The sequence below is a fragment of the Prionailurus bengalensis genome, chromosome A3 (genome assembly GCF_016509475.1).
Source record: "Prionailurus bengalensis isolate Pbe53 chromosome A3, Fcat_Pben_1.1_paternal_pri, whole genome shotgun sequence".
NCBI lineage: Eukaryota > Metazoa > Chordata > Mammalia > Carnivora > Felidae > Prionailurus > Prionailurus bengalensis.
The window spans coordinates 38,485,766-38,768,427 of record NC_057354.1 but is presented as its reverse complement, the minus strand read 5'-3'; the positions used below and the strand labels follow the sequence as shown (position 1 = coordinate 38,768,427).

The 282,662-nt window shown below is 40.0% G+C and overlaps 1 protein-coding gene and 1 pseudogene across 1 annotated transcript; one reads left to right on the top strand and one right to left on the bottom strand.

Moving 5' to 3' along the window:
* Window positions 1-40,113: 40,113 nt before the first annotated feature.
* On the bottom strand, window positions 40,114-173,415 carry SPTLC3 (serine palmitoyltransferase long chain base subunit 3). The gene is made up of 12 exons (XM_043602898.1): window positions 172,965-173,415; window positions 143,106-143,291; window positions 130,375-130,529; window positions 129,589-129,737; window positions 111,791-111,915; window positions 109,521-109,614; window positions 94,974-95,079; window positions 85,382-85,601; window positions 76,696-76,822; window positions 53,936-54,071; window positions 48,183-48,312; window positions 40,114-43,584 (listed from the first exon to the last, which is right to left on the bottom strand). Exons 1-12 carry the CDS (start codon window positions 173,079-173,081, stop codon window positions 43,471-43,473), a joined length of 1,659 nt encoding a protein of 552 aa, XP_043458833.1. The 5' UTR covers window positions 173,082-173,415; the 3' UTR covers window positions 40,114-43,470.
* Window positions 173,416-248,568: 75,153 nt separating this feature from the next.
* On the top strand, window positions 248,569-248,983 carry LOC122467055 (annotated as a pseudogene).
* Window positions 248,984-282,662: the final 33,679 nt, after the last annotated feature.

Here is a 282,662-nt window from a genome sequence, read left to right as displayed (position 1 = left end):
TGAGGTATAAAACAGATTTGAAAAGCCAAAACCAGAGACTTACAGGGTGCACGAACAATTAGCATTCAGGGATTGCAGTGGAGACTGTTATGTGTTACCAAAAATTGTTTCTTTTTCTCCTAGACTACATTTCCCATTATCCTCTGAAATTCTGGCCAATAGAATGTGGGTGGAGGTAATGTGTGTCACTTCCATATCTAACCCATAAAAGTCTCCTGTGCATGATCCTTCTCTTTTTCCTTCCTTGCTGGCTAAATGTGTCTGCCCAGACCTTAGAACAATGATCAGCCTGGATCCCTGGAGCAGAGCCCTTACCCCACCCCTAACTGTGCCCAGAACACCCTGGCTGGGCTTTTGTTTCATCTATAAACTTAAAAGAAAAATAAACTTAAAAAAATGTGTTAAACCACTAAAATTTGAGGATTTGTTATAGGAGTTTCACCACCTTCCCTAATAAAGGGAGTACTATTCTGAGAAGGACGGGTGGCAAATCTTTCTTTTTGAGGGACGGATAGCAAAATTTTTTTTTTTTTTTTTTTTTTTTTTTGGTCTGTGGGCTACAAGGTTTCTCTCAACCCTCCTGTTACAGTGGTGCAGTGGGAGAGCAGTCAAAGATAATACATGAACAAATGGGTGTGGCTGTGTTTTCATAAAACTGTGCATACACAACAGGTAGCTGGACCACATGACTTAGTTTGCGAATCCCTGTTTGGAGAGACTGGCACACCTCCCCACCTCCTCCCAGGTGCCAATATGAAGTGAAGTTAGATGGATTCCACTTGCTAGCCATGTACCTCTTGGGCCAGTTATTGTACCTCTCTGAATCTGTTTCCTCCTCTGTAAATTGGATCTAAGAATGGCTGTTCTAGGGCTGTTGTGAAGTTCAACTATCACTTCCACATCAAGACAAGGTGAGTAGTCCCAGGTCTTTGGCTCTACTAGATGAAGGACACCATGTTGTGTCCATGAGGGCAGAGAGCTTCTTTGTGTCACTCACTTCCAAATTTGCATAGTAGATGCTCCATAAATATTTGTTCAATGGATGCAACTTTTAGAAAACTGCTGGAAATTGTTGCTGAAAGAATCTGAGATAAACTCTAAGCCCTCAAGGAAACACAAACAAACAAAAAGCCCAAAGTGTTGTTTCATTAGAGTCCTTTGAACTATTAAGGGGTCACAGCACTCAAAAGTGAGAAAATCACCACCCTCAGAGGCTCAGAGGCTCAGAGGCACTCCCAGGGGCTCCAACCCCTGGAGCCACAGCCAGGCTTATGGGACACCTGGACCTCTGGCATTCTGCTTCCTGGGGCTCCAACACACGCAGGCAAAACAAAACGTGTGAAGATTGCAGGGATGCCTGTAGCTCTCTCCACTCCACCCTAAGGGCCTCTAAATGTACAAAGAACCTGAATCCACTGAGTGCATGACCTTTTGAGGAGGCCCAGAAATGGCATTCCAGAGTGAGGGCTGTCCTTCCCAGACATGAGCTGGAGCAGTGGGGAGATTGGATTGGCTTTTTGAAAAGGTTTATGAAGGTTCTTCCTTATGCGGCAGCGTCCTTTACTGCATTTCTAGTGTGATATTAAATATGAGATCCTGCCTGTCCACTGACATCTTCGGCAAATACCTGGCCCTCATAGCTCTCCTCTGTATTTTATGTACTTATTTTTTTGACATTTTATTTATTTTTGAGAGACAGAGAGAGAGCACATGTGCAAATAGGGCAGGGACAGAGAGAGAGGGAGATACAGAATCCAAAGAAGGCTCCAGGCTCTGAGCTGTCAGTACAGACCCCAACATGGGGCTCAAACTCATGAACTGTGAGATCATGAGCTGAGCTGAAGTCAGACGCTTAACCAACTGAGCCACCCAGGTGCCCTTCTAATCCGTATTTTTAAAAAGACCCCTTTATTGCTTTTGCTTTGCTATAATTACTTCTGTGCAAATCCTGGGAAGCAAAATAAAATCTCAGGGGCATGTTATAGCTGTAAGAGAAAAGCAGTTCATAGTTATAAGGTTATATATTATACATGGTATAATTTTTTTTTAACTTCTGACAATTTCTAGGCAGGAAGTGAGTGAACTATTCACTCAGAATTGAATCTCAGAGTCTAGATGTTGGAAGGGGCCCACAGAATTCACTATCCAGCTACCTTCTATAGATGAGGAAACTGAGGTCCAGAGAATTAAAGAGACATTTGCAATATTGCAAAGGCACTTGATGGCAGTATTAGGTTTCCCAGCTCCAAGACCAATATTCTGTTATTCAAAGTAAACTTTTAAAAAATGAAAATATGATCTACACATGGAAAAGAATACATATCCTAAGTGTACAGATTAGTGGAATTTTTACTACCCAGATCAAGAAACAATATATTACCAGCACCCCAGAGGCCAATTACCCAAATGTTACCAATGTTCTGACTTCTATCACCATACATTTGAGTTGCCTTTAAAAAATTAATATAAATTGAATTTTACAGTAGATTTTCTTTGGTATCTGGCTTCTTGTGCTATCATCTATCCCTTTACTCAACTTTTTATTCTGAAAAATTTCAAAGCTCGAGAAAAGTTACATGTATAATTGAATGAACACCCGTTCATCCTTGTGGTAGATTGCACAAATGATCAGTTTTTCCTTCATTGTACCCAAGCCCTTCACAACATGACTTTGTGGCTTCTCCCATCACCATGTGGAAGCATCTCCCCTTTGACTGTACTGGCCTTGTGATTAACTTTGACTAACAAAATGCAGCACAAGTGGGTTTGTGCCAGTTCTGTGGTTAGGCCTCAAGAAGCCTCACATGCTTCCTCTCTCTTTGTGTCTGACTTGGAGCTTTGTCACTGCCATGTGAATAAGCCAGGACTAGCCTACTGGAAGAGAAGAGACAGGGTTCCAGTCACTCTAACCAATACCCACCCTGTCCCCAGAAGTAGAGCCACCTACTGATTGCACATACACATAAGGGGACCCAACGGAGATGACAAGAAGCACCCAGGTGTTGTGTGGGGGTTTGTCATACTGAAAAAGCTTCTCAGTATAACCCTTCACCCCAAATATGTCAGCATATACCTCCTGAAGAGGTTCTGCTATATCATCACAGTCTAATCTTGCTCAGGACACTTACCATGGATACAATAATCTTATCTAATTTAAATCCCTATTCAACATTTTCTTACTGTCCCTACAATATCATTTACAGTTATTTTTTTTCTATCCAGGATGCAGATGAGAATTACTCATTGCATTTAATTCCCATTGTCGTGTCTCTTTACGTCTGTCTTGAACAGTCCCTATCTCCTCCCCACCACCCTTTTCTTTTGGTCTTTCATGTCATTAACATGTTTAAAGAGCCCAGGCCAACTGATTTTGCAGTATGACCTTCAGTTTATTCTTGTATGATTGATTCTCCAATATTAGTTTTAGATTATGCACTTTGGGCAGGAATGCTACCTGCATGATGTTGTGTTCTTCTTAGTGCATTGCATCACAGGCGCCATGAAGCCCAATTGTCCAGTTGTTTGGGAATCTCTTTCAAGATGCAAAGATCTTGAATCATTTTTTAAGGTTAGGTGAGAATTCTTGACTGAGGATACGTTGGTACTTTTTTTATGTGGAAAGAGAAAAACACAAGTTCATCTAATTTCCCAGCAAACTACGCCACTTTGTTCTAAGTTGTCAACCTTATCCAGTCCCCAGAGGGCAATGGTCTATGACCATATTAGAAGGTGATTTTTCTATGTGAGTCAGTTATTTTTTCATTTGGTCTAATCAGAAGTCATTATCAATTCATTCTTTTTTTAATAATTATTATTTTTAAAGTTTATCTATTTTGAGAGAGAGTGAGAGCACACACAAGTAGGGGAGGGACAGAGAGAGGGAGAGAGAGAATCTTAAGCAGGCTCTGCAATGTCTGCATAGAGCCTGATGTGGGGCTCAAACTCACATACCATGAGATCATGACCTGAGTCAAATTCAAGATTTGGGCATATAGCCAACTGAGCCACCCAGGCTCCCTTATCAATTAATTATTAATCATCTAGCCTCAAACTTCTTTTTCTTCTTCTTCTTCTTCTTCGGAGGAGGAAATAGCAAGCCAGACTTGGTGTAAGACAAAAGAGAAATACATTTGTTATTAATCAAAATTGGCTTCAGGGATTTAAAAATAATAAATACACTAACTCTATGTTGCATTAAAAAAATACAAGGAAGCTAAATATACCTAGAGAAATTACAAAGAGCTCAGTCAGATGAGAAAACGAACAGACAAGAAATGGTCGCTCTTTTTTAACAACTAAGGAGTAGTGGAAATAATCTTTTCAAAAGCTCCTGGTGAGGTTATGTCTGAAAGAAAGCTAAAAGCAGTAACTTTGCATTTAGAAATGGATTTAATGACAGCAGTTCCTCAGCAGAGAAAGAGCAAATGGACACCTCTAAGATGCCACATCAGAGATACATCCACTCACAACAGTTTGCAACTGACTGCTTCTCACATCTTTACTAATAAACACAAGATCTCATCACCAATGCTTGTGGCAAGGATTTCACAATGACTGGGGGTGTTGGGCCTCATTTGTGAGCCAGATGTGTCTAAACTGAAATCTGAAGATTCTCATTTGGTAAACTCTAAACAGGATGATGAAAGTTAAATGAGAAATAGCCCTTTGGAGGAACAAGCATGAAAGAGCTGTTTACACATTTTTGGAACTCAAATTTGGTATGGTTATTTCACAAAGGTCGAGATTTTCCTTTATTTACCTGGTGTCTAACTTAGTTCTGAAATTGTAGTTGTTTTATCCCGATGTGATGAGTAGGAAGTAGTGTTTTGGAATAAAGATTTTCTTTGTTGGGGATATGAAAGCCAAATAATACTTTTAAGGGATATTCTGGTTACTCACACAGACTGAAGGCTAAACTGTTCTCACACTCTTTGTGTATGTGTATATGAGTAAACAATATGCGATGGTGATATCAGGCACAACAATATTGAAAGGCTTTTTATACATGTATTAGTCAGGGCAAGTAGCATCAGCTGCTATAACAAACAACCCCCCCCCCCTCCTACAAAGCTCAATGACTTAACAAAATAAAAGTTTACTGCTTGTGTATACCATAATACTTTGAACACTTTGGTATTAGAGAGCAGACTTCCTTTGAGTAATGGGGCCAGGCTCTTTTCATTTAGTGGCTATGCATTTTCTAGAACCTTTATCCAGCAGACAAGGGAAGAGAGGAAAAGATAGATGGAGGATTGCTCAGGAAGCCATTGGCCAGAACTCAGTCACATGGCCCTGCACAACTGCAAAACAGCTAAGAAATATAGATTTCCTCTGTGTTTAAAAAGAAAATAAAATGGATGTGTTGAATGTTTAGTGTTGTTTCCACATGGCACTATCTCTGCCAAAATACCACTTGTTTTCACCAGTATGTAAACAAAAGCTTGTAGTGTTGTGGACGAGCTAGGTAGAGCAGGGGTCAACAAATTTTTCTATAAAGGGCTAGATAGTAAATATTTTCAGCCTCGTGGGACAAGAAGAAAAATTAAAGACATTACATATGTACTTTTATAATCATTTCTCATTTTATAATCATTTAAAGTGTACCTGTTAAAGCTCTGGGACCACACAAAAAGAGACAGTGGACTGGCTGTGGCCTATGGGTCATAATTTGCTGACCCCCGGACTAGAGAAGAAATTCTAAAAGGAAATACAAGGTGCTGAAGGATTTTATGTTTCTCAGATTCCTTTCTAAGCTGACTTTGACTTTGGTTGAGATTTTTCAGATGACTTCTTATACCAAATTACATGAGAATGTAGACTAATTGAGGTCATGAAGATTTTGCTCAATAAAATATTTACATTCTTAGGAGATAGCATATAAAATAAAAATATCTACTTATAAATTCAATAATAAGTGGGAAATATTAGGTTATATTTCAAAACATAGTAAACATATATGTCATTATAGAAGGGTTCATTTCTGCAACATAATGCACAATTACCACATGCTAGTATTTTCTAGGTACTTTGTAAAGATGTATTTATTGAGATTAATCTGGTACTTTCATTATCTCAATATAGCAATGAAATGTTGCATTTCTCCTTATTTTTCCTTTTCTTGGTTATTGTACGACTGGATAATAGTATTAATGAAAAACCGGATTTATGGAATAGTCCAGGCAGAGACACGAAGGAGGATGCCTGCTTGGCCTCACCATATCAATCCTGACTCATTAGCTGGTGTGATAAGGGGTAAGATTTTATATATCATTTAGGTTAAGTATTTTAACAAACTTTTAAAAAGCGAGGTACCTGGGAAGTTAGGTGTCCGACTCTTGATTTTGGCTTAGGTCACGATCCCAGGGTCGTGGGATTGAGCTCTGTGTCAAGCTCCATCCTGAGTGTGGGGCCTGCTTGGGGTTCTCTCTCCCTCCCTCTGCCCCTCTCCCCTGCCCATGCTCTCTCTCTCAAATAAAAAAAATATATAAAAAGCATTGCAAAAATGTGGTTTGTAACATAAGATTTTACTAATGAATAGAAGATTTGTTATTTTTATTTTTTTTAAGTTTATTTATTTATTTTGAGAGAGAGAGAGAGGTAGAGAGAGAGAGAGTAAGTGGGGGAGGGGTCAGAGAGGGAGAGAGAGAAAATCTCAAGCAGGCTCCATTCTGTCAATTCAGAGCCCCATGCGGGGCTTAAACTCACAAACGGAGAGATCTTGACTTCAGCCAAAACCAAGAGTCAGATCCTTAACCGACTGAGCCATCCAGGCACCCCTCTTTTAATTTTTTATTAACCATTTTTGTAATTATAAAAGCAATATGTTTTCACTGTTGGAAATATGGAAAATTATAAAAAAGGAAAATCGATTATACATATTTCTATCACCTACAGATTATCACTATTTGCCTTCTGGTATAGTTCTTTCCTGTTGATACACATACATACACACACCAAACACATACATACATATGCACATGCAAATATACATAGTTTATATATCTATTTAGACATTTTACATAGTTTGGGGACATAACTGAAACAATAGCTCATATGACCATTAAAAATCTTCTAAAAGAAAACTTTTAATGATGGCAGCATAGTATCTTATATGAATATATCATAATTTACTTAGCTAACCTCTGTTTTTGGATACTTCTGTAACAAAAATATCTTTAAATAAAATACCACTAAGAGAGATAGATGCAACAAAATAGTTACATCAATAGAAAAACATGTGAGAATATTCATAGCAGCTTTATTTCTAATAGTCCACAGCTGGAAAAAATCTGAATGTGCATCAATTTTAGAATGGACAAGTAATTTTTTGCTGTATCTATACAATGGAACACCAATCATCAGTGGAAATGAACTGATGACTGGCTACTGCATGTAACAATAATGATGATTCTCACAGCCATAATATTTAATGGAAAAAAATAGATACCAAAGAACACCTTCCCCATGATTCCATTTATATGAAATTCAAGAATAGGGGCAACGAATCTAAGATGCTGAGAGATCAGAATAGTCCCTTGGGAGGGATGCAGACAGGAATAGGGCATGAGGAAAAGTCCAGAGTGCTAGAGGTGCTGTATATTTTGGTCTGGTAATTACATGCTACATTAATAGATTAAAATTAATTGAGCTGTACACTTCAGATTTGCGCAGTTTGTAAATTGTACCTCAATAAACAAAAATAAGAATAAAAATATCCTGTGATGCATCTCTGAAGACAAGTTTTGACTACATTTCTTATAATAATATAATCTCATATGTTCTAAAAAGTGCTGTTTTGAACTAAATAGCATACTATTTTGTAAAAATCTAGGATCTCCTTTTCTGTTACCCTTATAAACTAGATAAAGGACAGCATTTTTCAGATAATGCTAGTAGTGCTTAGTTTTGTCAAAGAATAATAAATCAGTTGTCAGAATCAGGACTAGAACCCTTCTTTAGAATTCATAGAAATTTCCATTTAATCCAGTATTGAATGTAAGATATCTGAATTCAAGGGCGTCTGGCTGGCTCAGTTGGAAGAGCATATGACTCTTGATCTCAAGGTGGTGAGTTCAAGCCCCATGTTGGGTTTAGAGATTAGAAATAAATAAATAAACAAACAAATAAACAAACAAACTAACTAAAAAAAAAAGAAAAGAAATCTGGGCACCTGGGTGGCTCAGTCGGTTTAAGCATCCAACTCCTGATTTCAGCTCAAGTCATGATCTCACACTTCATGGGTTTGAGCCTCGCATCAGGCTCCATGCTGCAAGTGTGGAGCCTGCTTGAGATTCTCTTTCCCCCTCTCTTTTTGCCCCTCCTCTGCTCATGCTCTCTCTCTCTCTCTCTCAATAAATAAATACATTAATTTAAAAAAATCAAAAATCTAAATTCAAAAGTCAATATAATTAAAGATGTTATTCCACGAACTACACTTTACAAAAAGGATTCATAATAGGATTCTTTGTCTTGTAAAATTTCCTAGTATAATTCAATTATGCTATAATTAATAACAATTGTTTTATATTTTCAAGATACTGCTAGTTTATAGAGTAAAATAATATGCGTCCTAGAGTATACTAGCTTTATATATCAATACTCTGCTATGAGTATTAGTATTAGTATTAGTCTAGTTTCTGCTGTGATAATGCTGCTTAACAAAAACACCAACATTTCAGTGGATGCGGTAACAAATATTTTAGTTTACACTTGCAAATCTGCAGGTCAGCTATGGCTTCACTGATCTTGGCTGGTCCAGGATGGAGTATGGGTTTTAAGTTAGTTTCAAGTCTGCTCCCCATGTCTGCATTTCAGAACTCAAGCCAAAGGAACAGAGAGTCCTGGCCCAGCCACATGAGCACATTTAAAGCCTCAGCTTTATGTCACATCCACTTAACATTCCATTAGTCAAAGAACCATAGCCAAGCTCAATATCAAGCACTAGGGAGGTGAAAGCCTAGGGTTAGTACACTATGTCTGTACCAGTAAATACTACTGCATTACAAACAGCACCCAAACTCAGTGTCTTGAAAGAAAAATTTACTATATCTCACAAGCCTGTGAGTTAGTTGGGGTGGTTTTGCTAATCTGGGCTGGTCTCATGCATCTGTGGTCAGATGCCAGGTGGGCTGGGGACTTGTCCACCCAAGGTCACCTTAGCAGGGGCAACACAGCTCTCTTCCATGTGCTATCTCATTCGCCAGCAGACTAGCTTGGACTTGTCCTCATAATGACAGCAGGGTCCAAGAAAGAATGGAAGATCGCAAGGCTCTTGAGCTAGGCTTTGGAACTTGTACAGCATCATCACTTCTGCTGCATTCTGCTATCTAAGGCAAGTCACAAGACTGGTCCAAATTCAGAGTATGAGCAAATAGACTCTAATGCCTGATGGGAAGACCTGCAAAGGCACATTGCAGAGTGTGCCTTTCTTACTAATAGAAATGCCACATAAGGAATAAAAACCTGTACTGGGTTGCTTATCTTAAGATCTTATGTATACTGTCCAAAACCATTAAGACATTGCCAGGTGAAGGATTTTGTTCCCACTTAAGGTTTTAGTCAGGCTCATAATGAGACCCTGAGGAAGTTGTCTACTTGTACCTTATGAGAGGAGAGAAAGGAACACATTATACTATTCTAATTTGACTCTCCATGTTTTCAGTGTTCATCATTCACTTAACTGTAAAGAAACTACATGATCACAGAAACCAATGCCAGAATAAATTTAGGCAATGAATAAAATTGTGTAGATAGGGTGTTAATTTTATTCTCATTCCCTCATACTTTTCTCCCAAAGATCTTTCATTCTTCCTTTGAATGTCTGTATCGGGACCTGTGGTGGATTAGACTATTTTCCCCGTTTCTCCAGTGGAATGTATTTTCATACTCCATTGATATCAGGCTTAGCCCTGTGACTTGCGTTGGCTTATGTCCTGTGGATAGAAGCAATGGTGTGTTAGTTTCAAAACTAGGTCTTACGAGACCTTGTTTCTTCTCATGCTCTGTGCTTCTGTCCAGGGGCAGCTATGGTTCTAAGGAGGATGAGAGACATGTGGAGCAGACTCGCATCCAGCCAGTCTGTGGTCAAGGCCAACTGGGCCAAACTTAGGTCATGCAACCCCACCTTCTCTGCAGACAGGCGAATAAACGATCATTGTTTTAAGCTACTAGTTTTAGGGTAATTGTTGTGCAGCATTATTTTGGAATTAGTTAACTGATTCCTAAAATTCCCAGGGAAATGAGCTGAATTATCTATGACTCAGGTTCACATTTAACCACACAAAACTTGAACAAATTCACTGTAAAATTGTATAGTTGGGAGACATTCATATCCTACATTTGTAATTTGCCACATCTGTATAACTCTTCCACTATTATTAACCTAATTTTGTGGACTTAATTTCAAACCAATCATCTATTTTTTTGCTTTTGTTTTTTAATGTTTGTTTATTTTTGAGAGAGAGAGAGAATGGAGGAGGGACAGAGAGAGAGGGGACAGAGGATCTGAAGCAGGCTTTGTGCTGACAGCAGAGAGCCTGATGCCAGGCTTGAATCCATGAACCGTGAGATCATGACCTGAGCTGATGTTGGAGCTTAACCGACTGAGCCACCCAGGCGCCCCTCAAACCAATCATTTAGATCAACATTTCCAACTATCCATATACAGGCAATAATACCCATGAAATCAAAAGTTTGGTGCGTTGTTATATTTTTCATATCTGTAACTGTATCTCTATCTATATATCTGTATGTACATATATACAGTAGTAGTGATAATTCTATGTATGCATCATCAAACCCCATTTGCTACTTTCCTGGGCACATAGAAGATAACATTTCCAAGCTAGGTGGGACCATGTGACTGCATTCTGGCCAAGAATGGTTAGATTAAGAATGGTCAGAATCAGTGGTAGTGATTTACTCATTTCTAGACCTGGTTCCTAAAGTCTCCTACACTATCTATCCCCCTCTCTTTCTTTCCTTGTCTACTGGCTAGATGAAAATAATATAATTTAAGACTCTAGGTTCCTTGAAAATAGCAGTCAGCTAAGGGAAGGAAGCTTAATTGTTAAACTATGTTATAGATCAGAGACCTACTCCACTCACCCCTTGACCCTCTCTTGCCATCCCACCAACCTTCACTGGACTGTCCATGAGTGAGAAATTAATGCTTACTGTGTTAGGCTACTGAGAATTCGGAGTATATTTTTTTTTAGTAATTAGAGTTACCTGTCTAATAAAAAATGCACAACCCTTAAAATTAGAACATATCCATCCATTTATTACTGAAGCTTAACCTCTGCACCGCCTACAATCCATATGCCATAGTTTGAAAACACTGCTGTGATTCAAATCCCCATTTTACAGTCAAAGAAATAGTCCCCAGAGGGAAGGTGCCACCCAAGTGTGCATGGTGAGTTAGAGCAGGAGCTGGGGCTTGAATCCAAGACGCCCCAGTCCCAGACTGGCCATATTCCAGGAATGTCGTCCATATATTTAGTCCCCTCAGAATTATGAAATAGCTTGTAATCCACACTGCCAACATCCCATATTGCCTCGGCACCACGGCAGATGCCAAGGACTTTCCTCTTTGATCACCTGTGACTCTGCTTGAGGGTCTTCTCTGGCCACAGGAGTGCATCCTGCCTGCATGCGGTGATGTCCCAGGGCTGCCCTCCACCAGTATACACACACAAGAATTGGTGGGCCAGTACTCCTGTTCCCTTCCTTCAAAGCCTGTTCTATACAGTCTCTCAGCAGAGCTTCAGAGGGACCGAATCCCCCCTTACCCACCTACACTCCCCTCTCTTGGCTCCTTCCCTTTTCCTCTCACTTTCCCCACCCTACATGACATGGCAGATAGCTTGAGGGGAGTGGCCTCTGAAGAGAGACCTGAATTTCGGGAAGGACATGCTAGAACAGAGTTTCAGGCAAAAGATTCACCACTTAAAACATCCCTGGAGGTGGGCATGGGCTAGATTCCTATGGAGAGGTTTGAATGTGTCCCAAGAAAGATGGATGGTCAGCAAAAGGTCTTAAGCAGAGGCGCCATTTAACCAGACTTATTTTCAGAATTCAATAACAGACCTTCCCAGAAAATGCGAAGACCAAGTCATTGGTGGTTTTTGGCAAGAAGCAGCATAGGTGCCCCAACAAGGTTCACCTGTGAGCTCCCTCTTGGAGGGGAGGCCAGGCCTGGGTCCAGTGTCCTGTGCATGGCGGCCAATGCCTGCCCTCTGCCTTCCATTTTCACCATGATCTGTCTATTCCTCTCTCCAGTCGAAAAGAGCTGATGGAGGTGGCCCTGGAGGAGTGAAGTTACCCCCACTGCTTTCTAAACGGACACATTAGTCTATCTTAAAACCCTTAAACTGCCAGCTACCTCATGCTAAATCCAGAGTGGAGTTAATTCAACTGGGGAGAAAATATGAGCCATGATTAAACAGGCATTTCCCCCACACTTCGCCCTGCACGGAATAAACATCTTTTTGTACCACACCCCGTTAAAATTATTAAAGGAGGCTCCAGGAATATTTCCATGCCCAGGGGAGGAATTCTATTACAAAGGTGGGCAACATTGGCCCTTGAAAACTCTAACAAGGGATCCTGGAAATGGCGGGGAAAATTGGGAGCTGTCTATGGAAAATAATTGACTAAAAGTGGCCCAGACAGGCAGAACAACTCAGCCTTCTGAGGGGAGTCTCTGTCACCCCGTTTCCTTCAGAGGTGGGGAATTCTGTTGTGAAAGCAATTAGGTTGTTCAAGACTTGGAACTAAGACATCTCAAAATTAAAATAAATCTATGGAAATCCAAAACCAATCAGTACTCAAAAGACTGATTAAGTCTGTCTTTAAACGTATAGATGCTTGAATAATATTATTTGAGTTATTATATTCATGAGGATTCTGAGAAGTCTTATGGCGTTATTAAGTTTTATGCGAAATGATTTTGCAAAGCTGTTTTTGGTGTGAGTCAATGTGACAGGCACTTGGATAAACAGGTTTTTTTTTCCCTCTGGGAGGCACATTTATTGTGGTTTCAAAATAGATTTAAAGAGTTGGGTCAGAAATTGTTTTAAAAGGTGAGCTTACATGCAGGTTTTGCATTTCTTAGTCTGAAGCCCTCACACCCTGGCCCCCAGCCCCACTCTGAAGTTTAAAAAGATGATTTGATAGTACAAATTATTTTCTTTGTTTTCCATTTAACTGTGCTCGTGTTTTTTTATAGACATATCAACTATTTTTATAACTTAAATCTCTACAAGCTGTGGCATGAAGAGAAATAACCAATGATTATAAAAAATGTATGCTAAATCACTGCTAATTAAAAATGCAAGTATTGACCATGTTAACAGAGTCAATTAATTGTTTTTTTTTTTTACATTATCATTTAACTTTATTCTCTTTTTTATATCCATGAAGACTCATTTTATTAAAAGAGGCCATGATTTCAAGCACCGAGGCGGTTAAAAATGCAAAAGACTTCCAGTATTTGAACAACATACTATGGATATTCAGATGAGTATTTTCAGTTGAAAAAAATACATATTCAAATATGTGAAACTTCATGAATGTACTAAAGGAGAGATTTTACTTCATTTTTTTTCTTATTTATCTTTAACTTTAGAGAAGGGATTCAAATCATTACATTATCAATCTGCCCAGTCTCTGTGCTCCGATGTTTTTCATAAAACAGGGATAATAGTATGTTAGCTGACTGGAATTTAAATAAAAATTTGAAAAGAGAAAAAAAAACCTAGGGATAATAATAGTAGCTACTTGTAGGACTATCGAAGGTATTAATTCAGTTAATAAAGAATCTAGGACATTGACTGGCACATGGTAACTTTAAATACATGTTACTTGTATCCCCCAACCTCCAACCCCCAGTTATCGAGTGTGTAGCTAATACTTAACAACTGCTTACTAATGAATATTCTGGTCAGGTAGACCTTTTCTAGAATGTGAGTGATAAGACATGTATTTTCATTAGCTCAGGGAGGCCATTAGCTCAATGATGCTCACATTCATTGGTGCTTATCCTGTGGTACAGCAAACCATTGGTGGCGGCGTGCTGCAGAAAGACCCATTTGTAAGACCGAATGTTAAATTTCCCGGAATTTTGTGCACCGCTTTTAAAGCGTGGCCATTATTAACAACTAAATCACATAAATGTGCAATTAAATACATTCTATTAAAAGCAAGTTGATATTCAAAATTTAACATTTCCTCATTATTAAACATTTTACGATGACCTCTGCTCTTGAATTTATTTATATCTGTTGTAGCTATGCAGTGGCAAAACTGTTTAATGGTGCGCTTTTACACATCTCCTCGCAACTCTGTGTTCAGTGATGTTATTTAATGTTGGTAGGTTGAAATCAGCCGTGGAGTGAATATTTATACCATAGAACCCAGCAATGGCTGCAAATCAGGGCTCACAAGCTACTAAATATTTGTCAGCATACCTGTGACTATGCTCAGCCTGGAGGTGGGGGTGAGGGTGGGGGTGGCAGAGATTAGGATTGATGAATATAGTCAAAAAGTGCATTAAGGGCACCTGGCTCAGTAGGTTGAGCGTCCAACTTCTGCTCCCAGCATGATCTCATAATCTCAGGGTTTCTTGAGAGTTCGAGCCCTACATCTGGCTGTCTGCTCTCAGTACAGAGACTGCTTAGGATCCTCTGTTCCCCTCTCTCTGCCCCTACCCCACTTGTACTCTCTCAAAAATGAATAAACATTAAAAAAAGTTTATCATTTAACAAAACCTACAATTTTTACTGCTTCATCCCAAAGTTTTCTTCATGTTTAAGTTTTCTCGGATCATTACACAGGGAACACTGAACCCCTATTTGTGATATTTCTGATCACTCAGTGTGAAAATCTATGTGTATTTCCTCTTCTCATTTTCTTTCTTTGCACACAAGCATTTAGATGGTTAACTTTCGGTAGCATAGGAGTAGCATTTTATGCTGTTCCTGGCTCTCTGCCCCCAAAATTTTTCTGAAATTCACCAACTTCTTACCCCCAGAGCCAGCTGGCTCAGCAAGGCCTCCTTCAGGCCTCATCAAGGCCCTGCAACAGCCTTGACCTTCTCATTTTCATTCTTGTTCTTCGCAAATCGTTTTCTCCATATAGCGGTAGGAATGGTGTTTTTTCAGAATACATCAACTTTACTTTTTTCCCACTTAAAAATTTTTTTTAAATTTTTAATTATTTTTTTAAATGTTTATTTATTTTTGAGAGAGAGATAGAGCGCAAGCAGGGGAGGAGCAGAGAGAGAGGGAGACACAGAATCTGAAGCAGGCTCTAGGCTCCCAGCAGTCAGCACAGAGCCTGACGCAGGGCTCGAAATCACAAATGGTGAGATCATGACCTGAGCTGGAGTCAGAAGCTGAACTGACTGAGCCACCCAGGGGCCTGGACCATTTTATTTTTTTTTAAATTGCATTACTGAGGTATGATTGACACACAAAAAGCTGTACATGTTTAATGTATACAACTTGATGAGTTTGGAGATAACTATACATTAGCGCCATCTGTAAGAGAAACACCCATCACCTCCAAAAGTTTCTTCCAGTTTTCTTTCTTTATTATCATTATAATTACTAATCATTTTTGTGGTAAGAACACTCTCGTGATCTACCCTTTTAGCAAATGTTTAACATCTATAATACAATATTAATAACTATAGGCACTATGCTATATAGTAGATCTCTAGGACTTAGTCATAGGAACAAATCTTTGAAACATGCAAATCAGGTCATGTCACTTCTGTCTTAAAACCTTTCCAGGGGGGTATGCATTGCACTTAGAGTAAGATGTAAATTGTGTGCCACAACCCCTAAGAATCCACAAGATCTGGTCTTTGCCTATTTGCCCTACTTCATCTTCTCATTGTTCCTCTTATAGTCCCTGGAACACGTCCATTTTTTTCTGTGTCAGAGTCTTTTGCACAACAGCTCTGTTGTCTGGACCATCTCCACGCTTCCCATTCCTCAAAGCCTCGCTGTTTTTTGTCCTTCAGATTCGAGCTGATATGTCACCTCCTCGGAGAAGTCTTCTTTGATCATCCTATATAAAATGGGTCTCTCCTCTTATATTCGTCTTAAAATAGGTCTGTATCTCTTTCATTTATTGCATTTTGCATCATTTTAAAACACGTATTATTTATTTGCTCTTTTGTCTGGTTCTCCAGCTAGACAGTAGGCTTCATGAGTTCAGGGACTGGGTCTATCATGTTTCATCAGAGTATGCCCAAAGTCTGGAACAGTGACAGATACATAGCGGGCACTCAGTAACATTTCTTGAATGAAACATGCATGAAGGTTTCTTTAAGCCCAGGGTTACATTTTGTTATAACTACCATTTTCAAATGAAAATAACATGAATTTTGCTTCTTTCTCTTTTGACAGAATAACAAAAATTTGTTTCCCTTTCATGTATTTCTTCCCACTTTTATGTCTTTACTGGTCTGTTTCTTTTTGCCTGGCCTACCTGCTGCCCCTCTACCACCTGCTGTCCATGAGGTCTCATCTCCAAGGTTACTCCCCCAGGAACTTTCCTCTGGTCTTCCCAGATCGATATGCCCTTTATTCAACCTCCCTCTTCCTCTATTGTGCCTTCCCAAAGGCTCTTACCTTGCTGAATGTGATTGTAAAGTAGACTATAAACTTTTCCAGAACCCATACAACTCTATATCCCCGAGGAACCTAACAACATGCTTTATAGATAACCCTGCCCTCAGTAAAAGTTGCTCAATTAGTTTATGATGAAAAACTGAAAAAAAAAAATGAGCTAATTACCCAAATGTTTCCAAATGTCCAGATGTTTATCTTCATGTAGGAAAAAAGAAAACTTTGAATGACTGATTAAATGTCTTCCTTTTCATCTTTGTGGTTTAGAATTGTTTAAACACAATCCCATGGTTTGTTTCTTATCAGCTTAACCGTGTTCTCTCCCTTGCTCAAACAGTGCAAATTTGCCTTCGCCTTGTGCTTCCTCTTAAAAAAAAAAAAAAACTTAAGCAACTTAGTGTTTTCCTCTTTAAAGAAAGGCTGAGAAACACTAAAAGTACTAATACTGAAGAATAAATATCGTGAGGTGAAATTCCTTTTGTGGATTTTGTAGGAAGAGCCAAGGCAGACCTGCTCAAAGGACTGGCTGTCTCTCTAGGCTGGGATCAAAGGGCAGGTGACCTAGATTCCAGACTGATGTTTGCAGCATAATGTGTTTGCAACTTTGCCTCCAAATTCCAAAGAAGGTCACAGTAAAATGAGTGGGGTTGATGATGACTCCATTTTCTTAACTTAAAAGGCTTAGAAAAGTAATGTGCCACTCATTTTCAAAGTTAATGAAAATCTTGTTTTTATTTTGACTTTGTACAAGTATATCTTATAACCCAGCTACACAAAATGGGGGCTATGAACTTTCTGGGATGATGGCGATGATCTCTATTTTGATAGGGTTGTGGATTACCCAGGCGCGTGCATTTCTTAGAATTCATAGAACCAAGCACTTAAGACCTGTGTGTTTCCCCTATAGATATTGGACCACAATTTTTTAAAAGGAAAATATAAAAGATAACACATGGGTATTGGGGGAAAAAAACAAGCAGTACTGAATTAGATAAAGGAAAAGATTCATAATTAAAAAATGACATAGGCAATTATCAGGCAATGTGGTCCATGGCCAGCAGCATCCTTCGGCATCACCTGGAATCTTATTTATAAGTGAAGACCCTCTGGCCTTACCAGGGAACTGCTGACTCAGGACCCATGGTTTAGCAAGGTGCCTTGTGTAATGTGTCTGCACGTTAAAGCTTGAGGAGCTCTGCCTTAGAAAAACTGGGTGGGGCACAGGTATCTTCTCCACTCTGAGGTCCCTTTTACCAGCTGTGCTGCCTTGTTTACCTGTTACTTTGGTTTAAAGTTAGCCATTTCCTCACCTTCCCACACTTTGCAGAATCTCCGTTTCCTTTTCTCCCTCACAGCTTCCGGTGCCTGTGCCTGGCATTGGAGGCTGTCACTTGGGCCCAATTTTGTTCACAGCCATACAGTGACTGGCTGAAATGAACCTGGTGGAAACCACTTAACTTCCGTGCACTTCTGTTTACGCTTCTTTACAAAAGACATAATGGCACTGGACTACCCAGAGCTTAAATTAATTAATGTTTATAGAGCACTTCAAGCCTTGGGGATAAAAGCCTCTTGGAAAGTGTGTGTAATTATTATTATGGCTAATGAAGCTGGCCGCTAACCCCTCCCCCTCACTGGGGGGTGAGGAGGTGCCTTTAGTAACAAAATCCAGAGAAGGTAGAAATTTAACTCAAAGGTCATTTTCCTTCTTTGGTTACTCTATTGATATTTTCAGGATCTTTTTCTTTCTTTCTCTCTCTCTCTCTTTCTTTCAACTACAAACTGCATGGCATGTAGATAAATTAAGTCAAGTGGGTTTATGGTAAAATAAGCAAACCATGTTCTAAATGCAGTGCTCTTCCTCAATCTCCTACACTGCACCCCTATTGTTCCCTTGTCTGGGAAGGGAGATCTGAAAAGCCTCAGAGAGAGAGAGAAGCTTTTACTAGAAAGTGACTTAGAGTTTATAGCGATGGTTCTCATGATGCTGAAGTTTATTATTTAGTCTTGGGGTTGACCAACTTCCAGGAACATAAAAGTTAGTGCTAACTGCAGTACGAAGATATTCTCAATAGGTCTCTGCTCTAAGAACATTACATTCTAAAGGAACAGACGCCTCTCCAAGTGGCAAATGCACAATTGACAGCCTTTCAAGGGAGACTCATCTGCTGCACAAATGACACTCAGCATTGACAATCTTAAATTACTCTCTATTCATTTCTATGGTTTCAGTCTCAGGTTGTCTCTGTTAGCTTGATTTCAGGGATCCTGAGGGAAGTAAATGCAAAAAGTCAAGGAAGGTGTCCCAGTGCCTTTTGGGACCTTATATGAAAACAATCAATTATTTGAGTTCTGGGACATTAACTCACATTTATACGTACTAAGAGAAACTTGCTACTTTATCTGTTTGGAATCATTTCGAAGACAGAAACTTTAGATGGAAAAGATCTTTTGGGGACGAATTCACACGTTTGTTAACTGGATTTTATCACGCCTAGATAAATCTTCCCAAGGAAGAATTCCTGAATCAGGCCTTAGGACTGCTCTGTGCAGGTGAAGTCAACACCTTTGGTTGAAGGAGTTCATCTACAGCACGGACCATGCTTGGAGGAGGAAGAATCACTGAACTTGAAGTGTGAACAATGTCTTTTGGCCACTATCTTGGCAGCTTCTTCAGGACAGGCTCACACCTTCACTTCCTCTGTATTCCCTAGAAAAGTTGAAGGCCCTGATTGGGGTGAGGGGGCAGATAAGTGCCTGGGTGGCTCAGTCAGTTAAGTGCGTGACTCTAAGTTTCAGCGCAGGTCATGTTCTCATGGTTGGTGAGTTTAAGCTTCTCATCGGGCTCAGTGCTGACAGTGCGGAGCCTGCTTGGGATTCTCTTTCTCCCTGTCTCTCTGCCTCTCCCCTGCTCATGATCTCTCTCTCAAAATAAATAAATAAACTTAAAAAAAAAAGACCCTGAATGGGGGATAGTGAACAACTGTTCACTGAAAACCTGAGTCAGAGTCCTACAGGCAAATACAGCAAGTTAGTTATGAACATAAATATCAAGTTCAATGAGAGGGCAAGGGTCAATTAAGAGGCATTCCTGAGAACCAACTTTGCCCTGCAACATGAAAAGTTGTTCCTGCCCTCAAGGGGCTTGTGAGATACCTACAGAGACAAGATAAACAGATGAATGTCTGTCTCTTCCCCTAGAAGAGTTTTATGAGGGCAGGAGCCAGGCCTGTTTTACTTACCCTTTGGGTCTTGGTGCTTAGCAGAAGCCCAGTATGTGTTCTTCAAATACAGGGAGGGAGACGGGTGCCTGGGTGGCTCAGTTGGTTAAGCATCTGACTTTGGCTCAGGTCATGATCTCACAGTTCCTGAGTGTGCATCTGGTAGATGTGTGAGTTTGAATCTCATAGTTTGTGAGTTTTGAGTCCCACATAGGGCTCTGTGCTGAAAGCTCAGAGCCTGGAGCCTGCTTCAGATTCTGTGTCTCCCTCTCTCTCTGCCCCTCCCCTGCTCATGCTCTGTCTCTCTCTCTCTAAATAAATAAATAAACATTGAAAATATTTAAATGCAGGGAGGCAAAAGAAGGAAGGAAGGAAAGAAGGATGAAAGGAAGGAAAGGAGTGAAATAAGCTATGCATGTTGTTGTTATTCAAATAGAAGTCAATTACTATGCTCAGTCTTCAGGAAGGAGGGAGGCAGTGAACCAGGATCCAATGGCAATAAGGGTTTGGAGAAACAAGTGGGAAAAGGAAGACATTCCAGTGGAGGGGAATAACAAGAACAAGGATGAAAATGAGCAAGTATGTTTGTGGGATGAGCTGGGAATTAAAGGTAAAAAAAAAAAAAAGATGAACAGAGAGAAGGAGATCAACTTACAGGCATTTAGGTATGAGGTAGAAAGGCAGTGTTGCCTTTTATCAGGTCTTGTCCTCAGAATAATGAAAATTTATTAAAACTGAAAAATTTACTTAATAACCCAGGCATTTCCAAATAACTGAACATTTGTGATATCCAGAAAAGAATGTCGAAATATGAATGAAACTGAAATTTTCTAGGCTTTTGACAAAGACCAGTAGAGATCCCAGAAAGGCTTTGCTATTTATATATTCATGCTGCATGATAAGTTTTTTAAAAAAATTTGTTTTAATGTTTCTTTATTTTTGAGAGACAGACAGAGCACGAGCAGGGTAGGGGCAGAGAGAGAGGAGACACAGAATCCAAAGCAGGCTCCAGGCTCCAAGCTGTCAGAGTCCCATGTGGGGCTCGAACCAGAACTGTGAAATCATGACCTGAGCCGCAATCAGATGGGACAGATGCTTAATCAACTGGGTCACCCAGGCGCCCCTACTGGATGATACGTTTTGAAATTTTTTGAAATAAGTTGTGTCTGAGGGAAGGCATAATTATAATAGTATATGCATAAAAATCAAAGTCTTTTTTTCATGGAAACTAAATTATTTTTGCAGTGGGCATATCTAAAATCAGGAAACAAGAACAGAAAGGGCTTAAAAATTTGTTTAAAACTTTTCTAAGTCATTGACCAGGATACACAACTTGAACCCTAGGCTCTCTGGAAGTGAGTTGAAATGTTCTTTGAACATAGAATTCTCTATTATAAAATAATAAGTGGGGGGAGTACAACTTTTCACATAACTTAGAGAGCACTCTGATCGCTGAAGCCCAGTCTCTTGATGTTCTGTACAGGACTGAGCCAATTCAGTGAGCAAAGTGTAAGTAGGTTTTGACTTGGTCTGGACAAAGTTCTTTGAGTGTTCAGACAGGCAAATCTAAGAATAATAGTAGTGAGTGAAGTGTGATCTTTCCCATTCATCTTAATGGGGTTGCCAACTATGAAGTTTAATTATATCACTGTTAGCCATTTGACAGCAGTTATGAGACTCAGAGGCCAGCAATTAGTGGTGACTTCTAGCCCAACGAAGTACCTCCAGTTTCTTGATTGTTGTAATGATTGTTCGCTAAGCAGAAGGTCAGTTACAGTCTTTTTGATCCCAGTCAATCGCCTTAGTGACTGAGTCATTGGCTGCCTAATAATTGGCAAATCCTCTGGTCAGTTAGATCTGTCTTAGGTGTGATGGTCATTCTTCCCAGATGAACCAAATAGTCTTTCATTTCTGACTGTGATTTCATAAAGAAAACCACAAAATAGGATTAAGAAATGGCCAGTGAGCAAGTTCTGTTTCTTTTGTGTGACTGCCCCTTTTCTCCCTCTGGGGGGATCCAGTCCAACTCACTAACCTGGTAAATACTCAGTGAGGTTGAGTTGCAATTGACAGGCAGAGCCCTCAGGGAAACAAAGCTCGTGGACCAGTTTTTCCTTTAGTCTTCCATTTATTAATTTCATAAAGTGTGTTTTCAGCTCTGCTATGTGTCAGAAACTGGTTTCAAGTAAGTTTGGTTGACAAGTGAACTTACAGTATACAAGTGAGCAATTTAGAATTTACTTGTGTAATTCCAGTACTCTAGTAACTAGTTTAGAATTTACTTATGTAAGAGAGATAAAGTGCTATGATGACAAGAAAGCAGGTGCTGAGGGTGGTATGGGCATTGACTCAGATCATCACTGAACAGGAGAAATACCACGCAAGTCAAAATAGGAGCCACATACGTCATTATAAATTTTCCTGTAGTCACATTAAGAAAAGTTTTAAAAAAGGCATAATTAATTTTAGTAATATATATTTTAACTTGATATATCCAAAATAAAACTTCAACATGTAATGAGTACAAAAGTATTATTTTTAAATGTTTATTTATTTATTTTGAGAGAGAGAGTGTGCACAAGCAGGTGGGGAAGGGGCTGGAAAAAAGGAGAGACAATCCCAAGCTCAGAGCCCCACTCGGGCTGGATCCCACCAAGCTATGAGATCATCACCTGAGCTGAAATCAAGAGTCAGATGCTTAACCAACTGAGCCCCGCAGGCACCTCATCAATATAAAAATTATTAATGAGATGTTTTACATTCTTTTTTCTTACTAAGTCTTTAAAATCTAGTGTATATTTTACATATATAGTACCTCTGAAGTGTTCAACATCCACATATAGCCAGTGGCTACTATATTGGACAGCGTAGCACAGTTTTAAACAGTGGATGAAGAAGGACTTTCCATCACCCAAATAGTGAGACAGAGCAGCCATGTAGAGATATGTATTCTAGGCAGAGGGATCATGAAGTACAAAGGCACTGAGGCAGGGTTAATTTTTTTTTAATGTTTATTTATTTTTGAGAGAGAGAGAGAGCATGAGCGGGGGAGGAGCAGAGAGAGAGAGGGAGACACAGAATCTGAAGCAGGCTCTAGATTCCGAGCTGTCAGCACAGAGCTTGATGTGGGGCTCGAACTCATGGACCGTGAGATCATGACCTGAGCCGAGGTCATATGCTCAACCGACTGAGCCACCCAGGTGCCCCAAGGCAGGGCTAAGTTTTTAACCAAGTTTGATTTCAATTATAAAATTAGAAAACAAATATAACTTGACATTCAATTTATAATACTTGTATGCAGCTCTGCTAAATGGCAAAACCAAATTATCCTCTCAAAATGCTCATGTAACACAACAGGCCATCATTTCCTAGGAGCTTAAATGAAATGACCTGTTCGGCTCAATTGAATAGCTTGATTATAATAGAAATGAATTCTGTGTAAAACAAAACTTTTTAAATAATGGCTAAGTGAATGCATCTTGAACATATTTTTTTTCTTTTGTCTTCAAACATGTAAATTCATCACAGTGTAGTGTGTATTTTACTGATAAATATACTAATTGTAGATTCTAGGTTCTAATAGTATTATCTGTCTTCAGGACAGGACTTTGTGAAAAATACATCTGTGGACCATTGCTTGTGTTTTATCTTTCTCTGGAGGCAGGCTGTGTTTGACCCCTCCGTTAGCCTAGCCACATAATGAATTAATTGGAAACAAAGGTATGCTATACATAGAAATGAGAGCTCACAGAGAAATCCCCTAAAAAAGAATCATTGAATACATTTTAAAATAAAACGTCTGGAACATGCTCTTCATATCAAGTAAACATTCTTATATTTGTATATGAGTTTGATGTATGTCTGCATTTGGATTCTTCCAAAACTGACCTTAAGAGGAGAATGTGAGTATAAGAAGCTTATTTGAGAGGCAATTCCAAGACACAGGGGTAGGCAGGAGGAATGAGACAGGGAGGGAAGGAAGCCAGTACAAGGTGCATTAAGAAGCCAGTCATCCTGGAGGACAACTGGAGCCTATTCAAGCTATGCCACTCTGGGATTCGTGTAGAACATGCTCCAGAATGATCTCACTTCAAGGGTAATAAATTTATTCCCCAACTCCATCTGTCACAGGCTACACTGCTCCAGGGCTGGGGGAAAAATGTTGAATCCCTGAACACTTGTGACCTGACTGCCATAGGGCAGAGCGGGCTCCAGTGCCCAGAGAAGAACTTCAGCAAAGAGATGTGGGTGTCGGCAATTGGAAGGTGGGAAAGGCCAAGTGAATCAGGTGGTCCCTGAGAGTAGCTGCTCCATGTGTAGAATGGAAATTCATCCAGTTTACCTTTAGCACTTAACAAGTGTATCTTGCATCATCAAGCACTTTACAGTTTTCTAAGGGCCTTCATTTATGTTATTTTACTCAGTCCTCCCAGGGACCCTGAAGGTTGGGTTGAGCAGGGTTTACTAGTCATATGTGATAGAGGACAGATTCATGGGGACCTATGCTCCCAGATGGTAAGGGAGGAATGCAGGGATTTTGTTTTTGTGGAAATTATGGTTGCCTCTCCTGTCCCCTCAATCATTGTCTCTCCCCACTGCACAACTATGCACCTCGCACTTTGCATGGGATTGACCCCACCCCCACCTATAGGGATGGGCCTTGATTGGTCAATCGGATCATTGTATTCTTATTAACATAATGTGATTGGTTCAGTTCATTCAGAGCAGAGCGAAGGACCATAGCAAACTAAATGACGGGGATAAGAGAAAGATATATTTTTACCTCTTTTTTGATTTTACGCGTGGATGAGACATGTGTAGCCCTGTAGTTGTTGGCAGCCATCATGTGAGCGTGAGGCAATCCAGCCTTGCGAAGCCAATGTCACCGATGGCAGAAAAGAGAGATTGACATGCATGCACACAAAGCAAAAAACAAAAACAGGACCCTTGGAGACATTATTGACCCACTGGATAAAACCCTACTGAAGCTGAGAAACTCCTTATGTGGTTTATGAAAACCATCTGGGGTAGGATTTTCAAACACTTGCAGTTGAGAACGTTTTACCTGATTCCAGACTTGGTGCTCTACACCAAATGCCCCATGTCCTCCTCAAATGAAATAACTTGAAGCTCCTATATTGAAAATCTAGAGGAATTTTACATACCATTTGCATGACATGTTCACATAAATTCTCTCTTTTCATTTGAAGTCTGTGTCATAATCCGTGGAAGCATAAATACAGTCCCTGTTATAGCCTGAAGACCAGCTCTATGTTAGCAATGGAAGAGCAGAAGTGTTAAATAGATGATGAAGAAATTGTTTCAGTTTTAAGTGAATTTGTGGCTAACATAGAGAATATACTATAAATTCATTTTTTTTTGAGAAATCATAAGTTCAGACAATAAAGGAAGAAAAAGTAAAACTAATGATACCTAGAAAATCAGATTTTCTCTTTTTGGGGGATATGTAACTGTAGCCACTATAAGGGGTTTGTCTACCTTTTTCTCCTTCACCCATCTCGCTTATATAGATTAGAAAAGTGAAATACTCATGGTCTTAGCCTATCTTGTTGCAGCTACAGATGGTTACGTGATATAGTTCCAGCCAATAAGATGTAAGCAGGTTGTTTTCTGAGGGAATTTCAGGGAAAGCTTTTGTTTTTCTGATAAAGTGGGGCATGTAATACCATGCCCCTTTCCACTTTTCCCTGTCCTAAATGATGCAAAGTCCAGAACTATTGTGGCCATTTGGAGATAACGAGGAGACAGACATAAAGCCGAGGGAGGTGGAGTGAAAAGATAGAAACAATCTGGTTACCTGGTGGCCCTACCAGTGGAACTCATGCCAAAAACAGTTGTCTCTGACTTTTCCTAACTGGTATATGCAACCACCTCAACAAGTTTTTGAATGTCTAAGGTTATTTTAGACTTTTGCTTTATGTGTTTTTTTATGTTTCAATGGTTGTAACTTGACTCAGGAGATATTCGTATGTCAAACATGTCAGTGAGTGACTCTTTTTTTAAACATGTATTTATTTACTTAGTAAAAGAAATGCCCACCTGCTCTGGTAAAGCAGCAAGAGCCTCTATTGTGGATTCAGACAGTTTTAGGAGAATATCTGGGTTCTTCCCACTAATCACCTCTTTGATTTTTCATTCACTGGGCAATTTCTCTCCTAATTGGTATATTAAGACCATTCATATTTAAAGTGATTATTAATATAATTAGAATAATATCTCCCATTTTTGTAATTAATTTTTTTTTCCATTGCATTGTTCTTTGCCCCTCTTCCCCAGGCTTTCTTCTTTTTCTGGTTTTAATCAAGTGTTATATACGGTTAATTCCATTTTACCTTTTGTCTTGACATATCAGGTATAATTAAGAAAAATTTTAGTGGTTTCCTTGCAGTGTAAAATATACCTTTTTTAAAAAGCTAATGTAAGTCCATCTTCAAATAACATTATAACATTTTACATGAAATCCAGGTTCCTTTTAGCAAAATATTCCTAATTTATCTGTCTTATTCTCTGTGACATCACTGTCTTTTTTCTTACTTATCCATATCTTATATTCACTGCAATATGTTACTCTATTACTTTTTAAGTTATTATTTAAACTAAGAATAATAAGAATATCTTATCTCTACTTATTCCTTCTCTGATACTTTTTTGTTCTTTATGTAGATGTGACTGTCTGACCTAAATTATTTTTCTTTTGCCCGAAGAGCTTCTTTTAATATCTTTCTTGCAGAGCGGGTCTACTTGTGATGAATAGCCTTGGTTTTGTTTGTCAGAGAAAGTCTTCATTTATCTTTCAGTTTTTTCTTTTTTTAAGATTTTACTTTTAAGTAATCTCTGCACCCAAAGTGGGGCTCAAACTCACAACCGTGAGATCAAGAGTCACATGGTCCACCTACTGAGCCAGCCAGGCACCCCTTTCTTCCAATTTTGAAGGATTATTTCACTGGATATAGAATTCCAAGTTGATGGTTGTTTCTTCAACACTTCAAATATTTCACTTTGTTCTCCTTTTGCTTGTGGTTTCTGATGGCAAGTGCACTGTCATCCTTATCCTTATTCTTCTCTAAGGAAGGTATTATTTCCCTGTGGCTTCTTTCAAGATTTTCTTTTTGTCTTTTTCTGCAGTTTGACTATGATAGGGTTTTTGGTTTTTGTTTGTTTGTTTTTGTGTTTATCTTTCTAGGGTTCCCTGAGCTTCAGGATCTGTGATGTCTTAGTACCCATCATTAGTTTTGGAAAGGTCTCAACCATTATTACTTCTAATATTTCTTCTACTCTATCATTTCTTTCTTCTTCTGATATTCCCATTACTTGTATGTTACACCTTTCAAAATGGCCCTGCAGTTCTTGAATCTTCTGCTCTGGGAAATTTCTGTAGCTTGAGGATAGCTTAAACCTATCTTTAAGGTCACTAATTCTTAACTCAGTCATGTCAAATCTATTGATGAGCCCACTAAAGGCACGCTTCATTTGAATTACAATATTTTTTTAATTTTTAACATCCCCTTTGCATACTTTCTTAGAGTTTTTATTTCTCTGCTTATGTTAACCATCTGTTATTGCATGTTGTCTACTCTTTCCATTAGTGTCATTAGTGTATTAGTATAGTTATCTTAAATTCCTTGTCTTATAATTCAGATATTAGTGTCATATCAGAGGATATGTTCTGAGGATTGTTTTGTTTTTTTTCAAACTATGATTTTTTTCTTTTGTATTTTGTATGTTGTATTAGGTAATAAGAACTAAGGTAAATAGACCTTTAGTCTGAGGATTTATGTTTGTCCAATTAGGAGTGTGACTTTGTTTAAGGCTTGCTGTAGCTACGCATGCGAGAAATTTAGAAATACTCTAGTGTCGCTGTTTTTGTCTTGACTTTGAACTTCCCTAAGCATTCCTTACCAGAGAAAGTCTGTCAGCATTTTTAGTGATGGTTCATTATTAATACACTGGAGTTCTATTAATATTATGATAAGATGTTGGGGAAAGGGCATACTTTATAGACTTTAAATTAAATCTCAACATTTTAGTCAGTCTTTGGGCTGTGACCTTCACAAGTATTTTGCAATTGATATAGCTATTTTCCCCTCTGCACCCTACTTCCTTACCTGGCTGCAGTATTCCCAATCTATTTCCTTGGAACCCTGTCGCATGTTGACTATGCTCCCCAATCCCTTCCTCATTAGATGAAACAAGAAAGCTAGAGGGGACTGGAGTGGGAGACATGACCCTTTCCCAGGTGAGAGAAGGCTCTGACAACGTTTGCCCCCCACCCCCCCCAACCTCCTTGGAGAGTATGAGTTTGTTATGGAAATGTTCTGGACATATTTTTTATAAGGATTACTTCCATCCTGGCCAGTGGCCTCTTCACTGTGAGAACCTGGTGGATTTCCTGGAGATAAACCGCATAAAAGTTTGATCCCCCCCACTTCCAAGACCAAGGCCCTATGGATTTTCTTACTCTCATGCTAGTTCACACAGCCTCCAGAAATTCATCAGAATTACCAGTGAGTGTCTCTACTACTTTATGGCTCCAACAACTTCTGTTCCAGGTCAGCAGATCATAATGGTCACTTCTGGATGACTCTGCCTCTCCAGATTTCAGAGCGGCTGTTTACACACCTCAGCTCTCTGATGGGTCCACAAAAAGTCATGGATTTTCAGTTTGTTTAGCCATCTTGCTGTAAGAATGGGGGTGACACTTTCAAGCTCCTTACATGTCAGAGCTGAACCCAAAGTCCCCTTCCCTCTCCTTTGGATGTCTCTTTCTTTACCTATTAAAATGAGTACATGTATAGCTACCTTCTGATGCTATTGCCATTATTTTATGAGGCAATAATCTGTGAAAAAAGTAATGCAATACCTGTAGCAGGTGGTCAATGAAATGTCATTCTATATTTAAATTTTAGATGGAATTCTGCTATAAAAAAGCTAAGTAGATTTAAATTCGATACATTTACCTTGCATGAAATCAAGTGGATGTGCTAAAAACAAAAATTAATAGAGCGAAAATAATTTAAACAATGTAAAGAGTTCTGTCAATCCATAGTAAACTTATGTCAACTAACAGAAAGGAGCAGTAAAAAGCTGGGGAGTGAGGGTGAGGAGGAGAAGGAATGAAAACTTCCAGGCAAGAGAAACAATGGATGGGAGATGCTTGGGGTGGGAAGAAGCTAAGAACATTTAAGAAATATGGGAGTGGAACTGAAGGGGAAGAGAGGTGCCGATAAAGCTGGAGGGGAGGTCTAGTGATCATTGCAGAGTGCTTGGACTCTTTTTTAAGATTAGTGGACTAGTTTCTCCAAAACTCAGTTTGTATCATTCACATATTTCATTGTTTTAATTTTTTTAGAGGTTTTATTTTTTTAATGTTTATTTATTTTCAGAGAGACAGAGAGAAATCATGTGCAAGCTGGGGAGGGGTATAGAGGGGGGTGGAGAAAATTCCAAGCAGGGTCTTCATTGCCAACACAAAGGGCGACATGGGGCTCAAACTCTAGAACTGTGAGACCAAGACCTGAGGCAAAATCAAGAGTCAGAGGCTTAACCAACTGAGCCACCCAGGTGTTCCTCATTCACATATTCAATAAGTAGAAAATTGGCAATGGTGCCTTACTGTTGATTTATTTTGTATTTTTTTATTGCTATCTGAAGTCAATATTTTATGTATTTATGTGAAATTATTATCTCATGTCTTATTTATTTTTAAATTTATTTTTAATTTATTGGTTCTTATTGGTTGTTATTACTGTTGAAAAAACTTATTATGTATTATTTTTTAAATCTTTCATATTTGGGGGGAAGTGATCTTCTCCAATCTTTTGTTTTTCTTTCATTTTAGTTCCTACCATCTTAAAATGTATGGCTCTTCCTATCTGTTGGTGTAATAATTTGGTGGCTTATAATGATAAGCATTCATTTCTCACTCATGTGTCTTTGAGTTAGTTGATACTCACCTGATCTAGACTGGGCACTGTTTACAGAGCTGGTGTTTGTTTTTGTTTTTGCAATATGGTCCTTTAAATACATCCTTGTTTGGTTTCTTGGACTAGGTTATAACAATGCCATAGTTGACTGGGCAAGTTTTTGTGACTCTAATGACCACAGAACTCAAGGTCAGACATTTGTAAGTTAAAGAGAAAAAGGTGTCTTTTTGTTTGGGTTCACCCAACAGAAGACCCAGAGATAAGGATCTGGGTGCCAATAATTAGTTTGGGAGATGATTCGAGAAACATAGTGATAGAGTGGGAAAGGGAGATAAGAAAAAAAAACAGCCAATAAAGTGTTCATTGATGAGCAGTTTACCTCTGTGGGCAGCTGGAGCTTTAACCTGTTGAGGACATTGGGGGAAACTGTACAAGACATACCTTTAAATTATCCCCCAAGATGGCAAAGAGGTTGAAGTGCTTACCTGCCAACTCCCATCATTTACTGGGGAGGGTTGCTCCTGGGATATCAACTTCTTCTTGGCTACAGGTGGCTACTAAGAATAGAAAAAAAACCCTTAGGAAGAGAGATGCCAGTGCTCTGGTAGGAAGCTGTCAGCAGGAAAATGTCCACCAAGCTGCAGGTAACCTCCAGGGTGGGCAGAGAGGACATAGGCAGAGCACTGGCCACAAGAAGGTACTACAATGCAGAGACTAAAATAAACCCAAGAATGTCATGACTCTTTTTATTAAATACTCTGTGCACTCAGCTGGTCTTCAGTAAACACTTATTATATTTAATTAGACCTTTGGGTTCATTTAGCAGAACGTGAACACCTTGCAGGTAGGGACAGAATGTTTGCCTTCCTTTCCCGACATCTAGTTCAGAGCCTGACATACCATTATTCAATAAATGATGATGTAGGGAGGTAGTTTAGGAGAGTAGAGAGAGTTTGACTTTTGGGGCTGAACAGACTGCATAGACTCTTGTGGTTTGGTGACTTATGCCTTTGTATTACAATGGTCAAGTTACTTGCTTCTCTTATTCCATTTCCTCATCTTCAACACTGAAATAGTGATGTTGAACTCAAATATTATTGTAAGAAGAAAATGAATTAACAGATGTTTAGTGGCTGCTCTGGAATTTCTATACTGGGACAACTTAGAGGAGACAGCAATCTAGACAGAAGAGGAAACAGGGATAGGTATTTTGCAGAAGACTGAGAATATCATCATTCGGGGAAGAAATCCCTCCAAACACCCACTTGATGTTGCTACAATATTTGTTAGATTCTTAGACTAGAGTTTAGCAGGTTACAGGCTTTTAACCAAATGTAGATGTTAGTATCAGGCTATTCTGCAAGAGATTGTCCTGGTTTGGAAATGTTGTTGTGTTTATATCTTGTGATACATAATTGGAAATGTTTGGAAATGTTGAGTGTTTATATCTTGTGATACATAATTGTTATTGCAGTATAGTGATGTGAATCCTGAAACAGAAGTTTATAGTCCAAGACAGAAGGTACCCTTGAAATCATTCCTTTCTCCTTTGCTTTTTCTTTCTTGTGAGTATCTGAGTCCTTGTGGGTGACTATCAATCCAGGAATCAAAATTCAGAATAGGGTGAGGAACCCAACCCAAAGCCTGGATGAGTGATGAGGTCAGTGTCCCTACCCTCAACATTAAGAATGGCCAATCCTGTCCCCATAGGGTATGAACTTTGTAGCATAGGGAGACTTAATGGACGGTGGTATTGGGGAAATCAACAAATTCATCCTAGAAAACAGGATGGAGTCCAGCTCTGTCAGTATTCTCACCATGTTGGCTGCTGGGCAGGTTTGCAGGGTGTCTTGAAAAACTTGTAGCAGGCTCCTTAAAGTAGATGACCATGGGGAAAAGGTACTAGATGTTAACCCTCAGTGATGAACATTCCATGTCTGTGATCCGGGTTTCACTCTGAATGGAGCTTAAGGCCTCTCGAGAGGCATCTCCACTCTCCACTCTTTTGTCTCTGAATGCAGAGCCATAAACCTATAAACAGCCTTGACTAGTTATCTTTAGGGCCTGGCATCCAGCCAGCAGGGACTTCAAATCACGACAGGAAACAAAAAAGAATTTTTAACCCAAGAGAGTAATGTTCCGAGCTATTTATGTTGGTATTTTTCTTCCAAATTAAGTTTGTTTTATTTTCTAATTGTGGAAGATCACACCCCCCCCCCCCCCACCTCATAATCCTTACCCAGAGAAAATGGGGTGTAGTCTTCCAGATCTTTTCTTATGCACTATATAAATACATGTTTTAAATATGTAATTAGTCTTGTAAAAATATTTATACTTCCAATATCAATAGATACATTTTTTCAGTATTGTTAAACTTTGAATTCATTAAACTTAAGTAAATCTTAAAATAAATAAAAAGTCGTTTAAAAATGAGGCATCAAAATTAAATAAATCTATTTATGGACAGTTATGTTATTTCCAACATTTAGATTTTATAAACAATACTTTGATCCTTGTTGCTAAATCTTTGTGATACCTTTATTTGTTCCTAGCTTTCTTTCATATGTATATATTTTTAATCTCTTGATCTCCTTGGGCTGCATTCCAAAAAGTTTCTTTCTTTGTCTACTTAAACCTTCTTTTGTTTTTTAATGTTCATTTATTTTTGAGAGCAAGAAAGGCAGAATGCAAGGAAGAGAGGGGCAGAGAGAGAGAGAGAGAGAGAGGCATGGAATCTGAAGCAAGCTACAGGCTCTGAGCTGTCAGCACAGAGCCCTACATGGGGCCAGAACTCACGCACCGGAACCATGAGATCATGATCTGAATGGAAGTTGGATGATTAACCGACTGAGCCACCCAGGCAACCCTTGTCTGTTCAACCCTTCTATTGAGATTTTATTTTTAATTATCATAATTTAATATTTCTAAAAATTCCATTTTTCAAGTCTGTCCTCTCTTTCTGATATATTCTATTCATTTTTTAAAAAATGTCTTTAATCATTTAAACATGATTTTTTTGTGGTGTCTACTATCATGGTTTCTGATAACAACCGCTAGTGCTCTTGTTCACAGTGGATTCTTTCCCCATGAGTTTTGTAATTTTCGTTCATGAGCTCATCTTCTGTGGACCTCATTGGGAATCCTGGTGTAAAAATATGCCCCTTCAGAGACATTTTCTGATAGCTTCTGCCAGGCACACAATGGGTATTATCAGCTCAGAACATGTTTTATATTAACTGATAGGAGAACTCTAGTGAAAATCTGAATGCCAAATCCATGTGGTCAGACCCATGATTATGAATTCTCAGACTAGACCAATTTTGTTTCCCTCTAGATCCTAGACAGAAAAATGTCATTGTCATCTCTCTCTGCCTTTGGGTGGATTGTTCTAGTTCAACTTCTCATCTGTCAGTGGCCAGAGTCCTTATCTGTGTTCCCCTACATGGGCATTAAAACCCAAGCCTAAGTTGTGAGACCAGAAAAACATCCATAGAACATCCAGAGTTTCAGCTCAGTTGTTATAACTTAAGATTCCAGGTTCCTATTCATTTTTTATCCCAAGAGATTTCCCTAACTTTCTTGCAGGGCTCAGCTCTGCATCTAAAAGAGTCTTAACATTTTCTCTAGTGTTTCCACTTTGTAGTGAGAGAGTTTTCGGTTATTTAGACTAAAATGTTGCCAAAACTTAAAAGGTCTTAAGTATATCTGCAGTGTAAATTCTCAAAGGAGGAATTTCACGTTTAAGAGACATGTATATTTTTAATGTATCTCATACATTAACATTTCATAGATAATACACAATGTGGAAAGCAGTTTGTCCTCAGAATATCTTATAACTCAAGAGCACAATGATAACCCAGGACAGCTTTGAAATAAATTCTTAGCTCTTTGGTTAATGAAACCTGTCTTCTTATTTCTCTATCACTTTAAGCATCTTTTTGTTAAAACTCTATTTTTTCAAAAAGTGAAAAAAGCAAATTGCAGAGAGTGAAGCTCACTCTTTGATTTTTATTTCTGGTAGGTTTCTTCTTTAACAGAACATCTGCCTCATCATGAACTTTGGAAGTTTAGATCAAATGGGCCTAAACAGGAATGCTCATGGAATTCTGATGAACAAGAGTTTTCTAAAAATGTGTTCCCAAGTTCTTCCCTCTACAAGGTGAGGACCTACTATATGTACATTCAATGTTCACATCACTCGCATATATACATGTCTAAGGCTGGGTGTTGAAAACAGAGGAAGACACTACCTAGGGGTGAGGCAGGAATGAATTAGTGCACATGCTGTGATTTTTTAGTGGCTACCTCTCCTAGTCCTTAAACTGTCACTGAAGAGTAGCTTTGAACAAGTTGCAAAACCCTGAAAGGTCATAACCCAGGAAGGGAGAGACTCCAGGAACATGCACCAGCAAAGATGCATATGGATAAACAAGCCATAAAGTGCACCATATTTTCTCTTTTCCAGCATTCACTGAAGAGTTGACCTCATGCTATTACCCTGTGAAAGTGGAATTTTAAAACAGCCAACCCCAAACAAACCTGTACTAATCCCAGGGTGGCCAGCTTTATCCATCGCTAATGAAACCCAGGAGGGTCCCGAAGTGAAGTGTGACAATTTGAGAGGCAGAGTGAAGATCACAGAGGTGAGAAGCCTATCACCTCTCTTTTCCCATCCCAAGGAACATACGGGCCAGACTTAGCATGTCTGAAGTTCTTGTGGCCTGGACAGAGGTCCCCTGCCTGAGAGCTACAAGGAGATGGATGCCCACCTCTGTCACACCCTCTCCTCTAGCTGGCCCAGCTCAGCCCTTTCAAAGGTGCCTTAGCTGAGGGCATTCAGCTGTGACAGCCATTTGCACATGTTATTTCTGAGGAACTAGGTGAATGCACTCACATGGAAGGAGGTGATGAGAATGAGAAATGGTATAAGTGACTGGTCTGATCTCCTGGCTGGCAGGCTGTAGGGTCATGACTCTGTGCTCCCTCACAGGGGTATGGTTAGAGCTTATAAGTTCTCTTCTGTCTGACTGGAGTAAATGGGGTGGTGTTGGAGCAGTGCTGGCAGAGGAGGGCTGGATCTCCAGGAACTAAGATATAAGGATATTATCTGCCACAATTCTGCTTCTTATTGATCTCTAGATACTCCCTTGGATCGTAGAATCAGGCTCTGCCATACTCCTCAGAATGGATCCAAAGAGTCAGAATTAAGTCAGTCATCAGACAGGGATCAGAGGTGGACCTCCTCCATGCCCACTTTTCCTTTCTGACTGGTTGAAATCAAGAGCCTCAACCACACATGAAATGATGATGTCCTGGAGCTTTGTGAAGCCACAGGTGGGAAAATAGCTTGGGTCCTTGAAACACTGTGGCGGAGTGTGCTTTACAACCCCAGATATTAATTTTGAATTCTATACAAGCAAAAAAAAAAGCCCATCACCTTATATTAGGAAAGTTTAATGTACTTTAATAAATTATCATTCTGAGATTTCTTTTCATTGGATTCCTATATAAATTCTGCTTTTTTTTTTTTCTGGATGGCATGTCTTCTTTTAGTTTGGATGTATTTATTTTTGAGGATTAATCAAATAATATTTTAGAGAAAGGGTACTGAGGAAATAAATTTCTGGACATTTTATGCCAAAACAAAAAGTCCCTATTTTGCCCTTTCTTGATTAGGTAGATTTTTATAGACAAAGGATTTTATATTTAAAACTATTTTTTCCCTCTGAATTCAAAGGCATTGTTTCACTGCCTTTATGCATCTATGCTAATGAGACATTTATGATAGAAAAAGTGTCAGGAGATAACAGCAACCGTGCAAACAGCCAGTACATACACGAACAAGAATCATGTGTAAATGAGAATCAAACATTAATGAGAATCCATTTTTTTCTCAATCAGATTGACAAAGATTATAAAAATGGTAATACTCAGCATTGGTGCATATTGGAAAATGAATATTTGTCTACACTGCTGATGAGTGTGAAATTGGAACAAAATTTCTGGAGGACACATTTATAATATCCAAAAATAAGATCTATTACTTTTACTTTGTAGGTGAGATTTTTTTTTTCCTAACAGGAAACATTCTAGTTCTCTTTTATCTTTGGTGTAGCAAAGTTTCATTGAGCTACATTTGAGTGAAAAGCTATTTTTATTCATCAGCTCAGCACTTACTGGGCCATTTCTACCTTCTGTTTTGTTCTAGCCTCAAGAAAATAGTTCTATGATTTATTTTTTTTTCCTGCTTTTCATTGTCCTGATTTTTTTTTCTTTCTCAAGCTGTCATTAGATGGATATTGGTCCTTCTGTATGGATCTGTTATACCTTTTAAAGTTTCTCTCATGTTTTTTATCCTTTTTTTTGTCTTTTGCTTTATATTACTTTTTTTTTTCTCTTAAAAAAAATTCTTTTTTTAAAGTAACCTCTAGGCCCAGCCTGGGGCTCAAACTCATGACCCTGAGATCAATAGTTGCATGCTTTGCCAACTGAGCCAGATAGGTGCCTCTAACCTTTGCTTTATATTTTTTAGAGATTTTAAAAACTTCTTTTCTTTGCTTTCTATTGGTTTAGTTTCATCAAATATTTAAATATTTTAAATTTTCATGAACTCTAGTTCCTTTTCATATCAACCTATTCTTGTTTTGTCGATGTGATATCTTCATATAATTAGTTTGACCAACAAGGGTAATAATTAGAATATGTAAAAAGTTCTCTTTTTCATGTTATCTGTTCCTGTCACTGAATGTTTTTCTCTTTTTTCAGGTTGGCTACTCATTTTGGTGTTGTTGATTTTCCTCAAATATCTGGTAATCCCTGATCTTTCATCCTTCCTCACAATTGAGGTCTGTGCTGATTAATTTGAGTAGCTGGCATGTTTCTTCTTTACTTGGCTATTATAAATAATAAATGCACAATACAAAATGTAATTTTAAAGAGTGTTATCTTGTTAGAAATGGGCTCACTTTAATAAAATATTTTATTTTTCTATATAATATGCTGGTAATATTGACTATCAATAGGACTGCTAGATTTATCCATATAGGAAATCTATAACATTTGTTTGATCCCACCTAAAGCTATCTGATTAATAAAATATCTTACAAATATACACTTTGAAATTTTGTCTAAGAATTTTTTGAGTTAAAAATCTCTTCATATTTAGTTGAAATGTTTTAGGAGAATCAGATTATATTTTTTTAATATCAACACATTATTTTATATGTAAAGGAAAATCCATTGTGTCATAGATGTCTATACTTTGTGATCATGATGTATTGATGCCTTATGTGGGCATAGATGTATATGTAAAGTGTGTGAAATTGGTATGGACACTATTAAAATAGTCACATGACTTAGCTACAATTATGTACAAAATAAACACATTATGGGGAAATCATGTATTGTTGGCAAAAGAGATTATTTTTCTTTAAAAAAAAAAACCCTCATGGAATGATTGGCTGAATCAGCCTGGTGAAAATTTTCATTCAGAAGATGCCAACATCTTTTTCCATGATCTTACATTGCTACCCATTCATTTTTCACACATAGGGCCTTGTTCATACTGGGGCTCACAGTCAAGTTGTAGGCTAGATTGATCTCATCACAGTGAAGCCATTACACTTTTTTTGGTCTTCCTTACACATTTGCTCCATGCATGCTTAAAATCTGGAAAAAAACATACTCATGGGCTGGAGAAACAAAGAAGCAGCAATTTCCTTGCCTTATTCCTTGGCCAGTGATGAAGTAGAGAGCATGATGTGGTGATTGGAGCCAGACCTAACTCTGGCCATGGGCATTGCTGCCGACCCCAACCTAATTAAGAAACATCTTGAATAAACTTGGGTGAGAGCCAAAATCACTAGCCTCTTCAATCAGTATTTTTGATATAAAAATTAGCATCTGGGCTGAGTAAAAGGGAGCCCTGTTTCTTGCCAAAGCAAAAAAAAAAAAAAAACCTCTTTTGCTTCTACTCTGACTTCCTGATGTTGGGTATTTTATCAATTTGTATCTGTGATCATTTTCAGAGCAATTGACTTATAATTGTCAAGTTCTGTCCTAAACCCTGTCACAGGCATCAGCCTTTTCCAAATGGGTAAGCTGGACTGACTTGTTTTCTTATTCCTCCTTGAGTTACCCTTCTAATATATAAAGTTTAGCTGAAGTAACAGTAAGAAATTTGACTGGACAAGGAATACGACATTCAAAGGAAAATAACGCAATGCCCCGTTGGAGCTTTGGAAGTCCTCTTTACACATTGGTAACACCCTGAAAACTTCAACAAAATGGCGTTCCAAGATGAGTCCACTATTAATCTCTCCAAGAGTAGAGGATCATAGTAGAGAGTAGTAGTCTAGAGGATAATGTATGTTGAGGTCTTGGTACAGTATCTGGCACATAAGTGTCCAAAAAATGATTGATTTGCTTTCAAGATATCACATGACTGCTTCAGAAATAATTCCTAGTCTTGAGGTGCCTGGGTGGTTTAGCTGGTTGAGCATCTGACTTTGGCTCTGGTCATGATCTCACAGTTCGTGAGTTTGAGACCCACATTGGGCTCTGTGCTGAGCTCAGTTCAGAGCCTGCAGCCTGTTTCAGACTCTGTGTCTCCCTCTCTCTCTGTTCCTCCCCCACTAGCACTCTGTTTCTCTTTTTCAAAAATAAGTAAACATTAACAAAAAAACTCTTTAAAAAGAAATAATTCCCAGTCTTGATCCAGGAAATTCACACACAGGGTATGATATAGAGAAAGAAAAGATTAATATTTGATTCATGTTAATGCCTTTGTTATACTAAAGACTACTTTCAACGAAATTGAAACAAATTAAGGGACAAAGACATCGCTACCTTTTAGAGAAACTCAGTGAAATATTCTCTGATGAAATAATATGATTTTTGGGGCTTTCTTCAAAGTAATCTGTGAATGGGGGGAAATAGATGAAAGGCCATGAACTGATAATGTTTGAAGCTAGGTGATAGGTGCATGTGGGTTCTCTATACTATTCTCTCTTATTGTATGTTGAAAATTTTCCATTTTAAAACCTTTTAAAGTAGATGGATCAGAAATAATTTTTAAAAAGTGGATCGACTTCTGTCAGTTCCAATCTGAGTCCCTCCCTAAGAATTCCCTTTGGCTGAATAGAATTGTCTTGCCCAAAGTAATGCCCTCTCCCACACCTGTACCTTGGTAACTTGTATCTCATGATTAGTTGATGGCAGAAAGAACATAGAGGCTTGTCTCCTTTGCTTCATTTTGAGATAACTCTAACAGGCCATCTCTGTTGCATAGCCCTCCATGGGATTGACTGAGGCCTTTATTACGATGAAATCAGAGGCTTCTCCTTTTTCCAATACTGTTTCCTTGCTCCATCCTAGATATTGTCCCATTGTATGTGGTTTCAGTGGTGTGCTGGTAAAGGTTTAATAGATGGCTCTCCAGGTACCTGATTTGTAGTGTTTGCCAATTTCCATGGTGTAAATACTTTCAACATGGCCAAATTCAAGCTACCAAGGTGACGTCACAGAAGGAGGAAGTGGAAACAGATGGGCACAATTGGTTCTTTTGACACAGTTCAAGTCAGCACTACCACTTGCCAATTTTCCTTAATGGAATTCTTAAATGCAAATCTCTGAGTCTTTATTTAAGGTAACCCAAACTAACACAAAACCATCAATTATTTTTTATATTGTCTATTTTGATGATTTGTCTATTAAAGAAACTAACATTTCATAGGCAGAATGAAATGACATTGGTCACCTCAAGTGTTTCAGTGAAACACACACACACACACACACAGCCCACAATACTGTAAGACAGTGTCCCATAATAATTGCTTCAAAACATTTAAAATACAGACACCTTTTAATTTCTTAAAATTACACAGCTACATAGGGTGTTCTGAGAAAACAGACTTCAAATAAGTTGTTTATACTGAGACTAGGAAAAATGGCCAAGAGATCACCAGATAAGTTCAAAATATAATTGTTATTACTGCCGTAAATCAAAGTACATATTTAAGAGTTAAAGTTTCCTTATCAAATATTTTAAGTAAGAGTAAGCCATTTATAAAATTTGCTATCTCTGTAGAAAATACAGAGGAGCATTGCATGTTTGAAGAACTGTTAAGACTTTTACCCTATTCAAGAGCTGTTGTTGGAATAAATAAATAATCAGAGGCAAATATCCAATTTTGTAGAAAAAGAAAGTACCTGGAAAATGGGAACAAAATGTCCCATTGAGGAGAAAAGGTTGGAATAATTCACTTTACTTTAGTAGTATAAGCACCCTTAATTATCAACAGACACTCAGGACAAAGTTTCTGTTATGTTTAATTAGAGACAACTGATCAGTCAAAACAAGAACTCCAACAATGGTTCTCAAATTATGACATGGATTAGAATCCCCTGAGGAGTCTTGCTAAAATGTAAATTCCTGAGCACCAACAGCTATTCTAATTCAGTTAAGTCTGGCGTGGGGCCCAGGGATCTGCATTTTAACAAGCTTCCTAGTAAATTCTGAAGCCCATGTTGTCTGTCAAACCAAAGCATGCTGAAAGGCAATGTAGCCAAACGTCCACAATACAGTTCCATAATAAGATTAGGAATGTGTCTATGCCATTTCCGTTACACAAATGTATTTCCCTTACAAAATCAGTCTGCATCCTTTATCTACTGTTTCACTAAAGGCCATTTTTAGAACATCTTCTATCTATCTATCTATCTATCAGCAAGCCAGATTCTCATCTCTGTACCTTTATACTCTTGCTTGCTCTGTAAAGGAAGGGGAAAGTGTGTGTGTGTGTGTGTGTGTGTGTGTGTGTGTATGCATTTGGGAAGGTTGGGGTGCATAACAGAGTTTTGTTAGAAAATTCTCTTTCTCAACAGAACTGGCCAAAGGGACATTTTGGCTGTGGTATAGTTACTGAGATTCAATAATCCCTATTGATTTTAAATTATGCTTTTATTAACCTAGCAGATATTTTCTTATAAAAATTAAAAATTCTCACAATCACCCTCTTAACCAACTTCACTCTATATGACATGTGCTCTTATATTACCAGCCCTATGGGATCTGGGCCCCTCCTAATGTGCATTGCATTTAGTTGTCCTCATAAGTGTATTCAGTGTAGACCCTCTGACAGAGAGTGTTTTTTTTTTTTAATCTTGCACTTGAGAATGTAATAAATTGCCCTAGGGTCTTGATGAAACAGGAGTAGGAGTAATGTCCGCCTTGCTCCCCAGGCAAGGTGGGTAAGTAATTATTTTCCTATCACGACTTAGACTCCGGATCTTCCATAAAAGGCACACTGGTCACAAAGACATCCCTTTATAAGCTTAAAACTCAAAGCGTGGGTGTGAAGATGTGTATGAAGGTCATGGACATCCAGAATGGAAGGGGATGTTTACTGCTTACTGTACCTCAGGTGAAGCCCAGATGTTTCACTGGCCTCTTTGTCTATTGTTCCCTCTATAGGACTGAACACACTTATGCATTTTGGATAATTAACTAGAACCAATTTTGTTTCAATGAACATTTTCTTTCTTTCTTTCTTCCTTTCTTTCTTCTTTCTTTCTTTCTTTCTTTCTTTCTTTCTTTCTTTCTTTCTTGTTTTACTTATTTATTTTGAGAGAGAGAGAAGGCATGAGTAGGGGAGGAGCAGAGAGAGAGGAGAGAGTGAGAATACCAAGCAGGCTCCACACTGGCAGTGCAGAGCCTGACTCGGGGCTCAAACTCATGAACCACAAGGTCATTACCTGAGTTGAAGTCGGCGCTTCACTGAGTGAGCCACCCAGGCACACTTAAGTGCACATTCTCGAGTGAAAAGACCTACATGTCTTCCTTTTTTGGGGACATTTATACCACATATATTTTCTTTGCATAAGTAATCCTATGCCAATTCATTGGGAAAAGTTGGAATTTAGTTATCAATATTAGTCCTGGGATGGGGCAACTGCATTTTCAGAACCACTCTCTCTCCTCTTTTGCTAAGAGTGATCCTAACAAATGTTTATGAGAAACTTTACCATTGTGATCCACTTTTAAACTGATGTACCTAGTAGGGGTTATACTTTCCCCATAAAAAACTCTCTACACGGATCACCTTTATCCTTTAATAAGTTGTGAGCATCAGGGCATATTGCTGTATCCAACACTGGTGCTTCAGGCTGGGATTCTTTCTCGGTGCACAGCATGAAAGCTTGGGTCCATCTGTGTCACAAGTCAAACCTCTCTTGAAGTGATTTGTTTATACTGTCATTTGATGGAGTGGAATGTTCTGTAACTCATTCAAACTATTACAGAAGCTTTGCTAAAAGGTCACTATTGCTCTTTGGAGTTTCCAAATCTGGGAGCCATCTGGGAGCTTGTTAAAGATAAGGTTTTCCACTGGCTTTTTCCATACCAACTAGATCCAATTAGCAAAAGGGTACTATTCCAGATAAGTTTATGTTCACATTTAGAAAGAGAGAAAGACAGACAGACATAACAGAGACAGAGAGAAAGAGACAGAGAGAGAACGGAGGTAAATTACAATTAGTCGCTCAATAGTGTATAAGCCTACTTTACACCAGAATTGGAGTTCGTGTGCCAGCAGACAGTAAGAACTCAATAGGTCTGAATGGGGGTGTCAGTGTTAAAAAAGTTGAATAGAAGTTGCTTTTAAATGTTGTTTTTGAATCAATACATTCAAGTATAGTCTTGAGAGTCAACTCTAAAGGAAATTGAATCTCACCATTTACTCAAAATTTAATAGGAAAATGACAACTCATTCCTTAAAGTAATAAGGGCTATGTTCGCAAGCTAAACATTCACTCCACATGGCACAGACAACCTTCCAGTTGCTATAACATTACAGTTTTAGTCTAGGCCTAAAATTGGCTTGTGTTTGCTTTCTGCCCCCTTCCTTACAAAACAAAAGTCTTGGATTTTCCAAACCTCAAAAGCTCAGCTGTAAAACTGTAGGAGACCAGCGAGAGGAAAAGGAAAGTTTCCTTCAAAGGCGTCTTTAGTCACTGCTGGCCGATTCTGCTCTCTCCCTCCAAACGTTAACTATGGCTTTTGACACTTGTCCTTGGAAAAAGTCCAAATGTGGCAAATGGTAGAAGCAATATTTCTTTACCCTCCTGCCTGGAGCTCCCCATGATACAGATGAGTTCTAGCTGGGGCATTCATGGGTGAAACAAGGAGGTCAGCTACTGCCCACCCCCTCTGCTCATGTCTGCAGATGAAATAAGTAAACACGGAGTGAGAATCTACTGAATTAAAAATCAAAACCCTCTCATTTGGTTGGAATGCCTGAAAGAGTCTGGACCAAAGAGGCTGCACAGTAGCAGCTAAAACACAGGCTCATTGCCATTAAAAATGTTCTAGGAAGTGTGTGTGTGTGTGTGTGTGTGTGTGTACGTGTGAGTGTGTGTATGCGTGTGTGTGCATGTGTTTGTAGCAGGATACTTGGATGAGGAGAAAAGTTAAAATCTGGAACCATATTTTTGTCTTTGCAGTTCCGGATTGGAGACATTAAAAACATGACATTTCCTTCAGTTCAATTCAGCTGGTTCAGAAACCAAAATTGTCTTTAGAAAGGGGGAGAAATCCATTTATGTTCCTTTTGAGGCAGGGAGGGAGGTCTTTCTGGCAAAGTCTTTAGGTGCAATTCAGGACCAGGAGACTTAATCGTCCAGTTCAAAGCTTGTCTCATCATAGAGTTCAGGGCGCGCTGACTTCTTGTGCCGGGAATACTTCAGTTGCAGGAGATCACCCATTTCATCCAGGTTTTCCAAAACCTGCAAAGAGATTGCCTTCCATCAGTTATTCTTTAAACTCCTAAATGGCTCTGCAATCCAGAGCCTCAGAGATACAATCTTCTTTTGCCATCTTCTTTGATTTTCAAGAAAAGGAGAAAGATCCAAATCATTAAGGTGTGGTTTACAAACCAGCTGTAGAGGAATCTTAGATGCTAATTCATCTTATTTCATATTCTTTAACAGCCTACCCCATATTATGAATATTTAACTTATTTTGGGGGTGTGAAGAGAGGAATAAAAGTGTTTGATGCATGCTTACCCTTTCAGGCCTTATTTTAAAATTTAATGGATTATATATAACCTTGTGGAAGAAAAAGGTAAGGTTGCAGGTTACAACTGGGTTATGTCTTCATGACATAAATGGCCAAGAGCAAAATGGAACACTGTGGGAGCTGATTAGTGTCTTCTTCTCTCTCCCAAATTTCCCTACCCCCAGCTATTAAACACTCATCTCTGTGTTCCATGGAATCATCAAACTTAAAACCTTAAGGGACTGAGAACTCATCCATTTCAGTTCTCTCCATTCAGGCAGGAAAATGTATCCCCAGTTTTCCCGAGAAACAACCAAGATCCAGGACAGACATAATCTAATATATCACTAATCTTATGGTACTGGGGATATGCCCTTTTAACATTTTTAGGCCTATCTTTCTTACCCTGTCCGTTGAGACAGACGATATTAGGATCTAATGCTTTGAAAAAGGGAAGATGTTTGTTAACACTGGAACGAATGATTAGTGGAGCATAAGGATTTTCCTCTTTGGGAAGTCTTTCAAACTGGCATCAAGTTAGGTATCCACCAACATGTGAAGACTCATCTATTTCTGGGTGGGAGCATTACGGGTGGTTAAAATGTTCTTTTTACTTCAATGTACTTTCTAAATTTTTCCAGCAAATCTAAGCACTAAGACAAAGTAACAAAAGTTGGATTTAAAAGGACATCAACTAGGATAGTGTCTGTTGCTCTTTGCTGAAGGCGGGGATGGAGTAATACAGGGTGTGCATCTGCATACCTGGGGGGGTAGGAAAGACAATTCCTGAAAGGTATGGGAGGAGAACATAGGCTTTTCTATTCAGGTTAATTTCAACCTTTTTAGCTTCCATTTTTGTGTCTGCTACAAAATGTACGTAATATATTGACAATGCATATATAACTTATAAATGGATTTGTGTTGAAGCCCATTGATCAGACTACCCAGAGCACACCTGTACTCAAATGAAGGTAGGTTTATTCTACTTGCTGCAGCTGGGAGTGTGTATTTCAGAAGAACCATCTTAGGAAGAGGGAGTTGGGAAGGTCTCCTTATCACATTTGGACTTGTGCTCCAGATGACTCTAAGGAAGCAGGGACCAGTTCTGGGTTGGATGTTGTCTGGAGCAGGAGAAATTCAGTGATTGGCTATGTGCCAAATTCTTAGGTGGAAGGCAGGATGCCTAAGGTGGGGTGATTGGTAAAGGAGCAGCAATCATGTTAGAAGAAGGAAATTCTGAGGCATTTTGTGTTTGTAAAGTGGCTTCATCTCTGTTTTGTTCCAAATATTGTCATGGAGGAGACTTGTCTAATATGTATTTTCTGTGAGTGTTAGTGTTCGGTTGTTACCTTAATGCCCTGGCTGTTCATGGGTCATTTTTCACTTTCCCTGATGTGTATATTGAAGAATATGCTCACAATTTTTTATTGATGTAGGTGCCTGATTTCAAAAGTTTAGAGGCATCTGTCTAGATGATGTCTCAGTGCTCCTTCCAAACCAGGTAGTCCAAAGGAATTAAGAACTTGCAAAGAGAATCACAAGGTCTGATGTCTACAGAGTTGGGCATTCATGAATGTTTCAATGCTGTTGAGATCACAAAAAATACGAATCCACCCCCGCTGCCCATCTCCTTCTGTCATCTCTGGGTGCTTCTCCCTGGCCATCTCCTTTGCTCTACCATGCCTAATGCTGCTCTCTTTACTCTTTTCCTCCCTTAATGTGTAAACATGCTCAAGTATTTCCCAATTTTCAAGCGCTTTTTCTAAACCTATTTTTTTTGCTTTTACTGTCAAACTCCTTGAAATATTTGACTACTTTTTGAAAAAAATAAATAATTTGTTAAAGTTAATCACTGGAAATAACTCATTTTAGAGAACCTGGGCAATATGGAAAGATACAAAGAACAACAACAAAGTTCACCCATCATCTCAAAGACCTAGAATTTGCTCAGTTATTAGTGTGCCATGCAGAAAGTTGTTATTATGTATGTACTCTGGAGTATACATTGGTTTAAGTCCTAAGAATGTAATGGTGAAGCAGAAAGACATGGAGACTCTGTGTGTATGTGTGTGTAATTTATTATTGGAACTCAAAGTATTCACTTTTTTATTTGTTGTATTCTTATTTCTGTTCCCTATATTCTCCTAAACCTGTCTGCTTGGAGGAACATCGAGCTCCTGCTAATTGCTAATCCAATAGCTTCTTCCCATCTCTTGGAGACACTTTGATCCTCCCCCTCCCTGAAACTTTTTCCTTCTTACTGTGTTTAACACTACACTAGTTTGTGTCTTTTCAGACTCCTCTAGCCCCACTGAAGTCTCGTTCCTCACCTGTGGTTCCCGTGTCTACGCTGGGAGACGGGCACTCTGCCGGAGCCTGTCCTTGGCCTGTTCACTTGTGTTTGGACAATTATATCCTCTACCTTTGCTTTCATGATCCCTCAGCTGCCCAAACTACAGAAGCTCCAGCATTGCATATGCTCCCAAGCTTAGAATCTGATTTTCTTTTCCACAGGTGGCCCATAGACATATAATCCCAACCTGTCTAAAACTGAACTTGTTTTGTTTCTCCAGTCTCATTGATGATTTGTTGTTCTTTTTTTTTAAATTTTTTTTTTAACATTTATTTATTTTTAAGACAGAGAGAGAGCATGAACAGGGGAGGGGCAGAGAGAGAGGGAGACACAGAATCTGAAACAGGCTCCAGTCTCTGAGTGGTCAGCACAGAGCCCGACGCGGGGCTAGAACTCACAGACCGCGAGATCATGACCTGAGCCGAAGTCGGACGGTTAACCCACCGAGCCACCCAGGCACCCCAATGATTTGCTGTTCATTATTGCATACCTTATCTCATATAAATGGTTTAGCTTTACCATCCTTCCATTCACCAGGTCTGGAGACCTTGAATTATCTTTGATTCCCTTTTCCCAAATGTGCTCTGCATGTGATCATTTGCCAAGTCTTGGCAGCTCCATGCATTTACGATGTCTGTTCATATATACATTTCTTTTGTTTCTACTGCCATTGATCTTGTCATCTCTTTTTTTTTTTTTCAAACAGCTCCATTTTAGGTCCCTTCTTCTTGCCTTTTCCCTCTCCAATCAATTTGTTACATTTATTTTGTAGTAACATGATTATGTCACTCCTTTGGTCAGAAACCTTGGATGATGTTCCATAACTTTTATTAAAAAAGCCTTAGCTCAGGGGTGCCTGGGTGGCTCAGTCAGTTAAGCATCTGACTTTCACTCAGGTCATGATCTCACAGTTTATGAGTTCGAGCACCACATCAGGTTCTGTGTTGACGGCGCAGAGCCTGGAGCCTGCTTTGGATTCTGTCTCCCTCTCACTTTGCCTCTCCCCTGCTCGTGCTTTCTCTCCCTCAAAAATAAATAAACATTAAAAAAAAAAAAAGGTCTAGCTCAAAAGTCACCTCTCCTGTGAAATATATATATAATATCCATATCCATATATATGGATATATATATTATGAGTCATTATATGTGTATGTATATTACACATATACACATAATTAATTCACATCTTTGCACATAACTTATTCATATGTAATGAACGAATTCATATAATCTCATATATCATTTCTACCATCATGCTTCCACAGTTGTCCATATTTCTTTTCCAAGATGAATTTATTTTGTCCAATATTATCACTAGTTGCTTATTTATTAGTACCACCTCTTAGAGTTTTTGCCCTAGGGTTTTGCACATACTAGACAGTCAGTGTGTTTGCTAAACTGCATTGACATTATGAGACAGTTCCATCAACCCCACACTGTTTGAGATGGCTTAGTTTTCTGATATCACTCATTCACATAAAGATCAAAACCAAAGGACAATGAAATGTAGTTTTTAAATCGTTTACACCTCATGTAGGTCTGGATGATATGATAGATCTGTCTTTGTTACTGTTTTTCCAACACATTGCTTCATTGGATCATATTTTATTATGATGGGCTTGGTGACTATGAAAAATGTCAGGTTGTGGGAAGTTAATGCTGAAATAACACGTCAGGTTAGCTTTTGCATTTAAGAACAAGTAAATAGCATAACATGTGGCTACTCAGTCTGTTTTATGAAGCCAAATACTGACTTAAGTCTTCACTAAACTCATTTTCTTTTCTATCCCCTGAGTTGATCACATTGTTGACATTGTTGGCATACCCTTGCTTTTTTAGCAGTGAGTTTATGAATGTTGTTTTTCTACACCACCAAGAGAAACCCAGGGACACTGAAGCTAGCTCAATAAATGAATGTGCTCAGAATGCAAGGCACCAGTGCTGGAGATTCTGTTGGCCTGTCGTGTACTTACCGTGTCTAGCATCTCCCGGGTATGTGCTGCTGAAACACAAAACCGAGCCCGAGCTTCTGCGAGGGGAGTAGCTGGAAATCCAACGACCACTACCCCGATTTTTCTATTTAATAGATGCCTTGCAAAAGCCCTATGGGAAAGGTAAAAGAGGAGGTTAACTGAGAGATGACAAAGTTACATGGCAGGAGAAAGAATATGGCTAGTTGACATTTCTTATTTTATATCAATAAGTAAAAATGATTAAAGTTACTAAGCTTCTGTCACATATAATTGACAAGGAAATGGGGCAGTTCTTCCATGGCACCCATGGCTGAGTGTGTATATTATCGGGTCCAGCACATTCATTAGAGCATTGTGAGTACTGAGTCTCTGACATAGAGCAAAAAAAGCTGATGTATATAACCCTGGTTTAACAAGTTGGCACCCTTTGTCTGAAGGGTTTCTAGGAATAAAAACCCCAAAGCTAACACAATGCAATTGCATAAAGAAAGAACATACATGAAGTGCAAAGTTGTATGTTTTAAAAATTTAATACCAATAACAGAATACGGAAATTTCAAGAAGCCTGTACTTAGTGACAAGAATTTGAGAACCAGGATCTGAGGGTCTGCAGGAGCCAATCCTGAGCTGTATGTATTCTCACTCCAGAGCCAAAGATATATATTTTTTGCCCTCATTAAACCAGACATGGAAAACAGCAAGGGTCTCCTCATTTTTTATTGTATGAATAAATACATCCAGGTATGGTCAGGGATAATAAACCCATTGACTGGGTTCAAGGGGAAATGGGGAGGGAGACAGGGAAAGAAATGTGCACACACAGAGTGGCTGGTCCGTAGATGCAGCCTGTAGGATATAAGTCCTATAACTGCAATGCTTTTTCACACAGGGTAAAACCTTTCTAAACTATGATTCCTTTCTCTTATCTTCTTCTAGCCTCCTTCTTTCACAGAGCTAATCTCAGTGACAATTCTAGAATATCAAGCTCTCAAAGTCTGCAATTTTTTTGTGCTAAGAGCCAACATCAGACAAAAAGACATGTGCCCCCAAGTGAATCTTTGCCCATTTTGTGCTCTGTTGCTCTCTGTGGGAAACCTTAATTACGAAATGTCTCTGCCCACAATCAAGGTAAATGCCTCAGATCTGTTCTTAGCATTAAGAGGTTTCTGGTGTCCTATTTTAGGCTGGAAGCTGACAGCACCACACAAACCTTCCAGTCATAACTCAGGAAGGATTCTTGAACCAGACGTGGAGAATGGGCCTGTTCATTTATTCATTCCTCTTGCCATGGAGCTGTCTGCCTTTTTAGTTACCTGATGCAGAATGCATGTTATCAAAGTGATGGAGATTGCAAGACCTACAGAGAACACTGCCTCTCTGGCCCTGTGGCCTATGCAAGGCAAGATACGCCTTCTATTTGGACTGGGAAGATTAACAAGGAGACGACGCTTTCTGAGAAAGCTTGAAAACAGAGGCTGTTCTTTCTCTTTCTTGTTCACCCTATGGAAGGCTGCCCATGGAACTACACAGGATGAGAGCTCATAATTATCTGAGAAACAAGGCAAGGGCTTTTATTGCTAGAATACAAACTACCTGACCCATGATCTCAGGCTACTTTTCGGGACTCCCAAAAGACCATTTTCACTGTCTGCATGTTTCTCTTTGTACCAGAGGAAGCGAGTTTTGCCAAAGAATGCAGAGCAAAACATATGACTGTTGATTCATTAGGCTAATCTGAGGCCTCCCTGGAGCACTTTTGGGCTTAAAATTTACACTACTAAACCTGGCCTTCTCCAGTTAATGTGTCTGATTGCCCTAAACATTTTATATAATGAGCCTCTGGATTTGTACTCCCCAAAGCAAATTAAAGCCAGTGTGGGCTGCAAGAAACCAAACTATGTGGATAATAATAATAATAATAAAAACATTAGCACTGCGTTATGTACAGCATCCCCACCTCTTGTATCCTCTCATCCTCCAAGTGTATCACAAGGCCCAAGTTTATTTGGTAAACTCTGTACCAAATAATAAATACATTCTTGATTATCTGAGTGAATGTTTCATGGGTGAAATCACATTGTACTGAACGTCATAGAAGATTCCAGTGGTAAGAGCTGCAACAAAACTTTGCCCAAAAGGATATGTGGCTAGAGACTTTATTTTCATTCTGCAGTCGGTGGAAATGTGGAGAAATCACAATTCTTTAGTAAAATCAAAGGGTTTAAAATGAACAAATGAAAGATCAAGTGCTCATACACTGGCTTCTACAATTAACTCCTTGTCTCAAAAGCTTTTCTATGTATAAACTTTCCATTGAAGAAGTATTTGAGAAGGAAACAAGGCCAGGCAGCAGGGAGGCCCTTGCCAGCAACTCCTGCCAACAATACACGATATTACCTTTTGTAACTAACCTGTTCTAAGTTTCCATAGACAACCTAAGCAATTAGATTTTTCTTTCCATTGCAGTGATTGATGCCTTTTGATTCACCAAAGATGACATTAAAGAGAGTTAAACTTATAGTCTGTGTTGCTTTAATGAGATGTGCATGTTTTCCTCCGTGGACTGAAGCTTCAGAGGCCATGCTATACACTGAAAAGAGCTCTGGTGTAGGAGGCCAGTGGAACTGGCTTTAAATTCTGGGCTCGGGGCGCCTGGGTGGCTCAGTCGGTTAAGCGGCTGACTTCGGCTCAGGTCATGATCTCACGGTCCATGAGTTCGAGCCCCTCGTCGGGCTCTGTGCTGACAGCTCAGAGCCTGGAGCCTGTTTCAGATTCTGTGTCTCCCTCTCTCTGACCCTCCCCTGTTCATGCTCTGTCTCTCTCTGTCTCAAAAATAAATATACGTTAACAAAAAAATTAAAAAAAAAATTCTGGGCTCTACTATCTACAATCCGAGTGACTCTTAGCAGTTTAACTTTTGTGGGTCTCTGTCCTCATTTGTAAACTAGGACTAAGCATCCCAGCCTTGGTGAGTGATTGCTGATGTAAGAGTCTTACTCAGCATATAATCAGTGTTCAGCCACACCATCTCCTCCATAAATACCATGTGAAACTGGAAGGCATTAGATAGACACATCATCTGGTGTCTAACATAGCATATTTGATATGGACAATAGCAGGATATCTACCTACTATTTTCCTGGAAAGTCTATTTTTATTAATGCAGCCAAAGATTGCAATAATTATTTTGGAGAGTCATGCAACCATGGTGATTCATTTTTGCACTCAGTTGAAACTAATAACAATAATAATAATAATCGTAGTAGTAGAAGTAGCAGTAATAATAATAACTACCATTGATTAAGTTATTATAGTATACCAAGTACTATATTAAATGCTTTATGTACATTGATAGTTAATACTACTACTAATAACAGTTCCCACCTAGACCATCGTGCACATGGCCAGCTCCTGTATAAGAAACAACAGGGGCACCTGGGTCGCTCAGTCGGTTGAGCGGCCGACTTTGGCTCAGGTCACGATCTCACGGTCAGTGAGTTCGAGCCCCTCGTCGGGCTCTGTGCTGACAGCTCAGAGCCTGGAGCCTGTTTCGGATTCTGTGTCTCCCTCTCTCTGACCCTCCCCTGTTCATGCTCTGTCTCTCTCTGTCTCAAAAATAAATAAACGTTAAAAAAAAAATTAAAAAAAAAAAGAAACAACATGTTTTATTCTGATAGGCCTCATCTTGCTTAATCTTCACAATGGCCTTATGAAATAGGCACAATTACATCCCATTTTAAAAATGAGAAAACTGGGGCTTCAGAAGTTTGCACAACTTGTCCAAGATCCCCCAGGTAGGAAGAGGTAGGGTCAAATCCTTTCTCATTCCAGACTCCTCAATACACCAAGGAGCATACTTTTACAAGTAACACCCTGTTTTTATTTTTCATATTAGCTGTTGTCCAGTTAGGATTCCTGACATATAAAAGAGCGGAGGTACTCCCTCTCTCTTTGCTATCGCAAAGTTGAATTATTGAATTTAAATGCATTTGTTTTTACTATTTGTGAACTCTTCTCATTACATGGATTCATTTTTCCAGCATGTTGAGATTCTATTTCCAACCTCCACCATCAAAGTCAGAACTATCCGTTACACTCCCTACTGCCTCCCTCCGGTGTTGTGCACTTGAGGCTCTCAAAAATAAAACAAATTTATTTTTGGTGTCTTCATTTGAGCTAGTGATAAAATATTGGATAGACATGGGCTAAGTGTGGAATCTTACTTCCAGAACACCCCATTTTGCCAACCACTCTGATTAAACATAGGCTTTCTTTTGTGCCTTCTGAAATCAGATGGTAAAGGGTTTGGGATTATCTGCTATTTTGAATCACAGTTATACCTCCTCCCTGCCATAAGTACAGAGCAGTATCCTGTGTGATGTTTCTGTAGCACACTGTCTTCTTGCCCATTACATGCATAGCCTGACCCAGATCTGTGAACAAAGGACCCACTGATGGTAATGGTGTGGCACACTAAAGAACTCATATGTGTGTTTTGTTATTTTGCTGTGGTGAAATGATACAAAAGCATATGCTGAAGAATCAATCTTTCAGAAACTAATAACTCATTCCTACCCATCATGAGTTCTCAACCGATAGCCCCAGAGCCCCTTATCTATACTTAAAATACTCTGCCAATCTATTGAGACTGTTAGAGAGTCAAAAAAAAAATTCCAACAATAGGGTTATGTTGCAGGAGAGTCAGGACCAGTAGAATCTCATAAATATACGTTGACTATTACTTTCCATCGTGCACATGGCCAGACACCCAAATAAATATTTTACATTTAGAAAGGATTTTAATTAAGTTCCTTTTAATAACAGAGGTAGTGTGTGGCAGGTTGGAGAATGGCTCATGTATAAAATTGTCTATGCCGTATTGAGAAATAGTCATTTTTTTCTCTTTATGCAGCTATTCTCATGCTCAATTTCAGAGCTGTAATCAATGGGAAACAACTCCGCACAGGTTTATAGGGGAGGCTTAAAGTTTGGTGTTCAGAGCATGAGCCCAAGTTTGGGTTTGTCTCTTGGTAGTCTCTTGATTTTATTACTGCTTAACTTGTAGGAGTTTGGGCAAACTATTTAATTGTTATCAGCCTCAGTTTCTCCCACACTTGAAATAAGGCTGCCTTCTTCTGAGGATGGCCATGAAAAATCAGTGGAGAAAGCACAGAGCCTGGTAATGTTGTTTTCACATGTTGGGAGAGATGGTCTTCAGAAGTTCTCCTTGAAAAAGATCATGGGGCAGAAGGAGGCACAGGTTCATCCTTAATTTACAGTTGAGACCCAGCGGGTGACACCCAAATTCACAGAGCTCAAAAGTGGTGAGCCTTAGCACATGGTTCCTTTTTTTTTTTTAATTTGTTTTTTTACTTGAGAGAAAGAGAGAGTGAGAGGGAGAGAAACAGAATCCTGAGCAGGCTCTATGCTCAGTGTGGAGCCCGATGTGGGGCTCAATTACATGACCCTGGGATCATGAGCTGAGCTGAAATCAAGAGAAGAGTTGGATGCTCAACCAGCTGAGCCACCCATGTGCCCCTTGATTCCCTTCTTAGAAGACCTGTGAAAAGGCCCTGCTGATGGGTTGGCTGGGGGCTTCCAAGAAACTATACAAATGAATTCTGAACTCGGCACCCCATTCAAAGTGCATAAGCAATGCCAATGCTGAAGGAGGCTCATAGAGTCAGAAGCACTGTCTTTGTCAGATCACCCTGAGGCTCCACTGTTATTCTGAGAGTCTACTGAATACTCACGCTACTTTAGCAGGCATGTAAAGGAGCAGGGGAACGACGGGAGATTCCTCATTGCCATAGATAATGAATCCCATTTCGTTCAGTCTCTGTCTGAAGTATCTTGTATTTTTTGCAAGTTGCCGTACTCTCTGAAGCCCTGAAAGGAGACAGGCATGAAATCCATCAATACCACCAGGAAGAGAGAAGCAAAGGTCAGATTGACTTGGCAAGCATTCCTAAGTCTTTCTGCAGACCTGCGTCGTTAGCTGGGAGGGGGTCAAAATAGGGTGGGTAATATCTCTTGGTGAGCAAGTGTGGGCACTGATATCTGAGAACCGTCCTGAGTCTGGAAGACAGGATCCAATGGGTGTGTGTGGGGGGGAATTGTGTCATTAGGTACTGCTAGCAACTAAAAGTAGGCTAGTCTGTGGGGTGATGAGGGGACAAAAAGGGTGTCTAGTAAGAAGGAAGGAAATGAACTATCATTTACTAGGTACCTACCATGTATGGATTCTGTTCTAAGTGCTTTAAAGACATTAACTCAGGGAAAGGGAATGTGACAAGAAATCACACACACACACACACACACACACACACACACCAGTTGTTTTAGCCAACTTGAGCTGACCCATTAAGTTGTTTCTCATCTAAGTCTCCAATCAAAGAGCATTTCACCTAACCTGAACTTAAAGGAGTAGCACATCCCTGAACAAAAATAGGTCCAGCTGAGACCACAACTGTTTTCTGAGGCATTTGATAGTAGTAGAGTAATAGAGGGAAGGGAATAGAGGGAAGGGAAGAAGGGGACCTCTGTTTTCCCCAACCACAAAAAATGATGGTGTGGGTTCCAAACAGAAGGTCAAGGAAGGTACCTGTGTCCATTTCCAGGTTATTGGTGCTTCAGCTCAAAAGCCTCTGGCCTCCATGTGTGTCCCAGTGAGGACATCACACATATGAGAGCACAAAGGGAATTAAAGAGTGGAAAGAGTTCTGAAGAAACATGTCTACTCTATGAAGTAAATGAGGAAAACAGCCAAAACCAGAGTGTGTGTGCTCAATACAGAAGATTGAACATAACCGGATGTTTAAGTCCTCTGGAAATCACTCCAGTGTTTGCATCTGATGCAAGGTGGCTATTGAGCAGGAACAGCTGCTATAGCTGACCTCCATTATGATTGGTCAGGTGTCCATTAAAACTGATCAGAGCTCTTGTTCTACTAATTTTTCAATATTCTGGACATCGATCCTTGGTATCTTTAACTCTCCTGGCGGAAAATGGGTAAAAATGTCAATAAATATGTTAATCAGGTTTCTCCAGTTCCTTCTTGGAGAGTTGGCCCCAGACTGTGTCTTGGCAAAAGGATTCACAGTGGGCATTTCCTGTTCAGCATCCTTCCTCCAAAGGTCCATGATGTTCAGTTAGAGTTGGCCCTGACTTTTCTCTTTGCTACAAGGGTAGCACATGATCAAGACGTGGCCAATTGGAACATTCCATCCCCTTGAATATTGGCTATGGAATACAACCTGGGCTCATCAGTCTTTCAGATCTACTGAAGAAGAAGTATAAGAATGAGGTCATCCTCAAGCTACATGTTTGTCATCATATGGAGGAACAGGGGAGAGCTTATAGTCTAGTGGGAAGACTGATATTACATCTAAAAATGGATGTAAAATTGCAAATCTAATAAGTGCTGTAGAGAATGCTATATGGTGTTATGAGAACCCATATTAGAAAGATTGGATCAAATTTGAGAAAGTCAATAAATGATGAGTGAGCTAAGATCAGAAAGGTGGACAAATGTTAACAGGCAAAATATCAGGGGACAGCATTTCAGGTACAGGAAACAGGTGCAATGGTCTAGTGGTTTGTAGAAGAAAAGAGTAGTTGAGAACCAGGTAAGATGTGGTTAAATGTGGGGCAAGTCGGGGCGCCTGGGTGGCGCAGTCGGTTAAGCTTCCGACTTCAGCCAGGTCACGATCTCGCGGTCCGGGAGTTCCAGCCCCGCATCAGGCTCTGGGCTGATGGCTCAGAGCCTGGAGCCTGTTTCCAATTCTGTGTCTCCCTCTCTCTCTGCCCCTCCCCCGTTCATGCTCTGTCTCTCTCTGTCCCAAAAATAAATAAACGTTGAAAAAAAAAATTAAAAAAAAGATGTGGGGCAAGATAAGGCTGGAGCGATGGGTAGATTGAGAAAAAAAGGACAGGAATTGAAGAATCCAACATTTCATGGTTGGGAAGAGGATGAACTTAAAAGGATGACAAAAACAGCAATCATAGAGGAAGAAGATAACTCAGGAGATAAATTAGTGTTCAATGAATTTGTTAACATGGCAATCATTGGTAACCTTCATTTTGGGGTCCCTGGTTTGGCCTTTGGCTTTAAAGGAACAGGTAGCTTCAAGTATGGTTTACTTTAACTCATATGTTAAATTTTTGCTGCATAGAAAAAGCCTCCTTGGTGCTTAAAGATGAATTGCTTTGTAACATGCTGAAGGGTTTCTTGGAAACTTGTATGTGCACAGTTTATTTATTTATTTAAACTTATTTAAATTTGTCTTTATTTAAAAAATTCATCTATACATCAAGACTGCGTGTTTAGGGAGGTGATAGCATAACAAGTAGGGAGATATTGTAGAAGAAGAATGAAAAGAAAAAGAGGGGCTGGAGTAAGACTTGTTTTAATGAAGGTGATTCAAATGAAGGCAGAGATATACATCAGCCACCAAAATGTATTCCATATGGCCTGTCGCCTTGTACGTTTAGCTCTTTTGTTGATTGTTAGCTGCACAATGAATAGATGACTTCATCAGGCTGGGTCTGATGATTCCTAAATGATCCCCCTCAAAGACCAGAAGGATTTCCTGGCCTGGAAGTGCATGAATGACTTAAATTGCTTTTCCCAATGGCATTATCTTTGCTCTTGCCCATAATGACTCATCTATCATTGGGCTGCCCAGCTACTTAATTGGCCCCGTCTGTCCCCTTTGCCTTGATTAACCCAAGTAACTGGATCATCAGCTAATGTCATCACTTTACTGCTTCTAGATTGTTTGGAGAGTTGACTGAATAGATCAGAATATTGATCCCAGGGGTAGCTGACTCTTAAGAATTCAATGTTTTCTTCTTGCCCTGTCTTTTCTATCTTTGAATCATTTAGCACAGCATGGCTGACAAGCCATTATGATACACTTCGTGGTCACCATGTTTTCTCATATAGATCACTATTAATGCCTTTGAGGTCCTTTGCATCGGCCAAGATACAGCTCCTTTCAATTACTCTGTTGCTCACTCTTTAAAATTGGAAACATTCTACTCTTGTAGGGCCTGGGGGCAGAAAGGAATTTGTATATATAAAATGCTACTCATCTAGACAGGATGTGGGTGATTTTATTAATTATTCTGTGCTTTGAGATCTTGCTTTAAGAGTGTTTGTAAGAGAAGGAGGAAATTTTAGCACTTGTCTTTTTGTACAGAGATGGCCATGCCAGGGTGGCACGGAGATTGGGCATTGCAGCCACATTCCTTTCCTAACACTCAAAGTCTCTAATTCCAGAATTTCTGGTTCTTCTTTCACATACCACACAGAAGACAGGGAAGGTCTCTGCTCAGATAAATAAGTAAATGAGCTGATCTCTTATGTAGGGTTCTGGAGAGTTTATACGAGTGTTTATTTTGCTATATTCTGGGTTCTCTGAAAAAGGAATAGGCTTTGGAGTGAAATGGACTAAAAAACTAAACTCCACCTGGACAATTTAAGGCCTTAAAACCTTGGTTTTACCTGTAAAATACAGATAAATAAGCTTACCACACAGAAAGATACGTGGAAATAAAGGGGTTAATGTAGAAACATGCTTAGTACTGTGCCTGGCATGCAGCAGGTGTTTGAAAGGTTAATTACCTTTTTCCATAGGGAAGTAGTTCCAAGTAACCTCATTGGCACCTCAGAATCATCTGGACAGGTTGGCAAAAATCCCATGCCCGGACTGCACTCCAGACCAATTAAATAAGTATCTATGGAAATGGGACCCAGGCATGAATTTTGTTTTTTGACAAGGTATAGCCACGGAGACTCAGATATCTCAGAAATAGCCACCATTGCCAGTCCAAGCCCAAAGCCATGCATTTCCGTGTTAAGAGCCGTGCCCTATGTCTTATTTCTCAGTTAGATGTGGAAAATAAAAAATGGGCACATGTTGTGGCCTCTTGTTTGGCACGATTACATCTCAGCAGTTAATCAGTGCTTGGGTGCTTGGGTAGTACATTTTGCGGCGGGTGACCTGCTCCCCTGACAGCTGTCTGCTCCAAAGTGCTCATTCAACTTGAGATCAACCCAAGTGTCCCCCTCACCCCTCTCATGAGGCTGGATAAAATATGGATGAGCCCATCCAGGCAGCTGACCTGTACACTGCCGTTCTACCCATTCAGATTTCTAGCTCTGCCAACTTGAGAGATGGGCTAGGTTAACAGAGGCCACAAATACTTTAACCTTCTCTCCAGTGCTGTTAAAACAAAAACAGCTGGGGCAGGGGAAGGAAAACAAATAAAACACAAAGCATCCCACTACAAAGCTTTGCAGTCCCCTAATAAAAACAATCGTCTGTGGCGTTTCCAAAAATATGTTTGGGACAAGTCAATCTCCAGAGGGCCAGAAGGCATCACAGACGGTAGAGACTCCCCGAATGACCCATCAAAAGCTAAAGAAGGAAAATTTGTTGTCTGCTGAACCACTGGCATGCAAGAGAGAGAGAGAGAGAGAGAGAGAGAGAGGCATTTCCCTCTGAAACACTAGGAGGAAGAGGTGGATTTTACAAGCTTGTGAGCCAGCTCCAGTGCCACTCTCGATTTTCTGCAGATTTTGCAAGCTCCCTGGCTACCAGACAAGACATGAATATGCCCAGATGCCACATAGTGACTTATTTTGTTATTTCTCAGGCTTTAAAAATGCACATAAAGAAATGAATGCTGCTCTGCCTCCTTAAATTATTTAGCACACCACCGTGACAGTCACAATACAGTCAACGGACTGTCTATGGACAACCTCAAACATGCCCTTAGGCAGCATTGCTTGGAAAATGTTGTCCCTGTTTTTAGAGATGGGAGGAGTGTTTCCATAGAATATTTCTCACAATTTAAGAAGTTGACCTTTCTGAAAAATCAAACTGATGTTAAAGAATGCTTGAATGGCCTGAGAATGACTAAACTCCTTGTCTCTTGCCCCTTCTTTGTCTGTCCATTCACCCATGGCTTCTCCCCCCTGGCATGGGGGGTTGGTACTGGGGAGAGACCTTGGGGTCAAGTGTCAGTGTGACAGCAGGAACCCAGCAGTCTGTTATTTTAAGCTCTGGACACCAGACAGGACATTTTGTTTCCAACACACTTAGGGGCAGAGTGATCTCAGGAAAGATCAAGAGGCTACAGAGCAGCAAGAATCATAAGAATCACATTAGCAGTGACAAGCTTCCCAGTGGGATGGGGAAAACTGTTTGGAGTGGTTTGCTAAGAGGAACACACATTTTTATCAGGCACTGAAGCTCTCCCTTTTGATGTCCAGATTCCAAGGTTACGGCGTGTTTTATAGTCACATACTCGTGTTCCAATGACTCTTCGGGCCCCTCAGTCATACCCCCGGGAATGCATGCAGGAGCAGGGAGGATGGACATTAAGGGTGGACAGCGGTCTGCATGGCCTGATTTCAAGGGCCCCAAGAGGACACCATTGTCTCCACTCCCTACCCGCTGCTCAAATATACCATCAGGCATTTAACTCATAAGGAGACGTGAGAATGGACATGTCCTGCACACCTATTATGAGCCAGAAATTGTGTTTTGGGGCCCTCTTTGCAGATACAGAAACTGAGGCTGGAGATCATTAACGCATTACCCAGCTGACCCAGAAACTAGCCATACTTCCTGGTCTATCAAAGTCTGCTGTATGGGGAAAAGCTGGTAAATTCATGTCCGGTGAGGTGTGAATTCTATGGTTCATGGATTCACACATTTCAGAAATTTTCGAAAAGCACTCACTAGGTAAAGGAGTCAGGCCAGCTGCTAAGGTGAAGCAGAAGATAAGAATATTCTGAGGCTGTTGGGAAAGAAGTGGTCTAATGGTAGGGCAAATATCAAGTAATAGATAATTGAGAGGAAGAGCCTTAAGACAGATCTAGGCAGAGTTAGCAGGGTTTTCACACAACAATGCTTCAGAATAAATGATAAGATTTCATGCTAATTTGCATTTAAATAGAGAGCAGTATCTTAGCAAGTCACAAATTATGGAATTCTACACATTAAAGAGGGTAGTTTGGGAGACTGGGGCCTTCTGGAAACTTTGTAAATCAGTGATTCTTAAGCACAGGAACACACCAGAGTCTTCTGGGAATATTTCTTTCTCTAGAATATGTACAGTAAAGCCCCCCCTGTAGGTATTCTGTTCCAGAAACATTCCCAGGGTAACTGTGTTGTGCATCAGTTAAGAACCATTGTTGAAGTCATAACTTACAGTGTGGGTATTGATTCTGTTGATCTTGTGTGTCTGTTTGGAGGTGGGGGGCACCTGGGAAATGGGTAACTCACTTGCCATAATGTTTACACCACAGTCATGAGAAAGACCCGTGGAGTCAGACCACTGATAGTGGTGAATGCCACCCTAGGATTTGGAAGGTTTTGGTGGGTAATGGGGAGCCATGGCAGCATCATGAGCAGGGCATGCCATGGTCTGAGGGGGTTGAGCAAGAGGAAGCTCATGGTGTGTGGCATGTGGATTAGGATGAGGGGGAAACTGGAAGTGGCAGGACAAGTAGGAAGCCAGAGTGGCAGCAAATATCTGAGGTGGGTGAGGAGGTGTGTGTCAGCAACTGTTCTGATCTGTGGCGGGAAGGCAAAGGAGGTGGCAAAGGACAGGTCCTGACCAACTGGGTTCATGGGATTTCCTGGAAGGGCTCTGAGAAACATTGCAAGTCAAAGTGGCCATCGGGGAGCCCCATTAAGGCAGCTGCCTACATAATCCAAGCCTCTGGCTTTCCAAGTATCTGCTGGGGAAGCCTCAGAGAGCGGTGTGGGGATCAGGGACATTAACCAGTGTTTAAGACTTAATTAGGTTAGGGGCACCTGGGTGGCTCTGTTGTGGGTTAAGCGACCGGCTTCAGCTCAGATCATTACCGATCACACCGTTTGTGAGTTTGAGCCCTGCATCAGGCTGGCTGCTCTCAGTGCAGAGCCTGCTTCAGATCTTCTGTCTCCCTCTCTCTCTGCACCCTGCCCCTCCCATCCCCCAACTATTGCATGCTCTCTATCTCTCTCAAGAAAAAAATAAAACATTAAAAAAAAAAGACCTAATTAAGCGAGCCCATAGGAGGGACTGGGCTCTCCCTGAAGAAAGAGATTCGAGGAGAAGGGCATCTGATGTGAAGGAGATTCTCCACTGCTGGTTTTGAGGTGGAGAGGGCTGCATGGTAAGGAGTTCAAGCAGTCTCAGGAGTGGAGAGGGTCTGGCTCACAGCTGGCAAGGAAATGGGGACCTCCCTCTCGCAACCCCCCAAACTAGAGTCTGCCACAAACATGTGAGCTTGGGAGAGGAACCTGAGCTCCAGAAAAGAGGCCAGCTGCAGACACCTTGATTTGGCCTTGTGAGAACCTTGAGCAGAGAACAAACTGTGCCCCGACTCCTGACCCAAGGAGACTGAGATAATAAATGATGTTGTTTTAAGCCGCTAAATTTGTGGTCATTTGTTATGCAGAAATAGAAAAGTAATACATTCATTCTTTCTAGCCCTGAGCACACGCTGGGCTTCTCCAGGCACAAATCCACCTGCTTAATCCTCCCCAGCTGTGGCTGGTAGCATAGCTGGTTTTCTCTGCAACTTGTCCTGACAAGAGAGGGGCTGGGGCATGGCATCGGCTGCATTTGGGAGTTTTTGCTGCTTGGCTGAAAATGACCCAGTGGAAAAACAAGGATCAATGTGGAACAGCAGCTCCCCTTCACCCTCTAAGATGCTACAGCTGGAATCATGTTCTTTCCTTCTGTTGTGCTGAGCTAACATGGAATTTCATGTGTGCTCCATCACAAACTCCCCCATCTCAGAGTCCAGCCATACAGAGGAGACAAAAGCGAAGAGGAAGCTTCTGTAGGGCTCACGGTGTAAAAGGATATCTTGTTTGTGGGGAGGGTGGAAGGAAGTGGCCACACTAACCTTTTGCCCCAGTGCCATCTAAAAGACACACAGATTCTCTTTACACTCTTGCTAGGGAAATGTTTTAAGGCCTCCAAGCAAGTGCAGAATTTACTGAGCTGCCCTAAACCTCTACCCTTGCCTAACTCCTAAGGTGAAATAACAAAGGGGCGGGTTTTGCGAGCCACTCCTGCACAACCAGACCAGCTTCCTCTGCTCGCTGGAGTTCAGTTTGCTGGCTCATTCTGTGTTTATTGGATAAATGCACGTTGTCCTACGTACACATAAGCAGCACCAGGGCAGAGAGGCGATGCCTGTCACTTCGCTCGCTCACCCCAACCTGAGGTCCATGCATACAAAAAGGCCAGGTAGGACTTTTTACCCCCCAGCACAGGTGATTAATCACGATGGAGGCAGCCCCTCAGTTGAAAGCCAGCGGAGCGTAGCGCCTGGCCATCTGTTTTGTATTAGCTGTTGCTGAAATGCCAGTGGCCTGAAACCTTTAGAAAACACAGAAAGCCCCGAGTCTCTTTCTCTACCCCTGTCTGGTCCCCAGCGGGTAACCAAGCACATATCTTCAGGAAGCAGCAGCTAATTCCTCCCTCAACAATGCCGGGGCCCTCTGATGGCCCCGTTCCAGGTGGGTTCTCTGTGCACTCCTCTGGCATTCACTGAGTGACTTCCAAGAGACAGAGCTAACAGCATGTTGCCAGGTTTGAGGGGGGAAAAGAAATTGTAGGAAAGCTGACTTTTCTGTCTGCTCTCTGCCCCCGGTAGGTGCTAAGAAGTGAGAGACCTTTTAAAACCCCATATCTAATTATTAGAATTTCTTTGCCCCAACCAGAGTTCTTTTTTGGTTTTCCCTACCTCTTCCTCCTTTGAGGAAGAAACAGAATTCCTGCTGAAGAGTATATTAGTAAGAACAGCCCCAGATGAGCTTGATGATGTGGACGGATTAGGGTAGTTTTCAGCTCCCACACAGCACTGAAGAAAAGCAACAGCCTATAAGGGGAGTTTGTGAATGGATCTCATGTCAAATACAAGCAGTAAGAAAGTGAGAAAGTTTGACTGGAGAACAAACTGCTGTCACCCAGTGTAGTCCTCCCACTCCCCCTCCCCAATGCTAAATCTTCCCAGTTTAGTCATTCCCATTTTTAAACCTATCAAACTCAAGTGTAAAAATATGTGTGCCCTGTTCCAGGACCCAGAGCAAAGGTCCAAGGTCACAGCTGGAAGGCACGGGTGCCACTTTCTCCAAGTCCACGTGGGGTTAGAAGCAAGGTCAACACCTCACCTGCCAATCTCATGATAGAAGTTCACAAATGACCAGGATGAAGGAATTAATCCATACAAAATGATTTAAAGATGAGGCATGCTTGTATTTTCCAGTTCAAATGCATGATATGATAAGCCTCACTTTTTTTCCCTTTATCTTTAGATCCCTTTATCTCTTCAGAGGGTTAAAAAAAAAAGGAAATTAATGAATTTCCTTGAAAGACCTTGCCATTTTATTCCTCTTTTTCCTAATAGTTGAATAAAAAATAGAGTTTAAGCCTTCAGATTTTTTTTCAAATTTCAGATATGGGCCAGTATGAATGATCTGGTGTGAACTTACCCATGTAGAGATAATATATGTGAACTAGTGCTTCTCAAAGTAGATGAAATGCCTCAAGAGAAGTTGGGCAGGACCGTATATTCATATGAACTCAATGTTGATATGAATGCTCTAGTTTTATTTCTCTGCCTGCACAGAATTCAGTCACCTCTTGTGATGAGTCACATTGACCAGCCAACTGCTGGGTGCTGGTATGATAAGCATCAGAGGTTCAGTGCTTGTTCAGAACTACTTAGCCCCCTTTGAGTTCATGGTCCCCAAAGAACCCAAGGGTGGCTGTGTGACAGGGTTGGGGTGACTCAAAATGAACACATCCATTTTAGATAACTAGCCTAAATCGGTTCATGTGTATAAACTGCATGTTTTAAATTGCAACTTAAAATATTCTGTCTCATCACATTTCCCATTCCAAAAAAAAAAAAAAAAAAAAAGTCCTACTTGTCTGGGAATATGTTACTATTTCCAAAATATACATTCTTCTCTGTTCTGGCCTGACGTCCAGAGCTGTCCCAATTTCATGCCATTTTAATTTCTCCTGGAGAAGCATTATGCCCAGGGTCCATTTTCTGTCTCCAAAAAGTGCACAGTATTGAGGAATTTAGCAACATAATAATGATAATGATCTTGATAACTGCCATGGCCTGGGACTAGGTTCTGTGCAAAAGAAGCAGAAATGGTTGTACTAAAATCCAGACTCAGAGCTCTGAGAGTCCCTATAAAAGGGAAAGAGGTTCATCTTCGGTTCTTTGGACTTTGTTTTTCTTCTTTTCTTAGCTACTTTTATTCAATTCCTGGTCAAGAGTTTATTTACTAAGTCAATAGAGAAAGACTGGGAAACTGTCTAAAGTATACAGTGTCTTCCTACAGTATACATCCATCAAAAGTCTGGGGAAAGAATGTCCTGGACTGAGGTTAAGTACTGTGGCAAAGACTGGCTAGCTATTCACTGAACCCATTTCCTTCTAGGCAGACAGTTACTTCATTTCCGTGGCTCCTTTGTGGTCAGGCAAGGTCATGTGGCCAATAGAGTTATGGCCAATAGAATGTGGGCAGAAATGAAATGTGCCTTTCCAGTCATGGCGCATAAAAACATTATATACACCATGCTCTATTCTTCCTCTTCAGTGGCAAGCTTGGAAGCCATATGTTGAAGCTGGAGAAGCGACAAGATGGAAGGAGGCTGGATTCCTGGAAGAGAACTACCTGTCCAACAGGAACACCCATTTTGGACTTTATATGGCCAAAAAATAAATTTCTATTGTGTTAAGTCACTAATATATTGGGACTTATCTGTTACAAGAATGAATTACTTTAACTAACACTAGCCTTATAAGACTGTATATACCATGAAAACTTTCAAGGATTTAAAATCCTAACACTCTTCTACTTTTCATTGACTCTATGGTGTAAAGGGAAACTGTAATTTTTCTGCAGGAATTTTAGTTTCTCAACCTCTCATTACTAGTCACCAAGTAATGTCATGAAAACATGAAGTTTCTTGATTGAAAAAGATCCTAAGTGCAAATCATCATTAAGATGGAGGAGGGAAGAGATGGGGGTTCCTCCAGCATATTCAGTGGAAAATGCCATTTTGGATGCCTAAGAATCAACCTACTCTTCTCTATTTTAGATATGTACTTTGTCTTGGATGGAGAGGATTAGCTGGTGGCCAGGTCTTGCTGATTACGGTGTATAAAAAAGTCACATGCACTTTTGAGCTTTGGATGTCTCCATAGGAAATGTTAAGTAAGGGATTCAGCTAACTGCTTGTATAATTAAATGAAAAACTCCATTTTTTACTTCTGCTTTTTGGGTATCATTGGCTTGAATTACCCAGCTTACTCACCTCTGTATTCAACGGTGTCTAGACAAAGTCTTAGTATATGTAATAATATAAAAACATTCATTTATCAAAAGAATAGAAAAGGAACTCTAGATTTGGTCCACACATGTACTTGTCAAGGAAGTGATTCTAACTCCAGTATTTGAACCAAAGTAATTCTATAGGTAACCTATAAAGAAACGATATCATAATTGTTGATAGGTGGTGATTAGATTCTAAGCCTTGTCCAGGAAATCTGCATGGCCCCAAATCTATTCATTCACTTACATATTTGATACTTAAAGCACAATTAATTAACCAATCACTAACTACTTGGAGGGCTGGGTTGGGAGTGTGTGACTAACATTGGAGGAGGGGAAAATTGCAGGAGATGGAGGAGGGAAGGAATATTTTCTGACTGCAGTCACTGAGATAGGGCTTAGAAGGCTGAATAGGGGTTAGGAGATAAAGAATGGGTATAAGTGGGTTGTGGGGAGAGATGAACACCTTCCAGAGAGAGGAAACATCATGAACACACATAAAGAAGCTACCAATTCCTGGTGAATAGTTGATGGGATATGGCCAAAGCTTACACTGAATGCAGTCATTCATTCAGTCAACATGTACTGCTTGGGGCCGGGGACAGTGTCCTTGCCCTCACAGCATTTGTGTTCTCCTGAGGGAGACAGATGATAACCAGGGAAGCAAGTATACAATTCCAGGTGGTGCAAGTGCTATGAAGAAACATGGTGCAGAACAGGTGAGTAAAGAGAGTAACCCACAAAGAAGAGGGTGATATTTTAAAAAGGGTGGTTAGGGGAGATCCCTCTGGGTTGGTGGCAGGAGTTAGAAAGGTCACTCCAGCATGAACCCCCATTTCAAGACCCTGAGTTTAGTTCTGAGACTGTTCTGAGAGATGAGCTGGAATGGCAGAAAGCATAAGGGCATTTGTGTCTGGGGTCCGGAGCAAGGAAGGTCTTATATGGTGGTCGAGGAATCAACATGAGGAAATGTGGCAAGCCTCCAGGGAATCAGAGAAAGTCCCAGTTGTTTTCTTTCATTTTGAAGATAGATTTGTCAGGCTAAGAAAAATTTTATCAGTGACAATTTTTGACTTATCTGTGATTTCGAACATAATCTAAACTCGTTCAACTAACAGAATGTATGCTCCTTTTTCATTAGCTGTTGCTTTTTGCATAGAAACCAGTCATCTTTAGCCCCTCAGATATTCTCAGTGAATAGAACTGGGAATTTTGCAATGAAGGGACAGACTACCCAATTTTAATTTTAGAATAAACAATGTTACCATAAAATAGTGACACCATGGTATAATCAAATGTAGTGGTGTATGGGTGGCTCAATCATTTAAGCATCCAAATTCAGCTCAGGTCATGATCTCACGGTTCATGAGTTTGAAACCTGCATTGGGCTGGGCTCTCTGCTGTCAGCACAGAGACCACTTAGAATCCTCTGTCCCCCTCTCTCTCTGTTCCCCCCACCCCACTCTCTCTCTTTCAAAAATAAATAAACATTAAAAAAATATAACCAAATGTAGATTTAAGAGACATCCCCTCCTCATTTCAGGCACGGAGAGCCTCTCCATCCCAGAGGCTGATACTCAGAGGGAAAGAGGAGAGCGACCCCATTAGCTGAGATCCTTCATTCCCCAACCCTGCCAAAGGCAGCATGGGATGTGCAGAGTTCTGAGGCCCAGGTAAGGACTTCTTCACAGATGGAGCGTTATTTGAATACTTCCCAAGTCATGCAGGAAATAAAAATCTCAGAAAGATTTAGTGTCAGGAGGCCCTCTGTTGGGGAGCGTGTCTATTTAATACTTCCTTCTCAGATCCTGGGCCCATCACTGTTTTGATTTGCCGACAGGCAAAGGAGGCCAGCTTGAGGAAGAATTTCCTGTATTGGCACAATGGCTGGAGGTACTTAGTTTCCATTTGCAGATTCAGTGTCCCCATCCTTCCTTAGCCTTATTGCTCAAATTCACCAAAACCTAGGTTTCCATGCTCTGTTAGGCTTGTTAAGCTTTTTATTCATATTGAAAGTGGAGAATTGAGGTAATGATTTTGATAATATCTAAGTTTGATTGGTAGTATCTAATATGATCAAGGAAGGATATGAGTAATATTGTGGCTGTGTTATCTTTTGCAGTAATAATGTCTGTGTACTATATTCAGAAAATATATTAAATTAGGGGTGCCTGGGTGGCTCAGTTGGTTGAGCGTCTAAATCTTGATCTCAGCTCAGGTCACAAACTCATGGTTCATGAGTTTGAGCCCCACAGTGGGGTCTGCCTGACAGCTTGGAGCCTACTTGGGATTCTGTCTCTTCCTCTCTCTGCCCCTCTCCCACACACATGTGTGTGTGTGTGTGTGTGTGTGTTCACTCTCTCTCTCTCTCAAACTTTAAAAAATTTAGAAAACATATTAAATTAAAAAGATAAAACACCCTATTGTTGAGGGGTGCCTTGGTGGCTCAGTTGGTTAAGCATCTGACTTCAGCTGAAGTCATGATCTAATAATGGTTCATGGGTTTGAGCCCCGTGTCAGACTCTGTGCTGACATCTCAGAGCCTGGAGCCTGCTTGGGATTCTGTGTCTCCCTTTATCTCTACCCCTCCCCTGCTCATACTCTGTCTCTCTCTGTCTCTCAAAAATAAAAATGTTAAAAAAAATTAATAAAAAATAAAAAAAAACCAACCAAACAAAAAAAAACCCCACCCTGTGAAATTCCCATCTTTCTGAGTATCGGGTATGATGAATTGCCTTATTTCCAAGAAGAACGTAAATCATTGTTTCATCTTTTTTTTTTTAATATTTATTTTTGAGAGAGAGAGAGACTGAGAACGAGCAGGGGAGGGGCAGAGAGAGGGAGACACACAGAATCTGAAGCAGGCTCCAGGCTCTAAGCTGTCAGCACAGAGCCCGACTTGGGGCTAAACTCACAAACCACGAGATCATCACCTGAGTCAAAGTGGGACACTTAATCGACTGAGCCACCCAGGCACCCCTTATTATTTCATCTTAATTTTACTTTTAGTTTTTCCTCTACCTACACAGTATCCAGACACATCTCTGCTGTTACCCCGAAACTCCCTGTTTAAGGGTAAAAAGGGACAAGTATGACTTTGAAGAAAAAAAGAGAATTTCATTTTTCTTAACTTTATTGTATAAGCATAGGATATTTTATTAACAATAATAAAGGTGTAGTCTACTGAAATTGGGTATTATACATTATGAATTGGTATTCTGTCTTTATTTTTTCTTGTAAGTAAAAATTGTTTTCACACTATTGTTTTCATTTCTAGGGATACTACTGGCCACTCAATTATAAACATCAAATATTTCCACACATATGATAGCAAAAAGACATTTTGTGATTCAAAAAGTTGGTGACCATCTCAACAGCCTAGCCCTGAAGAACCAGAAGGGAGAAGGATGGTTACATCATGGATATTATGATTTTACCACAAGTCATTTTGGTGAAATAAGAACTGAGTTAGCCAATGGAATGATTGAAATTTAAGTACTGACTTGTTAATTATAGCTAGAATTGTTCCAAAACTATTCCTATCTCTGGTTAAGTTTTATATCAAAAAAATTGATTTCCATAAAAAGTAAAAATATTACATGTCTGGATTAAACTTAGATATTTGGATAAATTGGTCTATAGGCTGCGGGTTGGCAAGGAGGCAAGTAAGTGCTTGATAAGAATATAGTTGCTATTTCATCCTGACCTGAAATTGAAGGTATTCCAAAACTTAGTCTGATATTCAATAGATATATCAGGTTGAGTAGACCATGTTTATTTAGAAGAGTGTCAATATCATTTCCACACCATGTCATTAAAATTGTAACAATCACAGCAGGGAAATGAGTAGCCAATAGGAGGCTGACAATTATAGTGCAAAGTCAAGCAGACCCCATGTATTTACAGGAAAAGCCATTCTTCCCAAGTTATGAATATGAAATACTTTGTCATAATTTATTTTAACTTATTAAACTTCATTTGTCATAATTTAATTTAAACTTAGCAGTTGCCCATTGGGGATCTCCTTTCTCACCAAATGGATTCCACCTATTGAAGATGCACTAAGACTTGAAGTAATTATTGTACCTTGTCCAACCCAAGAGACACGAATTATTAGAGAAATGGCAGTCTCTCTGTCAGATGTCTACTATCAAATCAAACAACATAATCAGTATTGTGATCATGAACTCTTAATGACTTTATGTACTTCAAAAAGTTATATGGAAGCACAAGTTTAAGGGAGAGGCTATTGTGAGCACAAGTATCTCATGAGGGCACAAAGCCCTTGGCTATCAGGCACTAATGGATTGTGGATTTCTTATGAATAGAAACCATCATCTTCATATCACTGGTGGTAAGCACAGTGCCTGATACATAGTAGGCTTCCAAAACATATTCTCCAAGTTGAATTGAAAAGAAATGTGCTAAGCCCTAATTGTGCATTGGCCATAATACAGATGATGATAAAATATCTGTTCTGGGCCATCTTTTCATCAAAAGAGTCAAGCAGAAATCTTTGAATATTTAATATCAGCCATCTCAGCATTGAACTTGCCCACCATGGTCAAGCCTCTTTCGTGGGATTCTTGCCCTATGTCTACATCTAGCTTTGCTCATTACTTTTATATTCTAATTATAATGTCACCAATGTCTGAAAAGGTTGTCTACGTGTCACCTATCATCACTTCATGTTTCATGGAGTGATGGGAGAATCCGATGGGAGGGAGAAAATGACTACAGATCATCATACAGCTGTGATTCTCAAAGTGTGGTCCCTGGGGCCACAGTATCAGCATTGCTTGGAAGCTTGTGAGACGTGCAACAAGCATTTCTGAGTCAGAAACTGTTGGCAATCCATTTCCACTATCTCTCCAGGTGATTATGATACAGGCTCAGATCTGAGACCCATGTTTCTGCATAAGGGAAAGGATAGGGTGTGTGGGGGGGTGTGCTTATGCAGAGGGAAATGTAAAGAAAACAGAGGATGAAATTCTGGCAAATGAAGACAGGGAACATGTCTAACAGAGAAGGGAAGTGGGGGGTGCCTGGGCGGCTCAGTCTGTTAAGCATCTGACTCTTGGTTTTGGCTCAGGTCATGATCTTGCAGTTCATGGGATCCAGCCCCGAATTGGGCTCTGGGCTGACACCTCAGAGCCTGCTTCGGATTCTCTCTCCCCCTCTCTTTCTGCACCTGTCCTGCTTGTTCTCTGCCTCTCTCTTAAAAATAAATAAAAAAGCCCTAAAAGAGAGAGAGAGAAAAGGGGGGGGGAGAACAGACAGAAAAATAAAAAAGGAACCAGAAAAGAAGAGTGTCTGCACAACTAAGGGTAGACTGCAAAGAGAAGAAGAGGTAGAGAGGTCAGACCAGTCTGGCTGGGGAAGGGCCAGTGGAGTAGGTGAGCAGGGGTGACCTTGGAGGGAGCAGAGTCCATGGAAATGGGCAGAGGATGAGATGAAGTTGCTGAAAACTGAGTGGGGAGGAGGAGGGGAAGCAGGCAGAACCAATCAGTGTTTCAGGAAGGTCTGTAGCAATGGAAGACAGGCAACTTGCTTGCTGTTGGAAGAGGAAGAAGGGATAAGGGAAAACTTTTTAGGATGAAGGAAATGAACACCCCTGAGAAAAGAGGCAGTGCCTATAGAAGGTGGGGAGGGAGAGAATCAAGCACAGAGATGTGGAGACTAGTCATTTATTTGCTGGGCTAAAAGGGAAAGAGAGGATTCTGTATTTGAATAAGTATTTGTTGAGAAACTGTAACTGCCAGGCACTATTCTCAGTGTAATGAATAAAATGGACAAAATGCTTGTTTACCTGGAGTTTACATTCTAATGAGGGAAAACGAAAAATGAGACGCATATGTAATTTTTCAGGTGCTCATAAATGCCATGGAGACTAAAGCAAGGTAAGGAGAGAGTGTAGTTTAGGATAGGGTCGCTCTCCTCACAGCTGATGTTTGGCAAAGATGCCAGAAATGTGAGGGAGTGGGCCACACAGATATTGGTCAGAAATGCTGGTCTGGAGAGACCAACAAGGGCAAAGACCCGCTGCAGGAGCCCTTCCCTGAAGAATGAGGATGCCAGCTGCTTGGAGTGGACTGATGGTGGAAAGATGGTGGGAAAACAGGAGAAGCCTTGAAGACCACATTCTGAACTCCACACTCCAGTAAGATGGGAAGCAATGAAAAGTTTTGCACTAGGGGTATTCTGAGTTACATTTCTTTAAAAGATTGCTTTGGTTTCTGTGTGGAAAACAAGTCATCAAAAGGCAAGAGCAGAATGGAAAGAATATTCAGGAGGATACTCCAGTAATCCAGGTGGGAGCTGACAGGTAGAGTTGGGGCTGGCAAGAAGGGACCAGATTCTGGACATACATCAAAGGATGTGCTGTGGGATTTGCTGATGGAGTAGGTGGAGGTCTAAGAGAAAGGCAGAATCCTAGAATGAGTAAAAACTATTGAAAATTTGGAGGACAGAAAGCAGATGAGTTAAAATAATAGTAACTGTTAGCTTTGAGTATTTACTATGTATCAAGCATCGTGCTAAGTCCCTCACATTATTTATGCCTATGTATGACCCCAATTAAAGATAAGGGACCAAGGCTAAGCAAGACTAAGTAGCTTGCCGGTCACAGAACAAGGGTGGCAGGGAGACTGGGCTATATGCAGTCTGGCTGCAGATTGCACACACCCATTTTTTTTTAACTTTTTTTATTTTTGAGAGACAGAGAGCACAAGCAGGGGAGGGACAGAGAGAGAGAGGGAGCACACAATCTGAAGCAGGCTCCAGGCTCTGAGCTGTCAGCACAGAGCCTGACACAGGGCTTGAACTTGTGAACCTCGAGATCATAACCTGAGCTGAAGTCAGAAGCTTAACCGACTGAGCCACCAGCTTCTCCAGAGTGCACACCCTTAATCCTCCATGAGATACACCCTCTATATTCTCTGAGAAGTCAAAGATTATCCAGGGTGGGGAAAGGGAGAGTGCGGAAGGAGGCCAAGATTGGAAGTACAAAAAGAATATTACTGATTAATTAAAAAATATGAATCAAAGATTTAAATAAATAATAAGACAGTTGTTGCCAGTGCTTTCTTAGGGGGGTTGTTATGGTTTGGGGCTTAGCCTCCCGTGGTGGCTTATGCCACGGCTAGGTGAAGAGAATGATCAAGCTGCAATCTTTCCAGACCCCTTCAAAAGTGGTGTCAGGTACAGAGGATCCCAAATACTGAGTGATCCCTCCAGCTGCCGCATGGGCATGGAATGGATTCCAGGCTTCCAGTCCTGTGAGATAAACATCCTCTAGATCTTGTTTAGCATAAACACTGACCTGAAATCGAGGAGCCCAGTGAGATGGAAGGTGAATCATGACGTATTTATTAAGCCAAGCACCGGGTCTGATACTCACAGGAACACCAGATTAATTCAAGACACATTTCTTGCCTTTAAGGGGCTTACAGCATCGACTTGGCTTATGGACCACCCAACCACCATTAGGATGGAGAAACCAAATCTCCACTTTGGGCTTATTGTGCAGCACGATGTGACAGGCCAGGAGATTAAAAGGGCCTTGGTGCATGTGGAATGCATGCATGGCCTGCAGCCCCTCAGCCTGTGTGCATTAACTCCAGGAGCAGCCTGGCTGCAGAGTGAAGGTGGCTGTGCATAAACATTGTCATTTCACTGAGACTGCTATTTCATCTTTGAACTTTGGCTTCAAAGGAACACTGACCTTATTCCTGTAGCTTGCCTCTCTTTGAAGCCTATGGCTTTGCATTGCAGATTAAAGTGAAGATATTCATCAAGGGACAGATCTGGCCAACTGCTCCCCAAACTCAACCTGAAACAAAGCCTTGAAAGGCTCCAATCACAGTTGCAGTGGAGTGGGCCAAAGATGAAGGCTCGGAGCCTGGCTCTCTTTCTCAGATCCTGTAAGGCAGCTCTGGCATGACATAGTACATCCCTTTGAGCTCCGGGCAACTTTACCCCGAGTGTCAGTATATCTCAGCAGAAAGGGGTGAGTTAATGCAATATTCCCAACCTGTCCTATTCATTTCATTTAAAGCAGGCATTGTTGTAAATGAGGCCAGCATGAATATTCACTGGTGCCTTTGAATTCTTCAAAAGATGTGTCAGGCAGAACCATCTGAAACTTGGCTGATGATTCTGTCAATTTTCTTTTCTACTACTTTCCTTTGTTCATCCCTTTGAAAAGAAATTGTCCTGTCTTTCCCCTTGGGTCCTCCCATCTTGGCTCTTAGAAAACAGACACCACACATTGCCTTCTCTGTTCTTTTTTCTTTCTTTTCCCTATTAAGATGGCAGAAGGAGTAAAGTGAGAAAGTTTAACTGGGAGGTAAAAAGAATAATAACCAACTAATTAATTAGAAGGCTAAGAGAGAGAACCAAGGGAAATATCTCCCACCTCAGAGGAAGAAAAATCGATGCTAGAAGACTATCAAAGAACAAATGATCAAATCTTTCAATGTGGTTTTTCTGCAGATCTTCGTCTGTGATCAGATAAACAGAGTGAGTTCTGTCTGTGATGAAGAGGTAAACCAATCCAGAGGAGGCAAGGAAATGATTATCAGGTTGGGTACATGTAAATTAACTGACTGAGAGCATATACACTAAAAGGTTTAAGAAATTAGTGCTCCTAATTTTTGGATAACTTCCTTCCTTCCTTCCTTCCTTCCTTCCTTCCTTCCTTCCTTCCTTCTTCTTTCTTTCTTTTCTTTCTTTCTTTCTTTCTTTCTTTCTTTCTTTCTTTCTTTCTTCTTTCTTTCTTTCAGTTTATTCATTACATGAGAGAGAGAACACAAGGAGGGGAGGGGCAGAGAGAGAGGGAGAGAGAGAGAGAGAGAGAATACCAAGCAGGCTCTGCACTGTCAGTGTGGAGCCTGATGTGGGGCTCGAACTCATGAACCACCAGATCATGACCTGAGCCAAAACCAACACTCAGACACTTAACTGAGGTATCCCCAGGCACCCCTCCTAGTTATTCAACTTGAAAATAATACCATTTTTGTCACTGTAGGACAATTCATTTAACTCGTATTTTAGCTTAAATTTCAAACAACTGTTTTCCATTAAGAAATGCATGAAGTTCAGGAAGATCATCAATATAGCTTCCTGAGAAGCCAGAGGTGCCAGACCAGTTTTTTCATGCAACTAGGACAGCTCACATGGGAGCAACTCTATTTCTAGCTTTGGTTTTAAAAGGTTGAAAGATTATCTGCTTATCTCTGCCATATCCTTTAATTTACTAACTCCCTCTCCCACAAATTTGGGTGTGGTCATATGCCTAGTTTTGGCCAAAGGACTATAAGCAAGGTGGTAAGTGTCTCTTCCAGGCGGATGTTCCTCTGTTCTCTACCAGGAGACTGCCAAGCCTTAGGCTACAAGTAGCCTGAGTCACTGCCCCCATGGAGGACAGCTGTGCAGAGAGTTGTCTATTTGTATTAGACTTGGCATGAGTAAGAACTAAACTTTGGTTCCAGGAAGCCATAGAGATTTTCAGGGTTTATTTGTTATGGTGGCATAACTTTTCTTATCCTGACTAATCCAGGGCCTTGGAGGACATCTAGTCTTACCTCTCTTCCATCATAAGAATCTTTCCTACAGCATCCCTCTATGTGGTCCAAATACTTATCACCTGAGATTTGAACACCTCAATAATAATAGCAAATAACAGTAGTGAGCAATTATAAGATGGTCACAAAATAATTGTTTTCAGACATAATTTTAAGAATTTTATATATCTTAATTTACCCAATTTTCACAGAAACATGAGCTCAATCAATATTATTTTCCTAATTTTACAGTGGGAGGAACGACACATTGGGAGGTAAACTTGCTCAGAGGTGAACAGATAAGTTAAATCACTTGTTAAAGCAAGAGTAAATAGCATCCCAGGAGTCACATCCAGGTAGCAGCTTTCAGTTTATGCCTTTAACCATTGCACCACATGGACTCCCTAGATTGGATTTTTATTTCCTTTGCACGCAGACGATTCAACAAGAGACAGAATCATAAAAACCCAAAGACAAGGTTGGAAGAGACTTTGGGGAACAATCAATCACTGCATTTTACATGGAAGAAGAAAATCTTTCTGCAAGCCATTTTCCTGTTTTAGTGAAAAGGAAAGGTCTATCTCGGGGGTTTTCAAACCAGTGTCCTAGGGAGCACTAGGACCTCGGGGGCTGCCAGCATGAAGGTAGGTAGAGACACAACTTCAACCAGCTCAGCCCTGTTCCCATCTGTTGTATATAGGAGACTTCTGGGTAAAATTTGTATGTGAATAAAGTACTCTGCTGTTTTAATAAAATTGGGAAATGGATCTCCCCATGCTTGTACTGAAGCAGGAGGCTTGGAAGGTTGCACTCAACAATGGAAGGCTTCCCACCAGCTGGGAGGTGGGGGGGGGCACATGGATTTTATGGCTCAGGGACCAGTCCTGGGGCCAGGATAATCTGCTACTTCCATAAATGCACTCACTCGATTGCCTGGCAGCAAGACTGCCTTATTCATGATTGTATCCCCACTGTGATATGTAGTAGAAGCTCTGTAAGCTGTATCTAAGAGATAGAAGGAGAGTTCCAAAAGGCTTTGATGAAACAAGTTTTCAAAGAGACGATTAAGCTCCTTTGGCTTGAGCAAAGAAACACACTTTGGCTGTGGTGACCCAAATGTCTGCAAAATGACTGGGAAGTTGTCGTGTGTGTTCTGTCCACATATCCTCAAGTGGGCAGTGGTAACCAACCCCTGCCCAACCTCTGGCTTGTTTCCAGGGAAACACAAGTGACGGCCCCAAGCAGGCACAGGCAAACACATACCGCTGTTTGCTTCATTTTAACGGAACTGATCACACAAAATTATCCAACTTTGCAGCTCATGTTAAGAGGTGAATTAGAAAGTTTTCTTTGCTTAAAAAAAAGCATTTCTTTCTTTTTGTGTGTGTGCTAGTGTATTTTTGTACTATGGGGTATTATATATCACGTACAAATTGGGTTTGTACAAATTGATTTTACAAGTTGGGTGAAGACAAAGGTATATATCTGAGAAGGGGGCAGATTGATAAGGCAGAAGGGAGACAGAGAGAAGTTTAAGGAAGGATTTATGGGAGTTGTGCTCCCCTCATACCCTCTTACCTTGTGTGGTTCCATCCAGTCCCATGATAAATTTCATTGATCTGATGATTTGCTCTGCTATCGGTGGGCTCATGGATGTAGCATAAGCAGCACTATGTGAGTGAACTCGTAAATAATCCACAAGGTCCTTTAATAAAAGAGTAAGCCCCAAAAGAAGGCAAATAAGTCTCAGTGTTTGCGGTGAGAATTATATCTCATCCCCTCCCCACCTACCATAGGACAAGACATTTGATTCTCGAATGTGGTCTGATTTTCAAGGGGGAATCACCAAACGGTTTATTTTGTGTTATCTCTTCTTCTTAGTCTCTCCCTCAAAAACCTACATGGCATACAAAAGTGGGATGCTGAGAATTCAGAGTTAAAGTCTGTAAGGCAAAACCACATGTGTAAAGGAAAAACGATTTCCCAAACATTTGTTGAATACCTAGCACGTAGGAGCACTGGCTTTGTATGCAGGAATCTCCAAAGAATACAGGATGCGCTTCTTGCCCTTGAGCCTACAACATTAGATTGTGCCCAGGGAAAAGTAATGGGAGGAAAAGTAATAGGACGTGCAAACCTGTATATGCAATAGGGTGATAAGACTTCGGAAGACAGGGATGGGTATTGCTAGTGGGAGCAGAGTGGGAAGGAGGGCTTCAGTGAAGAGGAGGAGATGGGGAGGGAGGGCTTCAGTGAAGAGGAGGAATGGTTGTAAAGAATCAAGACAGATAAAGAAGAAAAGGGAGTGGCAGAAGGGAGAGGTGGGAAATTAAACCAGATTATACATGAGGACCAGATAGACTCTGGTTATGCCTTGGTCAGCAGACAGCTATTGCAATTTTTGTGCAACGTTATTTGGAGTGCTGACCCACTGCAGATGCTGGTCTTTAGTGATAGGAATGACTCTTTGCTTGCATGCCTGACTCCTGAGGCCAAATAGAAGGTCCCAGGTAAGCTTGCTGAAAGCCTTAAGAAGCTCCTATAACACGACGCCACAGTGGGGAGGGCCATAAGCTTGCATCTGGAGGTGCTCAGTATTGACTGACTGGACCATCCACTAGTCCACCTGTGCTGGCTCATGGCTTAGGACCCTCAGGATGCTCTGCAGAAGAGCTAGTGGGCTGATGATAGTTCTCAAATTAGCAATGAGTCAGAAAAGGATCAGCCACCTTCTCTTCAAAGATGAGGAGACAGTTTAGAATCCCACTGAGGGGTCTTTTCTGATCTATTCCCTCATAAGGTGAACTGGGTAAATCCCTGCTTTGGGCAGACCCATCTCCTCCTAAACACCCATTTCCACCCCTAAGCCTGGGACTGTGCCCACCCTTCACTTTTCCATCTCGCTTGGAGAATGGGTACTATGGTTGTTCACAAGCATTTTAAACATTCTTTTTTTCTAAATTTTTTAATGTTTTATTTAGTTTTGAGAGGAAGAGTGCCAGTGGGGGAGGGACAGAGAGAGAGAGGGGGAACAGAAGATCGGAAGCTGGCTCCGCCCTGATAGCAGCAAGCTAATGTGGGCTCGAACCCACAAGCTGTGAGATCATGACCTGAGCCAATGTCGAACGCCCAACCAACTGAGCCACTCAGGGGTCCCACCGTTTTAAGCATTCTGAGCTCATCTTCCTCAGTAAAGTGAACGGCCCATCTCACAGGTGGTTGATGATATGATGCACCTACCTGGCCCATGGGGGACACTAGCAGCTCCATTCTGTCCCTTCCTGCCTCCTTCAATGTGTCCTTCATTCTAAATCTCCTCTTCCATCATCCTTCTTCCCCAACTTTCTTTCTATTGTCCTTCATTTCATACTCATTTCTTTCTTTTGTTTCTTCCTTCTACTCTGATTCCTTTTTTTGTTTCAAATTCTCCATTTAAATCTTTTTCTCCTCTCCATTCCTAAGTATTTCCTTCTTCCCTTCCCTATCCTTTCTTATCCTTTCCTGTCCCTTTTCTTTCTTCTCCCTACCCCCGGGGCCTTCTTCTCTGCTTTCATTTTTCCTTCAGCAAATTTGTACAAGGACTTGCTCCAGGCTCTGTTCTAGATATGGGAGCCTAAGAAGAGAAGGAAGATATAAAGACTAGTCCCTGGTAGCCATTATCCACTTACATTAAAATTAAAATTAAGTTTCCATCTATGCTTTTGTTTAGTGAATCTCATACAGGTAGTTGGGTGGGTTTTCACCATAGTCAAAGAGTATGTGCATCATGATGGCCTGACTTAAAGCATTGGCCACACAGTATTTGGAAAGTTCACTCTGGAGGATTGGGGGACAGGAGTGGGGTTGGAGAGTGTGCAGCTCAGAGGGAGAGAGAGAGAGAGAGAGAGAGAGAGAGAGAGAGAGAGAGAGAGGTGGTCATTTTCCAGGGTAGCTGAAGCCAGGCTGTTCTTCACAGCATTATGCTCAGTGCTGCTCCATGAGCAACATCAAAGGTTTTCTTTCTCTGTTGAGAGTTGGTGCCTCCTGACAATGCTGGGGAAGCTGAGTAGGAGAGAGTGGGTAGGGCACAGGTGACAGGATGATGGGGGCTCATGTGGACTAAGGCTGGAAGGGGCTGCTTCAAGGAGGTGATCTGGCCTTGAAGGATGGATGGATTTGGACAGATGCAGAGGAAGGGAAAGGCATGGGCATGTGCTAAAATTAGGAATGAGGCCGGCATCTTATCAGCAAAGCATAAAGAGTCAGTCAGGAGTAGAGGGAAAATTTCCCACAACAAAGTTATTCCCTTGAAGGGAAGCATGATCAAGGAGTTACAGGACAAGCTCTGGAACCTGACTGCTTGGGTTCAAATCCTGGCTCTGCCACTTACTGATGTGTGACCATCGGCAAGTTACTAAATCTCTCTGGGTTTTACTTTTCTTCTCTGAAAAATGAGATAATAGTAATGATAACTTCAGGTCCATTATGAAAATTAAATGAGTTAATATATATGTAGTACCTAGGGGGCACCTGGGTAGCTCAGTCAGTTTAAGTGTCTAACTCTTGATTTTGGCTCAGGTCATGATCTCACGGTCTGTGAGACCGCATAGGGCTCTGGGCTGACAGCACAGAGCCTGTTGGGGTTCTCTCTCCCTCTCTTTCTGCACCCCCCCAAAATAAATGAAAAAAAATTAAAAAATCCTTAAAGATGTGCTTGGGTGGCTCATTATCCAACCAAAACATGGTTGGATAACAAGGATTTGGACCCAAACGGCCTGGCTCTGGAATCCCCACCCTTAGCACCACACTACAATACTTCTCCAGACCAGAGGGGCTGGCCTGGCATGCGGTGAGGCGGGCAGGGGAGCACAGAGACTACCACCTTCACTTGTACTTCACTGTGGTACTTTCCCTGATCCACAGATTGCTCCTTTTTGGGGGGAGGTGGGAAGAATCCCTAATATACTCAAGTGTCAACAGCACTAAACTACAGACCGAATCACATCAGTCTCAAAATTCTTTGGGGCTATTGCTCTTGTTTCTCCAAGGGGAGTGAGACCCCCTTGAGAGCAGGGATGGATTAAACACTCTTCTAAAGTCCAGAATGGTGGGTACCTAGCAGGGGCCTGGTAAATACTGATGATCTAATGAAAAGAAGAGGGGTTTTAGGGAGTGAGGAAGGATGGGGAGGGTCCCTGAAGTATATAGGGTATATAGAGGGTAACTAAGCTGTATGCTTAGGAATAAGAATAGAAACATTCTCTTCATTTTGGGGCATCACTGACAAAGATCAGACAAAGAAACAAAACAAAGCTTTCTTGCGTCCCTAAAGGGCTCTTCTCAATGTCCTCAGCCCCTAATTTTCCTTTCCAAATTGGGAAATTTCATAAAGCCAAGGTCATGTGCATTCTTAGTTTGAATAAATGCCTCATCAAAGCAGTTATCATTCCCTTTTAACATTAAGACTGTCTTGCCCACCATCTTATTTCTTTTAGACTGGGTCCCCTTCCTCTGAAGGTCTTAGTTTGTGGACAGCACTAGTTTTCTTGTGTGGTTCAGAAAGTGGGGCTCTTTAAGTAACTTCTGCTGAGCATCAAGGAAGGTCTTGATGCCTGGTTTCTGGTTCCCTCTTCTCATTCCCCCACTGGGCACCAGGAGCCATGAATTAAGAGTTTGCTTTGGTCTTTTCAAGGAAAGTCTGGGTTATGTCTTCCTTCAGGGTGGGTGAGAGGTCTCCTCCTACCAAGGTTTCCAAGTCTTTTTTGTAAGTTCAAAACCCTGATTATTTTCTCTACCCATAGGCCTGGAGTTCAAGGGCAAGGGTAGTTTGCTGAGGAAGTCAGACAGGAGGCTCTTAGAATAAACATCTCGGTGTTCATACCATGACCCCCATTTACTTCAAAGGGCTGTTAAATATAGCCAGGGCTGAGCAGACAGGGCAGAGCTAGCTTCTGCAAGAGGCCTGCCTTTGTCTGGCACACAGGCTTCTGGGGCTAACGCTCACCCCAAACTTGGCTGCCCTGTCAGACTTCCCTCCTCCAGAATTCTAGCCCTGCCATCTATCAATCATTAAGGCTACCTTTTCTTCACTTGCTTGCAATCTTCTCAGCCCATGGAGACTATGAAAGCCAGTGGTTAGCAGCAGGCATGCAAGGGGACTCAGGATCCATGCCTGAGACATATTTGGACCCCTCAGAATCAGGGTCTTCAGTGTTGACCACACCTCCTTAGCAACTGGATCGACACACACATTAAAAAACAAAAATAAGAAACCTAGCCCCATCAGCTCAGGCTCTAACAGGTGGAGAGAAGTCATTATCTGATACCTCAAAGGTCTTGAAAGGACAGAATGTTCCAAGTTGGGTTGCTCACAGATCATCTACAGCAGTTCTAAACTCAAAGTGAACAAAATAGCAAAATCTTGCTGGCTCTGGAGAGACCATTTGGGAGGTCTCCCTAAAGCGGGGAGAGAAGGTCGAGGCCAGGGCAGTAAATTACAACAAGCAGAGATGACTTTGTCGGACATTCTCTGACAGCAAGCCTGAGGCCAAGACAGAATCTTTACTCTCAGTGATACTATCTTAGCACCAAATCATTTTTTTTCTCCCCTTGTTTCCAAACACTTTTCTTTCTGTGACATGTCTGGTGGCTAACAAAGACTGTAGTCCTGACTTTGATCAACTCCACAAAGACTTCTAGAGCCTCCTAGAAACTGCTATTAGGAACATAGTCTCTCTACTTTTAACCCTAACACTGACATTTAAAAAGAGAGCCAGACAGTTGTACCTTTTTCTAGATATTTTGACCCAAGTAATTATTTTCAAATCTCAAGATTCACTAAGAACCCCATCATAGTGAAATTGAAATTATTAGGGATTCAGAAAAATGTAAAGTACTAGTGTGTGCATTTTAACATTCTTAGGGGTAAATTTTGTTGCTTTTGTACTCAAAGGTTAGAATCCTGGATATTTTGCAGTACACCCCCAAACTGAAGTATACACTGCAAAATATCCGGGAGAAAATATGATTAAACTCTGAAAACTCTTCTAATTATTTAAATAGGTAAGTGGGAAGATTTCTTTCAAATTAAAACTGTTAGCATTTGTCCAATCCTATGACATATCAATTAAAAATCTTAATTCAAAACAAAGTCAAAGTGAAAAATTGTTTTTGCAAAAATAATCCAAAATCCAGAGGATTGAAAACCATGAGTTAAATGGAAACCACACGTAATTTAAAATTAATATGACTTGGGGCACCTGGGTGGCTCAGTTGATTAAGCATCGGATTATTATTTTTTTAATTTTTTTTTAAGACACAGAGAGACAGAGCATGAATGGGGGAGGGTCAGAGAGAGGGAGACACAGAATCTGAAACAGGCTCCAGGCTCTGAGCTGTCAGCACAGAGCCCGACGCGGGGCTCGAACTCATGGACCGCGAGATCATGACCTGAGCCGAGGTTGGCCGCTTAACCGACTGAGCCACCCAGGTGCCCCAAGCATCAGATTATTGATTACAGCATAGGTCGTGGTCTCACAGTTCCTGGGGTCGGTTGGTGGGATCCAGCCCCACGTCCTGTCTGAATCCCCTGCTTGAGATTCTCTCTGCCCCTCCCCTGCTCATGCATGTATGCTCTTTCTCAAAAATAAATAAATAAATAAACAAACATTAAAAAAAATAAAATTAACATAACTAAAAAAAAAAAAAAAACAACTAAAGGTACAGACAAGCAGATACCAAAATTCCATTAACTCTTAGGCATAGCAGGTTGGAAGGAAACCAATTTATCTGAGTTTATCACAGACTCACCAAAACCATTCCAGACAGGTGTGTATTTGACCGATTTTGAACTCATCAGGGAATGGCACATATAAACACTTTCTCAAGTGGCCTCCACGTCTTGGAAACTGCCCTATGTTTTCTAGGTTTTGCATCTTGCTCTTTTGGGGCATTAAGTCTCTGTAGGGACTAATGGACCTCTGCCAAACACGCTCTAATTCTTGCTGCCATCTAGTGGTAAATTCAGAGACTGCAGTGTATAGTGTGGAGCGGGAGAAGACCTGGAGAAGACCTTTCCTCTGGAAAGGAAATGGGTGGGGGAAGGATGATGCCCTTCTCTGGATCCAGGCGCGCAGAGAATGAGTATTTTAAAGAGCAAGGAAATGAACATTTTTCTGCATTGCAATTAATATAAATGATAATTTTCCACAATTGCCCAGTGTCTGTCCCAAATGATTACGAGTTACACAGATAAGAACAAATACACTTTTAAAACAGTCCTCCTGACTTTAGGATGCAGAGTAAGAGAGAACCGAGTGAGCTGGACCTGACTTCAGGCCAGTCAGGGGTCTTTGTTTAAAGCAGATATCAGATGAAGGAACTCCAGGGGGAAAATGTGACATCTACCAAATTTGACAACATTTCAAGGATATGCTTGCTTCAGTTTATTCAGGTGCCCTTGGTTCAGGAAACATAGTTACGCTTGGTTAAAAATTTTGTAGCTCAGAACTGCTGCTAAAGTAATCACAAAACCACAAGCTCACAAAGCAATGTAACCCGGATAAGGGACCTTCTAAATTTGAGACCCTCTGATCCCCTTGCTTCGACAGTTGAGAAGGGAACGTTTAACCTTTCACCAGATTTAGCTAAATTTTGTAGATCCTAGGCATTCCCTATGTTTTTAGCATTACCAAACTAATTCCCAAAGGCCAGTGGAGGGAGGATGGAAAACGATGCTTTGAGCTTAGAAGAAAGTAATGCTTATTGAAGGGTCAAGACCACTGAATACTCTGAACATTTGAAGCATTTGTGCATCTCATGGCAAGGTAAGGGACCACAGTGAAATCTGTTGTTTTAAATCATGGGCTTTCAGTGAATAGACTGTATTCTGCTACAATTCCTAATTTGTCTAACTGGTTTACCAGGAGTCTGAACTCTTGTGTGTAAGTAATGAGTAAGGAATTGGGAATTTTGGAGAAACTGTTGATGCCACCTGCATGCACTGGTTTTGGGCCCAGTGTGCCTCCTCAGAGAAGCCAACATCACTGTCATAAGTCACTTTGGGACAGGTGTAGGCCTGAATGAGACAGATATCAGGACTTGGATAAAGGGCAGACAACAGGCTTCTTTATCAATCAAATCCTCTCTTTAATTTCTTTTATTTTTTATTATTTTTTAAAATTTTATTTATTTTGAGAAAGAGAGAGCAAGTGAACATGAGTTGGGGAGAGGGGCAGATGGTGGGGGACTGGGAGAGAGAGGGAATCTTCAACAGGCTCCATGCGCAGCACAGAGACTGACATGGGGCTCCATCCTACAAACAATGAGATCATGACCTGAGCCCAAACCAAGAATCGGATGCTTAACCTACTGAGCTACCCTGGCACGCCTCTCTTTAATTTCTTTTAAACATTTATTGTTTTATATTGGCAATCCCCTTGATGATATTGGCCCTAAAACAACAGGGATAACACTCAATAGTCTGATTCCATCAGGTGAGAATTTAAAATCATGTAGATAAGATATTAGAGGGGCATCTGGCTGGCTCAGTAGGCATAGCATGTGACTCTTGATCTTAGGGTCATGATTTCGAGCCCAACATTGGGGCTAGAGATTACTTAAAATAAATAAATAAATAAAATCTTAACAAAGAAGATATTAGAGGGTGACACAATTTGATGTATGGCTTATCCAAAATGTGGGATAGAATTATTTTGCAGAGAAAATCTCTTGAAAAGGAATTTCTGATCTTACTATGGCTTTGATTAAAACTCTTAAAACCCAGAACTTGTAGCACAGGGTCAACCTCATTAATAATCTGACCTTTGCCCACTGTTGCTATTACCTGTTTTATGTTTTTCATGCTACAAAAACCAAACTACTTCTCATTCTGTAACGTTTCCTTATCAATTTCTGTGGTTTGCTATACATTATTCCCTCTTTTTGAAAGATACCTTCCCCTATCATTTGTCTACAAGACTGGTATTTATTCTAAGACTCCTTAGATACTACCTTGCAGAGTGAACCATCCCTCTCCTTGTACTAAGTCTTTGTGTACACTTCTGGTGTTGTCATTTTATTACAATGTGATTACTATTCACTATTAGAGAGTGAATTCTTTGACATTCTGGGTCTACTTGGCTGTGAAGCCACTGTATCTGGGTTGCCATGATCTATTGAGGTGTGGTGAAGTGAACTGAAGTCCTCACGGAATCCAGAGAAGCCCTGCAGACTGTGTCCCCAGAGTGTTCAGGCTTTAAATAGACACAGGGAGTCCCTCTCTTACCTTCCTTCCAGCTATGTAACCTCCTGAGGCTCCAAAGCTTTTGGTGAATGTGCCCATAAACACATCAACATCTCGAGGGTCCAGTCCAAAGAATTCTACAACACCCCGGCCAGTTGGGCCCACGGACCCAATACTGTGAGCTTCGTCTATGTAGAGGTAAGCCTTGTATTTCTTCTTTAGAGCCACGATCTGGGGCAGATTCACGATGGAACCTTCCATGCTAGGGCATAAGGAGAAATGCTTGTCACTTGCGTACACTTTCTTGGGAAGCTCTGTGATGGTCTCCCTTCTAGTACTTCTCAGACAGCCTGCCCTGACACCAGTCAGCCATGACAGGGATATGCAATTCCTTTCTTCTTAAGGCATATTCTATTTTGCTAAGATAACTCTGTTAATCTTGTAAAGCTAATCTGGTATTATTTTATTGGTATAATTCACATTCAGTAGATTTAAGTGCTTTGAGTTGTTACAGCTAATTCCCAAGTAAACAACTAGCTCCCTGCATTGTTGATCAATTTATTTGTAAAGTCAACTAGTGTAACTAGACTAACCATTTTGGATTCTAGGTATTTTGCTAGTTTTAATTAAATTGCTCTATGGTAATCCATCTTTATCAGGTTGCTGCTCTCTGTTTGACCAGTTCTGTCTGACCTAAACTCAGTGCTTGAATTGCCAAAGATTAAAGGAAAGAATTAAAAACACACAGAAGAACTCTGCTTAAGACACATAGTATTAATAAAAGCACCATAGAAAGTTCTTAGGATCTCTTCTTCAGTGCTTATTGGAAATCAAGGGCTTATTTGAGGTATCTGGTAGTGTCCCATCTTTTTATTCCTTTAGGCCAATGGTTCTCATTCTTGAGTGAGCATCAGAATCCCCTGAATTATTTGTTAAAACACAGATTACTGCCTCCCTCCAACTCCCCACAGAGATCCTGATTTAGCAGATTTGGGGTGGGCTGAGAATTTGTATTTCTACCAAGCTCCCAGGAGATATCCTACCGCTGGTTGGGAACAACACTTTGAGAACCACTGCCATAGATGAACCCTTTTATTTTAGTCCTAAGTGCTTAATTTTTCATGGTATTGTAAATTGCAAAATCACTTCAAGTCCTCCAGCAAAGGGAAAAATATGAAGTAAATAAATAAGTAAAATTCATATTTACATGGCACCTTTGGAACTCAGTGGATTGAAAAGAACTTTTGGCTTTAATCAGTTGTCAGAACACTTGGTGAGCTGTGTCTATACCACACACAGTTTTGACTGCACTGACAGGCGAGTTCTATGAAAACACACAGACTCTCACCCTCACCACACAAAGGAGCTTGTCAAACAACTCAAGCAACCCTTCGATTTAGTTCAAGAACTAATCGATTGATGCAAACAGAAAGTTGAACTTCTCCCTTCTTCCTAATTAGTTTATTTATTAAATTTAATGCATTACAAAAATAAACTTAAGTGTCAGATCGATTCAGTCAAAACAGTCCAGCTGGTTGTGCAGTTGCCCAGGCCAAGTAGTGTTGGTCTGGAGGGAGTATAATGATCATCAAGTGCAGGATTTGTACTTTTGGTTTCTTTAAAGGCCTTTCTTATTTATTAAGGTCACATCAAAATTGAGCAGAAGGTACAGAGATTTCCCATGCACTCCCTGCCCCACATCTGCATAACTTTCCCCATTATCAACATCCCTCACCAGAGCAATGCCTTTGTTACAAATGTGTTGTAACATCACAACACATCATCACCACCCAAAGTCCAGAGTTAACATGAGGGTTGTCTCTTGGTGTTGTGCATTCTGTAAATTTGGACAAACGTATGAGGACATGTACCCATTCTTAGGATATCTTACAGACTATCTTCACTGCCCCCCAAATCCACTGTGTTCTGCTTATTTGTTCCTCTCCCCACCCAATCCCTGGCAACTACTGATCTTTTCACTCTCTCCAGAGTTTTGCCTTATCCAGAATGCCATATAGTTGAAATCATGCACTGGGTAGACTTTTTAGATTGGCTTCTTTCACTTATTAATATGCATTTAGGTCTCTTCCATATCTTTTTATGGCTTGAGAGCTCATTTCATTTTTAGTGCCAAATAGCATTCCATTGTCTGGATGTAGCACAGTTAACTTATTCATCCTCTGACTTGAAGGACATTTTGGTTGCTTCCAAGTTTTGGCAATTATGAATAAAGATGCTATAAACATCCACTTTCAGGATTTTGTATGGACACATTTTCAACTCCTTTGGGTAAATACCAAGGAGCATGATTGCTGGATTGTATGGTAAGAATATGTTTCATTTTGTAAGAAACCACCAAACTGTCCTCCAAAGTGGCTGTACATATTGCATTCCCAGCACCAGTGTATAATAAGTCTTTCTGTTGTGGCACATACATCCTCGCCAGCATTTTACTGTTGTCATTTTTTCCAGATTCTGGCCTCCTACCAGATGTGTAGCGGTATCTTGTTGCTTTAATTTACATTTCCCTGATGACATATGATGTGAAGCATCTTTTCATATGTGAATTTCCATGTATGTATCTTATTTGGTGAGGTGTCAGTTAAGGTCTTTTTAATCAGGTTGTTTGCTTTTTACTGGTGAGTGTTAAGAGTTCTTTGTGTATTTTAGATAACAGTCCTTTATCAGATCTATCTTTTGCAAATATTTTCTCCCAGTCTCTGGCTTGTCTTCCTGTTCTCGTGGCATGCTCTTCTGCAGAGCAGAAGTTGGTAATTTTAATGAAGCCAGTTTACTGCATTTGTGTTTTTCACAAGGCCAGTCTGAATGGCTGTTTTCAGATTTTCATGAAATGGAAAACAAATACAGTCATTTTCTCTTATATAAGTTTGTAAGTTAATTCCAGTATTTTCTTAGATTAATTGCTTGTTCACATGGTTTGCATTGAGAGTAGAAGGTAAGGTCATCTGACTAAGCTTAGATTGTAGCCACACCACTTCCCAGCTGAGGACTTGGGCAACGTACGTGATGTTCTTTGCTTCACGTAGAATAAGCATGATGATGGAACCCTGCTCATAAGGTCTTTTTAAGGAAGCCTAGAAATAATGCTTGTGAAGTGTCTGACACATAATGAGCACTCGTTGAGTCATTCTTTTTCTTAGGAGGAGCTTAGGAGAAAATGGTTGCAGTGAGGCCCAACTCGAGAAATTGGTAGCCCTTGACAATACTCTGTGTCGAATCTTCTAGGAGAGAGGCATATGGGTGTCATACATAATAAATGGCTATATGCCCTCAAAATTCTAGAATCTACTTCTCATCTTTAACATGTTATAAGTTGGTAACACAACTATGCTAAAAACCTGCCATGTCACAAAGAGCCATTCTTTGTTCTGGAACCGAATTTGGCAGGAGCCAGAGTTAATGCTGAACAGTTTGCAGACACTCAAGGCAGCTAATTAGCTATCCTTCGCTGGGGCTGGTCTAGCTGATGTTAGGAGTCTGCCCACCTGGTTTATATTTCTTCCTCTAAGATTAATGACTCTACAATACTGCTGATTTCTGGAGTTAATGCAGGGCACACATGGGTCCTAGGGAGAACTCGGCTTTTATAAAGAGTTATATTCACCCGCACTAAGTTTTCATTTTCTCAGTGTGACCAAATTTGAATCGAACCTTTTCCTATAGTGGGATATTGAGATTGTGCATGCATAAAAAAAGGCTATCTGTGTGATTCCTATAAATTGCCGTCAAAAAACACTGCCAAAAATGAAGTGTTTTATTTTTTCTTCCTGAATGGAAGGTTGTGTTTCAGAGACTTCAAAAAAAGAAAAACAACTAAAATACAACTGTAGGTAGAGATAATTCTACCCGTTCATTTGAAGCTCTGTGAAAGGACCTGAATTATTCTTAAACCAGCAAGCTAGTGAATAATTTCTTTATATCTTTTCTGTTACATAATGTATTAGCTAAGTGACAAGACTCTTTTTTGAAATCTCCCTCTCACCACCTTCTCCTCCACATATAAAGCATATTATCCATTGGCAGGATTGGGCATTAAACCACTGATTTGCCAACTTACATGGTGGAAAAATCTCCTTGGCGGGCCCAAAGCATAATCCAAGGAAGAAAAGAAGGTAAAGAGAGGAAAAGAAAGGAGCTAAGACTAATTAAAAATAAAGTACTTTCTTTTTCTTTTTTCTTTATTTGTTTAAACCATAGGTTAAAGTTCTCAATCCTTAAACTTACATTAATTTGGGCAGGAGAATGGCTTACGTCCTTAGAGGAAATGATATTCTGAGACTTAAACATTTGTTTACATATGTATTTTCTGGAAGGGCTAGTTATTATTTCTTTTTTTTTTAATTTTTTTTTCAACGTTTATTTATTTTTGGGACAGAGAGAGACAGAGCATGAACGGGCGAGGGGCAGAGAGAGAGGGAGACACAGAATCGGAAACAGGCTCCAGACTCTGAGCCATCAGCCCAGAGCCCGACGCGGGGCTCGAACTCACGGACCGCGAGATCGTGACCTGGCTGAAGTCGGACGCTTAACCGACTGCGCCACCCAGGCGCCCCAGTTATTATTTCTTAATACTTTTTATTTTGGAAGTTTGGGCTCTAGTTATACTAGATTATATCTCAGGTTATTTGGGACCCGCTGCCCTTCTCTAGTGTGCGTGTGTGTGTGTGTGTGTGTGTATATATATATATATATATTCTTTATTTTCTCATTTTTTTTTTTTATCTAAAGTAAGCCTCATGCCCAGCATGAAACCCAATGTGGGGCTTGAACTCATGACCCTGAGATCAAGACCTGAGCTGAGATCAAGAGTTGGACACTTAACTGACTGAGCCACTCAGGTGCCCCTTTAGTAGATTTTTTAATAGTTTTGAGATTTCTCAACCACAATGACTTTTCAGAGACACAAAACTAGAAGAGTCTGACTTTAAAACAATACTTAAAAGAAAGCAGATGAGAACGCTAAAATACGATTGTACTTTTAAGCCCCAAATCATGAACTCATGGAACTTTATATTTCAAGTTTCAATCTCCCTATTTTACAGATGAAGAAACTGAACCCTAGGTAGGTAAATGGCGAAGGCCACATGGATGACTTCACCTTTTCTGTGTTTACTTCGTTGGATGGGGACACGTGAATGGACTCCCTTGTTGATATGGGGTCTCTGTCCCAGCAGGGCTGCCTGGTTTGAACCCTGGCTCTCTCTCATCTCAGCCATCTGCCTTGAGTCGAGTGTTTTCATCTTCACAGTGACATCAAAATACTGGGGGGACACCTGGGTGGCTCAGTCAGTTGAGTGTTTGACTTTGGCTCAGGTCATGGTCTCATGGTTCAGTTCATGAGTTCAAGCCCCACCTTGGGCTCTGTGCTGTCAGCACGCAGCCCACTTCAGATCCTCTGTCCCCCTCTCGTGCTCTTTCAAAAATAAATAAACCTTTAAAAATAGATATAAAATGCTTTATAAAAAATGTACAGGGGAGGCTTACTCAAAATCACACATGGGGAGCAAGGAGTAAGCCCACGTGTTTAGTAAGTAGCAGACACATAATAAATGTGAGCTCCTTCCCCTGACATCCATTCTCCAGCTGGGTGAAGAGCAAACAGCTTCACTCTGCAGACAGCTTACCGTTTTCCACGTTGCAACTTCCTCGACTGAAAATAAATTTAATGATGGAGACAGCTGCCCTTGTTGTGGACTTACTGTGGGCTGGGCTTCTGCCAGGAACTGGTCCTATGATCTTATTTAATATTTACAAAAGAACCCTATGAAGGACACAGCGCTGTAGGTGACAACACTAGGATTTGAACCCAGGGCCTGGGCCTTCCTCCAAACCCTGGCTCCTCCATATTCTCTATATAGATAATGAGACTTAGATGGTTTATGGATGGTGGCATTATTATTGTCATTACTATTAATTACTATAATTATCATTCTCATAACTGCTTTTGTGGAGTTTATGGACTTCTTAGACTTGGTATCTAGCTTTTTCCTACCTTGATACCTGCCTGCCTTGATACCAGACCTGAAACTGTCTGATTTGGCTGAATGCTCTTTTTAGGAATTATGAAAAAAAAATGGACTCATGGGAGGCTTTTGTGGTGGGGGGACTTTGCCCATGGTGGCAAACCATAGCAATAGATAAAAAAATATATATCTGGGAGTAAAACTTCAAAGGAAGCTTTGTGTTGATATCAACAAGGTATGTATCTATAACACAACTCTAAAAAGTAGAAGTGTGTTTCTGAACTGTTGATTCCTAACCCTGGCCCTTTGGAAAATCTTGTGGGAAATAATTTCATTTTTTTGGTGATAGAAGCAAATGAGAATGCCCACTATGTGCCAGTACTCCAGTCTAGGCTAGCCTTGTTTTAAAAATGAGGAAACTGAGGCCCCAGGAAATATCAAGGCCTAAGAGGTGCCCTGCTTCCTAGCATTGAATGGGCCCTTTTAGCTCACAGTTTCATTTAAAGACAAGATTCTGTGCGGGTGAGATAAAAGAAAGCTCCTGTGAAGGGAGGTCCATGGAAAGTGGAGGTTTCATTGTATAAATAAATGTCAGGATGACTGAGCCACTATGGTAGATTGTCTCCAAAGACTGCCTGCAAGTCTCCCCATCCCTCCACACACAAGCCAATCCTCCCATTAAGAGGTGGGCTCTGGGGCACGTGGGTGGCTCAGTTGGTTAATCGTCTGACTTCAGCTCAGGTCAGGACCTCGCAGTCTGTGAGTTTGAGCCCTGCGCTGAGCTCCGTGCTGACAGCTTAGAGCCTGGAGCCTGCTTCAGATTCTGTGTCTCCCTCTCTCTCTGCCCCTCCCCTACACACACTCTGTCTGTTTGTCTCTCTCTCTCTCTCTCTCTCTCTCAGAAATAAATAAACAAAAATAAATTTAAAAAAAAAGAGGTGCTCTCTCTCTTCCCCTTGAATCTGAGCTGGCCTTTTGCCATACTTTGACCAACAGAGCATGGCAGATTTGCTATACTGGTTCTAGGCCTAGCCATTAAAAGGCAGCAGCTTCTGCTCTCATCCTCTTGGAAGACAGATGTTCCTTCCATGTTGTAAGGAAGCTCCAGCTTGATTGCTCAGTGAGAAGAGCCTACATATGGAGAAGGCACTCCAGAGAAGAGAAGGGAACAAGGTACTTCAGTCAACCGCCAGTGCTGAGTGAGGTCATTTTCACATTCCAGATCCCAGTTGAACTCCCAGCTGAATGCAACCCCATGAATGACCCCAACCAGCACCACGTGGAGCAGAAAAACTGCCCAGTTGGTCCAGACAACCCACAGCGATGTGAGGAATACTAACTCATTGCTGTGTGTAAGCCGTTATGCTTCAAATGGCTTGTTACACAGTATGAGATAACAGAGCAGGCACCATTGCTAGTGAATCCCATGTTGTGGTTTGGTGCCATGCCGGTGTGGAGCCAAAAGTCCACACCTGGCCCTCCTGCCCTCCTGAGACCATGGTGTGACATGGGCCCAGCCATTAACAAGCCTTGCTGCTGGAGTGGTTTCTCTATGTAACTGATGGGAATAGTTGACAGTGAAACGCTGGTGGTCCACTTAATTTCAGCCACGATCAAAGTACTTAAAACACAACTTTCCTTTAGTGGAGCTAAGCTTTGTTTATTTGCAGTTGGATTCGGTTAACTCTGGTTAAAGGAGACGCCCAATCTGTTCTCCCTCAGCTGATCCATGCTCCTGCAAGCCCAGGCCTGAATGACAGGTGTTTAGATAAGGGCTCCCCTCCTAAGCTGGCAGCTGGCACAGATCACACAAGGGAGCAAGACCTGTGCCTGAGGTTATGACAGCCCAGAGTCCATAGGAGATGACTTCCCAAAAGTAGCAAGTTCAAGGCCAGTGAGTAAATTATTAATTAAATTGAATTTTTTAAAATTTTTTAAATGTTTATTTTGGGTTTTTTTTGAGAGAGAAAGAGAGAGAGAGAGAGCAAGCAGGGGAAGGGCAGAGAGAGAAGGAGACACAGAATCTGAAGCAGGCTTCAGACTCTGAGCTCTCAGCACAGAGCCTCACATGGGGCTCAAACTCACAAACTGTGAGATGATGACCTGAGCCAAAGTCGGATGCTTACCTGGCTGAGCCACCCAGGAGCCCCTAAATTCAATTACTAATTGAATTAATCCACAGCAGGGTATCTCAGCCTCAGCACTGTTGATATTTTGAGCAGGGTGATCCTCTGTTGTAAGGGCCTACCTTGTGCACTGTAGGATGTCTAGCAACATCCCTCGCCTCTGCCCAACAGATACCAGTAGTACTAAAGTTGCGACAACTGACAATTGCCAAGTGTGTCCAGAGTAGAGGTGGGTTGCGGGGAAGAAATCACCTTGGTTGAGAATGCTGCTCTAAGGTGATTTCAAAGACTTCACAAAGAAGACACGGTCTGGGGGCTGACCTGAGGAGGTACTGCATACATTGGGTTACTGAAAACATGAAATACCAGCTTTGCAACCCCACAGAAGCACTGAGAACACCCAGAACACCAACCCCTGGGGCAGTAAGGACTAGAGAAAAAACAAAATGATATCTGGCTTATTATTGTTGTTGTTATTATTATTATTATTATTATTTTACATTTAGTAGAAAGTACTTCTTTTTTTCCAAAAGGGATGAAGACACATTTCTTCTGCTGCTGGTTTATCTATTCATGGAACAGGAACGATTTGCACTCTGGCTGAATGAAGAGCTCTATCAGATCTCAAGTTTCCTTTGCAAACACACTTCTCCTTGCAGGGAAGTTAAGCTCTCATTCCCTTCTGTTTAATATTGTTCACTTTTCTGTAATTATAAGAAACGTCTCCCTTGATTCTCTCAACATTACGATTGTTTGAGAGCTGATTTAGGAGTGAGCACTCTGAGATGATGTTTCTTTGACTCAGGGACTTGGGCATTAAACAGAAGGGGTGGGAGGCATCCTTCATTTTAGTGTCAGTAATCAGTTCGGACAGAGAATGAAGCAAATCCCACCACCATGTTCCTCATAAAAGTGCAGCTCTCAGTGGCTTAGCGGGTGTTTTGTCCACTTAGCTTCAAAGTGGTGGGAAATGGAGCATACCTTCAGATGCTGAGTCCAGCCGCTCCCAGCTTTGGATCAGGAATTGCCCTTGAGGTTAGTCTTATCTTGTGGAAGATGCACAGGGTTTTTGTATTCTAATGCCAACAACTGGCCAAGTTCAGCAAGGCACTGGAGTTTGTGTGTACTGTCTAGTTAGAAGCATCTGGGTACATAGCAGCCATATCTACTATAGCCATAGAAGGCAAGAAGCATTCTGATGTTGAATAACCCAGCCAGCAAAAGCCTTTGAAGTTGTGGGCCAGTGAAAGGTAGTGGAAAGAATTATTGCAATGCCCTCTAAGGGCATTTCTGAGGACACCTTCACAAGCATCCAGCCTCCAAGGTATTCTGCCATATGTACAGACATTGAAAAGATAGGTGACCCAAGGCTGACAGCTCACATTGGTAGCTCTGGCTCAGGTCTCTCCATAATACCTAATACCTAACTTGTTTTTCCATTTAGCTAGGAGAGGTCAGCCTTTCCTCATTTGTTAGCTTGCTACAGGCCCCACTGTGTGCAAACATCTCAGGTGATTTACATACCTGTAGATGCCCTCAACTAGGATGAGAATCTTCTTCCAAGCTCTGCGGATTCGAGGCTGGCCATAGATTACAGCATCTCTCAGGAGCTTCTCTAGGCTTTGCATGTCTTTAAATAATACCAAAAAAGAAAGTGAGTCATGACAGGGTTTGCTTTTTCCTCCCCCATTTTCTTTTTTGAGAAGGCATCAGGTTTCTTTCTTCTTTTTTTTTTTTAATATTTATTATTTTTGAGATAGAGAGAGATATAGAGCATGCAGGGAAGGGGCAGAGAGAGAGGGAGTCACAGAATCAGAAGCAGTCTCCCGGCTCTGAGCTGTCAGCACAGAGCCTGATGCGGGGCTCGAACTCACAGACCGCAAGTTGGACACTCAACCGACTGAGCCACCCAGGCACCCCAAGAGAAGGCATCAGGTTTCCTAGGCTCAGGCTTAGACCTGAACTTTTTCAGAGAGCCAGATTAGAATCAGAGAACACCTGGGGTGGAGGGAGGGAGAGGCTTATACTTTAGTACAATTTAACTCTGACAAGATGAACAGTCAGGTTTATATAGTAGGCAGAATCACCCCACCCCCACCCCCTGCTGGAGGCACATGGTTTTATAGGCTCTTTTTCTTTTGAGAGAGAGAGAGAGAGAGAGAGAGAGAGAACACGAGCAGGGGAGGGGCAGAGGGAGAGGGAGAGAGAAAGATTCCCAAGCAAGCTCTGCACTGCCAGTGCAGAACCCACTGTGCGTCTCGAACCCACGAACTGTGAGATCATGACCCGAGCCGAAGTCAAAAGCCAGATGCTTAACCGGCTAAGCCGTCCAGGCACCCTGGTTTCATAAACTCTTAAAGGGCTCTCCTCTCCTGCTTCGGCAGAGATTGGAGCTTCTCCATTAAGTGCATCCTGTGGGCTTCAGCTTTGATACCAGGTTAAAATGAACTTGGAGGTATATCATTAACTGATACTCACCAGTTGTGTAGCCATGAGCATATGAGAGTTTAGCTGAGTTAGTACAGAGTGGTGGCATTGCTGGCAGGTGTCTCACTTCCTACACTTTGAGACCTGACTTTCGACATCCCCCACTCCAAACTTTAAGGCACGGGAAAAATTAGCACTCCTTTGAAAATTATTTGGAAGCATCTGGATACATTAATAAGTGCTCACAATTATTAAGCCCTATCTGGATTCCAGCCTGCCTTCTAAGCATATTCTTTGTAATGACTTGTGTAATCCTAAACATGACCCTAAGGGGAGGTACCTTCATTTTATGTTTCAGGAAACCAGGGCACATATAGGTCTGGTAAATTGCCTGAAGTTTATGATCACAACCAGCATAGCCAGGATCTGAACCTATGCAGTCTGGTACCATGGCACGCATTCAGAACCACTACCTTAGTTGAGAGCTCTTGTTCCTTCTTCTCAAACTACTCCATGGTCATGTTGAACAAAGAAGGATGGATGTCTGGTGGATTATTCTTATTAACTTGTGATGTCAAATATAATTCACAGTGACTTTTCATTTATCTGCAACCAGATGTAGATGACTGGACTTAGGCTGAGTGATTATTGGGGAAGATTGGTCTACCATTCCAGCTGTAGGGGTGTGTGTGTGTGTGTGTGTGTTTAACTTGCAAAGCCCAGAGAGAGAGAGAAAAAAGGCAGAGGCTTATGTGCAAGTTTTTTAGATTCATTATATTTTTACCACATTTCTTTGTACCTTCAGAACTCTCCCTTTTTGAGAATCTGAAACCAAAATACGTTAGGTCTATAATCTGATTTCAGTTTGAAAAGTTGGAGATGCTACTGAACAGCTGACCTGACTGTTATGTAATGTTCATCAGGCATTAGAGATTCCACTAAAAAACGCTCACAGGAGGGCTTCCTGGGTGGCTCAGTTGGTTAAGCAACTGATTTTGGCTCAGGTCATGACCTCAATATTCATGAGTTCGGGCCCCGTGTCGGGCTCTATGCTGACGGCTCAGAGCCTGGAGCCTGCTTCAGATTCTGTGTCTCTGTCTGTCTCTGCCCCTCCCCTGCTCTCTGTCTCTTTCTCAAAAAATAAATAATAAACATTAATTTTTAAAAAAATGCTCACAGGAAAAACCTAGCATATATAAATCTAAGACGGTACAGTCAATATTGGTTTTAGCCACTGCATCAAGAAGCAATATACCAAAGAAGCGATATTAAGTGGATTGTCACTGGTCTAGGCTTAAGTTGGCTGAGGTTCTTTATTTCAGTGGAGATCCCTGAAACTTTATTTTTAGTCCCAGTCTGTGGTAGAATCTGTTTTAGGATTTCCTTACAGCTGTAGTACCAGCACACAATATTAGCACAAAATCAATGTTTGATTATGGAAAGGAATGTAGACCAGGAAAAAGGAAGGAGAATACCACTTTAAGATCTAAATAGAAATTATGAAAAAGGATAATTGCCTCATTTCTGGAATAATATTTCTTTAAAAATTTTTTAAAAATATTTATTTATTTTTGACAGACAGAGTGCAAGCAGGGGAGGGGCAGAGAGAGTGGGAGACACAGAATCCAAAGCAGGCTCCTGGCTCTGAGCTGTCAGCACAAAGCCTGACGCGGGGCTTGAACCCATGAACCATGAGATCATGACCTGAGCTGAAATCACTTAACCGACTGAGCCACCCAGGTGCCCCTCTGCAATATTTCTTACATTAACTGTGTTTTTGGTTTTGAAGACAGGCAGACATCTTGTGTCTTCACAGATGTAGTGCTTTACTGACACTACATCATTACCCACTAGATGGCAGCCAAGGAAACAGAAAGCAGCTTTCTTATTTTGAGAATTTCTGGGACAGTAAACCTTTGCCTGTATGGACATTTTGCTTTAGGCTGAGTTCCTAAGATGTTGAAGGAACCCGCGTGATTGAGATATACAGCTCCTTTTTCTATAATCTACTGCAGGCCTGTTAGTCTCTGAATGGAATAAAGAAATGACGAATGTAAGATTTCTGTAGAGTGTTTTCCTTCTGGGAAGTGGAATTTATAAGTTTTTTGGTACAGAAATGACACATGATGAGGGTGGTTCCAATGTCATAATAATAAAAACAAACCCAGTGAACCAAATTAGCAGTCACTTAAAAAGTGAATATTCTAAGATGTTGAAAAATCTGTATATGCAGACGTTATTCTACTTTTTATGCAATCAACTAGGTCGCATACATATTATAGGTTTAGTCTGGGATTAGGTTTAAAATGGACACCACTAAAGAACATAGAAGATTCTCTCCATTCTTGCATTAACAAGCTGGACCGAGAACAAGCCTTTAAATGGCCACGATGTGTTTCATGCATTTTGCAGATGGAAACAAGAGGAATCCCAGTCTCTTCCATGGCAGGGAACTCATCCTGTTCCACTTGAACAGAGAGTTACCTGGGGATTGTCTTTGGTGAGGCTTCAGAAAACCCGTGGGGTCCACACACTGGGATTCTTGAGCAGAGGGGGAATCAATCAGTCTTATTTCCCCTTGTGAAGCAGAAACTCATTGACCTCTTAGAATCACAGAAGCTGCGCAGAGAAAGGGATAACTTCACTCAGTGCGGGATTCTGGACTTACATTAGTGTCTGGTAGCTTCTCTTTGGTTCTTAGGGTCTGGCTGTATAATGCTACAGCATGTGGGGTACAGATCTGTAGGATTCAGGGGTTTGTAGTTTATGTTCTGCAGGCCTTGTGCGAGTCTACTGTTTCAACAGCCACATGCTAACATTTTTAAATAATGTTGCTTATTAAAACACTTATATTTGCACGATGTTAATCCTCATGACACCTCTAAGAAGTAGGAAAGAATGATTAGGTTTGTGTTTTTTGTTTCTTTTTTTTTTTAAAGTTTATTTATTTATTTTGAGAGAGAGAGCAGGGGAGGGACAGAGAGAGGGGGAGAGAGAGAATCCCAAGCAGGCTCTGGACTGTCAGCATGGAACATGATGTGGGGCTTGAACTGTGAGATCATGACCTGAGCTGAAATTAAGAGTCAGATGCTTAACTGACTGAACCACCAGGTTTATAAAACCAACAACAACCAAAAACCAAATGCAAATAAATCAGTTTGATATATAAAGAAAATACTGAGATATAGATATTAAAATAAAAGAATAAATTTGATGCTATCAAGGGGCACATACATAGCACTATTGTATAATATCTTTCTAATCTTATGACATGCTATGAATTTGTGATTGCCACAAATTTGGGTATCAGCAATGCCTTAGACATCATTCACTACCATCTGGCTCAATAAAGTGATTTTCTTTGGTTTGTGAAGGGCTGAGAGGAGCAAGCTGGCATGATGGGTGCTGAACATTTAGCCATTAAAAATGAAAACAGAGGCCACATCTAGGTGAGTGATGCAAAGGAAGTCCTGGTCTGTCACAGGCATGACTAATCGGTTTACTGAATTACTGAATACCTAGAATAATCCAACAGTGTGCCAAAAACGAATCAGGCTTAGGTGACAAATATACTTTGAGAGCCTGTTCTTGAGCCTGTCCTTAAATTCAAAGCCCTGATAGTATCAACAAGCCTCTGGGGTCTGGGGAAGCTGCAGTTAATGTACTGTGAAAAGTGGGCACAGGGAAACAAGGAAGCCACATTCTTCTCAGAAGAGAGGTTGGGTATAGTTCAAAAAGTGTCTTCCTGATGATAAGAAGTCGATATTGGGCTTTGTTCTGACTTTTGCATACAGTACAACACTGTTTCTTCTGCCACGGTTTCCTCGTTCCTCTTCTCTTGTGCCACTGACCTTTTATTGAGACACAAGACTGTTCTTACTGCTCATCCTTCAGTGGCTTTCCCTTCCTCTGGTCCAGGGCCAGCTGTCATGGTCAGGCTGAATACGGCCTGTACCTTCCATATGCTGCTCAGTGTGGTTGATGGTTCACACCTTCTTCCTTCAAAAGTCCACAAAACCCACCTCCAGCTACAGCTACATTTAGATGCATTCTCTGCTTTCCTGTTCCATGGGCTGCTCACCAAAGATATTTTCATGTCTGCACATGATAGACATCCATCAGATATCTCTTAAGTGAAAAGATGGTTGGATGATGAAGGAATGCTACCTGTTACTCTAAGCCCTTGCTTCCCATCTGTTCCCCCATTCTTCTTGTTGCTTTGGAGATGCCCAATTTCATCCTTCAAATGCTGAGCCCAAATGTGGAATATTAAGCAATGGGTACTTCAGTAACTGTGAATGATGACAAAGAAATCATTCTTACTTTTAAGATGGTGATGGGGGAAATGCCTCCTTTTTTAGCCTATGGGGGAAATGCCTCCTTTTTTACCCTATGGGGAAAAGCATAATCATGATGGCTAACTTTGGTAAGCAAAGTAAATGTCTTTCTCAAGTCACATTTATAGTCTCTTCCTCATGAGATCAGTGAGGGAATTTCCGATGCATTGAAAATTTGGTATGTTAAGATTTACAGTTTGGGTAAATACTTAGGCTCAGATTTTCTTGGTAGCTCTGTCAGTATGTGGGCAGGTGTTGCATGGCCTTTGGACAGGTTTGTAAGAAGCATGGTGATCTTGCAAGAGTGCGAAAGGCAACAGAGAGCAGGGGACTGAGCTGGTTTGAGGGTGAGGCAGGTGCTAGGGGCAGGGCCTGGGTACCTGGGGAGGGAAACCAGTAATTCTGACCTCAGGGACATGAGACAAAGGACAGGGAGAGCCTAAAGCATGGGGACAGAGTGTCCTCAGAGTTCTGGGCCGATGCAGCATGTAGGCCTCTGATTCTCCGGGAGGAATTAAACATAGTACTCAACTGGGATCCCCAAGTGCTTGAGGTCAATGCAGGAAGGTAAGATGCGATTCAGGGAACAACTTGGGGGCTCAGAGGTCAGTTCTGGGATCCTGCATCTCAGATCAAGGGTAACCAGCGTGAACCCTGGCTGCATCTGCCTAACCCAACTGCCTTGCTCTGGGAGGGCTGCATGGAAGAGCAAGTCTCCTGCATTCCACTAGCCAGGGGGAGACAGCCTTGGAAAAGGCTGGGAAAGGAGGTAAAGGTGAATTGTGCTTAAAAGTAGGAACTGGAAGGGCACCGAGGTGGCTCAGTCAGTTGGGCGTCGACTTATGCTTGAGTCATAATCTCACAGTTAGTGGGTTGAAACACCACATCGGATTCTGTGCTGACAGCTCGGAGCCCTGAGCATGCTTCAGATTCTGTGTCTCCTTCTCTCTGCTCTTTCCCCGCCTGTTCTGTTCTCTCTCTCTCTCTCTCTCTCTCTCTCTCAAATAAATAAATAAACTTAAAAACAAGGGAACTAGAATCAGATCTCCTTGGTGTAAATGCCAGCTCTGCCTCTGTGTCTAGCTCTGTGTCTCCTCACCACTCTGTCCCTCTGTTTCTTCCCCTGTAAAAAGGAGATGATCCTAGCAGGTGTCTCATTGTGTAGTTATGAGGCTCAAATGACTTAGTACATGTAAAAGGCTCATTGCAGCAAGGGTTCAATACTATTAGTTGTTGTAAAACATATAGAAACAATCACTGTCTTTATTAAAGTGAACAGCTCAGTTCAGGAGTCCAAGGAGGACCTTAAGATCTAAAAGGTTGTGGCTTATAAAAAAAATAGTCTCAGTGCTGTTTATAGGTTTGATCTTCCACTCAAACAGCACTCCTGAGCCCTCAGAAGCAGAACTCAGAGTTTTCCCACAAACATTGCACTCATTGTTCTGTCTCCCCTTGCCCTTTAAATGCCTCTAGGTAGAACCTTGGTTCTTCCTCTCCACTTTTTTTCTTTTCCAACTGCTCCAAATTCTTGGTCTGCCCAGCCCTCTGATCTCATTGAAACTCTCCTAGCTGAGAAAAAAATTGCTTCTCCTCTCCAAGACTAGTTCCAGAAGCCCTTTATGACGCCCTTTAGGTCGGAGATTGCCTGCCTACCCTACAGCCTTGTAAGTGTGGTCCTGCACCAGCAGTACTGGTGACACTTGGGAGATGGGCAGAAATGCTGAGGCTCAGGCCCCGCCCCAGGTCTACTGAATCAGAGTCTGCATTTAAACAACCACCCCCTAGTGAATTCAGTGTATGTTAAAGTCTGAGAAACACTGTTCCAGAATCTAGATCCTAAGTAATTACCAGCAAAGTAAGCAGGTTCTGAGAAAAAAAATAACTCAGTCCTGATTTTCCCATATCTCTGCAACAAGATGTCACCCTTTCCAGAGACTTAAAATTTACCCAGGGTTTGAGGTCCTGAAATGCCAGGGTGTTAATACTCAGCCCAGAGGATGTGTCTACCAAAGGCATCTGCATGCCCCAAGGAGCTGCGGCCCACTTTCTCAAAATGCACCAGAATCGCAGTGGAGAACAGATTTACTGGTCACTGGTCAGAGCTGACTCTGTAGCTTAGACTGTCAAATGTGCTGAAGAGTCTTTTTTGTGGCACCTAATGAGTCACAAAGGCAACCCAAGGACTGGCTATTTCACTGAAGCTGCCCAAAGGAGAAAATGCAGAGATATTCTTAGCATTTAGCCAGAGGAATTCAGAGGCTAAATTTTAGTATTCTGGGTTAAAATTTAGGCTACTAACAGGACAAGCAATCATATAGATTGATTTTTACACAATAATTCACTGATATGGCCTGGAAGTAGCTGGACTTAGCTAGTGGGTAAGAGTGTTAGTTAGCACATGCTGTACAGGCCCTGCCTATATCCCTCAGCCTGGCTCCTTATTGAAAACACAGGCCATTCTTGGTCCAAGAGCTTTCTTCCTGGCTGTGGGGGCATACTGAGCTTAAGCAGGAACAGCCTCCAACCTCCCACACATGGGAATTGGTGTATAAATAACCCAGTTCCCGCACCCCACTGAAGTATGTCTACACTGAGTTCCCAGGTAGGATTAAGCTCTGGCTGTCTATTGTGGTAACCTGCTTGACAACATGCCTTTTGTTGGCTGCCTTTCCTTCTCTGTCTCCATTCTCTGCTCATCTGCTGGTGCTTCCTTGGATCATGTCCTAAATAAATGAGTTACACTCAAACCCTTGTCTCTGGGTCGCTCCTGGGAGAAATGAACCACAATAAGAGCAACACACGTGGGTTTGAATTTGGACTCTGGCCGTTTATCATGTGTGATGTTGGACAGGCCATTTAATCATTTTGAGAATCAGTTTTCTCTTAATAAGTAGAGATAATGGAAAGAACTATAAATATGGGGTTTTGTTAAAATTAAATGAACTGATTATGCAAAGGGCTTAACATAGTGCCTAGCGATAAATATGGTCTCAGTAATTGTCCGTATTCACTATCCAGGAAGAGTTAATCTATGGTGATAAAGAATTCTAGTACCTGAATTTGGTATGGCTAAAAATGCACTCTGAGTCCTTGGAGATTTTCCCCTGGAGGGTAGCCTTTGTGTGTTCTGATTCTGTTCCCTTTCAGAATTTTCCTTCTGTTTGGTCCCTTTGTTGCTTGTTCTGATCTTGTGGGAAATAGAGAAATGAGGAATAGCTTGACGTTATTTAAGCTGTTCAAATAGGATTGAACATCAAGCTTGTCCAAATAGAATTCAAAGCTTACACTGGTCTGAATAGGTGTAACTGCACCTTAGGTATATTTTAGCCATACACAGTTAAAAAATTAAGGATCCACAATTCTGACTGATATACAGTTGCTCTAAATAACAAAGAGTATCCTTTAGTACTGATTTACATAAAACAGGACCTCTTCTCCTCCCAAAGTCAGGGGAGTATCTCAAGGTGTAAGCAGAGGTCACAGGCAGAGGAAAGCCCAGGAGGGCAGAACAAGTAGACGGTTGTGTGAAATCCCATCATCCCGATGTTTAAGTACATTCTGGTTTAGGCGGCCATTCTTAAGAACCCATCTCACACGTTATTAGCTTCGGTCTCTGCTGTGTTGTACGCTTATCCCCACACAGGAAGGCAACTTAATATCCTCTACATCTTCTTTACATTATTATTCCAATCTCATGGATGCACGTTGAGGATTAAAGCATCATTGTCTATTGAGGAATTTAGTAGTATCCTGGGAACAGCAAAGTGGGAAAGACAGTCAGCAGCTACTGATGCCTTACATACCGTGATCCTACTTAATTCTTTCTCCTCTGTACACCGTCTCATCTCTCTCACATCTCGAGGAAGAAGTCATTCAAAGGCCCCTGGAGGAACCCCTCTCTCAGACGTGACTGTTTTCGCGATGTAAACACAATAGCTGGGAAATTGTGCCCATTCCTAAAGGTAGTAAGCACGCTAGTGAGTGGGCACAAAGGCTTTGTGTGTGAGAATGAAAGTGTATTCATTTCCTACCAGGCTGTAAGAAATTAGCACAGACTGAATGGCTCAAAACAACATGTTCTCTTACAGTTCCGGAGACCAGAAATCTGAAATGGGTCTCACGTGATTTTAATCAATGTGTGGGTATGGATGCCTTCCTTTCTGGAAGCTGTACGTGGAGAATCTATTTCCTTGCCTTTTCTAGCTTTCAGAGGCTTCTGGCATTCCATGGTGTGTGACCTTCTTCCCTCTTCAAAGCCAGCAGTGACCATCAGAGTCTTGCTCACATGGCATCACTCTGACACTCCCTCCTCTGCTTCCCTTTTCTGCGTTTAAAGACTCTGTGATTACACTGGACCCATGCAGACAATCTCTTTAAGGTTAGCTGTTTAGCAACTTGAATTCCATCTGCAACTTTAATTCCTCTTTATCACATAATATATTTATAGGTTTTGGGGATTAGGACATGGACATTTTTAAAGGCCATTATTCTACCAACCACGGAAAGTTGAAGAGCAACAGCAGCTTAATAATAGAATTTTCACTAGATGATGGAATCGGGACCCGCATTGCACACACTCTCAGCTAGTTGGAAGGGGCAGCATTTATACAGACAGCTCCGGGCTTCACCACTGAGCAGTTGTATGATCTTGGACAAGTTGTTTAATACCTCAAAGCCTGGATCTCCTCATTTGTAAACTAGCACCTACCTCATGGGGTTGTCCATGAGATTAAATAAGTACCTCAGAGAAGGCCACTAGCTCAGCATCTGGCACAAAGTAAATTTGCAGTAAGTGCTGTTTACCGGTATAAAACGACCACAGCTAACATTTCTTAGAAAGATGTAAATGAGAAATGTTTTCTGTTTTCTGGGAACACAAAGGGAAGGCGTGAAGAATAAGTTACTGAATGTTTTAAGAGCTTTGTAAAATTTGTGGATAAAATGAAATTCTGGAATTAAAGTTCCACCAAAAATTAAGGAATTAAAATTTTATTTGAAGATAATATCAAACTCAACAAAAAATTATAAGAATAAGAGTACTACAAAGAACTCCCACATACTCTTTTTTCCAGATTCATCTTTTAACACTATTCCATTTACTTTATCATTCTATCTATCTATCTATCTATCTATCTAATTTTATCTATCTAACTAATTTTTTTTATCTATCTAACTAATTTTACCTAGTATTATCTAACCTACTGGACATATTCCAATTTTGTGAATTAGGAATGTCCTTTATAGCATCTCCCTATCTCTTTCAGAATCCAGTCCAGGGTCTGGTACTGTACTTAGTTATCACAGCTCTTTGGTATCCTTTTATCTGGATCATCTCCTCAGCCTTTCTTTGTTTTTTATGATATTAGCATATTTACAGAATACATTCCCTTTTTTTTGTTTTCTTTCCAACAAAGTGTTTCTACTTTGGGGTTGTCTAACAATAAAACTCAGTGTTCTGATCTGTATACTATGTTAGTTATGTTGAATCTTTCTCAGTGTATCACATCTGGAGACACACAATGTTCACCTGTCCCTCACCAATGATATCAGTTTTTACCAGCTGTCCAGATGCTGTCGGATTTCTTCCTGATATAGTTACTGTGCTTTCTGTTGGATGTATTTTCACTGGAATTGCTATCCTGAGATTAGAATCTGAAGTAAGAGATATGGAATAACTGCATAGGGTGGCATGGGCAGGACCAGGAGAAGCTGGCTGAACTTCTCTCTGTCCCTGGAACAATTTCTGAGCAGTTGGAACTAATGGAAAGATTCAATCTGTGGGTGAACTGCATACTTTATTTGAGTATTTAAAATAAGGTTGTTTTGTAGGGGTCTGCTTAGAAATTTTCCCACTGTATGGTTTCTGTTCAATCATCTGTATATATTTGTGTTTGAACAAAAATGTGGAAATAATCTTCATTGATGTGTTCATGTTGTTGGCATCTACTCTATATACCCATGAATAACAGCAGAATTTTTGATAACTGTGGGATTGGAATGCAGGGGATGATTATCTCTTCTATTCATATTTTAGCCTCAGCCAGCAGGAAAAGAATCAATTCAAGCCATCCCTTGCCCCACTCCCCTCAAAAGGAAGGGCTGTTAACATAGCGGGTCAGGGCCTGACGTTCCTTCGCCATGTTGGCCATGGGAAATTGTCTCAAGAAGCATTAGTTGAAACCAGTTTCACTTCCTGGCTTATGTGTTACAAGCTCTCAAGTTTCTTGTCTCTATGTAGATCAAGAATGGCTTGTCCTGCAAGTCATTTTGGCTGCTTTTCCAGTGACCGGGTGTGTAAGTGGCATAAAAGGACTCTGAGTCTGCTGAGTCATTCATTTTAGATTCAAAGGAGGAAGAAGTAGGAAATGACACTTGGGTGTCCAGCTTCTGCCCCAGCAATGGCGGCTAGAGAAGCTGTATTAGTTATCTATTGCTACGTAACAAATTACCCCAACACAATTAACACTTATTATCCACAGATTCTGCAGGTTAGGAATTTGGGAACCTTAGGTGGGTGTTCTGGCTCAAGAAAGTTGTGAGCTGCAGTCAGGATGTTGGAACTACAGTCATCTGAAAGCCTGAGTGAAGCCAGAAGATCAGTAAAGATATCCTGTTCACGTGGTTGTTGGCAAGAGGCCTCAGTTCTTCTGTATAGGCTGCTTAAGTGCCCTCACTAGTGATGCCAGAGAGAACAGGCAGAAGCCATAAGCCTTTAACACCTAGCCTTAGGAATGACATATCATCACTTCTACTGTATTCTTTCAATCACATAAACCAATCCTGAGACAATCCAGGAAGGGACTATTCAAGGCATAAATACCGGGAGGTGGGCGGGGGGGGGGGTAATCATTGGAGAATCACTACCATAAAGTCTTACGCTGGAGAGTAGGAAACTCTTGGTTAGTGTTTAAGAAAACGTTTAGTCTCCCAGTTGAGTATATACACATGTCTGTCTGCCTATCTATCTATCTATCTATCATCTATCTATCTATCTATGTATCATCTATCTTTCTATCATCATCTCTATAGACCGCCAAGGGAAATCTGGAGAATGGTAGAATTTGGGTTAAATTCCAAATAGTAACAAATGCAGGATAGTGAAGGTGTACGAGAACTATTATGGGGACAGTTGATCTTTACAATCCATAAGCAGATGGGTCTTTTCCTTTTGAGGCTGTTCAAAGCCTATCTCAAATCAAAGCTTATACCTTTGTTTTCACTGCCACTAGACACGAGGGAGGGCTACTAAAGTCATTGAACAAAGCCAATTCATCCAGAGATCAGCATGGAATGAAGCAGAACTGTCCAAACACCTTTTGTCGCTTCCTGAAGTACATATATCTTAGTTTGTGTATATATATATATACACACATATATATATATACACACATACATACATATATACCTATACATATATATATACATATATACATATACATACATATATACATATACATACATATACACATATGTATGTATGTGTGTATATATATATATATGTATATATATACATACACATATATATCATATAACATATTGGTTCTTCATTAACTGGCCAAGACCTTATTTTTCAGCTCTTCTCCAGTAGTTCAGCCTCACACTAGAGGTCTTGCTGCTTTTTACACACTCCAGGTTATTCTCTTTAGAAATTTCCTTTCCCATATCCCTGATCAGAATTCTCTTAATCCTTCAAAGTCTATGGCAAATACTATCCATCTCATGCAATCCCCAAAGTGAAATGATCTTTGCATTCCTCTGGGTCATCATAATGTTTTCTACTATCCTTTGGTGGCACTGGCAATGAAAATGATGAGGATAATAATAATCACAATAACAAAACAGGTACAAGTGACTCAGAAGTTTTCACTGCTAGGCATTGTGCTAAGCACTTTATATGCCTTCACTTACATATCAGTGAATCAGGCATTGTAATTATCATTTTTGGAATAAGTAAATTGAGATCCAAGAAGGTTAAATAATTTGACTAGGACCACATGCTAATAAGCTATAGGACAAGGACACAAATGCTTGGGGGGGGGGGGAAGCCTATACTTTTTTCTTTAATACCAAAGATATTGTATGATAACAATTATATTTTTAGGAAAATTTATTTATGAGGAAGTTGGCATATTTTAAATGTAAAATTCAATGATTTTAATAAGAATGTAAATATCACCCCAATCAAAATATCAAATATTTCTATGACCCCAGAAAGTTCCTTTATGCCTCTTCTCACCAATTCCCTCCCCTACAATCAGAGTCAAGCATCTTTGTGATTTCTATGACCATAGATTAGTTTTGTCTGTTTTTTATTTGCTATAAACAAACTCATACACTATATACTATTTTGTGTCTTGTTTATTTCATTAAAAATAATTTTTCTGAAGAGTCATCCATGGTGTGGGTATCAGTAGTTTATTCCGTTGTTTTTTTTTTTTTTTTAAATCAGAGAGTCATATTCCATTATATGAATGTAACAGATCTTTTCCATTCTCCTATTATAGATATTTGGGTTGTTTCCAGTCTTGGCTATTATGACTAAATCTGCTGTGGACATTCTTGTACAAGCCTTTTTGTGGACATGTGCTGGAAATTCCAAGGTGAAGAATTTATGGATCATGGTATAGGGATATGTTTATAAGACTGCCAAGCTGTTTTTCAAAGTTGTATAATTGTACCCTCCAGCAATGGGTGAGAGTTGCTTCATATCTTTGCTAATATTTGGTGTTGTCATCTTTTTTATTTTAGCCATTTTGGTGAGCATGAAGAGATCCACTGGCCAAAGCCTGTACTCTTAATCACTGCCTGATATTGCTGTGGCCCTTTTTCTACTTAACCCACAATACAGTTACTTTGATACATATCTGCCTCTCCTAGTAGATTGTAAGCATGTGCTGGGTGGGAATAGTGAAAGGAGTTCTTCTAAGGAAGAACACCACTTTTTACCTGACAATAACATAAAACTGAAGTCTTAAAACTTTCCTAAGTCAGAGTTATAGAAAAGGGAGAGTTATAACACTTCTGATGATTAAATGTCAGTCCTGAGAGATCAGTCATGTTTTCAGAGGCTGCACTGTAAGACCACAAATAACAGTGACACTAATGTGTTTGGGTTACAGTTAGCAATCTGGGTGTTTAAGACACTTCAACCATTTGTTTAAGGTCAGCAGAGGTTAACAAGCCAGTAGTGAAAATAAACATAATTGTGTTTCATGAGGCTAAGTTCCCCCATTCAAATGGGGCAAGGACAAAGCCGCATGTTCTAGAAGAAAGCAGTATATGTCAGGAGAGATGCATTGATACTCACTGTTGTGTTTGAAGATCCTTATGGTTGCACCTGAGAGTCGGGCCCCGAGTACGAGAGATGCATGGTTTAACTCATCACTTAAAATGAGGCATCCCTGTTCAGAAAGCAAACACACAAAGCACAGGCCAATAAATAAAATTAAAGAAAAATAGCATGTGGAAATAGAACGACACTTCAAGACCTTTAACAGACATCCCTCAAACCCATTTTCATTTTAAAAGGCCAAGAGTTTTACCTGGTGTCTATATGGGTAAAATCCTGTAGACAATTAGTTGATGAACATGGGGATTATTTTAAGGGATTATATCTTTAATCATTTGCATTTGATTTTCATCAGAGAAGATCATTCAAGATCTTGGTTAAATGCCAGCTAGCATTTTCTAAAGAATTGATGTTTGGCAGGAAAATGGATATACTTTGGGTGGGTTGTGGATTTGCTGGGGTTCCTCAATCATGCGTTGGATTATTTGGGATATGGTGTTCTTGTTCTGGAGGGGAGGGGTCTTTTCTGTAGGGTCTTTCAAGCTCTTGTTTTCCTATTCTCATTCTCCTCTGTATTGACATCATCGTAGACCAAAGTATCAACGCTTTCCAGTTAAAAACTTTGCATTTGGAAAAGTATGGATGGCAATTCAGTCTGAGGCAAGTGAAAAAGATCAATCAAATTTACTTCTTATAAATTACAGTTGTAAATTTATTTTCCTTTTTTAATTTAAAACTTTCAAAACTATAAAATTGTTCCAGCATACAAAAAATGAAGAGACAAACTATGGTGGCCATTTGTTTTTGTGGCCACCCAGAAGCTTTGAGTTCTTGCTCATACTTTAGAAAGTTCACACATGAAGTGTTGTAAGTTTTTTGGGGAAGAGCCAACAATACTCTAGATGAGTATGTGTGTATTTATAATTTTTTGGTGGACATTTGAGAGTTACTTATAAACCTGATGATACTTCACCCCTAAATTCTTCAGCATGTACTTACTAAGAACAAGGATGTTCTCTGGCTAAATCACAATGCAATGATCACGCCCAAGAAAGCCAACATTTATGTAGTACTATCATCTAAGAGACAGCCCAAATTCATGTTTCCCCAACTGTTCTAATGATGTCAATGTCTTTTATAAATGTTTTCTTTCCTTCTATTTTTTTCAGTGCAGAATCCAATCAAAGATAATATGTTGCATTCAGTTGTCATGAGTCAGATTTTTTAAATCTAAATCTGATTATGGCACTTACTTAAACGCAGCCAATCAATGTCCCCATTTTCCTCAGAAAGAATTTCCAACACTCAAGGAGAACTACAAGGCTCTGTGCAATTTGGCACCTGCCTTCATCTCCAGTCTCCTTATCATCCACTACCCTATATTCTAGTTCTTCCAAAGCTCAGTGCTTTATGCATGCTGCTATCTCTTCCTTACCTTAAAGAAAAAAACTTAACAGACAAGTAACAGATTCAGTTCTCACGTCACACACTTTGCACGAGCATCTCAGCCTTTCTTAAGAAGAGCTTGGAAGCAACTCTTTTGCTTTTCTCCGTGTATGTGCATGCCTTTTCTGTGGCATTCATCCTATTTTATTTGGTGTATCGTTTCCCCCACCAGACTGTATACTACATAAACTTACAAGGCACAGATCTTGTTCATCTTTGTCCTGTATCTTGCCTTATATGAGGGCAAACTAGTTTCTCAACAAGTGATTTGTTAATAAATAAATGAGTGGCATGAGCAAAATGTTTTGTTCAAATAAATGTCCAATAAGTGTTTTCTGCATTGCACCTGGGGACTTGGGAACCTAAAAATTTAACTGTTTTTGCTAAACTATCATCAAAGATGAGATGTGACCTACATCTAGGGCTTTAATTCTATAACTGAAATATCATTATGAACAGATTTGCTGGACTAAGCTGTTATATTTAAAAAGCTGGACATCCAGGGGCAATTGGATGACTCAGTTAGTTAAATGTTTGACTCTTAATTTCAACTCAGGTCATGATGCGGTTTGTGAGATCGAACCCCACATCTGTGCCATCAGCACAGAGAATGCTTGGGATTCTCTTTCTTTCTCTCTCTCTCTCTGCCCCTACTGCACTCATTCTCTCACACTCTCTCTCTCAAAATAAACATTAAAAAAAAATAAAAAAAATAGAAAGCTGGACATCCAATCAGCTTTTCCTAAAAAAAGGAACTTCTCAGCCATACTTCTAATAGTACCTGCCCAGAGTTGTAATTCTTAGGCACACGGAAGAAGACAATTATGTTAACAAATTCTCACCTTTCCAACTAGTGCTGGGATATTCATTGAGTTAGTTGCAAATCCCATCCCAAAGACCATAGCTGCTTCTACATTCAGGAACTCAGCCACAAGGTTCTCCAACTCTTTGTGTTTATCCAAACTTCCTGCACAGGAAATGATAGGATGAGTCAGTTTTCCCTTCTCTCAACAAGATCGAAAACTCGAAACCCAGTGCATCACCAAAAGACATGTGTGAGAATGTATGTATATTTGTCACAGCCCCAATCAAGAAACAACCCAAATGTTCACATACTGCAGAATGAAGGAATTAAATGCCTTGTGGAGATATTTACAGAGCAGAATTAAACACAGGAAGGAACAATAGTGCCCCACACAACAAAATGAAAAGAATCTCACAAATATATTGTTGCGTGAAAGAAGTCTGACACTTACACATGCATGCAGGCTGAATCCATTTACATAAAGTTTACAAACTGGGGTGCCTAGGGCACTCAGTCGGTTAAGTGTTCGACTTCGGCCTAGGTCAAGATCTTGCCGTTGCCGAGTTCAAGCCCTGCGTCAGGCTCTGTGCTGACAGACTGTGTTCAGAGATTGGAGCCTGTTTCAGATTCTGGGTCTCCCTCTCTCTCTCTGCCCCTCTCCCACTCACCCTCTCTCATTAGAAGTCAGGATAGTGGTTAATTTTGTTGGGAGCACAAGGAGACCTTTGAGATTCTCTAAATGTTGTGTTTCTAGATTTCAATGCTGGTTACATGGGTATGTTTGCTTTGTGAAAATCTAATACTTAACAACTGGTGTACTTTTATATATAAATATTGATAATGCAATAAAACCTACAAAAAATACCACAATTTTTCTCTTCCCTCACCCTACATCCCTCAAGTGATTAATTAAATTGTAACGCTCCCAGGGGGTGCCCCACACTTAAATGCAAACAGATCCCATGACATCTATAGACAGTAGTAAATCTAGTTATAAATTATTGAACCTTTGGAGTGTGCTAGATTTCAAAGGTTACCATTCAAGTTATCTCATTTAATCTTAAAAGCCCAATAATGCAGTTATCATTACTTTATAGATTAGAAAACCAAGGTGTAAAGAGGTCACAGATAAAAACCAACAGAGATAATCCAGTCTAACTCCAAAGTTCATGTTTTACCATTCTGTTATCTTTTATGTGCTTATGCTCTGGCTCCTTCTTATACTGAATCGCTCATGCCTTACTAAGAGTAATTGTTAATGATCCTCATATTTTTCTGTTTGCCGTCACTGTCCTAGATCTGCAGTGTCCAATATAGTAGTCACGAGCTACATGTGGTTAGTGCAATAGAGTTTTAAATTGTACTTAATTTTAGTTAACTTTATTTAAACTTAAAAACTGAAGCATCGTAAAATATTTTCCACTGAACACAACTTTATTATCTGGGTAGGATTATATTCTACTTATTTCACTTTAACCAATGAAAATTTAGTGTCTGAACTGAGATGTCCTGTAAGAGTAAAATACACACTATTTTTTGAACGTTTAGTACAACAAAACAAAAACAATAACAAAAATAATGTAAAATGGTTCATAAATATTTTTATATTGATTACATGTTCAAATGATAATATTTTGGATATATTGGGTCAAACAAAACCCATAATGAAATTAAATTTACTTTTTTTTTTAACTTTTTTTTAATGTGGCCACTAGAAGTTTTATTTCATTTTATTTCATTTATTTTTTAATTTTTAAAAATTAAAAAAATTTAATGTTTATTTATATTTCTGAGATAGACACAGAGCGCAAGCAGAGTGAGGGAATGCAAGAGAGAGAGAGGGAGACACAGAATCCGAAGCAGGCTCCAGGCTCTGAGCTATTAGCACAGAGCCCAACACCGGGCTCGAACTCATGGACCATGAGATCATGACCTGAGCTGAAGTCAGACACTTAACTGACTGAGCCATCCAGGTGCTCCTGGAAATTTTAAATTACATATATGTCTTGCATTATATTTTTATTGGACACTGCTGCTGGAGATGATTCATTGGACAAAACACAAAAATGTACAAGTGGAGGTACGTAATTTGCAACCACAGAACACAGAAGCAGATTTAACTCAGCTTTAAGTTGGAGGAATATTGTTAGCACATTCAGGATTACTTATAAACATGCTTTTTTCAACCTAAAGAGTCAACATGTTTTACTATACAGAGTGTGATATCAGAATTTTATTTAAATTGGTAAATTAGCTTGCTTCTTGTGCTAAAATGGTGAAGGGTTGAACTTGAGAAGGCATTGACTAGTGAGTTCAAAATTTTATTTTGCATTTAATATGAAAGAGCACATTTCATGTATCATCTTTGCCCTTCCTGAGAGGTCACACTGTCATACAACAGATGGCTGCTGGCCTTTCTTCTCAGTTCAGAATTCATTTATCCTCCCAAATGTCAGAAACCATAGTAAAACAAGTATTCTAGCAGAATCAATTTTACTCAAGCTTGGGGGGAGGGGAGTTAAAACTTAAATTGTTATTTAAAACTTTATTATCAAAGATAGAGAGAAAAAAGGAATACTAAAATTTAAAGATGTGACATGGGCACATAATCACTCATTGTATTTGTTTTTACCTAACAGAGACTACATCCAAAGGGAATGACCCCACGATAGATAGTGACCAGGCCATTGGCCTGGGCATGACATCCTTGGGTTCTGGCCCAGCTCTTCTGCTAAATAACAGAACAGCCTCTGGCTAACTCTTCTGGAAGTTTCCAGAGAGGTTGGGAGAAGTACTGTTTTAGGCTTCCCTGATGTTGGGACTGTTTTTTTCCTCCACATAGAATGGTCTTCTTGCAGTTCCCACTCACTTTTTGACATCCACCTAACATGATGTCTTTCCTCAGGTGCTGTTTTCTTTTTTTTTTTTTTTTTAATGTTTTTATTTATTTTTGAGACAGAGAGAGAGCATGAGCAGGGGAGGAGCAGAGATAGAGGGAGACACAGAATCCGAGGCAGGCTCCAGGCTCTGAGCTGTCAGCACAGAGACCAACGCGGGGCTCAGACTCACAGACTGTGAGGTCATGACCTGAGCCGAAGTCAGACGCTCAACCGACTGAGCTACCCAGGCGCCCCCTCAGGCGCTATTTTCAACTTCTCCAGGCACACTTGGTCAGTTTCTTCTGAGATCACAAAAGCTTCATCACATAATGATTATAGCACTTATGAAGTTGAACTAAGAACATTCATGGGGCCATCTTCTCTACTACAGAAAGAGCCCTCAGCGTGCCAATACTGTGTGCAGGATGTTCATCTTGGCAACCATAGAGACTAGTGCAGAACTAACACACACTAGGAGCTTGTTGAGTAGCATGCAGACTTTTGATGGAGTATAAGGACAGAACTGAGCCCAGAGTAGGGGACTGCACATGGAAGAAGGTCAAGAAGCCATGTGATGCCAGGGCAACAAGGTGTCTAAGTAGTGAGCTCCACTTTGAAAGTACCCATACCTGAAGAAGTCCCTGGCAAGGATGAAAGGTGCCCAAACATTGCCAACTTGGTAAATTTCCCCATGAGCCTTTCCTTCCCAGAGACTTGGGTGACAACTGTGTCCTGGCCCAGTCACCCAGAAGTGATGAGTAGAAGTTCATGGTGACTCTCTGTGATATCTTTCTCCACCTTCATATTACCCAAATCTGCCATCCCAGGGCTTTATCTGTAACAGTTGCACCACCAAAAGTCCTTAGGATTATGTGGAATGTATTGTAAGCAATCAAACAGCCAACCAACTAATAAGAAGTGGGTGTGTCCAAGAACAACCTGAGAAATTGCCCTCTATGAGGTCTTTATCATTAGCCCTGGCTTAAGGAGAGGGAGAAGAGAGGAAATGCAGGTATCCATATTAGGTCTACAGATCCAGCCTTCTTCTGGATTTCCAGTGGTCAAGTGGATAGTAAACTAATTTTCAAATATACCAATTTCTATGACCAGACATCTCACAGCTGAGGTATGAATTATGAGTGGTTTTGCACGTAGGAGCTTATCTTCATTTATAGAAAACAACAGTTCCCACCCCCAACCCACCTTATCATAGAATTTCTCTGTTTGGTGCTCCTGGCTCAAATTTCATAAATAGATATGAGAGAGTCTCAGGATTGCTAGACATTTTCTACTTCAGGAAGCCATGCTTCTCAAAGTTAGCAAAGCTGTCTGGGTGGGATGTGGTTCATTAAGGAATATTGAGAAGTATGGCTTATTTGTATTAATAGAGTGCTACTTTCCTCCTCCTGCTCTTCACACTGAAGAACTAAAAATGTAGGAAGACTTGAGGAAACAAAGCAGTCACAAAAACGTAACAAGCTTGCTTTTTGTAAATATTCAGGCTATATCCCAATTTGGGTGGAGGTGCCTGAGTCATGTCAAGCTGCAGTTGGTGGTCTGAGTGCTTGAGTGGTTCTAGAAATTATAGTCAACATTTTGTCTTTATTATGTAAATATGGACTTTTTTTTTAAATCCCAAGAAAGCATAGCTATAGTCCTAACCAAAGGTACAAATAAATCCACAGTAATTTTTACTTCTTTTTCTCTCTGACTTTGGTTTTGTTTCTGTTTTTCAGTCTCTGAAGGTCAACAACAGCCGCAAATTGGCTAGTGACAATGGATCTCCAAATTGCTACGTTGTGCATATATTGACATTTAATTCTCATCCTGAAGGTTTATTTATCCAATGGGATACTGCAAACCTGCTTTGTGAATAAAAGAACAAATACAAACAGGATGTATCCTCTTCCCAGCTCTCTCCATGGTATTTTCATGCGCCAAACACTGGGCTTAGCACCATCAGTCAAATCAATAAAAATTAGATGCAGGAGAAAGTATGGATATTATGTTTATAGACTGGATACTTCTGCTGGATTTTATTGATACTGATTGGTTCATACTCTTTAGTCAGAACATAAAGACTGCTGGCCTTCAAACTGACACTGACTAATAATAGTAAAGGCTGTGGGTGTTATTAACAAGCCTGTTTCACCACCCATGTCTTCTGTGTGGCACACGTGAAGACTAGTTTTCAAATTGTGACTGTAGTCACTTTTTGTCCAGAATATCCTGTTTGTATATTGTTCTTTAGACTTGATCTAGGAGCAGACTGGCATTTGTCATGACAACCTGCCAGTGGGCTCATCTGGCTGTTCCAGTTGTGCCATGGATATCAGCCCACATCTGAGCCAGTTTGCTTGAACTGGGGACCTGAATGTGGGAAGTTAAGAGTAGACATTGACAAGGTCCTTGGTCTTCCTCAAGTTGGTATCAGTGACTATAAAGGATACACATAGGTGCTGGTGTCAATGAAAGTTAATCTGTATCCTTAGTGTGTTTAGATGTAACAGGATTTTTTTGTGTGTGTCTAAATGAAATAAAAGAGACAAAACTTTCATATACGTTGATGTGCACTGGATTTGGAAATCTGAACAATTGCTAATAAATCTAGAGGACTCCTCTTCCCTACTGCTATGATGGCGAGTGCTCATCTACACAGCAAACATTTTATAGAGGGCCAGAGAGAAAATATTTTGACTTTGTGGGCCAGACGGTCTCTGTTACAACTATTCAGCTCTGCCATTATAAAGTGAAAGTGGTCATAGACAATACACAAAAGAATGGCTGTGGCTGTGTGCCAATAAAACTTTGATGGATACCGAAATTTGAATTCCATATAATTTCACATGTTGCAAAATATTATTCTTATTTTTATTTTTTTTGACCACTTAAAATTGTACGAAGTGTTTGTGACCTGCAGGCAGTACGAAAACGGGGCAGCTGGAATAGTTGGGTGACCTTTGAGGTAGATGGTCTCTGATATTAGCTATGAATAGTATGGGGTAGTGCCAAGAGCTCTTCAGTGGAACCCAGGAGAACTGGTGTCCAGTCTTGACTCCTCAGCCCACCGACTGCAGACACATTGATTGGCAGGTTATTAAAAAGCTCTAGGCTTCATGCATCGCATCGTATGCTATTTGTGTGGGTGGAGAGAGGGTGGAGGAACACGCACATATTCTGAAATTCCGAGTTTCAACTTTGTTCACTCATCCCAGGCATCGCCTTGCTGGAAAGTATTATACTTACATAAAATTATTAGGATATCTTGTTGAATTGTTATGCTCACTTGGCTCTGTTGAACCTACAAGGCCAAATCTGCACTTGCAGAAATATCTCTGCTCGTTGCAATTTGGCTGTGCTGTAATTTCTGTCATTGTCAAGAGAGGGGCAATTACCTTGTCAGAACTATAACAGGTATCTGGAAATTACCAAAAGGCTTTCAGAAACTGAGATACGCTTTCATTTTCCTACTCCCAAACAATTCCCCTGAGAGTCTGTCTCCCGTTAAAAATACCCTTACAGAAAAGTAAAGAGGCTTAAGAGAAACACAATGAAATCTCATTAATCAGAATTTACAATAATTTGGTTGGAGAGGAGCTGGCACTGTTTATGAAGAAGGGTTTTGCTGTGTAAATTAAGAAGGTACAGCTAATTGATGTGGGGATGTTTATAGCTTATTTAATCAAATCCACTGCTTTAAAGCATGTTTATAGCATTGATTTGCATAAAATGGTATTAATTAAAATTGCTTTTTTTAAAAAAGAAAACAAGATCTCTACTTAGTAGCAATTTCTTAGAAACTGCTCAATCTCATAGGAACTTTAAGGCCATAAGATGATATTTATTTGAAATTGCTTTAATTCAGACATTTTGCAGATTCAGGCTGGCCCCTATTTCAATAGTTCAGGCTGGTGAGACTGTACGTTTCCTGGATCTAGACACAAATATTTGAGAAAGAAACACAGAAAGAGCCATGATAATTTGAATGAAATGATAGCAGACAGTTTTCCAGGAAGATAAAGAGGGAGAAAAATTATCGAACGATTTAGGATCATGTTCTCAAACTGAGAAATAGAAATTTCAGCAAATTGGTACATTACAACTAACATAAATATCACACCCGAAGCTTGAACATGGAAAATAATTTCCTATTCTATCCAGTCTCATCATTTCCTAACTTAATATGTCCCTTCTGATGTTTTTAAGATGAAGCTGTTTGAAGGCTACTTCTTAAAATTCCAATTATGACTTGAGTGAATAGTCTGCACTAGGCAGTTTTGAGGTATGTTTACTATTCAGGTTTCCCTGATGAGCTGAATCAAGCACAAGGCTTTCCTTTTCAAAGGAAGAGAAGTCTCTAAGTAGAGATGAGCTTTGCTTGAGGCAGAGTTAGTCTTGCCACAATTTCATGAGTGTGTTTTCTTAGAAGTGAACTTCTGACCAACAGTTGCCAGCAGCACAAAGGGCTTATAGAGGGTATGTATTCAAATCATATACTGTTATTACACATTTGCTCTTACCCAGGAAAAGAAAGAGAGAGAGAAACGAAACACCCTTATAGGATAAAAGTGGGGGAGGGGGGAAGAAAGGAAACAAAAGTTTCTCTTTCCTTTGCCTGAATTTAACGTTTCCTGGATTTGGACATTTAGACCAGCAATGTGTGGCAGGATGCACTCAGACATCAAAACCAACTTGCTTCTCTGATTTTCTGGCTTGCCTCTTACCTACTTTACAGTTTTTATTTATACTCCTCCGCTCCCAGGCATATGTGGTATTCACTCCACATAAAGTAAAACACCATTGCCTTTTTGGAAAACGTTTGACTAATTTGGTCAAGAAAGGCGGCCATGCAACATAGTTTCCAGTGGTTCCCAAAGTTTAGTGCCTAGAGCAGTAGCATCAACATCACCTGGGAAGTCATTAGAAATGTGAGATCTTGGGTTCTATTCCAGCCCAGCTGAACCAGAAACTGTAGGTGGGGCCAACAACCTGTGTTTTTCCAAGCCCTGCAGGTAATTCTGATGTGAGCTGAAGTTTGAGAGCCAGCGGTTTAAGCTCAAGAATCCACATAGCCTGTGGCAGGGTCCTTTCAATAGACCGGAAAATTTGGTCTGATTTAGTGGGCATGTCTTGGAAGTGTCAGAATTATTTTCATAAGTCTGTGCCTTCATTTTAGACTCTTGTTGACTTTTAAGGAAATAACTGACCTGAGAAATATGAGATCATTGTGGAAGAATCAGAAATTAAATACAAAATACAGTATAACCATCTGTATCATGCAAATATTCAAGTAAAATATATTTTTAAAAATGCACTCATGATATACATACTGTTATAAAACTTGTTTAATTCTCTTAACAATCTATTTTCCATTTTACAGAGGAGAAAACTGAAGGCCAGGAAGGCACAGAGTTTATCTCAAGCCTTAGCAAGTCAAAGGGGAAAACTAGAATTTGAACTGAAGAAACTAAACCCAGAGCCTCTGCTCTCAATCATGGTGCTAAGAAATTACATTTATAATATTTACATGGTTAAATAACATTATGTTAACCAGACCTACCAAGTATATTTAATCAATTTTCTATTGTTGGAAATTAACTTATTTTTCCCAGTTTTTACTATTATTCAACATATTGCACTGATTATTCTTGATCATACATCTTTGAGCACTTATTCAAAAATTTTAAGGCAAAATTTCTCAAAATGAAATTGCTGAGTTACATGGCTTTCTATTGATACATTTTCAAATTGCCTTCCAATATACTCTATCAACAGTTTATAAGAGTGCCCTTTACTCCTTTGAAACTATGGGATTTTTTTTTTAAACTTTTGCCAATCAGGCAAAAAATGGGAACTCCATGTCTTAAACATTCTTTGATTATTGGGGCAGAGTATTTCCACAGGTTCATTGGCCATTTACCTTTCTTTCTTTCTCTTTCTTTCTTTCTTTCTTTCTTGCTTGCTTGCTTATAATTGCCTATTTGTGTACTGGATCTACTTCTTAAAGTAAGATTTTCATTACACTGTACAAACACTAAACATATACATTATACATACACTATAACATACATATAGAAAAGGAAACAAATTGGGGTGCCTGGGTGGTGCAGCCTGTTAAGCAACCGACTCTAGATTTCAGCTCAGGTGATGATCTCATGGTTTGTGAGTTCGAGCCCCACATTGGGCTGGGTGCTGACAGCATGGAGCCTGCTTGGGATTCTCTCTTTCCCTCTCTCTCTGCCCCTCCCCTGTTCACGCATACACTGTCTCTCACTCTCAAAAGAAATAAATAAACTTAAAAAAAAGAAAAGGAAACAAATTGTAATTATAGAACACTATGAAGTTTCAAAAAGTGAACACACGTATAAATTGCATCAAGATAAAAAAAAAACAACAATATAGACAGCACCTAAGAAGTCCCTTTGTGCCCCCTTCTAGTCACCATCTATTTCTCTTGAAAGGTAATTACTACCCTATGCATTCTCAGCAGGGATGATGTTACTCCCGACAGTGACCACCTGTTCTTGGATGGAGGCAGATAACTTACTCTGTGTATAAGGTACAGATATCCATGACCTCAATAAACAGGTGGTTATTATATATGCATTGTTAAAATACCACAGGAAGCAGTGATAAAGAAGAAAAGATGGAGAAACATCACACTATCCTGACTGTGCAGTTTTGCTCTTTTGCACGTTGTCAAAATCTTGGCCCACTTCTTTTAATTTTGTTGTTTGACTTTTAACTTCGCGGACATGACTTTTACGTACAGGAGTTTAAATGCTTCATTATGTTGGCTCTTCTCCCTTATGATTTCTGGGAGTGCTTTCTCCGGTTCTCCTGAGCATGAGGACACAGTAGACAACTATCTGAATCAGGCTTGACAAATCTGAAGGGCAAGTAGTTGTGCCTAGACGTTGGGCTGGGAACAAGCTTCCTTTCCTCTAACAGGGAAAAGTACCTGTTTTCCATGGACATGGGTGGCCTGTGTTGCATGGTGTCAGTCTGAGAGTAATTTAAAATGGATCCCTCCCTCTAAGAGGACATTCTTCTGGGTAAGGTGAATTAGGTGAGGTGAATTCTGCTGGAGGTTATTATGGGTAGAACTGAAATATGATCCAAGTGACAAGCTACGGAAGAGGCTGCTATGGTCTGAATGTTTGTGTCTCCCCCAAATTTATATTGGAAATCTAATGCCCAAAGTGATGGTGGTAATAGGTGAGGCCTTTGAGAAGTGATTAGGTCAGAAAGATGAAGCCCTCCATAAATAGGATCGGTGTTCTTATAAAAGAGGTCCCAGACAGTTGGCTCATCCCTTCCACTACGTGAGGATATAACCAAAAGTTTGCAACATGGAAGAGTGCCCTCACTTGACCATGCTGGCAGTCTCTAGAATGGTGAGCAATGAACTTTATTGTTTATGAGTCACATAGTCTGTGATATTTTGTTATAGCAGTTTGATTGGACTAAGACAGAGGCATTGCACATATCAGAGGAGCTACAGCCTGATAGTCCTAGCAGGGCCCTTACCAAGGAAAGCAGAAAAGTACATTTTGTATTTGAATTGTTGGAGTCCTTTTCCTGTGTTTATTTGTTCATTTATTCATCACCTCACTTACTCACTCAGTTTTGATTTTATTTATGTAGTTATTTCTGGTGGTGGTGGTTGTTCTTATTTTTTATATTTCAATCTCTAATGCATTTGCAATTTACACAAGTGTAATTTACTTAGATATAATACATGAAGTAGGAATCTAACTTATTTCCTTATATGATCAGCCATTTATCATGACACTAATTATGACATAATTGGTCCTTTTCCAACTGATAGGAAAAATCATTCTTTTAATTTTTTTTTTTTTGAGATAGAGTATGGGAGCAAGGGAGAGGGGCAAAGGGAGAGAAAAAGAGAGAATTTTTTTTTTAACGTTTATTTATTTTGGAGATAGAGAGACAGACTGGGGGAGGGGCAGAGAGAGAGAGGGAGACACAGAATCCAAAGCAGGCTCTAGACTCTGAGCCTGTCAGCACAGAGCCCGACGTGGGACTCAAACCCACAAAGCGCAGGATCATGACCTGGGCCGAAGTCAGACACTCAACCGACTGAGCCACCCAGGTGCCCCAAAAAAGAGAGAATCTTAAGCAGGCTCCATGCTCAGCATGGTGCCCGATCGATACAGGGCTTGATCCCATGACCCTAGGATCATGACCTGAGCCAAAATCAAGAGTTGGATGCTCAAAGGACTGAGCCACCCAGGTGTCCCAAAGTTGTTTTTATTGTCTACAAATAAGTGTGCCAAGTGTGCCTGTCTCTAGACTTCCACTTCCACTCCCTGACCTCCTCATCCTGTCCATTAATGTCATTAGGAATGTGTTCAGTTTACATACTCATTTGGTGAAGAACTGATATAGAAGTATAACACTGAGGGGTTCCTGGGTGGCTCAGTCGGTTGAGCGTCTGACTCTTGGTTTCAGCTCAGGCCATGATCTCACACTTTGTGAGATCAAGGCCCGGGTGGGTCTCTGCACTGACCGCGTGGAGCCTGCTTGGGATTCTCTTCCTCTCTCTCTGCCCCTCCCCTGCTCATGTGCTCACATGGACACGCTCTCTCTCTTTCTAAATAAATAAACAAACAAACATTTAAAAACAAGTATAACACTGAGTAATTACCTTCTAGGATATATTATCTCTAATTTTTTCAAGTCTTCTTTTAAGTTTTTTACAAAATTTTTACAGTTTTCTTCAAATAGTTTCTAGACATTTTGAACATAAGTTTATTCCCTAGGTGTTTGCTAGTTTTGTTCATACTTATGAATAGTATAATTTCTCTAATATATCTTCTTACTGATTATTGATTGTTGACTTTATTAATTTTATTATTAAAATTTTTTTATTGTTTATTTATTTTTCAGAGAGAGACAGCATGAGCAGGGTAGGGACAGAGAGAGAGGGAGACACAGAATCTGAAGTAGGCTAAAGGCTCTGAGCTGTCAGTACAGAGCCCGACATAGGGCTCGAACTCACGAAGCGCATGATCATGACCTGAGGCAAAGTTGGATGGTTAACCAACTGCGTCACCCAGCCGTCCCAGATACTTATTATTTCTAATATTTTTTTTGCTATTTAAATATGTAAAATGAAAGAAAGTAGACCAAAACTCTGTCCCTCCTTCTCAGCTCCCTCTTATCTCTGTGGTGGCCCCAAGACAGAGCCCCTCCAGAGGTCCCCTTTGCTCCTCACAGATCACAGCTTGAAAACCAGAGAGGTGAACAATCAGATCATCTAGCAATAATGGTTAATTTACCTCTTATTATACCTATACTTCTTATTCTCTCACATGATGGTCATTCAATAAATATTTATTGACTTAAAGAATGAAAAGTGAATGAATATTATGTTGTCTAGTACTTCCAAATATTAAAGATGGTAAAACATATCTTCATCTTTTTTCTGACTTTAAAGTGAAAGCTTCTAGTGTCTCATCATGAAATGTAGTACAGTTTCTTTGTTTGAAGTAGTTATTTTTTTATTGCATTCTAGAATCTCCTATTTTTATTCTATTAAAATTTGTGTAAGGAATATTATAAATGCTTAGTGATATCTATCAAGATAATCGTGTTTTCTTCTTGGATCTTCATTTTTTTTTAAAAATGTTTATTTTATTTATATTGAGAGAGAGAGAGAGCAGGAGATAGGAAAAGAGAGGGAGAGAGAGAATCCCAAGTGGGTTCCACATTGTCAGTGCAGAGTCCAACACAGGGCTCAAACTCACAAACCATAAGATCATGACTTGAGCTGAAATCAAGAGGGACACTTAACCAACTGAGCCACCTAGGGGCCCCTTTGGATCTTTCAATATCATGAATTGCTTTATTATTGGGCTAATGATCCTCATAGTCCCTGAAGGGGACTTGATCCTAGCATCTTGATCCTAGCATCTTGTTATTTGAATACACTGTTGGATTTGCAATGTCAGTTGCTTACATTTTTTTTTTTTACTAAGTAATACTGCCTTCAATTTTCCTTTTATTAAATGCTTGTTTGTCAGATTTTGTTCAGTGGTCATCAACTCGTTGCTGCTCATCAAAATCACTTCTAGTGACTTATTAAAATACAGATGCCTTAGTCCAATAGAAACTGTCCTTCTCTAATTTGTTTGTTTTTATTTTTAATAATTCAATACTTCTGTTTTCCTTTTATTCCTTACTGCATGAGTAGCTTATTTTACTAGCTTCAATCTTTCTTCTTAAAGAAAAAGCTGGACCCTATGGTGTTCTCGTAGTTGTTAGTTGCATGTTTAAAGCAATGTAAATGTAAGTTCATTTCCCTTTTGATTCAAGAACCTTTTAGGAAAGGGCTTTAAAATCTTCCAGAGGTTTTAAAACAAGGAATTGTTTCTAATTTTGTTATTTATTTTTAGCTTTATTTCACTGTGATCCAAGAATGTGACCCCTGTAGATTCTATGTTTTGGAATTTAAAGAGGTTTTCTTTGTTGCATAAAATATAGTAAATTTTTTGTGAAAATTCAGTAACTATTTAGAAAGATGAATTATGCTGGTAATATGTTTTAGGGCTCATAATTCAATATATAAATATTAAATGAAGCTCAATAGTTAAATTGTTAGTGTCCTTTATGTTTTATATCTTCCTTCCTTTCCCCCTGCCTTCCTTTCTTCTCCTTCCTTCCCTCCCTCCCTCCCTGCCTCCCTCCTTCTTTCTCTCCCTCCCTCCCTTCCTTCCTCCTTTACTTTTCAAGGACTGGGAGGTACTTTGTAGTCTCCTATCACTATTTTATTTTTCTTTCTTTTGTTTCTAATAATCCTGTGGAATGTTAAATTGACCCACATGACTTTCAAAGCCTCCCATAGTTCATTATGTTAATTTCCAGGTGTACAGAAAAATAATGTTACTTGATTCATAGAGGACTTAGGAGTTGTATCTGTCTTCATTATGGGCTCTCCACATCATTTTTATAAGGTGAATCTCTTATTGTGTTTAGTGGCTAATAACTTTAAGCTAATCTTCTGTTTTCCTTTTTGTTTCCATTGGCGCCACACGTTACGTTGTTTGTCTATTTTTTAAAGTTTAGCTTCTTCTTTACTCTTCAGCTTAATTCATATGAAAGAAGAATGAGCAATTATACGATTACTTTCCCCCAGGGGCTGCTGCATTACATTTTCACTGTCGAACCAATACAGGCAGACAAACATCTTCCACATACAGAAAAATTAAATAGTTCTTTCAGATAAAGAAATTCAAAGATCAAATGCGGGGATGCCTTGCATAAAGGAGATATTATTGATCATTGATTGATGTTAATCCTCAGACATCATGAACAATTTGTACACAATTCTCAATCCCAGTACTGAAAATCTAAATGTAAACAGTTATTCAGGTGACTTTCCAGCTAAAAATCTGGAGGCAAACCACATTAAAAAAAGGATATTGAGCAGCAGTATCTTCAACTTTTGAGAAGCGGTTCAGTTTAGAGTTTGCAATAACACACCAAAATCAGAAATTTCTAATCTTTCATGACATGTTAACAAAATTCTTGGGAATAACTAGGCTGTAATTACCAAAGATATGGTATCTGGCACACAGTTTGAAGTAGACTGCCCCGATCAAGGAGAATTCCAACCAAAACAAAAAACAAAAAACAAACAAACAAAAAAACCCCACCCATGAATATAGAAGACAAGAATTAAAAATGTGTCTGGCATTTTAAATGCTTGATTGTGACTCCAACTTGCCATGTCACTCTGCTTCCTATTTAGGATATTTAAAAAATGCACCCTTCCCCTCATCAGCCTAGATGGAAGGTTAAATTGACCACAAGACAGTCAAAGACTCCCTTAATTCTGCGTGCCACGATTATTTCGTTGTACATGACACTAAATAGCAGCACGTCATTTCACCTCTTAAAAACAGCATTTGCAATTGTGTACATATGAGTCTGGAAATGTTTCATTACTTATCGTTACTTGCAGCTCGGTGTATTTCGGGCTGAGTTCTAATATTTGCAGGTGCAGATCAGGCAAACAACCTTACTCCTGGGCTCTCTCTTTGTTGCCCTTTTTACTGACTGGACCTCCCTCTTGGGCACTGAGTGCATTGGTGGTGGGTGCAGCAGGCAGGTGAGAGGCAAGTGTCTGGCTGAGATCTATCTACTTTTCATCCTTTGGAAGAACTTTTTTATTATTATTTTTTTAACATTTATTTATTATTGAGAACAGAGACACAGAGCGTGAGCATGGGAGGGGCAGAGAGAGGAGGAGACACAGAATCCGAAGCAGGCTCCAGGCTCTGAACTATCAGCACAGAGCCCGACGCGGGGCCTGAACTCACAAGCCACGACATCATGACCTGAGCCGAAGTCAGATGCTTAACCAACTGAGCCACCCAGGTGCCCCTGGAAGAACTTTAACTTACGTGTGTTTGTTTTTATTACAGCACATAGTTGAGTTTGGGTTTTTGGCCAAATCTCAGTTGTTTGCTTTCATTGGGCAAATATGGTCTTCTTAACATATTTTGGCTAAAATACCATGTGTGGTCTTCTATCCTTTCACAAGGCTTCAAATACTTCCTCTTGATTTTGTTTTTGTTTAGTTTTATATTTTGTAATATGATTCTGTGTGCTTTCCCCCTTGAACATTGGAAACTATTTTTAAAAGCTCTGGGGAAGTACTCTTAAGTGATTAAATGTTCCTAAACTTTTACTTTGGGTTCCTTAAGAAGTATTTTTGGTTACTAAACTGGTAAGCCTCTTTGGTCCCAAATTTTCATTGATAATCCACTGGCACTGTTAACCATTCTCTTAAGACTAGATAGCCTATGTTGTCCAAAAGTTATTTGCATTTCTTGAAATAAATGGTATTCAACATTACACTACTACATTCTTGCATGTTATGCTAAGGTTACTGTTTATGTTGCAGAATACTTTCAAAGGTACCCTGTTTATTTATTTATTTTTTGACTGCTCATATCCACCCTCGTTATCAGTTCTTCCTTTTGCCTAAAATTAGTGTGGGTGGCTTCTATTTTGCTCTCTCACTGTTTCCTTGAAAATTGTTAAAATCTTCTTCCCAGAGCTCAAGCTGGAGACTGAGTGAAGCAAGTAAAAGCCCAGTGATTCAGAAGGCTGAGTAAAGAGAGAAAAAACTTAGTCTGTGGGCAGTCCAAACTGGGATCTTCATCTCTGACTGGCTTCTCTGGGCTCCGTGACTCAGCAGAAGCAGGGACTCCTATTCTGTATCTGGCCCCCTACAGGACACAAACCATTGCCCATGTCAGGCTGCCTCCTGTTAGCTTCTGCTGGCTGTGATTGGAAAGTGTTCTGTCTCAAATGTGTTTTCTGTCTGGTTCTTTAACAGTCCCAGTGCTGGGTGTCTCTAGCACCAGAGAAAACATCCCCAAAGCTTACTGACTCCATGCCTCTTAGGATTGGGGGTATTCTTCCAGTCTCTGCCTACCCCCGCCAAATGGGCGACCCAGTTCTGCTGAGTGATTGACGTAGAAACTTCCTCTATACTCTGCTTATGCCTCTTGCCTCAAATGAAGATAAATAAGATGCCTTTATTAAAAAATCTGGGCAAACACTTATAAACTCTGGATCTTTAGCTAAATGTTTATTGAATGGATGGATTAAAAGGTTACTTTGTTCAACTTGAATTGTTCTTTGTTGCATGGGTCTGAATAATTACATGTTTTTAATGCCCTTCTGTCAACTGGTTATCTAAGAGGGGCACATGGCTCATTTTCCATTAATGGTAAATCCTTTTTTAGTAGATTTACCTTGGATTCTTAGGCTGGCCTGAAATTGACCTGGGGAACCCTGCATACATTATTCTGGATGGGAAACTGCTGCTATAGAAGCTGAGCTGGACTGGGAGGTAGTATAGTCAATAAGCCACTAGGGGCACATTATTCAGTCACTATGATCCTGTTTCCTCCTCTAGAAGATGAAATAACATCACCCGTGCCACCTCCTAGAGCAGAGAACTTTTGTGAAGAATAAATGAGATGATATAGAAGAAAACAATGTGTCAGAAATATGGCAAGACACTCTAGAGGGGCAAGCCTGCATCGCTTTTTCCCCCTGAGGTGGAAAGGGCCAGAAGTTTCCTTCTCACAGATTTCACTCCTTTGAATAAGAGAAAAAATGTTTCAGCTAAGAGAGAAACAAATAGGCAGACAACTTGGCCAATTCAATCCCTCCTTTTATAAAGCTTATGTTTTAGCAGCAGCGATGGGCAATATCCAAATACAAAAGCAAGATCAGTGATGGACATCATTAAGAAAAGTGGAAGGAAGAGCAAAATCTAAATGAAAAGTTGCTCAATGGATATACAACTTTAGTCATGAAAGAAGAATAAGGTCTAGAGATCTGCTGTACAACTTAGTGCCTATAATTAACAATACTGAATAGTGCTCCATAAAAATTTATTGAAAGTGTGGATCTCATGTTAAATGTTCTTACCATAAGAAGTGGGGACACAAAAAACTTTCTGAGGCGATGGATATGTTTATTACCTTGGTTGTGGTGATGGTTTCAGGGTATCTATGTATCCAAACCCATCAAATTGTATACATTAAATAAGTATAGTTTTAAAAGTATCAATTATACTCCACTAAAGCTGTTTAAAAAAAAATAAAAGTGGGAGAAAAGACCCAGAAAAGCACCAGATGGAAGGGGCACCATAGTGTTATTTTAGATAATGTGGTCAGGAAAGATCCATTTTTATTTATTCTGGAGAATTAAAACCTATAATTAATAAATTGCCTGGCAAGAACATAATGCTTGAAATTTCCAAAAAGGCCTTCAGATACTTTTTTCTTTTTGCATTTTATAACAGCTTTTTGAGGTACACAATCTAGGTATGATTCAAGTTGAAGAAGTTACCACAAGGAATCTGAGACCCAAATGGACAAACTTTCAAAACAGTGAACATACATACCCATTTCATGTCTGGTGCTGGCCACACCTAAGCCATATTGCTCTAAAACATCCTTTACCGTCTTCATAGATTCATCATAACTGGCAGCCAGGCCAAGGAAGTTATATGAGCCCATGTTGATCACATCTTTAATGATTCTTCCAGTAAACCTGCAGAGAGAAGAGCACAAAGGGCATTCTCATTTCACATCATCTAGTGTTCCATAAAAGACTTTTACAAGGAGATCTTGGGTCTGGGCCAAATCATATATTTTCTTTTTCCTTTCTGACATGCACTGCTGTCGACACAAAAGGGTCCACCCTTTGAGGACAGTAACCCCATATTGAAGTTGGGCAAAGCATTGGAAAAAGGTATCCCAAGTCATGGAATACTACTCGGCCCTGATTTTCCTTGGGCACTTGCTTCTGTGACACCTGTGCTCTTGTTTACATTCCGGCAAGAACTTTCTAAGCGAGAAAGAGCCGTGGTCATCACTGTCTCCTTCAGCAAGAAGTAGGGGTGGGGTATAATCTGTCAATAAAGCTGAAGAGGCTCTTCCTGGCTGGTTCTGTGTGTCCTGCACCTTCTGACACAGGCTTTACTTTAACTGTAATATAAAACAGCAACCTTGGCAACTGAATTACCATGACTGCCCCAATGGCATTATGAGGGCTTGCAAAGGGCTCCATGATGGAAGACCAGTGGCTTCCATGATTTGGCTTTTATCAGATCTGTAATCTGGGGCCCCCTCCAGGATTTCCTGGAAAGTAATTCCTTCAACTAAGCCCCTCCAGAAGGCTGTCTCACCGAAATGTCCAGTTATAGTCGTCTGACACCCTCTCCATCACGTCGAACAGAGCCGACGGGGCGCTGCAGATAGGCCGGTTCCAGTTGTCTCTGATTCTCATGTACAGGTTCCGCGTGTAAAAGTTCTCAAAGTTTTGATAAAGTGGCACAAAATCCTGTTGTAACAGAGGCAGAAGTTTACCTTTGGTCTCCTGCTTTTTGTACTTTATTTGCATTGGAAGGCTGGAAGAGCCATGCAAATCCTCCATCTGCAAATAGTTTTTGAGCAACGGCCTATCAGTAAGGGGACAGACAGGTGGGTCCACAAATAACTCTGTGAGGCCTCTATTCCCAAAGAGCTTACACTTGAGTGGGAAGAAGTAAAAAAAAAAATGTGACACATAAAGATAGCAAAGGTGACAGTGCAATACAAGTCCCAAAATGAGTGGTGGAGACAATGAACCCTGCAGGATTCCATCTGAAAAGTAACAATAGATGTTTATGTCAAAGGAGTTTAGTTGGAAAAAAGCAGTCAGAGGATAATTCAGTCTTAACTTTTTTGAACATGAATATCCCACTCATGTTTTCAGAAATGTGGGTGAACTTGATCTTGGACCTATCGGCACAACTCTTGGCAGTTGGCTGGCTGTCATATAGCCGAGGGCCTAGAAACCTAGTTGATGAGCGTGTGGGGGCACCTGGCTTCTCCCACAGTCGAAGTAATAGCACTGTTTTATTGTATAAAAGGTTATCCATGCATGAGGGCTTTGCAATCTGGCTGAGGCTTAAAGCAAGACATATCTAACTTTTGGTCATCTAACTCCTAATAGTACAAAGCAGAAAATACAAACTTTGGTCTAAGCCAAGTACTTCGGGCATTTGTAAGATTAGATCAAGAGAGAGTCACATCTTGCTGGAGGAATGAAAATAGCTTTATGTAGGAGAGGTCTTGGAGCTGGGCACTGAAGGTGGAGTGAGATTGCTTGGGCAGGGATGCTAGGAAAGGGCACTCAGGATGAATGGATCTGTGCTGAAAATGTAGTGTGTATTTGAGAAAAATGAGGAAAGATAAAACATGAGACAGAACTTGTCACTCTGATCAGAACCTATAATGGCTCTCACCTCATTCAGAGTCAAAGCCAAGGTCCTGAGGGGTCTGCTCCCCGTTACCTTCCCGATCCCGTCTGCTTACTCTTCCCTGTGCTATGTTAAGGCTGCAATATCCTGTTGGGCACAGAAAGTGGGAACTCAAGTGTTTAGATGAAGAACTCACACATTATCCTGGAGGCAATGGGGAAGCGCTGAATAACTGGGAGGAGTTTTCTTATTCTCCCATTCTCTTTGAGTTCTTCACTCTCCTTCCCTTAATGGAATAGAGCTGATATCCTGAGGGAACAAGGGGGACCAAGGGTAAGGCTTTGTGGAAGACCTTCTTGTGCTACTGGTTTGGTCTACTCATCTCCTGATCTGGTCCATTCCAGAGGAAAATATATAGAATCTGCAGGTTTTGGTGGCTGGTGGTTGCATCCAAGCCACAGTCTTTTTTTGTGACATCATTAGGTTTTCAGTGGCAATGGCATCATTGCTGGGGGGAAATTGTGATTATCTATAAGAAAGAATGTTTATAACCACATACTGGGGGACTATCTGTTGCATGTAAATTTGGAGGATGAAAAGGCAACTCTACTGGTTACATTTGTAAGTTGAAAATCTCATACCAAATGCATTTGTCCCCAAGTAGCTAAGTATCCTGAGAGAGGTTATAATAATTATACCCTTTTATGGTCTAACAGGGAAATGAACATATTTTTGAGAGAAAAGGAGATTATGCAATTTCAGGAAAATCTTTTCCAAATGATTTCCTCTTTTTTTTTTTTTTCAAACTGTTTACTGATTTATGGATTACTCCATATCCCTAAATGGATTACTCTATATCCCACAAATGTTATTTGTGTCCTCCTCTTTCTAGCTTTTATTTCTTATTTGAAATGACATCATATAAATTCATACTATCATGAGAAAAGAGAGATGTAGGTCTGTAAGTACTATTTTTGGACTCTGGATCGAATTATAGTTTTAGATTTTTTTTTGAGAAATCTTAGTCAAAATAAAATAAACAGCTGGTTCAGGAAAACACTTGGTTTTAGGTAGGAAAAAGCCAAATATTATGTCTACAATATTTTTTTAATATATATTTTTTTATTTTTGAGAAAGAGTGGAAGTGGGGGAGAGGGGCAGAAGGAGAGAGAGGAAAATCCAAGCAGGCTCCATGCTCAGTGCAGAGTCTGATATAGGGCTCAATTCCATGACCCTGGGGTCATGACCTGAGCTGAAATCTAGAGTCAGACTCTCAACCAACTGAGCCACCCACATACCCCTATGTCTACAATATTAAAACACAATTAATTTCAATGTAGAACCACAAGATGATAGAACCACATGCAGAACCACATGATACCAGGGCAGAGGGGACACGGAAATCATAGAGTTCAAATACCCGTTAGACATGGGAGGAAAACAGACCCAGCAAGTGAGTGACTTGAATTCTGGCCAGCCTCTGGCTTCAGTCACTTTGTCAGGAGTCACTTCAGAGTGACTTCAGGCTGGCATCTGCCCCACTTGGCCAAGCTTCCCTCCAAAACATCAGTGGTAACAAAAACCATAACACACAAAATGGAAAGCTAGAGCCAACAGATTGCCAGACCATGGAGGAATGTCCACTCATCATAAGCAACTTGGCATCAACTTGAGGAAACAACCTAGGGCTTTTCATCATTGATGCCTCATAGATGTATGCCATCATAGCCCCTTGAGGGAAGGTGGGAAAACACTCCATGCTGTCCAAACTTTCTGACTCCTGGCTCGGAGATCCAGATTTTCCACCTATGAGGAAATAGGCAGTCAGCTTTCTATTGAGATAAGTGCTCTGAGGGCAACATACAGGGATTCTAACTTATTCTGTGGGATCAGAGAAGACTTTTTATCTAGTAGGAATCATCTTCACATTCAGTAGGATTTTTTATAAATTAAGTACTTGAAACTTTTCTGCCAAAGGGATGGGCCAGTTTTTTAACCATGTAGAGCCATTTCGTTGTGAGTAGTGTGAGTGCTAACCCAGATCTGAAACACAAGCTCGGCAGTCTATGTGTCCCTGAGAGGGAACTGCTTAGAATTTAAGGTCTGGTTCAAGGAAGAATTGCCTTCTTTTGCAGCTTTGTCCTGTTCTTTCTCTGCACGTGTGAGGCTTCCTGCCTCTACATGGGTGTATTTTCACCCCACCCCATTCCTTTGAGTACCAGTGAGGTTTCTTCAGGAGCAGTCAACACCTTCCTAAGGTCAATGTCCTCTAATCTCAGGTAAGCCTCCCACAGCATTTTCGCTCTACCAGAAAATGAAACTGGACTAGATATTGCAAAAACAGGAGCATTGCAAGATATCTTTATCTATCTGTAGATTCAACTTGTCACTTGGCCTAATCACTACCTTTATTTTTCCTCCTGACACTAATGGCTAGATGTGAGAGTGAAATTTGGGCCATAAGAACACAATTGTTTTGGGGGTGTGGAGTGTAGGAGGGTTGAGCAAAATCCAAAAATGCAGGCACAAAAATGTCTTTTGTTTCTACTGCAATATGGCAATCTTTCTTTTTCCACCTTTAAGCTAGTAGGATACTTTATAATTTTCCAAGTGTTATACATATTTCTATCCAACTTTTATAGACGAATCAATAGAAAGTCAGAAAATATGTAAGGAGTCATGAGTTTAATTCCCGAAAACATTTTCTGTAATAATTGAGCATGTACCTCAACAAAACAAACAGAAGGAAATAACTAAGAAGGAAGCCAAATAATGCCAGGAAAAGTAGTAAGAAAGTGATGGAATATAGTTTAGCCCAAGTAGTTTTGTATATGCAGTATAGAGAAACAGAACCTAAAAATTAACAAATAAATGATAACTTGGAAAATGGGTATGTGGGAGAAAGAAACATTATTAAATTCTTCACCTGGTCAGTGGAAGACTCTAGTTAGTGAATAACTATCTAAATTCTAAATATATGTGTTAAAAATTCAAAGAGAACCATTAAAAACTGGTAGGGAGAAATACTATATACAACTCCCTAACAGTGATGAGAAGAAAAAAATGTACAACAAAGAAAATTCAGTCAAATGTATCAAAGGTATGAAAGGAAAAGTATTTAAAATAAAAAAAACCCAGAAAATGTAAATGTTAAATATAGAGATGGCAGGAATAAGTTTAAACACATGAGTAATTAAAGTATTAGGTTTAACCACAAGGAGTTGCCAATGTCTGTTTTTAACCTACAAAAACAGCAATTTCCTATGGTTCAAGAAAGTAATTGCTCATAGCTTATATTATTATTTTTTTAAACACAGAAGTTTTCACATGTGTTTTAAAATAAAACTATATGCTGCTTATAAGAGACCTACATTTTCTGAAAATGATGAAGACTGAAATAATGAGATGGCTACTGAAGAAAAGGCAGATGTATAAATACTAATATTGGAGACAGCAGAGTACAAGGAAAAGCAAATCTAGGGAACAAATACACCAAGAACTGTGAGAGCCAGGATTATATATCTGACAATTACACTGAAATACATAAGAAAAAGAAAAACTGACAAATCCATACGCACAGTGGAAAACATTAATACTCATTTCTCAGAAATTATAAGCTTGATACAAAAAAAGAAGTAAGTCTAGAGGATTCAAATAACATAGTTAGCCCATTTGTTCTAATAGACTTGAAAGACAGTATACAGTTTTTCATGGCGCATATGTAAAGTTACTAGAAATTCCAATACAACTAACTGAGAAGCTGTGGCAGCTAAGGAGAGATATTCATTAAGGTGGCAGCAGTTGAAATTAAAATATGAAAATATCAACAGCTTTCCCATATGCCATCAATAACTAATTAGAATATGGGATTGAGAAGGGCTCCTGGGTGGCTTCAGTCAGTTAAGCATCTGACTCTTGATATCAGCTCATGTCACGATCTCACCATAATCTTGCAGGATCAAGCCCTAGGTCAGGCTCCACACTAAGTGTGGAAACTGCTTGGGATTCTCTCTCTCTCTCTCTCTCTCTCTCTCTCTCTCTCTCTTTATCCCTTCCCTGCTCATGCTCTCTCCCAAAATAAATAAATAAACATTTAAAAAATATGGGATAGAGAAAAAAGATAGTATTCAAATAATACCACCATCGAAAACTTGTACCCAAATAATGATCATAAGAGGAAATCTAAGACCTTAGAATAAAGAACATTATAAAATTTTGTTAAAGAACATAATAAATATCTAAATAAATAGAGAGTCGTATCATGTTTATTAATGGGAAGACTACTATTCAGGTGTCAAATTTTCCAAAGTTCACCTATACCTATAGATTTAATATTACCAATTAAAATGGCAACAGTTATTTTTTTAAATTCGATGCCTGAAAAGCTAATTCTAAAGTATACACAGAGAAAAAATCTGTAAGAATTACCTAAAAACTTACAAATTTACATGAAAAAATAGACAAATGGATCAATAATTCAAATCAGTGGGTAAAAAAATGCAATTAATTATATTGAGACAACCTAAAAATCTTTAAAAAGAATGTTCTACCTCACACAATACATAGAAATCAATTCCAAGTGAATTTATGGGTTAATGAATAAAAACCACAAATCATAAAAGTACTAAATGACATTGTAGGAAAATTTGTTTTAACTTTAAGATGAAAAAAAATGTCTTCCTAAACATGATTAACTCTCCCTTCCCAAAGAACAAAACTAACAACAAAGAAAAGGAAATGTTTGATACATAGGACTTAAAAAAATAAAATGGCTGCATATAACATAGAAAAAATTAGAAGCCAAGAAACAGAATTAGAAAAATATCTAAAATCATTTAATAGGCAAATTATTGATATAAGGATATATAGAAAGAGAGATCAGTGAGAAAAAACAATTTAATGAAATTAAGAGCAAGGGATATGAATAGGCAATTCTAGAGGAATAAGTCTAAAGCACTAATAATCATGTGAAAAGAAGCTTAGTCTCACTGTTAATTGGGAAAATGCAAATCAAGACAAGAACAAAAAATGTTAACCTATGAAAGTGGCAAAAGAAAAAATATGTTGATAACATCAACGTGTCAAGCTCTGGTGAAGAGACAAGCACTCCTAAGTACTGCTGACTGGAGTCTAGCTAGGCAAGCTTGTTGAAAGGCAATTTGCCGATCTCTCAGAAGTTAAAGTGTACATTCCTTGAACCCAGAAAGCCACCTCTAGGAATTATCCTTGAATAAATACATATGCTATTCATCGAAGAATTGTTTGAAATAATAAAATAATAAAAAAGGAATATAATCATATATCCACATTATGCAATACCATCATGCAAGTATTAAAAGGAATGAAGTAACCTTGTACTGGCATGTAAAGATCTCCAGATAAGAGTTAGGTGAGAAAAAGTAAGTCCCACGACAATGTGTATGATATGATCCCATTTATCCCATTTACGAAAGGACAGAGTAAGTGCAATGAACCTTTGTGTGTAATTACATGCATGAAAAAGACAGGAAGAATGCAAAAAGAGATTGCTTTTTAGAAAAAAAGACACAAGTTTGAGAGGAGACTCTTCATTAGGGCTTGTCATAATTCACCCATGTGACACATTGGCTTAGTATTAATTGGTATAGATAGCAAAGCTCTACCTTATCAAAATCAATTAATTCTGCCTGCCTACTATTTGTAGATTCCTTCTTGCAAAGGGAAGCAGAGAGGCCTATATTGTAAAAGAACTAAACAAATGATTTAACTAACATTTAAATGATATTACGTTGTGTGTGTAATGTGTGTGTGTCTGTGTGTGTGTGTGTACACATAAGTATATATATATATATGTATATATATATATATATATATATATATATGTATTTGATAAATGTTGACCTGAGTATTCACTGTATGGGGGCTGTGATCTGATTTTACTGATGGTCTTATTTCACAAAATATTTCTAGAACTATCATTTGGAGCTGTTACAACCTATGGTACACGTTTCCCTGCTAGGAGAAATTGTGGAAAATATTCATCCCTTGCAGGGCGCATTTGCTTTTTAGAAGCAGTCAGAAGGTATTTGGAACCAAGCCTATTTGGGGATATTGGGGGTCTCACTGGCCAGCAATTTCTGCTGCATTTAAACCTATTGCTTTCTTAGCAATATTTAAATCAAGGAAGTGAGGGAGTGACCATTTGTATGCACAGGAAAGTCTGAGAAGCATTGTTCTAAAACACTGGTTTCTAACTTTGGCTATACCTGGGAATCATGTGGGAAGCTTTTATGAACCCCACTAAGGGTCCACAACAGGTCAATTCAATCAGAATATTTGCAGGCAAAGCCCAGGTATTAGAGGCTTTTAAAACTTCTCAGGTGATTCCAATGTGCATCCTAGGCCAAGAACCACTGGTCTAATATTACCATCTCACAAGCTGCTGATTAATATGTTATGTTCCCAGGGAAACCCCAATGAAAGCTCTCTGAGTTTGGACTCACCCAGGTCCAAACACGAAGACCAGAGCTTGGGCCATCTGTGTGTGTGCTTTGGACAAAACTCATACTCAGTGACCTTAATGGAACCCATCCTTCAAATTATTCAGAAGGAAGTCTCTCTGGAGGAATCCTGCTATCCTATCAGGATGCAAAAGGGAAATTTTTAATTTATGCGAACATTTGGGGATTTGTCTTAAAATTCTTTACAGTTACAACTTGCTGAACACTCTGTTTCATGTGGGAGTAAAAATCTCTGGGTATGGGCCAGAAATGTCTGGGATTTACTTGTAGGGGCACTGGGGACTCTCTGGATCCAGTGTGAACATGAAATTGCACTGAAATGTTTTACAACAGGCTAGTGCCATATGGAGTGGGTCTTGCTGAACCAGTTATCGAAACATAAGGATTGAGAAATGGGGCTGTGCTTGAGGTTTTTCAAGTCTCTGATGTTGCTTGACATTCATTTGGGTTTATTTGCTGACATCCTCTTCTAGATTTTGCAAAGTTAAGTTGTTGCATCATTGAGAAAGTGATTTATCCAGAGGTCTTTAATAAATTGTAATTCACTGCTGAAGTAGTCTTTGGTTTAAAAAATCAATGTGTCCCCAAAATTAAGAGTTAAAAGGAGAACTTATGCAAGAATATTTAGACCTTGTACCTGTCTGTATGGTCCTTTTCCTTGCCACTGTATTCTGATCGTTAGTGGAGTCTGTCAGAAGTGCAGGTGCCTTGGGCCTATGATCTTTTTTAGTGCTCTTTTGGAGGAAGATTTTTATTTTTGTATTCTTTTCACTTATTTTGTACTAAGTGAATCACTAATGAAGTGATCTAGGTAAGGGAATTATCAGAGCCTCATGTTTTGGAGTGTTAGAGCTAGAAATCAAAAAGAAGAAGAACACAAAAAGATTCTAATTTGGGGCATCACTTTAGTTGAAAGGATGATTTGGTCTGAGAGGAGTCATCCCAGTGAGAGAGAAGATAGGAAAATTGAATTAATGAATTCTTGTATTTGATTAAAAAAAGAAAGAAATGAGGGGATGAACATGTCAATTAGCTTGACTGTGGCAATCATTTTGTTATGTATATTTTAACCAAAATATCATGTTGTACACCTTAAACTTTTACAACTTTTATTAAAGATAAAACAAATAAAAAGAATGCACATAGAGGGGCACCTGGGTAGCTCAGTCCCCTTAAGTGTCTGACTCTCTATTTAGCTCAGGTCACGATCTCACAATTCATGGTGATCGAGCCCCACATCGGGCTCTGTGCTCACAGCGTGGAGCCTGCTTGGGACTCTCTCTCTCCCTCTCTCTTTCTCTGCCCCTCTCTGCTCTCTCTCTCTCAAAATAAATAAACATTTTAAAAAAAGAACTCACATGGAGTAAAAGAGTGTAATCAGTAATCAGACAGCTGCTTATGATCTTTCTGGAAAACATAATTACTATTCTCTACCACCACCTCACGGATGCACTTTTCCTTAGTGTCATTTTGTTCTTGGTTGGTTGTTCTTATGGGACAACTTATTCTGCACTCTCAGTGGCCAGAATGGAATATATTGCTCATGTCTGCTAGAATAACCAGGAGTCACTGGAAAACAGCGTGTTTCCAGCAAGAGACTTTAAGATGTGCCTCAGGTAGCTTATTAGCACAAAGCAAGAGTACTGTCAGAAGTACCGGGCTGGGGGAAATATTAAAAAGATAAAGGTCAGCCTGAAGTTAGGGTTTCTAGTGACCAAGTCCCATCAAAAAGAATATAGCTACCGCAGCCATTGTTACTCTGGAAGGCTATAAATGTCTAAAGGGGCTCAAAAGGAAGGAACACATAATAAAAAGTGTGCCATGTGAAAGGTATATCCACCAAGATGAGTCAATTGGCTGATGCTCTCTACCTCACAGAGGTCAAACAGGTGGGAAGTCATTTATTTTGTAAAGAAATGCAAGGCACTGATTTATGTGATGCACTGCCTCCCTCCTGGGAGGAGGTTGGAGCAGTTCTTGCAGCCAGCCATAGTGACTGGTGCTGCAATACAGGCTGCTTGTGCTCAGTGTATCCCATAGTTCAGGACCAGGCACCCCTTCCCCCAATGCCAGGAGTGTTGGAGGCTGGCAGCTTGCTGAAGGAAGCTGCCTGGCTCAGGATCACATCCTTCTATGGTGGTTAGCTCCCATCTATCTTCCTTGGAGACTCACACCCTTCCCTCAGTGAGGAAGCACCCTCTCATCTCCAGGGCTCCCTGTGGGATCCACTGAGGCCTTGTCTGGGACTGCATCACAATTCACCTGCCTTATCTTGCTCCTGTATCTTGCTCCCTTGCAGGTGTACAGGTGTTACTTCCAAGATCACTCCATAAAAACCATTCTCCCCTCAACTCTCCATCTCAGAGTCTGCTTCCCCAAGAACCAGTTTGCATATATATAAAAATATGTTCTGCTTGAAATGTAAGAAATTCTTTAGAAAAACCAAACTGACTAGCCCTGATGGGTTGGTAGAGCAAAAATATTGGCACAGGTCAGAAAATAGATGGCAGAGCTGAAGCCTAAGCCTGCCAAGGGATGCCACACCTGAGAAATTTACATTTGACTCACTCTCTGTCCTAGTAAATATTCTGAAATGTGCTAATTTATTGTGCACCAGTTACCTACACCTAGGGAGCAGGCAGATTGGTGATAAGAGCTTCTAGAACAGACAGCTGGTGTCAGGGAGGGGCTGTGGGGATCCTTGGGAGAATGGCCAAGTAGAATCTGCTTTCTCATTTCAGTCTCCCATTTCATCATCAGCTCCTACTAGATTTTACTGTTTCTATATTCTTTGCCACTTAAGAACCTGTACATCCTCAAAACCGTATCTGTGGACATCTTTTTGCCAACATAAAACCTTTCCATTGTGATGGGTGTGCCACTACTATTCTCGTTTCTGACCAAAGTAGAAATTTGAGATTACCCTGGTTTCTTCCCTTTATCTTATTTTCTATACCTGCAGCTGCCAAGACTTGTTGATTCTACTTCCTAAATATCTCTATAATTCCCTTTTCTTCATTCCATCTACCTCTTCCCCAGTTTAAGCATAAATATCTCTTTCCTAAAATATTATAAGGCTTTTGAAATTGTCACTTTGCTTCTAGTCTTGAATTGGAATTTTATCTCTTACATCTACTAAATTCTCTAAAGTTCTTCATTCTCTTCTCTTCCTTCCTCTTTTTTCTCCATAGACCTTCCTTGGGAGATTTCATCTACTTCTATGGCTTTGATGTTGATATGCTCAAGATATTCTAAAGATCCCACAGTATCCACACTATCCATATGGGACTTTTCTCTGAGGGTCTAGACCTTTATATCTATCTGCCAATTCTCAACCTCTCAAAAAAAAAAAAAAAAAATTGGCCCCTTTCCCCTCCAATTGGATCTTTCTTCTCTATTCCCCATTTCAATGAATTCCACAGCCTTCTTTCTGCCCAGCTGTCTAAGGCATAAACCTAGGTGTGGTCTTTGATTTGTCCATTTCCCTAATTCCCCAGGTCAAGCCAATCATCCCTGACTCCATCTTCTTTAACATCTCTTGGTCTTATCTCTTACTACCACTCCTATTATAACTACTACCCTGGTCTTACCCCAAAGTCTCATCTAGCTTTTTTGTTTGTTTGGTTTTTTGTTTGTTTGTTTGTTTGTTTTTAAGCTGGATTTCTGCATCAGCCTCTTAACTGGTTTTTTGGTCTGTGCTGTCCTCCTGCAATCCCTTCTTCATAGGCCAGTGAGCATGGTCTTTCTAATCTGCAAATCTGCATTCCTCTGCCTGAATTCTTTCAATGCCTACCCATTGTTCTTATAATAAATATCTTTGGCTTATAGAAACCCATTATAGTGTGGTCTCTACTTGCCTCTCAAACAATCTTTCTCCCCACATACTCCCACTGTCACTTACAATAGTCCAGTCATTGGAATTCCTCAGTTTCTTGAATGTACAATGCTTTCTCTTACCTCTTTCACACCATGGTTTCTTTCCCTATGTTCTTTACTTAGCTGTGTTCAAGTCTCCATCATGTGGAATGATCTATGCCCATAATCATCATAGTATTTCAGAGCAATTTTTAGAAAAAAGGAATTCAGGGCATCATAAATCATTTGAACCGATTTAGAAAACATGTTAGGGAGATTCAGGCTCTTTGCAGATAACTGAGTATTTTCCATGTTGTCCTGATAGCTCTGTAGACTTTTGTGGGCTATCAAAAGTATCTAGCTTGGGTTCTAAATTGGGGTGTTTTTGCACTTCAAGATGCATTTGGCAATGTTTGCATGCATGTTGGATTGTCAAAGTGTGTGGTTGGAGCACTGGGTGTTGTATGGAAACCAATTTGACAATAAATTTCATATTTAAAAAAAAGTGTGTGGCAGAATGCTAATTCACTGATATGAATAGAGGCCAGGGATGCTTTTAAAAATCCTACGATGCACAAGGCAGCCTCTCCCATCAAAGAATTATCCAATCTAAAATGTTAAATGGTATTGAAGTTGACAAACTTCGACTATAATGAAATTACAGTTTCATATTTCACTCAGGCACACTTTTCTATTCTAGAACAAAACATAAATAATACTCATCTTGCAATGAGAAGACCAGCATACAGTCCTATCCAAATGCCTTTGCTCTTATATTTTGATTTTTTCATTTCTTTAAAATGGTATTTTAGGAGCACCTGTGTGGCTCAGTTGGTTAAGCATCTGACTTCGGCTCAGATCATGATCTCCCAGTCTGGGAGTTCAAGCCCTGTGTGGGGCTCTGTGCTGATAGCTCAGAACCTGGACCCTGCTTCGGATTCTGTGTCTCCCTCTCTCTCTGCCCCTCCTCCACTCACACTCTGTTTCTCTCTCCTTCAAAAATAAATAAACTTAAAAAAAATTGTCTTTTAATACCTATCTCATGGGATTGTTATAAAAATTAAATACAATAATGTCTGAGAAAACCCTTAGTTCAGTATCTGGTGAATAGTAGTTAGTTGCTCAATAAAATACTTAAAAAAAAAAAAACAAATCCAACACATAGGGTATGGGGTTTACGGGGTGGAGATGAATAGAATTTACCCAAATGGTTTCTGAGAGCATCACTCGTTTTAGGATCTGTACACGTATCACCACTTCTGAGAACATTTAATAGAAGAATATGCATTGACAAAGATCCAAGCATGTACACATACATACTTTTTGTTCTTCTCGTTCTACGGCTGCGTTGCACTTTTCTATTCCGCAGTTCCTCAGAAAGTCTCTGAAATAGCCAAATAGGGTTCCAAGTCCATATCCCAAGTAAGTGAAAACCATAACATGAAGAGGTGCTTCCTCAAAGGATTCAACAATTGGCTTATCGTAAAAATGTGGTTTCCCATTTTGCTAAAACACAAAAGAAAATAGAAGTTTAGTTCTCTTCTATTGCAATAAAATATAATACTTAAAACTTTGGACTTTCAAACTTTTAAATTTCAAAGGACATGTTTAAGATCATAAAAAGTGCTTAGAGAAAAGTGGAAATTGATCATTAAAGAGGGTAATCAGAAAGTTACATTTTATTTTACAACCCCCTAATAAAATAATTGATTCAGGCAAAAATTCTCAACAGATGCTAAATCCATTAGGTGAAAAGTTAATGAGGAATATGGTTTTTGCAAGATGCCAAAGTATCACCCCATAGGTTACCCCCTAATCACAAATATGAGGTTACTACCTTGACCAGGTGATCAAATTACATCACCAATGTTGGAACAAGAGCATCTGTGCTCTTACCATAATGTAATACTCAATACTCTAATGATACATTTAACCTGAGTTTAGTCAAATGTTTATATCTAATATTAATTTCACAAGAAACATCAGGATCAGGATAAGGGAATGTGGTAAATGACTTCATGAGGAAACAATAAGATAATCCACAATGTGCACAGCAAAGGAAATTATCAACAAAATGAAAAGGCAACCGATGGAATGGGAGAAAAAAATGTGCAAACCATATATATGATAAGGGGTTAATATCCAAAATAGATAAGGAACTCATACAACTAAAAAATTCTTATAAACCATGTTTAAAAATGGGCAAAGGAGGGGTGCCCAGGTGGCTTAGTCGGTTAAGCATCCAACTCTTGATTTCAGCTCAGGTCATGATCTCGCGGTTCATGAGATCGAGGTCTGTGTGGGGCTCCGTGTGCTGACAGCATGGAGACTGCTTAGGATTCTCTTTCTCCCTCTCTCTCTGCCATTCCCCCATTCATGCTGCTCTCTGTCTTTCCAAATAAATAAACTTAAAAGAAATGAGCAAAGGACCTGAATAGACATTTTCCCAAAGAAGATATACAAATGGCCAACAAGTATATGAAAAGGTGCTTAACATCACTAACCAGGGGGACACAAATGAAGACTACAGTGAGACACCACCTCACACCTATTAGGGTCTGGGTACTCTCAAAAAGATAAAAGATAACAATCGTTTGTGAGGATGTGGAGAAAAGGCAACACTTGTACACTGTTGGTGGGAATGTAAATTGGTACAACCAATATGAAAACATGCAACCCATATGGAGGTTCCTCAAAAAAATTTTAAAAATAGAACTATCATATGATCCAGCAATCCCATTTCTGGGTATATATCCATAGGAAATGAAATCAGTGTCTTGAAGAGGTATCTGCACCTCCAAGTTCATTCCATCATTATTCATGAGAACCAAGACACAGAAACAATCTAAGTGTCTGTAGATAGATGAATGGACAAAGAATATAGAGTACTGTGGAATACTATTTAGCCACAGAAAAGAGGCAATCCTGCCATTTGCAACAATATAGATAAACCTGGATGACATCATGCTAAATGAAATAAGCCAGACATAGACAAATACCGCACAATCTCATTTATATGTGGAATCTAAAAGATCTGAACTCACAGAAGCAGAGAGTAGAATGGTGGTTTCAAGGGGCAGGAAGTAGGGGAAAGGGTGAGATATTGGCCAAAGTACACAAATCTTCAGTTACGAGGTGGATAAGTTCTGGGATCTAATGTGCAGCATGGTTACCACAGTTAATACTGTATAGTATATTTGAAATTTGATCAGTGTATCTAAAGTGTTTCACCACACACAAAAAATGGTAACTAGGTGAGGTGATGGATATATTAATTAGCTTGACTGTGGTAATAATTTCACAGTTTTTACATGTATCAAATAACTTTGTATATACAGTTTTTATTTGTCAATTATACCTCAAAAAGCTGGAGAAAAGAAGAAAAAAGGGGGAAAAAGGGTCTGTGGTGGAGGGGACTTTAAGAGACACAACCCAATGCTGTGTGTGTTCTTTCATTGGATCCTATTTTCTTGTTGTTGTAAAAGCCTGGTTAAAAATACATAATTTGAACAACTGTGTAAGTCCAAATGTGGCCTGGGTATGTATCTTATTAAGGAGTTATTGTTAATTTTGTTAGGAGTGACAGTAGTGTTATAGTTATGTGGGGAAATGTTTTAAACTTTATAGTGTATGCTGAAGTATTAGGGGAATGAAATGTTATGACACCTGTAATTTCTTTCCAAATTAAATACATATGAAGCAATTTGGGGAAAATGTTAATAACTATTCAGTTAGGTAGAGGTTATATGAATGTTTGTTATTTTTTAACTGTGTGTGTGTTTGAAATTTTTTATAACAGAAAGTTATAGGAAGTATTTCTTTATATTAGGTGTCAACATTCCAGTGGAAAGTCACTTTTAGTACCAAACCATTCTGATTCCTGCTTAGTTGATTTGTATATAGTAGCATAATCAATATTGGCTCAATGGATTAGTGAGTAAATTATTCCTAAGGATAATGTTTAATTACATTTTAGTCTTTAATAAATATTTATACATTCATTCTTTCTTTCATTCAACAAATATAATGCAATGCACAGATTCTGCATTTCTCAATGAGGACTGTTTTAACTACTTGGAATATATAACTTTTAGTGACTTACAGGAAATTGTCTAATGCCTACTAATATTTAATGCATTAATTTAATTTACACATATATATTTAAATGATGCATTATATGACATCATGTTAATTGGAAACATTCTTTTTGCTACTCTCATAATCTCTGTTGTTACTACCAGCACTGTTTGATTCCATCAACACAGTTTTCTAGAACATGTCACCTTCCTTTCCTCTATGTTGCTTGAGCTGCAATGTTATAGGATCTCTATGTGACTTAGTCACTGGAAGTTTTATCCCAAGCCACAAAATATATGACAATCAAAAAAATCTACCTGTAGGGGCCCCTGGGTAGCTCAGTTGGTTGAGCATTCGACTCTTGATTTCGGCTCAGGTTGTGGAACTGGGCCCCATGTCAGGCTCTGTGCTGAGCATGGAACCTGCTTGAGATTCTCTCTCTCTCTCTGTCTGCTCCTCTCCCCCACTCGTGTGTGCTCTCTCTCTCTCTCTCAAATAGTAATAATAATAATAATAATAATAATAATAAATGTATCTGTAGATGAATATTTCTCATCTCCACATAACTTGTTTTTAAAACAATTTAAAAAATCTTTTTATAATGACATTGAACACTTAAATTGTTACATCAAAACTCCATGAGATATTATTCCTTGCCTCCTTATTTATCCATTATATCAGGTTACTTTTCTAGATACCCAAAACTAACATGGATGGATGTTGCTCTTGTCTCACATGTCTTCCCCAAACATTACCTGGTGGTCTCAAATAATGACAGTGAGATAGCATTACTTAATATGAGGTCTTGAATGAGAGGTTATAATCAATGTCCTGTATTTGGGATTACAGAGTATTCAGTGGGTGCCAACTGTGAGCTGACTATATGCTATGTTCTGGGGATACAAAGATGAACAAAACAGACCAGGTCCCTGGCTCCTGATTTCTTGACCTCCTTCTCACTATGTCCTCACAGCAGTCCTGTAGGTCTGGTGGACAGCTGATATTACTACTGTAGTGCCAGTCTTTGGCTCCTTTCCCTGGCTCTATTCTGTGTTTGACCTTTGGACTGCATCTGTCTCCTGCATTTCAAGTGACCTCCTGACTCAGTTAGGAACCATCTCCTGGTTCCTTCCACATCATTGGGGCACACAATTAGCTTCCTTTCTTCCTGGATTTGTCAGAGTCCAGAAAAAGAGACTGAGATCCTCATGAGGAGGAGTTGATAAACTTTTGTGACTTGTTGGTACAAGGTCGAGGAAGAGGAAAATGAAAAGTATCTGCAAGGAGCATTATGGTATTGTTGATAAGAAGACAGAGGGAATTAGAAGGGGGTGCTGCTTATGGGGGAAGACAATGCTGAGTTGGAGGTGGTTATGGTTCTCAGAAGTGGGACTGTTTGATGAGCAGTTAGAGATGCAGGGAAAGAGAGAGGCCCTGGCTGAGACAGAGTCAACTACTATGAGGTACAATTTAAGCCATGATTGAAGGTGAATGTGATAAAGGACTAATTATAAAGAGAGAACAGTAGGTCTGAGACAAAATTGGGGACCATAGGGAAAGAAGGGTGAGTAAAAGGGGCCAAATACAGGTGACTTCCAGAAAACTGATTTAGTCTGCTCACAAATTAACCACTTTGGTTGATTTCAAAGATGGCTAAATTATGTAACCCCATGAAAAGAGATAAACTTCCAGGCCATCCTGTGAAGATCAGCAGAAGATTCTCCCTTTTTCCTTTCCTGGCCCTATATCCATTTATGAGCTCCACATGTGGCCAAATCAAGCAACACATTTCCCCTGAAATCCATGGGAACTTTCTGCTTACATTGGCTCTGACGCAAACCTGCAGTGCACACAATGGTCTACCTAGATGCAAATAACACTCTCAGTTGGGTGCACAGCCTGAGCTTGTGTAACTATTATTTTGCCCCTGTGACTTGTTCTGGAAGAAAGTTATAACATAAAGAAGAAATTTTCAACAATGCCCATCAGCTCCAACCAATATCAACTTTATTTTCTCTCATATAACTTGATTTATTTATTTTAATTTAATTTAATGTAATTTTATTTGGCAGGGAGAAAATGAGATATCTTGATGGAGAACAAAGTCACATGGAAATATATAGGTCTAAACAGATGGAAAGCAACTCATTTACTATATCCCTTTATTTAAAATTGAAGTCCATCATAGCTCTTGGGAAAGATTTCTCAATCTGGGGTTGGATAGTTATTCTGAAATATGAGATTTTGTCTTTTCAAAGTAAATGAAGCATTAAAATATTGCTTAATAAATTTGCTGGCCAAATACTGACACAGCATGGTAATCTGTAATGTGCTTTACTTCTCTGTTCTAACTTTTCCTTCATAGCCTTGAAAAGAAATAGATCCTGAGCCACCTGGCCCAGAGCACCTGCTCATTTGGGACATTGTGACACCCTGAGGTTTGTTCACCCTGAATTCCTGTCACATCTGGAAATAAACAGGGTGTTGGGGCATGCTGGGAGGACCCACTTTTACAGATGACTAGTCTTCCATTCAAAGTAACAGGTCTTTTGTTGGCTGCCTATTGTAGACAGTTCTAGGTTAACATCAGAGGGAATATGAACTCAATAAATACAGTCACTTTCTCCCAGAATTGTTAATGTTATGGTGTATGTGGGAGGTGGGGTGAGGACAGGAAAGGGAGTGAACAAAAACGACCACAACATAAAACAAAAAGTAAATGTCATAAAGATGCCACAAACGGAGGGACCATATCATACAGGGGGAATCAGGGATGGCTTCCTGAAAGAGGTGGAATTTGAGCCCAGTCTTAAAGAGCTTAATGGTAGACAGCCCTTGGACAGCCATGAGACTGCCAGGGTTCAAATCCTGGTACTTTCATTTGCTGACTGGATGACCTTGTTCAAGTTCCTTAATTTCTCTTGTCCTCAAATTCCCCAAGTGTACAATGGAGCTAATGAAGTTGTTTTGAAAATTAAATGAGATAATATATGCAAAGTACCTGCTGCAGAGTAAGTACTCATGAAATGTTAACGATTTTCATGAAATCTGAATAGAGAAGAGAGATGAAACTGTTAGACTAAAACATTTAGGAAAAAAGGGAAAGAATATGCATAGAGCCCTGGCCAGTACTTCTACACAGGGAGGAGTGGGAGGAGGAGAATCTTCCAGGAGACAGCAAATGTGGGAGGTTCAAGAGGGAGGAGAAGAGGGGAGTTGGGACACTGGAGCTGAGGAAGACCATTGCATATGTGGTGTGCTGGTGAAGGGGTGGGACAGACAGGAAGTGGTGGCATTGGGTACTAATAGTAAGGGGAGCTACTTCTTTGGGAATAAAGAAACAGCATATTTAGGAATTTAAGAAATTACCCAATAGATTAAGGATAACTGGAGATAAAGGGAAGAGATAGTATAATTCTCAGAACAGGGCCCCTGAGGGGGATGGGCAGAAGAGCACATGTGACTATCTTGACCAGAATGACACTGAGGGTCTCAGTAGCATCCCCTACGCAACCTCCTCAGAATTTTGGAAAGAAAGAAAAAAAAAACATGCTGCAGGCTTTTGTTTTGCTCTAGGTCCTTAGAGTGGGATAAAAAGGGATGAGCAAATCTGGAATCAAGTTAATTCTGTAGATTAAGCACCCACTCAGAAGCGAGCTTTTGTTTTCAGACTGAGGCAGTCCACGGAATTTGGCACATTCCATTATACTGTTGTGTTGGTCCATGGAAAGAAAAGCCAAGATGAGGATGAAGAGGCTGTCAGGTTTTGGTCACTAGGAGGGTAGGAAGTTTGGGAATAAGACAGTCTTTGGGATGACAAAATGCTGAAGGGAACTTCTAGCACCAGAGATAAAGAAGAGGGCCATCTTTTTTGAAACAGGATGTATGCAGAATTTCCCACATTATGAGAGTTGGGTAGATAGTCCTGCGAGGTCTCCTAGGTAGAACACAAACTTCCAAGGATACTGCGTTTTTAGGAATGAGTGTCTACCTACATTGTAATAGCTAAGTTTTGAGCAGAGAAACAGAACCACTGTGAATGATATGGAATAAGAGGTAATTCTAGAGATGATGTTGTACTCAAATGTGGGAAATGGTTAAAAATTTATGGAAGGTGAGACTATTTCCACAGTGGTGCTGTGAAGAGCTTCCATAATCTATCTTAGCAGTAAAACAAGCATAACTCATAAAAATTATAAAAATACAACCATTTAAAGTACCTGGAAATGGTCTTAAGGACATACAGCAGATGAAGAAATATTTGCTTACTGCTAGTGTGTGTGTGTGTATGTATGTGTGTGTATATATATATATATATATGTATATATATATATATTCCTTTTTAAAAAAATTATCATCCCTAAGGTAGTAAAATTTAAAGCAGTTCCTTCTTCAGTAGAATCCTTTTACGTTTACTCTAAAATATTTGAGTGTCTTATTAATTCCAAAGTTGCCATTTATTTCTCTTCTAAAATACTTTGGAACGTCAGTTATATGAATGATATAGCCCCAAAGCTCATGAAAGCAGAATGATACAGAAATGATGAGAGTACACAATTCTACCTTGTTTGGAAAGTGCTTTATACCTGAAAGTTGTTTGGGTATATCAAGAAATAAGTACATTAACCACAGCCTTATATTATGTGTTTGGTAGATTAAATGTTTAGAGATGCTTTATAAAACTCATATGTCCCAGTTTAGTCTATGTCCTAACATCTCATTACAAATAAGTGAGACACTTCTGCTTAGAGTATGCCATTTGATTCTATATGTAGATAGTCATGTTCAATTTGGGAGTAAGCACCTTACTAATAATTTTATTTCTGATTTTTAAAACACCAGGTATAATTAATCATTAACTACTGGCAACCCTTAGATTAAGATGTTCTACATGATAGAGCCAAGTGGAAACCTCTTATCTAGGGTATTCCAGGAGGGTGGCTAGAGTTAAAGAAACTGAGTTGCTCAATCAACAAAAATTATTCAAACCACTGAGATACACTAACATATGACAACTTAGGTTAAAATTATTTTTATACAGTCTTAAAACTCATTGGGGCGCCTGGGTGGCGCAGTCGGTTGAGCGTCCGACTTCAGCCAGGTCACGATCTCGCGGTCCGTGAGTTCGAGCCCCGCGTCAGGCTCTGGGCTGATGGCTCAGAGCCTGGAGCCTGTTTCCGATTCTGTGTCTCCCTCTCTCTCTGCCCCTCCCCCGTTCATGCTCTGTCTCTCTCTGTCCCAAAAATAAATAAACGTTGCAAAAAAAAAAAATTAAAAAAAAAAACACCTCATCAAGCATCCAGTCTACCTAAAAGATTTTGTTATTGTTGTTTTCTCCTATTTCAACACTAAACCAAGCCTTATTAAGTGCCTGTGTTACCAAATACTCTGCCAGGAGACTGGATGTGCCCACAGATAGACTACAGGCTGACAGATGTTAACACAGGGAGATTTTCAGGGTACTGTGGGAACTGAGAGAAAGATGTATCTAACCCTGGCTGGAAGAGGTAGGAGAGGCTTCATGAATGAGAACACAGTTGACCAAGGGCTTGAAAGATGAATGCAGGAAGGATAAGGGCAGTAAGAATGGACAGAGAGAAAGATCCCCAATATAGAACTGAAAGCATCAGGTGAGATGCTCATCAACCTTTCTCCTGGACCACTGCAATCACTCCCTGGATGGTCTCCTTATTCCATCATGACTCTTCAAATTTTCAGCGGCTTAGGTAACTTAGCTATAAAGTCCATTTATAGCAGTATTTCCAAAGTGCTCCCGAGAGATGGCCATTAACAAAAAGGGTTTTGGAAAGGCTACATACCTCTGTGTCTCTTAGGTATTGAAAGTCTATAAAAGTTAGAATATAAGAGCCATCTTTCTCATCCTTCAATGTTCTTCCCTATTGCTAGCACACAGCTTCCCATGGTAGGTGCTGACTAAAACTCACTGATTGAACCAGCTTATTGAATGATATCAAAATAACGAAGTGAAAAACCATTTAACTTTGAGAAATGCAGCACATGTATCAAATGTATTTTTTGCCTTTCATGCAAATCTACCTAAGCCATGACAAAAATTCTCTCTGGGAAGTGGTGGTTTCTAGCATGAAGCTAAGTGTCTTAGCAGAGAAATGACCTGCCTCAAGTTCTCTGATTTGCTTCAGCAACATTAAACTTTCATTCACAGCTTGATTTTTATCCCCTCCAAATCTTTTCTCATGAGGCTACTTTCCTGTGATTTCTTCAGTTCTTACTCTTTTCCCTACTTGCCCTCTGCTGCCACTCTCCCTGATCTCCACTCCACATACATATATACCCTTTGTCCAAAGTTTGAGGCCCAGCTCTGGCTGCTTCACTTTGTAAAAAGATCCAGCATCGATGTACTCACTGCATAACACTGTCATTATACTCACTCCATCATATTACAATAATATTTTTAAAAGAGAAGTCATTTAATAAAAGGACAGAAAATAAAGGATCACTTGCAAAAACAATAGCTTTCATTATCTTGCACTCAGGCCTTTCAAATATTTCAAATATTTTAACCCCGTTGTTTGTCCAGTGTGGCAAAGGCTGGCTGTTCACCAAACCCATTTCTCATTCCTCTTCCTCCCAGCTGGGCTACATTTCTCATATCCCACCCCCATGTGACTGAGTGATGGCCAATGTGAAATGGCCACTTCCATGCTTGGCCCATAAAAAAGTCTATCTCATGGTCCATGGTCTTTCTCTTTCCCCTACTGCCCTCTGAATGGTGATAGCCAAAGTGACCCTGAAGCCACATATTGAAGATTGCAGAACTTTTGTTAGCCTGGTTCTCTGAATAACTACGTGGGCAGAGTCCTCACAACCTCCTCCTCCTCCAGTTTCATATCACTATCAATTAGACTTACTACAAATGAGAAATAAACTTCTATTAGGTTATGTCATTGAGAATTGGTGGCTCACTTATTATGACATCTAGTCTTATACTATAGGAATTCTTTTAAATTTTGTTGTTGTTGTTGTTTCCAACCCTTGCTTAGATGTATTTGAGAGAAGTCTAAGAACTGAGTCATCCCTTGAGGAAACGTGTGTATCAGGACCCATCTGGACTGACTAAAATTCAAATTTAAATCTGGGGAAGCTTATGCCAGAAAATTCACTGAGTCAAAGATTCAATTCTTGATTTATTGAGCATCTCTGTATGTTAGGCAGTTCATGATGGGAAAAAGGATGTTACCTGATTTAGGCTTCAGTGACCACAGAAGTCAGAGAGACAAGATTATAAACATGGAACTTTTTCAGGGGATAAGATTTTTATATATTAACTACTCCAATCCTTTTTTCTAGCAATGAACAAGTTACATTCTTGTGAGGTTAAGTTTGTTTTCCATTGTCTTGGCTTTTCCCTTTCACCACTTGAGAAGGTAGCCTGTCAGTCAGGGCAGCTCATGAAGACAGCCATAGGCTTCCAGAGGGTACATCCAGATTGGGAAATGAAGGGCTCAAAGAAAAGGGAGGATTGCTTGGAAGGGTGTAAAGAGTCCCTAGCAGAGTGCCCAGTGAATATCTGCTGTAGAGATGAGTGAAATGAGAGAGAGAGCAAAAGAGAGAGAGACCGAGAGCACTAACATTGGGAAAGGCTGGGAGAGGAGAGGAAGGCCTTCTGGGATAGGAGGACTAGCCTGGGCATTTGCTGGTGGGTGGAAATGAGAGGAATAGAATCTTGCACAGACCTCTGGCTGGACCTCGTGTGTTACCTACTTAGAGATGAGATGTATGGCACCCACTGGAATTGAATGAGCCTTCTACGGCAAGGTAACCTAGACTTTCTGTTTCAGATAGCAGTGAAAGAAAGGTGTGCCTTCACTGGGATGCCTGTTTATCAGAACTGCAGGAGGAACACAATGCAGAAAAACTTGGAGGATCCCCAGATCTAACCTGGGATGACAGCTGGAGAGGAGGCTCTAAAGTCAATTTGACATAATTTAACTAGGAACAAAATGGCTATTCTTCACCAAACTGCAGTGATTGCATTCTTCTGATACTATTTACAACCAGCTGGCTTACTTGAAGAACACAGAGCTTTTATTAAGTTATCCTGATAAACCAAAGAAAACAATGTACCAGTGATTTAATATCACTGAGAATCACTACCATCTATTATCTTCTTGATCAGTTATGTGTCATGTAAGAAGAGTGCCTCTCTCTGAGGTGCTCAAAGATTTTGTGGCCATGATCTTATTTATTTACATGAGATTCTTAAGAGGGAGGTGGTGGATAACCGTAGTAGAATTAAAATTATCTTTACTTAATAATAGAGACATACAGCAATTATGGGGAAATTAAGCAATTTTCCCAAGGTTATAAGGCAGGACAGGTCAGGGCACAGTTGAATTTTTCAACTTTACAATAGCAAGGTTGAAGAAGAAAAGCCTGAAGTTAGACCTCTGATACAGGATCTTTGGAACATATTTCAGAAATAAAATAGCTACAGGACTGAATCCTTTATCTTTCCAGGTAAGTACCAGTAGCTGCAAACACTCTGTGGGAAGGCTGCTACCATGTGCATGTACCTGTACTTGGAGTACCATTCAGGGAGTCTCTCTTATAGCCCATCTTCATAGAGTTCACAGGCTAATGGGGAAATAAAATATGCATAGAAAAACATAATATTTCAGGACTAGAAAGAAAGAAGTATTCAGTAGCAGCATCTAATCAAGTGTGTAGCAGTGGGAAAAAGCAAAAAGGGAGTCTGGTAAGTCATCCCATACTTATACATTTGTTCATTCATTCATTCAACAAATGCTGCTGTGCTAGGTTCAGGTGACATCGTGGTGACCAAGAGGGTCACAGCCCCTGACCTCAGGGTCTATATGTGTGCTGTCCAATACAATAATCTCTAGCCACACGTGGCTATTTATATTTAAAATTAAATAATTACAATTAAATAAATTCAGAGATTTAGATCCTCAGTTGCACTAGTCACTTTTCAAATGTTCCATGTGGCTAATGGCTACCTTATGGAAGGGAGCAGATATACAACATTTCCATCACCAAAAGAAATTTGGTTGTTCAGAGATTGGCCAATTGTGGCCTATAGGTCATATCGGGCCCACCAACTACTTTTATAAATAAAGTTTTATTGGAACACAGCTATACCCATTTGTTTATATATTGTCTATGGCTGCTTTCATACCATAACGGCAAACTTAAGTAGTTGTGACAGAGACTGCATGGCCCACAGAGCTGAAAAATATTTACTATCTGGCCCTTTACAGAAAACTTTGGGAACCCCTGGTCTAGATGGAAATATCAATACAGAACAAATACTTACCAAAAGGGAAATGCTGAATAAATGAATGCTGTGGCATGGACAGACTAGGGATCTGACCTAGTTCAGGGAAAAAAGAAAGGCCTTCCTAAAGAATACAGTGTTTAAAATGAGATCTGAATAATCAGTAGGAGTTTACCAGGCACCATTTACCCAGCAGAAGAAAGGGCCTGAAGAACTGGGGGATGGGGTATGTTTGGCAGGCATAGACAGCACAGTGAGGGGACAGGCATGGGTAACTGTCATTTCTGGGAGGGGAACTCTATCCATTGTGTCTGCTGCTAGCACACCAGTGCCTAGAATGACATCTGATATGTAGTAGATATCCAATAAATATTTGATGAATGAATGAATGAATGAATGAATGAATTGCCCAGGGAAGTTATGTAGAGCTTAAAAACAGAGTTTAGCACTGCAGCCTTGATCCTAACAAGGTAGCCACTGAGGAGTTGAAGAAAACCATGGCTTAAGAACCTGATCAGGGGCACCTGGGTGGCTCAGTCAGTTAAGCATCCGACTTTGGCTCAGGTCATGATCTCATGGTTTGTGGGTTTGAGCCCTGTGTCAGGCTCTGTGCTGAAAGTTCAGAGCCTGGAGCCTGCTTCAGATTCTGTGTCTCCCTCTCTGCCCCTCCTCCACTCATGTTCTGTCTGTCTGTCTGTCTCTCTCAAAACTAAAATAAAACATTAAAAAAAAAAAAAACCTGATCAGATATGTGTTTTCCAAAGGGTCCTTGGAAACTGGGTGAAGAATGGATCTTTAGGAGCACCCACATTCAGTGATTCACAGGGATTTGTGGTCATGTGGTTGGTAATTTTAAAGTCTTTCCCACATCCAGCGTGGAAGATTTAATGAAGCAAACTTATTCAGTTGATTTTGAAATTTTGAATTTATCAAAAACCAAAAAGGAAAGAGTCACTTAAACTGCATGGGAATGAACCAACAACACAGGTGCGCTTTGACACCAGGTGAGGTGTGCACTGTGGTATTTCTTTACCATGCCAGGCAGCCAGTGACTCATAGGTGAGTTACAACAAGGGTGGGGCTTTTGGAAGGGCACAAAGTGTGGTTCTGGGAGTCATTTGGCTGAGTTCAGTGGACTGAACTTGGATTACAAACAATGGTTTTTTCTCTTTGAAGCAAACTGAATCTATTTTTCTTTTGTACCTCAGTGATGCTGAACTACATATTTGAACTGCACCCAAAACTTCGTGTCCTGTGAAGCTAGACCAAACTGTGCCTGACATTCAGCACCATGAAGAAGCAGAAGGCCCTGTCATCTAGAAAGAAAAAAACTTGCTAAGGATTCAGTTGCTGTTCCTTCTCTATGTGTTTATTAGTATTTGGTTCATGGTTACACATACCTATTCTCCTTGCTTTTCTCCTCCCTTTCTTTGCCTGTCACCCTATAAAACCACACATTTTATGCATGTCAAGAGCAGTCTGGAACCTATAACACGGTTTACCTTTTGCTTGTCTTTGAAGACAGAAGGTGTCCTTAAAGAGATAAATGGTTAGTTGAAAGTATATGGATTTCCTGGCTGAAATCTTTTGTTTGCATGGAAGACAGCACATACCATTTTAGTTTCCATGAAAACCTTTTGCTCTGTGGAAAAGTAAGTATCCTGTCTCCAAACAACAAATTCACCAAGAATATGGTGTCATAAACAATTTATTTCATTGTTTTCAAAAAATATGATAATAGCCATGGTCATAGCTATAATTACCTGATTAATTTTTCTTACCATGTGACATATAATGTAGAAAAAAGTAACTTCCCCAAGAGCAAGGCTAATCTTGGCTAGTTTTTATCGGTACTCTTGAATCAACTAATCAAGTAGATTCAGGCATTTTTAGCCATATCATAGTTTCTGAGCCCTAAGTAGTGAATTGGTGTGAGGCCTGAGTCCTTTGGTTGGTATAAAGATTGTTTACACTTAACAATAACAACAACAACAACAACAACAACAACAAAAACCCACTGTGTTCATGACCTGCTTTTTTCAGACTTTAAGTCATTTTCTCAGACCACCATGTGGAGTAGTTCTGTTTTCAGTCTGTAGGCTCCTGATTCAGTGATCTTGCTAAGGACTGATCAGTGGTGGGACACCTGGCTGGCTCAGTCTGGAGAGCATGCAATTAATCTTGGGGTCATGAGTTTGAACCCCATGTTGGGCATAGAATTTACTCTTTAAAAAAAGAAAGGAAAAGAATTGACCAATGGCAAGCATGGCCCCTTAAAGAAAATGCCAGAACTTCTTGCATAAACTAACAAACCAAATCCTGAGGTACATCAGTTGTGGGATTTTCCCTGGTGCCTCAAATTATTTGCAAGAGTTGGCAAAAGGTGTTAGTGTCAAGAGCTTCTATGGAGTTTGTTTTTGGTTCTATGATGTGAAACGCAGTGTTGTGTAGAGGTGCTAGAAACTGGAAGTGGACAGAGGTGTGTCTTGCTCTGGATTGGCCATTTTGAGGTCTTGGGCAAGTGATGACACTTATTTGAGTCTCAGTAGCCTATTGAGAAATGAGTCAATAAGATCTAGAAAATGAGATAACATGCTTCTCTGAGATCTGAGATCAGTTCTTCTAATATTATTCAAGTGTTTGAGATGATCTGGAGCCTAGTTTCTTTAAGAATAATTATCAAGTAGGTAACTGAGAAACATGCCATGTAAAGAGCCCAAGAGCTCCTACCATGTCAATATCATTGCCTTGGACAAACTCAGAAAAGGAACTAAGACACAACTAGACTACAAGAAAGTGCTCATGGTATGAAATGCTTGAAAATGAAGTTGAGGTTGATAAAGGGCTCAGAAGAAGGTACTTTTGAAGAATACACATGCTATATAACATAAAGATGTGAAGACAAAGGAAATGATTTTAAAAGAAAGATTTATAGGAAGTTGTGCTATCTGATGTACCATGTAAAATCACTTTGCTGCCCAACTATGGATATCTAAGGTAGAAATTAACATTTTTTCAAGGCTTTCAGAATTTCAAGGACTTCTTAAAAAAATTTATTAAAAGTGGCCCCCAAAGTTTACAGCACTTTTTTTCTTGTGAATTAAACTACTGAAGGACATATGCCCTGATTTTTTTCATTTCCCACGTGTTCTTGCAAGGAGCACTTGATGGAGTTGTATGCACTATATTAGGGCTGGATCAGTCCTTTGAGACATTATTGAACTTTCAGGTCAGAATGTCTGGGACTGTTGTTCAGCTCTGTCCCCATCATCCATGTGGCTTTTGTCTCATTATTATTTTTCTGAGCCCTTGTTTTTTCATCCCTATAGTGGGCCAGTAACAGTCATTCTGTCTACTTCACAGCATTGATGTGAGGGTCCAATAAGATCTTGGATACAGATGATTGTACAGTGATAAGGATCTGGGTAGCTGAAGGTTAAAAAGACAAAGAATTGGCTAAGTTTTTAAGAAATCATTGTCTTAATTTCAGGTTCCCCTGAAGCAGACCCTGAGTAAAGGATTCAAATGTAAGTTGCTTATTTAGAAGGTGACCCCAGGAAGCACTGGTAGAGAGGGGGATGGGACAGTGAAGGGAAGGAAACCAGTGAAGAGTGTGCTGTCAAGCCATTTACTACTGTGGGCAATTGGACCTCATTTCCAGATGGGGAAACTGAGGCACAGAGGGATCATGCCACTTGTCCAAGGTCACAGATCTATGAACATGAAGATGGAATTCAAGCCTACACAGTGCCAATGGGAAGCCCTACTCCCAATCTCTATGTGATGATTCAGCTTATTAGGGCAGCCAGGCTGTGGGGTGTGGCAACAGGTTATGTGATGTTAGGAATCAGATGATCCTGGTTCCACTACTTACCAGACAAGTGAGTGATTGTCTGATCTCTTCAAACCTTGAATCCTTATATGTGAAATTTGAAAGCCTATTGTGAGGACTCACAATACTATTTCAAAAGCATAAACACATGGTAGGGCCGAAAAGCATAAACCTCATGTGTGGTAGCAGTCATTCACTCTAGTTAATATTGATTTCTCTGACATGGTGTTCTCAGATATCTGCAAAAAAAGAAGCTTTCTAAGTGTGGCTTTTATTTTGGAAAACAGGAAAGGAGACACCTTTACTTCCTATATGAGACAAACACAATTTTGTAATATCAATTTTAAGATGGAGGCTAGAGAATTTGAAATAGCAGATACCACTCAGAGTCATCAAATACTGTGGTCCATATTTGTTTAACAGTGTGTGGTGGGCAGGGTTCTCACGTTGGTGTGACTTTGGAGGTAATTACTTAGCTTTGTTGACCTTCATTCCTCCATCTATAAGACAAAGGATGGAGTGGAATTGTAGGAATTTCTAAACTAAATTCTCTTTCTGCCAGATGGATTATACTAAGGTCAAAAACAGAAAATTGCTCTTGATACCTTTGGAATTCTCTGTGTATGTACAACAGGGGAGTTTCTCTAGACAGCCTTCTGTTAGCCTTTCCTTTAATTAATGAGATGCCAATTTACGCATTACTCACTTCTTTTTTAAGCCAGCATCCATCTTGGTAGTTCAACTGGAGGAATGAACATAGGGGTGATATTGTGCCCACACATGAATGGACTGGTTAGGGAACATGTAGACCCAGACCCAAGAGACAGGAATGCTTCTTTATCATTCAAAGGAACATATAGAAATACAACCCCACAATAGCTTATGCATGTTCAAGTAGTTAGTTTGAGCACATACAGGCAGCACTATCCTGAACAAAGAGGCATAAGATATACCTAATGAAATATCCAACACAAGGAAGAAAGTTGGTTTTTTGTTTGTTTTTTTGTTTGTTTCAGATTCCACGTCTTTTAAGAGGGAACAGACCTCCGTGTGACCAGACAGAGGGGCATCAGAAACAACTAGGTAACATCTGTTACCATGACTTCATGGGCCTCGGGTCAAAGACGTCCACCTTCTCACAAGACCCCTGCCCCAAATTTTGCCCTTAAGAACCCTGACTTGTAAGCCAGCGAGGAGTTTGGGGTTTTTGAGCATTAGCTCCTTGTTCTACTGGGTGACACCACACCAATAAATCGCCCATCTTCCTTCATGGCCAAAGCGCCCTTGCAATTTTCCTTTGCGTGCTGCATACCAGATGGATGGATTCTCATTTACTTTGGTTATATTTTATCCAGAGATTAAACTCACCAATGTTAAAGGGACAGTTTTATAACATCTTTCCACAGTCAAAACTATATTATGAAACGTTTTCTAATAAAAACAATCAAAAGGCAGTGTAGGTCAAAATTCACTAAGTGGTGTAATTTAGATTTGTGCATTTCATAGTATATAGATTTTATCTCAAAGAAGAGGGGGAAATAGCTATAGACAAATATTGAAGCCACATGGTATGCATGCAAAAGGGTTTAGGATGAAGTGTACTGATTCTACATCTTTCTTTGAAATGCATAAAACTTGAGAATTGATAGATGGATGGATTGATGGATAGTCATGTAATAAACAAGTATAGTAAAATGTTAATTATAGAATCTAGGTGGTAGGTATATGAGTATTTATAGTAGAACTCTTTTAATTTTTATGTGATTTTATAAATATTCACAATAAGACATTTGAGAAAAAGGAAATTATTTTTCTAGTGAAAAAAGCACCTGGGGCCAGTCTGCACTACTAACTAGAAGTTTAATCTTAGGCAAGTTCACTTAATTTTTGTATGATCAGTTGACTCATCTAAAAAAATGGGATAGAGTAAGAGTATTAGACTCATAAGGTATTTGTAAGGTTCTTAGCATGTAGTGTAATGGAAAAGTTTGTTAAATGAAATTTAAAAAGTCATCTCATACACAGGGACATTAGTGGGAGAACAGATTATACTGATTGTTTTTGACATTCAACTCTAAGAATGCAGAGTTTTATTAAAACCAGATGACAGGCTTATACACCCTGAGGTATTTGTCATTTTCTCTCTAACCCAGGTAAATTTCATCTCCTACTAAGAGGTAGCAAGAATCATCAGGATGGGTCAATAATACTTAGTTTCTGTTTTCATTTCCTTCAAAAAATTCCACTTGCTTAAAGCAGGCTCCCTGACCCCAGGCTCAGTGTATATGTAATATCCGGATATCAGTATAAAAGCATGTAGCTACCTGGTCGTATAAAATAATCTAGTGATTCGGTGATTTTCAAAAAGAGAACAGTAAATGGTAGTCATGTTCTCCATCAAAGGTTAGGAAACCTGTAAATTAATTAGTAAGAGGTTTACACTTTGAAATTTACAAAGAAGCCTGTGTGTCACATAAGTGGAGCTTTCCCCATCTTTTAAAGAACTAGGCATATGAACAGCAAAGGCAATTTAAATAACAAACAAAATAAGCTGAAATGAGAGTTCTTACTAACAGTAGATTAGCACAAATAGGTGGTCTTTACTCATTCCACAAATATCTTTGAGCACCTACAGGCTCTGATCTAGGTGCTGGGGGTTTAGTTATGAATAAGACAGAAATCTCTGCCCACATGGTGTTTACATTCTAGATGTTGAGGCAGACAAGAGACAGGAAATCAGTTAGTATGTTCGTCTGTGTGCAGGCCATGCATGCATGTATGTGTGCGTGTATGTGTGTGTGTGTGTGTGGACAGTGTTAAGGACTAAAGAAAACAATCAGGAAGGGAAGGGAGGAGGTGAGAAGGTTTGCAATTTTTTTTTTAAAGTTTATTTTTATTTTTGAGACAGAGAGAGACAGAGCATGAATGGGGGAGGGGCAGAGAGAGAGGGAGACACAGAATCTGAAACAGGCTCCAGGCCCTGAGCCATCAGCCCAGAGCCCGACGCGGGTCTCGAACTCACGGACCGCGAGATCGTGACCTGAGCTGAAGTCAGACGCTTAACCGACTGAGCCACCCAGGCGCCCCAAGGTTTGCAATTCTTTAGATAGAGTTGTGAGCTTACATCTCACAAAGAAGGTAACATTTGAGTGAGGACTTGAGGGTAGGGAAGGTGCAGGCATGTGTACATCTGGGAAGTGCATATGGGAGAGGAGGTGTGAATGTCCCACATGGGAAGATGCATGGCCTGTTTGCTCCAGTGTGGCTGGAAAAGATTAAGTACAGGGAAAAGAAGCATGAGGTGAGTCAGAGATGACCAAGCCATAGAGTCTTATGGTCATTTTAAGGATTTTGGCTTTTATTTTAGAGTAAAATTTCTGCCATGGAAAGGATTGGGCAGAAGAGTGACATCTCTGGATTTCATTTCAACAAGACCCCTCTGGCTGCTCTAATTGAGAACAGTCTTGCTGGTGGTAGTAGAAGAGAAGGGAGAGGCAGAAGCAGACTATGGTAGTTTTAAAATATGTCCATGAATTCTTTGATATTCTTCCCATTGAGAATTGGTTGGGGAGGGGGGGCCCTTGGACCAGGTGGGCTTGCTTGTGACTATTTCAACCTATCGAGTAGGGTGGTAGTGAAACCGAACTCTGAGGCTAGGTTATAAAAGGTCATGAGATTTCTACTCCATTTACTACAAAACACTCTTAAAGCCCTCCCTGCCAGTGAGACCACATAGGCAATTCCTTCTTGTCCTTTTTTTCAGCCATTCCAGCCCAAATGTCAGACATGGGAGTGAAGAAGCCATGTTGGAGACAAATCCTTCTGGCCCAGCTATTCCAGATCCAGCCAGTAGAGTCATCCCAATTGAGAGCCCAGACATCATGGAACAGGAAAGAGATGTCCCATTGTGTAATTTCTGAATTCTTGACCAGTAGAATCCATGAGTATAATAAAATGACTATTGTTTAATGTCACTAGGTGTTGGGATGGATGATTATGCAACAATAGATAACTGGGGCACAGAGAGAAGAGATGAGCCTCCTACAATAATCTGGGTAAGAAATAATGGTGGCTGAACTAGGGTAGTTGCTGTGGAGAGGTGAGAAGTAGATTCTGGATATATTGTAGAAGTCGGATCATGTATTTGCTGACTGATTGGCAAGTGAAAGAGAAAAGTCATGAGTGATGCTAGGGTTTTGGGTTTTAGCCACTGGAAGGGCAGAGTTACCATTTACTGGGATGGGAAAGACTATAAGGGAACAGGTTTGAAGGTGGAGGGTGGGAGTCTCAGGAACTCAGTTTTGGACATGGTAAGTTGGAGATGCCTTTTGATGATCCAAGTGGAAAGTAGGTGTTTGGAAATGACATAGATACACACACGCATACACAATCATAAGACAAGATCAGATCATTGTGAAAGAAATGTAGTCAGAAAAGAGAAGGGGTGGAAGAACTGAGCCTTGGGTCACTCCATTGTTTAAAGGTCAAGGAGATAAAGAGAATCCAGGAATGGAAACTAGAAAGGAATAATTAGTGATATAGGAGTATTGTATTGTAGAAGCCAAGAAGAATGTGCTTTAAGGAGGAGGGGCTGATTACTTGGGTCAAATGCTGCTGACAGGCCAAGTAAAATGGGTCCTGAGAAGCCACCATTGGATGATGGAATTTGAGGGTTTAAGACTATCATTTATTGAGCACTTATAATATGCCAGGCATTGTATTGAACATTCTTATAATAGCAGTAGAGGAGAAAGAGATGGCTGCAGGCTAACTTCAATAGATGACAGCTATCATTTATTGAGTATCTATTGTATATCTGATAGTTAAGGGGAGACTTACATATGCTATCTCATTTAATCCTCACCATTGCCTTGTGGGGTATGGATCAGGGATGTGAAGCCGCCCAGCTAGTGGCACAGCTAGTAAGGGTCAGAGCTGGGACTCAAACCCAATTCTATCTGATGTTGAAGCTCTCGGTCTTTCTGCTATCATTCCTCCTGAAGTGGTTTCCTGGGAAATCCTGGTGAAAAGCCACCAGAAAAGAAATATCTTTCTAACTTCAAGTTAAGTTTTGCTCAAGGTTTTTAGGGAGGATTTAAAAATGGTTTTCTAGTAAAAAAGTATGAATGCGCTGTAGAGTAACTTGCAAAATTCTAATATAAATTTTCTAAGTAAATAAATAACACATGTGGGGGCTTGCCACCTGAGTGGCTTTGGATTGCATGTGTTTTTCTCTCTTTGGTGAATCAACTTGTGAATTCATTACCCTGTCTTCCCTGGAGAGGTTGATTTGCTGGTTATTCTGGTTGGGTTGTGAGGGCAGATATAGCCTAATTAACAAAGGCACTCCAGAGCTGAGGTCCTTAACCTGGAGATTTGAGAAAGTCAGGGAAGGCATGAATTCTCTACCTGGAAAACTTTGGGACTATGGACATATTTGTTTCTCCACAGGAAGTATCTATCAGCTTCTCAAAAGGATCCTTGACTTCCAAAAGGCTAAGCCCCACATGGCAGAGAAAGACCATCAGGTATAACTTGTAGTTATGAGGATAATCATGATTTTCACACAATCCTTTTCTTGGGCAACTTTTGAAGGCCCAGTTATGTCATATCTGGAGAACACTAATGGTGACCAGGCCTTATGATTGCATTGTCTAACAAAAGGTTTGTGGGTCACTTCCTACGAAGCCTGAGGAATGAGATTTGACCAGTAAAATATTGTCAGTTCTCTGACATTTTGACGGACACCTTGGTACATAATATTTGATCAGGAAAATCAAGTATATGTGGTTGGTCATAATTGTTCCTCAAACTTGCACATCCCAGGACCAAGTGTTAACAACTCAGGAAAATGAAGATGTGAGATTCCTCTATTGCTTTTTAAAAATATATACTCTAAGTTAAGAAAAGCCAAATTCCCTGAGCCATTTTCCTGAATATATATGAGAAATATCACTCAATTAATGACCTCTTATTTTTATCGTCCTATTTGCTTATAGTTCTGAGGTTATAGATTTGTGGCTGGTAGCAATGTTTCCTTTAAATCCATGCTATTTGAATTTTTAGATTAGATGCCAATATTTAAAAATCAGCAGATCCCACCTGCCCACCCCCCCTTCCAGGCACCTCTTCCCACCCCATTTGGATTTCCAGCTTCTTTTGAAACTCTTAAGGCAGCAGGATTCAGATTGGCTATGTGATGTAGATTGGGAACAATTCTGAATACTTCTCAGAGCTATGCTTATAGTGTTGTTTTTAAAATGGTTAATCTAAATTTCAAATTTGTTTCTAATTTAGTGGCAACAGCTCCTTCTCACGTGAATTTATAGGTTGGTATACTTTAGAATTCCAGAAAAACTACATTAGTTCAGGCCTACTGAGACAAATGTGACAATACTTAGTGAAAAGATTAAGTGTATTTAAAAATAAATATAGTTGATTCTTTGCAAGTAATTAGGTTAATATCAATCTATCACTAGTAGTATTTCCAAAGGGAGAGTTTTTCTAGGACACCTTAACAAATAGACAAAATTAATTTTATATGGCCGATATTAAATATGCTTAATTAAAAACATGTATCATTTTAATTAATAAAAACATCTGCACCTGAGCACACATGCTCCCCTGAGTCAGCTCTTTCTTTGTAGATAATGCAGTAAATTACAGGCCTCCTCAGGTTAAATAATTACACTCCAGATTTGGCAGCATTCAAGTGATTGTGCTTTTGCATTGGTGATATTTGAGTTTATTGTATTTGGTATTTGGCTATGCCAGCGAGACACTGATCGTAAAGCATACAGCCATTATTTCAAAACACAAGCCAAACAAAAGTGTACAGTTTAGGGAAAGTCATCTTTGCCACAGATTAAATGCAATGGATGGCCCAGACAAACTCTTCCCTCAAAAGGCAATATGCCAGTACTTTTGCAAATGGTTACTAAGTGAGATTGCAGAGTGATTTTTCTGGGCATTTTAAGAAATAGAATATCCACGTGTTCATTTATCTACTGCTGCTTAACAAACCACAGTTAAAACCTTGTATGTCTGCTCAGGAATCTATAATTTGGGCAGGGCTCAGCTCAACACATCACTACTGCATGAGGTATCAATAGGAGCAGATAGACACCAGGGCTAGAGGACCCACTTCCAACATAGGTTACTCACACAGTAGACAAGCCTGTGCCACATCTGAGCCAGGGGCACGACAAGGATACTTGGTTTCTCTCTACTTGGGCTTCTCTTTGGGACTGCTTGGGCTTCCTCGAAGCATGGTGGCTGGGTTCCAAGAGCAAGTATTCCAAGAAGACTGAGATCAAGCCAGAGGCTTCTTGTAACTTAGTCTCAGAAGTTCCAGATTATCCCCTCTGTCTCATGCTATTGGCCAAATAAGTCATTAGGTGTAGCCCAGACTCAAACCTCTCAATGAGAAATATCCCAAAGAATTTGTAACTATCCTCCATCTATCACATCACATGTCCAATATGTCACTATTAGCAGGAAATGCCTATTCAAGGTGGCCATGTGTCCTGGAAGAAAGCTTCTGAATATCAAATTATTCCAAGGCTCCATCTGGGGTTCAGTCTGAGTCCATATTACTCAGAGTCACATGGATTGATTTTCTTCAAAATCAGAGTTGTTTAGGGGCGCCTGGGTGGCGCAGTCGGTTAAGCGTCCGACTTCGGCCAGGTCACGATCTCGCGGTCCGTGAGTTCGAGCCCCGCGTCAGGCTCTGGGCTGATGGCTCAGAGCCTGGAGCCTGTTTCCGATTCTGTGTCTCCCTCTCTCTCTGCCCCTCCCCTGTTCATGCTCTGTCTCTCTCTGTCCCAAAAAAAATAAATAAACGTTGAAAAAAAAATTAAAAAAAAAATCAGAGTTGTTTAAAGTGAAGAATGGGGGTGGGGTGGGTCATTGATGTAGTGTATCCATGAGTGGATTATGTTGCATATTGAAAGCTCTGGTATATGAGTTTGGTGCCATTTGGTGATAAGCTCAAATATTCATTAAGAACAATAAAAGCAAACAAGCAAAACAATCCATAATACCTTTAACTCACATTGATCTTGCCCGTCAAGACTGAGGTAAATTAGCCTTTTTGCTGTAGAAGGAGGTATGAATCCCATTTCTATTAATGTCTTGTGGTTAGAGAGGCAGTGTGGACTAAGGACTTGGATTCTAAAATTAGACAAACCTAGAGTTTCCAAAGCTAGAGCTGATACTTGTGAGCTGATGACCATGCCATGACATACATCTTTTGTTTTCTCTACTGCCAGCCACAGTAGGAGGTTCTGTTTATGTTGCTTAAGAGCATAATCTAGTCTTTTATGATTAGGCTGAAGATAATCCATAAGCCCTGTTCTAGAAGTCACCAGATATAAAACCTACACAGCCTGAGAAAACCACATCTGATCAAGCCAATTTTCTTCTCAAAACTGCCTCATTACACATATATATGGCTATACACTTTTGTTGCTCTATCTCTTGCATTCTGATGATTTCTTCCTGCAAGCACCTATACCTCAGTTTGAGGGCTTTCTCTGGTCATACATACTCAGGCTAGAAGTGCTCTGTGGTTAATGTTCCTCCGAGCATCCCTCAACTGATGATGGACAGGACTTCACTGATATATACCTCTTTTTCTTGTGACTTAGTTGGGGCAACTTCACGGCATATTCTACATCATCACTGAGTTGCCCCCCCAAATCTGAGCCCTAGTTGCCCACAGTGGTAACCTGTTCATGAATGTATTTTCTTCCTTGTCTTCTGTGTCTCACTTAACCATTCCCCTAATTCCTGGGTTCACCTCTCAAATAAATTACTTGCACTCAAATCCTTATGCCTGGGTCTGTTTCTTAGAGCATGTAAATTAAGACAAAGATATTTTATGATCTTATTCTGCCTACTTTTACAGGCTTATTACTGCTTATCTCCATTAAACATCCTAAACTTAGTCCCATTAACCCAGCCTCCCAAGACCAAACACATCTTGATGTTTGTCTTGATGTTTTGTATCTTTTTAAGACCATTTCCCTTTGTTAGAATGCCTTTTCATGACTGTGTTCCTGGCTACTCTGCCTTTAGGAGTCAGTCCAAGAGTGGCTTCTTTGACTTCCTATCCTGGGTCAGATGCCCCCTCCTCTGTACTCCTAAATATGGATCATATACCTCTGCTTTGACACACTGTTTCCAAAGATGGTCACAAAAATTCCTCCAATATCCACAACCTTTTGCAAGCTCACCCCATTAAGAAGCAGACCCCATTTCCCTTCCCCTTTCATCTGGACTGGCCTTGTGACTAACTTTGACAACAGAATGTGGCAAAAATGAGCCTAAGCCTTACAAGGACTTGCCGTTTCCATTTTCATTCTCTTGGAAGCCAGCCTTCATGTAAAGAAGCTTGAGCTACTCTATAGATACTGAGAGATCACATGGAGAGATTATCCTTGTGAAGGAGACACAAGATGTCCCAGACAACAGTCAGTATCATGGTCTCAGTGGGTCCATATTGAATGCTCATTAAACACCATATGGAGCCCAGATAGCCATTCCTACCAAGCCTTGCCTGAATTCCTAGCCCACAGAAATCAACATCAGTTGTTTAAAATGATTGAATTTTGGGGTAATTGTTAGACAGCAATGGAAAACTACAATATCTATTATAGAACTTGTCATTAAATACCATAATTACTTATTTACTTGTCTGTCACATTTGTGAGCTACTATAAATGGAGACAATTTTCATCTTAATAGCTGTGACACCTGACCTATGGGAATGCTTTACAATGGCGAGCCTAGGAAAAAATGAGGCTTCTTAAGGAGATCACAGAGAAACCTTGTCACACTGGAGATTTTTTAAAGGAAATGAGTACCAAAAAACAAAAGGTTCTAGAGAATGATTGTGGAAGACAAGAGTGGATGAAAATTCAGAGCAATTGCAAGGGACCTCCAAAATGTGTATTAGAATTCTTCGAACAATTGGTGAGATTATTGACCTCTGTTTCAATCCATATTCAGCCTAGATGGGCCCCACAGTCACAAGTATTTACGAGGGCCTGTCAGGCAGTTATCACTCTGTGCAATTAAACTGTACATCATGGTTCTCACTCTCCGGAAGAAGTTTACTGTAACAGAAAAGCAGATGTACCAACACATTGTGGGCTGCAGGAGGATATGAAAAGGTGGGGAGGAGAGAAGGCTCAGATTCAATGGTTTTAGACCTAGGCAGGATTTCCACGAATCCGCTTCATCTTTTCCCTTCACGTAGTGTTTACCGAGTACCGCCTGGGCATGGCACTCCCTCTCCCTCTTATGCTGAAGCCTCGCCAAATTGAGGAGTTTCTCACATGTTCCACACTCTGTCATGCCTCATAGCCTTTGCTCTTTCCCCCTTCCTTCCTGGAATGATTTATGACCCATGCTTCCATGCCCTTCACCTAGTAATGCTTGTATTTGTCTCTGGAGCTCCTCCCCCTTCTTTTCCTCATCCTGTCCCCAGGAAGAAATCCCCCATTTGCTCTGCCATTTCAAATGTCTCCAGATTCAGTGTGAGTCCTCCCTGCTCTGCAAAGCCATCACTGACCATCCCAACCTGGGGTTTCCTAGAATGTGGTGGAAAGGGAACTGGCTTTGGAGCAACATGAATTTGGGTTCAAATCCTGGCTGTGCCACTTGTGATTCTGCACAAGCTCTTTAATCTCTCACATTTCCTCATCTGTAAACTGGACTTGATGCTCCCACTTCATAAGGCTGTAATGAGGGTATGGGAGATCGCTACATACAGTGTTTAGCTGAGTCCTGGTATGTAACACACCAGTGATACATGTTATTTTCTTCCTCCTCTCTGAACTTCTGGCATTTAATATCTGCACCACTCATTTGTCCTCAAATCATAGTTATTTTGTGACAGCTCCTGTCCTGTACCATCATTTAACTTAATGTTATTCCTTGCTCATTTTTAATATATGCTTCCTCCTAATATCTAAAATATAACTTTTTATATCTTTATATGTCCCAAGAACAACAGATTCTTAATAAATATCAGTGCATGAATGAATAGACAGTGGAGTGGGTGGCTGCCTCTTAGGGCTTTCTATAGTACACTTTGTAAAGTACAGCATTCCAGGTTAAGAACTCACTCAATTAGAATAATTCTAATTTCAGGGTATTTTTTTTTTCCAGGAAAGGAATGATTAGGGAAAAGTTCAACACTTTTCCTTATCCTACTGGATCAGTGTAACAGAGGAAAATGAAGACCCCATCCCATGAAAAGATAACTCGGAGGCAATGCAGTATTGAGAACAATGAAGACACAAAGACTACCCCTCCAGCTCCAGGCTTTTTTTTGGATTAATATGCATGTATGACCAGATCAGAGATAATGAGTGAGAATGAAAGAGCAATTATGTGAAGAGTAATCCCCAATTGATTACATGGGAATTAAGTAAGCTGATAGGAAATATCAAGTTTGGATTAAGATATTAAGGGCCCTCCTGTCATTTAGATGGAAACAGTCGTGAGGAGGGAGAACAAATCCTCTGTGACTGACTGTGGATCCATCTGTCAGAAGTAAGGGGTAGGATGACATATTATAAGTGAACGAATAAATGGACTTAATCAGGGATGAAAACCAAGGATCAGGGCACCCTCAGGACACGCGAGACTTAAAGAGAAGACAACACAAAATAGGGCCAAGCTCCAAAAAACCTCCAGAAAGGAACTCTAGAAGTTTTCTAGACAGGTGTCTGCTCCCTTGCTAGTCTTGAGGTTGCGGTAGTGAGCTGCACTCCATTGTGAGGCTGGCAAAGCCATGCTACACTGGAGCAAAGAGCAGGAGGGTTCTTGAGAGAGTGCCTCACAGTGATTTCAATATGCTTTTTTATGCCAAAGGACCCTTTGTTCAGAGTCTTATAGAGTCCCACGATACATAAAAGAAACAGAGGTATTGCTGTATGATTGCAAAGAAGCAAGAAGAGAAAGGGTGAGGGGATCTTGGAAGATGATAATATCTTGGATCCCGCTTCCTAGGACCTTATGCTTGGCAGAACATGTTGGGAAAACCACTGGCCCAGCATATCTATAAGCCTTTATGAATTGCTCTTGTCAACTGGCAAGGTTTTTGGCTAAGATTCAGTTGGTTAAAGCCTTCCAAAGCAAAATGTACTAAAACTAGAGACTAAAGATCATGTAGTAAAGATGACTTCATCCCCCTCGAGGGGAAAACAGGCCTTTGTCTGCTTTACTACACCAAAATCTCAGCAGGGTTTATTCTTTCTGGAAAATATTCTTCAAGTCATAACTGAGACTCTCAGTGGAAGCCAATTTCAATTTAGTAACACGTAAATATATCTGAACCAACAGGTTCTGGATGGCTCTTCAGAATGAGCTGTTAGAAGAGACAAGAGCAGCCCTCATATTTCCTAAGAGAGGCCTTGATGTCCGAGGATATTTTCAGTCTTACAGGACGGTTTAATAATGAATACTTGGGATCTTGAGGTTCATCCTAACTTAAGAGTGAATGTAACCATTGAGTTAAGTTTCTAACCTCAGACACTAGAAGGGTAGTTACAAAATCAAGAGAAAGTAAAGAGACAGAAGAATGGCTTTGAAGGCCTTTCTGCCAAATGAGAGCCCTCAGGGTAATACTGGCTGAGAGTGTAAGTAGGTTTGTGGCCAGTGTTCCCGGCATGTCAGGAGTGTAGAGCGTCTTGGGTGGTTAGTAGTCTGAATCAACACTTACTGACAAATAGATGGCAGATACTATCATGACTGTCCTCATGGGAAAGATAGGAGTTGAATGTTTTCTCTTCACATTGCAGTAGGTTTCAGATACTCAGCTGAGAGAGACCAGACCTGAGGTTTTTGGTGGACACTTCAAAGCCGAGGGTAATGCCTATTGTTAAGAGGGGGACACATTTTGGGACCATTGCCTTTTCACATATGCTCCAGGCTCCAGAGTGCCCCTCCCCATCCATGTCTTTCAACTGGAAGCATGAATTTAATTCACTGAGAGGTGAACTGGCCCCCAGCCTGCCTTTCCTGTCCTGTGATCTTAGAACAATCTGACCTTTTCCCTGGGTGGATGCTGGTTCCTAGGGGATGGATGCGTAATGCAGGACAGCAGGGGTTCCCCACCCAGCTCCACATTTCCTAAGAGTGAAGGCACCTGTTTGGCTATGCTAATTTGCTCCTGATGCAGGTGAGCTCACCCCTAGCTGCTTTAGCACAGAAGGGAGGAAAGATGCCTTTTCACAGGTACCTTATATACCTAGGCTCCCTCTTTGAATGTGCTGACAACATTTTCTTAAGTTCCTCTTCCTCCTCAGTAACATCCCCATCAAACATTCTGTCAGAGCAAGAGCCAAAAACAGAAAAAAAAAAAGTATCAAATGGGAAAACAATGAAATGCCTGTTTGGTTCCTGTGTGCAGTGAGCAACAATAAGCCACACTTTCTGAAGTGTCTCAGAAAGGAATGCCTGTGATGTTCTTTCAAAGAAGGACTCTGGCCCCAAACCAAGCTGTAAGCCATGACAATGCTCCACTAAACACCAAAAAGAATTCGCCTTTCAGCCAGAGAGGCATTTCTCATGTACTGGGGGAAAATGCCACCCACACCACGTCACCTCAGCACATTTACTGTCACTCCCCTCTTCCTGCTGAAGCCAGAGGAACGTAGCACACTGTGACTGTTGGGTGGACTGAAACTCAGCTGAGGAGTCTGAGCCCTGGGAACTCTGCCCCCTAAGATGTGCTCCCGGGAAAGCAGGAGTCTAGGAGGTGTGTTTGTATTTTAGGGAGTTTACGGCTCTTGGGTCCTCTCTCCTACAGAAAGACCTTCTCCCCTTCGTCCCCACCTAAACTTTCCCCGTAGCCAGGCATTTGAAGTTAGCTGAAGTGTCAAAACACTTCGTAAAAAGGCCATTGAGTCAGGAGGGCTTCACCGCGCCTGGGCAAGTTCAAGTCCTTCAGAGGAAAAGGGGAGGAGGGATCGCCTCTTACCTGGGCTTCTTTCACTATTCCATTTTTCGTGCAGTTTCCACTTTGCAGGCTGTCGCTCTGTTTCCTGTGATTGTGCAGATTCCCGTTGCAGACAGCACCACCTCCAGGATTAGCCATTTGTGTGAAATGATGGAATCCAGCCGGTGTTCGTCCAGAGGTTCTAGGCAAGCTTTAGTTTTGAAGTTGGTGAGGGAATGAGAGAGGAAGCACTTTGGGCTGAGTCCCTGAAGGAATCCTACCGATCAGGCTTTCCAGAAGAAGAGCAACAGCCTATCTTTGGGGCAGATCTTTGAAACAAAAAACAAGTGGTTACCTTTACACTCCTCAGCTCAGAATGTGACCTTCAGGACAACAAACCTGCTTTTGAAACTAGGAAGGAGATTGTCCATGCTGGCTCCTTGGGGGGGCTGAGGAAATCTGGAAACTGCAAAACCCAGAGGCAACTGCGAGGAGGCCGGCTGAGGGGGTGGAGCATCTTTTAAAGACACACACACACACACACACACACACACAGCACAGTCAAGGTCTCCTATGTGCAGTCAGTTTCGAATTTACGTCTACCCCCACCCCTCCCTCCTGCATCTAATTACAAATTTTGGTTCTAGACCAAGCTCAAGGTCAACATTCCCCCCCCCCCCCCCCCCCCCCCGCCAAAAACAACACTCAGCAGTGGTTGCCTGGGCTAGCAAGAAGGAGAGGATAATGGGAAGTTACTGTTTCACTAGCACTGAGGTTTTTAGCTGGTTCCATGGATGGTGGTGATGGTTGCACAACAGTGTGAATGTACTTAATGCCACTGAACTTTACACTTCAAAACGGTTAAGATGGTAAGTTTTGCATGATGTGGCACACAATAATACATAATACAAAATGGCAAAAATAATAATAATGTTCAGAACCCGTCTGATGTTAAAGCCAGTGATAACACAAGGGGTATTGGCTCATCCAGAATTCCAGTAACACGAATCTGGGAGACAGAATATTTGGTTTCTGGTTAAGGCTGTGTTACTTTACCATGTGACTTCAGGAGAGCCATTTGCCTTCTTTTTTGCCTCATTTCTTCATGTGTACAAAGAGACAAAACATTTTCAGTGGGCCAGTGGCTGAGGGGGCAGCAGGAAAATAAAAGTGTGGCCTGGGTTTGTTACTGACATAGGTGTTGTGGGGCAGATGGTGAATGCAGTGCCACAGTCCTGCTACACCTCTGGTTTACTCATTAACTCTTATTGTCTCGATGCTTTAGTTACTAGAGGGCTGTTTTCTCCTACCACCAAATGGCATTGTAGTTTGTTGGACAGTGTCAATCATTTACAGCTTGTTCAGTCCTCAAGCCCACTGTCATGGTTGCCCTGAATGGAGCCTTCTTTAACATCAGGCACTTAGGAAAAAACAAACAAACAAAAAAACCAAAAATGAGCCATTTATTGGATCAATGGACAAAAACAAAGACACACACAAGCAAAAAACAAAAAACAGAAATGGTCCCTGTTGTTAGAGCCTCATTTCTTGGTTCTCAGCTCTCTAGGACTGGGTTCATTTCCCAGTCCATTGGCTTATGGAGGAGGTGATGATAATGCTTCTTCTAACCATGGTTTGCATGTGAGGGTTGCCAATTTTCCACCTCAGGGAGAGCTAAAGGAATAAGGTGAGGTCTTAGGCCAAATAATGAGATGGGGCTAATGCCAAGTGTGCCCACCCCTTTGTTTCTCAAGCTCAGACTTTCTATTGCATCTCTCCCAACCTTTGTTATCAGAGCAGAGCTAGCTTTTCCCTGGCTAACTATAACTCCCTGTTACACTGGGAGTTGGGAGTTATTTGTATTGGCTTATTTCCTTCTAGACTTATGCAAAAAGGAGATGAAAAGGTAGGATGGGACACTGATAACTGCTGGCCTGACTGCCCCAGCTTACTTAGGGAGACAGGTTGAAGGGGTGCCTGGATGGCTTGGTTGGGCATCTGACTCTTGATTTTGGCTCAGGTTCACAGGATCCAGCCCAACATCAGGCTCTGGGTTGACAGCGTGGAGACTGCTTGGGATACTCTCTCTCTCCCTCTCTCTGCCCCTCCCTTGATCTCATGCATGCTCGCTCTCTCTCTCAAACTAAATAAACATTTTTTTTAAAGGAAGACGGGTTAAAGACATGGTGTTATTTTGACTCAGCTCTAATTATCCATACAAAGTTTTTTTGTTTTTTTTAATAAAGATTTTGAGATAACACTAACTAAATTCTGTACATTAGATGTTTCTATCCCTCTTCCTTTTCTTTTCTTCTTCCTTCTCCTTCCCTTTCATCTTTTGAATTTCCTTTTCCTTTCTTCCTACTCTTCCTCCTCTTCCTCTTTTATTTTTTGTTTTTATTTTCTTTTTACAAGGGGACAAAAACCATATATAAAGAATACATCTCAAAACAGAACTGAAATCTGCATCACTTTGCTTTCCCCCTATTGTCAATTGCCAACTTTAGATAATCACATGTCAACCTTCTAGAAGTATCTATTACATGTCTTCATTCTTGAAACTTTTCCACTTTGCTTGCCATGTTGGAATATGTGAGTTGCAATGTGCACAAAATCATATAAACACAGCAACCATTTGTCATTAGGCAATGGACATTCGTAATCATGATGGCTCATTGTGTCTCCAGGAAAAATAAGTGGGGAGGTCTGTTTGCATTGTGTTGTAGCTTTGAGTTTAAAGACATTTATTGCTATGGTCTGAATCTTTGTGTTCTCCTAAGCTCATATGTTGAAATCATGACCCAAGGTTATGTGGTATTAGGGCAGTTGGGAGGTGATTAGATCATGTTGGGAGAGTCTCCATAAATGAGATTTGTGTCCATACAAAAGAGGTCCCAGAGAGCTCCCTTCCCTCTTTAGCCATGTGAGGTTACAGTGAAAAGACAGCCATTTAAGAAGCAGATTCTCACCAGACACCACATTTACCAGTGCCTTGATTTTGGACTTCTAGCCTCCAGAACTGTGAGAAATAAGCTTGTGTTGTTTCTAAGCTACTCAGTTTAGGGTATCTTGGTATAGCAGCCGAAACATACTAAGACCTCAATCAACACTAAATGCCAACTGAATGTTGGGTATGATTTGCTGTCTCTGAATAACTAAGTGAACTTCAGCTCAACCAGGAAACTTAGTAAGTATTTCAATAACTGTCAAGTATCGGTTTTCTACGCCTCTCCATACAATAACGAACAAGACAAACACAGTCTCCACCTTCACAAAACCAAGAGTTAGCAGCACTTACATACCCTTTCAAGAAATCTCATTAGTGAAAGTAAAAAGAAACCTGTCCATTAGTGTATTAAAGGCAAAGATGAAATCAGTTTACTGTGGCCTTGTGGTGTTTCCTGAAGGGGATTCTTGGCCTAGATGCCCACTTCTAGAAGTAGGGAAGAAAGAGATGTTCAGAGGCCTGATAATATGTTCTGAAAATGTTGACAGAAAAGGGAATGAATGACAAAAGTAAATGGTCAGAATTTCACGGTGTCTAGAGATCTATTCTTTCTCTGTGACTCGGTCTTTGCTTCTGTAGTGGAGGGTGACGCTAATGCCAAAACTAAAGTCCCACACACCATGATATCTCTCCTTCAACCATCTGGAGAACCATCAACTACAACGAAGACAAGTAACAAAAATTGTTATGGGTTGAGGCATTTTATTGAATTAGCCAAATAATAAATACATTTTTTTATTTTCCCTTCCTGATCCATGAAAATCCTATTAAATAGATGCAAAAATCGAATGATATCTCTGTACCTCCTGGGATTTGATAGCCTGGGATTCCTCCTCAGAGAAATATTTAAACGTCCTAAAGTATTCAGACTAGAAAAATTTTAGTACAAGGATAATTCAGATCCAAAGCTTTTCTTACCAATAAGTTGTAAACACCATGACACCAGAAGGCCAGATATCAGTGTTACAGATGTCAGGTGTCTGTTTGGTTTTTATTTCTTTCGAAACATTGACTATCAGAATGGCAAAGCTATATTAAGTTAGAAAAAAAAATCTTTTTATTGATGACTACTACCCCATGGTCAGCAAGAGTGGAGTAATTCTGCTTTTCTCCTTGACATAATCCTCTGGGAGTAGTGTCTACTTGAGTTCTTGTGGCGGCAGTTACCTTCAGAATGCCTGTAGCAAATAACAGGCAGTGTCTCTCCTCCCTATGGATGCCCCTATGGATGTCTGGACTCTTTGGCTATGAAACAACATCTGTTAAATGTTAAATCCCGGAGAAAAAGGAACATAAATACCATATAATTTCACTTGTGTGAGGAACCTAAAAAATAAAACAAATGAATAAACAAATAAAAAGCAGAAACAGACCCATAAATACAGAGAACAAACTCTTGGTTGCCAGAGGGGATGGGGAGGTGGGTTGGGAGAAGGGCAACATGTGTGAAGGGGAGTGGGAGGTATAGCCTTCCAGTTATGGAATGAATAAGTCATGGAGATGAAATGTACAGCATAGGGAATATAGTCAATGATATTAGAACAGCATTGTATGGTGACAGGTGGTAGCTATGCTTGTGGTGAGCAGAGCATAATTTACAAAGTTATTGAATCACTATTTTGTACATCTGAAACTAATGTAGCATTGTGTATCAACTATACTTCAATAACCCTCCCCCGCAAAAAACTTTCAGAATTGAAATTTTCCAAACAAAACTAGGTACTTCTCAGAAGTACTCCAGAGCCTCTGCTATAACCCAGCTATTCCAGATGTTTGGAAATGAGCTTCTCACAGGCACTGAATTTGGGTGAAATTTACCTAATTTTATTAATCAAAAATTTTTTTTATTTCTGTCACTAGAGAATTCTTAGTTCCTTTAGAGAATTCTTTGCACAAAGCAACGATGATTTACTTAAGTGGGTTTTAAATTAATACTTGGCATATTAAATTAGAAATTGAAAACCTAGTAAAGTTCAATCTTTGTATCTTATTAGGACTTTTGTATAAAATAAAAAAAATACTTTTGTGATTATTAATTCATTAATATTTGACTGATATATGTTGAGTAGGCTAAATTCTCCTGAAGCAAAAAGTGCCATTTATAAACTTAGTTAATGTACTGCCTTAAAATATTTAAAACTTAGTTAATTAAATGCCTTTAAAATTTAAAACATAAAAACACTTCACTGTATTTTATTTTTTTTAAGCATCTCAAATGACTACCGGGGAAACTTCTAGCCTTAATAGGCAAAACCCTGCCAAACAAAAAAATGACTTATGTAAATTTAATAAATGTAAATAAATTTACATGGCAAATCGAGTTCTCAATATCCCAATGGTGCCTGAACTGGTTAGTATGCTGTTACACACCTTAACTTAGAATTACAAGACTTCTATGTTGAAAGCGTCTTAAATATTATAATTTTTAAGCTCATTCACACACATACATTATTCCTAAATTTAACAGGCAAGCATTAACACTGTGAATTTTATTTTCTTTATCACCTCCATACTAATGTCAGTATTCCCAGGATTCAAAATACGATCACCCAACTTTAGGGAACAGATGTACCCTCTTGGTAAGGTTGAGGTTCCTGGCAGTGGTCCTAAGGATAAAGAGAATTGACAGAGGTGTGGGGGCCCCAAAGGCCATGGAATCCAGGAGAGCTGAACCAGAGCCCCAGTGATGGGCTAGTCCTATATTTTTCCATCTTGTCAACAGAGAGCCCCAAGTCCACTTTGCTGGACTTCTGGGGGCTTATTTGAGAAGAATGAATTCTATAACTCTCTTCACTGTCACATTGTTTCCTGCAGTGTTTTCACATTCTCTTTTTTTAAAAAATCAGAAGTCAGGGGTGCCTGGGTGGCACAGTTAGTTAAGTGTTGGGTGGCTCAGTTGGTTAAGTGTCTGACTCTTGGTTTTGGCTCAGGTCATATCTTGCAGTTCGTGGGTTCAAGTCCCTCACTGGGCTCTCTGCTGACGCACGGAGTCTGTTTGGGATTCTCTCCCTCCCTCTCTTTCTGTCCCTCCCCTGCTCTCTCTCTCTCTCTCTCTCTCTCTCTCTCTCAAAATAAAAAATAAAACTTAAAACAAATCAGAACTAATTTTACAACATCTTGATTGAACTTGCTTCTTTTCATAATATATGTTATGATTTGGAAATTTTATTAAACTGACCAAATAATAAATTTTTATTTTTCCTTCCTAATCTGTCTTGGGCATTCAGGCCCAGATCTTTGGTTATTCTAGTGATAATTTCAACCCTCCTGGTTTCACATATTGCCGTGCTACAGAAATCAAACTCCTTCTTTAGCTCATACAGTGTAAATTCAGAGTATGGAACAAAGTAGAACTGTAATAATCAAGTCATCTATATGTTCTTAAGGTCATGGACAGCTTCGATTCTCATTGTCAAGTTTCTGTGGACGGAAGTAACTAGACTGAATAGAAACCAAATTTGGGTATAATCTGGATTTAAAAAATTATGTATCTGAGATGTTTATTTTAATTACATTTGTTTTTTTTTTTATTTTAAAAGTAGAATGTTACAAGTTACTGGAGAGTTCTGTTGACTTGGATTCTTGATTAATCTTTACTTTGTTATGCCTTTAATGGTTGAAATAAGAAGGATGATATAAAGGGGAACACCCGTTCATCCCATATGAAAGCAGGTTTCTAGTAATAAACTCTTGAGATGTGTCTATTAGATGCAGTTCAATCAGATTTCTCTTAAATTATTCATGACTGCCTAAAATGAGCCAGTCACTGTGCTTAGCTGTCAAGAAACAAGCTCTCAAGAAACAAAGATGAATCGGATACAGTCCCTGCCCTCAAAGAACTGTGGGCAAGGGAAACACGCAGGGAGGTGTAGTCCAGTGTGAGGGGAGAATCAAGAACTAGGGAGTACACGTGAGGAAACAACTAATTTTGCCCAGTGTGGAAAACCACACATCAGAGGCAGGATTTGAATGAGGACTTGGTACATGAATAAGTGAGTATCAGGAGACAAGATGGGGAAAGAATGTTTCAGGAGGAAAATATATGACAAAAGAGTCACATAACAATGAGGAGAGACAGATCAACTTTTTCTAAATGAGGAAGTGAAATCAGGGGTCCTTTCCAAATTGCAGGTGGGATACGAAGAGCTTGAAGTGCATGTGGAGAGGATGTAGGCAGGTCATTGCAGGAAACTTCCCAGACCTCTTGATTGACCCTGGCCCCCAAGTGGATGGGAGGGAATGCAGACATTTTCAGTGAGTGCCAAGTAAGGCTGGGAAGCGATTGTGAGGGTGAGACTTTGCAAGGCTGCCAGGACATCACTGAGGCTGTCAGTGGGTGCATGGAGGTGTAGGGAGGGACCCCTGCAATGTTTTGGTGAGACTACTCAGCACCAAGCAGCCTAGGAGTGTGCTGAATTGTGCCACAGAACACCTAGCACACCATTTGGGGAGGCGCCGTGCCTCACTGTTGCAGGGAGCAAGACTGGATGCATTACAGTTTGCTGGACAAACCTGGGAGAGTGGAGATATGGCCCCTCACTTTCTACTCCCTCCATAGTGGCCTTCGGTGTGAGCAACCCCAGAATGAGAAAGCGATGGGCCAAGGGAAGACATACTACATGTGATCGAACATTAAATCTGAATTGACCAAGAAGTGACTGCAATTCTCTGAGAAAACCCAGAAAGTGACCATACCAGTTTGTCTGCTATGGGGTAGAAATTGTGACTCTTAATGAAGTTTAGTGTTCACATCTCTGGGGTTTGTGCACCATTGTGATTGGGAAAGTCGTGAATAATTCATTATTTATCATATTTATTACCACAGGCCTTTGCCTGGAAGTAGATCAAATCCACTGAGGCGAGGCAGTCCGTGCCTCTTTCATATCCTCTTGGCGTCCCCTGGGAGCCCTGCCAAACAGTTCCCCATGTACCAGCTGCCTCTTGTATCTCTCCTCTATGCTGCGCTGCACAGGTTCTCTGACCACGGGGTGTGATGCACTTATGTGGCACGGCTAGCTACCTGTGTTAGGAACTCACATCCCTGGGAGCAATCCCCAACCAATGAAGGACAAGAGCTTGTGCATAGATGCCCATATTCTTTTCTTCTCTATGGGATGATTCTGAGGTGTGTTAATTGTCTATCAAGACTCCCCAATGAGATTGAGTGCCCCCCTGCCACCTCCCGCAGTAAGCATCTTGTGAAAACACTTGTTACTAGTTTTCCTCCCTTCTTTGTTCTATTTATCTAGTCTTCCCGGAAATGCCCTCCAAATGTACCCAAATCCTTGTCTCAGAGTCTGTTTGGGAGAACCTAAACAAAGACAAATGAGTCCCAGTTAGTCCACCAGATCTGTTGATCAGAGATCCAATTGTACCTTTTGAATGGTCAATATTGGATTGCCCTGAAGATTGAGAGACAACATATGGACAAACTCAATGTGGTTCTTGAGTAAAAAACCTCAGTAAACCTGGGAGAGAGACAAGAAACCTGCACTCTTGTGTCTCCCATAGGAAAGGTTTGTGGGGCATATAATAAGAAGAGAGTCTCTACAATCCTAATTGGGGAAGGAAAGTCATGAAGTTGAGTTATAGTATCAAGAAAGCACTAAGCATTTGAATGAGGAATGGGCTCAGAAAAGTCTCTGAGAATGTGTTTTTTAATGTTTTATTTATTATTTTTGAAACAGAGAGAGACAGAGACAGAGTATAAGCAGGGAAGAGGCAAAGAGAAAAGGAGACACAGAATCTGTAGCAGGCTCTAGGCTCTGAGCTGTCAGCACAGAGCCTGACGCGGGGCTCCAAATCACAAACTGAGATCATGACCTGAGCGGAAGTAGGTCGCTTAGCCAACTGAGCCACCCAGGCGCCCAGAGAATGTGTTTTACCTGCATAAAAAGTAAAACTAACCTAGCTTTTCTTTAAAGCCCTGGTGGAAAAAAAAAATCCTTTTGTTTCTAGCTAGTCAGGGAAGATAAATGGAAATTGTAGGCTCATTATCTTTCCTAGTTTTCTACTGCTGTCGTAACAAATTTTCATAAACTTGTCTAACCACACAAATTCATCATCTTACAGTTCTGTAAGTCAAGGGCCTGACGTGGGCCTTACTGGGCTAAAATCAAGGCATGAGCAGGATTGCATTCTTTCCTGGAGGCTTTAGGAGAAGCTGTTTCCTTGACTTTTCTACCTTCTCGAGGTCCCCGCCCCCCGCCCTTCCATGGTTTACAGCTTCCTTCCTCTATCTGCAAAGCCAGCAATTTTGTATCTCTCTCTGCTTTCTTCAGTTGCCCATCTCTGACTGAGCACAGCTGGGAAAGGTTGTCTGCTTTCCAAAAATCACATGATTAGATTGGGACCATCTGGATAATCCAAGATAATCTCAGAATAACCTCAATTACATCTGCAAAATACCTTTTGCTACATAAGGTACCATATTCACAGTTTCCTGGGATTAGGGTGTGGACATCTTTGGAAAGGCATGATTTTGCCTACTAGAGTACCTATTACAAATAATTTAAAATATATGAAGAGTCACAGAGGGTCCCTTTATTTAGTTTATTCCTGCTTTTTTATTTTCAGCTGAAGTCTTTTTTTTTTTTAATTTAAATTCGAGTTAGTTAACATACAGTGCAATATGGGTTTCAGGAGTAGAATTCAGTAATCCATCACTCACATGCAAAACCCAGTGCTCATCACAAGTGCCCTCAATACCCATCACCCATCTAGCCCATCTCCCACCCACCTCCTTCCACCAACCCTCAGTTTGTTCTCTATCATTAAAAATCTCTTATGGTTTGGTTTGTTTCCCTGTCTTCTCTTCCCTCATCCCCTGTCCTGGCTTCCCATATGTTCATCTGTTTTGTTTCTTAAATTCTTAAATTGTTTCTTAAATTTGTTTCTTAAATGATATCATATGGTATTTGTCTTTCTCTGACTGACTTATTTCACTTAGCATAATACACTCTAGTTCCATATACATGGAATATTACTCAGCCATCAAATAGTTTATTCTTCTTTTTTTAAAAAAAGAATATAGTAAATGTGTATTTGTAAAGGCTTTCGTGGGTTTATTCCTCAAGTTAAATATCCCAAACTTTTCATAGAAATTTTTATTGCAGTCTTATTTATTTAGACAAAAGAATACTATGTGTGCAACTCAATGAATTTTCAAAAAATGAACACTTCTAGGAATCACCACCCAGATCAAGAAATACAATGGTCTAGCCTGAAGAGTCTCCTCATGCTCTGTCCCACTCATTACTGTCTTCTCTCCAAAATAACACACTAGGTTGATTTTTGCCACCATAGATCAGTTTTGCCTCTTAATCTTAAACAGAACTATACAGTGTAAATTCTTTTTTATGTGGTTTCTTTCACTCAATTATTGTGTTTGAGAGAGTTTTCCATGTTGGGGTATGCAGCAGCAACTTGTTCATCCTGACTGGTATGTAGTATTCCACCTTAAAAACCTACCATAATTTATTTATCAATTCTATTGTAGACATTGGATTGTTTCTAGTTTTTAGCTATTAATGTTATTGCTACTGTAAATTTTCTAGTATATATATCTTTTGTTAGCCATATATATATACATTAATGTTGAGTATATACCTAGGAATGGAATCATTGGGACATAAGGTATACATGTTTTCAACTTTGGAAGATACTGACAAACAGTTTTCCAAGTGTTTGTACCATGATCATTCTAGCTGGTCTACATCTTCAACAACACTCGGCACAGTTAGTCTTTTAAAAATTTTAAACATTCTAGTGTGTAGTTGTATCTCATGGTGGTTTGTTTTGTTTTGTTTTTGTTTTGTTTTAATTTTGTTTAAAGACAGAATTTACAAAGTGAAATGTACAAATCCAAAGGGTACAACTGAACAAATTTTATCAAACCTTAAGCTTGTTTGAACTTTTAGATTCCAAGTTGTTGCAATGTGAATTTTCCTACCCAGACAATTTTGGAGAAACTAAATCTCTTGTGACTGAAGAGGAAAAACTGTATTTATTCCATGTTCCTAACCCATTCCTTCTTGTGTCAGACATAATACTCAGGCAGAAGCAAGCACTCAACTCGGTCTGTGGACTGTTGGATTGACTGAGTCAGTACGTGTTAGTAACCTGAGAAGCCATTACCTACTTCCTCAAGGGACACTTGTCCAGGAAAGGGAAAGGCAGAATCTTAGCCTATGAGTCTCAATAACATTACATAGTAGCGTAACAGCAAGAGGGTTTGCCTGCTTGGCTCCAGGTTCTTGTTGTGGCCGCCAAACCACAAGTATGTGATAAGAATGAAGCCAAGAGCATTCTGACTTCAAAACAGTCTCTTTTCTTCTTCTTCTTCTTCTTCTTCTTCTTCTTCTTCTTCTTCTTCTTCTTCTTTCTTCTTCTTCTTCTTCTTCTTCTTCTTCTTCTTCTTCTTCTTCTTCTCCTCCTCCTCCTTTTTCTTCTTCTTCTTCTTCTTCTCCTCCTTTTTCTTCTTCTTCTTCTTCTTCTTCTTCTTCTTCTTCTTCTTCCTCTCCTTCTCCTCCTCCTCCTCTGCCTCCCCCTCCTCTGCCTCCTCCTCCTCTGCCTCCTCCTCCTCTTTCTTCTTCCTCTCTCTCTCTCTCTCTCTCTCTCTCTCTCTCTTGCCTCTTATCACATTCCTGTATGAGTCACGTACAACTAGATATTTATGTCATGGTTAAAGCATATTCTTCTCCATGCCTCTGGCACACACAAGTCATGATGCTTCATACTTAGCTTGCTACAGGAGATGTACTGTGTAGTTTTAACTCATCTGCAAGTAAACAAGGTGGAAAAAAAGCTGTTGGCTTGTATAAAGATGTTGACCTGGATATTCTCTGTTTAATTAAACAGTCTCAATTTTCATTTCAATAATATATGTCTTATGAAGGCTGGATGGTGTGGATAACTGGCTTTGCTGGGATTAGGCAAATTAATTTCTCTGAAGCTTCTTTATTTCCATCTATAAAAGATAATAACAGCCTTCTAGGGCTGTCATAAGGATTATATGAAAGAACATTGGAAAGCACATTGTACAAAAGTTTAGAGTCTCTCTTCCACCTTTATCCATGAACATGGTTAATGATGATGTAATGACTTTTATGGAGCTAAGAAGAAATGTTCCAAAACCACAAGCTGTAAGTTTGATTGATGTAAGATCACCCATCAAGAAAGTTTAGTAGGAGGGACTGCAACTTCAAATCATCCGGATCCTCTTAGAATTTCTACCCAAGAAACAAGGAAGGGGGGCAGATATTGGCAGGGATTACATTACCCAGTTCAAGTGTAATGTCCACACTGAAGTGACTCCAGGCTCTATCATCTCAGACCATGTTTTCCAAAGCCACTATGGTCATCATATTTCCTTGGTCAAAGGAGAAAGGTCATTGAGCAGTGCCTGAGGGAGGGTTTTATGGGATATGTGTGGAAGTGGAACATATTGCTTCTTCCTATTTCCATTGTTGGAACTCAGCGACCTGGCCATGCTTACCTGCAAGGGAGGTTAGGAAAGGCCATCTAGCTGTATGTCTGGGAGGAAAAGAAGAATGCAGATTTTGACAATCATTAGCCACTTCAGGCATATATGGCTGATAGCTTGATGCAAGGTAATCTTTCCCACATTCATGAGAATTTAATTGTAGCCACATCACTGTGGCAGCAATGTAGGTAAAAATCAGAGGCTATCAAAAAACATTTATAAATTGATTTCAGTCCTGTTGTTTAAATAAAACCTATTTCTAAGTTTCTGTTTCTGTTTATTTATTTATTTTGAGAAAGAAATACAGAGAGAGTGGGGGTTGGGTCAGAGAAAGAGAGAGAAAGAGAGAATCCCCACAGAATCCACGCTGTCAGTGCAGAGCCCAATATGGGGCTTGAACTCATGAACTGTGAGATCATGACCTGAGCCAAAACCCAGAGTCAGACGCCCACCCAACTGAGCCATCCCAGCGCCTCATATTTCTAGTTTTCTTAAATTCAGAGACTCAGTGGGAAGCATTTATGTAGCCTGTCTCTCAATTTTCTAGGCAGTTTATTTGGATTCCTAAGTGTGACTGGGTCATTTTATATCCCTGCTGTGCATGGTCTAGTTAAAACCCACCTCATTCTAGACAGTTGAAGGGTAAACCCATCCTGGGGTGGTCTGACGCTGGACGTAAAACCTGAGGTGATTCTAAGCTTCCAAGCTTAATTCTCTAAGCTTCCAAGAGGCTTATGGCTGATATTTCTGATATTCTGACAAGAGGTTCAGTGCTATGGATCCTAGCTGATGATGAGCTCTGGAGCTGCTGGAGGGCCGAATCTTTCTTTTTTTTTTTTAATTTTTTTTTTCAACATTTATTTATTTTTGGGACAGAGAGAGACAGAGCATGAACGGGGGAGGGGCAGAGAGAGAGGGAGACACAGAATCGGAAACAGGCTCCAGGCTCTGAGCCATCAGCCCAGAGCCCGACGCGGGGCTCGAACTCACGGGCCGCGAGATGGTGACCTGGCTGAAGTCGGACGCTTAACTGACTGCGCCACCCAGGCGCCCCTATGGGCCGAATCTTTCTAAGCACAGCAATTGTAAATATAGCACACATAAAATCACAGCCCACAACTCAACTGTGCAAAAAAATGTAACTTTTCTTGGAACTTAATCTCGAGGACCCATTCCCCTCCTATCAGATGGTTGAGATAATATCAGTCCATTAATCTAGTTATGGGGGCCATTCATGAACTCAGCTTGTTCCAGAAACAGCAGGCTTGAAGCATGATACTCACTACCTTTGGTCATTGACATGTGCTACAGAGCATCTTCTCATTCTGCCCTTCCGCCCCTTTCAGCTCCAGGGGATTTCTCTGTCCCTTCTCTGTGCCATGTGGGAAGGCAAAGATACAATCTGCTGTTTCTCTCCCAGGCTGTGTCCCCCAGGACATCCCTCCCTTCTCAGACTTGCTGCTGTCACTCATGTGAGTCTTTTGTGTTCCCCAAGGTCTTCCCTTTTGGAATACAAAAGTCCAGAGCAATTTTAGTCCTCTCCGTACTGTTCTGTAACTTCTTCCTCCTGGCTCAATGAGAAGAGTAGCTGAACAGCTAGGGTGAGAGGTAAAGAAGAGAGTGAATGTCCATCAATAACTATATTAGAATAATATTCTACAACAATAATTCACCCGCACACCTATATTCCTTAGGACATATAGACACATACATACAAAGGAAGAAAGCAAACATATTGTCTCCCTATGGCTTTTGAAATGGATGTGTGTGAGCTTAGGCATTTCAAATTATTTCCTTTCAGCTACATATACATACATACATATATACAGACACATACATATATACACAAACACTGTAGATAATTTTGTAAGAAAAATTGTCCACAATTCAGAGATGGCCAAGGGAAATAACAAAATGTCCTTTCAGGTGGAGTGCAGGACAAAGTCCAGTGAATTCTCAGGGGGTCATCTGATTCTTTAAGAGTGTGCACCTTTTGATTGATTTTCTGTTAACTATTTTACAGTTCTGTGGAGTTAAAGGTTAATGTGTAGAAAATTGATAGCAATGCTAATGATTCTTGTGGATAGCAATGCAAGTGAATTTCGACTAGTAAAGATACAATTGATTTCTGCCAATTTGAAAAGATATCCCCACACATTAAATTGCCTTGTCTTATAGAATACTATCCAGTTTCATGTTTATTAGAATATTAATGTCTGCATTCTTGTCTTTCTCTATATATTTATCAATATATAAATATATTCATATGTTTTTTTCAAATTCTCCTTTGGCCCAGTCTTAATATATTACTGGTGATTAATATATACCCATTTATTATTATCTTTTAATTTTTTTCTAATGTTTATTTTTGAGAAAGTGAGTGAGTAGGGGAGGGTCAGAGAGAGAGGAGAACAGAGGATCTGAAGCGGGCTCTGTGCTGACGGCAGAGAGCCCAATGTGGGGCTCAAACTCACAAGTTGTGAGATCATGACCTGAGCCGAAATTAGATGCTTAACTGACTGAGCTACCCAGGTGTCCTGCATTACTTTGATCCATTTTAAGGTCAAAATATTTCAGGACTATATCCTCCTGTAAAATTAAAAGTATTAGAAGATGTTACGGTCCTCATTTTTGCCCTTTTCAAGAAAAACAAAATGCTAGCTTTGGAGGTTTAAATTCAAAGCAACATTTGGTGAGATATAAAAGTTGACCACATAATAACTTTTGCATCCATACTTTATAGAGGGTGGCCTGTAGGACATTGGATAATGGGCATCAGTTACATCAAAGGATATATGATTTGAGTATCATACGGCTAACAATCTCCAATCCAGTTGTGAAGTTAAGGCATGGATAGGTAAAATGAAAAGTGCCCATAAGATTAAAATATCTAATCAATATCAAAATTAATTAGTAATTTGAGATAAAATAAATTATACTTCTCCAGCAGTGAAAAGTATGGTCATCATGTTGTAATTTGGGGGAAAGAGAAGAGCATAGGTGATAATGTTTTACAAGGATATGTTGCCATTTGCAACAATACGGGTGAACCTGGAAGGCACTGTGCTAAGTGAAATAAATCAGACAGAGAAAGACAAATATTGTATCATCTTACTTATATGTGGAATCTAAACAAACAAAAACATTTTTGTAAAAAGAGATCAAATTTGTGGTTATCAGAGATGGTGGGGGAATGGAGTATTGGAGGAAGGTGGTTAAAAGGTACAAACTTCCACTATATGCTAACTAACTTAGATGTAAATTAAAAAATAAATCAGTTACTTAATAAAAAAAGGGACAAACTTCATGTTACAAGACAAATAAGTAGTAAGAATGTAATGTACATGATGACCATGGTTTTCACTGCTGTGTGATATACAGGAAGGCTGTTAATAGAGTAGATCCTATGACTACTTACCAAAGGAATTTTTTTTCCTTTTCCTGCTTTTTCTTTTTATCATATCTATATGAGACAATATATGCTAACTACACTTATTGTGGTGATCATTTCACAATACATGCAATTCAAACCATCCTGCTGTACATCCTAAGCTTATATAGTAATGTAGATCAATTATATGTTAATAAAACTGGGGGAAAATATATTGTTTTATATCAGTTTGGTATATGGGTACAGAATTGATCAATCAGCTCAGCTTTTATTATTTTCCTTTTTGTCTCTTCTTAAAACTAAAAGGTGTGATTCAAAGTTGAAGGGTACCATTCCTGGGGTCCTTTTTTATAATGTTTATAAGAATTCTTGCTTTCTTTAGAGTGGCTTCTCTTGATTTTTATTTCTGGCCTGAACTCATGATTCACGATATTTTGCAAAGCTGCCATAAACATTTTTTCTTGAATTTCCATACAGAGAAAATATGAGTAGACCTAAGAGCAGGACTAACTACCTACTTTGCAGGCCCAATACAAAATGAAAGTATGGACCCTTTGTTTAAACAAGAAACAGAATATTGCCATCACCCCAGAATCTCCCTCATGCTCCCCCAACTATTACTTTCCAAGGGTAACCATTACCCCCACTTCTAATGGCAGATTAATTTGGCCTCTTTTTGACTTTATATTAGTGGAATTATGAAGAATATATTCCTTTGTGTCTGAATTCTTTTGCTCAACATTGTTGTGGTAAGATTTTTCCATATCCTTGCACGTAATTGTAATTTCTTTGCTTTTTTTCTAGATAACATTCATTTTATAGAATCTTAAAATTGTTACCACTAGTATCATAGTAGGTTTCCTTTTGTCCCAGATCTTTTCTTCACATAGGCACACACGCACACACACATTTTGATGAATTCAGTCTATTGTGAATGGAGGTGGGGAAGATGGGGTTGTATATTAACTGGGTTTTGACCTCTGCATAGAGTGTTGGTTGCTCAGTAACTGCAATGTGTTAAATATCCTGAAGATATTGGTGGACACATTTAATCACATCATCTTCTTTTCTAAATGGCTACTTTTTTTTCTTCCTGTGAACGAGATAGTGCATGAAACTCTAGCTGGTGACATACCAAATCTGTATTCAACCTGTTTTTCCAGTTCTGGGAACCTGACAACTTTCCCTCATTCCATTTCCAACTAGTTGGTTTCTAGTTCTTGCCATATTGGTATAATGATAAACATGAAGAAATCACGCATACCGAATGACAGATGGAAAAATTCACAGAAACGAACCACAACTAAGATGTGCATCAATTACATCTTAACTTGTTTTGAATGCAGGGATAGGTCATCAAATATTTTCTGCCAATGTTTTTGAAGTCTCCAAGACTGAACTTTATTCTTTTTATTTCTTTACTTAGCAGTGTTATTAATGTGTAATTCACATACCCTATAGTTCACTCATGTAAAAGATACAATTAAATGGCTTTTACTACACTTCTAGAGTCATGCAATTCCCACCACAGTCTCAGAACATTTTCATTACCCTAAAAGGAAACCCTATACCATTAGCAGTCACTCCTCATTTTCCTCCAGTCTCCTCCTCCCCTCTGTTTGTCTCCAGGTAGACAACCACTAATCTAGGTTTTGTCCCTATTGTTTTACCTTTACCTTTTATGGACATTTGATATAAATGGAATCACATGATATATGTTCTTTTGTCAATGGCTTCTTTCACTACATCACTGCTTTTTATGGCTGAATAACATTCTCTCTCTCTCTCTCTCTCTCTCTCTATATATATATATATATATAACATTTTGTTTAACCATTCATCAGCTGATGAATATCTGGATTATTTCTGTTTTTTGATTATTATGAATAATATTGCTATGATCACTTGTGTACAAATTTTATGCAAAAACATGTTTTCATTTCACTTGGGTGTATATGTGGTTGTAGAATTACTGGGCCATAGATTAATTCTGCTAACCAGTTTTAACAACTAGCAGACTGTTTTCTAAAAACTATCTTACTTGCAACCAGCAATGGAGAAGTGTTCCAATTTCTTCACATCCTCACCAACACTTGTTATTATCGGTCTTTTTGGTTATATAGCTATTCTAGAATGTATGAGGTGGTATCTCATTATGGATTTGATTTGCATTTCCATGATGGCTGATGATGTTTAACATCTTTTCATGTGTTTATTGACCATGTGTATGTTTTCTTTGGAGAAATACCTATTCATGTCATTTGCCCATTTTTAATTGGGTTATTTGTCCTTTTTTATTATTAAGTTGTAGGAGTTCTTTATATATTCTACATACAAGTCCCTTTTCATATGTATGATTTCCAAATATTTTATCCCATTTGTAGATTGTCTTTTTGTATTTTCTTTATGGTATTCTTTGAAGCACAAAAGTTTCTTTTTTATTTTTTTTTCTTTTTTCTTTTTTCTTTTTTTCTTTTTTTTAACATTTATTTATTTTTGAGACAGAGAGAGACAGAGCATGAACGGGGGAGGGGCAGAGAGAGAGGGAGACACAGAATTGGAAGCAGGCTCCAGGCTCTGAGCCATCAGCCCAGAGCCTGACGCGGGGCTCGAACTCACGGACCGCGAGATCATGACCTGAGCTGAAGTCGGACGCTCAACCGACTGAGCCACCCAGGCGCCCCAAAAGTTTCTTTTTTAATTGAAGTGTATTTGACACACAGTGTCATATTATTTCAGGTATACCACATAATGATTTGACAATTCTGTATATCAGTCAGTGCTCACTATAATAAGTGTAGTCACTATCTGTCATCAAAGTTTTTAATTTTAATGAAGTCTAATTTATCTATTTTTCTTTATCACTTATTTTTTTGTGCCATTGAATTTGATTCTTTAATGAGATTTCAAAGCATTATTGGAATTGTTAATGTTTAAAGATTCTTTTTTTTTCCCCTGGAACATAGTTCCAGGAAACATAGTAAACTATGTTTATTATCATTTTAGGGAAGAATTTGTAATGTTAAACCACTCAGTGATTTTATTTTATTTTTTTTAACTTTATTTATTTATTTATTTTGAGAAAGAATGAGCAGGGAAGGGGCAGAGGGAGAGGGAGAGAGAGAATCCCAAGCAGGCTCCACGCAGTTGGTGCAGAGCCCTATGAGGGGCCCAATCTCACCAATTGTGAGATCATGACCTGAGCCAAAATCCAGAGTCAGATGCTTAACTGACTGAGCCAGCCAGGTGCTCCAAGCCATTCACTGATTTTCTATATGTTTTGGGGAGGTTGGGATTCCCTCTTATTGCCTTTAGCTGGTTTGAAAGAAAATCTTTTCTTAAAATAAAATGGGATATTTTTTTTTCCTAACAAGAGAAAACAGGGTGACCAGGAGATGAATGACCTTGGAGTCAGCCACAGGATAAGAATGTTTGGTGGCTGTTTGGCATCTGGTTATCCTGGCAGCCAAGATGCAAAGATCCTAAGGGAATCAGTCTAGTAATATGTACTTAGTGATTCTGGGCCCACGCCGGGCTAAGAATTATGGAAGGCTGACACACAGGCTGAGTTCTGTTCTGTTTAGGATCTCATAAAGTAGACAGAAGAGACATATCTAACATACAGGAAGCAATTATGAACAATCTCTCTAATTCCCAAGGTATCCAATTTAATGCTCAATTGGTAAGTCTTCAGTAAATATTTATATAATTACCTGAAAGATAATGTAGAATCAGGGATTAAATTGTCTGGTATGGAGTATAATTATGGTGTGACTTTGGGCAAGCCATCTCACCTTTCTGAACTTTTATTTATTCATCTGTAAATGGGCACGAAAATACCACTTAGTTCAGAAGGTTGTCAGGAAGGGTAAATGAGACACTGCCTATGTAAACATGCATGTAACTATCAAAACTCAAAATTGTTATGAATGCAGGAACAGAGATAGCAGGGAAGAGTGGTTTAGACATGGGGTTTGGAGTTAGACAGAACCTGGTGAAAGTTCTGTATCTGTGTTCTCTTGGACAACCCCTTGTTTGTAAGATGTACATTGTGAGATTTTTGTGTGGAATATTTTAAATGAGGTCATATATACAAAGGTCTGAAAACTGGAGGATCTTTTAGGTGAAGAAGGCAATAGGTACAAAGCATTAAAGTGCATAGTTTTCCCAGTATGTAAGAAAAAAGTTCTAAACAAGCAGAGTTGGGAACACCTGGGCAGGGGGGAAGGACTAAATATAGAATCAGAGAACTTATAGCAAGCTCCATGGAAAATCAGAGAAAGACTATTTAATCAGCAACTATTTTGTTTGATACTTGTCTCAGGCTGGAGAAAAGGCGATCTGCTATATTGGGAAAACTCCTGTTATGGGTAAACTGGAAGCCTGGGTTTGGTTCTAGCTCAACCACTAGTTAACTGTGTGTCTTGGACCAGTCACTTAACCTCCCTGGGCCCTGTCACCAGCTGAGTTCCTCAAAATTTAATTTGAGTGACAGTAAGCTCCAGGCTGACCTAGTTTCCCCCACAGTGCCACTGTCAGACTGCTGCCGAGGTTTAGAAAACAAAGAATGTTGGATCATCTGGGACTTGGAGCGATTTTCTAATGCCCCAGACTTGGTGCTTGGACCGTCGTTGATGGTTTATAGCAAAATATGTGAACACATTTAGATACCCAATTTCAGTCCAAAGTGGTACTTGGCAAGATGTTCCAGATTGTTCATATGTCTTTCTGCATCACAACATGAAATTGCCGCAACACATTTCTTGAACATTTACTATAGCATACATAAAGAAATTCCTCAAATCCCAAGTGTACTTGCACTTTTAGTTTTCACAAAACTAAACACAACTGACTAATTAGTTCCCAAATCAAGAAACAGACTATAACCAGGGCCCCAGTACCTTACTTACTTTCTGTTCCAGTCATTACCTCCCCCAAGGATAACCATTATTTCTAACAGCATAGAGTGGTTCAAAAATATTAAAAAGCTCAATAAAAATAAGAATTACTGGGTCTTTATTTAGAGATCTTAAATGTGCATAAGTGTAATGTGCCTAGATAAATAGGTACCACACTTTTGGAAAATAACTTGGCACTATGTCTCAAGATGTGTTAACATGTTTGTTCTATTCCATTCTCGGAAATTTATCCAAGGAAAATCTGCTTAAAAGGGATTATTTTATATTCATGAATATTCTCACTTAGTTATTGATAATTATTAGACCAGAAATAGCTTTGTGGATGTCAGATACTCAATACCAAATGAATCATTAATTAGCGTAATGAAGCAGTAAGCAGCTGTTAAAAGGGAAGATTCTGCAATAACAGGGAAAGCATTCATCTTGTAATGTCTAGGAAAAATTGCAAGTGTAAAATTGCACTATACTAGAATCTTTTCTTCATAAAACTCAAATGCACATGGACTAAAGCTGGAAAATAGTTATGAAGGGATGTTGGTTGTTTTCTATATCTGTTATATTATAAAACTGTTACTGTGATAAAAATCCAATGGGCAAAATAAGAACATGTAAGCTTCTATGTTTAAAATGAACATTTTATAACAGTACAGTCAGGACTTTTAGAGTACAAAAGAAAATCATAAGCCTATTTTTTTTTTAAATCTAAAAGTCACCCAATAGCTATGAGAATAATAAAAACGTTAAAGTACGGTAGCCTCCAATGTTGGCAATGCTTCAAGGCAATGAGCGCTCTCTCCCCTAATTGATGGTGGATATAAAATTGCTACAATCTCTGGAAAACAAGCAAGCATTAACTGGTAAAATAAAAATGCATGTGCCCTTGACCAACATTCTTGCTTGTAGGAATCTACCCATGTAAATAAAAGTACCAGGACTAAAAGATATGTCTATCAAATGTATCTGGTGGCCACAGCCTTGTTTGAAGTAAAAAAACAAGCAAGCAAGCAAACACATCTGGGAACAACCTGAATGTTTAATAATTGGGCAAATTTTGGTACATCCATAAATGAAAGGTTTTGCAGCTATGGTAAGGAATGACTTAGATCTCTAAGATTGACTTGGAGGCACACTAATGAATGGTTGCCAAGTGAGATAAAAAGAAGACATATGTGAAGAATACAAATTTGTTTTGTAAAAATATTATAAAATGTCATACACACTTGTGGGGCATGGAGAAATATGTGAAATTATTCTAGTTACCCGGGCAAATGAATGAACGGATATTGGCTTTTTCTTTTTTCTTTTCTTTTCTTCTCTTTTTTAATGTTTATGTATTTAAAAAAACTTTTAATGTTTTTATGTATTTTTGAGACACAGAGAGACAGAGCATGAGCAGGGGAGCGGCAGAGAGAGAGGGAGACACAGAATCTGAAGCAGGCTCCAGGCTCTGAGCTGTCAGCACAGAGACCGATGCGGGGCTTGAACTCATGGAGTGTGAGATCATGACCTGAGCTGAAGTCTGACGCTTAACTGACTGAGCCACCCAGGGGCCCCAAATGTTTATGTATTTTTGAGAACGAGAGAGACAGAGCATGAGCGAGGAGGGGCAGAGAGAGAGGGAGACACAGAATCTGAATCAGGCTCCAAGCTCTGAGCTGTCAGCACAGAGCCCTACGCAGGGCTCGCTGACCATGAGATCATGACCTGAGCCAAAGTTGGACGCTTAACCAACTGAGCCCCCCAGATGCCCCTGGCTTTTTCTAAATGTATCTTTACATCCATGAATTTGAGTACATGTTATTGCATAATCTCTGAAAAGGAATTTAATTTAAAAAGATGTATTTTTTAAGTCGACGATTTTTCCAAAGCACTTATACTTGAATACTGATCAATAAGTCCTCTGACATAACATACTGTTAGGTATAGAATTGTTACTAATGAGGCTATTTCATCTAATACCAAATGGCATATAAGACCCTACATATGATACCTCTTGTGCAGTTCCATGAATACAAAAACCTCTAAAATAAAGGAGAACTGATTATGAATACTCATTTTACAGAATGTTCATTTTTTGTGCTTCTGAGGACTATTTTTAGTGTTTCTTTTTTTTAAGTAGAATTATATAGCATCCTTAATGTTTTCACTGAATATGACATTTTCCTAAATGCTGTCCAAGAATAATGGCATGGGATAAAGTGAGTGAGAAGCATCTCTTGATTTCCTACATCCATAAATATTTGAGCCTCACTTTCAGCCGGTAAAATGCTGCAGTTCTTCCTTTCTTCACTTAAAATGGGGTGGAGCAGAAACTTGGGCCAGTATCCAGATGTGACCTCTGGCATTCCCCAATTCTCCAACCCTGTTCACATTGTCCAAACTTGCTTCATTGGAAGGGCAGGGCTCTCATCGGCCTTGTCTCCAGAAACCACCTGCTTAGTGGTGAAAGGTGCCATAAGAGCTCTTAGTCTTCCAGAAATTACAGTATAGGAACCACTAAGAGCACGGAGAAAACACTTCGGTCCCCAGGGTGTATTGCAAGCACAACGGTCCTAAGATTCACACGTTCCTTCTTGCCAAAGGATCATCTGACCAAGGATCTTATATAGTCAGCCAAGAGGATTGTTGATACACCAAATTGTTACCTATGGGCACAAATTTGGTTAATTTTTTCTTAACCTACATTTCTTTTTTATTGTTTATCATTCAGGTGACAAAAATTCTGACATGATTTCTGCCTCTTCATTCTCCAAACCGTAAGGCATGGACTCATGTTATATATGGCACTCAGTTACAAAGTGCCCAAATCACAGAAAAAGAGGAGTTACTGCCTTGAATCTCAGGGAATATCTTACCTAAACTTCCTCTTCCTGTCCGCCCCCCAAGTATCCCTCACAGATTGTTCTTAACTAATGATAAAGCTTAGTTCTCAAAGTTTAGTAAACTACTTTGGAATTCAGCATTATAATATTTTAGGTTGTGAGAGGGAGTTGTCCTACAAGGGCCCATGCTTAATATATTTTCTATTGTGGTGAGAACAGATAGCATGAGATCTACTTTCTTCATAAAAATCTAGATAATAATAGTTAACTATAAGCACAATGTTGTACAGTACATCTCTAGAACTTTCTCATCTTGCTTCACTGAAACTTTTTACCCGTCGAATAGTAACTCTACCCTTCCTACCTCCTTCTAGCCCCTGGCAACCACCATTATACTTTTTTTGTGTTTGACAATCCTAGATTTCTTATATAAGTGGAATCACACAGTATTTGTTCTTCCGCAACCGGCTTATTTCCCTTAACATAGTGTTTTCAAGGTTTATCCAAATTGTTGCCCATAGCAAGAGTTTGATCTTTTTTATGGATGAATAATATTCCATTTATGGATATTTTGCATTTCCTGTATCCATTCATCCATTAATGGGTATTTAGGTTGCCTCCACATCTTGGCTCTTATGAATAATGCTACAATGAACTTAGAGATGCATAAAATTCTTTGAGATCCTGATGTTCTTTTGAATAAATATGCAGGAGTGAGATGGTTGTATCATATAATAATTCTATTTTTAATTTTCTGAGGAAGCCGCTTACTGTTTTCTATCACAGTTTCATCATTTTGTTTTCCCACCAATATTGTACAAGGATTCCAATTTCTCCATATCCTTGTCAACACTGGCTATCTTTTTTATTTTTATTTATTATTTTTTTTGAAGATAGCCATTCTACAAGGTGTGCTCATCTTGAGTACTCTAACATCTTAATGTAATCTAGACCTCTCAAAAAGGTACTTTGGTTAATATAGCATTCTTTTTTTAAAAAATAAAATGTAGGGGGTGCCTGAGTGGCTCAGTGGATTAAGCCTCCGACTTCAGCTCAGGTCATGATCTCACTGTTGGTGGGTTCAAGCCCTGTGTCAGGCTCTGTGCTGACAGTTCAGAGCCTGCTTCCAGTTCTGGATCTCCCTCTCTCTCTGCCCCTCCCCCACTCACACTCTGTCTCTCTGTGTCTCTTGAAAATAAATAAATGTTGAAAAATTAAAAAATAAATAAATAAAATAAAATTTAGTTTATTTATGTATTTTTTGAGAGAGAGAGAGTGAGCAGAGGAGGAGCAGAGAGAAAGGAAGAGAGAGAATCCCCATTGTCAGCGCGGAGCCTGATGCAGGGCTCGAACACACAAACTGCGAGATCATGACCTAAGCCAAAATCAAGAGTCAGATACTTAAGTGACTGAGTCAGATACTTAAGTGACTGAGCCACCCAGGTGCCCCTCATCTAAGATTGTTACGTCTGTTTCTGTGGGGGATCAAGGACTGGAACTACTCACTCTGCCATCTTACTTATATGACTCACCAAGATGTTTCCTGGAACCATTTTACTTTTTATTTATTTTTTTAAGCCTTTCTTTCTCTTTCTTTCTTTCTTTCTTTCTTTCTCTTTCTTTCTTTCTTTCTTCTTTCTTTTATTTTTTTTTAAGATTCCTGGGGACCTACTTCCTGAGATTCAGATTTAATTGATATCAGTAGGTGTCTTTTTAATGTTTTATTTACTTTTTGAGAGACAGCAAGTATAAGTGGGGGAGGGGCAGAGAGAGAGTGGGGGGCAGAGGATCCAAAGCAGGCTCTGTGTTGACAGGTGACAGCAGGAATCCTGACATGGGGCTTGAACTCACAAACCGCAAGATCATGACCGGGCACTAAGTTAGCTGCTCAACCGACTGAACCACTCAGGTACCCTGGGACCATTTTACTTTTAAGTGATCCTTTCTTTCTTTCTTTCTTTTTTTTTTTTTAATGAGGCTAATTGAAATAAAACAGAAATATATCTATATTATAATTTTCTATTTTATGTGATATTTTATAGCAATCCTATGAGGGAAAGACAGGCAGATATTTTATTTTTATTTTATGAATCAGAAAACTGCATCCAAAGAGGTTAAGCTCATTGTCCACCATCTTACTCTGTGAATGAAGGTATGCACACAGTTTTGTCTGGGAGTGTGAAAAGCAGTTTCTCCCATTCAGTAGCATATGGGGAAAGGGATGATAGTTCTGAACACTGTGAGTTGTTAATTGTAGCTATCTAAAGCCCAGAACCTCCCTAGTTTGGTGACTTTATTGCTGTCCTGAATTGGAGCAAAAAGGTGGGGCATTCCACACCTAAACTCTTCTGTTTTTATCCATATGTATGGGTGCTCGTGGTGTGGTTTGTGTTGGAAACTGCCTGCATAAACACGCTCACCAAAGGAAGAAAATAAGGGAAATATATGTGGCAATATGTACCATAAATATATATATATATATATATATATATATACCCAAACATATATACATTTATCATCACATAAGGGGAGCCTGGGTGGCTCAGCTGGTTGAGTGTCTTGACTCGATTTTGGCTCAAGTCATGATCCCAGAGTTGTAGGCTCAAACCTCTCATTGGGCTCTCTCTGTGTTGAGTGTGGAGGCTGCTTAAGATTCTCTCTCTCTCCCTTTGCCCCTCTCCCTCACTCACATGCTCTGTCTCAAATAAACAAAATACATATTGTCACAAAAAAGCTAATCCAGGTTGTTGTAAAGGCAATAGTCATAGATATAATTTTTAAGTAGAATGCTGAAGAGCAGCAGAAAGGTTTTGACAGTAACATAATAAATTCTGTGGCTTCTTTGGTGATGGATCAATGCAGTAGAAATGTGGCACCTTCTCGTCAGAATCCACTGAGATTGCACTACTCAGACAGTATTGTTCCCATCTCGACTGGCTCTTTTTGTGGGGAGATTCACATGCCTCAGAGAAGAGGCAGGAGGAACCACAATGAGAATAAAAGGATGGAAATAACATTTTATAATTTATCAAGCTAGAGAATTCCATGGTTACACATTTTATTAAAGAAAAAAAAGCACAGATATTTTTTTCTTTCTTAACCTGTATTTTAGATGCTGCAGCAGTGTAGGAATAAATGACACTCATGCCAGTAGTCATTAAACGGTCCTTTTCTGGCTGAACTTCCCATGTTTCTACAAGAATGACAACTTCTTTCAAATTTCTCCCGAGTCTTTTTGGCATGATCCTGAAGGTTTCTCAAGTGCATTCTACAGAAACCCTCTTGTCTCGAGGAGGGAGATGAGTGAGGACACACACTCCCCATCGCCTCACAATGCTTTGAGTCTTTGTGCGAATCTATCCCCATCTGTGCTGGGGCATCACCACTGATCCAGTTCTTGCCAGTGTCCTCACAGAGGCAGCAGATCCATGATGCAAGGGTGCCAACATTGACACTGAGGGTGCCAAATCCTGGTCCTGCTGGCCCTGGTGCTGTTGGCTAATTGTTCTCTCAGTCTTGTGGAGAATATACTTGAAGTGATTTTACTTTTCCACTTTTACGGGAGTCTCTATCTACTATTGGGCCTCCTGTATACTCAGAGGCTATGCTGAAGTGCCTCCACCACCCTGCTACTGTTCTATATTCCTGCTCCATTACTTTTGAGCCAAAGTTATGGCTTGGACCTTGGAAGATATCCATTAAAATCTATATTAGTGGCCCTACCTTAAAAACCCTTCAAATATGTCCAGAGACATACATAGTTTACATTCAAACTGAGCCCCTTCTACACAGACTGGATTCTCAGTCATTTAGAAGCATTCCAGTTCCAAAGGCAAACTTTTTGAAGCCATGAATAAATCAAAGGAAAAGTTGCCCAGTTAGAGAACCCTCACCTCCTGAGAGTTCATAGTGAGCACACTTTGGAGGGATAAGCAATGGCAGTTTAGTCTCCTTATGACCTCATTCTTCTAGAAGGGTAAATTGGACCTGCCCAGAGGCCAAGCATCCCCTGGAAGAATCAGTGATGTCTTGGGATGTCAGTGACCTGGGGTGCCTCTCCTAGCCATTTCTAGAACAAGTGTGGAAAGTTTCCATTCTAACCATTGGCACTCTATGTTCTTATTGTGGGTTTACTGCCTTGTCAGAGAGGTGGCAGAGAAGAGGGTTTGCTTTTATTTTTTTTCCATTTAACCTACTGGTTTTCCCAAAGAGGCTGGATTTCATTTGTAATTCCATAACTGTTTAGGCAGGAATGCTCTTAGATTTCACTTGGGGACTAGAGGGGAAAGAGAAAGATGTGAGTCTGGAGCAACTATTTCCACCCAGAAGTTACTTTTTGATGTTTGGAAGCTGGAGAGCCACATGTGTTCCATCTTGTACCTCTTGGACACCATACATCCCAAAGCCAGTCTTTTTCTGACAACTACTCTGTCAAATGCTGAACCGTTCCATCAGAGCACATCCCTCCAACTTAAGTGGCATTGCTTTGAAATATTTCTTTGCAGTCCTCAGATATAAATGTCTAAAATTTTTCCCCAGATTCCCTTCCCTTGATACTCACTGAGTTTGTGCTAATCCTGCCTCTTACCTTTAGCACCTTTATAAATAACGTGGAATGTGTGCTATCTCATTTAAATCTTAAGTGTTCTGATCACGATTGTTCCAATTATCATTGTCCCAGTTGTGCATGGAGCTGTGAGTGTCCTTGGGCAATAATTTGACTTGTCTGAGCTGATTCATCCTTTTCTCACTCATTGTTCTGAAACCTATGAAAGGCATACGATGGGGTTTGACAAAGGTGTGCTGAATAAATGGGCCTCAGTCTATTCATCTGTGAAGTGAGGAGGTTGAAGCAGCCTGTTAGTTCTCATTCAGCCCAAACATTTGAAGACTCTCTAAGTGCAGTTCAGCCTAGCTGTTTAGGGTACTGTGCCATGTGTTGTATAGAAAGTTAGATGAGACACCACCTGCAATTACTTTTCTACTTTAAGCAGAGGACATTGATATGCACATTTACTTAATGTCATAGAATGAAGACATGTTCATTATACACAAAACGAGCTTCAGGATAAAAAGTTTGTAAAACATACAGATATTTTGAGAAAATTCTTTAAGAAAAATACTAAAAAGATGATGAAATTTTTCCATGTTAAAGTGACCAAGGCTCAGTTAGACTCTTCCATCATGCATGAATAGTGTCTAGATCATTTTAACCAACCTCCTTCAAGGCGGATTGTTTGGTATCTTGGACTGTTACTTGTAAGCTTTCAATGAGAAAAAATATATACAAATATGTTAGGGAGGTGGTTCTGATTTGAGATGCTTGGGGGACGAGTTGCACACCTTTGGAGACAGACCAATATGGGCTTGACTTTTGCATTTGATATGGTCCTTATAAACCCTGAGCTCTCTGCAATTCTGAGACTCAGTTTTCCTGTCTACATAATTTACAACAAATATACTATTTCTCCTATGTTTCCAGACTCTTTGGCCTATTTACTACACTTTTTGCCAACTAACAAACCCATTGTTTTAAATTTAATGCCTATGATTTGAAAATAAAACTGACATACTGTTTTAAAGTAAGGTTATCCTATGGTTTCCACCTTTTCAAATACCCTATAAATACAAAAGGTTTCCATTTATGGATGTGAAATGCATGATAATGGGGTGTAAAATAGTGTACTTAAAGAGAGGACACAAACTCTACAAACTGACCCAGAAACGCTTTCAGGAACTATGAGTGCTTAATCTTCCCTAATTTAGAAAACATCATTGAGGAAAAAGTGCAAAAAAGGTTGGTTTTCCTTCTACTGGGTTGACCTATTCTGAGGATCCAGCAGCATGGAAACAGAGCCCTCAATCTGTCCCATCTTCTACGTGTTTACATGGGTCAGTTCTGGGTAACTCAGCCTTCCTAATTTGACTGTGTATGGGATCTTATTGATGTAGCAGAACCCTCATTTTTTGCAGTTGAAGAAACCACGGTTCAGAAAAGTGTGTAACTTGTGCAGGAAGAGTACACGTGGCTAATGGCAGAAAGAGGGTAAGAAGTTCTTTCTCCTGATCCGAAGTCCAGGACTCAGGACCATGCCTATTCTATGCAGAATATAACTCTGTAAAGAGGGATGATTTAAATTGTCATCCATATTCTTTTTTTTTTTTTAATTTTTTTTTCAACGTTTATTTATTTTTGGGATAGAGATAGACAGAGCATGAACGGGGGAGGGGCAGAGAGAGAGGGAGACACAGAATCGGAAACAGGCTCCAGGCTCTGAGCCATCAGCCCAGAGCCTGACGCGGGGCTCGAACTCACAGAGCGCGAGATCGTGACCTGGCTGAAGTCGGACGCTTAACCGACTGCGCCACCCAGGCGCCCCTCATCCATATTCTTAAAAGGAAATAAAAATTCCTTGTGTGCGGTAGCAATAACTTTGGGAAAAGTCCCTTTATGAATGGGTCTAGAGCCGAATGGCTGATTCCCTAAAGTTCCAGGGAGAGGTCTAGTGCCATAAATAACAAAAACAAGAGGCTTCCTGATGAGAGCCCAGCTGTGAGTATGTTCTGGCTTTGATATTAATTCAAGAAGCTAGTCTGAGTCAGAGCAATTGCAGCTGAGATAAGATTTAGCCTAATGAAACCCTTTGGGGAGTGCCTCATGCCATTTCCTGTGCTGTTTATGTTTTTGACTTGTGCAATCCCACAAACTATGTTAAATACTTCTTTTGTGACGTAGCCATGTTGATGCCACACATCCAGAAGTCCTTACAGAGAAAAAAAAAATGTCTAGAAGCTTCGTACTTTGGAAGACCGGTCTTTTAAAATTATTATTATTATTTAAAGAATCACTTACTACCATTTACTCATTTTTTAAAAATGTTTATTTCTTTCTTTATTTAGAGAGCACCAGAAAGCATGAGTGGGGCAGAGGCAGAAAGAGAGGGAGCAAAAATCCCAAACAGGTTTGGCATTGTCAGCACAAAGCCTAATGCGGCGCTTGACCCCAAGAACCACAAGATCTTGACCTGAGCTGAAATCAAGAGTCGGATGCTTAGCCAACTGAGCCACCTAGGTGCCCCTACCATTTACTCTTGTTATCAAAAATGGTTCAATTCTTTTTGCAAAATGAAAACCAAATGGCACGTACTGGACATGTACATCACATTTTTCTTCCTGTGACTCTAGCTTACCCCCACCCCACTAAAAGAAACAAAAATTAAAAGCCCAACGACAACAAAACAACTCTATCTGACCACATTTACAGAAAATGACACCAGGATACACTTTTTACAAAAACAGAAGGAGGTGTCATCTGCTCTGTGTCCAAAGATTTCTTCTCCATGTCTTGTACCAAGTGAGTAACAATCATTGAACAAGCTGTGTGCCAAATCAAAGCATAACTTCTGCATATGTCAGATCTCATGAGAGATGGTGAATGTAGGAACTTTTCCAGCAGTATGAAAAACTTCAGAAAACAAAAAAAAAGGAAAGGTGTTAATGTGGGTGTGCTCCTTAAAATCCAAGTGTTCGTATCATGCCATGGCCAATGTTGCCCTTGCTACTCAAACTGCAAAGCCTGCTTAGATTATATATGTCATGATGCTCAAACTCCTATATGACCAATGGCGAGAAGAAGCTAGAGGCATTTGCTGTGCCAGAAAAGACCTTGCAGCACACCAAATTCACTTTGGGCATTAATGTGACTAACATTGCTGTGCCCAAAGCTAGTACCAGCACCATGTAATTAATGTGACACGGTCCCCAGTAAAATTTTTAGTTGCCAATACATGATGATGAGAGTTTGGACGAAGCTGTAGACATGAGATTTAACTGTTCAGAGGTCTTTAAATTTATCTCTGGTAGGGAAATAGCTACAGTTTTCCTGCAGCTATGTTTTGTTGGTTTAACTTGCCAGCACTGCTGAATATAGACCACTTGTATCAAGTGTTTTCATTGCTGAGTTATATGTACTAGCGTTACAGAAATAGTTTTCAGATAATGGAGGAGTAACTCTACAACTCTGTGTCCTTAGTTTGAAGACTGGCTGTCTTTTAAACTTGATTTTATACTATTTTTCCTTTGGCTATGGCATTCTCAGTCATGCAACCAATAATCCCATCTCCTGGTCTATGTATAATTCTAATAGTTATACCTTGTAAGAGCAGTTACATATGGGTGAATAAAAGTCTGTTTCTCTGCTGTTTGATGGCAGCCACTAGCCACAGGTGGCTACTTAAATCTAAATTTAATACAATTAAAATTAAATGAAAATTCAAATTCACTTCTTTAATCACAAGAATCACATTTCACATGCTCAATAGCCACATGTGGCTAGTGGTTCCATATTGGCTAGTGAAGACCTGGAACATTCCCATCATCACAGAATGTTCTATTGGGCAGTGCTGGTCTATTTGGTAAAGACTAAGGAAGCAGGGTTATGTAATTGACCAGATTACATTAGATATGCTAATTGACACTTTCTGATTGAAATAATGAAAATGATGGATGGAATTTTTCTTCTTTTAAAATTTTTTTAATGTTTATTTTATTTTTGAAAGAGAGAGAGAGAGAGAGAGAGAGAGAGAGAGAGAGAAAGCAGGGAAGGGGCAGAGACAGAGGGAGACGCAGAATCTGAAGCTGGCTCCAGGTTCCGAGCTGTCAGAATGGAGCCCGATGCAGGGCTCGAACTCACAAACCGTGAGATCATGATCTAAGCTGAAGTAGGATGCTGAAATGACTGAGCTACCCAGGTGCCCCAAGAATTTTTCTTTTTTTAAATTTAAGTGACTTACTGAGCTGGTATTAAAAAAAAAAAGGCATTTGCAGTTTTCAAACTGAAGTGAAAGCAGAAACGGTATGAGTTAGATTAAATGCCACAGCGGGAACTTCTCCAGGAGTTTCTAAGAAACTTGAGAAACTGAGTTTCTGATTTGGCTTTATGGAACAGAGGGCACAGGAGGCCGATCTTCGGGCCCACCCAAAGTAGAAGTCTATTGGGACATCTCACAAAGCTGGGATTCTTAAGGGCTATTCCTTTGGAGGGAAGGTGAACTAAAAAGAAATTTCACCCTGAAGGAAGGAACACAGATAAAACTTGTTTTTTTGTTTTTTGTTTTTACCTTGGTATAGGATAGAAAAGAAATCTCTAAGAATATGTGAGCCAAGGTTTTAGTCCATATTCACACTCCCTTTGTGATCTGGAAAATTTCAATCAGATCATTTAATTGAAGTGACCCCATTCTAATAATACTCTTAGGCACCTGGTGATGAAAATGCATATCCTTTCTGTAAAACCTCAAATTCAAACTCACATTAAATAACTTCCACACAAAAATTAGATGAAAATGAGCAGCTCATGGTCAAAACATTACAGTGCACAAGAAAGTGAAGTTCATATTCATTTGTGATAATAGAAATACAAATTAAAACCAAAATGAGGCAAAGTTGCACACTACCAGCTTGATAAGATTTAAAACTTGATGATAGTAAGTGATCACAAAGATGTAGAAAGATCAGGACTTTCATCCACTGTTGGTTTGGATGTAACGGTATCGCTTTGGAAACCAGTTTAGTATCAAATATGGTATTGAACCTATGCACTTCTGTAATATAATAATCCACTTCAAGAGAAAATTGTGCACATGTGTAACAGAATAGGTATATAAGAATGTTCATAGCTCCATGATTCATGATAGCCAAACATCAAAGACCACCTAACTTACATGATAGCAGACTGAATCAATAAATTCCAATATAGTCATGCAATGAAATGAAATTCAGCAGTGAAAATGACTAAATGAAGCTACACGCCTCAGTGTGGATGAACTTTGAAACCAATGTTGAATGCAAGAAGCAATCTTAGAACAAAATTTATCACATAATTTTATTTATGTAAGTTCAAAACCAAGCAGAACAAAATTATAACCATACATAACTTAAACATAAATATAAAGGGTATGTACTATTTGTACATTAGAGATACAAACACAGATGGGAAAAAAAAGCTGAAAGAAAAGAATGGTTAACACACCATTCAGAGGTGAGAGAGGAATATCATATGGAAGAGCTACTCAGAGGATCTTCTAAAAGACTCTGTCTTCAGTGTCTTAAACTGGGTGATGGAAACATAGCTATGCCTTAAAGTACATATGTATTGCATATCTTGCATATTTGGTCTATTAAGTAACAGTGAACGTTCTGAATGAAGTACAATACAAAGGATCATCTGAGTAGTAAGAGGCAGTGCTGGAATTGTCATCCATATCCGCCAGGTGAATTGGCTGCTCCTTTCACATACATTCCCCAGCGCATATTCAAAGCAGTGACTTTCCTTCTTCACCTCTTTCTCTGCCATCAACATTTCTTAACATATTTTCTTTCTTTTTTTTAACATTATTTTTACATTTTTTTTAATGTTTATTTAGTTCTGAGAGAGAGAGACAGAGTGCGAGTCGGGGAGGGGCAGAGAGAGGGGGAGACACAGAATCCGAAGCAGGCTCCAGGCTCTGAGCTGTCAGCACAGAGCCCAGTAGGGCCTTCAGACTCACGAACCAGTGAGATCATGACCTGAGCCGAAGTCAGTGCTTAACTGACTGAGCAATCCAGGTGCCCCAACATTTCTTAACATATTTTCTATCTTCCAGAAATCTGTACACATCTCTTGTCCTGTAACTACAGTCTCACTCCCTATTCTCTTCAGTGTTTTAGGATAATACAATCACACACGTACATACAAACTGACCCAATTAGATAGAGATGATTCAGGCCACAGAAGAGAACTTAAAGAAATATACCAATTTAAGAAGATATTGTATCCATAAATCAAGAACGTAATGCTATGAAAAGGAACAAAGTGTAGTAAATGATCCTTTTAAATAAAAAAAGGAGAAAATAAAAAATTCTCAAAATGTAGAACATGAAAAGGATATGGAATGTTTTAGAGAAATTGAAACAGAGATCTATCCAGGAGGTCTAACAGCCAGCAAGTAGTAGCGCCCCAAAGATAGAACAAAGCAGATAAAGGAGTCTAAATTATCTGAAGAGCAATGAGTATTTTTCAGAGCTGAAGGGGAATAGTTATTTGAATAGAAAAGCCCCTCATCCACATTCTGATTATGAAATGTGAGAACACTAAGGATAAAGAAAACAAAAGGAACTTTTGACTACAGAATTATTGGAAATATCAGATACCAGAAAAATAATGGAAAATAATCTGCCTTCAGATTTCTCCATCCACTCATCCTTCCATCCATGTGTCCATCCACACATGTCAACTCATCTTTCCTGAATTTTCTTTTATGATATCTACATTTCCTAAGCTATTTCCTTACAGTAGTTATCATGTACACGTTAAGGAGATCAGTGATGTGTTTTCTTTAAAATATGAACAATATTATTAACTCTTCTAGTATGGCATTTGCTTTTATGTCTTATAGTAGGAGCTGTTTTACCTCAAATTCCTTGCAATTTGTTTTAGCCAAAATGAATACTTACAATACATGTGATTCTGAAACTTACTTTTTTTCATTTAACATCTAAATAATACACAATGTCAATACAGATCTAATTAACTCCACCTCTTAGCTATCTAATATTTCCTTATAGACATTTACCACAATTTATTCAACTGCTTGCTCATTAAGAGTCATTCCACTTATTCCCAGTAACCCTGTGTTAGTATCTTAGAGTATCAGAATCCAAGAGAATTGACAAGTATCCAGAGTGGGTGGGGAGCTGGTGAGATCCAAATTATCATAGTGTATTTCAAGAGTTTGTACTGTGTGTGTCACCCTCTATCTGTACAGAATTCTGGCATCTCTACACAGAACTATCATCTGCTTATCACTGGAAAATATATCTCCAGGTGACAGCTTAGCTTTTCTTCTAGGGAAAAGGTACATGATGTATACATGATGCGAGGCTGTATTTTTCTTCTCAAATGGGATTTCAATTACTCTTAACTCACTTCTGCTTCCCAAGCAAGTCACAAGAATGACAAATTCTACAGATTTCTATCTTGCTTTAGAATAGGAAACATAATTTCTGACTCCCCAAACTGGTAACCTTAAGTATATACCTCTTAGAGCTTATCTGGGTGAGAGATGGTGAATAGTAATTAATTTGGTTTCCTAAGCTAATTACAGAAAGTTATATGCTGCTTTTTTTTATATGAGCTCTACCTCCCAAACAGATAGAAGGACACGCTTCAGCAAGCACTATATTACCTCTCAGTGTGAGAAGTAAATGTAGCCAAATTGGTTTTATTTCCAAAGCAAATTTTATGAACCATGAACTTAACTGAAAAAAAAAATTCTTTAAAGAGTTTACCGTGAATTCTTTTAAATGTATAAATATGTAAAAATGTATACATATTTGAGCATAATACTGGCTTTTTCTGCATCAGGACTTTAGTCCTTTTTATTATAGATTTTTTGAACACATCACTGCTTTATCTTTTTCTATTGACTTTTCAGAATTTTTGGCCATAATTTAGTCTTTGAGATACAGGCTATTATTAAAGTATTAACCGTCTAATATTCATTATCTCTTACAAAAGTCATTAATTTTTTAATCTAAGCTTATTATTTTATCTTTATGATAGGTTTTTATTGGCATTATTGCTCACCCTTGGACCCTTTGCAACCATTATTTCCGCTATTTTATTTTGATTGATTTCTCAGGTAATGTATTGGTTTTTGACAATTGTGTGAGATGTGTAAGCACCACCAAAAATAATATGAAGAACATCTGCACCCCTCAGAAAGTTCACCCACGCGCTTTTCCAGCCCATTTCCCATGTCTCCTTTTATTCCCTTCCCCTCAAACCCACTACTTGATTCCTATTTCCACATATTAGCTTTCCCTGAATTTGGACTTCAAATAAATGCGATCACCATGGCACATACTCTTAGCTAGCCTCCTCAACATTATATTTTGGAGATTCAACCATGCCATTGTGTCTATCAGTAGCTTATTTTTAATTGTAAAATAATATTCCATTATGTATATACTACAAATTGTGTATCTAGTTCTTTGCCAGTGGGCATTTGGATTGTTTCAAGCTTTTCAATATATTGAAGAAGGCTTGTGGCAATATTCTTATATAAGCCTTTTTATGGACATATGTTGTCATTTCTCTTGGGTAAGTACCTGGGAGTGAAATTACTGGGTCATAAGGTAAACTTTATAAGAAATTGCCAAACAACTTTGAAAAATGAATGTTCTACTTTATACTCCAATGAATAATATGCAAAGGTTCCATTTGCTTCACATCTTTGCAAGTATTTACTCTTCCAGTGTATCCCATGATGACTGGTTATTCTACCTTTCGTTTTGATTTTTTCAGTTTCTCCCGCTCTAATTGATCCTACACAGTACTCCAAGGTTCATTGTCCTCAGGCTCAATTCTAGTGAAATAATACTCAACTCAAGTTCTTTCAATGACAAAAACATGGAATGTTAGGTTAGTCTGACACGGAAGGTTCTCTGTGATCTGACCCTTGCTTAAATTTTTAATTTTATCTCCTAATCTCTAATACACAAATTCCACACACCTCACATTCCAGCCAAACTAGCTGTAGCTGGCAGTTCCCCAAACCTGCTAGGTGATTTCTCCCTCTGATTTTCTTCACACTGTTCCCCACCCTCAAACCCTTCCCTGACATTCCTCATCCCCCACGCCTGCCCATTCCCCAGCACTCAGCTCACATTGTAACCTTTTATGACATCCACTCCCCCAACCATGAAACTGAACTTGAGAACCCTTTTAGAATTTGATTTTTTTTTGCCTTTGTTTTAGGATGTTTCACTTTCACCTTTTATTATAGTTCATTTACTATATATCTTTGGGTTCCTTCCTGGTTGCAAGCTAGTTTGAAGCCAAGGATACATATCCTATTTCTTCTCTGTTTGCCATGGCCCTGAATCACTCTTCATGGAAAGACTGATTAAGCTGAATGAGCTCTAAGTGGAAATATGAGTGCTGTTTATGATCAGTGGTGGCCACTCCTTTTTAACTGAATTTTGTCTTGTCTGCTTATTTAAAACTAGTTATTTGGAAAGGCTATCAGACCTACTTACCAGATGCTGTTTGTATAAAAATCGGCAGAAGTGACAAAAATGTGGGCTTTGGAATCAGACAGACCTGTGTTTCTGCCTATCAACTGTGAGACTTTGACAAGTCACGAATACTTTTGGAGTTTAAGTTTTCTTTTCCTTTCTTTCTTTCTTTCTTTCTTTCTTTCTTTTCTTTTCTTTTTTTTTTTTTTTTGGTGAGAATGATTGTACTTCATTGTCTTGTTGTGACAATTAGATAAAGTAAGTTCTCCAAGCATGTTAGAGTTTTCTTCTTTTCTTTAATACAGAATGTTGATCCACAGATAAAACTTTAAAATTCTCCTTAATGATTGTTCTTTATGTAAAATTTAAAAGAGTTAGGAGGACATTCATTATGGCCCCATATTGGCAACAATGAACCAAACCTAAGGACCATGTAAGTTACATACCCACTTTCTAAAAAACCACTGGGACTGAGGTAACTGGGTGGCTCAATCGGTTAACTGTCAGATTCTTGATTTCAAGTCTCACAAACCGTTCCGTGCTGACAGTGTGAAATCTGCTTGGAATTCTCTCTCTCCCTATCTCTCCATCCCTACCCACCGCCCCCCCCCACTCTCTCTCTCTCAAAATAATCAAATAAACTTAAAAAAAGTTAAAAACAAAACAAAACAAAAAACACTGGACCAGGCCCTGCCTCAGTTGAGCAAGAGGAGACACATGATCCCTACTGTCCAAGAGAGTCAGCCAATGCTCTTTCCCATCCTATTAAAGAATTGGGGGGAAAAAAAAAGAATTGAGAGAAGTGTGGATTCATAAGAAGTGTGGGTATCAGCCTGGTGTAGCAAGTGTTCATGATAAAGATGGTTTCTCATGTCTAAAGATAAGTGATGGGATTTCTAAGAGAATCACACATAAAGACCAGGGATGCCTGCAAAAGGGAATGCTGGATCTCTTTCCCAGATAGGCAACTCCCAAGGCAAGTATACTTGCAATCTGCCCCATAGCCTAACTGAAGAGGGAGAGGGAAGACAAAGGGGCAGGATAGACAGCAAGGACGAATGGTGGAGATGCTCACACTTTCACAGTTAGGATGCAGAGTTTCCTATGGCATTACAGAAAAAAAGCCAGTTTTGCATCATCTAGTCAATTATCTACTAAAGACAGTTGCTCAAAGGCAAAGGCTCCTTACTGCAAGGTGTGTCGTTTTCCACCAGGAAAGGATGATAAGGGAATGTGGATGTGAGCCACTACATGAGCAAATTGTGTCATAGGAAGAACCCCAGTTAGGCCTTCCAAAGATTTTGTGCATGCAAACTGTGAGTCAGTGTCAGAATCTCTTTCACTTGGGGGTATGTTGGTGGCCAGTTTGGGGCACCTCAGAGTCAGCAACAACCACAGAGAAACAACAAACATATCCAGTAAAAAGGCATTTACCATTCCCCCTGATCTCCTCTTCCTCACCCAACATCCGAGTAGCTGGAGACTAGAAAAAAGAGAACCAAGAGGGATTCCAGAGATGGACTGTGTCTTCCTATTCACCAAGTTCAAGATGCCAGAGCAGCAGGAAAGAGCAGACCACAGTCTCATCCATTCTGAAGATTCAACCTTTAGAGAGGGGGTAAAATGGGATTTAAATAGGCATTTAGATAAAAATATTAAAATGAATAGAATCTTGGTAATTGAAGGTAACTAGAAAATCATGGAATCTGCCCAAGAGATACCTAAGGGACTAGACGGGGAGCTGCAGCAGAGCTCCAAAGGAGAGGCACAGTGTGGAATCAGAAAAAATTTTCTTGTTTTTGTTCCACTCTGTTGAGATTTAATGAACTGGCCAACAGTGCATTCAAAATAATAAAATGTTCACAAATTACCCTTGTAAGTAGTCAGCAAGTTACACAAAATTTAAGAGGACATTTAGAAAAAAAAAAGTTTTCATTATGATAAGTTACCTGAATAGGACACATTTAAAATATTGATGTACTCAGGATAAATTTCACTGAGAAGAGATTTCATATGGACTTTTAGCAGGTTTTGTTTTTCTTTTAATCAGTTTTCTTCTCTTCTTTTTCTTCTCTTCTCTTCTCTTCTCTTCCCTTTTCTTTTATTTATTTTGTGAAGCAGATTCTGCTAGTTGCCTCCCAACAGCCTTGATAATGGAGTCCATTTTGTTCAAGTCTGGGCAGTGTCACGCCCCCTGGGATAGATCTAACCAATCTAAACCAACCATAAGGTCTCTATTCCCTTTGCTGGTGATTGTTTCAGGAAAAGGCTGGCCAGTAACTTGTGCCTACAACTGCTGGAAGATGTCCAGAAGAGGTTTATTTCAGGCCTCCCAAAAATCCACAAGAAAAGACACCTTCTCCCTTCCTTCCTTCTCTGTTGTGTGGCAAGGAGGTGGTTCTTGGAGCTACCACACGCATCTCATGTTCACAGGGAAAGGTTCTACTGACACTCTGCGGAGGGCAGGCTGCAAGTGGGAAAACATTTTCATCCACAAAGGCACCGAGCTGCAGAGCCAGACTGTGAGTAGCCTTCATGCAGCTGGCTTGGAGACAGGTGGCCTCCCCTTTGTGGATCCAGGACATGGATGTCTTGCCTCTTGCGCAGGAAGCTCCAGCAGACACACTGGGCAAGGGGCCAGTGTCCTCCTGGGCCTGGGGGCCACGGTGGGAAAGAAAAACAGCTCCTCAGAGACTGGACACTGCTCTTAGCAGAGGCCCTTCTGAAGTTGCCAGAGCTCAAGGCAATCAGTTGTGATTTGCTAGTGCCCACAAGCCAAAGATTTTTGGTCCGCCCAGAATGAAGAAGGCCATGGTCTCATCCAGGAAGAGCATCCGGGGCACATGGCCACTGTGGTTTCTGTATCTAAATCTGAGGGTCTTGAGGGCCTCAAAATTTCTTCTGGTTAGAAAAAAGAAAGTTCGATGGGCCAGGAAAGTACTGGCATGACTAAGCTTGGGCTGACATCTTGTGGTTGGGTGTGAAATAGGCGCTTCAGGAAGAAATTCCCACAGACTGGGAAAGAGTGGGAAGATAGGGGCCCTGAGAATAGCAAATATTAAGAAGCAATTAGCTGGGGGCTCATGGGTGGCTTAGTTGGTCAAGCCTCCAACTCTTGATTTCAGCTCAGGCCATGATTTCACGGTTCATGGGATCGAGCCCCACATCGGGTTCCACACCCACAGTGCTGAGGCTGCTTGGGATTCTTTCTCTGTCCCTCCTCTGCTCACACACTCTCTCTTTCTCTCTCTCTTTCTCTCTCAAAATAAATAAACATTAAAAATAAAAAAAAAACAATTAACTAAAAAACAAAAAATTACCAAATGTTTTCTGATTTTATGATGATATTCTTTAACTGAATTTTAAAATATATCTATGAAAATGTAATATGCAGTATTATATATATATATTTGCTAATCTATATGGAAAATTATATATATATATTTGCTAATATATATATATTTGCTAATCTATATATATATATTTGCTAATCTATATCTATATATATATATCTGCTAATCTATATGGCAAATTAAATATATATAATTTGCCATATAAATGGCACAGGTAGAAGTTATCCAAGAAAAGGTTAGTTCTGCATCCAGTTAATTTCTAGTACATGGGAGATCCTCTTTCCTTTACTGTTTGGTGGTCCATAATCTGAGCAGCCCGTAGATGCTGGTAGGTATTCCTGAGAACACTGAAAAATGTTAGGATGTTCCACAAACCCACCTATGCCCTGGTCACTTTATGTTCTAGGCTCAGGCTCAGGCTAAGTCCCTTCCCTCTGTCTCCTCCTGCACGTCTCTGACATCTTTTCCACATTGTAGTTATTCCCTCTGGTCTGTTTTGCCAAAGAATGTGGACAAAGAGTCTCCCTCCTATCATAACTAATAAAAGGGCTGCAGATTAAACAGACTTTCCTGACACTTGAGATAACATAAGGGAACTGCAGTACACAAAAGGAAAACTTGAAAATAATACTCCAGCTTTTATTTTCCTGGAATTCACTACCTGCTTTTCCCCTGTGATTTCTCTACTGGCCGTAGCTCCTAGCTTAATGCCATGTAACCAAGTCCTGCCTTTTGCTCCCAAAAGGATCCAAAGGGTTTTTAATGTCATCTGAGTGAAAGTCCCTGAGTCCTGCCTCTGGTTCCTGTCTGAGGATGCAAAGGCTCAATTCACATCATATTAATTTCTGCAGTTGTACATCCAGATCATGAGGATACCAGATGCTTTCTTGTTGAGGGCAGAGGAAAAGGGGGTGATTGATTCAATTCAATTCAACCCCCATTTCAGGTTTGGTATCTGGGAGGTGGCATGGGGGGTAGTTCTGGGATACTGGTCATGTTCTATTTCTTAATCTGTGTGCTGACTCCATGTTCATGTTTATTTTGTGAAAATCCATGCAGCTGTACTTACTACATTTGCACATTTCATTATATATGTTATTCTTCACCAAAGAAATTTTGCTTGAAAATTCTAATACCTCTGCACATTTGCCAGGACATAAATATACAATGCAGCAGGTGGCACTTATGAAAAGCATAAAAATCAGTTTTAGATAAATAAAGATGCCACCTTTCCCCATACATTTGAGTGCAGTGTAAGTGTAAGTAAATGTGTAAATCTGCTTTATGTGCTTTTGCTAAAGAAAGTGGGTCAAAAATCTACAAACATGGTAGACTTCTCAAAGACAATGGCAAGTGCCGCCATTAGGAAACACTCAGGCTAGTTCTATACTTAATACTCTCCAGAGTAGGAAGTTAATGTGGAACCAATTTCAGGGGACAGAAATTAAAGAAGAGATCTAGTTGTCATTATATCTGCATACTATCGTTATAGCTGTGTTAATAGTTATTGTTATGTTGATGTATTATCGGAAATACCACATACTTTTTAATATTCTTAAAAGTCATAAAGAACTTTAACTAGTATCTTCTCCAAATTGGCGGTAGCCTCATAATACAGCCATGTATAGTGGGAAGAGAAAAAAGAAAGGAGAAAGTGGGTCAAATTCATACCTTTCAGCAGTTGCAACATGTCAGGTGAACCACATTATCTCTCAAGCTGCTTCCTCACCATCTGACCCGCCCACCCACCCCAGAGCCTGGCAGTGAGAATAAAGAAAATGCTGCACACTGAAGTCCTCTGTAAACTTCCTTCACAGGGTAAATCTTGATGATTGCAGATCTGTCTTGAGAATGAAAGACCAAATGAGTCCATGTTCTGTAACCCTAATGGCAGCTTCAGATTTCCAGCACTTTGGTACCTTGCTAGATGGTCTCAAGGAAGCAGTGTTGGCAAAATTCGACTGCTGCACCCCTATGCCCGTAGGAGTATTATTTATAATAGCAAGACATGGGAACAACCTAGGTGTTCACTGATGGATGAATGGATAGAGATGTTGTGGTATATATATACAGTGGAATTTTATTCAGCCAGAAACCACAAGGAGATCCTACCATTTGTGACAACAGAGAAAGACAAATATTGTATGATCTCATTTATATGTGGAATCTTAAAAAAAAAATCATAGGAAAAGAAATCAGATTTGTGGTTACCAGAGACAGAGGAGGGTGGGAGGAAGGGAATTGGAGAAAGGTTGTCAAAAGGTACAAAGTCCAGTTATAAGATCAATTAAGTACTAGCTATGCAGCACATACGATGACTGTAGCTAACACTGATATATAGGAGCTATATGTAGTTGAGAGAGTAAATCTTGAGAGTTCTCATCACAAGAAGAAAATTTGACTTCCTTCCCCACTTTAAAAGAAGTATCAGATGCCTCCTCCAAAAGCCTTCATAGGATGAACATACTTATTCTTGGATAACAGCATATCTTGCAAGATCTTTTCTCCTCTTTTTACTGTTGCTATATGAGAAGATGGATGTTAGCTGAACTTATTGAGGTAATCATTTCACAATATGTAAATTAAACCATTATGCTCTATGCCTTAAACTTATACAGTGATGTATGTCAATTATTTCTCAATAAAATGGGGAAAATGTAAAAATTCAACTAGCCTTTGATTAATGGTGCTTAATAATCTGCCACATGAAGTGATGTGTATATATATATATATATATATATATAGCTTGTGCTGCCTGGAAGTTAATTGTTCTGTGGGGTATGATACAAAGTGGGAGTAGGATAATTCTATTTTTACATTCAGCTTTGCACCACTGCAGCTGACGTGTCAGTACCCACCCCCCTCCCCCCACTTCTTTCTCTGCCACTGCTTCGGTGCACATACGTGACCTCTAACTACCAGTTCCTGTGACATTGTGCTAGGGGGTGTTCTCTGGTGAGTGAGGCTGACTCACTTTTCGTGTGTCTCTATACTTTTCTACACATATATCCATTCCCAAAATATCCAGTATTGTCCAGACTTACAATCTACATGTCACTGGTATCACAATTTAGGTGTTTTTTGTTTTATTTTGTTTTTGTTGTTGTTATTTTTTCCAAATCATTTTACTTCAATCAGTGTTATATTTTTGAGTTGCATCCATATGGATACATATAGCTGTATAATATTCCATTGTATGCATATAATATATGTTTATCAATTCTATTTTTTTATTATTTAGGATATTTCCAACTTTGTTTTTTTGTTTTGTTTTTTGTTGTTACAAACAATATTTTTGTGAACCTCATACACGTGTCTCCTTGTGGATGTGTGCAAGAGTTTCTTTAGAGTGGTATTTAATCATAACAACATTGATAGTAAGACCTGAGGGGGCGCCTGGGCAGCTCAGTAGGTTAAGTGTCCAACTTCAGCTCAGGTCATGATCTCGCGGTTCACGGGTTGGAGCCCCAAGTCCGGTTCTGTGCTAACAGCTCAGAGCCTGGAGCCTGCTTTGGATTCTGTATCTCCCTCTCTCTCTCTGCTCCTCCCCCCACCTCTCTCTCAAATATAAATAAACATTAAAAGAAGAAAAGTAAAAACCTGCAACTTACTGAGAGCTAAAGATATAACTTCTAAACATTTCAGATGTACTAAATCTTTCCATCCTCACTTCAGATAATATTTAGATAATATATTCAGATAATTATTATCCTCATTTTATGCATACAGAAAATGTAAGTGGGCAGTTGATGGGTCATGTGCTAAACTTTCGATTTTACCAGATATAGCAAATTATCCTTCAAAATGTTATAACAATTTCCATTTCCATTAGAGGTATATGTAAGTTTTTATTGGTCTATATTGTTGCAGCACTTAAAAACATCAGACTTTCAAAAATCTTGATAGAGTTAAAAATGTATATTTATGTGTTATTTGTGTCAATGGCTCAGATGAGAAAGAGAGAGATCAAAGTAAATCCTGTCTTAAGAGTATGGATAGTAAGGAGACCACAGAAGTTGGGAGTTTGAGAACACAGTAAAATGCCCCAAGGAGAGTCAAACGCTACTGATTGCTAGCACATGCCTCTCCAAAAGGTGGAGCATACACTAGTATTGGCTTTGTTTTCCCAACACTCACAGGCGTACAAAGGGGAAAGTCTCAACTGAAAATCAGAGTATAGAAAATCTCATCTCTAACTTTCAATTCTCTCCTGGCTTGAATATTATAACTTTACAGTGAGTGATGTATCCTGAACACCCCACACTCTTTCTTACTTGTGAATGTTTCAAATAGCACTGAAAAAAATCAGTACCTTTGTTTAAAAAACCTAAAATATTCACTTCTCCCCAGAATTGGTTAATTTTTTTATATCTCCTGCAAAAGGAAAGGATGTTTATTATGTATGTTTGATTGATGGAAAGATAAACTCAAATTATGAACATAAGGAGATTAAGGATCTTTAAAATTGTGGTCAAAAGCAGATAAAAATAAAACTTTTTGGCTCATGGAGGTTGTGGGAAATGCCATTTTCCATGAACACACTTACATTTACACTTTAAGTGCACCGAGACCTAAAATCCCACCAAATGGAAAATTCCCACCATTGGGAAGTGGGCTTCTTACCACATGGGCCACTGATTCCCTCCTCATCAAAGGGACCCTCTGTATTTAGCAGATTTCAGAAACTCTAGTATTTTGGTGAGGGGGGCTATGCAAACATACTTGACTGAGTAAAAGTGTAAGATACGTTTTGCAAAGAAATAAAAGTTCAGGCCATAAAAAGTTAGGATATGCTCACAGCAGCAAAAAACAAAACAAAACAAAAAAAAACAAAACTACATTTTAGACACACAGTCTATGTTTGTGTGGCAAACGCCTTTCCCCACAGAAACTTAGAAGTACTATCACCTCCAAAAAACGGTAGTCCCTCCTCCTCAAAAGGAGCATTTCAGAACTCTAAAACTTCTGATTCTCTATAGATTTGTACAGAAGAAGCTTTATGAGGCCATGAACCACCCCTCTGATTAGGCGTTTCCGGAGAGAATACTAAAGTAACAATACAAGTTTCCTTCTTTTTCTTCTCAGTCCCACCTATCTTTAAAAGGTCTCTACATTCTTCAAAAACCAACCTGGATTTTTTAGTAGAAAACATGCAAAAAATAAATATCTCTTCCTAGCATTCCAGTTAGAAAGAGAGAAAAGAGTATAATAGAATATATACATATATATATATATTAGAATTATATATAAAACAGTCTTAAACACCAAGAATTATATATATATTTTATATATATATATATATATATATATATATATATATATATATATATATATATATATATATATAATAGAAAGGGTATAATGTCACTATTATCCACCAAATTCCCTCCCTCAGGGATGGAATGTCTTCTCTTCCTCTTGCTTAGAACTAAAATAAATATGTCATGGTGGAATCTTGGTTATGAGGGATTGGTTTCTAAGTGATTTAGTGATTATAAGCCAGTCCTTATTCTTCTATGAAATTACTTGAAGGTAGATGGAGTCTGCAATGATATTTTTTAAAAAAAGATTCTTGTTTTAAAAAATACTACCCTTTGTGTTTTCATTTAGACACAGTGTGTCTATTCTCCATTAGATCTATTCCTGAGCTGTCCTAAGGTATCTGAGATCTCAAACTATATACAACACATGATTCCCCGAGAGCCCATCCCACTAAAGAACATTCTAATTAGCAAGGTTTCTGGTAATGAAGTACTCAGAAGCCAATGTTTCTGCAAGTATTACTAGTGGACATTCATAGGATTAATAATGGCAAGACAGTTTACCTGATGCAACTTATAACACCTGAGTGTAAATAAAACTGCAGTGAAGCTAGTCATTTTGATTTATTTTGATTTTTTATTGTGCCCCCCCCCCCCACTGCCTAACCTCAACCCACAGCCATTGTGTACATTTTAAGAATAATTCATTGTCCATTGGTGATTGGTGTCTGGGCTCTTTATGCTATGGACACCCATCATCGAATGCCTGTGGCAATATTTTCTTTAACATTTAAAGTTCCAGAGGGCCAGGATTACATTGAAAACACTCATCACAGCCACTCATTCATCTAACAGACATTTAGTGAGTGCCTACTATATGCCTAGGGCTGTACTATACCATGACTTAACCCTTGTCAACTGAGTCTTTATTAAACTACATCAGTAAGAGATGATGCCTAGACCAGGACTGAAAGGCAAAAGAGTAATAATGAATAGAGAAGAGTAATAATGCTCTGAAAGACCTTTGATGCTAAGAGCTTTGGATCCTCTGTCTACCTGACCTACTTCATTCTTCCTTCTGTATTTTTAAATATTTTTCTCCAAAGCCTGGAGCCTTTGACAATAACCTATAATATGGAGAAAGATATTAAATAATATGAGGACACACTGTTAGCAATAAAGAGTGAGAAACAGTTCTCACTGATATCAGCTTCTTTTTTCACTCAACATTAGTTAAGGGACTGGTTTAAAAAACAGTCTTAAACACCAAGACTTAATTGCTCAAGTCCATAAAAATCCAGAAGAGTTAACATGGAGCTTGGAGGAGAATTTCCAATGTGTGACAGGCTCTGCCAGCGCTGAGGCCTCATCACATAACCACAAGTGGGATTTCTGAAGTGGAAAGTTGCCTTTGGAAAAATTTCTGCAGTCGTGGTAAATATTTGCTTGTTTGCTTTCCTCCATTAGCTCAAATCCCCCTCAGTACGAATGGCAGGAGAAAGGAAGATTTTGGCAAACAAGAATGTGGGGATTGTAATGGATCATTCAGTTCAGGGGTCTGTGAACTTTCTGTATAGGCGCAGATAGTAATATCATTGGTTTTGTAGGTCATATGGTTTCTATGGCAACTACTAGCCTTGACCATTGTAGCTTGAAAACATTCATAGATGGTACACACACAAATGGGCATGGCTGTGTTCCAATAGAAGTTTATTTCATAAAAAAGCACAGGACCAGATCCTGCCTGCCAGCAGTGGTTCTGACTACTAATCTAGTTGGATCCTTCGTTTTTTTAATAAAAAGGAGCACTAATGTGCCAGCAAGGCCCATGTTCTTGGCATGGTCTAGAGGGAGTTAAGACCCAAAGAGCAAGAAAAAAAACGATGGAGAATAGTAGCATTTACTAAAATTAAAACATTCTAAGACTATACATTTTATATGAACTCATACGAAATGAAAGACAAAATAAACATGTAATGATTTCCTTTGGGCAAGCTTAGGAATAAAGGGAGTGGGAATTTGGAATAAATAAATAAAATGAGGAAAATAGACTTTGAGGGGTGAATGATTATGCTGTACTTTGAACAGAGCTTCTGGTTGACACAACCCCTGCAGCTGAGGCCCCACTAAGAAAAGATACACTCAAAATAATACAAAAACAATACAAATTTTCATCTTGATTTCAACCCAAAGAAACACAGCCATATAAAAAGACTCCCTGAATGTAGAAGATCATGATTTACCATGAATATAATATGATATAGCCTCATGGTATTGAATAGCAAATATTGAAAGCACCATGCAGGATGCCATAGTATAATTTGTACAAGCTATGGAAATGAACTAAACATCACTTCTAGAAGCTCCCCATCTTTTGGGAAAAACCAATGCCTAAATGAGTATTATTGAAAGTGTGGTTTGTGGAACACTGGTGACCAGAAAATTTTTACTGCAGATGTGGGTTGCTACATGTACAACAGTTGAGAACAAGTTTTTTTTTTTTTTTTTTTTTTTAGTTTTTTTTTTTAAATGTTATTTGTTTTTGAGAGAGAGAGAGAGACAGGTTGTTAGCAGGGGAGGGTCAGAGAGACAGAATCTGATGAAGGCTCCAGCACTGAGCTGTCAGCACAGAGCCTGATGCAGGGCTTGAAGTCATGAATCATGAGATCATGACCTGAGTTGAAGTTGGACGCTTAACTGACTGAGCCACCCAGGCACCTTGAGAACAAATGTTTCAAAACTTTCATAGCAATCTGTACCACAGCATCTAGGTGGACTTGTCTTACTGCACCAGCTATAGATTAAGTCAGGTGTCATCTAACTTATGTGATGAGACACAATGGCAGGAGTCACATAATCATTGAACTCTGTAGGTCCCCATTCTGGAAAATTGTCCAGATTAAGGAGTTTGTGATGGATTGTAAATCGAGTACTATTTTTTTCATTGAAAGAGTCTTGTGATAAAAAAAAAAATCCAGTTGAACTGAATAATGTGCTAAGAAAAATAGTAAATATAGAAATTTCATAAAGGCTAATAAGTCAAGATATTTTTCTTTTGAAGATAGTAATGTTGAAGCTGGTCGTAAGCAACTGTTAATGTATGTGGGGGCACGTGGTTACTGAGGGGAAAGTTTGGTGGAGAATGTTTGAACTGCGGAATGAACTCTGTTTCTGCAAGGCAAGCAGCCAGTTTGTTACTTTAAGGATGAAATGGGACAGTCTTGCTTATTTGTCTAATACCCTGGGCATTTTAATGATCTTAACACTGCCTTGCAATGGAAAAGTTCAACATGTCTTTCCATTGTGGATAAGACCAAAGGACAAAAGCCCAAATCAGAAACTTGGAAGAATAGGGTTTCTAAAGCAGATTAGTTCCATGATTTAACAGTAATTACAAGACAACTTCAACAACAAGAACCTTGTTAGCTCTTCTCCTATGTTTGTCTTTGGCTGCTACTGGTGCTGGCCCCTGGGGACACAGGAACATTGAGGCTCCTTCAGCCACAACTTTGTTTGTATTAGACTCCTACTTCCTGTTCTCTACATCACTCCTGCTGTGATTCCCAGAACTCAGAGCCTCACCTCCCTTTGTCCAAGCCCCCCAGCTTTCTCCTCAAGACCAGACTGTTCACCTCGAGGCTCTGTTTCTCCCTGTATCTGCACATCTGGGATGTCAACACTTATTTATTTATTTATTTATTTAAGTGTTTATTTATTTTGAGAGAGAGAAAAAAAAACTGTGCATGTGCACACATGTGCATGAGCAGGGGAGGGGCAGAGAGACAGGGAAAGAGAAAATTCCAAGCAGCACTGACAGCACAGAGCCCAATATGGGGCTCTATCTCACTAACTGTGAGATCATGACCTGAGCCGAAATCAAGTGTCAGACACCTAACCAACTGAGCCACTCAGGTGTCCCTGGGCTGTCAGCTCTTGATCTGCCAACAGAATTGAAAGTGGAGTGGACTTAGCATGGGCGGCCAAGGAAGCTGAGTCATGTTTTTGTCATCATGGAAATCCCAGCAGTGTCCACTGGAAGGTGCTTCAAAAGGATGGGGCCAAATGCTTCTGGGCAAAGTCAGAGCTGCTGGCCACCCCAAGTCTGCTCCAAGCCAGTGCCCTTCTTGGCTTCTGAGGGCCAGCTCACTCCTGTGTCCTGGGAGGGAGCCCCTACTATTGGCTCCTAAAAACTTGGGGCATATAGCTCCATGATGGACAGATGGAGGCAAGGCAGGTGAGAGGGAAGCAAGGCTGGAAGGAGACAGGAGTGTTGCTGAGTGTGGTTCTCTGGAGCAGGGGCAGCTCTCAGGACTTCCTAGGATGGAAGCATGAGTCAGGTAGAGGTAACATTGGATCACAAAGGTCTCATTGCTACCCACTCAGAACAGGGTCCTGGATTGCCCAGCCAGGCAAAGGGGGTGGATATAAGGATGATTTCCAGGGCCTGAGACTGGAAGAGAGAGGCTGGACATGAAAGGATTGCACTCAGGCTCCTGTTCCTCCTCCTGGCTCCTGTCATTACAAGCTCCTTCACATGGTACTCTCTCCAGGCCCCCCTCATACCTGTGTTCTCTCCTATAGTCTACAGCTTTGCTCACTCTCTCTCTGCCAGCCTCTACTCTTGGTTCCCTGCTTCCACCATCCCACACTTGGAGTTCCCAAAACTTTGATGCTAGTATCTTTGGTTTACTAGCTGATCTTCTTCTGGGCATTTCATCTACTTGGGGTCCTCAAAGCAGCTTTGAAGTCTAGATGACTATGATGACAATTTGAGCTTTCTGGATCACTATGCAGATGGGAAATGCATCCTATCAAAGGAGAGAATTAAATCTTCTTGCAAGGTCCTTTTGAAGATGGGGCTAGGGAAGACATAGGTCACATAGGAGCAGTAGGTATGGGTACCACAAAGACATTACTGTTTGTAAATTCCTACAGAGGCCACGGAGGCTGCTAGGGAGAAGGCCTCAAAATATGGCCTATGTCCTGGAAGAGTTTACCCTGGTGAAGCCTCTGGTCCCCAGGATGATAAACAGCACTCAATGGAAGAAGATGTCTTGCTGGCCTCTCTTCAATCACTAGGAGAAACTAGTGCCATGTAACCTTGAAAACTCATAAACTGATGACACAAGAGGAGCCTCTCTGAAGACAGCAGAGCCCAATGCAGATAAGGGACATTACTCAAAGGAGGGAAACAGTGGCCATTGGAACATGCACAGATAGGTCTTACAGTGGAAGAGTTTTAGACTCACATAATTACTATATGACAGATCTGATCTTTAGAAGGAGAAGATAAATCTCTCAAAAACAGACTGATATGATGAACAACTTCTACAGAAAAATCCAAGTAATTTTTTAACAGTACCAGATTATAATATTTTTATAAGAATTCTGCATGATGCTTTAAAAATTATGAGTAAAAAAGAAAGAAAAGTGAAATAAGCAAAATGGAAGATGTAAAACAGTACAATAACAAAATTCAAGAATTAGAAAAGAAATTACGCTGTAAATTACACATTGGTACTTTTAATTAAAAAGTCTGTGCCATTTTAATTATAGCCTGGACTGCAGAAAGAGCTCCTCATGTAGAGACAATGGAAGTGACCATTTGAGAGAGGTCCTTAGAAAATAAGCCATTAAAGGGGTACCTGTGTGAGTCAGTTGATTGTTCGACTCATGATTTTAGCTCAGGTCATGATCTCATGGTTCCTGAGTTTCACTGACAGTGCAGAGCCTTCTTGGGATACTCTTTCTCCCTCTCTCTCTCTGCCCCTCTCTTGCTAGAGAATATATGCATGCATGCTCTCTCTCTCAAAATAAATGAATAAACATTAAAAAAAAAACATTAGATGGCTCAGCTTTGATGGTCAATTCCAGAAACATGTTCACCAGATGTTTTCACCAAAAAGGCATGCAAGCCAGGGGGGAGCTCTTTGGCCCTCACATGGATATCAAGGAAGTTCTCTGCCTTGCATCAAAAATGTCCCAACTTTCAAGGACTTCCTGTTCTGAAAAAGGAAGATTTGGGCTTTTACCTGAGGAAAGGCCTACAACTAGTCCTAGTGAGTCATCAAAAGAGACCAGTAAATTAATGACCTGAAGTAGACTGTGATGAATCATATTTTAAACCTTAGAGCAGTCATTTAAAAATAACACAAAACTAGTAAGAAATAATCAACACAGGAATTGTAATGTTAGCTGAAAAGCATTCGACACCAAAGAAAGCAGTCAATAGGTATGAAGAATAAAAATGACAGGAGACATATAGAAAACAAATAAAAAATCACAGACACAAACGCAATCATATCACATTTTATATCACATTAAATATACATGGTCTAAATACCCCAATCATAAGGCAAATATTCTCAAGCTGGATAAGAAAGTATGGTTGGACTATAGATGTTTTCAAAAGACACACCTTAAATTTAAAGACACAGAGAGACTGAAAATGAAAGAAAAAAGATATGTAAACAGTAACCAATAGATGTTAAGAAATAGTATTGGAGAGAGAAACATCTGAAGGATAAAAATTGAACACATCAGGAATATACATTATAAACGTATACATATGTAATAACAATTCTGTAATACATTGAAGCAAACACTGCTAGAATTGAAAAGAGCAATAGAAAATTCAATAGCTATAGTTGGAGAATTCAAGACCCCATTCTGAATAATTGCTAGAGCAACTGGACAGAAAATTAGCAAAGAAATGGAAGACCTGAACAACACTATCAATTAACTTGAGATATATGGAATACTCCACTCAACGATTACAGAATACAGATTATCTTCCAATACACATGTAACATTCTCTGTGATATACCATATGCTAAGCCATAAAATAACACTAAATTTTAAATGATCTAAATCAAAGCATATTCTCCAACTAAGTCAGATTTGGTATGCTTAAAAACTACTTTCCCATATAAATTGAATGTCAGAACAGTAATTTTGTTTGTTCAAGATCAGGGTGAAATGTCCTATGATTTAAACTTTATAAATTTCCTATTTTGGATTTATGAGTTACATAAGTTACCACTGTTTACATGACCAGTTTAAAATAAAAAAATATGTGTATAAATTTAAGTTTGTGTATATACATAGTGAAATGAGATGATAATAATGGGTACCTTTTTAATGTTTTAAATTTAATTAAATTTTATAAAGCCACAGATTTAATGTGTTAAATAATTTGTAATTTCCCAACCCTTATCTAAAGATCTTAGATAAATGAGTCAATTAATTAAGTTTTGATAGCCAAGAAAGTTTATTATTATTATTATTGTTATTAAAGATAGAGCAAGCAGGGAAGGGGCAGAGAGAGAGTGAGAGAATCTTAAGCATGACCTGGGGATCACGACCTGAGCTAAAATCAAGAATCAGATGCTACCCAGGGACCCTGAAAGCCAGGAAAGTTTCTAAAAGCAGAAAAAAACACTTACTAATAAACATAAATTCTACTCTTACTATTTTAAATTGTAATCGATTAACAACAAATATACAATTGTCTTTGGATGACATCTATCTTATCCAAATTATACAGCTAGAAATAAATATGTTTGTTTATACATGTGTGAGAATCCATCCACTTCAATTGTTAAAATGATGTTTTTATAAAGAAAAAATAGTGACATAATACTTGTTTTTTGTCCTGTAGTTCTTTCTTGTGCTGGTTATTTGATTAAAGATGACTTTAATATAAATGGTTAATTATATAAGATATAAATATAATATGCATAAAATAAAATATGGGAATTTCTGCCTAAGAAATTTGTAATAGTTTATTCTCAGGATAAATTTAATATATCTACATTGTTTAATATAGTGATAAATTAATTATATCTAAAGGCTACAGGTAAAAGCTTAAATAATTACCTCTTTATATATCTGTATATCCCTAAGTATATACATATAGAAGTACAGTAATAAATCTTTCACCCTAAATTATTACATAAATAATGTAAAACAGAAATAAAATTCTATGCTTAGATTGTGGAGTTTGCTAATTTATCTTAATTATTCTGTTAAATACTGGTACCTTTTTACACTTTAATCAGTTTTTAAAAACTCCTTGGTTTTTTCCCCTTAATTTTGTTTTTATAATTGTTATTTATTGTGTTTTTATGATGTTCTAAAATTATTTCTGATTTTAGATAGTTATAATTTATATTGCCTTCGGTGCTATCAGTCTTTATTTTGCCCTTCCAAAATTCACAATAGTAATTTGCTCTTTTACTGTACAAAAAAAGAGGAAATAGGATAAATTAGGATTGTTAAAATTCTTCAGGCCTTAATGAATTCAGAACTACAATGAGAGACTTTGTCCTCCAACCTTGGTGTTGAAAAACAAAACAAAACCAAACCCCACAAAACCAGAAAAATCCAAAAGAGAGCTGATCTTCCTGGATGAATTGTATGTAAGTAGAATCTATCAATAGAAATATCTTTTAATAATTATACACTCTCCAAGTTACAAGAAGTAGGCTTATGTTGAAAGCTAAGTAGCGGAACAGTAACTATGTATCACAAATTTCTACTCCAGGATTCTAGATTCACAAATCCCTTTCTGTCCATGAAAATTGGGAACAAGTGGTAGGAGTACTCACTTGATTTATGTGAGAATCACCAGGGACCTCCTGCTTATCTCAGTGTTTTGTGAGAACCAGTGGCCAAGCCATAACTGACTTGTTTAATATGTCCAATAGCAAAACCCGTGAAAACTTCCATTGCAGGGTCTCCACTACATTTAATGAGTTCTCATCCTATACTCTTTTTTTTTTTACATTTTAAAAACTTTATCATGCTTTAGGAGATATAAAAATACAAAACATTTGCATTTTTTTTAAAGTTAAAAGGTTTTAAAACTGGCTACATTTTCAACATTTTCCTTTAGATAGATATCTCTAAGATTTAATAGACTGAAGTCAGACCTCATACTAGCTTTACCAATTTTTCAAAAACAAAGAAGAGTCCATGAGAAAACAGTTAGATAGGTTATATATTTATTGCTCCTAACATATCCAATTATGGCAAGCCTTGGAACCAAGCATTCATAGGCAAGCCAAGTCATGCTGTGATTTGATGGCCCCATCACCATTCTTTGCACTAAACTCTGGAAGAAGGCAACATGTCAACCCCGTTAGTGATTTCCCAGTGGTAACTTCTACAGATGCCTACAAGTAGCACCTGGCCCTAGAAACTCTTGCTCCTGGAATCAAGAGGTCATGAGGCAAAAGCCAGTGTGGTAGGGCCCACGCCCACATGGCCTTGGGGCAGTTGCAAGTGAACAGTTCACATAATCATCAGGAGTAACTTGTTTTGGTTCTCAAACATTTTTAGTACTCAAATAGTGATAGTAATATTAGTCCCTTAACTGTAAGCCCCCCAAACAAAACTAATGAAGTTCTCAAAACAGTTTCAAAATTGTTGCTGTACTTGAAATAAGTTACAATACAAAGAAAAAATGTCCATGGAATAACTTAAAGACCCACACTTTTTTTACTAGAATGTGTCAATGCTTAGTTGATGAAAAGAGCAACTTTAGGATTTCCAGAAATAACAACATAATCCCATGGCAGTCTGAATTCCAATTAGCCAATTCTTAAAGTTTTCCATAGAAACATTTTTTAAAGTTTATTTATTTTGAGAGATAAAGAGAAAGAGAGCAGGGGAGGGACAGAGAGAAGGAGAGACAGAATCCCAAGCAGGCTCCACGCTATCAGCAAGGAGCCTGATGCAGGGTTCGAACTCACCATCTGTGACATCATGATCTGAGCTGAGAGCAAGAGTCAGACATTTAACTGACTGAGCCACCCAGATGCCCCTCCATAGAAACTTTTTTAAAGAGAAACACTGAATATTTATGGTATAAGTACAACAGTTTTAAAAGAACAGCATTTGAGATACCATGCTTATGAATTCTAATCAATACAATTCCCAAAGTATGGCTGAGAGTTAACAAGAAGCACAATCATCGGAGAAACCACAAGTAGCAGTCGGCTATTACTAACTACATTATTGTAGGCATGCCACCAGCTCAGAGCAGCCCTTGGTTGAGAGCCTGTGCTGGTCTGGCTGAAGATGCTCCTGTACCTGCACCAAAGTGCTTGGACAACAGAGAAGTCTTAGTCACTCTTAGAAGCTACCCATGAAGTCTGGACCAGGTGCTGGTTACTACTCACAGTCTAGCACCTGAAGGCATTCATCAATTATCTTATGATTTCACATGGACACCGAAACCCAGCTCTTTGAAAGTAAGTCTCTTAGCCTTTTTAATTTTGTTCTTTAAGATAACATAATATTGATCCAAAGATAGAGGCACAAATTTCTTTTTCTCTCTCCGATGTCAACGGTAATTACACACATGTATGACATTCTGTATCCATTGAGAGCCTCTCATTTTTTGGAGGCCAATTGAATACAGGCCATTAACACAAGCCCCACATGTTTTACAAAGAACTTGGTATAAAAGAACCAAAGGGTTCACACCTATCTGATAGCCATGACCACTTACTTTGCTCTTCACAGGTCTCTATCCACTGCTGCCTCACTTTAAATACAAACACCCTCCTTTCTTTACCTGAAGAAAGAGAACCCAATAATTACATAACATCATTTTGGGAGCTATCTACCATCAGTATGGATATTCTAGATGAGATAACTCTGACTTTCTTGTCATTTTATAGGCTCATACTTATTAAAAAAAAACCCTAAAAAATTTCAAAGCTGGGTATGGCATCAGAAACTTGAATTTGCCTTTGACATATAAGCTTCACCCAGAAATTAAATTATTTCCAGATGGCTAAAGTAATGGCTCTTTCCTGGACTTGTCAGCTGACAGAACATAAAGAAGTAGATATTTATACTGATAGTAGGTATATTTTTGATTAGTTCATGATTTTGAAATGCTTTAGGAATGAAGAGATGTCCTGGCCACTATAGGATAGTGAATTGAAAATATTCAGATGTTTTGCTCTTATCTAAAGTTATAAGATATAATGAAAGTAGAGTTTTGTGGAAATGCTTTATAATATTATCCACAAGAACAAAAGGTATTCCTGAGGCTGCTTCTGGATTTGTCCCACCTGTTGATGATACAACCCCCAAAAGACCGTGAAGGTGGGACATGGGCATAGTTGAGGCTTTTCCTTCTGGAAAGCTATGGCAGTAATGACAGGGGAAAATTATTGCTTGATTTTGCATTTTTGACTTGGAGAATCTCTTTTTTTAATTTTTTTTAATGTTTATTTATTTTTCACAGAGAGAGAGAGAGAGAGAGACAGACAGACAGAGCATGAGCGGGGGAGGGGCAGAGAGTGAGGGAGACACAGAATCAGAAGCAGGCTCCAGGCCCTAAGCTGTCAGCACAGAGCCCGACGTGGGGCTCGAACTCACAGACCACAAGATCATGACCTGAGCCGAAGTTGATGCTCAACTGACTGAGCCACCCAGGCGCCCCCTGACTTGGAGAATCTTAACTTATCTTTGCAGTAATGGGGACACATAGTTAGTTCACTGGTACTACTATTAAGAACTCTGTAAGGTTTACCTTTTATTCAGAAACTCCATTTTATCACCCATAAACCTCAGGGAAAATAAAAAGAACTTACAGAATCCTAAAGCCATAATGATCAAAGCACTCAAAAACCCTCAAGCTTCTAAGGCCTTATTCCCATGGGCCTTGATAGCAATAAGATCAATTTCTCATAGGGCTCAGAAGTTATCTCCTTCTTCATTATTAACAGGCTACCTCATGAGTTTGAGAATTACTTTCAATTCTAGATTCTACTCTTCTATACTCTGATATGAGTAATTACTCTAGGGAACTCATATAATACCTCTGACTTTTTCACCAATAGGTACAAACAATTTCTAAAACAGCCACTGAAGCAGCCGCTGCATATGAGACCTGGAGGTTTTGCACTCTCAAAAAGGCACCAGAGAAAAACTGCCCTTGACTCTCAATAAGACAAGACTGTATACAGTACTGTTAATGACTGACACAGTGAAACTCCAAGGTGTTGATCTTTAGGCTCTGTTTCCCAGCTTAAAAGACTTCTCTGGTCTACTGGAGTCTGCTCCATCAGGAGACCTAAAACTGAGGGTTCTTAGAAACTCTCCAGATGATGTTGGGTGCAGATGATGTTGAGTGCAGAAATGGATGGCTTTCACCCAAGACCCAAGATGTCAGAATCAGATAAATGTTCTGCTCTTCAGTAACCCTTTCCTTTCTTCTCTCTACGCTAACCAAATCACAGCTTGTGTTGTCCTCTGACACTCTCTTAATATGATCTCCCTTATCATTCTGTTACTTTTAACTGACCCTACCCCATGCCATGATCTTCTACCATTTAAGAAAACACAAAATACTTTGGCACATTTTTCTCAGACCATAGCTTCTGGACAAAAATTTGATAACTGTTCCTTTAAACACTCAAGGTAAATTTCCTTATACTGATCTTTCTGGTTCATGAGCTTCATAACTGATTCAAAATTTAGGCTAATAAAAATTGGATATTGACCCATGTCAACAAAATGGTTCTGCAAAAGCCATTACAACCCTCTCAGAATAACCTAGTCCAGTGGGGACTAATGTTGGACTGTGTTTGATCCAATTGTCAGATACACTCTCGGTTTTTTTTGCAGGAACTGATGAATTCCTTGGGGTATAGAGTATTTGGTGAATACTATTGAAAAATAATACTTATAATCTCAATACAGTTCATGCCCCATTAGGATCTGCTGCTTTTGTGGTCATCAGGCTTATCCTAAATACAAAGATAACTTAGTGTGTATTGTCTGCTACATACTAATCCTGCATATTCAGGATAATTGTTAAGAGATTTTCATATATTTAAAACTACTACCCTTCCAGGGGTCATGTTTCTCTGAACAAAAGATATCCAGAGACCTCCAGAAAGAGGCAAACAGCGTCTACTTGGGAGAATTCCAAGAAACATAACTGACTTTTCCATGCATAGTATTTGAACAGCTACTCCCATGGTAGGGATACTGCAACTAGAAAAGTTGCATGAAGTCCAAAACTTACTTTTGACACTAGCAGATGTCATGAGTTACACACTTTGTTCTCTGGAAACCCAACAAATCAGAATAAATTTATTAGTCAGAATCATAGATAACCACAAAGATGTTAGTTTTCTCTTAACTAGACAATGGAGAGTTTGTCTTATAGCCAACACTTCCTGCTGCACCTACATATTTCAGGCAATAAGATAGAGAGCCTGTGGTTAGGCTAAAGGAAAAGGCACCCAGGTCTCCACCACTGACCTTGTTGGATTCCAGGCCATGTTTTCTTGCCTCAGTTTGATGATTATGTCCCTGTGGTCAGGCCTGTTGAAAGGACTAATAACCATTTCTGTTTCCGGTAACCTCCTGCAATGCCGTTGACTGATGCATCCCATCCAGAGTCTTAAACGCTCCTGGGCAGTCATTGCCATGTCCAATGATTCAGCAACTCACCCTGCAACAAAGCAGCAGGAGAGATTACCTCTGGGCCAGTGCACTCTGGACCAACACCTGATTAATAATGCCTCAGCAACAGAGAAGATCATCAATTTATGTCCTGAAACCTAACAGTCTGGTCTTGGCTGAAAGAGGTACCAAGAAAGAGAGAAGCGGCCCCTGACATTTGGGAACAGGCTTGGTACCATCTGTTAGGCTTATTGCTGCCAGGAGCAAGACCTGGCCCTCACAGCTTGGACATAATGCTCTCCTGTTCAGTAGAAACAATTTCACAGAACAGCAACATTAGGAAGGCCACATTGCAGCTCTGAGGGGTCAAGGCAGAAAGAAAACCACGCCACGGTCATGTCCAAATGTAGTCAGACACATGAACATTGTCCAAACCACAAAGTTGAGCAAATACCCCTCCTGGCTAATACATCTAACAGCTGCTTTACCCATCATAGCACTAACCTCACTTCCTTCCAAATTGTACATAAGATTTTTCAAGCTACTTCATCATAGAACCAATTCTACTTCCTGCAGCATCCATTGCAGAGCAAAGATGATTCCTCGAACCTGCCCCTAAAGCACCCAACCCAAGCCCCCAATCCTATAGTGTCTTCTCTAACATGTTCTTACTGAGAGACTCCACACTTCCCCATGGTATTGCCCCTCATTTCAATGAGAAATAAACTCAACTTGTTCAATCACAGGTCTATCCCTGGTGGTCTTTGGCTGGAGTACATTGACAATGTAAAATAAAGAACACTTCTGAGGGCACATCCTTGGATAGTTGGCTAGACACATATCCAAGGACTGTTTTTTTTTTTTAATTGAAATTATTGCCAAAGAAGATAACCCCAAGTCATAAGGTCAAGTTGTAACCTCCCATTGATCGAACTGCTTATTTTATTTTCTTTGCTTGTATAAATAATTAATATGAACTATTTAGAATAGTATGATGGTGTTATTCTTTAAATTTTTTTTTTTCTTTATAAAATACTCATGTGATTCTGAGGCAGAGAGCAGGTTGGGAATTCCTTGTCTGTGCCAGTGGGACTCAGGTGAGGGTTTGCATTTCATTACAACTTTGCAGTAGGTAGTCCTTGTAAAATCCTTACCCACTATCTCCTTGGGCCCTAGGATAGTGCTAGAGGTTAGGTGGCACCTCTAACCTCAAGAAATCAGAGTAGTTGGTAAATCATAGTAAAAAAATAATAAGAAACTGACATATACTAAAAACTCACTATGCTGTGCACTATTTTGACTCATTTGTGATTTTAACCTCACACCCCAGAGGCAGGTACTGTCATTAGCATTGTTGGTTAAGGGGAAGACTGAGCTGCACGGACACTCAGGAAACTTGCCGCAGGTCAATGAGCAAAGAGGGGAGTATGCAACATGGGAGGGGAGCATTTGGGTCCCGAGTCCTTGCTCTTGAATCCACCATCTGGGGCCCAGCAAGAGCCAGGCCCAATCGCTGCCCTTCCATGTACAGAGCTTTCAGGGGGCTCATTTATCCCTTCTCTTCTTGAATTCCCCTCTTCGGAACAATCAGGACAAGGTGAGGGCAGTGACTGACACAGAAAAATGTACTGTCCGGCCGTGGCAGATGCTCCTTCAAAAGGTGACTTTTCTCCTTGATGCCAAGTTCTCTTTTGCATAAAGTTGTGAGATAAGAGCAAGGCTAAAGCCAAGGGTGGCTCACAGCCTGACTTGTTCCTGGTGGAGCCTGAAGTTGCTCTGAATATAAGGACTTTCTTACTTATCTACCTGGTCCCAGGGGAAGCTGGATGGCTCCTGGTCAAGACTTATGCAGTTAGTTTCCTTCTGACCCCGTGGAAGTTGCAATGGCATCGATTCCTAGAGTGTGTCAACAGGACACCTGGCTCTCTGTGGCTTTTAGAGTTTCTGAGACCCTGAGCCCCCAAAGGGGGCTGCACCAAAGGTTTAGTGACTGTTCATGTGCCATCAGCATCTCAATAGATGACTTGTGTTTCTCTGCAAAAATAGTACTTTTAAGGAGAAAAAGCATACTACCTATAACAAAAATCCAGTCCCCATTCCTATATCCACCTCCCTTTCCCCAGAGTTGACCTTGATCTTGAAGGTGATGCACACCATGATGTGGTATTTGAATACTCTTATTACACACCCATGTCCGGTGAACAATATGTCAACTTGTCTCCCATATACAGGTTTGCACACAAATGGCCTCACAGTTCATGTCCTCTCCCAGGTCCACTTCTTCAGGATATCCTACTTTTGTGTCTGGGTATTTTATCTCCATGGGTCAGGTATGGGAAAAGGTACAGAGAGATTTCTTCTGATAGTGCTGCCCAATATTTACACAAGCACAGAAGAGAATTTGGTTGGAAATTACAGGTTACCATGATTCTTGGCTTAAGGGCAAAGTGAGAGACAAACAAATCGGGGCCTGAGCCCACATGTTCCCAAGGAGGGGCAATCTCTCGGCCTGATTCCGTGCAATGCTGCACATCTTGGAACTGGCTGTGTTTCTCTGAAGGAAACAGGCCCAGAGAGTAGAGGCACTTTCTCAAGTTCTCAGACAGTCTGAGCAGAACAAGTCCCATATCCCAAGTTCCGGATACCTGGCCCAGTGCTCCCTGCACTGACCTCAGGGCCTCTCGATATGAGGGTCCATGAAGGTCACAGAAGCGTGTTTTCTTTTTCCTCTTCCTCCAGCAAAGGGCAGCAGTTTATGTATAAACTGTTATAGTTGGTGGTTTCCTTGCTCTGCTTCAGGGAAGCTCCCTGAGAAGCCACAACTGGACTGTGTTCACTGGCCCCTGGGAGATAGGGCTATGTCCTGACTTCAGAGCCATCACCCAGGCCCTAGAATTCTTCCCAGGATTATTGATCTCTGTTAAGAGCAATGTGCTTCAGGAAGGTAAGGCCTCCCTGGACCTAGGGGATGAGTCTAATCAATCTAAGCCGATCACAGGGTTCTCACTCTTTTTGCTGGTGATCATTCCGGAGACAGCCTGGCCAGTGAGCTGTATACCTCCATCTAGTAGAAAGTGTCTAGAAGAAGTTTGAGGTGGGGGGATCTTAAAGAAATACACAAGGAAAGAAAGAAAAACCACCTTTTTCTCCCTTCTCTGTAGTGTGACAACAGGGTGGTTCTTGGAGTATCTCACACCCACGAGGGAAGTTTCTGCTGACACCCTGGGGTGGGCAGGCTGTACGTAGGAAAGCATTTTCATCCATTGAGCTACCAAGCCATTCCAGAGTTGCCTTCATGCAACTCTGACAGGAGACAGGTATTCGGTGTCCTCTCCAAAATCAGGGACACTAGTTTCCTGTCCTTGCACAGGAAGTTCCAGCAAACACACTGGGCAAGGGGCCCGTGTCCTCCCAGGCCTGGGGGCCACAGTAAGAAGGAAAGGCAGCTCCTCCAGAGACTGGACGCTGCTCTTAGCAGAGGCCCTTCTGACACTGCTAGAGCTCAAGGCAACCTGTTGTAATTTGTCAGTGTCCACAAGCTCAAGATTATTCACCTGCTCAGACTCAATAAAGAAAACAAGAGGGAAGAAAGGGATGAAGAAATTGATATGTGGCCTGGAAAAATATAGAAATGACTAAGCATAGGCTGACATCTTGTGGCTGGATCTGAAAAAGGCATTTCACTAAGAACTGAAAAGAGCTGTCATTGTGGGAACTGCTGGAAGGGATGGCCTGCAGTCTGAGAACACAAGACTTAAACTTGCATTCTGCCTTCATTTTTACTCATCTCCTTTATTATTACACTTTTTCAGTAGCCTTTCTCAGCATAGCTACAAGAAAAGGAGTATTTTATCTTTAATGACCACAGACAAACTTATTTCTGGCTAATAGTAAATTATTATTACCACTATTTTGGTTTTAGATTAATAAGCCATTCACCTAGTGTCATTCGATAACCCCTTTCTTTGGATGGTCGACATAATGCAGTAGACTTGAGTGATTTGTAGAGTTAGCTAACTAGGAGTTCAAAAGGTGTGCCTCATACCTTTCCTTCTTTTTTTTTTTAAATTTATTTATTTATTTTTGAGAGGAAGAGAGAGAGAGAGCACAGGGTAGAGGCAGAGAGAGAGGGAGACAGAGGGAATCCCAAGCAGGCTCCACACTGTTAGCACAGAGCCTGATGCAGGGCTTGATCCCACGAAATGGGAGATCATGACCTGAGCAGAAATCAACAGACAACTAACCGACTGAACCATCTGGGTGCCCCCCTTTCCTTCTTGAGAGTAAGCTCACAGACAAGATGTGTTCCCATTTACCTAGATGGAACCTAATAGCAATGCCTGGTGTCCATAACCAGCAGGTGGTAGATGAAGCCTTGAATGCAGATGCCTCAGACCCCAGACCCCAGAGGTAGAGCTGATGATCATCACTTCCTTCCAATGGGTAGTGCAAGCAAGGTCTGCACATTGCCTTATTTAATTTTTAAAACCACTCTGTAAGGTACATATTGTTATGCTCACTCTACAAGTGAGGGTGCGAAACTGAGGGTTCTTGAGGTTGGCTCCCTGGGAAACTGAGCCTTGGCCTATTTCCCAAACCAGGCCTTATCATATGTCTCCACTTTTGAGATAATCTACCTCTTGCTGTCCTTCGCCTCAACACTTCCCTCCCTTTCTTTTATACGTCTCTCCTATATCTTGGGCTCCCAAGAAATTGTCTTCAGCATTTGTTGCTACGGTTCTTCTTGAAATATTAGTCAATAAAGAGCTGTTATCCCCCCCCCCCCCCAGGGACATTTACAATATAATAGATAAGGGGCTTTGAACACAGAGAGCCTTTGGGATTAAAAGGAAACATGTCAGACTGCAAGAAATATATGAGAGGAGGATATTTGGAGAGCAGGTAAACAAAGATCTCTTTTAAATAACCCCACAAAAAAACAAACAAACAAACAAACAAATAAATAAATAACCCCACAAAGACAACACTGTCCTCGGCAGCCTAGGGCTCCCAGACCGCCCAGATTACATATCTGGTGTAATTGAAAATCCAACTAGAGGCAAGCAGTTGTTTACTCGGCATCCCGGACAGATTTATCACTAGACCAATGCACACACTACCTGAGAAGAGCTAGAAGCTGCTCCTAAAGCGAATAGAACGGATTTCTCCCTCTATCATTTTCAAAAACAATATCTTTATAATTCCAAAATACAAAGGGCCAGAACATTTTAATTCCAATTAACCTGCATCCTTCATTTTTCCTAGAACAAATTTGAATAACAGTGAACTGGTGTACAATATTGTCCCCCACAGAAAATACACTCATGGAACACTTATTAAGGTCAGTAAAATTCTGCACTCGATTCCAGTGTGGTGGTTCTTTGCCCCCAAGCGAGCAATGCTCTGATACCAGCTGCATGTCCTACAGTTCAACTCAACTCTGACACAGTCTACCTGGAGATGGCATCATATCCCACAGGTTAAGGGCCGAGTCCCACAAGACTGCTTATCACTTCAGATGCCAGTCATGAGTCCAAGTTGTCACTTATGCTTCCAACCAACGGGGTATACATCAGAGGTTCCCACACCCCCTTCTTTGCATTCAATTAATTTTCTGGAGCACTCACAGAAGTCAGGAAACGGATTTACTTATATATTACTGGTTTATTACAAAGGATATTAAAGGATACAAACTAGTAGCCAGATGAAGGGACACTTAGGGCAAGGTATGGGGTAAGGGTGGGGGCTTCCATGCCCTCTCTGAGCATGCCACTCTCCCCCAATTCTCCATGTGTTTGTGAACTGGGAAGGAATCTCCCAGAACCCCAACCTTTTGGATTTTTCTATAGGTCTCGTTATATGGACAAGATCAATTAAATCATTGGCCATTGGCACTTGAACTCAATCTCCAGCCCCTGTTCTGTCCCTGGAAATCAGGGGGTGGGACTGAAAGTTCCAACCTTCTTATCACAAGATTGGTTCCCTGGCAACCAGCCCCATCCTGAGATGCTTTCCAAAAGCCACTGCATTGACATAATCTCAGGTGTGGTTGAAAGGGGTTTGTTATGAATACTAAGACACCTTTATCACTCAGGAGATTCTAAGGGTTTTAGGAGATTTGTGCCAGAAACATCTGGGATGAAGATGAAATACATATTTATTATAAATCACAATATCACAGTCAGGTAACCAGATCCCCGGCTAAGCACTTTTTCTAAATTATCTTATTTAATCCATATAAAACACCTACTAGGTATATGGAGATCTCTATTTTACAGATGAAATATCTCACTACCAGATGGATTAGGTGGCCTGTCTGGGGTTGTAGGGACAGAGCTGGCATCTGAGTTTAGACATATTCATAGTATTTACCTGATTTTTTTGGTAGTAAAATGAAATATCAACTCTGATATTTTAAAAATTGTCCTTTTCCATGTGTGATAGTGGGTAATGAAGGGAGGGAAAGAGTCTTCCTCTCCCCTGAAAGCTCTTCCAGTTAGACTGAGAATTAAATTGGATTTACACAGATTAACGGGAGGAAAAAAATTCCAAATTTTGTTATGTGTGTGTGAAGTCCCAGCAATAAAATGGAGACCTCCAGAAATGACCAAGGCAGAGAGATTTTATACTTTTTAAATAGAGAGACAATAAATCTGTGAAGCATTGACAGGTCAAAGAAATCTTAACTTTGGGAGCTTCAGTTAGTAAGGAATTCTAAACAGAATTTGGGCTGTGATAGTGAATTAGAAAAAAGTCACAAGGGCTGTTTATACAGCCTTCTCAGCCCTGAATCTCCCATCTCTGGTGATAAGGATGTCTCTCTACCTCCTGGTCCAGGGAGGCTACCTTCCACATGGGAGATTTATTTCCTGCTTTCAGGGAGACAGAGGAGGGTCTGGGCGTTCTTGCACAGGCCGTCTCTTCAATAACTTTTATTTAGGGGTACCTCGGTTAAGTGTCCGACTTCTGCTCAGGTCATGATCTTGTGGTTCATGAGTTTGAGCCCCACGTCTGGTTCTGTGCTGATAGATCAGAGCCTGGAGCCTGCCTCAGATTCTGCATCTCCTTCTCTCTCTGCCCCTCCCCTGCTCACACTGTGTCTCTGTCTCTGTCTTTGTCTCTGTCTCTGTCTTTGTCTCTGTCTCTGACTCTGTCTCTCTCTCTCTCTCAAAAATAAGTAAACATTAAAAAAAATTAAAATAACCAATATGCCAAAATGACACATTTTGGGACAACCTGCCCTTGGCCCCTATGGCAAGAATGGTGGACAGGGAACTTGAACATGCATCTCAGTCCCTTTTGCTAATTGTAGTTACCTGGTTTCCCTAGGTATGTTGTGGGAGGCTCTCTCTCTCCTTTACTGTGCAATGATCCCAAGTTGGAGTCCCCTCTGGGTGACAGCAGGGATTCTGAGAACCCTGGAGAGTACCAGAATGTTCCTCAGGCCCACTTGTGCCCTGGGCACCTCCTGTTGCATACAAACGTTCACCTCCTCCCTCTTTCTGCTCCTGCAGGGCTGTGAACCCCTTTGCCCCCTTGTAGTTATTCTCTCTGGTCCATTCTGCCAGAGAATATGAACAAACAATAATTCTCCAAAGAACAATTAACACATGGCTTTTTCAATTCAACATTTAAAGATAATCTAAGGGAGTTACAACGCAGAAAGGGGAAACAAAATAAAATATCAGATCCCTTTTTCTAGAATTCAGCAACTTGCTTCTTCTCTGGGGCCCTTCCTGTCCGCCTACTTCAAGAGTCCAAGTTTTCAAGATATTCCAGAATGCAGGACTGCTGACTCCTGTCCAGAAAACAAAACATCAATTCACATAATCACAACCTGTAAGGGGAGCACTCTACTGTGAAGATAGTGGCTCTTTATGTTTCTAAATGGGGCGCTTAGTTCCCAGGGGGTACAATCTGCATTTAGCTTAACTTCACCTGTGGAGTGTTTTTCCAGGACACTGATACTGGCTTGTGTTTGATAACCATTTGAATGACTGAGGGGATGTGCTAAAAATGTCTCTTCTAAAAACTGAGGAAGTTTGCCCCAAATACAAATTTCATTTTTACCTTTAAAATCACAGGAAAGGCATGCTTAAAATATGCTGGTTTTTTTCTTAAATTATGGCTGTATGTTGGGGGGGGGGAACCAGTTGAATTGCTCCAGACCTCAAAATTAAGATAGTAAAACATAGACCACAAGGTCTTCTGAGGTTAAAGTAAGGTAACTATTAAAAAGCATCTTGCAAACTATCAAACACTATAAATGCCAAGCCACTTCTGTTTCGCTTTTGTTTTCAGGGTGACTTGACCCAATCCTTCTGCAACTGATGAATTAGAGCTCATTAGTCATCAAGTGTGGTTCTGTTTACATGTAGGCATATTGGGAGAAATATGCCAAAATTAACCTTTGCATCTCTTGGGATTAATACTTTGAAATATCTGAATATGCCTTTCAATTGTATATTTCTGGGTAAATGACACTTCTCTTCCTGAGGCAGTTTTTTTTTCAAAGGAGGGAAATGGAGGGGCGGTGGGGGAAAACAGAAATTAGGATTAGAATTATTATAACGATAGTTAAAGAGAAAAAATAATACTGAGCCCTTGAATGAAATACAGGTCTCCTCACCCTTCGCACAATGCAATAATCTTGAAAATTCATTTGTGATTTGTGATGAGGGATAGAAACAGAAAAGTGTTCATCTTTAGCCCAGAATGCTGCCCTATAGCCTGCATAGTTCCGATAAGGATCAAATAGGTGCTGCCTGTTACATTCTTAAAGCGTCTCATGACTGCCTGTACAGCTTCCTGGTTAATATCGAGCTGAAGGATAAGCACCAGAGAAAGCTTACAAAAGTAGTTTTACAAGTAGAAAGTCAAAGAAAACATTTATGATCTAATACTCCCTTACATCTCCTCCTCCTTGAGCACTAAGCGTATAATCACCACCATCATAAAGCAAAAGTGCAGCTCTTTCTGCCCCCGGGCCCGGTCCCCATGCTGTATAATAAAAGCACCTTTTTGCACAAAAAACGTCTCAAGAATTCCTTCGTGACGCGTTTACTCGCGTCCTCACATCAATTTCTGTATGTATATCATACTTCAAGAAAAGATAACTTAAAAAAATCTATACAAGTCATCTACACTCTACCTCACAAAATAAAATACTGCGCGTGTGTGCGCGCGTGCACGCGCGCGCGCACACACACACACACACACACACCAGCAGTTTGGGGGAATCATGGAGTCAATCATAAAGAAATTAAAAAATGCTTAATTTTTTATGCACATTTGTGATTAGTGTGAACAAAAGTGTGACTTTACTTCATGCACTTTTGCTACGGAAAGTGAACAAAAACCAGTGAACCTGGAAAACTCCCGAAACATGATGGCAGAGACAGCATCAGGAAAAAACTCAAGATGCCTTGATAAATAATCCAGTCTCAGTTTCTGGGCTAAATTTCAGGCTACAGCAGTTTAAGAATAGGTTTGGCACTATTATATATGCATGTATAGACTTATTTGTTACCGTAGACTTTGTATATTTTTATTGTTATTTTGTATTTTTAGAAACGGCACATAATTTATATTCTCAGAGGTCATAAGTCAGCTTTAACTACAATATTCCCTGATCCTAGCCTGAACCTTCCTGAGGTGCTAAAACTCAACAAGGCGTTGTGGAAATCAATTGTAATTAGAGCAAGGAGAACCTATGTTGGATTCTGCCCCCATTCAGCACTGAAAGGACCTTAAATGAATTGTGTAACTTCTTGAGTTGTACTGTGCAATTCTGAGTCTATCTGGAGTTGGTTAGATATCACAAGTCAATGGCAAACACCTCTACAAGACTGCTCTCACTTCAGATGCCAGCCCCAAGCTTGGGAGTTCCATCTGCCTGCACTTCTGACCAACTGGCTATCAATTCAGGAGTTCCCATTGTTCCTTAAGGCTTGATAGTTTGCTAGAAGATCTCACAGATTCAGGAAAGGCTGTACTTATAAATAATTAAAATAAAGAATACAAGTGAGGAGCAATCAGATGGAGAGATGCACAGGGTGATGTCTGGGATGGTCCCCAAAGTGAAATTTGCATGTCTTTTGAACATGTCCCCCTCCTGGCACATTAATGTATAATCACCAACTAAGGAAGCTCAATTGAGGTTTGGGTATCAGGATATTTTACTGGGATTTCATTATGTAAGTATGATTGATTGGATCATTGGCCACATGACTGCACTCAATGCCCAGGCCCTCTTCCCTCCCAAGAGGTTGGACTGATATCATGTGCCCCTCCCAAAACATGAGACAACTGGTTGGTATTTCCAGTATGGATACCTGCCTCACCGATATGGGAAGCTCCCCTTCTATTTATCCTATATCATTTTCCTCTTCAAGGTCTTCATGTACCCCCAACCAGACTCACTGGTGTGTGGATTCATCTCTACTCTCCTCAGGCCATCAACCTAACTCCTACTGTATGCACTGAAAAGGAAGAACAACCCCTTCCTACAGGCTCACCTATCGGACCTCATCTGCCTTGGATAGCCACCGGGGAATAAAAGAGGACTTAGAACTAGATGGAGGGGCCATTGGATGAGGTACTCCTGTGCCCCAGATGCAATAATACACCTAACTGGAGTCCCCTTTTATAAAGATGGTTTAGCTCCTCTTCACCCTGCTAAGCTTGTGCCCCCCTCCCTCCCTGCCCCCATCTATTCCTCTGTGGTCCACCATGAAATAAACTACCCTGTGAGGGGAGCTCAGATTCCTCCTTCTCCTGGCCTCTTTGGGCAGTGGTCCATTCGTGTTTAATGTTCTGGTGAGAGATTTTTACATCTCCAAGGCCTCCCTCTCAGCAGGAAGTAGCTTCAGAAGATGAGACCTTCAGCCCTTTTTCTTTAGAAATAAGGAGGGTCAAATCTGTCAGAGGGGAATAAGAGAGAGCAGGGACAGGACTCTGGTCCCCTCCACCTATCTAGGAAATCCAGGATTCCTAGATAATAATAATGTCCCTTGGGTAGATCTTCCAGGATAGCTATAGCCTTTGGGTAGGAATATGCAAAGGAAGACCCTCACTGAATGGAGACACTCAACTATGAAGAGAGGACCAAACCAGCCTGCACCAAGATAGACCCCAGTACCGACTTTCCCACTCACTATAATGCTAAAAATCATATGTGGGTGGAGATTTAACATGCTAATGACACATTCAATGTATGTAACACCAAATTCTGTCCACTGTGTTTGTGCATTCAACCTCCAGTATCTCCTTACCTCAACCTACTTGGATGTGTCTCTTTTCCTACCTTAGCCCCTTTAAAAAATTTTTCAGGGAGCTAGCCTGAAGGACGCTTTCCCTTTGTGTTGTCTCCCTTGTGCTCTGGCATAAGCACTAATAAAAGCCTCGCCTGGAACTCTTACTTGACCTCTATGCAATTTCTTGTTTAGAGAGCCCAAGGACCCAAGTTGATACCATCAACACTCATGCCATTAGCCTCAATCAATGACTTATAGGACTTGATGGGTACACTTCCAGCTTCCTCTCCCCTCAGATGGGTCAGGTCTAAGGCATTGTGATCTGTACTAGTCCCGTACTTCCTGAGTCACCTTGGGGACAGCTGGTTTGACAACACATTCTTCTTTGGCGATGTTTCCTCCCTGTTTCCTTTCCTACTCCAGTCCCCCGTGTTACTTTTATCACCCCAACAAACTAAATGCCCATAAATTCTGGACTCAGGGTATGTTCCTGGGGAAAACTTCACTAAAAGCATGACCGATAATGTTCATTCCCTATTGTGGGTCTTGATAATGTGGATGTATTATCTCATTTCTGTTGTCCCTGAGATCTAGCATCTTGTCTTTACAACCACCATGTCCCATAGCCAGTGGCAATACAGAAGAAAGCTGAGGAGGAAGGAGTCCTGGTTTATTCTGGTAGATGGGTATTTGTATGGTAGGGAAAGATAGGATAAAATAGGCAGAGAGGGAAAGGTTAGGACCTGAGGTCCCTGGGGGGGGGGGGGGGGGGGGAGAAACACATACTTTGAAACAATGCTGGGAGTGTTTGACCACAGTAAATCCCCTCTGGGGTAAGGCTCCTCTTAAGAATGTAACAGACATAACCTACTCCCACTCAGGAATTTGACAATCAAAATACTTAACTATAAGAAGTAAACCATAAAACTTATGTTACACAAGGACAGTATGACCATAGTCTGATTCTTCACACAATGCAACAAGCCAATCAGGCATGAACAACCTAACACCTAGAGTCACCTATCCAGTTAAGGGTAGAACCTGAGAAGGAAGGAAAGGGAAGGGAAGGGAAGGGGAGGGGCTGACCAGAACCTTGTAAAACAAAGACTCTTGCCTATAATCTAGGACATTCACTTTTGAGTGCCCTCTGTCAATAAAGAGAGCTTCCATACTATTCTTTCTTTCTGATCTTATATTCTAATAAGCTTTTGCCTGCTGCTCATTTTGTGTCCACCTCTTCATTCTTCAAAGTGGTGAGACAATGAATCCTGGATATTGAGGGGAAAAAATCCTGCAACGTTTGTGTGTATATGTGCATGCCCAGACAGTTCAATTTCTAAAAGTAAATATTTATTTAGTATTTTTGGGACAGTATTTCCCTTACGGATATTCTGAATAATCTGGAGTTTAGCATGTCCCCAAAGAAATAAACCTGAATTGTGTTCAAGAAAGAAAAATTATATGTTTCCTTAAGGTAAATTATCAGATTTCTTACCATAATCATTTATCAGAGAGAACTGTGACTTTATGTGATAAAATGCAAGAGGTGTTTTTTCTGCCTTTCTTATTGTTCCTTCTCCTCCTTGTTCTCTTTTCCTTCTTTTTGCCACTCCATAGTCCTTCCCTACACTGGTATTTCTTGGACATTCCCCACCTCTCACAGACACTTTTAAAAGATGATATGCTTTGCTGATTCCTCCAGATATCTGTCCCAGGGTTTATGCATTTCTACATAACAGCATATTTCCTCTATCTTCAACTCTTGCTAAAGCATTCCAAAAGACAGTGTCTCCCAAGGAAAGAGTTCAAAAATTGTTAGTCAGAATGTTATGTAGAAGTTTCTGGTTGTTCTTAGAATCATGAGTTCCCTCTAAGTCTTGGGTAATTCAGGAGGTATCAGACTTAAGTTTTGTAATGGAGAATAGATATAATCTGGGTTGATCAAGGATCAGATGGAGAGAAATGGTCAAGTACTCTCTCTCTCTCTCTCTCTCTCTCTCTCTTTTAATTATGGAAGATTCCATCTACCTTCAAGTGGTTTCATGCAAGAATAAAGACTGGTTTACAATAGCTAAATAGCTCAAAAATATTTTCAAGAGCCCACAGTATACCATGAAACAGGTTTACTTTGCTTCAGGGAAGTGGGAAGGATAAGACATTCTTTCTATCCCTGAGCTTCAGGGATTTTGTCAGTAACAGTGACACCAAACATCTCTTTGGGCTTCTCTTTGGAACTGGAATGCCAAGAAGAGACAATTGATTTATCTCAGTATTTTCCACTGGATAATCCAGGTTAGTTAAGAAGTCAGTTTGTTTCAAAATGTATAGGACTAAGACAAAAGAAGAGAAATATTTTGGTTACTGTTGGTGTTTTTGCTGGGGTTGCAAGATCAGAGGAGATGGTTCATAGCTAGTAAAAATTCTTAAATTTAATAGGGACCTAGGATTTTCAGAGTTCTGCAATTCTTCTTTTGAGAATTAGGTGTAGTGTTTTATGGAGGTGACAGTACCTTGAATTTTCTCTGTGGAGAAAGGAGTTTGCCATAAAAACATTGGATGTGTAACTAAAATATAATTAATTTTATTGTTAGAGCCTATCTTAACTTTTTATGAACTGAATTTGTTTTTAGTAAAAGAAGGCTACCTTTTCATCCAGTCAAGCATGTTTTCATAGCTCCCTTACAGAAATGCCCAAATTTCTGCAATCCACTCAACACAGAAGGCCCTTTTATGAGGAAGGAATCTGTAATAGCTTGATGAGAAGCCCATCTCCCACCTTGTGCGGATTATCCAGCTGGTGTCACTTTAATTTTTTTTAATGTTTATTTATTTTTGAGAGAGAGAGGTGGGGGGAGAGGCAGAGAGAGAAGGAAACAAAATTCAAAGCAGACCCCAGGCTCTGAGCTGTCGGCACAGAGCCCCACACAGGGCTCAAACTCTTGAACCAAGATCATGACCTGAGCTGAAGACAGACACTTAACCCTCTGAGCCACCTAGATGCCCCGGTATCGCTTTAAAATCCCTATGGGTTTAAAGGTTTAATACTAATGATCTAGTGAAAATTGGTGTCTTCCATTGTTTAGTTAGTTATAAGGGTTTTTGGAGTTTTTTGTTTTTGGAGGGGGCCTTGGTCTGATTTGGACTGAAGACTTTTAATCTTCTTGTGTTTCTAGTTTGAGTGTGTTTTCACACTGATCAAGCATACCTAATAAACTTTTCTTTCTCCTAGAGGAGACAAAAGAAAATGAATGATTGCTGGTGAAAAGTGATAACTTCAGGTTAAAAGGAGTGTTATTGATTTATTCTGTGTTATATGAATAATTCATAACAAAAGGAGAAAGCAGAGGTGCTTAGGGACACAACATTTATTGAAAAGTCATAATATTAAAAGTAGGGAAGAATTAAGAGTTAGAGATAAAGGAATTTTCCATTCTCTGATCTGTAATTCAGATATCCCCCTATGGTCTTTGACAGGAAATTATTACTGGGTAAAAGAAGAATTAGCATGTGTATGGCTCTATTGCTTGGGTGTGCGTGTGTGTGAGACTACCAATTAGTAATCTTCTGTTAGGGTATTTCTACTGAGTTTTCAGATCCTAACTTCTGTTCCTGAAATACACTTCCCTTCATTCTGCTGATCTCTCTATTTCAAACAGTCAATGAATGCACTCTTTACATTGGCAATCTCTATGTACATATTTGAAAACAAATTTTAAATCTGATGGCACCAAGTTTTGATGAGACTGTGAAGCAACAGAAATTTTTATATATGCCTGATGGGAATATAAATTTTATAATTGGGTAATATTTTATAAGCTAGAAAATTTATATTCTAAACTCAATAATACCCCTCCAATGTTTTCCTTATTGGTAAAATGGAGTTAATAATGTATCCACTTAACAGGATTCTTAGATTAACTTAGTAAAACAAACTAATTAGTAAAGCTAATTAAATTAATTAAGTCACTAAATTAGTAAAACAAACAGACTAATAAAAGTTAGCTCTTATTATCATTAGTAGTAGTTGCAGTAACAGTTATAGTATATTCCTATTGTTAACTATGTACTATAGAAAACCATTGTTTATAATAACAAAAAAAAATTTTTTTTTTTTAATTTTTTTTTTTCAACGTTTATTTATTTTTGGGACAGAGAGAGACAGAGCATGAACGGGGGAGGGGCAGAGAGAGAGGGAGACACAGAATTGGAAACAGGCTCCAGGCTCCGAGCCATCAGCCCAGAGCCTGACGCGGGGCTCGAACTCCCAGACCGCGAGATCGTGACCTGGCTGAAGTCGGACGCTTAACCGACTGCGCCACCCAGGCGCCCCAAAAATTTTTTGAAACAACTTCAAAGAATGAATAAGTTCTGTATACTCTTACAGTGGAATACTATACAGGCAGTACATGCATCAACAGGGATGAATCTCAAAAATATATCATTGAGTAAAAACCAATTTTCAGAAAAATAAAGTACGATACTAGTTATACTTAGGCTAAAATATACAAACAATATTGTATAGACTTTATAAGGTATAATTATAAATGCTTTAAAAGCTTAAAGAAGATATAGAAATAATAATCCCCAAATTCAGGATTGCTGATAACTCAAGTGAGGAATGAGGGGTCTGTAATCAGAGATGGAATTTGACTTTCCAATTTGGGTCCCACAAAGAAGGGTGGAGAGAAGAAGGGATGTTCTGCTATCAACGAGGTAGTGACCAGAGAATACACATCAACATTCACAAGTGCATCTGTGGAGTGGTTTCAAGAAGCATGCCCCTTGGGCACTTAAAGGGATCCAGAAATTTGCCATGAAGGAGATGGGAACTCCAGACATGCACATTGACACCAGCTTCAACAAAGCTGTCTGGGCCAAAGAAATAAGGAATATTCCATACCATATCCATGTGCGGTTGTCCCGAAAATGTAATGAGGATGAAGACTCGTCAAACAAGCTCTTTATGTTAGTTACCTATGTACCTGTCACCACTTTTGAAAATTTACAGACTGTTAATGTGGATGAGAACTAATGGTTGATTGCCAAGTAAAGGTATAAAACTGCAAAAAAAAAAAAATGGAATTTCAATTGGATGGTGATTCTATTACTTAAGTTGGGAGTTCACTGTATCTTTCATTGTCTTTTACTGCATCTTAAATATTGCCCTCCAAATAAATTAGCACAGAACAACAGAAAAGAACAAATACCATATTAATGAATTGGTGTTTGTGTGTTTCCTGTGAATAGTACTTATTTGTTAACTAAGTAGGAGCCTGTATATTGAAAATCAGAAGTGTTCATACAAAAAAGGGCTTGAGTCTCTGCTGAGACTGGAACAAAAAACACACTGTGGAAATGTATGCATCCAACACTCACCAGTCAACACCCATAGAGTTACAGAAGGCAGGCCAGTTGACCTGAGAACCAATAAGTCATCACCTTTGCCCAAGTGAGCTGAATTGCTTTGTCTGTTTTGAATTTCACAAAATATTTTGCTCTTCCATGGCCCTAGGGATGCTTTTATCCATTTACATCTGAACTATTTTTATATTCCTTGCTGGCTGTTCCTTATCATGCCCATGCCAGCATTTGCTCTCATGTTAACATTTCCAGAGGGTGGTATTTTGCCTGAAACACATATCAGAGTTCATTTATTTATTTATTGAGAGTCTATCATGTGCCAATAATTATTGGGTACTGACTCAACTCTTTTAAATGTTTGATAAATGGCTTTTGAATCTATTTTTCTGAATATTATTTACCTATATGAGAAATGTTGCCAAGGTAGGCCAGAAAGGTGAAGCGGCTCTAAGGGACATCTTTCTCATGATGCATGTCCTCTATCCTCACCAGTGTCCTCCTTGAACCCCAAAGTTGGTGTCAGGTATGTTTCTAAAAGATCCTCCAAAGCCCAAAGCCCTTTATATTATGTCAGGGTTACTCATGATTATTAAGTTTGTAAACATCTTTTACATTTTACATTTTTGGTCGGAAGAAGTGAGAACATTTCTGAGGTCAACTTATTTTTTCACTTAGTACCAGTTATAGGGGTGATTTTAAATCAATTCTTAGGGGCGTCTGGGTGGCTCAGTCAATTGAGCATCCAACTTCGGCTCAGGTCATGATCTCATGGTTTGTGAGTTTGAGCCCCAGGTCCACCTCTGGGTTGTCAGCTCTGAGCCTGGAGCCTGCTTCAGATTCTGTGTCTCTCCTTCTCTCTGCCCCTCCCCTTCTCATGCTCTGTCTCTCTGTCTCTCAATAATAAATAAACATTAAAAAAATTAAATCAATTCTTAGTCTCACATGCTGTGGCTTAATTGTTTCAACTCACAGTCCAGAGGAGTAAACATGGGGCCACGCTGCATGTTGAAGTACTTCAAATGACTGAACAGCTTCTGCAAACACTAACGGGTGGGGTCACATGACAGCAAGAGAGATTTCTGAAGTGGAAATTTGCTTTCAGAAAAATCTCTGCAGTTACAGGGATTTCTGCAGACACAGTGCATGGTGATTTGTTTTTGTTTTTTGCTTTTTCCAATTGGCTTGTTCACAGCTTCTATCCTTGGCACAACATTATTGCTCTTTTATTTGAATTTATCCACAGAGTTTATGATAATAATAATTATTATTATAATTATAATAATTATTATTATATTTTTCATAATAGCTGAGATTCAGTCAAGTGTTATCATGTGCCAGCCTGCATTTTAAACAGAGTTTTTCTAGCCCAACCAGCCTAAGAACACCAGGGATAAGTCTCTAGTCCTACTAAGCCAGATAATTGACTCATTGCAATGAGGGAGAGAACATGCTAGTGGAAGTGTGGTCTATTGTGCCAAATAAAATAAAAAGTACAATTGTAGGATTTTGGAGAAGGGTGAAATTTAACATCTGAAGCAACATCCTGATGGACTCAAAGCAAAGCAAGGCTATGTATAAGGCGTCAGCATTAAATCTGGATACAAAATGGACTCAAGATCCTTTTGCTTGTTTGAGACAGTAAAATTAAGGTAGATGTGGAGGACTATAGCTAGAAACTCTTTACCTGAAGGTTTGCACATGGCTTGTAAGTCTGGGCTGTTTTTCTGTGTCAAAGGGACTTAGATTCTCTAGGTAAGAGCAGGATGCTTTTGTGGGAAGCTGTCAGGAGCACAGACAAGTCTGGCTGTCAGCCAGAAAGGAAATGGGACCTCAGTCCTACAACAACAAGGCACTGAGTTCAGCCAACAATCTGAATGAGCTCAGAACACTTTTCCCCAGAGCCTCTGGTAAGGAATGCAGCCTGCCGAAACTTTGATTTCGTCCTTGTGTGAATCCTTAACTTAGCAGAGGAACCATGTGAACCCCCGGGACTTATGACCTACAGAAACTGTAAGATAATAAATGTTTGCTTGTTTTTTTTTTTAAAAGACACAAAGCCTGAAACAAACAGAGTGGGGTTTCATTCACATTGGGTATGATTTCAAAGAGCAGTATTTCTCAGAGTCTATGATTTAGAGAACAGAGTTTCTCAGTGGGTAAAAAAGCATTTGTCACCCAATGAAAGGGTTTTGCAATGCTTTACAGCTATAGGGTGCCCTTGGGAGGAATGTTGTTTGCGGTTAACTTGGTGCTGGCTTTATCTTTTCTATTTACCAAGCTTGATAATAGCCAGACTTTTACTTTAAATTCCAAGCTAATTTTTACTTTCTCAAGGAATTGACTTATTTCATCCTTAAACATTCCTATGCAGTAGGTAGTATTATTATCCTATTTTATAGATGAGGAAACTCAAGAGTAGGAAGTGACCAACTGCCCAAATGGGAGAAAAATTGTAAGGAGTGGTTCCAGGCTTCAATCTAGGCCATCTGTCTTCAAAACCAAGTGCTTAACTGCTTAATTCCCATTCTGTCCTGTTACATGAGCCTTTTCATGTAGGCCAATAAAATATATTATTTTAGGAAATGGAAATAGAATTTCTCTTAGGGAAAAAAATTCATTTCCACCATTTCTCAGGCCAGAATATGAGACATAGATTAATACAGGTAACGGTACAAATAGGGTAATTGAGCAGGTCTGTGTTAACAACAGTAAAAATCCTAACATGTGTACACATTCATCATGTGCTAGGCCTATATAAATGTATTAACCAACTTAACTTTTTTTTTAAAATATAATTTATTGTTAAATTGGCTAACATACAGTGTATACAGTGTGCTCTTGGAATTGGGGGTAGATTCCCGTGATTCATCACTTACATACAACACCCAGTACTCATCCCAACAAGCACCCTCCTCAATGCCCATCACCCATTTCCCCCTCTCCTCCGCGCACCCCTCCATCAACCCTCAGTTTGTTCTCTGTATTTAGGAATCTCTTATGGTTTGCCTTCCTCCACTTCTGTTTGTAACTATTTTTTTCCCCTTCCCTTCACCCATGGTCTTCTGCTAAGTTTCTCAAGTTCTACATATGAGTGAAGACATATGATATCTGTCTTTCTCTGACTGACTTACTTCATTAGCATAGTACCCTCCAGTTCCACCCACCTTGCTGCAAATGGCATGATTTCATTCTTTCTCATTGCCAAGTAGTATACCATTGTATATATAAACCACAACTTCTTTATCCATTCATCAGTTGTTGGAGATTTAGGTTCTTTCCATAACTTGGCTATTGTTGAAAGCGCTGCTATAAACACTGGGGTGCCCCTATGAATCAGCACTCCTATATCCTTTGGATAAATTCCTAGTAGTGCTATTGCTGGGTCATAGGGTAGTTTTATTTTTAATTTTTTGAGGAACCTCCACACTGTTTTCCAGAGCGGCTGCACCAGTTTGCATTCCTACCAACAGTGCAAGAGGGTTCCCACTTCTCCACATCCTCTTCAGCATCTATTGTTTCCTGAGTTGTTAATTTTAGCCACTCTGACCAGTGTAACTCACTTAACTTTTACAGCAACACTGTAAACTAGAGTGATCCCCATTTTATAGATGAGCCAACTGTGGCCTCCAGAGGTGAAGTAACTTGCCCAAGGTCATATGGATTATAGGAGGTAGAGCTGGGATCCACATATGAGAGTCTTGTCTCTAAAGCTCAATATATTAGTGACTTTGTTATATATGAATACGCAAGAATTAGGGGACATAGGGACAAAAAGAAGGGAAGTAGGAATAGAGGTGATGTGGTGACTGAACCCATTGAAAGGGAACAAGGAACTTCCCAGCTCAGATGGCAAATATTCATTTTGTACTTGTTTATACTGCTCTAATATAAACATCTCTGTCTCTTCAAATATGTTCTGTACATAAAGGTTTCTATAAATGGGATTCTTTGGTAGTAGAGTTAGGAAAATGAGATTCAGAAAAAAGTCACAAGATATATAATGCAAGGGGTATAATTCATGACAGGTTGTAAATAATAGCCAGAAGGAATGGGAAAAATATCACCTCAGGTATTTACAATTGTTATGGTGGTGGTGGGGAATTTGGAACTTTCCAGAACATGCAAAGAGAGCTGGAGTCAATCTTATTGAGATTGTAGACAACGATGTTGCATGTCTATTAAGCATTGAAAGTGAAAACACCCGGAAAGTTGATTTTAATTACACCATTGACAAGTGATATATTAGTAACTGTTAATTATTTCTGGCACCTAGCATAACATCAGGTATGTGGTTGTCCTGAATAAATAAATATTTGTTGAATAAAAATCATGAATAAATGAATGACTGGTTGTTTTTAAACAACAATAATTAATGGATAGAAGTGATGTATTTTTTTCTGTTGTGCTTACAGATGATTAGAAACTTTCCCACCCACACACTATTTATATCTTTATCTGGTGAGTTAGAGTATAGGCTACAGACGTTTGCCAATGCCTTCCAGTTTATGACAGTGGCACCTAATGCATGTGTCATGACTGAAATCAACAAGTAGGTGGTACTTGATTCATCAAATTCTGCATAGTGAAATCAATTTTGATGAGATAACACAGACTAAATTCAGAGCACAAAGTCTGTCATGACCAACGCTTATTCATTTTCTTCCTAAATGTTTGTATTACCCATTTTCTAAAATGGAAGACTTTTTATAATATACCAGGACTTTTAAGACTCAATTTTCTGAACGTATAAAATTTTTGCTTTTCTTTTGGTGATTTATTTTCAGGAGCATTATTTACTGAGTGCCCATTTCTGGGCTGTGATGCAATGGTGGTCTTGAGGTAGGCAATTGGCAGCATTCTTGAATTGCAAGTAGCAGAATCCACTCTACTAGTTAAGTAATAAAGTAAACTTATTCTTAGATATTAGATAGCTCATAGCATTATAGAGGGCTAGAGAATTAGATATGGAGCCTAGGCAGCAAGAATGATGGCTAAATGGTACCGCTAATGATGCCAGGAGAGACCCAATGCCACTACCATCAGGCACACCAGCTCTACAGGTGTCATAGGTGCAGGTGCTATTTCCATGACCTCAGCCAGTGCTCCATCTGAAATAGGAATTCTCTCCACTATACTTAGTCACCCTCACCAGAACATGGATTCTACATGGCAACTAGTTTCTCTTCCAAATCAAGTTGGGAATATGTGATTGGGAGTTGAAATCATATATCTGGGTCTTACTTACAAAGGAATCTGGAAATGATTAATTCTGGTTTCTACCTAAGGAAGGCAGACTTATAATGTGGGAAATTCTAAACAGAGAAAGGCTCCTCAAAACACACTAGGTACCCACTCACATGGTATTCATTCACTATGGCCGTGGAATCACATAGGGGTGTACATTGGGCCATATTTTGGACAAGGAGGAGATATCTCTTCTACAGGACCTTATCCTGCTGCCCTGTTAAAACAGCTCTTTCTTGGTCTTGTCTCTTCTTTTCTCTTAGTTATCATTTCTTCCTGTTGCTGGTTATAGGGGAAAAAAAATGTTTATTCTTTTTATTAGTCATGCTAGATACAATTTGCTGAGTTTTTGATTTTTTCTGGGCTCTATGCAAGAGAGCTTTACATATATTTCAATTTTATTCTTCATAAAACCTTCATAAACCTGTGAGATAGATATTCTTCCAGCCTTGAATTTTATAGGTGAACACACTGAGGTTGGGAGCAGTTCAGGTGTCTTATGGGACACGGAGTGAGTGACAGACCTGAAATTTGAGTCACCTCTTCAGACTCCAACTCCTGTTCTCTTCTTGTCCATTATGTTAAACCTTTCTCTTAAATTTACACACAGTAATTGATCAATAGACTCAATTGTTCTCCAAGTTGATTAATTACTTATAGGTAGTTAGATTAACATCTTTTCCCTCTACCAATAAGTGAATGAAGCGTTCTGAATTCATGTAACTTACAAGAGTTTCAAAACTGTCAACAAAACAATCACCAGAGAGTAGCACTGCTTCAAAGATAAATCTAGCTATTTTGTGTCGGGAGGGATTATTCTAATGAGTTCTGAATGAAGCAAGTTAGGACTGCTGATCTTGTAAGAACCACAACCATTCTGCACTGATTCGTGGGGATTCAAGGATGAGTAAGGCTCAGTGGCCACCTTTTGGGGCAGAGAGTCAGAAGAGGTCCCAGCTGGTTATTCTATAGGTTTGGTTTGATCCATCTTTTCTGGTAACTCTAACTAGAGCCCATCCTTTGACCCATCCTCCAAGCTGACTCACCACCATACCCACTAATTCCAAAAAGTAAAGTTGCAGCTTTAAGGCTTTTCCCTCTTTCAAGCTTCAATGGCTATAGATTTGCCCAACAACCCATTTACCTCATGGATACAGGCGAAACACAGGATGGTGTCTTCAATAGGGAGAATGATTACTACATCTATCTTGAGAGGTTGTTATGAATTTTGAAATTTACATGTTACTGTGGGTTATGCCACGGCTCATCCTGAAAATGAGAGATGCTGGCTTTTGAGAATATTAGCTAAAACTGATTTCCTATAAAATTCATGTATGCTTTTAAAATTGAAAGACTCTTTTACTTCCTAATAGCCACTGATGATTTTTATCTTGGGAAAGATATACTGTTATTTTTATAAAAATAGGTTTGAGAGCAGGAGTGTAAAACAAACTTCTTAATGTTTTTCCCTCTGTAGAGCCCACTTCTGTGTATTTTTACAGAGAAGCTCAGACTGTGTTCCATGGCATACCCAGGATGCATATGCGGGGTTCCTTGGGGTGATAGCAGATGGAGAGTTGGGGGCACCCTTCCAAATTCACAAGCCCTTACCTGCTTCCCCAGGATCCCTCTGCTTGAACCTGTTTGGTATTTGGGGCTTTGTGTCAATCTGCATTTGAAAGGAGTTCACTGCTCACATGAGTTTGGAAACTACTGAGGTAGAGAAGGGTTGAGAGAAAGCAATTTGTTCCTACTCACTGACGACTTCAAGGGAGTATATTAGGCCCCACCTGATCTTTATATGCTTGGGTTTCAGTTAGTTGTTTTCTTTCCTCAAGGTATGAATTTCCAACACCCAATGTACCCATATTCATTTGTCATTTCAAAAAGATCAAATCAAATCAAATATATATTACTGAGCAAATCTGCCATTTTGGAAAATGTCTGATTTTGTCTATGAAAGCAAATCCTAAAAAGGTTATTTTCTGAAGAAAAAAAAATCAGGTATGGGATTTTTGCAGTAAATTAGGGAGTATTAACATGGTGTGACACACTCAGTTTGCCCTCTTCTGGAAGTTTCTAATTCAATTTGTAAAAGTTGAATTTTCCTGTGGCTGACTGTCACACTGGTTCTCTGATTCTCTGTCTGTCCCCTCCCCCACCTCCACCAACCTCCCACTTGGCAAAATGTCTTCTGCTCTCTTTTAAAAGGGAGGAAGAGTTTTAAAAAGACCTGCTACGTGTCCCAGTGGTTTGTTTATAGCCCCCTCAGCCTGCCTTGCTCTGGGGCTAACACAAACTTCAGCTTCGAGTGAACAGAATGTTCGCTTCTCTGTATGTGGATGTTTTTGTCTCTGTACCTGGGTCTGCCTATGGGCTTGGTCACTCCCAAGTGCTGGAAATGTTTGGCTGACACTATGCTGTGCACGGACGGCATATAACCTGCCAGTGTCAGGCCTGGCTGCCCTTGCCACTGATTGCAGGGTTCATTTCATTCCTCTCTACATTGGGAGACTCGGGGCTCTCTCTGCTTCTCTTGCATGTGCACACAGCAACCGGTAGCCTTTTCTCTTGCCTCCTTTCAGGGGTGCTGTGGCCCTGTTCCCGAGAACCACCGGCTGCCAGTGCAGTGGGGAGAGCACATCCCCAAAGTGTGGGGAAAGCACAACCCCAAAGTGGAGCTGGGCTCATTAGCAGACTTCTTCTCAAGCCCCAGTGTGCAGGGCAGACATCAAGATAGACAGGAACCGAATTGGGCGCCAAATTATTTCTGAGTTTCACCTCTGGCAGTAAAGTCCCACATCTGACCCCAAGCAGCAGCTTGCAAATTGGTCTTCAGAGCTCTCCTTGGTGGCTGGAGACGGAACCTAACACTACAATTAAGGCTGTGCCAGCCTTTCAATGATCACTGTGCCTTTTCTGCTGCACTGGACTGTCTGGAGTGAATGAAGCACCTCCACCCCCACAGAGGGCAGCCCAGCCCAATTGCTCTGCTTGGAGGGGTATGTTGCCATTTGAGCCTTGGAATTATTATTATTATTATTGTAGTTATTTTTCAGGCAGTCTTTAAATGGTCTTATCCTTATTTCTGACTTCAAAGGTGGACCTTTCTTTCGTTAAGTATGGAGAGGAGAACAGGGAGGCCTCATGTGAGTAGGAGAGATGGATATTGGGCCTTTGAAGGATTAGTTCATTCCTTCCCTCCTTCCTTCCTTCAGCAAATATTTACTGAGGGCTACAGTGTGTCAGGAACTCCTCTAGGCACACTTGTGGTGTTCACCAATGAACAAAACAAAGATCCTGCCCTCACAGCACCTACCTTTTGGCTCTAAGTGTACTAGGACACATTCAGATGGAAATACTGTCCCTGGCCACACCCACACCCTTAGGGCTACTGAAAGCAAGGCCGGTATCTGCCTTGCTCTGAGCCCAGCAACGGTTCATGCTCCTCGGGCACTGTGGCATCACCAGGCGCTCACAGCCCCTCAGTGCCCAGTGACTGGCAGCTCCCGTGCCCAGCTGTTGGGCTGTGCTGAGACAGGTCTTGTGGCTGACTCTGCGTGCCCATCCCCCACCGCCCGGATTCTGGCGCAGTTCTAGAGGGCAGTCTGGTGCCTGCTGCCGGTTCCGCCTGGAATCCTCTTTCTTTTGCTGCTTCAGGGATTTTTCTGAAGTGGGACAGGGCTGCTCAGCCGGCCCTTAAGCACAGTGTGGACACGGAGGAGTTAATGACCCTCGCCCAACCCTCAAGGGACCCTCAGCCACCACTAGGAGGTCGTGGATAAATGCTCCAACCTCCAGGAGCGGGAAACTTTGGAGGCTTGCTCTGTGTTCTGGCTGCCCGGCTGCCATCAGGGTAACAGCTCAACAGTGCACGTTTTATCGGCTCTGCTCTCTGCCCTGTCTCCTGCTTTCCCACGCCACATTCTTACTTCACGGAATCACCAAACCAACCAATGGCACTTGAGCCCACGTCTCAGACACTACTTCCGGGGAACTCCAATCGGGACTCCTCTGTCACCTGTCTTCTCAAGGACACTCATTTGAAAGCAACCCACAGAGTGATGGCGATGGGGATAACTGATGATAATAACAGTGACTGCCTTATCTATTTGAGGGCTTGCAGCTCACCAGGCACTGCTCTGAGCACCGGTATGTGCTGACATCTTTCTTGCTCACAGATGCTCTTTCAGGTGTCATTATTACCCTCATTTCACATGTCAGGAAACTGAGGCACCAAGAGATTCAGTAACTTGTCCAAGGCCACCCAGTCATAGAACTGAATCATAGAATTGAGATTTAATTTAAGGCTGTCTCTAGAGTCTATACCCTGTGCCATCTCTCATTTCAAGAAAATACGGGCCCCAAATGCACAGAAAAGGCTCCGTGTCTTTTCCAAGTCAGTGAATGAGGCTGTGTTGGTGCCAGGAGAGGGGTCTTGAGTGTCACTGAGGAAAAGGTGGCAGATTTGTAATTTCAAAGATGTATCATCTATGTATCTACTGTCTATCATCTCCTATCGCACATGCTCTTTTTATAAGTGACAGTCACTCTTCTCACCTCTTGAACTTGGGAAGCTTATCTCCACAGTGGATATGGTGAAAGTGATGTTCCATGACTTCTGTGGCTGGGTCAGAAAAGGTGACAGGGCTCTCTCTCTCTCGCTCTCTCTCTTTTCTCTCCCTTGTCTCAACAAGAGACTTGGGAACCCTGAAGCATCTGTGTAAGAACTCTGGGCACCTGCAGTTGCCATGCTTGTGAGACCTTATGGAGAAGCCACTAGAGACAGACAGCGTTGTCCAGGAAGCCCCAGCTGATCCAGCCCACATCTGTGCAAGATGACCTCAGATCAGCCACCAGCTGACTGACGGCAGCTTCATCATGGACGGAGACAGAACCACTCAGCTGAGATTCTTCCACATTCCTAACCCACAGAAACCATATGAGATAAGCAATGATTATTTTTGTTTTAAGCCATGGAGATTTGAGGTGACTTGTTATATAGCAATCTAATATAGAAAATTTCAGTCGATAATCTTTATGGCTTTTACTAATTGGGTTATAACCCATTTTGGGTAAATGTCTAAAATGTTTGTAATGATAATAACATTATCTAACTTTTACTGTGAACTTGGTGTATGTCAATTACTGTCCTAAGCACACTGTATGAATTAACTCATCTAATTGTCACAGCAACTTCATAATCTCAGTATAAACATGAATGAAAGAAAGGACAGAGGTGAGTTAACTTACTCTATGTCATGCAGCTGGTAAGTGTTAGACCAGGAGTTCAGAACTGCAGTCTATGCATTACTCCATTAAGCTCCAAATCACACAAAGTCATACCAAATCACTTTTCGAACTGTGCCAGGACTTTATAATAAAAATGTTATTTGTATACAAGAATGTCTGCTTGCAAGTGATACCGTTTGGAAAGGAAAAATTGACATCAATGTTCCTCATCTGTGTGACACTTTAAATAAAACAAAAATGAAATTACCCAGGAATTAGACTAGAATTTGTTTTATAGGTAGATGTTTGTACATTTCAAGTGACTATGACTGGCTCCATATTCAACTTGTTGGTGTAAATAATAAACTTGTGCAATTATTACTTGACACACTTAATAACTACAAATGTTTGTCATTGGGACCAAAAGGTTACTCATTATAGGAAAGCAAAAAAAATTTTTTCCTAGTAATTGTAGTATTTATTGATCACTTAGCAAATGATTCTATAGTCATTTGTTGATTTAATTCTCCCAACAATTTTTAGAAGAATCCTCTTAATGGTATCATCTTATAGTAACTTTCCCAACCTTGTTGGGGAGGTTCTGGATCTAGGAGGTGGCTGAGCTGGGTTTAAACCTAGACCCAAGAGATGCCGTAGTTTGGCCCTCTCCTCCCTGGTGGTAGAAGACAGCTGACCACACAAACATTTCATGTTTGTAAACTGAGCTTTTTCATTCACTTGGGGCTGTTTGAATGATTTTTACATCCATAGGAAGAGGGAAAGAAAAACATTTCAGGAAGACAATGTCTTCCTTTCTTCCTGTTTCTGACAAGTTTGGTCTTTGTAACCCTTGACAAGGAAACAGATTTCCTTTACACACCTCTGTCTCCTTACCTAGAATTCTCCTCACCAACCTTCTCTAACCAACTCCCCAATCGTCTGGTTCCTTTATACCTTTGCCGAAGAGTCAGAAACTTCGAGGGTCTTTCCTGACTCCTCCACGTAGCCATCAACCACTCCTTACTTTCAGTTCCTTGCATATGTATATCTATCTTTGTACAATATCAAAATAACCCATTTTTGCTGACCTTCTTCACTTCCTACCTGGGAACTACCTGAAGATTGAGACTATCTGGTTCACTCTTGTTTCTCCAGTGACTAGTTCTGTTTCTAGGACATAATAGGTGTCCAGAATATGGTTGTGTGATAAATGAATAAAGGTGAGATTTTAAAATAAAAGGGAGTATGAATATGGCTTTGTACTTCCATTGCTTAACTACATCTGCTGTATAGCAAGTGCTCAAAACATTTACTAAATGAATTGGTTCAGCAGATTAGAGGTTTTAGCTAGAGTCTTAAGATGAGGCAGTTTTATGGAAAACCATAAGCTTAACTATCCCCAAAATGAACATATTTCTTTTAAAGCAGCTTTAAGAAACTCAATGCCCTTACATTCTGGAGGGAACAGAGATATTTTCATTTTATGCCTAATAAGGAATAAGATGTTCTTTTGACTTTTTCTCTTTTTAAAGCCAACACATTCACCTACAGCACTAGTCTACCAGTTATTTGAGAGTGAAGTTAGGCTTAGAGCTGTATCCCTATTCCTCTGCCTCTATTCATGTTGAAGAAAAGAATTTGAATTTCCATGTACAAACTCCCATGAATGCTGGGTATGATAGGAGACAGCCATGCAGGCCAGGGGAGGGGGTAGGGAGCATGTTTACTCAACTTCAACTTCACTGTTTTGACAGTTGGTCATGATAAATTGGCTGGTACCAGATCATCCAAGAATCATGTTTTTCTATAGTCATAATGCCAGGGAGTGATCATATTATCCAATCCTCTCATTTGATAATTGAGGGAAATAGGGATGTAGGGGGTGATGTTTCCTGCCTACAGTTATATAATTAGTGGCAGAGTTAGAAATAAACACCACTCCTCTTGAATCTAAGTGTCATTGTCACTATTTCAACACATTCTATTGTTGTCCATTAACCACTGAACAAAATTACTACAAACTTCTTGGGGATAATGGCTGTACTTCTCTCCTCCGCTATTTTTATGACATCAAGGTTCAATCTCTACATATCCTTGGCTCAGCCCATCATGTGTCTACCTAGAATAACAAAAGAGGGGTCTCTATCACCTTCAAGCATTGCACAGTAGAGAGGGTAGGTCTCCTGGGCACCTGCTTTTTTGCTCATTAAAGAATTCTCTCAAGTTCAAAATTGTCAAATTCCAGCTTAGTAAACTCCCATAGAATAGTCATGTGTCTGTACCTAGACAATGCCTGTCCTGAGGAAAGGGCTGATATTGGCAGCAAAAGAACAATATGGATGCTCTGGAGGCTTCTATTTGGAAAACACTGAAAAACCATCTTTAAGGCTCCAAGGTGGCAAGTCTGCTTTTTCACCTGTTTTTCCTTCCTGCTTTTCAAAGAGTGCACATCCTTCCTTCATTCTTTCCCCAATCCTTTATCCGTTATGGTTCTTTGATGGCAAAGTTGGTTATAGGAACCAACTTTAGTTAATGTAAGAGGAAGCTATTCTTTTTTTTTTTTAATTTTTTTTTCAACGTTTATTTATTTTTGGGACAGAGAGAGACAGAGCATGAACGGGGGAGGGGCAGAGAGAAAGGGAGACACAGAATCGGAAACAGGCTCCAGGCTCTGAGCCATCAGCCCAGAGCCCGACGCGGGGCTCGAACTCTGGGACCGCGAGATTGAGACCTGGCTGAAGTCGGACGCCTAACCGACTGCGCCACCCAGGCGCCCCAAGAGGAAGCTATTCTTTGGAAGGTTTATAGGGGCTCATGGAGCCTAAAACAGGGGGAGACTCAGATGTTGGCAGGAGCAGTGTGGGGCAGGAGGCTCCCCTAGGACCAAACACTCCTTGGTTTAGGGTCCCTCATCTCTCTGATTAAGGTTCATATTCTAGGTCGCAACTATCTAGTGGGTCTGGGTTGAGTCACTTGATTTAAGCAAGTGATTAATTCTAGTTCAGGGAAGCAGGGCTCTGATCATACTCCATCTTAGTTTGAGTTTCCTAAGAAGCAGACCAAGAGACAAGGATTCAAGTATACATAGTGATCCCAGGAGGCATCTAAGGGACAGTCGGAAAGTGAGACAGAGAAAGGAAGGCAGCCAGATGCTTAACTGAGCCAGTTCCTGCACTGGGCACCAGGGGATTAATCTCACAGGGAAAACTGAGGAACCTATGTGGAACCCACACTGCAGAGTATCTATCCCAAGGGCAAGGGAACTGCGATTTATGTCCACCAGCTCTCATCAGTGATTGCTTGGGGGTGATGGGAGTCCATCCTCAGTCCCTTCTGGAATGCCTCAAGTAGGAGCTGAGTGGTCTTGGGAAAGGGAAGCACAGACTGGCAACTGAAAACCAAGCAATCTTGCACTAACATATTGTATTAGTTTTCTATCAGTTTCTATTATCTTTCTTTTAATTTCCTGATTACCATAAACTTAGTGGCCAAAAACACAAATTTATATACTGAAGGTCAGAAGTGTAAAATCAAGGTGAAGAGCTACCTTCCTTTTGGAGGCTTTAGGGTACACTCCATTTACTTGCTTTTTCCAGCTTCCAGAGGTTGCCTGCATTCCTTGGCTCATGACCCCTTCCTCTATCCTCAAAGCCAGCAGAGTAGCATGTCCTCCCTCTGACTCTGCATCCCTCTCTTTTTGTTGTCACCTAGGCTTCTCCTTCTCTGACTCTGCCTCTCCTGCTACCCTGTTATCTAAGATTACATTGGGTACACCAGGACAAGCCACGAAAATCTTCCCATACAAGGTTCTTCATCACATCTGCAAAGTCCTACCCATCTGTGTAAAGTAACATCACAAGTTTCAGGGATTAGACTGCTAACATCTTTGAGGGGCCATTATCCAGCCTACCACACAGGATAGGGCCCCAGACTGCTAGCCTTTATTGGGGGCAGGAGGGAACTGTTGGGAACAGGGCATACACACAGACCAGCCAAAGAAGGACAAATATCTTCAATAGAAAAGCATTTTCTCCTTGCTTCATAGAGTAAGTTGTCCTCCCTGCTAGCTCTACTTGGTTTAAGATGAGAGAAAATGAATGGCTTTGTGTCCTTAATCCCAGAACTATGGAATGATGATACCCACTAAACATCCTGTAGGATTCTCACACTGATTCCAACATGGCTGAGAGCAGTTCAAATCACTATCCGCTCTTCTCCCTTGTCCAAGTCACCTTCTGCTGATGTTCATTTGCACCCAATTCAGCCACCTCTAGGCCCACCATGTGACTTCCAGATAAAGTGCCCAGCAAACAGCAGGAGTTCCCTAAATATATTTGCTGATAGAAGGAAAGGAGGGGGTGCAGATAATGATGGAGCCCTGTGTGTGCATGCATATATGTGTTCACATTCACCTTCTCTGCATCAGAATGAACTCTGTGCACAAACTAAGAGGCAAGCCTGGCTTGGAGCCTTTAAGCAAAAGTGAGGGGCACTGTAATTTATTTTGGGTCAACCCTTGGCAGACATAATCAATCTCCTCTCATGCTTCTCCCACACTGCTGGCATGCTGAGCAGTGAGGGTGGGAAGGGGGAGCCAGGGAGCCCCAGCCCCTGACCTGTCCTGCACTCTTGTGTGGATCAGCCCAAGGCAGGATCAGAGCCTGCTTGGAGGAAAATGCTGACATCTTCTTGGTGATATGACAGGCCTCCCTCTGAAGGCCTGATGTTTCTTGAGCAGCTGAGTTTCAGCTGCAGGGCAAAGCTATCATACTGGTTTACTCTGGGATCAAATTAGAAAAATCATTTCCCCAAATACCCTCTCTTGCTAGAGTTCCCACACAATCAGAAGAAACAAAATCTCCCTCAATCGATTCCATTGGTTCTGATGTCAAGTTCCTAAGCCCCTCTGAGGCTCCAGTACCTCACCCTCCAGGCTCCTTTCCTTCTGCACATGGTCCCATATATCACTCCTCAAACCTGTCTGGGCAATTCTGTTATTATTGAGGGAGCTGAACAAACTATGCCTAAGTTGTCTGTTTGTTTACAAATAGAAAGTTGTGCTGTCCAAATGCCAAATTTTAACAAATGGTAGTTTCTTTTAAATAGAACACTTAGGTGGGGGGCAGGAGAAAACCCAACCCCCTTCCGCACAAAATTAACCACTGTTGCTGACCACTTTTGTGGTCCTGGCTCTACGCTTTCTGGGGAATGTATAATTGGAAATAGAAGATATTTTTCCAGCTACATTTTCTGTGGGAATTATGTTTTAGTTTTATTTTTCTTATTTTTAGGTCTCCCATGATACTTCAAGAGTGTCAGCTAGACCTTTGACTTTCAGGTTTGCTCTACTCATTTGAGTAATGGCAAAGGGAAAAGGGGGTGAGGATTTAAGTCACTTTTCTAACCCTACACAGTGGGCTGGGTAAAGAGACTGTGTTAAATAAGAGTTGCCACTCCTTCTTTTTCAAAAATAGCTTGGCAATGGTCAGCCAACTGCATGGCCTAGTAGAGAAGGCGCTTTATCACAATGCAAGGACTTTTCCCCTCGGGCTTGGGACAGTGCAGATGGAGGTAGGAGAGGGGATGAGCAGCCTCTGTGTGGTCTCTGGGATCTAGGCCTCTACCTGCCCAGCCAGACACCCTAAAGGGCTCCAAAAGCCATTTCAGACCTCAGTGGACATGTATTCAGAGATACTGCCTTTGTGGAAATTTAAGTGCATCTGAATACTCTTCAGCTTGAAGCCCCACAAGGCAGGATGGAGCTCAGAAAGATGTAGCATTTGAAGCATTGCCCTGTTACCTGACAGCTTTCAGGAACTGCAGACAAAGCCTGTGGTCATGCAGTACTGGGCCTTTAATGACTCCTCACTACCCTTTAGATACACTAGGAGTCCTTGCTGTGACTCCCCAGGCTCTGAAGACCCCGTGTAATTCTGCTTTTTAACTCCCATTACCTGCTTTGTCAATATCTATCTTGTCTACTTGTTTATAAGCTCTGCAAAGGAAGGGACCAAGTTTTCCTCCTGCACAGCTTTATCCCCAGGGCTTAACAGAGTTCCTGACACATAGCAGGTGAGCAATCATTGTTGTTTGGATGAGTGAATGAAATCAAATAACTTCTTCAGTTGACTGGAGTAGTAGAAAAATGTTTGGAGTCAGGCAGATTTGGGGAAGCTCAGATCACTGGCCTGGTCAGACCATAATTTTGTGGAAAGGGACTGAACTCAGAGAGGTTCTTGCTGTGCTTACTCTGTGCCCATGGTTGGTTAAACCACAGAAAATGGTTTAACATGCCTGGAAGGGACACAGAAGCTGAAGTTTCTTTCTGGTTGGTTTGTGAAAGTACAGGCAGCAGAAATGGTCACCACCTGTCTTCAGACCTGGTCTTTACCAGATATAGGTGGGTAAGAATTGGTGTAGTTTCTTCCCTTCCCTTGGAATAGAGTTATGTCGAACACCCTTCTTTGGTGTTTATGCTGGGGTGTGCTCAAATTAGGGAATATTGCTTCCCAAAGATTTGAAGAACAGCTACTCCAAACCAAGAAGCAGCCCAGTGACAGTTCATGTACCTACTGCCTACCTGCCTGCTGACACCCATGCTCAAACTCAAACCTCCTAAGTGGAGACACAGCCTGTCCTTGTGGTGTGATCTATTTCTGTTCTCAGGGAAGCAGAAGCAGGCCTATGACATCCAAGATCCATTAGATGGCTGTATTGCATTTCTTTCCATTAACAGATGTTTCTTCTCCCAGCACAGAGAACTCTGTGGTAGCCTTCTGACTGTGTGTCTCACAGTGAGACTTTCTGTCTCAGACCTGCACTGAGCACTGTGTTGTTCTGGTCTCATCACACTTCTCTGTCAAAGAGTGTGAAGATGTTCTGGAAGCTTCCTCTCGAACACAGCTGGGGCTTTTAGATTCTACAGAGATAGTGTGGTCTAATTCAGAGGTACTGCACTAGTTGTCAGGAGATGTGGTTTTTACCCCACTTCTTACCCTACCTGGGACAGTGAGATTGTATTAGTTTTTCCTTCTTTCTCCACCCTTGTCACGATTCACTGGGAGTTGAGTATCTTCCTGTCCTATTGGCCTTGGACTTGGTCACATGATTTGCTTTGGCCAATGGAAGGTGATGTGACAGGATGCTAGTTATAAGCTGAGGTTTTAAGGGCTCTGACTCCTCAAAACTCTTCTGCTTTTAATGGCATCTTGAGAAAATCTTGTGCTGGGCGGGCAACTGTTAGAACTTCCAGAGGAGACGAGACCCACAGGATTACCGGTCAACCTGCCACTTGTGAGCAAGAAACAAGTATTTGCTATTGCAAACCACTGAGTTTTGGGGTTGTTTATTGTTGTTAGACATTGTTGTCACCAATATCTGATTAATATAAAGACTTTCAAGTTTTTCTAATTTATTTGAATTTAGGTGGGATATTTTTTCATCTGAGGTATAATTTGCATACAATAAAATGAATAAATCTAACTTTTTTACTGCATTTAATGAATTTTGCCGGGGCATTTAATGAACTTTGTCAATGTTATACACTCATGTAACTGCTGCCCCAAACACACTATTGAACACTTTGTAACACTTCAGCCAATTCTTTCCTGTTCCTTTCTAGCAATTCTACACCCCCCACCCCCAACACACACACACACACACACACACACACACACTCAATAAATAACCACTTGCTGATTTCTATTACTGGAGTTTAGTTTTTCCTGCTTTGGGGTTTCATATGGTATAGTCTCTTTGTGTCTGGCTCCTTTTGACCAACAATGTTTTTTAAAGGTTCATCCATGTTGTGTGCATAACTAGTTTATTCTTGTAATTACTGACTAGTATATCATTGTATGAATCTACCACAATACACCATCATTTATTCCTATATTACCCAGTGATAGACAATTTGTTTGTTTCTGGATTTGGGCTATTGTAAATAAAGCTGCTCTGTGTGGACATTTGTTTTTACTTCTTGGTAAATAGCTGGGAATGGAGTTAACAGGCTGTAGGGCAAATTATTTTCCAAACTGGTTAAGCCATATTGTCTTTGGTTAACAACATATTATAGTTTTAATGCCTGTTACATGTTTGCCGACACTTGGTGTTTCCAGTCTTTTTAATTTTAACCTTTCCATTGGCCATGTAGTGGCATAACACCATGGTTTTACTTTTCATTTCCCTGATGGGTAATGGCGGTGAGCATCTTTTCAGGTGATTATTGGCCATTACTATATCTTCTTTTATGTGTCTAAGTCCTTTGCCCATTTTTTAAATTGGATTTTTTTTTTTTTGTCTTACAATTGAGTTGTCAGAGTTCTTCGTATGCTCTGGGTACAAGTCCTTTATCATATACACGCATTGCAAACAATTTCTTGTAGGTTTTTCTATCAGTCACTGAGAATTGAGCATTGCAATCTCTATTATTGTGGATTTATCCATTTCTTCCCTTAGTTATGTTAGTCTTTGCATTTTGGAGTCATGCGTTTTGGAGTTCTGTGATTTAATACACCACTTAGGACTGTTTACATCTTTGAGATAAATTTCTTTAATCATCACGGAATGTCCTTCTTTATTCCTTATAATACTGTCTTGAAGTTTACTTTGTCAGACATTAATACAGCCACTCTAGATTTTGTTTGCTTATTGTTTATATGTCAGATCTTTTTCCTTCTTCCTTTTATTTGCAACTGATTTGTCTTTATATTCAAAGGTGTCCTTTTAGACAGCAAATAGTTAAGTCTTCATTTTTGTCCTGTCAGATACTGTATTTCAGGTTTTTTTTCTATTTAAATTCAATAATTAGTGTTGTCATGGGTTTATGTCTACCATTTGATATTTATTTTTATTTTCTATTTGTCCCATCTGTCCATCTTTCCTTTACTTCTCTTCTGCCTTCTTTTGGGTGAATCAAGTATATTTTTTCAATATTCCATTCCATTTCATCCCTCAACTTTTTTTTTTAATGTTTATTTATTTTTGAGAGAGAGAAAGAGAGAGAGCACGAGCAGGGGAAGGTTAGAAAGAGAGAGACACAGAGTCTGAAGCAGGGTCCAGGCTCTGAGCTGTCAGCACAGAGCCCAACATGGGGTTCGAACCCATGAACCATGAGATCATGACCTGACTCAAAGTTGGATGCTTAACCGACTGAGCCACCCAGGTGCCCCTCATCCCTCAACTTTGTAAGTGATACCTCTTTATGTCATTTTTTTTTGAGTGGTTGGCCTGGATTATAATAAACATTTTAAGATTATCACAGTCTTTTACAGGATGTCTTAAGCTTTCACACACACTGTAAGAATTTATAACATTGTTGTTAAATTTACTCCCCCGCCACCTTATATGCTTCTGTTGACATTTGTTCTTACTGTTGTATGCTCTAAACCCTATAAAATACTCATTATTTTTGTTTTAATTAATAGATTTAAAAATTAATATAATATGATAATTTTAAAAGTGTTTATGCTTACCCACACAGTTTGCTCTTTCCGGTATTCCTCATTCCTTACTAGTGATCAAAGAATCCACGTGGCATTTTCCTTCAGCCTGTAAAACATCTTTCAGTTTGTCTTGTAGAGCAGACCCTTGTCTGTAGAAGAGTCCTCCTCCACCACCCTGTGCGGCATGAAAACAGCCTTGATTCTCCTCTTCTCTAGGAAGAGACCATTATTTAAGTTGTTGTTGTTGTTGTTTTAATGTTCTTAGGTCTCCAAAGGGTTTGAAAAATGATTTTAGAACTTATTCTTTTTGTGTTCTTGGTTAGGGTGGGAATAACAGTGTTTTAAAACTTCCTTAATCTGAAACAGAAGTCCAGGATTTAGTTTGCTCATTTGGACATGAGAAGTTTAAACTTCAATCATTTATTTGATCAAAAAGCATTTCTGAGCAGCCCTTCCAGAAGCTCAGTGTCCAAACTATAGATAAGCATAGAGCTTTCCTTGCAGTGACTTCTTTTTTTTTTTTTTTTATTAACGTTTATTTAGTTTTGAGACAGAGAGAAAGAGCATGAACAGGGGAGGAGCAGAGAGAGAGGGAGACACAGAATCTGAAACAGGCTCCAGGCTCTGAGCTGTCAGCACAGAGCCCGACTTGGGGCTCGAACTCACGGACCGCGAGATCATGACCTGAGCCGAAGTCGGACGCTTAACCGACCAAGCCACCCAGGCGCCCCATCCTTGCAGTGACTTCTTAGATAAAGTTTTATATCTCTAATATGACCCTGAGCATGACATTTTAGCATGTTGTTTGACACTTTATATTTCTCTATCTTGATGCTTGATAATTCTTGAGACTTTTTATTATTTGTTTTCCTGATTCATTCACAGCTGCACAAAGGGACTGTCTGCTTATTTTGGAATGGCTGATCTGTGTTTTTGTGTGTGTCATTTCCCACACCCTCCTTCCCATCTTGGAAATGTCTTTTCCTTCTATAGTCAATGGCCATTCCCCTTTCTCTCTCTTGAAAGCACCTAAGACATTTCCTTCCTCCAGCCTCCAGCCCAAAATTCAAAAAGGCCCATAATTTTTGGTTTGTGCCTCATTATTCAGGTTTGAATTAACAAAGCAACTTCCAAGATAACCTTACTGCTTATGAAGGACTGGTGTTCATTTTGATTGGTCAGTACCTGTGCATTACTGGTTATTATATATTTCGTAAATCACTCTACCAGGACTGTCAGACCTTTGCATTGTGCCTACCTCATAGTATGTACTTAGTACATATTTGATAAATAAAGTAAGTGTCTCCAAGATGATCATATGTGATGGCAAGGTTTTCTAGCTGCCAGGCCCTGTTCTCTGGAGATGGGATACAAAGACAAATGAGGCACCATCCCTGGCCTTAATTGGGATCCATACATGTATGTTGGACATCTACAACCTTCCATCCCAATGTTTTGTTCAGGCCACTGCTATGGACGCCTGCTGTTTACCAGTGTATCCCAAGTGTACTTGCTATATCCCATATCTCTTGCTTTTTGCACCATTGCCAATACTCTCTGAATCCAGTTTTGATTACTGGGAAGACAGGATCTGGAGAGTAACTACACTGCTCTTTGTTTTTCAGGCACACAATTCTAGTTATATGTGACATAGTCCCTCAGAAGATCCCTAGTGGATAGAGCTCAGTTGCCTACAGTGTTGGTCAGCTCAGTAATGACCTCTTGGATTGCCTTTTCCTCCTCTCATGTTTCATTCTTCCCAGTCTCCATGCCTGTTCCTTAGGAATCACTTTCAAAGTAAATTTCCTGAATGCAAGCCATGTTTCTACCTTTTTACTTGTAAACAAGTAATCACAGAACAATGTGATTAGTGTGTTAATAATCATTAGAATCATGAATTTTAATGGGGAATTCTTTACTGAAAAATTACATTTGAAGTAGTCTTTAGGGATGAGCAGAAGGCAGACAGATAAGATGGAAGGACATTCTATACTGAAAGAACAGTGTGAAAGTCAAGGATGGTAGCCAGATTCCAATATGGCCACCAGGGATTATAACCTCTTAGTATTGACACCCTCAAGCAGTCCCCTCCACATTGTACCAGGACTGACCTGTGAGACCCATAGGACAGGACAGAATTGATGGTATGTCTCTTCTGAGATTAGGCTATACAAGGCTTCAGCTTCTATCATGGGTTCTGTCCTTCTTGGGTCTGTTCTCTGGAGTGGGAATGTAGCTGCCATGCCATGAGGACAATTTAGGCTACCTACGGAGAGGTGACATGGTGGGAAACTGAGTTCTCTGGCCAACAGTCAACAACAGCTATCAACAACCACATGAGCGAGCCTACAAGTAAGTGTCCTAGCCCAGTCAGGTCTTCAGACGATTGCAGCCTGGGCCATCAGCTTGACTGCAACCTTGGGAGGAATTCAGACCCAACTAAGCCACTCCTGGACTAAGATAATACATGCTTGGGATAAGTTGTTATGCAATAGTAACCAGTACAGAAAGGAATTGTGAGAAAGCATCATACACTTTGGAATTACAAGTGAACCTTTTTAGGTCCTTCCAACTCCAAAATTAATGACCGTATCATCAGTTAAGTCAACATTGTCGAGATTAAATGCATCATCTTTGAAGACAGACCACCCACATTAAGTCCCTCCTCTGGTGTGTACTAACGTTGTAATCTTGGACAATTTGCTTGACTGCTAAGCTTTAACTTTCTGGTCTGTAATTTGGGATTGGAACTCATATCTATCTCAAAGGATTGTAAAAGTTACATGAGACACTCAATGTAAAGCTGCTATTATTTTTCTTGAACATGATAAACACAGTAAATTTAAGCTATTATTATTTTTATAAAAATAGTTCCAAGTTCCAAACCTCAATTACAAAGCTAGGTTACAGAATAATGTGACAGCCTCGCTTTTTCTGGTTTTATTTATAGTCTCTCTTAGCCATTTTCAAGGATAAATTCAACAGAAACTTTCCCCTTTTCTTTTTAATCAACTTAGTTCCAGAAGTCTAAGAATTTAAAGTGTAAAGGTATATTCAATACCTTTAATTAGTAACCACTAATACATTTCCCCAATGTGCCAACAAAAAGGTTGAAAGTAATCAGCTGATGAAAGGTTAATTAACTCAATCTTTTATGGTTCAGAACAAGCTGAGCTATGCTTCAAAAACACTTCATTTTGGGAGGAGAGCCTTATGAGCAAAAAGAAAAATGAAAGAAAACTCCATCCAAACTAAGCTGAGAACAAGCAAGCAAGCAAAGAAACAAACAAACAATAAATAAACAAAAACAAAGCCAAGGAGACTGACAGCTCAGGCTTATTCCCTTTTTTCTCAAGACCTACCCACTCCTGAAGGGGAATTGGTACAGGGAATTCTGTGAGATGACAGAGTCTGAGGAAATGGTTAATCCAGTCCCTCCCAGGGCAGAACTCTGGATGGCAAAGCAGCGGGGAGGACGAGTCAGGGCTCTGAGGCCAGTCAACTAACACATTAGCCATTAGATGAAGTTTCTATGAAAGGTTCTGGCCTCTCCTGCATCTTTCCCCCATCTCCCTCACCTTATTTGATCTCCCTAAAAAAACCTGTGTCTGGCAGGTCATTTCTACCCTATGAATTTAAATAACCAGATTGCAGCTCCTACGGGCATTTGGGCACACAGTTCCTCTATCCTCCATGATAGAAGGACTTCAAGTACCAGGGAACAGTTGGGGCAGATTTTTGTCTGGGCATCAGTGAATTTTCAGTACCCAAGAAATCATCCCCTGGGGTGGGCTGCTACCAAGAGCATCCTAAGGGCCCTTACAGCAAGAAAGGCATGACACAGCCCACAGTGACATGAGTCAGATTGAAAGTACAACCTCTAGGAAGGCAGACTAACATCTGCAGTTACTATGGAATTCAGTTAATCCCATTGATATCAAGGGATTCAATTTATAGGAAGTATTTCTCCTTTCCTTCTTATAAAGCTAACATATATAGTTTGGGATTCTTTGTGGCAGAATTTTGTCATTACATCAAATAAGCTCTACCAGGAAAACTTTCTTAGATTTTTCTTTGTTTCCCACTCCTGCTGTGACTACATGTTGGGCTTCTTTTTGCCCATAATGCCCATTGCAGTGCCAAGATGGTGCAGGAAAGTCACATGGGAGCTTGATAAACACATGGCTGCAGGATGCATGGAATGGCTTCTGGCTTCCAACTTGGACAAGTTGATATTCCAGATGTTGAAGGCAACTTGAAGAAATGGTACTAGCCTATGTCCAGGATTTAGAATTTGAAGAAAAGATAAATAAAATGAAAAAGAAAATAAGGCTCTTGTTTTTACTTTCTTTCTCATATTTATATCTCAATCTAAAATGTTCTTTAGAAAAAAGAGAAGAGTCATGGAAAAGAGTGAGGAAAAACTAAGGAGGGGGTAAAGGGGGGAGTTCACAGACTGGCGGGTGATCTGAAGGGGTTAGGATCCTCACAAGGGGCAGCAGCACAGTTGACAGAAGACACATGGTCGCTCTGCCCACTCTATGCCCACTCGGGCAGGTATTGTGGTGGGAAGTCACCTTTCAGTGTGTGGAGAAGGGACGGCCTACTTTCAGGTTTCCTCATGGATTTGTGGGGTGTGCCTGAGTTCTGTGAGGCTGTGGTAGAACTGTTTTGTTCCTTTGCCACTCTGTATCTGAGTAATCTTGGAAAGAATAATCCTGGAGGTCATGGATGTCTATTTTCACTGATGTCATCTGGCCCACTGACTAATGCTATGAAAACCCTGCACTGTCTTAATGGTGGCTGCAAGGACAGAGTGTCATGCCTAAATGTGTTTTAGGGTGACCATCAATGCCACTTGAGACCTTAGCACAGTGGAACTAGCACTGTCCAAATGCTGGAGGGGGCGTGTGTCCAGACTTGACTGTGACACACTAGACTCTTATGAGCCACCAGGTCCACTCATGGCTAATGAGGGCATCAGACTGGATGAGCTCATTCTTCCCTTGCTCCTCCATCAGTGTAGAGATTTACTTTACATCAGCTCTTTATAGATCTAAATTATGTGGGTATGAAAAATGCATTTTTATGTTAGACCTCAACCTTTGGAATTAACCAGCTTTCCAGGTCTTACTTTATCAAACTCAGGTCATGATCTGCAATTTTCTAACCAGCTTGTCCTGCTCAAATCATATCCAGACCATCTTAATTTATGATTTCTATACTGTTGGGGAAAAAATATGAGTAGTGTCTACAGAAACTTGAAACACCATCAAACACTTGCTCTCGTGTACACACAACTTTAAATACTTCATATAAACCTCTACAAGCAGATTGTAGAAGTGAATCATTAAGTGAGTGATATAATGGTAAATAGCTTTCACTCATATGATGCTTTCGATATGCCAGGCCCATGTTTCATGTGCTGTACGCATATCTCACAACAACCCTATGGGGTGGGCTTTATTTTTTTTGCAGTTGAGGAAACACAGTGCATGTGTGCAGTCAGGCTGTGTTGGATAGGGCCTGTGCATTCCTTCAGACATGCCCGCTGTCCCTGGAATCCAGTTCCACTATATCCATTATCCAAGGGGGAAAAGGCTACAGGCTTGGGAGTCATCCAGCCCTGGGTATAAGTTCTGGCTGTGGTCCCTAGCTGTGAGATTTCTGCCATATTTCTGAACCCCCCTGAACTTCATTTCCCTTCTCTGTAAAATGAAGGTAATTCCATGTACATGGCAAGTTGCAGTGGGCTAAATGGATTAATGGGGGAATCTGGCACAAGGAAGTTTCCCCGCCAATGCTGCTTCTCCCTCCCATGCCTTCCATTTCCTGTGTTCCCTCCCTCCCCACTCCATCTGATTGATTTTGCTTTCTAGTCATGTGTCATTTACTTCTTGTGCTTCCCCAGAAAAAAAGTTAGAGTTGCACCCTCTCTGTAAGCCCCCCTTATCACTTTTTCTCTCTTTTTCTCACCCATGAGTATTTCCTTTCTGGATTCACCACCTTCCTTAGGCTGGGATGCTCAAGCTTCATTTTTTTTTCTTTTTCCTTTTTTGCAGAACAGCCCATGGGGATGCCATCCTGGGACTCTGAACATCCTGTCCCTCCCTGCTCAGTACAATCGCATCTCAGCATCCAAGAGCAGCCACATAACCGCAGCACAGACAAGAGTCAGAGGAGGTCACTGGATTCTAATTATAAACAAAGCAAGCCGGAGTTGTATAATTAGGTTGGAAGGAACAGAGTTACAGTTGTTTTAAGGGTTGTGACCCAAACTGACAAAAGGCAGGAAACTCAGGGAGGCAGATGCCTCATCAACCTTGCTTTCGAATGGCTTGGTTTGGGGGGCTGATACATTGTTCCCCTTCAAGGGATTTTGAGCTTCTAATTTCTGAATTTTCATTTTTAAGGCATTCACAGAACATTATACCTGGGAGACTGATGGACTCCTTTGAAACTTAAATAACCCAAAGGAGCCATCCAAAACTGTGGGTGGAATATGTATTCATGCATTTTTAAAAAGGAATATTATATACATCAGAGACTTGGATGGCTCATTAGGAAGGGTTTGGTGGAGTATGTAATTCAGGATTTAATGTGCTGTCCATGGACTAAGCTTATCAGGGCTGTGCTAAAGCTGTTTTATTTTACTTTATTTTCCACAGTAACATCTAAAGCCTAAAGCATTTACACAAAATGACTGACTAATCATTTGCATAGTTTCATTTTTGAAATCTAAGCCTTTTTCAAGTTAGATGAAAACCAGACATACCTGAAGCCAATATGCCTTCCATGAAACTTCAATAACCTTGGTAAAATTTTTCTTTTTCTTCTTTTGATTTACACCTAAGCTGAGAATGAGTTATTTTGTCTCTGGGAGATTTTCTGTCCTTGGATCCATGCAATGCAACTTTGGGCATTCCTCATAGAAAAGCAAGCTTAAGTTGGATTAAGCTACATAAGCGTTTGTTAATATTTTATTATTTAGCATATCAATCATCCTTTATATTTCCCAGGGTTCAAAAAAAAAGGAGAAGGTGGTTGGCCAGATTTAGAGGGAAGCCAATGGGATGACCAAGCTTTGGGGAATTACATATTTGAGATATGAGAGGAGTAATCAAGTGGCAAGGGGGAGGAGACAAAACTTAACTCTCCACACCTTGTGTGGATTCAAAGATCTATATTTTCCCCAATCCCTGAATATCGCACCTCTTTTCTTCATTTCTATTCTGCCAAAAATTGTAAACATAAAACATATTTCTTCCTCTGTTGCTGTCCAATTGGCCAGCAATATTCAAACTACCCATGGGTCCATATGGCTCTTGAACATCACTGAACATTCCTTTTTCTGCAAGGCAGACCTTGGAGAGCTGCTGAGAGAAGCAAATTCAGTGAAGGAACAATCTCTCTTTTTAGTGTGTGGAGAATGGGTCATATTGCTGATGCTGGTGGAGAGCCTGAAAGGGTCCCCAGCTCTTACCCAGAGCCTTTTGACCATCCTGAGGGTATTGCAATGGTGAGAAAAGGTACAAGGAAAGATCTATTTATATTCATTCATTCATTCATTCATTCATGCACTTATTCATTAATTCAGTCATTCATTTGGAAAGGCATATTTTTCAGGTAGTATTTAAGGAGCAACATAAAGGGCTTCCAAGCTATTTAACACTGTGGATGACTGTAGAGAAACATGCTTCATTTGAAATATGCAGGGGAGTATGTGAAAACTCCCTTTCAAGGTAAACTGGAAAATGGTTTGGGTTTTTTCTAATCTGTTTGTTCTGATAGCATTAGGTGAAGCATTGTGTTATGGGTAGCAAGGAAGGGCAAAAAGGGAGAGAATAATTTATTGAACATCTGCTATATGCCAACCAAGCCGATCACTGTGCTAGGAATGTTACACACATCTGTTATTTTGTCCCCTACCCCCCAGCAGGGTAATCAGATCGCCCTCCTTACAAGTAAAGCAGCTGAGACAAAAGGTGAGAAACTTGACGCACGATAACATGTTGGGTTAGCAGTTGTCATCTTGGTTCTGCAACTAACTAGCTCTGTGACTTGTTCCAACTCAGAGTATCTGTCTCATTTTTCTTCTTTGTCCGATGAGTGCAGGACTAGGGCTCTAGCAAATCCTGGAAGGAAGGTTCAGGACTCTAATATTCCATGTATTTTCTGTAGATTCTGTGATCTCTTCCAAGAAGGAAACGTTAGTGCCTCTAAACCCATATGATAGAGCCAGCACCTGGGAAAGCCCAAAGTGCCATGTGGGGCCTCTGCTGTTAGGTTTTGGGGGAAGCACAGCAAAGGAGGATCGTCTTGTTTAGTCTGGAAAACATGAATGATCAGGTTATCAGCTTCTAAAAAACGAGAAGTTGAGGAATACTGCACATTACTTTGCACCAGAGATACGAGTGAGATTTGTGGCCAGCACCAAAACAGCTTTGTGCTCGCTTCTCGGATGCCCCTGACTCCCTTTCTTAGCTGGACAGAGTGCCATTTCCTGCTAATTTATTTAAGATAAATAAATTAAAAGTAGCTGTGTCTTGTTGCCTACTATTCATTTTTCCTTAGTCCTTTCTAGTCTTCTTTCTAAATTTTCTTCTTACCTCTGGCCTCATTTATTTTGCATAAAACTCTCCTATAGATCCCAAGATTACTTTGCCACTCTTAAAACAGTAAACTGGGGTATACGGGTGGAATAAAAGACCATGGTCAGTTACTCTGTGTGAGACATGAAAGCAATATCATTTGACATAACCCTTTCCTGATCTCCAGATCCCTGTGTTGTGAGCAAGCATTGCTATTTAGAGCCCGATAATTATTTTATTGTTTTATTTATTATTTTATTTTATTTTTTTGGACTTAATTGTTTTTTAAAGTACATTTTCTGCAAACATTATGGTTCTTGGTATGTTCAACTTAAGATCTTCAGTTCAGAAGAAATACTGAGCTCAGCTCTGGGCTTTGCTTTTATCCAACCTCTGTCCCTTGTGTAACTAACCCCCTTTATTTTTCTTTGGCCTATGTGAAGATTGTCCCTGAAATTAGAAAAGTAATCTCTTTCTAGATTAATTCATTTGTGATTTTATTAATTTCTGGGCCAGGCTCTTCCATCTTTTACCATATACTGGTGATGCTAAGAACTTCTCAGAAATGTTTTACCCCCAAAGTCTATGACCTCAGTTGAAAAGCACAAATTGAGGATTTACTCTGAGGTAGATACTATTCTGTCCACAGAATGCAGAGCTGAGTAAAGCATTGTTTATACCCTCAAGGGATTTATATGCTTGTACACAAATCCACAATTTTCTACTATGAAAAGCATCCCAGTGAAGTGTTGTGGGGTTCAGAGTTAAGAGGATCAAAGGTCCTCTTGCAAGTGTTTGAGGTATGTGGAGGTGAGATCATTAGCTGCTTTCTATATCAAAGGGTTGCTGACCGTAGGGACATTATCCTCTGTGGACACTTGGGGGTGTGTAAGTGGCATCCATCTTTTCCCTGTTATTATTCCTGTGGAGAAATAGTCCTATCAAAGGCCAAGTCCCACATCCAATCTAATGCCTTGAAAAGGATTAAAAATATTCAACAGACTTATTGAGGTAAAATTTACATTTTGTTCCTGTGTTATTTGGTTTCTCAGTAACCCTGGGCGCAGTTAGCATTCTTCCCTGGACAGTGTCCTGTTACCTGGGCTACAGTGACATTAACCCCTCCTAGATGCCCCTTCCTCTCAGGCTGCCTCTCTTCCCTACCCACTGGAGAGGCCCTTTCTTTCACTGTATCCAATTTTGGGGTTCCCAAAGACTAACAGCTGGGCCAGCATATTTTCTCTCCCTTTTCTCCCTTTCCCTAGGTGATTTAATCCTTTTTCATAACTTAAATACCATCTTATAATGATAGTGCCCAACTTTATCTCTAAGCTGTATCTTTCCTTTAGGCTTTCATCTCACTTATTTAACTGCCTATGTGCTATTTCCATTTGGATATCTCACAGACATCTGAGACATAATTGTTTAAATGGAATGATTGGTTTCCACCCTCTCCTCACCCCTGTTGCTCCTGTTCTCAGCAATGGTGTTAACAACCAGCCACTCAGTTGCTCATGCCAGAAGTCTAGGATTTCACCCGTGACTCATTCCCTCCCTCTCTACGTAGGATCAGCAGTGATCCCAGTGAGTCTGTTTAATAAATGTCTTGGATCTGACCACCTCTCACTATCTTCCTTAACACGCCTTTGGCTGTGACTGTCATGGTCTTCATCTGAATTAACACAACTGCTCTCCCTGATCATACTCCAGCAGTGATCTTAAGCATGCGAATCTCACATTGCCATTTCCACCTTACCTAAGCTTCCTCAATGGTGCTTTTTTTTTCTTATATCCATCCCTGTACAACAGGCAAAAAAGAAAACAAATACAACTCTTTTTTTCCCCATGCATAAACACGCCCATTTCCTCTTTGTTGTTATGAGTCTACTTTTTTATTCTTTCTTCTTACCCTCTGAGGATCTTCCAAAAGGAAGACAAGTTTCCTCTTTGAGAGAAGGTGGGGTGAATTTTTCAAAGTAACACAGTGTTAATATAATCAGAATTGGGAAGGAATTGCTGCTGAAAGGTCTTTACCCTCCATTCCCCAATATTCCATGAGTCAATCTGCCAATAACAGGTGCCAACAGAGGAGCATTTATTTTCACTGCAATAATAATGCCGATGCCACTGATTCAAGTGGAAAATATTTCAAGGGTGACAGATTCTGTAACACAGGAGTGAGAATTTACTGTTTTTATCTAGGTTCCCCCTACAACTGGCCTTCCCCTTCATTTAAATTTCACTGCTACTGGAAGAGGATGGGTTTGGGCCTGGCTCCCATATGGAAATTAATTGATATTCTTCCTCACACTGGGCTGGATAATTTAAAAATTAATATACTGTGCAGACAGAAGTGCCTAAAGGTTACAGAGACTGACTGGTGAGCTGCAAGCATTTAAGTCTGCCAAGCAGAATAAGAAATAGATAAAGCTAAATTACAGACCTATTAAAAATAAATTAGTGGTGTCGAAAAAGCAAATTAAGATGCAGATAATCAATCTAATTTCAGGGTCTCTGGTGAGTGTTAATGCTTAATCCTTCTCATGTTTGATGAAGCCATCTATTAATTAAAAATATTTATATAAAAAATAGCCTGCACAAGGTCTGTATTTCAAGAGGGACCAACTTCAATTGATGTGACTCTCAGATGATGGCCTTGATTTTATAGCGAAAGGCAAGGCCTGCCTTTGTGCTGTCTAAATTAGAGCCCATTTTCTAAAATCTCTTTGCCAGCTGGAGAGAGCATCTGCCTCACTTTCCTCCACTTCCATTTTTGTCCTCTCTTCTCTTCTCTTCTCTTCTCTTCTCTTCTCCTCTCTTCTCGTGACCAGTTCTAAACCATCCATCTTGTTTCCTTGTGCACCATCAGTGCTCTTAATGCAGAGGTTGTAGCTGCATATCAAAGCATAGAAAGAAGTTGGATTCATAACTGCTTTTGAGAGGAAAAGGGTCAAATGAGCAGAAAGACCATGAACTGGGAGAAGGGAAGATGTATTCATTGAGATGGGGGCATAGCAGGATGCCGAGTCCTGGAGCAAACCCATAGGAAAAAATCACAGAGGATTTTAAGTCCTGTGAGTGTTGGCAGATATGAAACTCTTGGATAGGGTAAGAATGAATCCTAACGCAACTTACAATCTGATAGCATTTTGCTTTCCTTCTAGTCAGTATATTGAAGAAGAGGTTTACCATAAAGGTGCCGGAAGCATAGGACCAAATGACAGTTAGCCTTTTACGTCTATTTCTCTCATCCAACCTCTGATGCGGGGTCAGAGAATAACTTATCAGGGAGGCTGTCCAGAGCTGTGTCCTGCTTACTGGTCCTTCTGGAGTTAAAGCTCATGGTTTTGCAGCATGGGAATAAATAGAGAAAAGGAGGCCAATACTGCTGCTGTACCTCACTGTCCTACTTTGCAGCAAAAAGGGGATTGAGTCAGAGGCTGGAATCAAAGCAAATCTTCCCAGCCTGCTAAAGGCTTGCCCCTGCAACTCTAGTGCCTGCTAATAATGGTAGAAAGAATGGTAGGAGGCAACATGCAGATTTTGGGTCTTTTTAACTCACTTTTTAGTTGAAAATGTCATACGACACACAGGAAAAAGCAAAAAAAGAAAAAAAAACTTTGAAAAAGAGGGATAAGTACAGAGTGAAAAGCCAGGCTTCCTGTATCAGGCGGGGTTTGATTATCACAGAGGAAAAGTGCTTTGCACTGGGAAGAAAGGAAGAAAGAAAGAAGGAAGGTAACTTGCAGCCCTGACAAAACAGAGCTCTTACCTGGATGAGGCGCCATGCTCCTTGCTAGCTGTCTCACACGGTAATGCTATTAGGAACAGGTCTCCCCTGTGTTTCTGTTGGTTGTCCCCAAGGAAGCACTGTGCCCACCTTAACCAGGCCCCCTGCATCTTGATTCCCACCCAGTGACTGCAGGCAACAGGCTTTTCCTACTCGATGAGTTTGACACCTGAGAACGTTAAGTTTAGTACCTTATTTTGTACAGTCTGTACAACAACAATGACAACAGCAACAGCAATGAACAGGTGAATCATTATTTTCTTCCCCACAGCACTTAATTTACCTGGGAGAAGTGGGTGCATTCCTGGGCAGGTCCCAGCCATTGCATCAGGTCTAAAGATTTTTGGCTCCCCTGCCCACCCTGGTTTCATGATGTTGTCTCTACGGTGTGCCAACGCAGATGCACAGTGTGGATAACAGTGCAGATGAGCTGCATTGCTAATAGACCACAGTACTATTTTTATGTTTATGTATTTCCATGCCTCTCTCTCTATGTGTGCATAAAAGTAATGCCACTGCTTTGTGGCAATGTGGAAATGAAGGTATCTGCCAGGAGACTGACAGGTGACTCAAGAGACTAAAGCTTTTCTTCAGCAATTTCCCCGAGGGCTTCTACAAATTTAGAGCAAAAGAGAAAGTTTATATCACTGTATAGGGAACATTCAACCCAAATTGCTATTTAAAATTTAGAGATGGCCCCAGCCTCCCTTTTCAGCATTATAAGGTATATTTCATAACTGCCAGAAGGGGGTTTATGTCAGATGGCATCCTGTCCTTAGATACTGCTCTTTGATGCTGTGACCTGACCACCTCATGTATTTCCGTAGTTTTGCCACTTGGGCCATTGTGAACACTTCAGTCATTAGATGCTGATGATTCATAAAGAAAATTAACAACTGAGAAAGCCCATGAGTTCCTTCATCCCTCCATATCCAATCTCTGTGCTTCCCTTTGCTCCAGGAAGCTGACCTCAACAGATAATTTCCCCTGGACCACCTTGCCGTCTGGTTTCCTGTGTGTCCACCAGAGAGGGGCAATGGTAGAAGATCTTCAGTGGAAGAGATTGGGGTCACAACTTCAGCCAGGAGAGGGTAG

What these genes read in the sequence shown, in the direction of transcription:
- SPTLC3 (XM_043602898.1), bottom strand. Translation starts at nt 173,081, where the DNA reads ATGGCTAATCCTGGAGGTGGTGCTGTCTGCAACGGGAATCTGCACAAT. An exon ending in TAGAACGAGAAGAACAAAAA is followed by an intron (nt 130,530 to 143,105) that starts GTATGTATGTGT and finishes CTGTTACAACAG; the next exon opens with GATTTTGTGCCACTTTATCA. An exon ending in TCCCAGCACTAGTTGGAAAG is followed by an intron (nt 109,615 to 111,790) that starts GTGAGAATTTGT and finishes CTTTCTGAACAG; the next exon opens with GGATGCCTCATTTTAAGTGA.